The 288,358-nt window shown below is 44.5% G+C and overlaps 4 protein-coding genes across 10 annotated transcripts; 2 read left to right on the forward strand and 2 right to left on the reverse strand.

The window, feature by feature from the left end:
* The first annotated feature begins 15,904 nt into the window (after positions 1 to 15,904).
* Positions 15,905 to 111,735, forward strand: Rec114 (REC114 meiotic recombination protein). The gene is made up of 6 exons (XM_003462199.2): positions 15,905 to 16,585; positions 32,700 to 32,789; positions 101,469 to 101,552; positions 105,878 to 106,081; positions 109,411 to 109,497; positions 111,117 to 111,735. Exons 1-6 carry the CDS (start codon positions 16,427 to 16,429, stop codon positions 111,273 to 111,275), a joined length of 783 nt encoding a protein of 260 aa, XP_003462247.1. The 5' UTR covers positions 15,905 to 16,426; the 3' UTR covers positions 111,276 to 111,735.
* Positions 111,329 to 176,313, reverse strand: Nptn (neuroplastin). 2 transcript variants are annotated; one of them, XR_010045644.1, is made up of 10 exons: positions 175,983 to 176,313; positions 141,930 to 142,277; positions 136,810 to 136,978; positions 132,673 to 132,767; positions 122,560 to 122,693; positions 120,050 to 120,323; positions 117,478 to 117,567; positions 113,683 to 113,704; positions 112,886 to 112,960; positions 111,329 to 112,342 (listed from the first exon to the last, which is right to left on the reverse strand). XR_010045644.1 is itself a non-coding variant. In XM_003462200.5 (9 exons), the coding sequence occupies exons 1-8, from the start codon at positions 176,071 to 176,073 to the stop codon at positions 112,900 to 112,902; spliced, it is 1,194 nt and encodes a 397-aa protein (XP_003462248.2). In that variant the 5' UTR covers positions 176,074 to 176,313; the 3' UTR covers positions 111,329 to 112,342; positions 112,886 to 112,899. The 2 variants fall into 2 exon arrangements, 1 of the variants encoding a protein (XP_003462248.2); XM_003462200.5 differs by lacking the exon at positions 117,478 to 117,567.
* A 27,515-nt stretch (positions 176,314 to 203,828) lies between these two features.
* Cd276 (CD276 molecule) lies at positions 203,829 to 224,524 on the forward strand. 6 transcript variants are annotated; one of them, XM_063243563.1, is made up of 12 exons: positions 203,976 to 204,295; positions 206,568 to 206,625; positions 208,296 to 210,116; positions 214,389 to 214,521; positions 215,629 to 215,967; positions 216,149 to 216,463; positions 217,046 to 217,384; positions 217,566 to 217,862; positions 220,889 to 221,023; positions 221,793 to 221,919; positions 223,063 to 223,098; positions 223,459 to 224,524. In XM_063243563.1, exons 3-12 carry the CDS (start codon positions 210,072 to 210,074, stop codon positions 223,478 to 223,480), a joined length of 1,788 nt encoding a protein of 595 aa, XP_063099633.1. In that variant the 5' UTR covers positions 203,976 to 204,295; positions 206,568 to 206,625; positions 208,296 to 210,071; the 3' UTR covers positions 223,481 to 224,524. The 6 variants fall into 6 exon arrangements, with proteins under 6 accessions (XP_063099632.1, XP_063099633.1, XP_063099635.1 ...); XM_063243565.1 differs by lacking the exon at positions 208,296 to 210,116; XM_063243562.1 differs by lacking the exons at positions 203,976 to 204,295; positions 206,568 to 206,625; positions 208,296 to 210,116 and adding an exon at positions 203,829 to 203,969.
* A 16,497-nt stretch (positions 224,525 to 241,021) lies between these two features.
* Positions 241,022 to 249,819, reverse strand: Insyn1 (inhibitory synaptic factor 1). Its single transcript, XM_003462192.5, has 2 exons — positions 249,632 to 249,819; positions 241,022 to 241,790 (listed from the first exon to the last, which is right to left on the reverse strand). Exons 1-2 carry the CDS (start codon positions 249,785 to 249,787, stop codon positions 241,083 to 241,085), a joined length of 864 nt encoding a protein of 287 aa, XP_003462240.1. The 5' UTR covers positions 249,788 to 249,819; the 3' UTR covers positions 241,022 to 241,082.
* Positions 249,820 to 288,358: the final 38,539 nt, after the last annotated feature.

Consider the following 288,358-nt stretch of genomic DNA (forward strand, 5'->3'; position numbering starts at 1 on the left):
TTCCAACATGGTGCCAACCCCCTCTTCCCATTCATGACTGGCAAAAATAATCACTCCTAGGAACCTTAACTTCCCAGCCCTATGGCTTATTTCACGCATGAATCAAGTGAAAGCCCTCAATGGAAGACCATGGTGTTCAGGGTGAGGTATGTTAGTGAGCTTGGAATGACTGCTGATGGGATATGTGTATGTCATTAATGGTACATACTGTAGTGGGCTGGATTTTAAAAATTCTTCACCTCCACCTCCCACGCAAAGAGAGATATCAAGGAAAATCAGCTGTCTTTCCTTAGGGAAAAAGTTATCTTTGGAGAATCTCTAACCGTGAATCTCTGCCTTGCCATTTGAGTTGTTTCCAGCAATTTCTGTCCAATAAAAACATTATGATATATCCTTATTCATTGTATCATACATGAAACCATATGACTTCGGGCTCTTCCACAAAGTGAAAAGTACAATGAAGGGTAAATGTTCTGAATCAATTCAGGACAACAAAGCAGTCACAACAGTGCAACTCAAGACATGAAAGAAGATTTCCAGAACTGCTTCAGAAAGTGGCAATAATGATAGAATAACTGTGTTTGGAGTGAGAGGACTGTCTTGAGAAGCCACATGTCCTCTGCTGTATCCTTTTGATCACACCATGTGCACAGCAAAATATCTAGGTATAAAGAAGAATGAAATTTTGTTATTTACAGGCAAATGGATGGAACTCAGATCCATCATGCAGAGAAAGATAAGCCAAACTCAGAAAGTAAATGGCTACATTTTCAAGAGAAACCTAAAATAGAAATAAATTTTAAAAATAAAATAAAGGAGATGATAGGAACATAGAAAGGAGACTCTTGGAGATGGAAAAGGGGACCAGAGGAAAAGAGAGGGAAAGGGAGACAGAAGTAAGGGATTGAAAATGAGCCAGATAGGTGATGCATCACCAAGTCCCCAACATAAACATCACTATTTCATGTTCCAAACATGCACTAATTTTAAAAAACAGAAATAAGATGAAAGGAGATAGTATTAGTCATAGGACTTAAAACTTGACTAAGGGACATAAAGGAGCTGCTGAATAAATGGGCAAAGGACCATGTTCATGTCCAGGAAGTGTCTGCTTTGTAAAGGTGTCCACAGTCTCCCCATTGACATAGTCAAGGCACCCCCGATCAGAATCCAGTCAAGATTTTGTGCAAAACAAATTATCTTAATCTCTATCCCTCTGGATAGAGGGATGAGCACAGATCCAGGAATAGCCAAGATGCTCTGAAAAAGAGTAAAAAATGGGAAGATCTGCCAACTTGGCACCAAGGCTGCTTACATATCTTTTTCTTCCTCCTTTGGTGGGAGTACTGAGGATGGAACTCAGAACCTTGTACATCTGAGCACTTCACTGTGCTGCGGACCCTCAGTGCATATTTTAAACAGTCAAACAGTATAGTACTGGCTCTGGAGCAGCATGGGTCAACAGCGGTCAGCTAAAGTCTGAACCCCTGGGAGATAAACCATACCTGAACAATAGCATAGAAGTAATACAAATAAAGATCTAACTCAGGGCTCAGAAGCCAGTAGAGACTCAATCACTGGTAAATAACTCGTAGCACCATCTCAAGAGACTGTTTATAAAACCTCAGACTGTCGAGGAGCTTAGCAACTTCCTCGTAGGATGATTAGCTCTAAAGTAAGGAGGTAGGCACTGGCTCGTCCATAATTGCTCCCCCATTTGGGCGTGAACTATCCATTCATCCACAATGCTCCGGTCTCTATAAATACAATGGGCTGACAGCCATTAGTGCTGGCAACAGCTCTTTCTGAGCTGGAATTTCTGACAGTTTAACTTCCACAAGCTGTCCATGAGTTATTTCAAGGGACATTTTGCTGTCAATCACGAACCCCTGAAGTGGACCGCACAGGCCTGCCTTGTGCCTGGGGTCACAAGAAGGGTGGGAACACCATTTGCTTCTTGGAAATCAGCACACTGGTTCAGGACCCATAAAAGGAAGCCAAGAAAAGACATGTGTGCTAAACAAGGGAAGGAAACTATGCTCACTGAGAACTCCACACGCGTCAGGCACTCAGCACCGCCCCACTGAACCCTCCCAAGAACTCAGCTTCCCATCTTCCAGACAGAGAAACTAAGGCTCAGCAATGTGAGCAAATCTGTCCCAGCTGGTAAGAGGAGGGGCTGTTTCATACCTAGGATTTGCTGACTACAAAGTTTTCCCAATATTTCTTAGCAGTGATGCTCACAGCATTTGGGGGCAGAACAGTTTTTTCATTGGATATTCAGCAGCTTCTGTCCATGAGCATTGGAGATCACTGTAAGAACTTCTGGTTCATGTTTTGAAACCTTGCTTATTGAGGAATGCGATGCGGTACCACAGGCTGAGAACCCCTGAAATGAACAGATCCACAACGAATCTCTGTGTAGTAGACAGGACAGTCTCCTGTTTCAGAACAGGATTCTAACAGAGTAAGAGGAGCGAAGGAGCTGTGCAGAGGTGGCCGTGAGTGGTATCACCAAGCCTGGAAGTGCACGTGCGAATCTGAGGACTTAATGTTCACAGCCAGGACTAACACAGAGGGCTCCTCCACGGACCATGTTCCAGGCCCATGAACACAGGTGCCTTGGTCTTGGTCCACCTCCAATCTCTTTAGTCCTCTCGAATCCCCTCCTAAATATATCTCACATGCACTTCTGCTCTTCTATATCAAACCTCTTCGTCTCTCATCGGAGCCACTGCCCTGTGTCTCAGCAGATGCCACCAATCTGCTGCCAGCACGGTCTTCCTAAAAGGCAAATCAGACCACGTCGTCCTCTAGCTCACAATCCCGCGGTGACTGCCATTGCCTATAGCAGTTTTAGAAACAGAATTGTGCATGTAAATGAGATCTTCAAACACAAACGCAACTTGGAAAGCAGGTTAAGTGTGGAGCCACTTGGCGGACTCCTGTAGACTCCTTTGCAAGGCACACGAGGCCTCCTACACCCACCACTGCACATCTCTTCTGTCTGCAGAGGAAGCCTGGCTTGAGCACTCTCTTTGAGTGCTCTGGAGCTGAGCTGACTGCACTGAAATCCTCTGTCACTTAGAAGCCAAGCAAGCCTGGGCATGTTGCTTTACCCCTCTGTGTTTGAATTTCCTAAAGATGAAATGGGGTTAATAGCACTTCATGGAGGCTCTTTGAAGATTTGATTTTTATGTATTTGTAAAGCACTTAAAATAGCTCCTGGCGCATACCAAGCACTCGGTAGGTGTTCACTCTTAGGATTCTCCTCGTAGCTCACCTTGAGTTGCCCTACAGCTCTCCAAGGCTCTGGAATGTTGGGCTACTCACCCCTTCCCTACTTTTCACACGGTGTACCTGTGGGGACAGGTGTGCAAGGTTTGGATCAACACTGGGAGTTATAAAGCCACTTTAGAGAGAAAGGAACCTTACTGTAAAACACATGTGAACTGGATCCCGCATCAAAAAGCTGCCTGTGGTCCACGGTCCTCCATGTGACCCTGTCCCTTTCTTTCTCGGTGTGCTGGCTTCATCGTCCTACTCTGGTTAAACATCCAGTTTGCATTGTGTAATGTGGATTTTTTTTATTAGTACAAGTTTACAGTTCATAATGATTATATTCATCATAAGGATTGGTACACGTGCACAACACATCTTAACTCTATATACATCCGTATCCCTCCTCTCTCTTCCCACTTCCCTCCATTTCTGGTTCCCTTCCCCTTTGCAAAAGATCCCTCTTCCTATTTCCTATTATTTATCTTTTTTTGATTTTTTTATCTTTATCCATATTTTAGATTTCTTATATAAGAGAAACCTTGCAATATTTAAGCTTCTATGTCTGATTTATGGTCCCAAGTTGCATCCAATTTCCTACAAATTTATCCTTTTTTCTAACAGACTAGTACTCCACCACATTATCTGTTTATCTGTTAATGGACATACATTTTAGCATCTGGATTTCTGTTTATCTTTTCACAAGATTTTCTTGACTGTTGCTAGCATCTGGTACATACTAGGTACCTTGAAAATATATAGCATATTAGATGAATGAAATCTAGGTACCAATATAAAAGAAGATAGATTTCAGCCCATAGTCATTTCTTTGCAGAAAGAATGACTTTTATTTAGAACTAAGACAAGTTCAAATTGGCAGAAGTTGTTTTTGTTTTTGTGTGACATTTTCAAGTCCTCTCCTACCCGTGCACAATTGCTATCTGCTCTACAAAAATAGAACCTCAGATTCTGCTTCTCCAGGAATACTGTGATCACCTCCACCTCCCCAGCCTTCACACTTCATCCCTTCTGCTCTGTGTTACCTTTGAACACAGTGCTGTAGTTGCTTCCATTGTGTTTATCACACAGACTGGAGATTCATTTTCCTACATGTTTGTCTTTTTGCCTAGGAGGAAGTTTGTTGAGTGCAAGGAGGACTTAGTCATCTCCCGAGCTCCTGTACATCCAGGAAGTCCTGGGAATGGAGTGCATTCTCAGTATATGTTTGCCGAATACTGAATGAAGGTAGGGTGAGTAGCTATTTCAAAACAGCAGAGAATCCCTACATGCTTTGGCTGAATATTTGAAATGTAATTTTCTTGCCGCAGACCTCCTTTTCCCATTGTGCTTGTCAAGCTATTTATTTTCCCCTTTCACAGCTTTTGCAATTTTCCTGAGTGTATTTCAACTGACTAATGGAAGTGAGGGAATCCAAAAATACTCACTAATGTGCCACCTGTAGACAATGGGAAGCACTGTAAACTTTTCAAAGTGGTTTCTATATGATTGCTTTACCCAGAGAAGGGCTCAGTACTCACATTTGAAAGCAATGTGAAATTCCTCTACTCTCTCTGGTTTATTTATGATTTCCCTTTTCTACCCTTTTGCTAATTCTAGGTCTGGTAAATGTACAATACACAAAATGCCAAGATGTTGCTGCAAGAAATGTTTTTTAATACAAAGAAAAGCTTCTTAGCACCTTTGCGCTCAAAAACAGCTCTTCCTCACATCTTCCATGAAAATAAATTTCAGATATATCAAAGACCTGAATGTAAAACCAAAATGTAAGACTATGAGAACGGAAGAGAGTAAATATGATAAACTTCCATAAAAAGAAGACTTTTCTTGACAGGGAGACCTAGTCTAGAAAAAAAAAAGACTTTCTTAAATAAAACATTAAAAAAACCCAAATCACAAACAATAAAATGGAAAAATACATTTGATTAAATTAAAATTAAGTACTAAAGGAGAAAATATTTGCAACATGTTTATCAGAGAAAAGATTAGATCTAGAATATATGGAAAACTGCTATAAATTAGTAACAAAGAGAACTAGTAGAAAATGTACAAATGATGTAAATAAGCAATTCACATAACAGGAAAAACACAATGGGCAATGACCATATGAAGAGACACTTGATTTCAGCAGGGACCAGGGAATACACATCAAAACTTCAAATAAGCTTCTATGTTACCGACAAAAAAAAAAAAAAAAAAAAAAAACAGAAAATATGAACATTAAAGAGAATATAGGGAAACAGAAATTCCCAACAATGTGGACGCCGGTGTAAGTTAGTATCACCATATGGGAAGGTGTTTAGCCAGTTTCAAATAAAATTGAAAGTGCATGAGGTGACTCAGCAGTTCTACTTTTAGATTTATATCCCAAGGAATAACTACACGTGGTCCCAAGAAAACATACGCAAAAATGTGATGCAGGAATTTATTTTGGTAGTAGTGAAAATTTTGGGAACTCCTTTTCTTAAGTTAGTTTCCAGGTTTTGCGTGCAAGTACCGTGAGTCGGCAGCATCCACCACAGGCTGCTGCCTACCAGTTCCCAGATACTCAGATACTCGGTGCCCTTATGCACTTTAAATCATCTCTACATTACTTCAGACAAGTAAGTGCTCTGCACATAGTTGCGATACTGTATTGTTTAGGGAATAATCATGAGAAAAAAAGACGCATTTTTAAAATCACATTTTCAATGTATGGTTGGTTGATTCCACAGATGAGGAGCCCAGTGGCAGGGAGAATCACCTGGAGCTTATTTTGGAAACTGGCCTCAGGAAACAAGAAGTGAGGTTGGGAAAAGTCAGAGAGGGAAAAAGAAAACCCAAGCCAAGAACTTGTACATAGCTGGTCACACTGTAGGCAACTCTCATGAGGCTGGATCCCCCTAGAGTTTCCTTTGGGAACTGCATGGGAGCTACAAGGTCTTTTTTCTTTTCTATACCAGAAATCAAACTCAGGACTTTGCATTTGTCAGGTAGGTGCTGTGCTGCTGAGCTATATCCCCAGCCCAAAGTGGAATTGTTTGCCCAAGAATAGAAAACGAACACATTTATCCATGGGATCCTAGCTGACACTGGTCAAAGACCACCTCGTAATTTAACTCCCTCTCCCCTGTACTGTAATCTATCTGTCAATCAAATAAAAAAGGAATTTTGCTTCTTCAAATTTCCGTGTTAGACAGGTCAGAATGGCTATTAGGATATCGTGAAGTGCCCAGATTCATTTTTCTCTTCTTCACATGTTCTGTCTTTTGGGCTTTTTTAATTAGGAGAGTTCTTCAACTTTATTTAAAACTCTTCTTTCTTTGTATAGCACATCTTTAATTGTCTATATGTACTCTCTTTAGTTGCTTTTTTTCATGACAACCTGTTCTTGTTTTATAGATATAATAGTTTCTTGTGTCTCTCTGAAGTCTTAAATTATCTTTTATGTTCCCCACTGTAGGTTGTCCCTGTTCTCTGGAATCATTTAACCTTTCTTCTTGCCTCTTTGTCATGATGAAGATTTTAATCAAATGTCTGAGAACAGTTATTACTGGGTTTTATTTAAAAGTGAAGCACCACCTGCCTGGCAAGCACAGGGTCCTGAGTTCAATTTCTGATACCAACAAAAATTGAATTCTTTAAACATCTGAGTAGTGACATATAAAAGCTTCAGTCTTAAAATCTATGAACATTGCTTTATCAGGAAGTGCATGTCTACTCTTAGGGGCCCTCAAATGTCAGCTAAATGGGAATTAGACCATTTCTGTATGCAGTAATCCTGTGTATGCAGAAATGCACTGTGGCTAGGTATTTTATACTGGAATTTTTTTTTGTCTTTTTCCTTTTTTTGTCGGTACCAAGGATCGAACTCACGACTGCCTGCTTGTAAGACAGACGCTTATGCCACTGAGCTAAACCTCCAGCCCCTATACTGGAATTTTGAGAGTAGTCCACTCATTGAGAGTGGTTTCACACATCTGCTGCCTAGGGACACTGACCTCAGCCTGACATGTTGGCTTCTTGCAGGCTTCAGTTCCCCCCACTGCTTTCCTGTTACTCTTCTTTAGATAATTTTTTTCTCTTCAGAAACTCATTGAGGTCTTTCCTCTACTTGCTTTGTGATTATGGCCTTTTTTCCCCCCCGTAGGTGAATTAATGTCTACACTTCTTCATGTGCCACTGCATTTGAGCTTTTAAATTATTCCTGATACTTTTTTGGTGTTTTACTACTGATGCTTCACTTTATAATCTGTGATTGCTTTTCTGGGTGTGTTTAAGCCCACATTGTTTAAAAATCCATTCTGATAAGTTATGCTTTCTGTTAGTGAATATAATCTATTCACGTTTTTGTGACTATGTGTGTATTTGAATTTTTAGAACCATTTTATGCAAAATTTGTGTTTACTATTTTTCTTTATTCCTTCTTTTTTCAGATAATTTTTAAATCCAGTCTACTTTCTTAGGTCTATTCATTTGAAGCAAATAGGCTATTCTATTTTTTAGTAGTTTCTCTAATTTTTTGAATATATTCACATGTAACTCCTCTCTTTTCTAACCAAATAAATGTTGTTGAGTATTTTATTTCTTCCTTTGACACTAGTAGTTTAACCACTCATTGAAACCTCATTTTTTGGGGTCAGGGATTTAGCTCAGTGGTATGAGATCTTGAATTCAATCCCCAGTACCACAGACAGCCGGGCGTCGTGCCTCACGCCTGTAATCCCAGCACTCGGAAGGCTGAGGTGGAAGGATCTTTGCGAGTTCGAGACCAGCATGGGCTACAAAGTGAGCTCAAGGCCAGCCTGAACTGCATAGCGAGACCCTGTCTCAAAAAAGACAAAAAAAAGAAACCTCATTTTTTAAAACTTTGAGTTTCCATTTTACATTTTTAATACAAAAACATTTTAAACAGTCAACAGTTAAATTTCTTTACATTTAAAACTTCATTTAATATCTAAGCTATCATCAAATACAATGCCTCATGATTATTTTAGTGACAGTTTGGCAGAATGAATCCTTTTAATTATTACACAGGGAATTTATTGTTTAAATTTTTAAATGCACAGTTTTTAAAATTGAAACATCACATACATAGGGAAAATCACATAAAATGTAAACAGTTGATTGACATTTTTTGTGGAAGTTGTATTCTCTAAAATCACCATGAATACCGACTGCATTAGTGAATACTGAACCATTACTCCTGGGAGAAATACAGCATTAGGCTCCTGTGAGCCTCTGGTCACAGCATTTTCATCAAACAATCAATATAATCTTTTGTTACTGTTTAATGACACTTCGTTTAATATGTATTGTTGATTCATTAATTCTGCACTTACTGCCAGCAGCACTGTAACTCACACTGGAAGGGACCTTAACTAACGTGTGTATTTTAGAGACAGACAAGAAGCGCCTGGCTCTCCTCTTTCTCCTGTGACAGCTTTAAGGGTGGTATGCTGTGGCCAACAGCTGTTGTACCCTTCCCCCTTGCTACCTTTTACTCTGCTGGTCCCTGAGGAGGGACTGGAGCAGCCTTCCTTGGCGTCCTCCCACAGCCCTACAATTACCTGTGGCTGATGCTGGGCCAGTGAGACAGGAGGTCCCCTCGGTGGTCAGTTGGTGCTCTAACCTGGCTCTCGCCTCATATTGAAGAAACAGTAGTAAAACTACCTCTAACATGGCAGGGATCAGGGAGGGAGCCAGGCTCATTATTCATATGCCCATCACAAACCCCAGTAAATTGTGATTAAAACAAGTACTCACTCAGAAAATTCCCTGGTTTGGGTCCCACCATCTTTTTTTAAAACAAATGCAACAGCTATCAATAATACAAGTCATGTCTCTGTGTTCCACCTACCAGTTGCCATCACAGCTGCAGCTGTTCTGGACACCCTGCACACTCCCTAGAAGATGTGTACCCTGAGCACAGCTCAGAGTGTTCAATTTTAAACTGAATAGCAGAATTGAATTTGGGCCAATCAATAGACTGGGATCAGAAGGCTTGAATTTAGACCCATTTGGACCAATCAGGAGGCTTGGATTTGGACCAATCACAGGCCTGCTATGGCTGTAGAGGCAGCACTCCTCTCACACTCCTAGGGTTGGCCTAGAAGGTCCCTCTCTAGTGTGGAGACTGCCTGTATTGCAGCACAGGCCTTGTTCTAATAAATCCTCACTAAGCTGGTCCTGTGAATCTGCTGGGCTCTATCTCCTTGGTAGTCTGGATTTCTAAAGTCTTGTAAATCTGCTCTTGCTATAACGTGGACAGAACAGTCACTTTGAAAGAAAGAGCTATAAACACTAGAGGCTGTTATGTCTCAAGAGCTACAGAGACAGGACCTGAGGAAGGTCAGCAGCAGAGAGCAGGACCAGCAGAGTCAACTGACAGCCTTCGCTGTTAACTGGAGTCTACCCCTGGCATCAGGGCTGCTAGCAGAGGCGCACTTTGCCCATTCATGATTTCTATCTGATTGGAGTAAAAACCATTGGTTGACTGATGACATTTTCTCTGTGAGGTGCATCACAGCCTTGTACTTAGATATACTAGATAACACTTCAGCCCTATGCTTGGAGTCCGTTCTAGTGAAATCTTCATCAAGGAACATCAAAAGGCAAACAGGCACACAAACAAAAAACTCGAAAAGTGTAGTCCTAAATAGACTATGAAAAAGAGACGTTTACAACACAAGAGCTGAAACCAGGAAGCATCTTGCCTGAGCTCAGCGAGGGACATGTGTCCCTGGTGACTCAAATGTTCCCTTTGCTGTGTATGTCTGTGAATGACCACAGAGCTCAGGAAATATTGATTTGTGTTTATAAATAAATTTTAGCAAGCAGGGAAATCCACAAATATAGAACGAGTGAATGAGGAATGACTATGCAACATGATGACTTTGTTGAAGGCACCCCTATAACAAGCTCTCCCCTCGGGCTCTGTTCCAAGAGTAACTTCTATCCTGTTTCTAACTCTGTGGATTAGTCTGGGTTTTTTTCCCCACATTACATCAATGGAAATATGAGTTTTGTACTTTTTTGTGTCTGGCTTTTTTGGTTCAATATTATGTTATTCACTATTTGTTGTAGGTGTAAAAGAATCAATCATTTTAAAGCTCATCAGTCTGTGCTAGCCAATTTTGGTGGAAGTGAGTTTGTACTCTTAATTGTTGATTTTGTTGCTCATCTAAGAATTGTATTTCCTCAGGTGATCTTAGGCTTTGGATTCTCAAGGTCATTTTAAGCGGGGAGCTTCCTGCTTCTCATCTTTCCTTGCTTTCCAGTCACAGAGTGGTGTGCTGCTGTCTCCCTCTATCACCCAACTGCTGGCCAGAACTGAGTCTCCCAGAGGTGTTTCAGGGCCCTCCTCTGCTGCCATGTTGGGGGAGCCAGCCATGAGGCTGCTGGAGACTCGGCTTTGGGTCTGTTTGTGCAACCAGGTCTGCCTCATGGAGCCTGTGTTTCTGGAAGCAGTTACAGGAGGCAGCAAGTTGGAAACATTGTAAAACTCCTTCCAAGGCAAAGGGCCCACTCCAGCTCCTGGTTTCCTGCAGGGAACCTGATTCTATTCTGTGGATGGTGCTGAGCCAGTTATTCCATTTGCCTGTTTCTCTGCTACAGCCCAGTATACTCTTGACTTCCTCTTTATTAACAGCTGTGACTCTCAATCATTCTCTGTCTCTGACTCTCTATCTCTCTGTCTCTCTCTGTTTCTGTCTCTGTCTCTGTTTCTCGCTCTTTCCTTCTTGTTGCAGTACTGCAAGACTATAATACTGCAGTGTTCCTGAGTCAGCTTCCCAAAGTGCTGGGGTTACACCCGTGTTTCAGCATTTCCAACCACAGCTGTGACTTGCTGGTTTCAGAGATACTTGCCCAGTCTTCAATCACAGGTATCTCTCTTTGGTTCTTTTTCATATATTTGATCAATTTATCCTTCCTCTGTGTTGGGAGATAGAACTGGTTAAGGAGCGAAGGTAACCGTACTGATGATGCCTGGAATCTGCAGTGCTTTTTTCATCAGAGAATGGCAAAGCCACTTTTATCCTGAAAAAATAAATAAATAAAAGGTTCATAAGTCTCTACCCAAATGGAAACTACCCAAATGTCTCTCAACAGAGGAATTTGTAAATAACATGTAGTATATCTGTATATCAAAATACTAGTCATTCACTTAAAAAAAAAGGTGTATAAGCTGGGCACAGTGGTGCATGCCTATAATCCCAGCACTCTGGGAGGCTGAGGCAGAGGAACATGAGTTCAACCTCAGACTGGGAAAGTAAGTGACATAGTTCAGACACCTTGTCTGAAAATTTAAAAAAGGCCTGTGGGTGTAGGTCAGTGTGAAGGCCCTGGATTCAATCCTCAGTACTGGGGGGGGGGGACTGATTCATACTATAATACAGGTGAAACTTGCAAACCTTAATGCTAAGAAAAATAAGCCAAAGGTCATTCATATAATTCCTTTGACATGAGACATCCAGAGTAGACAAATTCATAGAAACAGAAGCTAACTGGTAGTTTCTGAGGGCTAGAGAGAGACCAGGCCTGACATTATAGAGACAGCTCATCTGCTTCCTTGACGTGAATGAGGCTTTTCTGGAAACCCCGCAGCCACCGACCACGCTCTGCAGTTTCCAGCCACTCTGTGTGCTGTTGCTGAGGGACCTGGCAGACAAAGCAAAGGTGTGGATTTCTCTCTGTCATCCTCTCAACTAGAGAACCCAAGGAAACTGAGGTCATCATTTCTTTTGCTAACTCCGTATTCCTATGAATAAGGGATACCTAGAGTCCCTGGTTGAACTTAAAAGGGGAAAGCTAGGATTCCAAAATAAGTTCTGTACATGTCTCCAAGAATGATGCTCACTACTCAATTGCAAAATAGAGACTCACAGGAAAAGGGAGGATCTTCACTGTAATAAAAAGATTTTTTTCTTTAAACTTCAGAAGTTGGGTTTTTCTACCTGGCAACAGTCTCCTAAGAGGAGGATATGTTAACCCATCATGACCTGTCATTCATTGGGTTGGACCATGAATGCTGTTGTTCTGCTCTCTATCAGCAGGAGAGAGTCTTCTTTGGATGTGACAATGACATCTTCCTCCCCTCAATGCCTCTTATACTATCTGCTTGTATGTATCTTTATTAAAACAAAAGACATGATGGTGGGGACTGTGGGTCTTGCTTCTTGCCATCTTAGTTTGTGTTTTCCCAAAAGCAGACCCTGAAACAAAGTTTCAAGTGCAAGTAATTTATTTGAAGGTTGGTCCTAGGACACAGTGCTAGGGGAGAGGGACAAGGTAAGTTAGCCCAAAAAGAATCATTCTAATTGAAGCTTAATCCCACTGGGGAACTCTGGGAAACAGGATAGGACACAAATCTCAGAGTTATCTCACTTGAGGTCTGAGTGAGCTAGGGTTTTTATACATTAGTTTCTAGTGATCAATAGTTGAGGGATGCACCTGAAAAACAACTGAATATCTCTGTGGGAAAAATAAGCCTCAGTTCCTAACTCATTTCATACAATTTAATGCAAGGGTGATCAAAGCTAGGTAGAAAATTTGGAACCACAGTGTTTCTAGAAGAAAGCAGTAAGAGAATATGTATGCAACTTTAAGGTTTTCTAAAGTAGATACAAAATATGCTTTTTTAAAAAAGCACCTGAACAATTAAGGAAGCCCATCATCAGAATGAAATATGTTTGCTCTTTGCAAAACATTGTTAAGAAAATGGAAAGGCAAATCACAGACTTGGAAAATATTTTCATTATACCTATCTAACAAAGGACTGGTATCTAGAAGATAGGAAGAACTCCTACAAATTAATAATGGCAAAAGCTTTAAAAAGACATTTCAAGGCATAAGATATACAAATGGGGCTCAACTGTATTCATCAGAAAAACGCAAATTAAGATCACGCAAATGAAAAACCATCACGGCCCCATTGGAATAGCTAAAACTAAAGACAGCAATGCAAATGTCAGCAAGGATGACAGCTGGAACTCTCATATTTTGCTGATAGGGATGTAAAATGGTATGAACATTAAGGATTGCAGATTTTTAAAAAAATAAAGTTAAACATATATCTCTCTAGGCTTCAAAAATTCTATTCCTAGGTACTTACTGAAGATAAAGGACAGTATATCTCTACAAAAAAGACTTGTACCAGAATATTCATAAGAGCTTGGGGGAAAAATACTGGGAAACAATTCAAATGTCTATCAACAAGAGAGGAACAAACAAATTGTGGGCTCGGGATGTAGGTCAGCAGTAAAGTGCTTGCCTCGCATGTACAAAGCCCTAGGTTCAAGTCCCAGCATTGAAAAAAAAAAAAAAACCAAGGCAAACCAAGCGAATTTTGAAACAGTCACACAACAGAACACTACTTACGCATAAAAGCAAACTACTGTATTGATATATACAACATATTTGGAACTGAAATATAATACACCGAGCAAAAGAAATAGATTTTAAAAAATTTATATAGATACATTCTGCATGATAGAGTTCTGGGACAGGAAAGCTAAGCTATCCTTACAAAAATGAGGCCAGGAGTTACCCTTGTGGGATTGAAATTAACTGGAAGGAGGCACTTACAAGGGGTTTGGGGAAAATATTTTGTATCTTGTTTTGGATGGCTGTTACATGAATGGATTAGGTATCAAAATTTACCTAATTGAACATTTGACATTTATGCTTTTTATTATATGAAACAACCTTAATAAATATTATAGCTTTGCTTTTTAAAAGAAAACATGTGGCCATTAAAAAACATGAAGTAATTTGCTGGATGCTGTGCTCGCTGTTAGAGTGTGAGCCTTAAGAAGGCAGATCTTGTTTTGTTCTCCGTAAGTAATCCCAGCACCTCATATGCTGTTGGGCCCCACTGAGTATCATTAATATTATAAATACATGAGTCTCATGCATTGAGCTGTGGCTTTCTCATAGCTCCCTCTGCAGACATGACCTGTTCTTGGCAGACACTGGTGGCCCCAGCTCTAATGCAGGTGCCGTTGTCTAGAAAGGAAGCTTGCAGGTGGGAACCCAGCAGGGCCCTGGGTGTCCTTGGGCACTGACAGGGTCCCAACTGTGAGTACCATCTGTTCCTGTGAAGGGTGTTTGACAGCAGCTGCAGCCCTGGACCTGGAAGGTGAGTGCCTCTGAGACCCAAGGTCAGGCTCTTGTTACCATCCTCCCTCTTTGTAACCAGCCCATGGAAAGTCACTTTAACCCTGGAAACAGAAAATACCAATGTGGGTACCACTTTGAAGTTTAATAGGGGTTTTTCTACACATGTTATATTTTTATCATTTTAATGACCCTGGAAAATAGTCATTTCAAAACCCTATATTCAGGTTAAGTGACTTCCTCAAGATCACACAGCTGGCAAGTGACAGACCTGGGATTCAAATCAAACTTTTAACCATTTACTACTGTATTAAGTGCAGTAGTGCTGTGCCATTTAACAACTTCAGAAGTTGTTTCTGAGTTCTGATTCCTTCAGTAAACTTTACTGGACTAATGAAAAGATAATGTAGCAAATCCCTCTTGCCTTTAATCCAGTTTGTCCCAAGTGTCCTGAGAAGCAAACCTTGGTGAGCCACCACTAGGATGGTATCAATACCTGTGCACATTTTCCACATTTCCTTACCACCTCCTAAATAAAATCCATGCTCCTTCGCTGCTGTTCAATGCTCTTTTGCTCCTGCTCACCTTTGTAGCCTTATCTTCTTTAAAAACCAACTTCAGAGGATGGGAATGTAGCTCAGTAGTAGACTGTGTACCTAATATGTACGAGGCACTGGGTTTAATCCCCAGCACCAGCAACAAATAAGAAAACTTCACATTCTTGCTAGTGTTGTCATTTTCCTCATCCTAAATATTCTGCTCCTCAGTTTCCCCTCCACATGCAATGCCAGTTTCCTTTGCCTTCCCTTGGGAAGCTTCCTCACCCTTCAGGTCCTAACTCAAATGCTCTCCCTGTTGGTAGATTTTCACTTTATCTGCAACTTTAGATCTCATGTCATTACCTGTCAGGTATCCTGAGTATATTTGTATCTTGCTTTATATTATTAGATCCTTAATTCCCAGAGTTTAGACATATGCATTACCCATCTCTGTTACCAGATGCTGACTTGCATAATTACTTGCACTTTCTAGATATTTGATGATTTGTAGGATAAGTTATTATCTTTCCAAGCATCATCTATACATATAATATCCTTTGATGTGTAGTTTAAAAAATTGTTTGCATTTTAATACGATTTTATATATTTAGTTAAGGTAGCCTCCACATTCTGTTTACTTTGCTTTTGACTTTACACAAACTTTATGAATACCTAAATACTTTGGAGGTGGGGCTGACACATGGTTGTGGAGCCGTTCACAGTTCTACTCTGGCTCTGTGGTTCACTGGCTGTGTAACCTTAGGCAAGGTTACACATCTACTCTTTGCACCTTATTTTGCCTACAGATATTCCATCAGTGTAATAAAACTTTTTTTCCTCTTAAATTTACCACAAGGTTGTTGGGAAGATAAAAGAAATAACAGATGTGGAAGAGCTTTATCAACTATAAATCACTCATCAACTTCTTTTAGTTACTTGGACCTGCTGCTTGATGCACTTGCTAGCAGCCCCCTACCCATCTGTTTCCCCATGTGGTGAAAAATTGGTGGTGTGGAGAGACTGTGCATGGGGGCAGGATGATGAGAACGAAGCCACGTGGAACTGGTGCCGAACAGTGATATATTTGAGTTGTCATCTGAAAGGCCGCAGCAAGAAGTCCCCAGAACTATTGTAGGCTCTGGGTGTGGAACTTCCGGGGAATTAGTCATTTGGTAAATTTCTCAAGTCAGAGATGCTGAACAACAGACAGCTTGGGCAGCTCAAGGGAAAGTGAGGGTCCCAGTGCTGCAGAGCAGAAAGCTACTGCCATTTATAAACGTGAAACCCCTCTTCAAGGCCTAAGTGGAGATCACGATCATTGGGTGCCCAGGGTCATTAGAGACCAAGCCAGAAGCGCCCCCTGCAGGAACATTCCCGGCCTGCCCATTGGCTTCACTGAAGGAGGAGGGTGGGCCTTGAGTTATTTTGGCTCTTGATTGGCCAGCTTCGAAGATTGATGGCTCCCAGCAGGCTGAGCGAGGGGGCAGACCGACATGGCGGAAGCGGGAAAGGTGGCCACGAGCCTCGGAGTTCTGCGAAGAGAAGCGACTGAATGGCCTTTACAGCGCTATGGCCGTTTCATGCTGTCCGGGACTGGAGAGCTGACTGGATCTGGTGCTGAAGCTGGGGCAGCGCCTTCCCCTACATGGAAGGTGAGGCCTGGGGGCAGGAAAGACCACCAGACTCGCATACCCTAGGGAATGAGGGAAGACCGGCCAGCGTCTCGCTGCCACGAGGACAGGAGGAAACATTAAGTGACCCACTGACAGGCTTGTCGAAGACAAGACAGGCGTGCAGTTAACACAGGAGATGGATGTGTGTGTGTGTGTGTGTGTGTGTGTATAGAAGGCATAATTAGAGCCTATTACATTCTTAAAATAATTGTGCAAGGGAATGGTCAACATTTATATACAGGTATTCAGTAAACATTGAGCATCAAATATGTGATTCAAAGTGCTAGGAATATAACAATGAGCAAGATACGAATAATCCTTACCTTTTAGTAGAGAATATCGTATCTACCCAAATAACAATGTGAATTCTGGAAGGAACGATTAAATCCACCAAATGGTCATGCTCTTTGACAGTCCAGCACTCAGACAGGACTAAATTTGAATTCAAGTTTTTTATTTGTGCAAGTGTTGGGGATTGAATTTGAGCCCCAAAGTGCTAATTTGCTCTGCCACTAAGCGAACTGCATTGCCAGCTCCTGGATTCTAGTTTTGCCTCTGAATTTTGATCTTCACTCGCTTAACCTCTAAGTACCTTATCATAAAGTAGAAATATCTTACTATCATCCCAAATTTAATACAGGTAAAATAGATATTTATAAATAGAGCAAACAATCCTACTTCATAGGATTCTTTTGAGCACTGAATCAGTAATATATATCTATCACATGTAGGACTTGGTAAGTTATATAAGGGGTTGCTGTTATTCTGTTGTTTTGGTGGTGTGTTTTAACATTCAGTCCTTTTGGTCTGATTTGACTATTGGGTGTAGACCCTGTAGTTTTGGGGTTCTACACACACACACATGCACTTTTGTTTGTGTTTTACACAGCAGTAGATAGAAGAGTAAAAGAAAGAATATTCTAGGTAAAAGACAACGTGCAGAAGGGACCCACACCCTGAAATTCCACATGTATAATATAGAGGAGCTTAGAAAACAAAAGAAATGATAGCATGAATTAGATCTGGCTGGAGATAGTTGGTGCCTTATAAACATTATCTAAAAACCAGTGGGATACCATTGAAAAGTTCTAAGCAAGAGCACTTTTCATCTGTAAAAGTATCACTCTGAGGTGTGTAGATGGATTTGGAAGAGTATGAGTGGGTTTGGAAAAGTCACTAAAAACACTTTTGCAATGTTGTAAGCCAGAGATGACATGAAAGGATGATAGTAGAGATGGGGAAACTTGGTATATATTTTGGAGACTCAAAATTACAAAGCTTGGTGATTGATTGGATATGTGTAGTAAGAGTAAATGAGCAATTAGGATCATGATTGTAAAATGGAAAACACTGGAAGAGAAAGTAAGGGAAAGATCTAAGACACGAGTTGAGGGAACATTGAGTTAAAATGTTTGTGAAGCATTCACATAGAGACACTGAATAGACAGTATGGTATATTGTTATATAACTCAAGTTAGATCTAGGGAGAAGATATAAAGGTGTGAGTCAGCAGTATAATAGTGATACAGTCCTGGGGTTTGATGAGATTACAGCACTGTGCCCCAAAGTAATCTAACCTCTGTAGGTCAGAGAGAAGGGCCAGAGTCCCCAAAGGGTTAGAGAGTTAGGAAGACCTGAGGAGAATGAAGGAACATCAATGTTAGCAAGAGTTATTTCAAAAGGGAGAGTTGATAAGTTGTGGAATAAACTGTAAGCTAAGGAAAGATAATGACTAAAGGGTGCTCATTGTTTTTAGCAGCATGAGGGTCCTTGATGGTCTTTACCAAGACAGGCTGCCGTGGAGTAGAGAGGATAGAAGTCAGGAGTGGGCTGAAGAGTGACTGATAAAGGGAGGAGAGGAGCCAAGTGTGTGGACAGTTCTAAGAGGTTTGGCAGTGAATTATTCATCACATTCTGGAAATTAGAGGACACTCTTTAAAGCTTGAAATCAATATATTTAAGGTCAGTTCAAAAAATATTAAATATCTCGTTATGCTTTTGTGGAATTCGGTATCCTAAGAAATTATATGAACTGAAAATACAGAATGGGGTAAAAAAGAGTGAAATTCAAAGATGATGGCTCTGTAATGAGATCTTTATAAAAATAGGGATGTTTGAGGACATACTAAAATTGTGAAGCCTGTCCAATTGGTCTCTTGATAACACTCTTTAAGCCCTTTTACCAGGGGGATCTGTGTTGGCTACACTGGCTCAAGTGTAGCCAGATAACTCTTCATGTTGTATTATAGTGCAGGGACTATGGGTATTTGACCATCTTAAGCAGTTGATTGTTGTTATACTTTCTTTCTTTTTTGCAAAGCTTCTTATAATTGCTTACAGGGAACAGCACTTTTCAACAGTTTTCAAATGTTTGGCAAAAAGCCATGGCCACAGTGACAAGAGATGAGGTTGGCTTTTGCAGAGCTTTTGAAAACTGAGCATTTGTACCTTCCTTTGAATCTGTGCTGAACCATCCTGCCTGCTGTGATCAGTTTTTTTTTTTTTTTTAAAGTGAGAGAAGTAAGATTTGTTCTATTTTATGAGCACTGGAACTATTGTGCAATACTAATAATAATAAAAGATGAGCCATCTAAAGAACTGTACTCTCTAAGTCCCATGTGAATTTCTTATTTTAAAAAAGATGTGGTTCCTGCAGTAAAAATATGTTAGGTTAAGCACAAAAATATATCATGGTGAAGGATAAAGTCATTCTGGTAGTTTTTTTTTTTTCTCTAGGGAACTTTCAAGTTCAACCTTGTATAAATCTATTTTGAATTTTTTCTGAAATTATAGAATCTGTTCTGTACTTATAGTTGCTTAATTAGAAGACTTTTATCATTGTGGCCATATGCTGAGACAAAAATGTCAACCCAAGAGGAAAAAAAATGAGTACAATTACAAGACTTCTAAGACTTGAAATCCTGGTTGGGAAGAAAAGTCAGATCTGAGACATAAAGACTATACGTAATATAATATACATATACTGATTCAGTTCTCTGAATTGAGTTATTCTCATTAAATGCAGTATCTGGAGAGAAATTAATTAGGAAGTAAATAAATGTTTTGTAACAGCAAAGAAGAAATAATAAAAGTGGGGGAAAAGTGACATTTTATAGCTATGCTACTCAGACTTTAATATGCATAGAAATCTGGGGATTTTGTCAGTTGTGTAGATTCTGACTTAGTTGGGTAGATTTGGTGTTGTCTGTGGGATTCTGCATTTCTGATAAGCTCCCAGTCAACATACATGCTGTTTGGGGACCACACACTGAGAAGGTCTTAAATGAAATGGGCAGCAAAATGAAAGGTAGCAAAATTAACACAATAAATTTATGAAGTTATGATGTAAGTTAATCAGACTTATAATGAATATGCAAACATTTTATTAATGGGGTTAATATTTAAACCATCTGTCATGTAAATGGATGAGCAAATGAAATCCAAACTTGAACTTGATTTTAGTTCCTTACATCTGGTGGCACAGCCTTTCTGAAAAGATTACCATAATAACAGATTGGTCCATTTTATGTCTGAATATCATTTAGTCTACTAATTTGAGAATAATTTTGAAAGGTGATGTTAATTGCAGGTTGCTTTTAAATTAAGGTTTTACTGTGTTTTTCAGATTCCAAGTATTTCTCAGACATGTCCTAATTGGTTGAACCTGACAGCTTCTTAGATTATTTTTTCTTTCAAAGGGGAAAAGAAAATCATCCTTTAATTTTTATAGGAGGAACTTAAAATAATTGCCCTACTTAGAAATTAAGAAATAGAATATGAAGTTTGTACTTGAGCGAACTTTTAAATATAGGTTCAACGTAAGATATCCTTTAGAGCCTCTCAATAGTGTTTGTTTTTTCTTTCATATTCCAAGTGCCTATGTACTACCTGGTAAATGAATAGGTATTTAGAAAGTGTTTGAGTATGTGGTCTGATAGCTTTTCTTATGATGATGTGAACTATGAAATGGTAGCTACTATTATTTGGTTTGGTTTGTTTGTAGCAGCCCTGTGAAGCAAATGTTACACTCATTTTAGTAGATAAGCGAATTGAAACTCAGGTTTAGTGACTTTTTTGGAACACAGAGATAAGCTGAGAAGAAAAAAATCGAGGTCTTGATTTTTCTGTGGTTTTTGTGCTTTTTGTTGCCATGCTGCTTGCCTTAGAAGTGCTTAATATTTCACATGGGGAATAGCAGTTCAGTCCTGTGGAGGAGGAATTTTGAAATTAGCACACATGGTGAAAATGACAAAGATGACAGTTTTTTTGTTTTTAGGGAAATTTAAGATTTCAGTAAACCCCAAGACATTTTGTAGAAGTAATAGAATCGGGCTGAAGATGTAGCTAAATGGTCAAGTATTTGCCTGACATGCTTGAAGCCCTACGTTTGTTCTCTAGAACAAACAGACAAGCAAATTTTTTGTTTGTTTTTTGGTACCGGGGATTGAAACCACCTTGCACTTGCCAGGCAGGTGCTTAGGCCACTGAGCTAAATCCCCAGCCTGCTTGAAGAATTTTGATTGGATCTTTATTCTGAATTTTGCCTTGTTAGGAACCGTATATTTTTGGGTTTCTATAAATACTTTTGAGCTTTTTTCTGGTATAAGTGGCCGGAAGAGGTTGAATCCTTTCAAGTCTTGCTTTTAAACTGTGTCAGATCAACCAGAGCTACATTTGGCTTAAAGCTAATTTTTTCTTCCCATACTCCTAAGGCAAAACTCTTCAGAGAGGAGGAGTTCAGTTTTTGGCTTAGTGTTTCTACCAAATGCCGCATAAGTTTGGATGTTTAGAATGGGTGTTATTCCCTACCTTGTGTGAGCTCTGGGGTGCTTCTTAAATCCTTTCAGGTGGTTCTTTCCCCAGGCTCTGGCAGGTTCCTCATACACTTATTCAGCAGAGGGTCAGGCTTTATAAGCACTTGAAGTTTGTTCTTCGTGTATCACTCTGTCCTACAAACTCTAGCTTCTCTGACTACCTTGAATTCACAGCTCTGTCTCCTAAACTTTGAGACTGCCAGCCATGCCCACACTTATCCCCCTTGTTCTTCAGGCCAGGGTAACGGTAGAGTACATCTCTGTTACTTTCTTGTTTTTTCTCAGGAATTGTGTGCTTTATTACCTGATGTCCAATGTCTTGAAAACTGTTGCTTTCTCAGATCTATCCAGCTTTTTAGTTGTTTCAGGCAAGAGAGTAACTTTGGTCCCTGTTACTTCATGCTGGCCTGAAGTAGAAGTACACAGTGGGTCTTGGGCCTGAGTTCCGCTTCAGGTCATGCACTCAGCAAAGTATTATTAACTTGTCTCCTGGGTCTTCCTCTTTAATACTCCAATTAATGGTCTTATTGTGATGCCATAGACAGGAAGTTGAGGCCAAACTAGGTTAAATGCCTTGCCAGTTTAATGTGAGAAGCAGAAGAACTAAAACTCCAATTTTCCTGCAGTCAGTACTCATGCTGTGTGCTGCTATTTCCTATGTTGTTGTCTTCTCGTGGAGAAAAAAGAGCATGATCAGGAGTTACTGTTCTTGCATGGAGCATGCTTTTTTGGGTCTTTTTTTTTTTTTTTTTGAAGACTTATATCTTGTATTAGGATTGGTTGGCTCTGAATGACAGCAAATGCAAAATAGAGGTGGCTTTAAATAAGGTGAATGTTTATTATTCTCCACATAGGTCTAGAGCTGGTGTGACACTCTAGGGCTGGAACTGGAGATGCCTTCTGTTTTGTTCCTCTGCTGCACATGGCTGTGATTCGCAGTCTGGTTAGAATCAGTATCCTGGACAGCTTTGGGAGGATAGATGAGTATTCCTGGGGGCCCAGGCTGGAACTCAGCAGACTTTCTAATGAGAGTCTGATTTGAGTGTGTTTTGTTGGAAGTTTGGTTCCAAATGTGGTGGTGTGCTGCAAGTGTGTAGTAATTAGGCCATGGTGGCACCACCGTCAGAAGGGATTAACATTGGTCTCATGAGAACTAAAGTGAGGCCACCCCACATGCATGATGCTTTCCGCTTTTTTCCTGCTTTACCAGTGTGTTATAACATGTCTATGGGATGGGAGTCTCATCAGAGGCCAAGCCCATAAAGTCACTGATCTTGGATATTCAGCCTCCAAAACTGTGAGCTAAATAAATATCTTTTTAAAGTACCTTGTCTTGGGAATTGTGTTATAGCTACAGAAAATAGAAATAGAAACAATAAAAACTATTGTGTGATTACTGTCTGTTAATATATAGATAGTACTTGACAGATGTCCCCAAAATAGTGAATGAATCAAAGTCAGGCATTTAGTTAAGCAACTAAAGTCACATTTTATTTAATCTTTCTGAGCTGGAGATATAGCTCAGTGGCACAGTGCCTGCTTAACAAGCACAAGATCCTGAGTTCAATTCCCAGTACCAGAAAAAAAAATTGAAATTACTCTTTTAATCTTTCTGATAACCCTATAAGATAGTTGTTACTATTTTTATTTTGCAGATGAGGAAGTTATGTATTTCTAAATGACAACTGAGATTTGAGAATCCTAGGTCTGATTCCAGATAACATCCTCCATAAGGCAGTAGCTGTCAGTGCTATTCATCAAATATAAGACGATTGCATATCCCGGGCCTCTTGAATTGAAGTATGCCATGGGCCTGGTTTTGACCCATGAAATGTGAGCAGGACTGACAGACGTCATGAGCAGAGCCAGGGCATGATTCATCTTATTCTTTGTCCGTGGGGCAGTGCTGCAGACAGGGCTTCTCTGCCGGCCTGGGTCCTACAGAATGATGTAGCAGTGTAAGTTAGACACAGAGAGGAGGGATGAATGTGTACGTGAGAAATAAGCCTTGGTGTGGGGGGCTGTTATCATCTACAGCATATTCTGTCCTATACCTGACTGATAGACATGGAAAGTTTTCATATTTGTAGTTATGTTTAATTGGATCACATACCACATGCATTGTAGATTGCATAAGCTTTTGAGGAAGACTTTGTAATCAACGTCCTAACATTTTTTTTCTATGACAAAGTCATTACTTGTTCCAACACTCCAGTTTATAAATACATATTTCTACCTCAGGGGTCAGACTCTGTTCTCTTCCTTCAAAAACAAAAGCTTCATTTTATTGTGTAACACATAGTTTTCATAGAGGCCATGGCATATTTACATAACATGATTTAAGGACAGATCCGATGATACTTTTCAGCTTTACTGGCTTAGGGAGTCTGAAGAAGATAGTTTAAGAGGAGGCCCATGAATATGAAAAGGTCATTCATTTTTAGTATTTGCCGCCTACTATGTGCTGTACACTACAAGGTTCTGCTTAGATAGAGATGGCTGAGGCACCAGTACTGAGACAGTTGCTCAGCAGCTCGGAGGCCTGGTCCTGTGGAAAATGGGAGGCTTCTTTCTCAGCCAGTGCCAACGCAGTGCCTGAGAAATACATTAGCATATTGCTGTGACTCGGCCCTGCAGTGCAGTGTAGACACTAGAACCTGTTGGGAGCTGCTTTGTGAAGCAACAGAAGAGGGCCCAGAGGCGAGTGTAAGAGACACATTGCTGGGGACACTGTGGTGGGAATGTCCAAGGGGATGACTGCTTCCTGGTCTTGGTGGCAATTTCTGCAGGATTTATTAGCCCGGGAAATATTTAAGGAGATTCAACTTACTGGAAAAGCATTAGAGAAAAAGATATTAACTACAGAGACATGGAATGGTCATTTCAGAGGCATACAAAACTTGCCCCTTGGTTGCCTGACAGTGTTTTGAGTAGATATATTCTAGGTCAGTGATGGTGAACCTTTTAGAACCTTCAGTGACATAAATAGCTCGCCATGGCATGAGTCTCATAGGTTTGTCACCAGTGTTGAGTTAACTCTTAATAGCCAAGTTTAAAAGGACTGAATTCTTTCGTGATCAATAACCTAGGTAGACATATGGCAAGAAAGAAGGGATAGCACATCTTATGCTTTGGTATACATGAAATCATTTTTGTATCTTCTAAACTAAAAATTTAACATTGTATCATTCCTTTTGGGGACAGAGAGGATCCATTCTTGCTCTCATAATTGTTTTTATTATTACTGTTAACACTAAATTACTTGTAAGAAAAACCGAATTTTACTGTGTGGTAACTAGTATGTGGCAGGACCGTGTTCATTAGCATGATATCCCCTACAAGTCTATTGAAATAATTTTTGACATTCTTTAGGACAGAGAGTTGGGAGGCAGTTTTGCACATTTTTCATGTTTTATAACGCATAAATCAGCAGTCTGGGCTAACATATAACTCTGTAACCCTTTGTAAAGGGTCTTAAAATCAAAACACAAAACCCTTAAGGACATAATTTAATTCATAACAATCTGAAAAATAGTGTAATTTAGTTTTTTTGTAGTGTAGTTTAGGATATGTTTTTGAAATAGTTTTCTATAGTGTTTTCGTATAATTCTTCTGACTTTCTACTTCATTTTAGATACATAATGCAGATTTGCATAAATATATTCATATAAATTATGATAAGCTTCTGTTTAATCAACATAAGCTGTGTTCTGGTGTTTTAACTGTAAACTTGAGATAGACTCCAAGTAAATCTGAATGTGTGCTGCTGTGTTGATGGCAAAACACCATGGTGAACTGGTCCAACTGGTGTAAATCTTAAACTATTTTTGTATCAGTGACCACAATAAAGATGTGAGCATGATTGTTGTTCTCTAACAGCTTACAATTACTACTTTTTTCTACTGTGACTTTGGTCATTAGAGAAACATTTTTCTTTGAACTTTCTGTATTCTGTTAATGTAAACATCCCAGTAAAATGCTAAATTATCTTCCATTAAAAATACTTTCCAAGACCAGAAATAAGCAATGTTTTTCCCCCTTGGATACCTGGATTATGTTAGGTATTATGATTTGAAATTTTTGCATAGAATTAGTACATTACATTCAAATCCTAAGTGTAGTCTTTGTAATAAATGGAATGCTTTCCTTAACCTTGATTTTTACTTAGGGATAAGGGCATGAAGCTTCTTATTTTACTCTAAAAAATCTCAAGCATAATCAAAGTAGAGAGAATAATATAATAGAAATTGTGTGTGTGTGTGTGTGTGTGTGTGTGTGTGTGTGTGTATAGCTTAGTGACAGCACTTGCCTAGCATTCAGGTGGCCCTGGGTCCAGTATCCAAGACTATAAAAAAATATTTCCTCATTGTTTTCTTTGAAGTAAATACCAAATCTTTAATTATTTAAGTTCCTATCCCTGAAAGAAAAGGACTTAAAAACATATCCTGATCCCCTAAAATAACAGTTCTTTAACCTTGTGAAATAGTCATTGAGTACTCAAGTTTCAGATGGTCTCTGGAAAGCATCGTGCTTCTCTTCATCAGGACTGTATGTTGTGATTGACTGGTGGAGTTTTTAATCATTAGGTTTCTTGTCCACGTTTCCTTGACCCTGCCTCCTTCCCTTTCTTATACATTGTTATTGTTGTTGTTGTTGTTGAAACCAAGTTATTTTACATTTCTTTTTTTTGGTACTGGGGATCAAACTTGGGACCTTGTGCTTGCCAGGCAGACGCGTATCCCGCTGAGCTAAGAAGTCCCTGCCCTTTACAGAGATTCTTAAAGCTTGGATGTTGGTGATTGAATGCTGATGGCTGCTTAATCTGTGAATTGGTAGTTTAATCTACAAGTCCATCAAATGCAGGTTGATTTCTTTGGGGGAAGATTACTTACTAGGTGGCTTGGTTTTCTTTTGTGAGGAATACATAATGTCTCTTGGGGAAAATGTAGCTATTGATGTACAATATGGGTCTTTATTATCTGCAAATTTCTCTGAAGAAAAACTTCCTCATACCTTGGATACTGTAAGTTATCTGGTATTGAATCGTATAGGACAGGTAGGATAAATACTTGGTTCTTTCCTTTATTAACCACTTTTAAAAAGTGAATTAGTTCCCTAGAATATTCTAACACTGAAGTAGGACATTTTGATTTTTAACTGGATGCTTTTAAGATCTTTCTCTGTGCTTGGAATTCAGGAATTTCACCAGACCATGCCTAGTTGTTGATTTTTCTTCCACCCCATTGATGACTGGAACTTGACCTCTTCCCGTCTTCAATTACTCTCATGCCTCTCTGCAGTTGTGAGATATTTTCTTGTATTATTTGTTGAATCAGTGCCTTTCTCCAGTCTGTTTTCCTTCCTCCCCTTTAACCTCTGCCATTAACCTTTGTTCTTCTGACTCTGGATCTTGGTTCCCTGTATTTTACAGGGTGATGCTCGCATTCTTCGTCTTTGTGGTTTTGTTATGTAGTTCTAAATATTTCTCCTGTTTGATCTTTCAGACCATTAATTTGCTCTCAATAGTGTCCATGCAAATCTTCAATTAGCTATTGAATTTTTATATCTATAATGACATTTTAGCTCCATTTTGATTCAACTGTTGATGGCCTCTAGCACATCTGTTGTTAGGGGATGCCTGTTCTGGGTTTCTTGATTGTCTTTCACTGCCTTTGCCTTTTGGGTATGTAGTTCCTCTTCTTTGTCTAACTTTCTCAAGTCTTTTCACCATGAGCCTCACAGTCTGTCAGGGGATACTTCTCAGGGCCACGTGTTGGGAGACGCACAGCCTTGTCCTTCGGTTTTCCTGTGGAGGATTAGGAAGGTCTTGCTGTCCTTCCTAAATTGTCCAGATGCACTGTGACTTCTTAGAGATTGAGAGACCAGTAGGGGCTTCCAAATACATAGCGTAGTGCTGCCCCTGTCCACCAGTTTCAGTGGGTGAGGCTCTCCCTGGACACTGCCTTAGCCTTGCCCTGGGAGACACTTTACCCCAACTCCTTTGATCTGAGACTTCTGCCCACTATATAGGTCCACTTGGATTGGATTAGGGAAGGGAAGACTGCAGGATGGTATTAAAGCTACCATTTTCTTAAAAGTCCTTAGAAATTCCTAAGTTAGTGATAGAACTGTGGGGGGAGGACCAGCGGCGGGCGGCTGAAAAGATAAGAAGTATGAAATATAAATAACCTTTATTTTGGGAATGCGGGGAGAGACACCTCCGACCCCCTGAGGCATGGCATGTCCACTCCGGGGCCGGTGATCTCTCCGTGGACCACGTGGAGTGAGGCACATAAGTAGCTTCGCTTGGGGTGGAACCTAAGGGGGGCATTAGGGATGCACAGGTAGCCCTTTGGTCTTAGTTTGGCGCCAGAGGTAGATTCCTAAGGGTGGGGGAGATAGGAGCTCTTTGGCTTTACTTGCTGCAGTGTCCAGCCTCGGCCAAAACCCTTTCAGTTAGTCCTTGTTAAATTGTATAAACTCACTATTTAGTTCTCTTAAATGAGGGAATGTAACCCATCTGAAAAACAGTAAGCCTCCAACTCTGTGCCCGCAGGTAACTGGCTAACCCTTATCAGAGCTTCAGGTCTTTGTTTACCTTCGCAGTGATGCCTTTGCCCCCAGCTATTTCTCTTTTATTTTGAGACAAGGTCTCAGTAAATCTCCCAGCCTGACCTCAACTGTGTAATCCTGCCTCAGCACCCTGAATAACTGGGCTTGAAGGTGTGCAGCACTGTATCGAGCTTCAAGATTACTTTTTTTGAAATGAATGGCATTCAGTCTGTAGGTCACTGAGTGGTGTGGTCTTTTTAATAATAAGAATCTTCCAGTGCACAGGGATGGAATATCTTTGCATTTGTTTGTGTCGTCTTCACCTTCTTTCATTATTTTATAGTGTTCAGTGTAGAAGTCTTTCACTTTCTTAGTTAAATTTATTCCTTCCAAAGTAGTTTTTTAAAATAGCTATGGTACTTGTTTTCTTGATTTCTTTTTTTAGATAATTTGCTATTATTAGTATAGATATGTTACTAATTTTTGTATGTTGATTTTTGTATACTGCAACTTCATTAAATTTATTGATCTAATAGTTTTTTTAATGGAGACAGAATTTGCGAAAACTTGTTATGTGGTCCAGAATATAGTTTGTCTTGGTGAATGTTCTGTGTATACTTGAGAAAAATGTGTTTTGTGTTGGTGTGTTGGTGTTGGGTAGAGTGTTGTAAAAATGTCAGTAAGGTCATGTTAGCTGGTAATTTCTCCCCAGCTTCTTTGTACTTGATAATTTCTCTCTTGGTACTGGGTATCGAACTCATTACCTCATGCTTGCTATACTTGATAATTTCTATGTACTTGTTCTATCAGTTATTGAGAAGGGTATAGAAATATGCCTCTAAATGTAGACTTGTTTCTCATTATAGTTCTATCAGGAACTGCTTCATGTATTTTTAAGCTGTTGCTTGAAGTATCAATATTTAGGATGCATATGTTTCTTAACTGACCTGATTGTCACTGTGAAATGACACTCTCTTTATCTTTTGCTATCCTTATCTGACTGATACAACCACTCCAACTTGCTTTTAATTACTATTTGCATGATACATATTCTCCATCTTATGTTTTTATATTTAAAGTATGTTTCATTTCTTTCAATTTTCTTTCTTTCTTTTGGTACCAGGAATCGAACGCAGGACCTCATGCTTGCCAGGCAGGTGCTTGTGCCACTGAGCTACATTCCTGGTCCTAAAATATATTTCTTATAGGTAGCATTCTTATAGGTAGTATTTTTATAGATAGATATCTTTCTTATAGTTGTGTTGTCAATGTATCCAATTTGACCACCTCCACTTTTTTTTTTTTTGTCTTTTTCATTTTTATCGGTACCGGGGATTGAGACTACCTCTACTTTTAATTGAGATGTTTTTGTATTTGTTGTGGTTATTGATATAATAAAGTATAAGTTAATCACTTTGTTTTTGTGTATTTATCTGATCTGTTCATTGTGCTCTATTTGGTCTTCTGCCTTCTTTTGAATTAATTATGTTCTGTTTATAATCTCACTTGTCAGTGATGTTTTAAAGATTTTGTATGTAATCACTATTCCAGTACTCATTCTGTTATAGAGATCTTACTTTTCATCTGATACTATTTTCTTTCTTGCCTAGAGGACTTTAATTTTTTTTAGTGCATATTTTCTAGTGATTCTTTCTGAAAACATCTTTGTTTCCTTTGAAAAGCTTGCTTTTAACCTGATGCTATTCACTTACCCAGTCAAGAAATCCTGCATTACGTGACAGGTACTATCCTATGCATTTGTAGTGACCAAAACAGGAAAAAAGAGAAGTCTGCCTTCATAGAGATCAAATCCTGTTCAGGTTAGACAGATAATAAGTAGGTAAATACAATGGAAAAAGGCAGTAAGAGGTATAAGAGAAGAAAAATGAAACTGAAGGAGGAGTAGCAGAAGTCTGGTCTGGTGATGGGGAGTTCTCAGCATAGTGGTTCGCAAAGGCCTTACCTGCGTAGATGACACTGAAAACCTGAAGGAGATGCAGGGGTGACCCCTGCATCTGGATTTCTGGAGAGGAGAATTTCAGCTATCCAGGCGTTGTAAAGCCCCGGGGTTTACAATCATATATATGTGTGGCGGTATGGACAGCAGAGTGGGGGAGAGCAGGGAGGCAGAGGGGGCTGCATCATGGAGCACCTCCAGGGTTTGGGAATGAGCTTGAAAGCCAACATAGGGCTTTGCTCTGGACACGCTGTAATCTGACTTTCAAGTTTTAAAAGAATCACTCTGGCTACTCTACTGCAAATATGACATACTGTTGGAGAAGAGAAGAACAGAATTGGGGAAGCTAGTCATGCGGTTATTATGATAACCAGCTAGCACTTATGATAATTCAGACTAGACCTATCAGAAGTGGTTACATTTTGAATAGTTTGGTGATAGATGTGAAGGATTTGGTATATGGATTGGATAGGGTATGAGAAAAGAAGTGCTGGCTCATTTCTAAAGAAAGAGGACAGAATTACTTTCAGAGATGGAAGAACTGTGGGAGTCAGTTGCTTAAAGTACGCTAGTGCATGAAAGATGCTTTGTAAGTACAGAATGGATAAATGAATAAGAAGGTTAGGTAAGAGTTTAAGGTTGGGACTGCTAATTTTGAGATGACTGTTAGACCTTCACATGGAGATGTTGACTGTGAATTAGAAGTGATGATTTGGAGCATAGGAAGAGAGAAGTCATTGGTTACCATTTGAAAAAAATTTTTTTTCAAAAAAAACCCCAATGTTTTGGAAAGAATTGGCATCCTTATGAGTGTTCCATCCAGCAAGAGATGTTCATGAGTATGTTTACAGCAGCGTTATTTGTAGTAGATCTACACTGGGAAAAATACCAGTAATAAGAAAAAATGGGGTATGGTTATAGAAAAGCATTGTACAATAACAAAAATCTGTATGTGCAATATTGATGTAGTCAAATGCACATTTTTCCCATGTGATTTCATTTATGTAAACGAAAGTAAAGTGTGTTGTTAGAAGTCAGGATGGAGACTATTTGAAGGGAGGAATAAGCAGGTAGTGATTAAGATAGCACAAAGGGCCTTCTGGAAGTCTGGTAATGTTCTGTTTCTTTACCTATTAGTCACAGTGTGTTTGCCTGGTCATCAATGATTTTGCTACATACCTTTATGTGTTGGATACTTTTTGATATACATGTCATATTTCTTTTTCTTTCTTTCTTTCTTTCTTTCTTTTTTTTTTTCTTTTTCCTTTTTATTGGTACCAGGGATTGAACTCACCACTGCCTGCTTGCAAGGCAGGTGCTTATGCCGCTGAGCTAAATCCCCAGACCCTTACATGTCATATTTCTTTAAAAAAGTGAAACTGTCATGTTAACATGTTGTCTGCCAAAGAAATTTGTTGTCTGGACCCTAGTTTTGAAAGCAGTGCTTGACTCCTAGCTGTTCTGGTTCTGTGTGGTCATGAAACATATAAGATAATCTATATAGGCTGTGGTGGGAAGAATGTTCTATAAGTTCCCAGTACCAGGAAAGAGGCAGAATGACTGCCACCAAAGGGGTTTGTGCAGGGCTTAGCATATTCCCTGTGACACCTAAAATGTTTGCTCTTTAAATTTGGGATTTAAAATGAATTAGAGCTAATAGGAAATTAATGGGTTTAAATATAATATTAAAGCTCCAAACCACATATAAAACTGTAAGATGGAACATTATATCTCAGTGGAATGCAGGATCTTATAAGAATATACCTTAGTTGTTGGCTAAGTGTTAATTACTTTGAACACTGGGCATTAAGGTATAACTTATCACATTATGAATAAAAGATATATACCTTATGCTTATTAGTGATAGTAAAACCACCCACACAGTAGTCACTACATATATTGGTCCTGCCCTCCCTGTTACTTTAATTGTCTCAGTTGCTCACTCCAGCTCAGTAGGTCTTGTTAGACCAAATCTAACAAGATCAAATGTAAAGGGGGTAAGTCCAAGGTCTTACATTTAGGTTTAAAATGAAGAAAGGGAAAATATGATCTACAAATATAGGTGATGATCTATGGATTGCTTTACTGTTCCCCTGAAAAGGTTAGTGTGATAGGTTGCACTCCTGCATGTAATGATGTGACTGTGTGATACCAAGAGGATTAGGTGCACGTTTGTGTCACCGTATCTCAAGTGACTGACAAACTAGAGTTCATCTGTAGAATGTGAAGTATTTGGCTAGAGAAAGAGGGAATCTGAAGTCTCATTCTGTAAGGCATTATCTCTGTAATACAGAAAGAAAATTGAAAGCTCAGAACAAATTCTTTCTTTCTTTTTTTTCTTTGTCTTTTTGAGACAGGGTCTCACTATGCAGTTCAGCCTGGCGTTGAGCTCACCTTGTAGCCCAGGCTGGTCTCAAACTCAAAATGATCCTCCTACCTCAGCTTCCTGAGTGCTGGGATTATAGGCATGCACTGCCACACCCCATGTGATTTCTTAAAATGTAACTAAAAATTGATTCATATAACACCCATATCTCTTGGTTTTTAATCTGGCATTATTTTTGTTTCAAAGCACTGGTATGTATTTTTACTTTTTAAAAGCCTAGCTGATAGTCTTGGGTTTATAATTTAGAACTACAAGGGAATGGTTACAGATTAAATGAGAGGAAAGAGAACACTCAAGATAGATGAGTACGAGTTTGATTATTAGGACGGTAAGTTTATCAGGATTACAGAAATGTTTTTAACACGTTTCTCTCTGTTTTTCAAGGTATTTTATTCTAATGAAGAATCTGGATATCTGGTTCTCACTATAGTTATATCAGGCCACTTCTTCATTTCCCAAGGGCAGACACTACTGGTAAGTTTTATGCTTAGTAGTTTAATATGCAGATATCTTCTATATTTCCTTAGCTTTGTATTCTTGTATCCTCAGGCTTCTTCTGTCTCACTGAAATTCATTCATTAACATTCATCAAACATTATTAAACCTGCTATAACAGTGGAAAATGGGTACACTGAATATATAGGATCAGAGTAGATCAAAGGATTGAGGTTGACTGCTATAAAGAAGTGTTCTTAATTGGAGAGACTGATTGGAAGACAAGGCCAGACTTACAGAGAAGACCAGGGTGGGTTTTCCAGGTAGGGAAGCCAGAAGATGCAGAAGGTAACTAAAAGAAAACAAAGTGCATTGTTTTTGATTAATGGAGCCCTCCATAAATCTCCTAATTTTGTAAAGATACATTTGTTCTTTATTCTGAGTGTATGCATGAATGTATGTATGTATATATATATATATATATATATATGTATGTGTATATATATTTAAAGGAAATTTCACAGTGAAGAAATACGTAAAAGAGAAAAGAAGAACCATTTCACTTGAAAGTTTAGGTTCTATTTAGTATGTAGAGACAAAATGAATGAGGAAACAACATAGTCATTAACATCCTAAGTAGTTATACAAGAAAGGAAAGACCACAGTAAGTTACTGCGTCATTTAGGTGAGAATACTGTCCACACAGACCTAATGCATTCATAACAGCTGTTTGCTGAATGTCTGTATGGGCATAATTCATTTAACAAATATTTATTGACCAATTAGAATATGCTAGGCATTTTGGCAGTTGCTAGGAATATCAGCAGCAAAGGCAGAAATCTCTGCTGTCAGTGAGGATAATCATTCTCCTGAGGAGAAACAGATAAGCAAATTGGCCAAGTACATTTAAAAGACATTCATTTTGGTACTGTCTCCCATGTTCTAGTATCTGGTGGTGGCAACCCACATGCGTGTACTGTGATGGTTCATCCTTCAAGCATCTGAAATCAACCTTCTCAGTGAGTGGGCAGTGACCTGCAAAGCCATCTTGATTCTCCTTGCGACTTGTGGAACTGCAGCCTGAGTGGCACTGAGTTCCTTTATTGGCACTGTCAGTAACTGGATCTTCCCTGTGAGATTAGGTTTCTGAGGCTCTAGGGAGGCACACAGTCCCGACTGAGGGGCACCTAGCGCACGGCTGGTTCTCCCTGGCAGTGTCACGGGTCTGTGCCACGTAGGGGCACAGGGTTTCACCCAGCACTTCTTATGCCTCATCTTTATGCACCCTCAGCCAGTGTCACTGCACACTGGAAGAGGTTGCTTTGTATCATGTGGGATGATGTCTGCACTGCTATTGCAAGACTGAATCTATCAGATGTTGAGATGCCCACTGCTGAAAAAATGTAAGGGCAGTTGTAACCCTACAGTGTAATGCATGTTGTGTGCATAGACACATGTCACTGTTGAGGGTTTTTTTAGTTGATTTTTCTTTATGTTGGGAGGCTACTGGGGATTCAACCCAGGATCTTTGCACTGAGCTATAGCCCCAGCTCTCTTTTATTTATTTTGAGACCGTCTTCACTAAGTTGTAAATGGGATAATACTTTTTAAAATATTCTTTAAAAATCATCTTTATTGAGGTATAATCTATAGGAAAGAAAATTCAGTAATTTTAAGTGGTCAACGAGACAGGTCTTGACACCTGTACACAGTGTGTAGCCAGCGTTGCAGTCATGGTAGAGGTCTTTCCAGGAGACCCAGTGCTCTCCAGGCAGGCTCCTTGCCCACTCTTGGCTCCCAGCAGCCACTGATCTGCTGTCGCTGTCGTTTTTGCCTTTTCCTTTAATAGTATACTTATTTTTTCAATTGAGGGGTAATTGCATGTATTTACTGTGCACAACATAATGTTTTGAAGAATGTGTATATTTTGTAGTCACTGTGTCTAGCTAATTCACATATGCATTTCCTCAATATAGTTCTTTGCCTTTACTTGAATTTTATGTAACAGAGTCATGCAATATAGTCTTTTGTATCTGGCTTCCATTAGCAAAATGCGGTTGAGATTCATCTATTTTATGCACTATCAGTAATTCACTCCTTTCATTACCATTTCTTACTGTACAATATTCCATGGTGTGAATAAACATAATTTATACAATCATTCAGCTTTGGGTGGGCTGATGTTTGGGTTGTTTTTATTGTTTTGACTATTATGAGTAATACTGCGAAACACTTGTATACAAGCTTTTGTATGGAAATGTGTTTCTCTTGGGCATTTGCTGAAGAAAAAGAAAGGAACTGTTGGATCATATGGAATGTCTCTCTTTAACTTTATAAGAAACCATACACCTATTTTTCACCGTTCCATTCTTATACTATAAGCAAAGTATGAGAGTCCGAGGTATCCCACATCCTTTCCAGCACTTGGAATTGTCAGTCATTTTTAATGTCAACTAGTAGATGTGTAATGGTGTCTTACAAAGGTTTTAATTTGCATTTCATGTGCTTGTTTGCCATGTATGCATCTCCTATCGGATGTGTCCGCTTATATTGCTTAACTATTTTCCATTCACTTGTTTACTTTCTTACATTTGAATTATAAAAGTTCTTATTCTGGTTAGACTGTTTCATCAGAAATATGTTTTGCGAATATAGAAATTTTTTTCTTTAGTATCTTTATTTCAGTTGCTATTATTTCAGATATTTCAGGTGTGTGGCTTATATTTTCTTCTGTGTATATGGCTTCTAGGCTTTCTTGGGATGGGCTGGAGGTTTGAGATTGCATTTTGGTCTTTCGTCTTGTCATTTTCCTATATTTCTGTGTTTCAAGTGATGTTCCAAAGCTTCCTTTGGGAGTGTTCGAAATCATTTCTCCTACGCCCTCAGCTCCTGGGACTGAATAGAGGTTGCTGAGCGTGATCCAGTGAGGCCCGCAGGACCTCCCATGCCACCTCCGGTGTTCCAGGGAGCTGGGAGGGCTCCTAACCAGGGTGATGGTCCAAAGCTCTCTCAGGGCTAGCACCATGTTCTATAGAGGACAGTATGAAGACACTGCGATGCTTGGGGGTGTCTGAGGATCCTTTGCCGCCCTCAGTAACAAGTCACAGAAACTAGAGGTGAGCTCAGCTCCAGGTTCTCAGCACTGAACTTAGAATTTCTTTAGTATCTTTTGAAGATAATTTAAAAATTTTGAAGTCTAGGTTTTTCTCTTCTGTTTCATACTTTTCTGTGGTACTTAATAAATTTTCATCTATTCCAAGATTGCAAAGATAATTTTGTTTTCTTCTAGAAACTTTATGTAGTTGTAGCTTTGTATTTAGAACTATAGTTGTAGCTTTGTATTTAGAACTATAGTCTATTAAATTTTTAGTATTAGTATTTTTATTTTGTATAAAATGTTTTCTTTCAAAGCAGTGTTATGGAATGTAATCATGGATCCTAGGGAATTTACTTTTTTTTTTTTGTCTTTTTCGTTTTTATTGGTACCAGGGATCGAACTCACGACCGCACACTTGGAAAGAAGGCACTTATGCCGCTGAGCTAAATCCCCAGCCCCCCGGGAATTTACTTTTAAAAGTCATTTTTAAGTAAGCATTCATTTTTAGTTTGGGAGTTTTTTTGTTTGTTATGGTACCAGGAATTGAACTCACAAACTTGTGCTTGCCCAGCAGGTGCTGTGCCACTAAGCTAATTCCCAGGCCATATGATGAAAGTTAAGTATATTTGTTGCATATAGAGATCAGTTATTCCAGTGCTATTTATTGAAAAGCCCACTTTTCATCATTGAATTGCTGTGGTACCTTTTGAAAGTGCTTGCTAAGTACTGTATATGTTGGTTTATTTCTGGACTCTTTTTTTTGTTCTGTTGATCTGTGTGTCTTCAGACTGCAATCACACACACTGTTGATTTCTTTTACTTTATTGTGGTTTTTGAAACCATGTTGTATGATTTCTCCAACTGGGTTCTTTTTCAGAGTTGTTTTGGCTATTCTAGGCTGTTTGCATTTTCATGTAAATTTTAGAGTATACCTTCCTACAAAAGAGCTTGCAAGGGTTTGATTGGGACTGTTTTGAATCTGTAAATCAATTTGGGGAGAATCGATTTCCTACTAAGTCTCCCAGCCCCTCAATGTATTTTGAATCTTATTTGTTTGTATCGTTTTTAAATCTCTTTTAACAGTGCTTTGCAGTTTTCACAAGATAAGTCTTGTAAATATTTGCTAGGTTTGTTCATAAGTATTTCATATTTTTGTTACTATAAATAGAATTTTTGAAATTTGAATATCTAATGGTTTGTTGCTAGTATGTAGAAGCACAAAGTGAATATTAAAAATCATATGTATCCTGTGATCTCGCTAAACTCAGGTATTACATAGCTTTTATATAGACTCCTTAGGATTTTCTACATAACCCGTTACTGGAACTAATGACAGTTTTACCTTTCCCTTTTCCATCTGTTTACTCTCCCAGGCTTCTCCACCCTCTTCCCCTAAATTACACTGGCCAGGGCAGTGAGAGTTGACGCCCTTGCCCTGTTCCTAGTCTTGGGAGGAAAACATTCATTCTTTCCATCATGCAGTATAATGTTAGCTGTATGTGTTTTCATGGATACACTGTGAGAGTGAGGAAGTTCCCTTATGTGCCTCGTTTGCCTAGTTGCCTTATTCCCCTTTATGATTCTGGTAATTTATAAATAAAAATTGTTTATGTTTTCAAGGTATTTAGTGTGTTGTTTCAATGTACATATACATGTGAAATGAATACTGTAGTCAAGCTATTGACATACCAGTACCTGATATAGTTACTGTGTGTGAACATTTAAGATCCACTTGGAATAGAGAGTAGTCTTAACTTTAATTCCCATGCTGTTCTGAGGTCTGTAGGATTTATTCATCCTGTCTGAGTCAAACTTTGTATCCTTCAACCAACATCTTGTATTTCTTCCATGTTTCTCTTTACCCCTGGTAACTGCCCTTCTATTACTTTGCTTCTATGAAATCAGTTTTTTTAGATTCCATATGTAAGTACAATATTTTTCTTTTTGTTTATTATTTCACTTAGCATAATATACTTCAGGCTTATGTATATTGTCCAAAATGGCAGGATTTCCTTTTTAAAAGCTGAATAATAATACTCCATAGTGCGTATGTGTGCATGTCTTTGTTATCTGTTGATGGATGCTTAGATTGTTTTTATTTCTTAGCTGTCACAGCCAGTACTTCAATAAGCATGAGAGTGCAGCGCCTCCTCCAAATACTGATTTCATTTCCTTTGGTTGTATACCTACCAGGGAGATTAGCTAGATAATATAGTAGTTCTACTTCCAATTTTTTTTGAAGATCCTTCATGCTCTTTCCATAATGGGTGTGTCAGTTTACATCCCCACCAATAATATGGCCCCTTCTTTCCACATCCTCACCAACAGTTTATTTTTTGTGCTTTTGATAGTGACCACCCTAAGAAATCGGAGGTGACACCTTACTGTAGGTTTGATGATTAGTCCTGGTGAGCACCTTTCCCGAAGCCTGCTGACTCTCGGCTAGTCTGTGGAGAATTGTCTACTAGGCCTGCTGTGACTGGGATTTTAAAGGTCCCTCAAGTACCTATGTGTTGAAGACTCTTTCCCAAGAGGAGATAGGGCTTAACGGGAGGCTCAGGGCACTGGGGCGTGGCCCTGAAGGAGAGGGTGGAGCACTTAGTCCTCTTTTTTGCTCCCTGGCCACAAGGTGAGTGGTTTTGTTCTCTTCCATCATGATGGGCCACTACAGACCCCAGCACTGGGGCAGCTGATGACAAATTGGAGGGTCCTGGCCTGGGTCTGAGAACCCTTTCCTCTCTGTGGACTGATTATCTCAGGTTCCTGTCGCAGTGACAGGAAGCTGACTAGTGTAAGGTCCTTTCCCATGTTTAAGTGGATTATTTGTTTTTGCTATTGGTTTGAGTTGCTTGTATATTTTAGTTATTAACCTCGTGTCAGACTCAGGGTTTGCAAAAATTTTCTCCTTTCTGTGTGTTGCCTTTTCATTATCGAGATTGTTTCCTTTGCTGAAGTTTGCTGACTTTTAAATCATGAATTAGGAGTCTAGTTTTTTAAAATGTTTTTCTGCATCTATTGAGATTTTTTAAAATTTAGCACTTTTAATAAGTTTTAAAAGTAATGTTTTTGCTGAGCCAAATTTTATTGTAGAAATATTGGATTTTAAATATTACACTTGTGTGTGTGATAGAAATAATACATATTTAAAAGGTATTTTATTCCCTAAAGAAACAGTTTTTGTCAACTCACACAATTTATTCACAGTGTTTTGGGGGGTCCACAAAAAACGACGCATAGAAGACCAAGTACATTGGGATTATAACTCATGTGAGTTGCAATTTTGAGCTGGTAGTACATGTACCACCCCATTCCCTCAGACTGATCGGAGTTGTGACCTATTAGGATTTTTCTCATGGAAAGCAGGAATGGGATGTCTATGGCAAGTTTTAGTCACTTGTGTACTAGTATGAGAATCCAGTGGTGGATTAAAATGCTCTGTTCTCATGCATTAAAAGGCTCTGTGTTTGTTCTCTCAGTTTTGTGGAAGCCAGCTCTCCCTCACCCAAAAATCATTTCTTCTGGGGAAACTGATGGCTAATGCTCAGTGACAGTTCTGTGTGTATAATATGCTTTTGTAAGAAATCGAACGGGTCAACAAGGCTTTGGGTTTCCTTCCTGGTTCTGAATTACTTTTTGAACTCAGTTTCCCTGGAATTTCATAGGTCTCTGTTCGCTGCCTCCTGTGAGGCCCATGGGCGCAGTGCTGCAGGCTGACCTGTGTGGGGGTGTTTACTGATGCTGTGAGTTTCCTAATGAGACCTTGTTTGGTCGTGCACTTAGCTGCAGATGTCACTGCAGAGGACTCTGTGCAGACCTCCACCACGCATTCTGTTGACATTCATGTCACAGGGTTGGTATAGGGAGAGGGCTGAGAACTTTGGCCAGGTCTCAGTCTACCTTAGACTTGAGCTCCGCTGACTTCTGCGTTCCAGTGTTGGTATCTGAAGAGCTCCTCCCTGGGCTATTTTGGGCCTTTAACTTTTTTTCCTAATTGGTAAACACAGTAAATTTACCACCTTAACCATTTGTTTTCACCTTAACCATTTTTAAGCATGTGTGGCAATGGCACTGAGTACCTTCCATTTCATGCAGCCACCACCACCAACTGTCTCCAGAACTCTTTTATCTTGCAAAACTTCAACTCTGTATGCATCAAGCAACAACTCCTTTCTCCCTTCCCTACTCTGGGTAATCAGTATTCTACTTTCTGGCCCTGAATTTGACTATTCTGGTTATCTCGTATAAGTAGAGTCACATAATATTTACCTTTTGGGACTGGATTATTTCACTTAGCTCAATGATGTTTATTCATGTTGTAACACATGTCAGAGTTTCTTCATTTTTTAAGATTGAGTAATATTCTACAGTAATAATATATATATATTTTGTTTACCAATTGATTGGTCAATGGACACTTGGGTTGCTTCCACTTTTTGCTTAAGAATGCTACTATGAACGTGAAAGTGATATGGGCAGAAAAAGGGTGGACTCCAAAAAATTTTAAAAAGCACTGCCAGGGGCTGCAGGGAGTTATAAAGTAGCAAGCCACAAGGGGAGGGGCCAGGGTCTTAGGATCAGTTTGTCCCGATAAAAGGAACCAGGGAGGTGGAACAAGCAGTTATAGAAATCAGGGAGGCAGGGAGGGGGTTACATGATGGGTATGTTACAAGGTTGCAACTTAACTGGCAATTATACAAGTTTTATGGGAAGAGAACAAGTTATAATAAGTACAGCACATTTTGGGTTTTTGAGCTTATAACAGAAAGGAGAGATATTTGAAACCTTTCCTTTAGTTCTTTGGATATGAATCCTTAAGTAGAACTGGTAAATGATACATTCTATTTTTAATAGAGCAGTGGTTGTACTATTTTACATTTCTACTAATAGTCCACAAGGTCCCAATCTCTCCATATCTTCACCCATACTTGTTATTTGTTCTTCCCTGGGGGTTGGGGTATAACTCAGAGGTAGATCACTTGCCTAGCATGTGCAAAGCCCCAGTTTGGTCCCCTGAACAGCAAAAGATAGTATTGAAGGTTTTCTCTAATAGTCGTGACAGTAAAGCTGGATTGTGAACTTTATTGGCTTGTGTATCTGAGTGTGTCTAGGCGGGCCATGGAGACTGGCCTTCTGCACTGTATCTGACTCCTGGCCTGTTCCTCTCCAGTGTGATTTCCCGGTTCTGCTTCCATGTTATCATGACTAAGCAGCTTTGCTCCACCAAGGGGCTTCTGTCATGATGTTCCCGCCTTGGAGCCTTCCCACCGTGAACTGGATCCTCTGAAACCAGGAGCCACCTTTAAATTGTGAGATTTCAGGTATTGTGCCCCAGTAATGAAAAGCTGGTAGAGACAGAACTGTCCTTTTGTGGACGAGGGTATATCTCACATGGTTTTGATTTGCATTTCGCTAGGATTGCTGAGGATGAGCGTTTGTACGTACTTGTTGGCCTTTATATCTTCTTGTGAGAAGGGTCTGATTGCGGTTTTATTGTTGAATTGTAGGATTGGACTTCCCCCTTTACACTATAAATGCACTCCATCCATATGCGCATGCACAAATACATATTCAGTTGATAAACATAGATTCCTTTCCCCCACTTGGGTCTCAGGTGGTCTTCTCCAACCATCTTGTCTTTTAGCCTGGGCTAGGGGTAGACTGAGCACTGTGAGCTCGTTGGATGGTAGTGACTTGGAAGCAGTGTGTCTCACTGTACCCCTCCTCCAATCACCCTTAAGTGCAGAGCTGCCCCTGCTGCTTCCTGCTTTGCTGCCCACTCTTCATTAGGTGTGTCTCCTCTGGGTGCTGGAGTCCTGATGACTGCACTTTCCTTTGGTGGCTGTCTTTTTTCCATGTGTTCCATACTTGTTGGAGGTAATAGTATTTTATAAGGGTTTCAGTTACAAATCTTCTACCACAATTCTCATTTGTATTTTTCTTTCAAGTTTGCATATGTAAATTTTTATCTTTTATTTTTGGTGCTGAGAATTGAACTTGTGGCTGCATACTTACTAGGCAGGCAGTGTGCCACTTAGCTGTATCCCTGGCCCAAATTTTTTATTTTTATGTGATCAAATTTATGCCTTTTCCTTTATCACATCTGGAATTTAGGGCATAAAAAAGAATTATTGAATTTTTTTCCCCTTGAAAAAAGGTAGGATAATTTTGACCCCTTTTGGGGTGTTTCTCCAAATTTAAAAAGCACATTCCTTCTTGTCTCCCTTCTCAGCCTAGAAGCTGGGAAGCGAAAGTGTTCAAGCCAAGGTTCACGATGGGGGAAATGATTTCCCAAGACCTTAGCCGCTATTCTAGCCACTCCTTTGTATCTTAGTCAGTTCGGATGGGTACGTGTCTTTGCCTAAGTAAAATTATGCCTGGGACACAGAAGTTAAAAACAATTTTAATTCTCTTTGCTTGGGAAACCTGGGTCATCATAAAATTGATAGGGGTCAGGGCTTTTGGTTTGAGTTTCCCTTGTATTTTTCACACCCACACCCACCCAAATATTCTTCTAAGAGAATTTTTCTGTTTACCAGTGAAAATATTACATTCCTATTTCAGTGAATGCTATAACTTGCAAACATGAATTTCCATCCAGTTTTTTAAATGTCCAAATCAGTTTCAACTACAGAATATTTTAAGAGGAAAGGTTTAGCACAAATTTTCAAAATCTAGTTATTCATGTAAACTCCTTAAGTTAAAATCAGTCTTTTCTTTAGCCACCTTTTCCAGAAAGATAAAGGAAAACAAAGCTCTTCATCACTTTATTACCCATTCCCATCATTTAAAACCACTGGCATTGTCTTAGTTACTCTCTTGTTGGAACAAAATACCTGGCAGTCATAAGTTAAAGGAGGAAAGGTTTATTTTAGCTCACAGTTTTCAGAGGTTTCAGCTCATAGTTGGCTGATTCTAAGGCAGAGGCAGGGCAGCATGGCAGAGGAGCATGGCAGAGAAGAAATAGTCCATGACAAGGTAGGTAGGAGAGAGTGTTCCTTCCTTCTTTCCCTTTTTATTCCATCCAGCCTGTATTGGTTGGTGGTGCCACCCACACCCAGGTGAGTCTTCCCTGTTTAGTAAGTCCATTCAGTCACACCCAGAACCATCAGTGAACTAAACCTTTATCACACTCCTTGGGATCCAGTATCACACACCCATGGTCCAACTTTTCTCAAAGCCCCACCTAGGAGTGCCTAAAGCTTTAGGAGAGCATCTAGTATAATCTGTAACAGGAATCAATTTAGTTTCACTTTTTTGGTGTCTCTTTATATCTTGTAGGGATATTATAGACAGCTGAGTAGAAATACATAGGCAGTAATACAGTGCTGAGTCCTCGAGGGTATCAGTGCAGACAATGAGAACACATTATGGCTGAGGCTGGAGGCACATATGTTGAAGCCAGACCTCATGATAAGGATGGAATGACCAGGCCTGCATGCCTCCCCAAGGGGTAAGCAGTAAATAAAGGCTGTGCCGTTATTGGTATCACCTGGTCCAATAAAGTCTAGATAGACATCAGTCACCCAGGTAGGTGACCAGAAACTTCTGGTTCATTCCTTCCAAAAATAGTCTTTGTTCTTACCATGTATGTTTGCTATGTGACCTGGTTTCCCACTGGATCAATATTACCTAAGTGGCTATCTTACCTAAGCAGTAATCTTATTGGTTGATCATAGTTTTGATCTGCATTGTACCCACCTAGTGATTTTGTACCCATCTTGTGATTTTGCTCTATAAAACTTCCTTTGAGAAGTGGACTCACTGGCAACCCACTTTCAGGTCCCCTCCTGCCTCTCAGGGGGGCTCTCCTCCCTCTCAGTAAAGTTTTCCCACTCTTAACCTGTGTTGTTTCTTAGACAAGCTCAGCGTGTTGACATCTAGCATGTTTGAAGTTTATTTCCTTTGTATCAGAGAGTTGTTTTAGTAAGAATCAAAGCATTTTACTGCTCCTCATTTATACTTTTCTATATCTAGGTGAACTTACATTTTATCTATTACAGTGATCCCTAAGTCATCAAACTCAGTTCATTCCAAATTCGTGTTTGAACACTGAGAAATTCAGGAACTGAACATATTTTTCCCGTAACAAATAATGGAAAACCAAATAATTGATTCTGAGGCCCCAACATTACATTTACAGGTTTATATTTCCAGGACTTTAACAAATTTTGCAATTTCTTTAACTCATCATGGTTCTCACAGTTTTCCTCTTAGCTTTACTACTGGTATCACTGACTTTCTTTGGAGCCATGGTTATGGTAAAATCAAGTGCAAAAAAAAAAAAAAAAAAAAAAGGAAAAGAGTAACATGGTTTCACGCACACACACAGACAGACACACACACAAACATACTGTCCAGAAGAGAGTGGAGCTTAGGCTAAAGTCTCTGTGTCCACTGTCAAACGTGGTGACATGTGACTCATACAGGTTTTGCTGAGTCAGATTTTCAGTTGTGCTGTGGAGCAAAGTTACACCAGGTGGACTTTTTTTTTTCTGAACTTTGTTGTTTGAGTAGTGAAAAGTTCCTGTATAAAGCCCTTCCCCACCTGAGGAATAACTAGTGTGTGCCTGAAAAGTTGCCACCACCTCCTCTGAGAGTCTGTGGGGTGCCCTCTACCATCCCTCCCCTGTCTCCCAGCTGTTCAGCTCCCATGGGCGCTCTGAGATCATCCTGCCTGCCTTAGTGGCGATCCAGTGCGTGGTGCCTGATGTGCCCACGCCTTTCGTCTTTAACTTATCCATAGGATGCAGCTTTTCAGGGGGAGGAGGGGGCGCTTGTACCTATGGACGGGGGAGCTTAGAAACAGTAGAAACTTCCTGCTCATGGTTGTAGAGGTTGGGACATCCATGAAGATCCAGGGCTGTCCGCTGGTGCTCTGAACTGGGGTCATGTTGCCGCATCTTCCTGAGGGAAGGGCACCGTGTCCTTCTATACAGAACGAATGGAAAGACAAAAAAGGAATAGATGCTGTGTCCTCTTGTATATCTTTTTCAGGGCTCCAATCCTATTGATAAGAGCTCTGCTCTCATGGCTTAATCAGCTTTTACAGGCTGCCTGCTTTACGAAGTCACATTGGTGGTAACGTTTCAACCGGCATTTGGCGGCACAGTCTGATCATAGCAGGGAGAGCGAACCTGTTAATTCTACTCCTAAAGAAATACTCCAGAAAAAACTGACCTAACAGCTTGATGAAGCTCTCTGCAAGCCTTCCTCAAGCAGCAGTCCTCTTCCTGACCTTCTGGAGCGCAGACGCAGTGGCGGTGTCTGCCCATTGTCACAGTTCACGTGTTGCTAAGAAGGAGTGCATCCAAGTTCAGAGATGTATGAAATTCTGTGTTCAGTTGCCAAAGGAAGTAGAAATAGAAGCGAGGCAGCTGCCCATAACTAGGGTAGGCATAGTGAATCTCGGCCTAGCTTGAACAAACCTTGTTTCCTTATTTCATTGGCTTTTGCCAGGCTCTGGAAATATTCACTCTTTGTTAGACTGTAGCCTTTTTATTCCTGGGACTTATATTCCTATTCCAGAAAGATTTACATGAACAGTCAGCTTCTAATTAATGGACTGTTTACAAGCATTGGATTCACATCTGTGTCTTTTTCAAAGCTTTCAGTGCCCAGGGCCCACAAACATCTCTTTTCTCCAAGCTTTTTAGCTTTCTGGAGCTCTACAGTGCCCTTCCCATCTTCTGCTGGATTACTGGGTATTTTGACATTGTTATACATTTGTCTATAAAATAATGTTAAATCTTTATTTATGGGTTTTTTTTTTTTTTTTTGTCTTTTTTGAGACGGGGTCTCACTATACGTTCAGGCTGGCCTTGAGCTCACTTTGTAGCCCAGGCTGGTCTTGAACTTGCAATGATCCTCCCACTTCCCTTCCGAGTGATGAGATTGCAGGTGTGAGCCACCATGCCCGACTTGTGCAATTTATGTTTGATAAAATATATCATTGAGTTCATTGAAATTTGACAAATGCACACAACGTGACGTGGAGCGGTTCTCTTACCTCAAGATGCTCCACCACTTCCTGCTTCCCTCCCCAGATGGCTGCATTTTCTCTCTGCTCCTCCTGTCACTCTAGGTTAGGTTCACCTTTGCCAGAAACAGATGCAAATGGAGTTCTGTGGGATGCATTCCTTTGTGTTTGGCTTCTTTAATTCAGCATAATGTTGTTGAGATGTGTCTGTGTTCATCTTCATGTTGATTCTTATTTCAGTTATTGGATATATCGCAATGTATTTACATTCTCCAGTTATTTACAGTTTGGAGCAGTTGTGCATGGAACTGCCATGAGTATGTGCAAGTCTGTGTATTACCTTAAGTTTTCTTGAATAATATAGCAAAGTAGAGTTCCTGGGTGGAACATAGTAAATGAATATTTAACTTTATAAGAAACTTCTGTACTGTTTTTTAAAGTGGTTATGTGATTTTCTTTCTCACCAGCTTGATAATTAAAGTCCACTCTTATTTTGTGAATTTATATATATTATAGTTTGTTGATCCATTGTATTATTGGGAGGTGTTTGGCAATTCCAGCTTTTAGCTATCACAAAAAAGTGCTGCTCCGAACATTCTGGTGCATGTCTTCATGAACAGTTGACCATGTGTAGTTTCGTTGGGAACAGGATAAGGACTGGAGTGGATAAGTTTGGCGTGCAGTTGGTGAGTGACAAGATAGTACTTCTCAAGCTTCCGCGTGCACCCGAACACCTGGACTGTTACTAAAATGCTGACTGTGAATCAGCAGGTCTGCACTTTCACCTGAGATTTTGCATTCCTAGCAAATGCCCAGTGCTGCTGACACTACTGATCCAGAGATGCCTACCCAGGTACAGTTTGGGTAGATAATGCTGAAGGACTTGCGAAGGTTAATATGCCCAATTTATATTCCTGCGGGCAAGTATGAGAGTTCTCCACATTCTTGACAGCATTCTTGGCAATATGTTCTTGGTATTTTCTGTCTTCAGTTTTAGAAGGTGTGTGGTAACCTCCTTTATGGTTATAATTTATATTTTGCTGATTAGTAATGAGGCTGTTGTGGATTGAATATGGTTGTTGCCTCTAGAAGCTACACTGAGCGTGTCAGTGCAGCATTGTTAGGGGTGGGACGCAGTGAAGGAGTGTTTGGGTAATGGGCAGAGCCCTCGTGGAAGGATTCATGGGCTCCTGCCTCCTCATGTGGCTGAGTTCTTCTCTGGTGGGGCTGGTTATGTCCTGGAAGAGTGGCTTGCTGTAAAGTAAGTCCTGCTCCCTCAGCTTTCCCTGCTTCTCTTTTGCACACTGATTGCTCATCCACTCTCTTCCATAAATTGAAGCCTTGCAGGGCCCTCACTAGAAGCTAACAGAATGCCACTGCCATGCCTGGTACTTTGCAGCCTCCAGAATCATGTGCTAAAACTCATCTGTGTTGTTTGTGAATCACCAGTCCCAGACACTCTGTTAAAGCAGAGAAAACAGACCAGGATAGGGCAAGCATGTTTTCTTTGGCTGTGATGTGCTTTTTGAAGTCTTCTGCTTGTTTTTCTGTTGAGTTATCTTTGATATACTTTCTTCTTCTGGTATTAAAGTTTTGTACTCTCCTCATTCTTTTTTTTTTTTTTTTTTTTTTTTTGGTATGTTTGAGACAAGAGCTCGCTATGCAGCTCAGGCTGGCCTTGGGCTCACTTTGTATCCCAGGCTGGTCTCGAACTTACAATGATCCTCCTGCCTCAGCCTTTTTATTTCTTCTAGTTCCTTATGTTTTTCCACTTTATTCTGAGCCAAACCTGTTTATTGCCCTGTATTCATTAGTCTCTTGTCAAAGAATCTGCATTTTCTAATTCATTTTTTTATTTTAAAGAGGATAAAACCAAGAAGAATAAAACCAATCAAAATAAACCAGTATAAGTGATATAGGACTTCAAAACTTTAGGAAATCAACAAAAGTTATCAAAATGCCTTTTATTGTCTTCAAAACAGCTGCATATACCTTCAGACATAGAGTAAAAATAGAACAGAATAGAATAGAAACATTAAAAACAAAACAGTGAATTCTATAAAAGACTTCAAAACAAGCCACTAGTAAATCCAAAATGACTACCATAAAATGTCTTGCTATCTTTTAAATAGCTCCTCATGCCATCAGATTTAACATAATCAAACAAACCAAAAAAGAATAAAACCTGACACAATGAAACAATGAAAATGATATGGTTTCCAGGCAGGGATCGCTTCCTGTGAGGCCTTATTCTCTTCCTCCACAGTACAAGAGTGGCACTAACTCAAAGAGACTTGGGTCTGGCTCTCCCTGCTCTGGCAGCAGCCCATGCATAGTGCTGGTTTCCAGGCAGAGATCACCTCCTTGTGAGCCCTGGTTCTCTCCCTCTATAGTCTACAAATCTCTAACTCAATTTTATAAAGTTCAATTTTTATTTTTTGTCTTTTTTTTTTTTTTTTTTTTTTTTTTTTTTTTTTTACCGGTACCAGGGATCGAACTCAAGACCACACACTTGCAAGGCAGGCACTTATGCTGCTGAGCTAAATCCCCAGCCCCATAAAGTTCAGTTTTAACTAAAATTTACTTCTATGCCAGTTTTGTTTTCAAAACTATACATATTATGTTTTCTATTTTGCGAGAGATTTTTTTCTCTCCCTCCTCCTTTTTTTTCCATTTTTATTTTAAAAGAAAATAAAACCTAGGCGCTGGGGATTTAGTTCAGTAGCGTACGTGCCTGCCTAACAAGTACACGATCATGAGTTTGATCCTCAGTACAAAAAAAAAACAAACCAAAAAAAGAACCTAACAAAATAAAACAGAATAAAGCCAAACAAAACAAAACAGTGCAAGTGATACAGGACTTCAAAAGGGGATAATAGGAAATCTACAATGGCTACCATACTATTGTTACCTTCACAATAGTTGTCAATACCATCAGACATAGTAAAATCGAATAAAACAGAACATTTAAAAAAAAACAGTAAATCAGAGCAAAACTAAACAGAACAATTTAAAACAAGACTTCAAAAACAAGACCAAAGGAAATCCCCCATATTTGCTATACTGCATACCATTATCTTCATAGATGCTTAGACTACCAGCCTTAGACCTGCAAAGTCAATCAAACAATACAAGCAGTTAGTTGTTTTTGTACCTCAGTTGCTATCAACTCAGCCTGTCCTCTGAACCAGCTGGTTGCATGGTGGCAGAGTGGGGGGTTTCTTCATTCTCAGCCTGCTCACAGCTCATGAGAAGGGCAGAGTGGCTTCTCTCTTCCTGGGCTGTAACTTACAGGAAGGGAAAATTGGCTTCTCCTTGTACGCCTCCCAGACCCAGCATGCTTCTCTCTCCTCCTTTTCTTGCCCTGCCCCAATTCTGTCTCCCCTTCTTTTTTTGACTCATCCTTAAGCATGGAGACATTGCATCTAGAGAGGCTTGTGAGCAGATTCATTTGCAGTAACCTCACTGTCCTTGAATACTGGTAGATTTTCCTTTGAAATATTACAAGAGACCTGTTTAGTATAAATTTACATTTCTTCCAAGGGAAGTGGATCAAGAGCCCATCTTAGCAGGGGAGGTATCTTTCATGTCTTTTTAAAAACATCATGATTTGCTGACTACATGCTAGTTGTGTACTATAGTTGTTCATCCACTTTCCTGGCATGCCCAGCCATTGTTTCTAAGAGACTTCTTAGATGATTGTTTGGTGTATTGCAGGATATATCCTAAATTTCAAATGCTCTTGATTTGTTGTAGTGGTAAAATTAATTAAAATGGAGAGTTTCTTATTTTTTCTGTGCCCTGGTGTCACCTTCCTCTCCTTTGCACTGGGAAATGAATCCAGAGCCTTGCACATGCTATGCAAAGAATTCTACTACTGAGCCACATCCCCAGCCCCTTTTTTAGAGACTTGTTTTTGGGAAAGTCTCTAAATCCCTCAGATTAGCATTGAATTTGGAATCCTCCTACCTCAGCCTTCCAGCTAACTAGGATTACAAGCATGGACCACCCTGCCCTGCTTGTGATCCCTCTTATTAATGATGTTTTTGCCAGCATCTGCTTAGCTTTCTCCCTGAGTCACCACATACCTTTTGGAGGAAGGCAAGCCACTGGCTGACTCTTGGCATTTTTCTTGTTGTATCTTGTCTAGATTCTTCAACAGTTTTGTGATATGAAGGGCACCATTCCTGGTTTCTTGGATTGATAGAATTCTCTTCTATTTTATTTTTGTTTTAACATTCTAATTTTTGTAGGATACAGATCTGAGTTAAAAACTTGTGTTCAAGGTATTTTCTTATCTGAGGTTCTAAAATTGTATTATTTTTTCTGCTTTTCTCTTATCACCTAAAGTTAAATATTCTCACCTTATTATAGGCAGCTAATTTAGATAGAAATTAATATCCAGAGAGAGACTGTGGTGTCAGTGGAAAAAGACACTAATCAGAATTGTGGCTGGAGGGGCATCTGAAGAAGACCAGGCCATAAGACAAAGATGCAATGGCCAGGTCTGCATGCCTCCCTAAGGGATAAGCAGTAACTTGGAACTGTACCACAATTAGCACCACCTGGTCCAGGCAGTCCAGCTAGGCATCAGTCACCCAGGTGAGTGACCAGAGTATTTGGAACCATCCCACCCCCAAAATGCCTTTGTTCTTTCCATGTACCCTTGCTATAGAACCCACTTTCCTATTGGGCCAATATTAGCTAAGCAGCTATACTTATAATCTGTATGTTGTACCAACACTGTGACTTTATTGTATAAATTATCCCTGACAGAGGGCCTCAGTGGTAATCCACTTCCGCGTCCTCTTGTGTCTCTCAGGAAGGATTCCTGTTCCCCAAAAAACCTTTCCTTCCCTTAACCTTCTTTATCCTTTAGAATACATTCTTCAATTTCAGGGGAAATTAACTCAAAACAGCTGACACCTAGCAGGTTGGGAGTTATATTTTCCCCTGTATCATTCATAGAGTAATAAACAGTTAAAGTTTTGCAGTTTCATGTGAGATTTGGTTGTTCATGGTATCTCAGATGAGGTCATGTGTCTGTAATGGGATGATGTGCTATCAGTGGGCTAGAATATCCAAATATAAATCAAGAACATTTGTGTAGCTGTAAATAATTCACTTACTATAGTGTATCAGACAAATGAAGCACCCTAACTGGGCAGCTAAAATGCTGATCTTTGACCTAAGCCTTGTTATGCTAAGTGTTTTGTGGAAAGTAAGTGTATGTATCCAGCCTCACTGATATGGTAATAGCTCTGATAGGAAATTCAGGGTCTTATCTGGCCTGCTTTGCTTTTAAAACCATAATTATGCATTTGTTCTGTTGCACTTACATTGTGACCTAAGTATTTTTTGTCAATATATTTTTAAAGCTTTTATATTTAGTATGAGAACTTTATGCTTGTGAAGTACCAGTAGTAGTGATCATTTCATTCTTTTCTATCTTTTCTCTTTCCTCTAAAGGAGTCTTAGTCTGGGCATGGTGATGCATGCCTGTAATCCCAGCACTAGGGAGGCTGAGGCAGGAGGATTGCTGTCAGTTCAAGGCCAGTTTGGGCTATAGCATGAGTTCAAGACCAGCCCAAACTGCATAGTGAAACCATGTCTCAAAAAGACACCCCCCCCCCAAAAATGAGTCTTAATTTTGGAATGATGCTTTTATAAGGCTACTACTTATAATTTTGACATTTAAGCTCAAATTCCTTTTTTCATTTCCTGACATATTAAAGTCAGACATTCTTGCCAGATTTTGTAGGCTGTCTGTATTTTTAGAGCTTCTGTTTAGTTTACTAGATTTGTAGTTTGGAAGAAAAAGTGCTTTCGGGGTCAACATTCTGTTTGATTCTGAGTATGTGGAAAATTTGCTTCTTTGTGTGGCTTTCTACTTATCTATGAAGCATTGTAACATTGTGATGCCATAACCCAAAAGCAGAGCAGCACAGATACTAGTTTTAAAAATATCTTGCAGTGCTGATCTTTAAAAAAAACAAAAAGAGTGGACTTTTTGTTTGTTTTTGCTTATCTGTGACTGCAGCAAAATAACTCTTGGATTAATTTACCTTTTACCTTTCTATCAAATTACTAGCATGAAAGGCTTACCTATTTTGTAGTACTCTGCCAGTTTCTAGACTTCTTCTCTCTTGTTAAGAGGTGATAGAATTTAGAATCTACTTAAAATGCATCTTTGGTATAAAATTACCCCTCCTAGAATTCAGTTTTACATTAAATTTAGTTGGATTAGCTTTACTTTATTTCAAAATAGTAGATCCATTTATTATTGGAGAAAAATGGACATTTAAAAAAAATCACTAACCATTTTTTTTAGAAAGGAGAAGTCAGCAGGTTTTACTTTGATTATTCAGCTCTTTTTAAAATCTGAAGTTATTTTATGTTTGGAAAGGTTCGATCCTTCAGTAGAGCTTAAGGAAAAGGTAAAATTTGTATGTTAAAAATAAAGAAAATTAAAAAAAATAAAATGTAGGTCCAAATAATGTGACTTATACTATAAGCACAAGAAATACAATCTTTTTTTAAGAAAATTAAAAATAATTTCAGGCTTACAAAAAGATTACGAAACTCATATAAGGAATCTCTGTGGATCATTTACCTGCCTTTTCCAAATGTTAATGTGCTACAAAGAATGGTGAACAAAACAAGTCACAGTGGCTCACCTATAAACTCTATCCACATCCCTGCAGTTGTCTCATTGCATTTTTGCTGGTCCAGAATTGAAGTAAGATCCCACATTGCTTTAGGTTTTTCTTAAACTTTTTAACTGCTACACAAAAATATAAAAAATATGCATATTCATGAGATAACATGATACGTTATCATTAGGTGAGTACAAGCGTTTAGTGTCTGGTCTCTTTTTTTATGACCTTGACATCTTCTAAGAGCACAGCCAGTTCCTAGCAGTGTGTCTGAAAGATAGCAGAGACAGTTCCCTGTCTCAGGAGGTCCCTGATGTTGATGCTTCTCAATGCTGGTGGTGGCAGTCTCAGGCACTTGGTTAAGGGAAACTCAAGGATGTTCCTCCACTGTGTCGTGGTTCCTTTTCCCTTTGTAATTACCAGGCATCATGTGAGGAGATATTCTAAGGGATGCAGATGTCCTGTTTCTCATTTTCCTCTTGCCTATTAGTTTGAGCATCCATTGTTTTTTTTTCCTGCCATAGTTTTGGCAGTTTTCTACTATTGTTCCTTTTATACTTGTTAGAATTGTACTGTCTTCACTTATTTATTTCACTATATCAATATTGTAATTGTGGATATTTGCTTTATTTAGTAGCCTGTCATCGATTACTGTCATTTTGCCCTAGAACCATGTTATCTGGCTATCAGAGCAGAATTTCCTATGTACCATGAAATTCAACTTGAGGCAAAATTTTACTCAACTGCTGTTACCTCTAGTAATGAAGTGAGAATAATATGTGCTCTGCTGTATATGAAGCAGACTTGTGATACACATGGTCATGTTGTCATCCTTTGGTTGTGAATGCCTGCTGGTAACCAGAGACTCTTTTCATGGGCAGGCTTAAATTCTTTTAGACCAGTGGTGGCAAACCTATGGCATGCATGCCATAGCTGGTTATTTGTTCTCACTGAAAACCCTAAAAGGCTCACCATCCCTGTTTTAGATCATCCACTTACTTTTGTAGGGAAGATGGAGAATACAGGTGGAGAGAACCAGATTTATGATAATCAGCAGAAGGAGGGGTTGGGGATTTAGCTCAGCGGCATAAGTACCTGCCTTGCAAGCAGGCAGTCGTGAGTTCGATCCCCAGTACCGATAAAAATGAAAAAGACAAAAAAAAAAAAAAAAAATCAGCAGAAGGAAGCTGAAAGTGAGCTATAGAAACAGTGACCCGCACTCTCATATTCTGTCATGTGTAATAAAGTCTTTCTGAATTCTCTAGAATATTATGCAGTACCACATATTTTTCTTCGTCTATTACTTTTGAAAACTGCCTTGTTTCGTATAGCAGAATGCATTCCCAAATTAAATATGCCCCATACAACTTCTTCTTTTTTTCCTGCACCTTAAACGGTTGTCTGGTTTAGAAATGTTATCTCTGGTATACTTTGTTAAGGATGTGTGAAGTACACAAAACCATGTGGTGCTGTGAATGTTATTACTCTTGGCTTTGGTGCCCAGTTTTTGTGAGTCTTTTTAGGTACCTGTAACAATACTGCATGTAGAATTCCTAGACATGGCTTTTTCTCATTAAGTTCTTAATCAATGTATTCACTCCCTAGAATCATTTGTTCCTCCGGCTGTTTACTGTAGGCATTTAGAGGATTTGTGGAATGCTGAATTTGTGATTTAAGGTGAGTTTATTTTTCCCTGTCTTTGAGAAGGAAGATGCTATTTCTTCCTGTCATAACAACTAGGCAAAAAATAGTAGACTAAGCTGCTAAGTAGGTCGACCTGCCCGAGCACTGAGAGGTGGGAAATTCTAATGAGATTTCCTGACTTCAGCAGTACCAGTGATGGGAGCAGGGAATAGAAATAGCAGTATTCGAACTTCAGATATCCAGGAGAGAATAAATGTTTCTGCTGTAGTCAACATTTGGAACTAAGGAAGTAGATTTCATACCATAGTGGTTTCTTAAATTTCATTTTAATGAATATGGCCAAATAAAGGCACAAAACTGGGAAGGGGGAGAAACAGATCACAGTCAGTGATCATATTTATGGATTTAGGCTGTTTCGGTTGGCATCTTCTGTGTTGTCTAAGAGATTAGATCCCTTGCCTCACTGTTCATGTGTAAAAGCTAGCAGACGGCACTGCCGCTGCTAAGGGATGCTGTGTGTGCCATTTATTTTGAGGATGGCTGTCCTTAAAAAGTGGATTTGTAAAATCCATGGAGGCATCAGATTGACACAAAACGCTGAGTGACCCCAGCTGTGGACTTTAGCTTAGCTTTTGGTCTCGTTCAGAGCTTTGCTTTGGGGTTGGTCTGTGGTTGTGGACAAGCTGAACTTGTCCCTGTGTCATTGGCTGATGGAGCGCCTAGAACTCGGCAAGGACCTGCAGCACTCGGGAGACACATGCTAAGGTGTGAGCATTTCTGAAGTAATGACCGATTCCTTCGGTTTAATTGAACCTAACCGATTATGAGGGGTGGAGTATTTTGAAAAATAGTTTTATTTGCCGCAAAACTCCATGAATGTTTTAAATAGCAAAATTAAATATATATTCACCGAAACTTAGTTTGACCACTTGGTGTCTCATGGGGCCCTTGTGGTAATCTTTCGGTTTGGTTGACGAAGATCAACAGTGTGGTTTCTAATTAATCATTTTGCAACCACGTATTTTTAACACTGGCGTTCCCTTCATTGTTATTACCACTAACTCAGTTGAGGCCCTCATTTCTTCTCAGGGGTCCTTTAGTAACTGAGCATTTTCTTTAGTCTTTGATTTAGCTGCTGCTGCTAGCTGAGTGATCATTATAAAGCAGAAGTCCGATTAGACCATCTTCATGCTTGCAGTTTCTTGAATGACTCCAAGTTGTTTGAGTTATCCTGCAGCCCAGCTTCCCTAGTGTGAAATGCAAGGCTATAGTAAGTGAATGAGCCAGCTTTGACTCAGCTCCACCAAGCCCCACTGTGGTTCCCCAAATATGGCTTCCTGCTCATCTTTTCTTTTTCTTTCTTTCTTTTTTTTTTTGGTACCAGGGATTGAACTCATGACCTCACATTTACCAGGCAGGTGCTTTATGCTGCTGAGCTAAATCTATGGCCCTCATCTTTTCTTTTAATGGTTTCTAGTCATGCTTCAAGACACATTTATGGCTGAACATACACAAAAATGCAGAGAATATTGCAGTGAAGCTTCATGCATGCATCACCCAGCTGCAGTCTCCATACTGAGCGAGTCTCTGAACTTGGCATTACCCCCAGTTTAGTCTTCATTGGAGTGTCCCAGGACTCTTTATATAAAACAGGCCAGTCTTTCGCTGTGTTCTCCTCAACTGTCCTTTTGGAGTGTCTGTAAATAGATGTTGTTACTCATTGACCTGTAGACTGTAAATTCCTTAAGGGTGGGTACCAAGCTCTTTGCACCTGGTGTTCTGTATGCCTAACATAGCTACAGACACACTGTAGGTATCCAGGAAATATGAATGAGAATGATAAATCAACCTCATGTCTTCTTCATTTCTGTTTGTTCCAATCCCTTTGCTTTCCAGAAATATATAAAGATAAGTGTGTTCCTTCAAAGAAGCCAGATATTTATGTGTGTGTGTGTATGTGTGTGTGTGTGTGTGTGTGTGTGTGTGTGTGTGTGTGTGTTATGCTCTCAAGAAATGGCAGGCTAATCCATGGTCATAGAAGCTGTAGTGACATTGTTAGCAACACGGAGGTGTGTACCCTATTGCCTGGAAGAGGTCCTGAATGAAGGAACCTCCTGGTTCAGTATTGGAGAACATTTTAAAGCTTTCTGTGAAATAGGCATACATGCCATAGGTTCGCCACCACTGTCCTTGGTTTTAGATGTATTCTCCTTCAGTTTGGATGATGAGTGTTGTGTGTTGCAGGTACAGTGGTACAGACCTGTAATCCCAGCACTTTGGGAGGCTGTTGCAGGAGGCTCACAATATCAAGTCCCACCTGAGCAACTTAGTGCAACCCTGTCTCAAAATAAAAAATGGAAAGAGGACAAAGATGTAGCTCAGTGGTAGGGCACCCCTGGGTTCTGTCTCCTGGTACTGCAAATGTGGATGTATATGTGTAAAATGTATCAAGTGATACACTTAAGATTTTTGTGCTTGTAGAATGTAATGCTCAATTTTAATTTGTTGTTGTTTGTTTTTAGTAGAAATTGAACTCAGAATCTTCATACTGAGCTCCAGCCATGGCTGCTTTTTTATTTTTTATTTTGAGGAAGATCCTATTAAGTTGCCCTGGCTGGGCTTGTACTACTAATCCTCCTGCCTTAGACTCCTGAGCCATTGGGATTTTAAGTTGTTGTTTTGTATTTTTTTTTAACACTGTAGTTTTTCTTGCTAGTGCCATCATTTTCTTTTTGATTTTTGGGTTTTTTTTGGGTACCGGGGATGAAACTTATGACCTCATGCTTACCAGGCTGGCGCTTATGCCACTGAGCTAAGTCACTGGCCCAAGTGCCATCATTTTTTAATTGCTCCAATTAGAAAAGTTGGAGGTGCTGCAGACTCCTCCCACTCCTTCTTCCCCACTGATAGAACCCTATCATGAGCGGCATCTGAATCCTTACCCCTTACTCACCCTCAGCACCTCTGCCGCTGGATGCAGCCAGCCTGTGGATGGACTCCCTGAGTGTCACATGTCCCCCTGGGTTAGGGTTGAGGGAGGAGTCACCAAGCCTCCTATCCGCTTAACGGCAGCTGTGAGCAGTAGAGTTGTGATTTGCAAAGGAAGTGATTCATCAGTGAGATTATGTGAGCAGTTCAGTCATGCATGGTGCCTATAGAAATGTATCCATGCGAGCGAGGTGTGATACTAAGAGTAAAAAACCCCAAATGCTCTTTGTGCTAAGTGTGCACCTCATTGTGGTACCTTCATGACAGTGGACTGGAATTGCTGGCACAATTGTGTCTACCTAGGTAGAGGGCATTTTCTTGTGAGATGGCTTCTGTAAGTATTCTTGGGATTGAAGAATTCTGTGGTAACAAGTGTATTCCTATGAGTAATGGTCTCAGTATAGAGAGCCAGCAATTTCAGTTTATAAAGAATGTAGCATTGTAAGCTTTATATACTTCATGTCCTCATTAAATAAATTCTAATGTAAAAATAATGAAAATATCAAAACTGAATATTAAATTTCTATAGTAAGATCACCTTGTCACACTAATTAGCTTTAGATTTCATTAGTACTAAAATTTTTAACAGGGCATAAGTATTCAAAAATTTTATGTTGATGTGAAATTCCAGCCCATTCTTTAGAATACTGTTACCTTCTCCAAACTTGCAGACTGTTTTTTGCATAAAAGATAGTGTCTTCAAGGCATGTATTGGTAGAGAAGTTAAATGATTCTTTTGGCCTTTATAAGGAATTATAAAGAAGACTTAGAGGCAGTTTAAAGATACTGTATTGTGAAGATATTTCAAATCAAAAAGTATAGAGAAAAAATAATCTCCATTGCGTTTACCATTGAGCTTTAACCAGTTGTTAATATTTGTGTGTTTCAATTCTTACTGTGTTGATTACAGAAATGCAGATTAAAACCACATTAAGATACTACTACAACTATCACAATGACCAAGATTAAACAAAAACTACAATTCTGTTTGCCAAGATGTGTATTAATTTAGCTATCATACATTGATTTTGGAAATGCAAAATGTAACCAGATAACACATTTTTTTCCTCACAATTTTTTTTTTTTTTTGGTACTGGAAATTAAATTCATGACCTTGCACTTGCCAGCCAGGCACGTATGCTGCTGAGCTATACCCAGTCCTGGAAATGCAAAATGATACAACCATTTTGGCATAGAGGCTTGGCAATTTCTTATTAAATATGTTCTTCCCTAGGATTTAGCAATAAAGTCTCTTAGATATTTATTCAAGAGAAATTAGAGCTTATTTTCACACAAGAATTGATTTACAAATGCTTGTGGCAGTTTTATTCATGGTCCCCCAAACTGGAGACAATCCAACCCCTTTCACCTGGTGGAGGTACCTAGCCTAGTAGTAGTGCAGCACTCGATGGTGTAAACATAGTCTCGGGATAACAGAAAAGGAAAGTAAAGCTTAAATGATTTGCAAGTGAAACCAGACTCAAAAAGCACATGGCATGTTGTGCCATTCACTTGACATCGTGGGAAGAGGAAAACTGGGGGCAAAAGAAGCCCACAGTCACTGTGCAGGGCTGGGGTGAGGGTGGCAGTCAGGGCTGATCACAGAGGGTGGAGGGCTGTGCTGGGGACCGGAAAGCTTTCCTTATCTTGGTTATGGTGCTGAATACAGTGTGGTTATTTGTCAAACTCAAGTTACACAAAAAGGGGTGAATTTTCCTATGTATAAATTATATCTTGAGGAGTCTGTCAAAAAGTCCCCGCCCCCTTTGGATATAACTAAGACTTTTACAGAGAAGTGCTGTGATGCCCGGAATTTGATTCTGAGATCCTGGCCAGTAGAGGTAGAGATGGAGTGAAACCTGGTGCATCACAGGGTGCGTGCATGCGGTGCTCATCCTGTCATCTTCTTTGTGTGCATGTAATGCTATAGTGATTTGTTAGTGTTGTTAATACGGTAGCTAGAAAATGGAATTCTGTGTTTAAAGTTTTAGTTTCCTATTATAATGAACTTCAGCATCTACTCAGCTGGCAGTTTAGAATTCCTCACTTAGGAAGCGCATTTATTTGTGTGTGTATGGAAAGGTGTATGCCTTGGCCTTGTTTTCCTAGCTACTTCTCTTTTTGCTTATAAACTTTAGATCTTACATATTCTGTATACCAGTCCTTCACCGTTTATATGGGTGGTAAATTTCTTTCCCCAGTTATTGTGAACTTTCTGTTAGTTTATGGGAGCTATTGCAACAGCTATCGCACAATAAACAAGGGCCGGGGATGCAGCCCAGCATCCTCTGGGTTCAGTCACTAGCACTGAACTGGAAGTTCAGGTTCAGGAAACAGGGGGAGGAGGAGGAGGAAGAAGAGGATTACGAAGATGGGAGACGGGGGAAAAGGAAGAGGAAGAGAAGAAGAACAAGGAAAAGAGTCTGCTGATATGCAACTACAGAAAAATTAAAAATGTGCATACATTTTTAATATGGTAGCTAGAGAATGGAATTCTGTGTTTTAAAGTTTTAGTTTCCTATTATAATGAACTTTTCTAATTTTTTGCATTTTTAATTTTTCTGTAGTTGCATATCAGCAGCCTCTCCCGTCTCCCTCGTGTTCGTCGTCTTTTCTGTTGTTGTTCTTGTTCTGGTACGGGGAGTGCTGGGCTGCGTACCTCCATCTCACTACCTCACTTTCCTCTTCCTCCTTCTCCTCTTTCTCCCACTCTTTTTTCTACCTTGACACTTAGTGCAAGTTTACCAACTAAATGCATGTGGTGTTACTATGAGCTCCTACCACCTGTGCTCAATCTGTTGGTCTCCAGTTTGCCAGCTCCACCAAGATTCTTAGGAAAATGATGTTTTGCCCCACTGCTGTCACAAGCTCATCAGGATCCTGTTCTTTTGTTTTGCTAATGTCCTTTGTCTTTCCTCCTCTACCATTGAGCAGCAGGTCTCCCTACCATGGTCAAAGTTCAGCCTTGACTATTGTAGCGCTCTTAGTGTTGAAGGCTCTTTTTTATTCTTTCTGGGACTAAGCACTTCCCAGAGATCTGAGAAATGTGGTTTGTGTGAATCACAGCCTTTCCACATTGACAAAGAGCTTCACCACATTTTTTAACCCTTTTTAAAAAACAAATGTTTTCATATTGATTTAGTCTGTACAAAACTTTCTTTTATTATTATTATTATTATTATTTAAAGAGAAAAAAAGAAAGGAAATAAAATTTTTAAAAAGCAGTAAAAGTGTACAAATAATACAGAATTTCAAGGAAAAAAATACAGTAAGGTATCACTAGTTAATAGGTTACATTGTTAGACCAGCCGCAGGGAAAGAGACCCCAAGGACTCAACTCTTGGTGAGGGAAAAAAGTTTATTTCCATGCGCATGGGGTCCCTCAGGCAAACGTGTGCGGAGGGGCCCCGAGGGGAATCTGTGCAGGGTTTTTAAAGGTACAAGCAGGAGGCAAGCAAGTTTACAGAAGCAAATCGCATTGGTTAATTTTGAACGGCGCAGGACTTGGCTAACGCTGATTTGAGGGTCTGGGGCTGAGTAACCATGGAGACCGAGGGTCTTGGGTTGACCTTAGAGTGCCAGGTGCCCCCTGGTCCTGTTTATGCAGTACATTCTTTTGCTTATCTCTATCTTTACAGAGAACAGAACATCTAGTGGTTAATGACTAGCAGAGACAATCCTTTCTGCCCTGCTCTGATTATCTCCTGGGAAAGGTTTAGGGAGTGAAACATTCCTTATAGCTCTGTTCTATAGCTCGGGGGGGGGGGTTACATTACAAACGGGGAGTCGATTCTCTCATTCCCCCCTTTTTCTTGTGGATGACTTTTAATCTTAAAGGTCCTGTATGGGTAAGGGATCATATTGTTGACGTAGCACCATAACTTTTACTTGAGAAATCTGGGCCCTCACAAACCGGGTTACTCGGTTAATGAGGCAAGGGGCTATAGCCATGACTATAATGAATCCGGCCAGGGGTCCCAATAAAGGGAGGATATAGGGCAGAATTGATTCCCCGAAAGAGAACATTTTGGTTTTACTTGAAGGGGGCTCTCATACAAAGATCTTTAACAATAGGTTTTTTTTGTTTACAGGGGGACCAAAGCCGCCGTGTAAGGTCGGCATCAATGTTATCAAAACAAGCAAGCTAAAACAGTTTATAACCAGCATAATCTATGTTTTAGTCAATTTTTAACTTTAAGGGTTATCAGTCTGTTGTGTAGTCCACTGAGTATGTCCCTCGTTGTTTGCTGTTTCCAGTGGCTTTACATGAGTGTAGTGAATCCGCGCAGTTTTTCTTGTTACCTTGATGGCAGTGAGGGTACTGAGCACCACGGTGAAAGGTCCTTTTCAGCGGGGTTTAAGGGAGTCACGGTGGTGACATCGAACCAAGACTGGAGTCCCTGGGGCCTTGAGAGGCGTCTCTGAAGGCAGGTCCAGGTGTTTTTGTCTAAACAGCTGGTGGATCCAGGCCAGCACAGGTTGGAGTGTCTGTAGGGACTTAAGATCTCGATTAGTAATTTTAGCTAATTTGTCTTCTGACAATCTTGGAACCAATGGCGGGGGCCTCCCAAACATGGCTTTAAAGGGGGAAATTTTGGAAACATATGGGGTATATCTAGCTCTTAACAGTGCAAAGGGAAGAAGGCTCATCCAATTATCGCCAGTTTTTGAAAACAGCTTAGCTAAAATGTCCTTGAGACTTTGGTTTATACGTTTTACTTGCCCTGAGCTTTGTGGCTGATAGGCACAGTGGAGTTTTAATTAATCTTTAATGTCTGGGCTAACTTTTGGGTGACTCGGGCTATGAAAGCCAGGCCATTATCGGACCCCATTGATAGTGGGAGGCCAAATCAAGGTATGATCTCATGTAATAGCCTTTTAACTACCACTAAGGCTGACGCAGACTTAGTAGGGAAAGCCTCTACCCAGCCAGTAAAAATGTTTATTAATACCAAGAGATAGCAGTGTCCCTGTAAATTAAGTTTTACCATGTCCATGAAGTCTATTTCCCAATGTTCTCCTGGAACAATTTCTTGATGTTGGGTGGTCTCCAACGCAGAGCTCTCGGCTGAGTTGACTAACAAGCACTGTGGGCATCTGGAGCTCGAAGAGGTGGTCAGTTTGTAGAGTTTTGGAATAAAATATTGAGTTTTGAACAATTCTGCAAGGTGAAACAGCTCCCGCCCTAGTGTCTTTAGTAACAGTACTTGTTTATCAGGTAACTGGTATCAGCTCCTTGGGGTGGGAGACTTTATTCCAAGTTGAGATGCCAACTGTAGGTCTTTTTTTGTGCAGACTGGTTCTGACAAGGTCAGAGGACTAGTATTAGAGCAGTTACTTTTTTGGTTGACCCCTCTGATGTGGTTGCTATTTTTTATCTCTGGTTGGGTGAGCCTTGTAAGGAATAGCAATCCATTGAGGCAGCCAGACAGCTGCCAGCAAATCTAGAATCTGTGGAGCATTTTTAGATGGCTTCCACGTATATGTACAGTAGCAAAGGGATATCTTCAGTAAAAAATGTTTACCCTCTTTTCCGTGGCTAGTTTTAGCCTCTCAGTCAAAGCAACAAGCTACGCCTTTTGGGCAGAAGTGCCAGGCTCTACCCGCTTAACCCAGAGTACCTCCTTTTTGGTGGTCACTGCTGCCTCGGCCATTTGTTTGCCGTTTTGGATGAGGCTGCTTTCATCGAACAGTTGTCGGCATTTCCCAAAAGCTGGTCAGTAAGATCAGCCTGTAGGTTCTGTTGCAGTTCGAGGATGTCAGCGCACTCGTGGAGAGAGGTGTCCTTTGTTCCTCCGGATCATCATCAGGCATAAGGGTGGCTGGGTTTAAAGCTGAAGAAGTCTTGAATATCATTGACTGTGGGTCTAGAAGCAGGGCTTGACAGTAGAATTCTGGCATTTGAGAGCCTTTTTTTAGGAGGGGTTTTGATAAGAGTCTCTAAACTGTGAGAGGTTACCACAGAAATCACTTGCCCAAAGCATGTTTTTTCGCTTTCTTAAGTAACATTGTCACAGTAGCTAGTATTTTAAGGCAGGGAGGCCATACTCCTGTTACTGAATCAAGTCTTTTGGAGAGGTAGGCTATAGGCCTCTTTTAAGGGCCAATGTCCTGAGTTAGGACTCCTTTGGCAATGTCTCTGAGTTTATCTATGAACAAGGTGAAAGGCTTGGTAACGTCAGGGAGTCCCAGGGCTGTGGCCTCTGTCAAGGCCTGCTTGAGCTGTTGGAAGGCCTGTTTACATTTATCAGTCCAGTTCAGCGAATTTTGAGTTTCTCCCTTATGGGAGTCATATAGAGGCAAGCTTTTCAGTAAAATTTAGCCTACAGTATCCAACTGTCTCCAGAAAGTCTCGTCTGTTTTTTTTTTAAAAGTCTTCTCTCGTAGAGCAATTTTAACATCTTGGCTATCTTTTTGTAAATTTTTTAGTTCTCAAAGACCTTTTTGTGCTATCTCTATTAACTGGCTGAGGGGCATTTTCTTAAACCTCTTAAACCTTTGCAATTTTTGTCTAACATGTGGGGCCCACTGAGTTACAAAGAGAACAACTGGCAATATTGGGAAACCTTCTTACCTCTGGATGTCCAGTCAGGGTGGCACAAAAGGAGAACATGGTTTTGGCATTCCGGATCAGAGAGCCGGCTTCATCTGGATGGCACACTGCTTCTTGTTCAAGGGTGTCACGTGACAGGCCATCATTTTACTAAAATTATATTCTTAACAAAAAGGGCTTTTTTACAGGTAACAAAATTGTGCTGCATAATCTCCCAGATGTTCACAGCACATGTAAGAACTTGTATCTTATTTTTAGTATCACCTATAATCTCATTTTAATGAAAACATTTTGCAGCAAAGTACAATCTTATGTATACTTCTACCAAAACTGATCTAATACTGTCAAATTCTGAACACATTTACTTCTTGTCAAACCTGTTATTTGTAGTACTATAAACCAAGACAAATAAAATTTACATCCTCTTGAGCCTTCTACAACTTACAATAATACCTCTCAAACTAAGCTTTAATCTTTTTCCACATTCTGGCATAGCCAGACACCTTTACTTGAAGACCACTCTCTTTGTCCCTCTTTTTACTATTACCAGTCAATTACCTTTTCTCTCACTTTTCAGACAACATCAAAACTCTCAACAAAACCCTTGAAGTCACCTTTTAGTAGTCCAAAACATACTTATTTACCACATAAAAATGTTGTATTTTAAAAACAAAACTATAGCCTTTTAACTGGCTCAAATAGAGTACCGCCTGGTTTTTACTTGGCAAAGTTGACATGACTCTTAACAACCATAGATATACATATATATGTGCACATGTTTACATTTTTACCAGAGAGAAAAAATACTCCTTTTAAAAGGCATGCCGAGGTTGAAAGCAATCAATTGAAGTCTTACATATTAAACAAGGTGCCACAACATTAAAGACACAAACAAAGGGAGCTTCTTGCACAGTTTGGTGAGCTAAAGGAAGTAATTGAATCTAATAAGCCATATGGATCCTGCAACAGAAATGGGCAACAAGCCCCTAAGTTAGTAACAAGTTTAAACAGGCAACCAAGGAGAGGGCGGAGGAAGGAAGGGTTTTACCCACGGTGGGGGCTCCTCCCTGAGGTCCTGCCATGTCAAGATGTAGGTGACCCAGTCGGGGTGGCTCTCTCGTCCAGGGCGGAAGATGATGTTCTTAACTGCTAAGATGAGGGGAAGGTGGAAAGTCCCCTCCGGTGGCCAACCCACAGAGAATGTGGGCCACTCAGATGAGCAGAAAGTCCGCCATTTACTTTTTTAACCTGTAAGGAGAGATTGTGAGCCCTCTCTCGACCCTCCGACCAATGGTTGAGGGTGAGGGACAATGGGGACGATGTTGTTTGTCCCATGATGTTCTGAAGACAAAGAGTAGTTAGCGTACTCGCGACACAACAAATAACCGTTCACAACAGTCACAACACACAGGACAAACAGGCCGGCCACCTCACTCTCACACATTAGTTTCATACCAAACGAGTCACCTTAGGGGGTGCCTCCAGATTGGCCCGGACGGACCACAGATTGGGAATGAAATTCCCCAGATTGGCCCAGACGGACCACAGATTGGGAATGAAATTCCCCAGATTGGCCCAGACGGACCACAGATTGGGAATGAAATTCCCCGAACGAGTCACCTCAGAGGGTGTCTCCGAATTGGCCCTGACGGACCACAGATTGGGCCCCAAACCGATAGGAAAATCCTATCGCAGACGGTGAGCCACGGAAAACCGTGTGGGGCGTCCCCCGGTCACCAGAGAACAGAGAACAGATAACAAAAACAGGTAACAAAAATTGCCCCTAGACCGGAGCCGTTTGGCTCGGGGCGTAAAATACCGGTAGATTGATCCTCAGAGTAAAAATAAGAAGCGACCGGTCGTACTCACCCACTGCAGAGCCGTTGAGGTCACCTTCCGTGAGACGTGCTATCTCGCTGGGGCCTCCAAGATGTTAGACCAGCCGCAGGGAAAGAGACCCCAAGGACTCAACTCTTGGTGAGGGAAAAAAGTTTATTTCCATGCGCATGGGGTCCCTCAGGCAAACGTGTGCGGAGGGGCCCCGAGGGGAATCTGTGCAGGGTTTTTAAAGGTACAAGCAGGAGGCAAGCAAGTTTACAGAAGCAAATCGCATTGGTTAATTTTGAACGGCGCAGGACTTGGCTAACGCTGATTTGAGGGTCTGGGGCTGAGTAACCATGGAGACCGAGGGTCTTGGGTTGACCTTAGAGTGCCAGGTGCCCCCTGGTCCTGTTTATGCAGTACATTCTTTTGCTTATCTCTATCTTTACAGAGAACAGAACATCTAGTGGTTAATGACTAGCAGAGACAATCCTTTCTGCCCTGCTCTGATTATCTCCTGGGAAAGGTTTAGGGAGTGAAACATTCCTTATAGCTCTGTTCTATAGCTCGGGGGGGGGGGTTACATTACAAACGGGGAGTCGATTCTCTCAACATATTGTCATCTTTGAAATAGTTGTCCAAATTATAAAATTAAAGCTTGTAAAGTGAACATTCTATACAATGAGATTGCACACAATGCCGATCAATGATCCAACAAAAGTTCAGTAATATGGATTTCCATTTTACACACTCAAACATACATGCAGTTATATCCCTTAGACCATCTTCCTTTCCTCTCTTTTTAATAACAATTACACTTTTTGGGTTTTTTTACTCCCACAATTCCTATTATTTTTTGGAGAGAATAAAACCTAACGTGGCTAAACAAAACAGAGTCGGTTAGAACAAAACGATGGGCATAATACATGATGTAAAAATAGAATATCAGGTGATCTAAAATGGTTACCATTGTGCCTCTTGCTATTTTTTAAAAAAGTTGTCTATATCATCAGGTATAATAGAATTAATCAAAACAGTACAGAACAAGACCAATAAAACCTACACTGGAGACCTTACAGGACTTCAAAAAAAGATAATAGTCAAACCATAATGGGCGTCATAGTATATCTTATTGCCTTCGAAGTGGTTGCTTATACCCTCAAACAAAACAGAATATAGAATAATCAGACAAAACAAGATGGGGAGAGCAATACTGGGGTTCATATCAGGTTAATAGGAAAACAAAAAAGTTACTATAATATGTCCCGCTATTTTTTAATTTAGTTTTCCCTTAATTGAAAAAAAAGTAAGAAAAAAATAGATTAATTTTTAAAAAAAGATGGGATTGAGGTAAAAGAGGACATTGTATTAGAACAACACAGGTCAGAACCGAACTATTTAAGCATCATTGTGTTTCATCCCCAGATAATCTAACATAATAGTAGTCACCATAGTGCCTCCTTCCTTGAATTATTTGAATATAACTTTATATACTATAGCATCAAGCATATCAAGTCAGTCTGAAGCTATTCAGGAGAATGAAGAAATTACAGGGTATTTAGACCCAGTTAATAGAAAACGAACAATGGTTTCTATATTATCTCTTTGCCTATAAAAATTTTTGTTTATACTGTCACATATAGTAAGATACCACATGTTAAAACCAGTGGAAACAGATGTACAACAGCTTGATGAGACTTCAAAACAAGATGATATTAGATCAGCACTAGCTTTTATGATGTGTTGTTTTCTTCAGAATAGCTATTCGTACCATTACCGATACTAAAATCAAACAACCCAGGTTAAAACCATTGCAATTAATGAGTGATAACATTATATGGATTCAAACCAATATGATTGGGAATCATGTTTACCATATAATTTTATGTATTCTTATCATTTCTTACACTAGGGAAACTATTCGGTATTTATACATGTGAGTTTGATTTATTTCACTTATGAGTATGGTCTGAAGCTGCGTCCATTTATTTATAAATATCTCAATGTGATCATTCTCTATAGCTGAGTAGTATTCCATTGTATAAAAATACCACAACTTTTTTATCCATTCCTCAGTTGATGGACACTTAGGTTGTTTCCAAGATCTGGCTATTACAAATTGTGCTGCTATAAATATGGGTGCACATATATCACTGTGGTATGATGCTTTCATTTCTTCTGGGAATATACCTAAAAGTGGAATAGCTGGGCCAAATGGGACTGCCAGTCCCAGCTTTTTGAGAAATCTCCAGACTGACCTCCACAATGGTTGTAGTAGTCTACACTCCCACCAACAGTGTAGGAGAGTTCCTTTTTCCCCACAGTCTCTCCAGCATTTGTTGTTGGTGGTTTTCTTGATCTTGGCCATTCTTTCAGGAGTGAGATGAAATCTCAGTGTGGTTTTAATTTGCATTTCTCTAATGACCAATGATGATGAGCATTTTTTCATGTATTTATTTGCCATTTGAATTTCTTCATCTGAAAATTGTTTATTCATCTCAGATGCCCATTTTTGGATTGGGTCTTTGAATTTTGGGGGTCTGATTTTTTTTTAATTCTTTATATGTTTTAGACAGAAGTCCTTTGTCTGAGGGCAGTTCACTAAGATTTTTTCCCAGTTTGTGGGTTTTCTTTTCACTATGTTGGAGATTTCTTTTGACGTGCAGAAACTTTTTAATAAGAGGTGATCCCAGTTATTGACTCTGGGAAGTATTTCCCGTGCAGTTTGAGTCTTGTTCAGGAATTCTTTACCTACTCCTATGTCTTCAAGGTTTTTACCCAATTTGTCTTCCAATAGATTTAGTGTTTCTGTTTTAATATTAAGATCTTTGATCCATTTAGATTTTATTTTAGTACATGGTGATAGGCATGAATCTAGTTTTAGTTTTCGGCCTATGGAGAGCCAGTTTTTCCAACACCATTTATTAAAAAGACTGTCGTTTTTTCCAGTGAACCTGCCTGGCTCCTTTATCAAAGATAAGGTGGTTGAGTGTGTTTGTAGTTGTGGTTGTATCTTCTAATCTATTCCACTGATCTTCGGCTCTGTTTTGGTTCCAGTACCATGTTGATTTTACTATAGTTGCCTTGTAGTATAACTTCAAGTCAGGGATTGTGATACCTCCTGTCTTGCCTTTGCTGCTTAGAACTGTGCTAGGTCTCTTCTCGCTCCAGATGAATTTTAGGAGTGATTTCTCGAGTTCTGTGAGGTATGTTGATGGTATTTATATCGGGATTGCATTGAATCTGTATAAACGTTTTGGGAGAATGGCCATTTTCACGATACTTATTCTTCCTATCCATGAGCAAGGGATGTGTTTCCATTTTCTGAGATCATCTTCAATTTCATTTTTCAGTGTATTATAATTTTCCCTGTAAAGGTCTTTCACTTCTTTTGTGAGAGTAATTCCTAAATATTTCATTTTTTTTTGGTTGCTAGTGTGAAGGGTGTTGCCTCTCTTATTTCTCTCTCTGTGACTTTGTTGTTAGTGTATAGGAATGCTATTGATTTTTGAGTATTGATTCTGTATCCAGCTACATTACTGAATTTATTTATTATATCTAGGAGTCTTTCAATGGAATTTTGGGGATCTTCTATATAGAGTATCAGGTCATCTGCAAATAATGATACTTTAACTTCTTCTTTTCCTATCTTTACGCCTTTTATTTCTCTCTCTTGTCTAATTGCTCTCGCCAGTATTTCCAGTACTGTATTAAATAGGAGTGGTGATAAGGGACATTCTTGTCTTGTGCCTGATTTTAAAGTAAAGGCCTTCAATTTTTGGCCATTTAGTATGATATTGGCTATTGGTTTGTCATAGATGGCCTTAATTATATTGAGGTAAAGGCCATCTATTCCAATTTTCTGTAAGGTTCTTATCATGAATGAATGTTGGACCTTATCAAAGGCTTTTTCTGCATCTATAGAAATGATCATGTGATTTTTACTTTTGGCTTTATTGAATGGTGGATTACATTTATTTATTTATTTATTTTTGTCTTTTTCGTTTTTATCGGTACCAGGGATCGAACTCACGACTGCCTGCTTGCAAGGCAGGCGCTTATGCCACTGAGCTAAATCCTCAGCCCCTGGATTACATTTATTGATTTATGTATGTTGAACCATCCCTGCATGCCTGGGATGAATCCCACTTGGTCGGGGTGTATGATCTTCTTGATGACTTGCTGCATCCTATTTGCCAATATTTTATTGAGGATTTTTGCATCTGTGTTCATTAGGGAGATTGGTCTGTAATTCTCTTTTGCAGTTGGATCCTTCTCAGGTTTTGGTACTAGAGTAATATTTGCTTCTAGGAATGATTTAGGAAGGATTGCTTCCCTTTCAATTTCATTGAAGAGTTTGAGGAGTGTTGGCATTAGGTCATCTTTGTATTTCTTGTAGAATTCTGCAGTGAATCCGTCTGGGCTCTTCTTTGTAGGTAAAGATTTAATTACGTTTTCAATTTCATTAATACAAATTGGGTTATTCAGTAGTTTTACATCTTCATGACCTAGCTTTGGTACTTCGTATGCTTCTAGGAATCTATTTCCTCTGTGTTATCAAACCTTTGAGAGTAGAGGTTTTCAAAATAGGTGTTGATGATCTTCTGTATTTCTATAGGGTCTGTAGTAATTTCACCTCTTTCCCTCCTTACTGTATGAATTTGAGCTTTTTCTTCTCTTTTTTAAATAAGGTTGGCTAGGGGTTTGTCAATTTTATTTATTCTTTCAAAGAACCAGCTCTTTGACTCGTTGATTTTTTTTTTTTTTTTTGGATTGTTCTTTTGGTCTCTATTGCATTCATTTCTGCTCTGATTTTTATAATTTCCTCTCTTTTTTTGGCTTTGGGCTTGACTTCCTCTTCTTTTTCTAGATGTTTGAGGTGTAACATCAGGTTATTTATTTGTATTCGTTCTGTTTTCCTAATGTGGGAACTCAGTGCAATAAATTTTCCTCTGAGGACAGCTTTCATTGCATCCCACAGATTCTGGTAAGTTGTATTTGTTTGTTTGTAGGTATTGTTTAATTTCTTCTTTAATTTCCTCTGTGACCCACTGATTATTCAAGAGTGTGTTATTCAGTGTCCATGTGTTTGTGGGATTTTTGCAGTATCTTTTATCATTAATTTCTAATTTCACAGCGCTATGGTCCGATAGCATGCAAGGGATAATTTTGACTCTTTTGCATTTATTTAAATATGTTCTGTGAATTAGCATATGATCTATTTTAGAGAAGGACCTATGTACTGCTGGGAAGAATGTGTATTCTGTTGTTGTTGGGTGATATACTCTGTATATGTCTATTAAGTCCATTTGTTCACAGGTGCGATTCAGTTCTTTTATTTCTTTGTTGATTTTCTGTCTAGTTGATCTGTCCATTGGCGTCAATGTTAAGGTCTCTTTTTAGAATTGTGTTACTGCTAATTTGGTTTTTCATTTCTGTTAGTACTTATAACAGGGTGCTCTGGAGTTTGGTGCATATATATTTAAGATAGTTATCTCTTCCTCCTGAAGTTTTCCCCTAACCAGTATGTAGTGTCCTTCTTTATCCCTTCTGATCATTATTGGTTTGAAATTCAGGTTATCTGCAAACAGAATAGCTACCCCCGCTTTTTTTTTTTTTTTATTCCTGTTGCATGAAGTATTGTTTTCCATCCTTTGACTTTTAGTCTGTGAGTATCCTTTTGGGTTAGATGGGTTTTTTGTAGACAGTATATGGTTGGATTCTGTTTCTTGATCCATTCTGCCAGTCTGTTTCTTTTAATTGGTGCATTGAGACCATTTACATTAATGGTTATAACTGTCATATATTGGTTTGTTGTTGACATGTTATCTTTTTGCTGTTGCATCTTTATCTTTCTGCTCTGTTTAATTGTCTGCTTTGTTTAGTGGTTTTTTCCTAAATGTATCTAGGCTGTCTTTCAGTATTCTTTGCAGTGTTGGCTTGGTGATCATGAAGTTTTTCAGCTGTTCTTTGTCATGGAAGTATCTTATTTCTCCATTGATTTTGAAGGACAGTTTTGCAGGGTACATCAGCCTAGGTTGGAAATCATTTTGCTTTAGGATCTGGAATACTTCACTCCATGCTCTTCTTGACTATTGTTTGTGCTGAGAAGTCTGCTGTGATTCTGATAGGTTTTCCTTTATAGGTGATCTATCTTTTCTCTCTGACAGCTTTTAATATTCTATTCTTTTGTTCAATTTCTGGGATGTTCATTATTATATGTCTGGTGTAGATTTATTTTGATTATGGCTATTTGGAGTTCTGTATGCTTCATTGATCTTGATATCAGTTTCTAACCTCGTGTTTGGGAAATTTTCAGCTATTACTTCTCTAAATATCCTCTTGACATCCTTTATGTTGTCCCCTTCTTTTTCATTTATCCCTATCAACCTTATGTTGTTCTGTTTTGCATCGTCTTGTAGGTGTTAAATTGTTATTTCCTGATTTCTTGTTATTTTTAAAAATCTTTCCTTTCCTGTTCGCTAGCTGCAATCTTGTCTTCCAGGTCTGAGATTCTATCTTCACATTCATTGAAGCGGTTTTTACAACTTTCAATGGAGTTTTTTATTTCCTGTATATCTCTGTGCATCTGCTTTATGTATTCTGTTTGTTTCTTATATTGTTCATCCAGAGATTCTATCTTTTTGTTTAGGTCCTCCAATTTTTTAACTGTGTCTTCTTTAGATATGTTCAGCATCTCCTTCATTTCTTTTTTTTTTTTTTGAACCCCACCTGAGTCCTGGTCTCTGCACTTCTGTACCTCCACTTTCTGTATCCGGTTTCTAGGGTTCTGCCCTGCCCACGTCCTCCCCTAAAAGGTCACCGAACCTTGTCCCAGCTCCCACAACTGTTCTCTGACCCTAACCCACCATTCCCCCAAGTCCCATCTGTCACCACAACTAACCCGTCCTCCTTCAACCCCAGTCTCTCCCGTATCTCCCTCCTACCAGGTCCCGGGTTCTTCCACTAGCTGACCATGTACCCAATCCCCACCCCACACTTTCCCTCATACACCCGGATCTGCTTACCCCGGATGTCCGCCAGGTCCTGGCCCATGCCATCATAGTAGATCTTGCCGCCCCTCTCGGTGGGGAAGAAGTAGGTCATGAGCGAGCTGGGCGGGGAGCAGTAGGAGTAGGAGCCGAGGGGCAGGTCTTTGAGCACCTCGTGGGGCTTCCAGCAGAACTCCCGGAAACCCGGGTGGTCCATGATCTTGCGCTCAATCTCGTGGATCGTGACCAGTCTCTCACTGGTGAAAATATTGCGCTCCGCGTCACCGCGAGCAAGGAAGATAAGCTCGATGCGCCAGTGCTCATGGGTCTGGGTGTTGGCGCTCACATAGGCCCTTGAGTAGTCCCCCATTTCTTCTTTTACCTGAGAGATTATTTCTAGTTTGAATTCCTTTAAGGTTTCCCAGAATTGCTTCTTTATTTCAGTTACTATTATTTCAGGTATTTTCAGGTATGTGGAATGTGTTTTCTTCTATGCATGTGGTTCCTAGGCTTTCTTGGGATGGACTGGATGTTTGATGTTGCATTTTGGTCTTTCGATTTGTCATTTTCCTATTTTTCCAGGCTTCAAGTGTTGTTCCAAGTGAGGGAGAGAGTTCCCCCAGACCGTGCCTAGGCCTGACAGGCTGGGCCCGGCAGGAAACCGCACGCTGGTCCCCAGGCTACAAAGCGAGTTCCCCTAGACTGGGGCGGGATTCTGTGCCAACTCGACTCCCTGGTTCCAACAGGAAACCGCAGGCAGATCCCCAGGCAAGGAACAGTTCCCCCAGACCAGGGTGGGATTCCTGGGGCAGGATTCCTTGCCTAGGCCCCACTCGCTGGTCCCGACGGGAAACCACGGCTGGACCCCAGGCCACAAAAAGAGTTCCCCTAGACTGGGGCGGGATTCCGTGCCTATCCGACTGGCTGGTCCCAGCAGGAAACTGCAGGCAGATCCCCAGGCAAGGAACAGTTCCCCCAGACCAGGGTGGGATTCCTGGGGCAGGATTCCTTGCCTAGGCCCCACTCGCTGGTCCCGACGGGAAACCACGGCTGGACCCCAGGCCACAAAAAGAGTTCCCCTAGACTGGGGCGGGACCCCAGGCCACAAAAAGAGTTCCCCTAGACTGGGGCGGGATTCCGTGCCTATCCGACTGGCTGGTCCCAGCAGGAAACTGCAGGCAGATCCCCAGGCAATGAAGAGAGTTCCCCCAGACTGGGGTGGGATTCCTGGGGCAGGATTCCTTGCCTAGGCCCCACTCGCTGGTCCCCCTGTGCAAAACTTTCATAAAATTATTTATACTATATATGGAGTAAACTCCATAATTGAAAAGTCAGGAACCCTTCATTATTCCTTAAGCTAAAGCTTTACTTTTTTGGTTTTTTTTTTTTTTTTTAATCACATCTGTTTTCTAGTAAGGGAAGACAGCGGGCACTGGTACTGCACACAGAGCTCCGAGTTGTGACCCTTCATTTTTTTAAAAAGCTCTACCACATTGTCTTGACTGTGCTTCTAGTGCCACTTAGTAACTGTATTGAAATAGCAAGAGGTGGCATTGTACCTAACTCAGCTGGCTCATCGTGCTGTTATAATTACTACTGCTTGTGAGGTCTAAAAATTATAAGTTTAAAAGATGCCTGGGATGCTGATAGGACATGGTGAGGTGCCACCAGCACTGAGTGCTATGTTTGATGTTTTAGAGATTAGATTAGACATAGTTCTTAACTGAACAGTGTCCTTGGTTTGATAAAGACTATAATTTAATTCAGCCACATGTATGTTCTTACCCAAATTAAACCTAGACACTTATAAAACATTATTAGAATTACAAATTTTGAGGGAGATAAGGGTTAATTAGTGAGTGGGATTTAAAAACCCTGTCTTACATCCCTGAAAGGCCAGCAATCAGTCACTCTGAGTGGCCCCTCAGGACAGGAGGGCAGCACAGGCCTAAGGGAGTGTGCTCTCATAGCCCTAGAGTACTGGCCTCACTTTTCTGACCCTAGGATTAATAAAACACTGTGGAAAAGAGTAGCAGATAATGACTGTATAACCATGGGAAACCGGTATGTTAAATGAAATCTTTAGTGAAACTAAAAAAAGTGTAAATCCTGGAGTAAGCCTTTTGGAATTTGATAGAAAAGCCTAAAATCTGTAAAAGACTGAAGTTTACTGCATAAAAAAATGAAAAATTTCTGCATGAAGAAAAGTCCCATAAAGTTTAAAAAGAAAACTTAATCAATAGTATTTTGTTGCAGCAAAGAACTTACACACATTAACAAAAACAATAAGATTGTTATTGTTAAATAAGTGTACATGAGCAGGCTGTCCACACGTGTGTGTGCGCACACACACATACACACACAGAACAGTATCTCCGTCCTTGTTAATTTTTCTGTAGTTGCATAAGGAGGATATAGAAATGTGTTCTGTGTTTGTAGTCTGCAGAATGAAGCTTCCACATGATCTCCTTGGGAAGCTGTCCTTAGCACTAAGGTCAAGTCGTGTACCATTTCTGCTTTCCCTAGGGCACTGTATTTGCCCTTGTGGCCCTGTCTTTCCCAGCCTCTGCTGGTCTGTTTATTTTTGCTCTGTCTGTGCCTTGAAAGCTACCAGCAACCTGAGTCAGATTTCGTCTTGTCACCTGGCCAGTCTGCCTTGGTGTCTGGCATGTAGAGGGCTCTTTGTTGAATGAAGAATGGATAAATAGGAATCAAACACAGAAATTAAAATCAAATATTTTCATTTATTTTATAATGGGAAACTAAAATTTCATATACAGTATGTTGATAAAGTGTGTGAAAATTACTATGCTCATTTATTGTTGTATCATAACTAACGTTGTTTGTTAAGAATGTTTTCCTTATTGGCCAGGATTTTTCAAGATTCCTCTAGTGATACACACTTTTCAACCTTTGACTTAATTCTCCTTCTTAGAATCTGTCCTAAGATGATAATCTAAAATACAAATAATTTATACTTGCACATCTAAAAGTGTCTATCACAGTGATGGTGATAATAGAGATAGAATGGCAATACCCACAGCAGGCAACACACAAGTGATTTTTTTTTAATTTTTGAAGCTATCTAATGGCATAGTATTTCATACGTGTTATCCAGAAGCACTCTGGGAGGCTAAGGCAGAAAGATGGCAAGTACAAGCCAATCCTGGGCAATTTAGTGACTTAGAGCCAATCTCAAAAAATAAAAAAGGCCCTGGATGTAGCTCACTGCAAAGGTCCTGAGTTAAATCTCCAGTACTACAAAAAAAAAAAAAGTAGTCCTTCTAAAAATGTGGCATCATGAAAAAATGTTTGTGAAATAGTGATGTTAAATGTAGAAAACAAAAGCGCACACACACGTGTGGACAGCCTGCTCATGTACACTTGCTTGTTTAACAATAACAATCTTTTTGTTTTTGTTAATGTGTGTAAGTTCTTTGCTCTTTTGCCAGAATAATGTTAAGTACAGTGGCTAAAATTCCCTTTCTTCAGGAAAGCACTTAGATGGGTTCTCTAATCAGTGTTCTTTCTTCAGCTATATTAACACATTCAGATAACTTACTGTATTATCTTACATGTTTGGTAGGAGTCTGGGAGATTTCTGAGAAGTTTCTGAGAAATTAAATATTTTGAATTTAAAAATACTTTTAGCAAATTAATTAGATCTGTATTCTTATGGGTTGCTGTAGTCCTCATCTCGATGATCTTAGAAATTCCCGAGGTGTTTTGAAAAATGCAGCTTGCTCTTGTGGGCCGTCAGGAGATGGACTGTGTCTCCCCAGAGGGTCCTGTGTTGATGAAGCTGATGGAGTCTGCAGGCCGGGGAGAGGAGGCCTGCACACCACAGGAAGGCCTCGGGGGCGCAGTGGGAAGTGCTTGTCCACGAGCCAGGAAGGAGCTCCTTGCCAGAGCCCAAATCTGCCAGCATGAAGAACTGTCAGAAAGCAATGTCTAGTGTTTTGGCTGCCCAATTTGTAGCATTTTGTCACAGACACTTGAGTTCGGGGCTGCTTTTCATGACTATAGGATGCTGGTGAGACACTGTAGCTACTTTTGTATTTTGCCTGCAATCCAAAACTGAGCAGAATGAATAGTTTCTATTGCTTCACAGTACCCATAAAATTGAGGTTTAGATCATGTGTTCTAGGTATCTCGGGGTTCTAAGAAAGACACCTACCGATACCGTGAAAGTAACTCAGTACAAATTTTCATGCTTTTCAAAGTCTGGAACAAAAGTAGATTTCCATGGGAGAATTAAACAGTAAAACCCAAAGCAGAAATATAGTTTCCCCAAGGAGGTCCAGCTGCTCATACGCCTGGTCCTAGTGAGTGAAGGCAGAGCAGTGGGCCCCCTAGAGACTCCTGATGAGTGAGGCTCCCACATCCTAAGAGGGAGATGGCATCCTGGGCAGATCCCAGTCAGAGAGAGGGGCAGAGAGGGATGTTTGTAGGTCCCTTGTCAGTGCTGTCCTCCCATATCTTGCTGAGAGGTGGCTGCGTGGGGACCTCTGTGTCAGAGGCCTCTAGTCCTAAGCTGTCCTTGGTAGTTTTATAACCTTGAAAAGTCTTCTGTTTATCGGCAAGGTATACGGTATTACATGCTTCACTCTTCCTGTGTATTCCCTTGCAGAGCTTATAAAAAGATTTGGTTTCTGTCCTGAGAGAAGTTAGCTATTGACAAATTCCAAGCTAGGGATCGACAGAGCCGGTTATGTTTTTAGGTAAAAATGCTATCTCGGCTGTGGTGTGGTCAGGCCGGGGTAGCCAGGGGGGAAAGCCCATGGCAGAGGCTATTTTAGTAATCAGGGAAGAAAATGGTAGCTTGAGTGAGGGCAGAATGGATTGGTGAAAGAGCTATTTAAGAACAAAAATCAATTGGACTGGTGGCAGAGAGGAGTGGGGAGAGACATGTAAAGGATTCTGGCTGCTATTGCATTTGAAGGTGGCCTCCCTCATTCACTGAGATTAGGAGCTTCAGAGAGAGCTGGGCCTAGCAGCAGGCACGTGCCATGACCACATCTTTGGGGTGTCCTTGAGCACTCAGGTGAGGACATCAATTCTGTTCGTCCCCTTTCTGTTAACTGCTAGCCCTCCTGACTCTCTGAAGGTTGCAGAGAGGTCTGTGCAGGAGGGAGGATGTGGAAATGGTAGATATTTAAATCCTAGCAGAGACCAGCTGGAGGAGGGCAGAAGACTGACTGTGGAGAAGTGGCAAGGCAGGAGGGCAACCAGGAGAGGGCATCACAGAAGCCAGGACAGGGTGTAAAAGAAGTAATTGAGGTAGCTGTATAGTGCTGAAACACTGAATAAGGTATTTAATGCTGTATTGCTACATGAGGAGGTGTGGGGCTTTGAAAACAGTATGGCAGTCACACAAGGAAATCTGGGTCTGTAGCTGGGCAGTGAGGGGCATGGATTGTGTTTGATGTCTCCAGCTCTTTGGTTGCAAATAACAGAAACTCAAGTTAGGTTCCTTTAAGGAAAATAAACAAGTCACTGCCTCATGGCATAGAAATGTTCAGCGATAGGAATGGCATTCAGCATGGTTGCCTCGGAGGCTCAGGCACTGTATATCTCTCAGCTCTAGGGAAAACTCTGTCCTGGTGGTCCTTGGCAACTTCAGACTTACCTTGTCCTCAAAGTGAGCAGTTGTCACAGAGAGCACGTCTTCCTGGCTGTAGCAGAAGTCCCAGATTTACTGGGGCTTTACTAATGTATCTTACTATACTTATTCATAAACCCATCATTTGAACAACACATCTGGATGTGCAGAGAGGCCAGGCGGGAGTCACCTGCTCACTCCTGGAGTGAGCACAGGTGACAAGGTAGTTTTATCTGGATTGTGAACGGAGTGGGTGATTTTTAGGAAGGAAAATAAGATGTTCCCAGAAAGAAGAATGCGTGCTAGGTGGGAAAAAATGGTGAATGTCTCTTTCAGCTGTTGAAAGAAAACGCCCTGTCACTCAATATATTTGAATAGCTGCTTCTGTGAACACTTTGTAAATAGTCCTTTGGCGTAAAGATAAAGAATCATTTGCTGCTGAAATGTGTAGAACAAGCCACCGGGTCTGACTTCATGACTGAGAAAGGTTGTACTTATCTTGCTGCATGTTCTGCTGCTGGCTTGTGGAGCTGAATAATAACTAAAGACTTAATAACTAAATAATAACTAAATAATAACTAAATAACTAAATAACTTAATAATAACTAAAGAAACCAACGGGTGCATGAAAAGTTGTTCTCCATCAGTAATCACTGGGGAAATGCAAATCAAAACTGCAGTGAGCTGTCACCTTAAACCTGTTAGCATGGCTGCTGTTAAAAAAATAAACAACCAGATGCCAAGTGTTGGCGTTATGGTTGGGATGCATATATAAAATTCATACACTGAAACCTACTCTAGGGGGTGACAGAGTTAATTACAGGCAGCATTTGTTGCCTTGGAGAAGTGGTTAAGTGAAGAGTACTTTGCATAGTGCCTTGAATCAGTGCCTCACATGACAGACCCCAGCGGGCTCGCTCACCCGTTCTGCCACATAAGGACACAGCAGGAAGGTGCCTCTGTCAGATGCCCCATCTGCTAGGCCTCTGTTTCAGACTCCTAGCCCCTTCAGTGGTGGCTTATACACCACCAGCGTGTTGTCTTCTTGTGAGAGCAGTCCCAGTGGACTGAGACTATTGGGGAGGGTGTGGAGAAGTTGATCCTTTGGGGATTGTAGACTGGTGCAGCCTCTCTGGCAGCTCCTTGGACAGTGAAAACTAGAACTCCCATGTGATCCAGCAGTTCCACTTTGGGATCTCTGTCCACATTAATGAAAGCAGAATCAGAGGGAGATTTGCACTCTCATGTCGTAGAAGCTTATTTACAGTAGCAGAAGGGACAAGGGGTTGAAGAGTCTACCAGTGGATGAGTTGGTAAGCTGAAAATGGTACACACAGGCAGTAGAATATTATTCAGCCTTAACAAGGAAGGAGAAACTGTTCTGTGGTGCCCCGTGAATGGGCTTTAAGGGCATTATGCTAAGTGAAATGGGCCAGCATGAAAAGAGCTGTATTATGGTTACCATTCTATGAGATATCTAAAGTAGTCAAACTCATACACACAAAGTGGAACAGTGGGCCTGGGGTAGGAGAAATCGGGAGTTAATAGGTGTAGGGTTTTAGTTTTGCAGGATCAAAAAGTTTTGGAGATTTGCTGCACATTAGGAATATATTCAGTAGGGTAAACAGAACACTTACACATGGCTGAGGTTGATCTCATGCTTATTTCATCACAGTTTAAGAAGACATGCCGGCTGACTGACTGAACTGTATGCATAGTTGCTCCTTAGGGATCAGTGCATGAAACCCAAAATAGTGGGTCCAGGGGCTGAGCCTGTCAGAAGCCGAAAATCCAGCTGGAGCAGTAGCTGAATGCAAGAGCACTTGCTTTGCGTGGCCACAGCCTCGAATTTGGTCCCTCGTACCTCACAAACAAAGACAATGAGAAGCTGCACCACCGCCACTGCCTGTGTGTGAGAAGCCAGCTCGCACTTGTGTGTGCTAAGGGATAGGGTAGCTACACTTCCCTTTCCACATTCGTGCATTCAGTGTACCTGCCTTAGGCTCATAGATCTGGAAGCTATGACAAGGCCTTTGCTCTCAGATCCCACAGCCAAGGCCAGGACAGAGGACAGAGTGGTGAGTGCTGGATGACAGTGCCCACAAGGAATTTTTGGAACCTGGAAGATGGATGTCTTCCCCAGGATCAGCTAGCTCATAAGGAAAATCTTCTCTGCTGAGGTAATGACTGAGCCAAATTTTTTTAACATGTAAAAAATACAGAGAAACAGATAAATTCATAATCTTAGTGGGAGGTTTTAACACCCCTCTCTCAGTAACAACTAGAAGAGCAAGTAAAAATCAGTAGGTGAAACAAAATAATTACTGATCTTAACCTAAGTGACATACACAACTGTCCCCAAGAATGACAGAATTCATACTCTTTTCAAGTACACACAGTATAAGTACCAACAGTGAATATTTGTTGACTTAACCTGTGCTTAGGAGGAGACTGTAGCTATAGAAGCACATTAGAGAAGATGAAAGACTAAAAAGTTTCTGTCTCAAAGAAGATGGGAAAAGGATAGCAAATCAAACCCAAGAAAAGCAGGCAAGGGAATCAGCAAATGTGCCATGGCGAAGATTAGTACAGGGTGAAATTGCACTCTGAACAGGTAAGTAAAGTTAAACCTTCACAAGGACAAGATTTTCAAAACAAATTCTAGTACCAGGCATGAAAAGAAGGAGGGATATCACTGTAGAACCTGCAGACATTAAAGAGATGGAAGAGGTTATTTTACCATCTTTGTGTCGTATCATTTGATTTTTTTAGATGAAATGCACTCACGTTTTTGAAAAATAAAATTTACTGCACCTGAGACAGGTACTAGAAAATCTAAACAGTCTTTTAAAGGAAACATATTCCTTTACTGAAAACTTTCAACATAAAAAACCTCAATCCCATAGAATTTTTCAGTTATTTTTCTGACATTTAAACAAAAAACCCACGAATATTGCTCAAATTCTCTAGGTGATGGAAAAAGGAGATTGTTTTTGACTCTGATTATAAGAAATAAATTACAAGAAAAATTTACCAGAAAGGAAAATTAGTTTAATCTTTTACTGATTTTTTTCTTAGACACAGAACTCTTTGATGTAAAATTAGCAAATTGAATTTAAAAAAATAATACTGTGTTATAATGATGTGGCTTTATTTCAAGAATAGAAGGGTACTAGAAAATCAAAACATTTCACCATATTTTCAGGAGGTAAAAAAATTTTATGACCATTTTGCTAAATACGTAATCTCTCTGTAGCTCCTCCCTTTCCTGTGTCACAGACACACCTGTTCTTTGAAAGCCTCCTCAGGATCTGTTGAAAATCCCCTTCTATGTTTGCAGCTACTGAGACTCTGGCACCACTCTACCGCAGGCCATTGGGCCTGCAGAACCAATGGCCTTCCTCTGCTTGTTCAGAACTCCGCGGTTCCAGACAAGCTGGGCCTCAGGGACACTGTGCGCCCACCTGCCCCTTGGTAGATCCACAGCTCTTGAATCGCAGCTGGGTTAGGGTATTCACCACAGGCCACAGTGCCTCAGGAGCCTGTGATCCCTCCCTGCTTGCAGAGATATCCACAGTCCTCCAGACAAAGGAAGGGCCTTCTGCAGGCACTCCGGCTCCGCCCAGCTCCTCCTCTGCACACCGATGGCTAGGCGCGGCTGGGCACAGGCCGAGGTGCCTCAGGAACCTGGGATCCCTCCCTGCTTGCAGAAATATTCACTCCTCCAGACCGACACACCTGTTCTTTACCTACCCTTAGGACAGTTCCCATGTCCTTGTCTCTGCCTTCATACGTATTACATCACCTTTTCTTTACCCAGTAACTTCCTTTGTCCTTCAAAAGTGAGTACAGATAAGCTACAGATTGTTTACTCAAGTACATGTACACAGACATTTGGGCTGTTTTAGCAGCAGCCTATAAGGAATACAAGAATGTAGGCATACAATTTCTGTGTAAATGTGTATCTTTGTACTCCGCCTCGATAAATAGACAAGTGTGAAATCGCTGAGTAGTGTTGTCGGTAGACTTTCATCTTTATGAGAAGCTACCAGACTTTCCCAGGTGGTTGTACGGTTCTGTGCATCCGTCAGCAGCGCACAAGCTTTCTAGTTCTGGTATTGGCAGTCTTTCAAATTTTAGCCTTTCTAATGAGTAGGTAGTGTTATCTTGAGATTGTAGTTTTTCTCTGATGATAATGATGATGAATATCTTTTAATGTGTGTTTTGACCACTAGTAAATCCTGCATTGTGAAGTGTCTGCTCAAATATTTGTTCTGTTGGGTCATGAGAAGTTTTAAATCAATATATATGGTGATTTAGGTCCTTCATAGGAATGTATTTTATGAATGTTTTCTCTTATTCTGTGGCTTTTGTTTTCTTAGCCTTGTCTTTGGTGGGAGCTAAAAACTACATTTTGTGAAGTCTAGTTTATGAAATGGTTCTTTAATGCTTCATACTATGTGATATAAATCTTTGGCTACCTTAGGGTTACAAAGACTCTCTCCTGTGTCTCATTCCAGCAGTTTAAAGATTTAGTAAGCATGTTTAGACCCATGGTTTATTTCAAGGTATTTCTGTGTAAGATGTGAGGTGAGGATCGAGGTTCCTGCTCTCTCCCACGTATTATTCAGTTATCCCAGTATTACTGAAGAGCCTATGTATGTGTATTTCCTTCATGCAACCACGGTAGCACTTTCATTAATGTGGGCTATTTCTAGACTCTGCTCTGTTCTGCATATCTCTATGTCTGCTCTCATGCCAGAACCACAGGGTCTTGATTACTCTTAAGTTTACAATACTATTGAAACTGGTGGTGGAAGCCCTCCAGCTTTGTCCTTTTTCAAGCTTAGTTTGGCTGTGCTAGGACCTTTGTATTTCTACATGAATTCTAGAATCAGCTTTATAATTTATGCGAATGTAGGCAAGATTTTAATTGATCTTTTATTTGATTTGGGGAGAACTGATAGCAAAGCATCAAAATCCAGTTTATGAAAAGCCAGGCATGGTGGCTCACTCCTGTAATCCTATCACTTGGGAGGCTGAGGCAGGAGAATTATTTGTAAGTTTGAGACCAGCCTGGGCTACAAAGTGAGCTCAAGGCCAGCCTGAACTACATAGCGAGACCCTGTTTCAAAAAGACAAAAAAAAAAAAGTCCAGTCTGTGAACATGGATAGCTTCATTTAGGCTGCCATAAACTACCACAGGCTGGGCAGCTTACGTAACAGAAGCAGATTTCTCATCCTTCTCAAGGCAGGAAGTCCAACACCAAGGTGCAAGCCAGTTTGTTATCCTGGAGAGGGCTCTCGAGTGAGGGGGTGGGGAGAAGAGGGTATCACTGATTTCCCCTCTTCTGGGTGCTTATCCTCATTACATTATCTAGAGTCAAACCCTCCTTCTCCAGACACCATCACATTGATGGTCAGGGCTTTGACATATGAAACTTGGTGGCGGGCAGTTTAGTCCACAGCATTGGTAGATCCCTGCATTTGTTAGGTGTGACTTCATTTTTCTCAACAGGGTTTTACGGTTGTCTGTATTCAAACTTTGTATATTTTTTTGTTTGTTTTTTGAGATAGAATCTCACTGTGTCACTTAGGCTGGCTTTGAACTTGTTCATTATGCAGCCAAGGGTGACCTCAGACTTGTAGTGATCCTTCTGCTCCAGCCTCACAAGTGCCGGGATAACATTTTCTTCAGTGTTGAAGTTTTGTGTGTGTGTTTTTAATACTATTAAAACTGTTGCTTTAAAAAGTTTTTTAAAATTTAACTGTACTGGTACAGTTTAGGTATAGAGAATGACCACATTCATTGTAGGGTTTGTATCTGTACAAAATATACCCTGTTTCTTTTTTTTTTTTTTTTTTTTTCCTATTCCTTTCCCCTTCCTGTTCACAAAGCTCGGTTTTTATTTTATTTACCCTTCTTTTCTCATTTTTCTTTCCATTCCTTTCTTTCTCCTCCCCACTCCCTATTTCCCTTTCCTTTTGAACAATTTCTTCCTATTTCACAATATCTATTGTACATTTATGATCTAGTTGACATTTTCAGTTTCTCATACCAAAGAGATAATATGATACTTACATATGTGTCTGATTTATTTCATTGATGATTATGGTGTCAGGGATCATCCATTTAGCTATAAATGTCTTAATTCTGTCATTCTTTATAGCTAATAGTACTCCATTATATAGAAAATAAACCACATCTTTTTTATCCATTCACTGGTTGATGGACATTTGGGTTACTTTCAAGATTTAGCTATTATGTACTGTGTTGCTGTAAACATGGGTGCACATGTATCACTGTGGTATGATAGTTTTAATTCTGGGAAGAGATCCAGAAGCAGAATAGCCCAGTTGGACTGTTAAGCCTAGTTTTAGGAGGAATCTTCACACTGATTTTCTTTTTTTTTCTTTTCCTTTTTATCGGTACCGGGGATCGAACTCACGACTGCCTGCTTGCAAGGCAGGCGCTTATGCCGCTGAGCTAAATCCCCAGCCCCTTCACACTGATTTTCACAGTGGTTGCACCAGCTTACACCATGACCCGCAGTGGAGAAGGGTTCTTATTTCCCCAAAGTCCCACCAGTATTTGTTATTTTCTTGATAATAGCCATTTTTTCTGGAGTGAGATGGAATCTCAGCCTAGTTTTAATTTGCCTTTCTTAAATGACCAGTGATGTTGAACATTTTTTCATACATTTATTTGCTGTTTGTACTCCTACTTCTGAGAGTCTTCATTTCAGATGGCCATTTTTGGGTTAAGGTTTTGAATGTGGAGGGTCTGATTTTTTTCGTTTCTTTATATGTTCTAGATATTAGTCCTTTGAAAAACAACTGGCATAAGTTCTTCCCACTCTGTGGGCTGTCTTTTCACTTTGTCATTTCTTTTGCTTTTAATAAGATGACATCCCAGTTGTTGATTCAGTTTCTGTCAGATGAAATTAAAGAAGAAATTAAATAGTATCTACAACTAAACGATAATGCTGATACAACATATTGGAACTTAGGCACTGAAAGCATTCTTAAGAGAGAAATTTGTACTAGTGACTATCCACATGAGGAAGACAGAAGTAGCTCAAATAAACAAACTAATGTTGAAACTCAAACTTGGGGGCTGGGGATTTAGCTTAGCAGCATAAGCACCTGCCTTTCAAGCAGGCGGTTGTGAGTTCAATCCCTGGTACCAATAAAAAGGAAAAAGACAAAAAAAAAAAAAGAAACTCAAACTTGTAGGAGAACAAGCTCAAAGGTCATATGAGGGAAGAAATTATGAAGATCCGAGCAGAAATTAATGCAAATGAGGTTAAATAAACAAACAGTCATTGAATCAGTGAGTTGGTTCTTTGAAAGAATGATTAAAATTGACAGACCCTTAGCCAACCTTATCAAAAAAGGGAAGACTCAACTTTAAGAAATTAGGAGGAAATAACATAAAATCACAACAGATCCTGCAGAAACCCAGAAGATCATCCATACCTACTTCAAGAAACTTTATTCTAATAAAATAGAAAACATAGATGAAATGGATAGATTCTTAAATACATATGATCTATCAAAGCTGACTCAAGAAGTCATAAAATTTTTAAATAACCCAATATCAGCCAATGAAATTGCTAATGTCATTAAAAACCTACCAATAAAGAAAAGCTCAGGTCCTGATGTATACATAGCTGATTTCTATAAGAAATCTAGAGGGGATCTAATGCCATTACTCCTCAGAATCTTCAGTGAAATAGAAAGGGAAGCAATACTCCCTAACCCATTCCTGGAAGCAAGTATCATCCTGATCCCCAAACCAGAGAAGGATCCAACCAAAAAGAACTACAGACCAATCTCTACAATGAACATAGGTGCAAAAATTCTCAAGATACTGACAAAAAGAATGCAGCAAATCATCAAGACCATAACCTAGCAGATTTCATTCCAGGTATGGTTCAGCATACACAAATCAATAGGTGTAGTATATTGTATCAACAAAGCAAAGGACAACAGTCACATGATCATATGTGTAGACGCAGAAAAAGCATCTGAAGAAAGTCCATTCATTTTTGATAAAAACTCTACAGAAAATTGGAATAGTCTTTATCTCAATCTGATAAAAGCCATCTATGACAAACCAACAACCAACATCATACTAAATGGACAAAAACTGAAAGCATTCAAAAATTAGAAAAAACATAAGGATGTACATTATCACCAGTCTTATTTGATACAGTTCTGGAAACATTGGCCAGTGCAATTAGATAAAAGAGAGAAAAGGAGTAAGTTAAATTGTCATTATTTGAAGATGACATGATACTCTGCAGAAAAGATCTCCAAAACTCCACCTAAAGACTTCCAGATTTAATAACCAGATCCAGTAGCATAGCTGGATACAAAGTCAACACTCAAAAATCAGTAGCCTTCCTGAACACAAATAACTAAATCACTGAGAAATTAGGGAAACCACGCTTTTCACAGTAGCACTGCAAAAAATTAAATACTTAGGAATCAATCTAATAAAGGAAGTTAAAAGGGTAGGAAGAACCAACATAGTGAAAACAGCCATAGTCCCAAAATTGATATACAGATTTAATGCAGTCCCAGGGCTGGGGATTTAGTTCGGCGGCATAAGCACCTGCCTTGCGAGTGTGTGGTTGTGAGTTCGATCCCCAGTACCAATAAAAAAAGAAAAAGACAAAACAAAACAGAACATTTAATGCAGTCCCAATCAAAACACTATTAAGTACCTCACAGAACTAGAAAAAGCATTCCTAAGATTCATTTGAAACCAAAAGAGACCTAGAGTAGCAAAAGCAATTCTGGGAAACAGAGGCAAGGCAGGGCGGGGGCATCATAATCTCTGACTTGAAATTATACTACAGAGTGACTGTGATTAAAAATAGCATGGTACTTGGGGAAAAACAGACCTGCAGATCAGTGAAATACACTGGAAGATGCAGAAACAACTTGAGACACATTAGCCACCTGATCTTCGACAAAAGGGCCAAACACTTTCCCTGGAAGGATAGGCTTTTTATTAAATGGTGCTGGAAAAACTGGCTTTCTACATGTTGAAGACTAAAACTAGACCCATGTCTATTACATGCACTAAACTAAAATAAAAATGGATCAAGAATCTAAATATTAAAACAAACACTAAATCTGCTGGAAGATAGAATAGATAAAATTCTCAAAGACAGGTGTAGGCAATGACTTTATGAATAAAACGCCAGTCAAAAGGAACTGTAAGAAAGTTTGATCTCCACTCATCACTGATAGTATATACAAATGCAGTTGACTTCTCTATATCGGCCTTGTATCCTGTGACTTTGCTAAATTTTAATTTTCTTAAATCTTCCCTCGAAAAGAGACAAGTCAAATTGCTATAAAGGAATGAAACTCCCAACTTAGTATGTCCGGTACAAGCTTGTGTTCTCTAAAATCAAAGAATGAATTTTAGGAACAACGGAGTTAAAAGCAGAATATATTTATTGAGAGAAAGAAAGCTACTGTCTGAAGAGAGACAGAAGGGGTCCTGAGCGGGTTTCCAGGGATTCCATCTTTTCCAGGGACTTTAATAGAGTAAAACTATGGGTTTAAGATGGGACATAACTATAGTTAGCCAGTAAGACCAATAGTTCAGGTAAAATTGATTACATTAGGGACAAATGGGGAAGCAAGTCCAGTCACGTAGAAAATGGCCATTTTTACGGAGTAGTCACTCTTTCCTAGGGGGCTGGGCACTATTTAGGATATCAATCCTCAGGATATGGGTGCATTTGTGTAGTCTTTTGTCTTGAGGCCTGGCTCAGCTTCCAGCAGCTTCCCGGCAGCTGCCAGGTGTCTGCACTGTCTCCATCTAGGACCTAGCCCTATCTCACTGCCGATAATGTTTTTAACTAAGTCAGCTGCCTGCAACAAAATGAGACCCCAAAATCAAAGACCCCTTAATGGTCTTTGCAGCAAAATGAGATGAAGAGACATTCTTGTGGTGGCCCAGATATGTGTGGGTGCTGCTGAATTCTGACAGCCAGAAAACAGAAGGTTCTGAGTGTGAGATGCCTGCAGCTGCTAGGGCTGTGTCAGAGGACGCGGGAGCCGACTGGGAAAGGGAAAGGACCTCGTTAACCAAGGGGAGACGTTGGGCAACTGCATTGCTTTGAAACATCAGATGTATTTAAATTTGTGAGTTCCAAATTATACTTTAAAAACAAACTTGTCCTCTTTGAAGGAAATGGAGGCCCGATGTCATTTTTAATTCTAGCAAACACAAGAAATGAAGTGAGCATTTATCTTGTCGTTGCTGTTTTAACTTAGAATAACAAAATAGTTGGTAAATTCCCTCTATAGATATTCAACTCATAAATGAAGAGCTAATGAAAAAATTAAAATATCATTTTGCAGGCCTTGGTGATTAATGAACCCAGGCAGGGATCATCAATAGCTGCTGACTTCACTTCCCAATCAAAGAGGCACAGGCATTAAGTACCTGCTAGGGAGCCAAGCACCTGCCTGCCTGTGCCCCAGCTTCTGCATCTCACTGCCAGCCTGTGGGGACTGTGAGAGAGGGTAGCACATTAAAGACAACCGAGGCACAGTGCAGGACTGGGGAGGGCAAATCGAGGAGCCCACAGAGCGCATCTGTCTCAGGGCCTGTTTGCGAACACTCGAGCTTTGTTTTTATATTTTTAAATGGTTGAAAAACACAGAATAATACGTGTGAAGTGTGAAATTCCAATTTCATTGCCCATCAAGTTTTATCGGCACATAGCCTTGCGTGCAGTATGTGTTGCCTGTGGCTGCTTCCATCTGTGTGCCAAGGGCAGAGCTGAGTAGGTGCTACAGAAAGTCTTAGGACCCACAGTGCCCAAAGTACCTACTCAACTGGCCCTTTCTAGAAAGAGATTTGTAGAGGCTCAATTTCTGCAACCGAAAATTGCAAGGAAAGAATAGAGGTAAAAGGTAGAAACATCATTTAAGAGATGTATCAGCCAAGAGTCACAGCATATGAATTTATTTATTCCTAGTCAAAAAATGAAACAGTCTAGAAAAAAGATAATCAGAGAAATGTCAGCAGCTACAGAAGTACTTGAGAATACCAAGGAATAGTTCATTTTTAAAGCTGGGATAATTGTTTTGTGGTTATTTTTTAAGAAGTTCTTAGGAGGGCATGGTGGTGCACATGTGTAATTTCAGCAATCAGGAGGCTGAGGCAAGAGGATCGCCATGAGTTTGAGGCCAGCCTGGTCTGCACAGTGAGTTCAAAACCAACCAACCAAGAGCAAGACCATATCTCAAAAAACAAACAAAAAAAGTTCTTAGTTTTTAAGGGATGTATTCTGAAATCTCACAAATGTGCCTGTCTGCTTTGGAGTGACTGGAGAGAGGAGTATTGGGTGTAGGGTGCACGGGTCAGATAGCTGCATTTGGACAGATGGAAGGTGGTGTGTGGTAGGTCATCTCTGCTTATATAAACTTGGAAAATCATATCATGGAGCTAAACGTAAATAAGTTTGAAAAAAGCTTTTTTAAAAAATCAGTTTGAAGGGGGCTGGGGATTTAGTTCAGCGGCATAAGCACCTGCCTTGCCAGTAGGCAGTCGTGAGTTCAATCCCCGTACCAATAAAAAGGAAAAAGACAAAAAAAAAAAAGACTACTTTTTGGGGCTGGGGATTTAGCTCAGCGGCATAAGCACCTGCCTTGCAAGCAGGTGGTCATGAGTTTAATCCCCGGTACCGATAAAAATGAAAAAGACAAAAAAAAAAATCAGTTTGGAGGCAATTCCCTCTGGGCCTTATAATCTATTGTCTATTTTCTGTAGCAATGTGGAACTTACACATCAACCATTCTTAGGTGGCTTCTGCATGATTCCCAATTAAGAGCTCTTGGAGGCAGGGACTCTGACTTTGGCTGCTCATGTTGTTCACATAATCTGATTCATAACCGATCCTTAGTAAACATTTTTGGAACAAGTTGCACCTTTGAGTGGCATATCTTGATGTCTGGATGTTAAACACTGTAAAATATACTTGTTAAATAAAAGTTTAGAGACAGATCTCCAAGCAGAAGGTTTCATTTGGGAATAAACAAGGTCTGATGCTTTAGTCAGGATGTACAAACAGACCAGAGTGGCCTCTGATGCATGTGAAAACAGGAATAAGTTGGGGTTTTATTGGGAAGGAAAAAACAAGTTGATTGGTTTTAAAGCATCATTTATTAAAGAGGCTGCCTTTTTTCCAGTGAATGTGTTTGCCTCTTTGTTAAAGATCAAGTGGCTAACCCTGTTTGGGGTTGTTTCTGGATCTTGTAATCTGTTCCATTGATCCCAAGGTCTGGATTTTTTTTTTTTTTTTTTTTTGCCAGTACCATGCTGTTTTTATCACAATAGCTCTGCAGTATAATTTCAAGTCAGGGATTGTGATGCCCCCTGCCTCGCCTTTGTTCCCCAGAATTGTTTTTGCTTTTGGTTTCTTTCTTTCTTTCTTTCTCTCTCTCTCTTTTTTTTTTTTTTTTTTTTTGTACAGGGGATCAAACTCACGACCTTGTGCTTGCCAGCCAGGAGCTTATACCAGTGAGCTAAATCCCCCAGTCCCTTGCTTTTTGGTTTCAAATGACTTTTAGGAATGTGTCCTCTAGTTCTGTGAGATATGCTAAGGGTATCTTAATTGGGATTGCATTCAATTGATTGCATTCAATTCAATATCAATTTTGGAAATACGGCCAAAATCTTCACTGTGTGTTCTTCCTACTAGCCAAGAGCAAAGGGTCTTTCCATTTTTTGATATCCTCTTTGATCTCCTTTTTCAGAGTACTATAGTTTTCAGTGTGGGAGATTTTTTACTCCTTTGTTAGAACGATTTTTTTCAGTGCTATTGTGAATGGTAAGGTTGGTATGGTTTCCCTATTTTTTTTTTTTTTTTGGTACGGTGATTGAACTCATGACTTCACACTCGCCAGGCAGGCGCTTACACTGTTGATCTAAATCCCCAGCATGGTTTCCCTAATTTCTATCTCAGTGACAGTTACTTGTGTACAGGAAGGCTATTGATTTTTGAGTGTTGACTGTGTGTCCAGCTATGCTACTGGATCTGGTTATTAAATCTGGAAGTTTTTTGGAGGAGTTCGGGGGATCTTCTCCACAGAGTAGCATGTCATCTTCAAATAATGATAATTTAAATTCTTCCTTTCTTATCTTTACTCCTTTTCTTTTTTTCTTTTACTTAATTGCTCTGCCTAATGTTTCAGAATTGTATCAAATAGGAGTGGTGATAGAGGACATCCTTGTGTTGTTCCTGATTTGAGAAACGTTTCTGTTTTTCAACACTTATTATAATGTTAACTGTTGGTTTGTCATAGATGACTTTTATCAGATTGAGATAAAAACCATCTATTCCCATGTCTAAATGGTGCTTGAAAAACTGGCTTTCCACATACCAAAGACTAACATTACATCCGTGTCTTTCGGATGCACTAAACTAAAATCAAAATGAATCAAAGACCTAAATATTAAAAACAGAAATAATCTGATGGAATAGAGACCAGGTAAAACTCTTAAAGACATAAATGCAGGCAAACACTTCATGAACAAAACCCTGATTGCAGAGGAAATCCTATAAAGACTCAACAACTGGGATCTCATTAAAAAGCTTTTGCATGGCAAAAGAAATCATCAACAGTGAAAAGACAACCTGTAGAATGGAAAAAATTTTAGCCAATTGTAAAATCAGACCCCCCAAATTTAAAGACTCAATCCAAAAGTGGGCATTGTGATGGATTCTCAGATAAAGGAAGTAGAAACAATAAATGTATGAAAAATGTTCATTGCTGGTCATTCAAGAGATGCAAATTAAAACAACACTGAGACTCGATCTCCAGAAAAAATGGCTATTACCAAGAACCAGCTAGTAACAAATGCTGAAGCGGCTGTGGGGAAAAAGGAACCCTTCTCCACTGCTGGTGGGAGTATAGACTGGTGCAACCACTATGGAAATTAGTGTAGAAATTCCTCAAAATAATAAGCCTAGAGCTCCCATGTGACCCATCTATTCTTCTTCATATCTTCCTAAAAGAATTAAAAGGTTCATACCATAATGATGTATGTGCACCTATATTTACAGCAACATGGTTTATAATAGCTTAATCTTAGATATGTCCCAACTGTCCATCAACTGATGAATAGATAAAAATATGTGGTTATTTTATACAGTGGAGTACTATTCAGCTAAAAAGAAGGATAAACTTGAGACATTTATAGCTAAGTGGAAAAATAACTTCTAAGTGGAAAAATAAATTAGACACACATGTATAAATATTGCATTGACTCTCTGATGTGAGGAACTCAAAGTGTAAATAACCAAAATGTGTAATAGATATTGTGAAATAAGAAATTGTTCAAAGGAAAGGTGAACTAGGGAGGGGGATGGGGAAAGGAAGAGAAAAAAAAAAAACAAAAAAAAGATCAAATGAAAACAAAGCTTTATAAATAGGGAGAGAGGAATGTGGGAAAGGGGAATCAAGATATATTATAGCTGGGCATGGTGGATGTACAGATAACAAATTCTGTAGGATGAAAGTGATCATTATGCATATGTAAATTGTACGAAAAACTTAATTCAAAAAAAGTACACATGCATGCATAAGAACTGTGCATCCAGTTGGCGGGGGCTGTCGCAGTGCAATGAATCTGAGTGTCACAGCAGGGAGGCTCACAGGGTTGGCTTGCGAGGCAGTTCCCGGGGCAGGTATTTGTGACCTGGTCTCTCTACTCTTGAATGTGTGACAGGAAGGAGTCCGAGTCATGTAATCAGCTTTCGCATCGCAGTCCTTATTTTGATGATGTTATCTATTTTTATTATCTCCTCCCTAAGCCTGTGTGGTTCAGCATGAAACAAGCAAGTTTACACCCCTGGTACACAGGAAAAGTGTAACTCCAAAATGAATGACCGCTTGGCCTCTTGGTTGAGTTGTGTGGTTTGGAGACGTGTTACTTATCTTCCTGCCAAGTGAAGAAGGGGTCATTTGCAGTGAAACCATTCTTTCTGCAACCTCAACACTGCATATTTTTGAAAGCAACAGAAATATCCACATCCAAATGAGACCAAATCTAATTATCAAACCAACTGTAAATTATCTACCTTAATTCCCTTTTATTAACGCTCAATGAATAGCAATTGGTTATGAGTATTTAAAACTTAATTTTAAAATCTAGATCCTTTTTACTTTCTTCCCTCTTCACATTGTCATCTTCCTATTCTGCAGCAACTCCTTTATTGTGGATCTCCCCACCCCTCCCATTTTCAGTGTGCTGTGAACCTCACAAATCCTGGGCTCCAGAAAGTGAGTCAGAAACCAGCCCTGAAGCTTAAGCCAGGGTCTGTTTTAAATAAATCACTTGGCACAGAACCACCGTCTCACCTTCATTAGGAAGCCCTTTGGGTCTCTGGGCTTGGGGACCAGGGCTTGTCAAGCGGTTAGTCATCGAGTTATTTTTATAACCCTAGTCTCCAATGTCACTTTCCTCTGAATCTGGGTATTTGTAGCAGGTGTGAACACTTCCTTAACTGTCATTTCCGTAAAAGTAAAATGTTGTTTCTTCAAGGCATTTATGAATTCCTCCCCAGGATGGTTTTAATGCTAATAAGCATTGCTGAGTACCAGTGACCTCCCCACTGGCACGCTGCTGGACAGACTGAGAAGCACCTGTACCTCTGGAGGGACGGCTGGGCAACAGGTCCTCAGCAGAGGAACAGCCCGGAGGCTGAGGGCAGGGGGCGGGGGAAGCTTCTCCCTGTGCTTGGATTCCAGTTCTGTGCATCTGATCTCTGCACCCCTTTGACCTCTGTCCTTTTCTTTCTTGACAGTTTCTTTCTTATTCCTGGCAACTAATTAATGTGTAATGACAGCGGCTCAGGAGAACAGGGACGGGAACCTAGAAGTGAATGTCACAGTGTGTAATGACGAAAGCCAAAGCTTGACTGTGTGAATGCAGTGCCCCACCTTGAAATCACGTGGCATCCTGGCTGCTGCTGTGTGGGGACATTGCCAGAGCTGGGCAGCAGGAAGGAGCCCTACATTGAAGATGGGTGCTCCTCGGACTACAGACAGGCAGGGTGCAGGTGAGGAAAGAGTGCGAGGCAGGTGCTGAATCCTGTGCCCGCTTCTCCTCCACCTGCACTGCCTTCTCTGCACACTGTGTCCTGATGTTGGCTCTTGTTCTTTGGTCTGGTGGCAAAGATGGCATTTCCTAGTGTGCTGCTCTCTGCCTTCTTACCCCATATTCTCAGTTCGCAGTGAGTTTCCTGCCTCAGTAGTTCCCAGGGCTATGACAGATTCCCACCCCTGAATGGTGGTTTGTATGACAGTGATTCTGACTCGGTAGGAGCCATATCACAAATCAGCTCCCTGGGTAACTCAGGCACATTGCTACCCCAGGGCAGATTCATTGTCACTGTCCTATGTACACTGTGGCCGATCAGGAGCAGCGGTTGGAGTGAGCTGTAGCGTCAGTGTGAGCCACATCAGGTCACCTGGCTGAGACAGGTGGGTCAGGCTGCACCCAGGAGTGCTCCATGAGCCAGCCTGGGCGCCTGATGGATGAGTCCGAAGAGACTTGGAGAGGGGGATTCCCACAGACAGGAAGCTTTGTCATTTAGAGGGTCCCTCATTTGAACCTGGCAATTCCCGAGTGGCGAGGTAGCCCTGCAGTGCAGGGCTGAGGGTTCTTTGTGAATCTTGAATAAGGTTAGTGGGAACCGATACCAGATGCTATGTGTCATTGGACAGGTAGACAGCGCAGCTCCTGAGAGTGACGCTGGCTTGACACTGCTGACTCATCCCTTGCACAGTGAAGCTTGCTGCTCATTGTCAGTGATGTGGTATGTTCAGCAGTAGGCCCTTGCTCTCATGAGGCCTGCAGTCTAGTGCAAAAAAGTAGACATTCAACAGATACTGTAACACAAAGACACAGGCAGCCAGGTGGGAGGAGAACACAATGGAGGGTTAAGAGGAAGTGTAATGGGAGCCAGTGAGACTGGGGTGAAATGAAACATATAAACAAGTGAGTCAGGCAAGACAGGGAGAAGAGCAGGAGAGAAACAGGAAGCTCTAGGGGAGGCTGCTCTGGTGGAGGAAAGAAGAGCCACTAAGCAGCTCATTCCTAGCATGCCCAAGGTCAAGGTCAGAGCAGTGACTGAATGTGTTGACAGCTACTGGAGAAGTGAGGGAGGACCGTGCATCTTGCAAGGCAGCTTGCCCTTGTTTCCTCAGGAGAGAGGAAGGAAAGTAACTGGTCACAACGGGGTCATGCATGTAAGGTAGCACAGCCTGGTGGAGCCGAGGTAACAATGGGCGCTGGCAAAGGCAGGTGGTTGCAGAAACAAGCTGCAGGCCGGAAGCGAGGTGTGAGGAGCACAGCACCATAGCTCAGTCTCCCGGTCTAATGGAGGGTTTGTACCACAGCTGAAGGAAATCTGCAGAAGATGGTGCCAGGTGTGGAGATTTCTGTGCACATAGGACCTGAGCTTTCTCCTGCAAGGAAATCACTCCTACAGGACCCTGTCTTTGGTGACTGCTCTGGCAATGTGGATAAACTGTATGAGGAGTTTGGCCTGGAGGAAGGGGACCAGGAAGGGCACGGATGGTGAACCTTTTGGAGCATTCAGTGACAACAGACAGCCCCCATGGCATGCATGCCATAGGTTCACCACTGATACAGCATTTTGCAGTGGTACTGGGGAGAAATAAAGGCAGCTTGCTGCAGGCAGTCAAAGTGAGAATGGGGAGAATGGAGAATTCTGGTGTTACGGGAAGAGAGGAGGCATCAAGCATGGTGCCAAGATGACAGTGTTGTGACTGTTGGTGTGCACTGCCACTTGTGAAGGCCACGGTGCCTGTGGCATTCCAGGAGGTGGAACAGCAAGAGATGTCCCATTGACCCAGCCTGGACAGGATATTGCAGCTAATGTGGCCTGGTCAAGCACTGAGTGTTGTTCTTTTTTTACAAACTACATTAGTTAATAGTCTGAGATTACCTCGGTGAAGGACGTGCAGGTTTCCATAAACTCATAGTTTGGGTCTTGCTCCACCTTGTCCTTAGGGTCATGCCACATTTGCATAAGTGACCTTCTGCATGTATACAGGACACTTACAGGGTGTGAAAATCAGAGCAACACAAAGGCCATGGTGGGACTCAACTCCCAGCCCTGCGCATCTCCACTCCTCATGGGCCTGTTTGGATTGGTCCCTGTCCCTTCCAGTTTCTTCCTGCATATGTAAGCAAGGGGGACTATGTCTATGTGCCTCCTTTCCTCCAGTTGCAATCACTGCTTTGAAGCTTCCTTTTTTGCTTCACTGTATGCCCTGAAGATCAGTTTATGTAGCTGTATTGCCCACAGCCCCTGTGAGCCATACATAGATGGCTACTGACAGCTTGCAATGTGGCCGATGCAACTAAGAAATGGCATTTTAACGGGGGATCTAGCTCAGCAGCACAAGCACCTGCCTGGTAAGCACAGGGTCATGAGGTTGATCCCCGGTACCAAAAAAAAAAAAAAAAAAAAAAAAAAAAGGCACTTTAAAACTAAATTTTAACTTAGATTTTAAAATGGAAGAAGTATAAAATGTAGGTGTCTATATAATGTCTATGTAAAGTGCACACTAGATTTCAAAGACCGGTTTTTGCAGCTGTGTAATATTGCACCGTAATATTCATTAGCCCTCTCTCATATTTGACTTGATCCCAGTCCTTTAAAAACACACAGATGCGGGGCTGGGGATTTAGCTCAGCAGCATAAGCGCCTGCCTTGCAAGCAGGCAGTCGTGAGTTTGATCCCTGGTACCAATAAAAACGAAAAAGACAAAAAAAAAAAAAAAAAACCCACACACAGATGCATGCTGGGGATTTAGCTCAGTGGCACAAGCCATCTGCCTGGCAAGTATGAGTTTGATCCCCAGTACAAAAAAAACCAAAAACAACCCATAAGGGCTTAACTTTGTCCCTGCATCACTTTGCAGGCTGATCCATAAGCTGAATCCCCAGCACTTAGGTTACAAGGTCAGTGAGTTTGTAATTGTGATATGACCCAGGTACTCTCCATAGCAGTGTGTCTTTTGTACTCTACTAGCAGTGTGTGTGAGGACCCTTTCTCTGAACACCACAATTCTGTTTGAGGACTTAACACATTCCATGTTAAGAGTTTTAAGACATAACAAATGCTTTGCCTAACTTATTTTTTAATGAAAAAAAGAAAAACTTACTATTGGTAATACAGTTCTTAGGATTCGCATCTTCGGATTGATTCTCAAAATGAAATGTTGAAGCATGGACCCACATTGTGTTCCCAGGAAGGAGAAACTGGTGAAGTCATAGCTGTTCACATTCAGATGCAGCAGGAGGGATTTGGGGAAGGCATTTCTCAGTGCCCCAGTCCCCTTAGGACAGAAAGGTTAGCACTGCCTTAGTGGGGCCTCTGGCTTAGTTTTACTGGATGTAGACCTAGTCCAGCTTTGGCTGCTTCAAGAGGACATGCACAGACGTGGCTGAGTCTAAGAGCTGCTGTACACATCGGGTGGTCTCTTTGGTGTAGGTTATTAATGTCCACAGTTCCACACTGAGGCCAGCTGCTGTTCTTCTTGAGACTTGTGTGCCCTCTACTGCCCTCTCTGCCTGGTTTGTTTTTTCACATGGAAATAAAGAACCGAACATTTAGTATCCAGAAACAAATGGTTTCAAATTTCCCATTCATAAGAATCTTAAAATAAGATTCACTGTATAGGGATGCACTCACAAAAAGCTTAAGAGAGTTTGATAGGACATCCAGGAGAACATGGCGTATAAATAACAGCAGCCATGGAGGCTCTCTGAGATTACCAGTTTAGAGTCCAGGAGCGGTGCCGTGTGAGGAGTCCTGCGTGAGGGGAGATGTACCCTGCTGACCCAGGAACAAACTAAGCTGAGAGAAACCAACTGGAAAATGCAATCCTGATGCTATAACAGGAACAGATAAAATCTCAGCACTAAAGCTGGATCCCGCACCATTGGAAGCCACGATTTGAATTTCCTGCTGCCGATACTGCATCCCAATCCACACGGCAGGGAGAGAGACACGCGAAAGCTCTGAGAGCTGGAATTGGCAAACCAAACGGTGTTGAGAGCAGGACTGGCAGGGAGCCCTGCATCGACCTGCGGTGAGTGAGAGAAATGGGGACCCTTTCATAGACTAGGAGGCTCCAACAGAGGACATTCTGGGAACGAGCAGACTAGCCAGAATAGGGCTCTGCAGTGACTTTAGTCGCATATTCCCCTCTCAAGCGGGTGGGGAGTGCCTGGCCTGGTGACACCGCGGACTAAGATCCAGTAGGCTAGCCCAAATCAGGTCCCTGTGCCTGGTGGTGCACCCTAGCATTGAAGCATTCAGTAGGTTGACCTGGAGGGGCGGGCCCAGCAGAGGCTGCCCAGGTTGTGTCTCCCTAGTACACTGTAGTGGGTGGGAACACCTAGCCAGCAGATTCAAACAAACTGTAACAGACAAAGAAAAAAAAAAAAAAAAACTGGGCCTCTTACATACGCTTGTATGGAAGGAACAAAAAGTATGGGAAAAGGGAGCAACAAGAAAGGGTCCTCAGTCCCCAATCCTGAGAACATTGATCCAGGAAAAGTAAATGCAAGAGAATGAAGACAGAAAACATGCAGTATCAGACACGGTACCTATAGACATAAAGTGGTATCTCCGGAGCCTCATAGACGAGTTCAAAAAATGAAGTATTTAATGAAATAAAGCAAGAAATAAGTAGAAGTTAGAGAAATGCTAAGCACCACCCAAGAAAAAACAGATGGTGGAATGGAAGAACAGAAAAAAAAAAAAGGAGAATTGTTTGATGGAGAAAATAGAGAAAACATAGAATACGTGAAGCAGGTTCACAGAGATTACCAGGAAACTAAAAACTCTATTGAAAGCTGGCATAACAGCTTGAAAGAAACTAAGGATAGATTATCAGAACTGGAGGACATATTTGTAAGGTGGGAGCATGAAATGAAAAACTTCTTAAAAATATCAAGAAAACAGCAATAATACAAAGAATAGAAGATGATAAGAGGATCTATAACTTAAGAATTAAGAACATAAAAGAAGAAGTAGGGACTCAAACAAATTAACTATTGAACTAAATGAACAAATGAACTATAGCTCAAACAAAAGCTATTCACAGAAATAATCCAGGAGAATTTCCTTAATTTAGAAAAAGGTAAAGATACTCAGAGGTATGAGGCATACAGGACCCCAGCCACCTACAACCCTAACAGAGCTACACCCAGGCATATAATAATCAAAATTCCAGAAATACAATATAAGAACAGAATATTAAAAGCCGTCAGAGATAAGAAACAGATCACTCACAAGGGAATACCCATCAGAATTACAGCAGACTTCTTGGCACAAACCATCGAATCACGAAGAGCATGGGGGGAAATAATTGAAGCTTTGAAAGATAATAACCTCCAGCCAAGATTGATATATCCTGCACAACTATCCCTGGAAATTGATGGAAAAACAAGGTGCTTCCAGGATAAAGAGGAACTAGGGGAATTTGCAACCAACAGTTCAACGCTACAGAGATTATTGCAGGATATTCTAAAAATGAAAAATACCAAGACTCCAGAAACAGTGGCAGAGAGACCACAATGAATGGAGCTGAAAGTGAAATGAGGAGGACAAACTGACAATTAATGACAGAAAAAGAGCTCAACAGAAATGAGGCAGAGAAGGTTGGATGGTAGGATCAGTCATTTTGGAGAAAACAAGACATAATAGGTAGTGCTGATTTAATGTCCTCTTGTTTTGAAGTCCCATCAAGCTTTTGTTCTTCTGTCTCCATCGGTTTTAACGTGTTGTATCTTACTGGATTTTATTATATGTGATAATATAAACAAAAACTTTTATAGACAAGATTATATAAAAACCATTGTTCATTTTCTGTTAGTTGATTCTAAATACCCAGTAATACTGTCATTTGCTTGAATGGTTTTACATTGTCTTGATACGTTTGATGCTACAGTATATGAAGTTATACCCAAAGATTTTAAGGGAAGAGACACTATGGTAACTACTATTATGTTGAGATTATCTTGTGGTGAAACACTATTTTGCTTAAATGGCTATGTTTTGACCTGCACTGTTTTGTTGTTATGCCCTCTTTTTTTTTTTTATCTCAATCTCCTTTTTATTATCTACTTTTTCATTTTTATCCTTTTAATTAAGGGAAAAACAAATAAAAAATAGCAGGATATATTATAGTAACCCACTTTGATTTCCTATTAACTTGATTTGAAACTCTGTATTGCTCTTACCATCTTGTTTTGACTGATTTTCCTCTATTCTGTTATGCTAGATAGTACCAAGTTTGAAAGTATAGGCAACAACTATGAAGACAATAAGATTCATTGTGACGCCCATTCTGGTTGACTATTATTTTCTTTTGAAGTCCTCTAATGTCTCCAATGTTTTGGTTTTATTGGTCTTATTCTTTACTGTTTGGTTCAATTTTATTATGACTGATGATATAGGCAATTCTTTTTAAGATAACAAGAGGAATTATGGTAACCATTGTTGATCACCTATATTTTGTTTTTACATTATGTATTATGTCCATCCTTTTGATTTGACTGACTGTGTCCTGGTATGTCACATTTGGTTTTACTTTCTTCAAAAAAAAAAAAAAGTAATAAAAATGTGGGAGTAATAAAACCCAAAATGTGTAATTGTCATTGTACAAAAGAAAGGAAAAGAAAGTTCTCTAAAAGATATAACTGCATATATATTTAAGTGTATAAGATAGATAACCATATTACTGAGTTTTGTTGGATCATTGAACAAAACTGTTTGCAGTCTCACTGTTTGAAAGTCCCCTCTATATGCTTTAATTTTGTAACTTCAACTATTTCTAAGATGACAATATGTAATTAACTAGTGATTTCCTACTGTTTATTTTTTCTGAAGTTCTGTATAACTTGTACCCTTTTTGTTTTTTTTTCTTTTTTCTCCTTAAAATTAAAAAAAAAAAAGGACAGTTTGATAGTCTTGCTTCTTGGCAATAGAAAGTTGTATTCTAGTGGATTCTGGAGGCATAGTAATGCATTTTCAGCGGATATGATTATAGACATTGACTGTCTGGGGTATCTCCTTTGTTACAATGTGAAAGATTAAGTGAAGGAAAGCCTTGGTGTTCCTTATGCAGAAGCACCCTGGCTACAGGACATGAGTGTGAAGGTGACCACCCACAGTAGGTCCTCTCCTCTGTGGGGAAGTTAGAGTGAACAGGTACCCAGCCTGCCATAGGAAGCAGCTGTACCATAGGTATTCTTGGCCTTTTTGGCTTCTGTTGCTAATTTTGCCTAATTGTTTTATTTCAGGAAGGGTTTTCACTCATCGGTAGCAAGAACTGGTTGAAGATTGTAAGACGCGTGGACTGTCTGTTGTTTGGAACAACAATAAAGGCAAGACCAGATTGACCATGCAGCCAACCATTTTTACATTAGCATCACACTTCTCATCTCGTGTGTGTATGTGTGTGTGTGTGGCGGGGGGGACAAGAGCTTCTCAGGACACCAGACACCGTGAAGGAAGGTCCACATCATGACAAGGTAGAAGACAAGGGCTGGAGAGGGGCGGCCTGCTAGCCAGCACAGCTGCTGACTGCTTCTTGGTCTCTGATACGGGTAGGAAGCAGGTGGAGCACAGCACGGTCCATTTGAGCTAATATAGAGGTGTTATTTTGAATGCTTTTCCAAACATGTCTTTTCACTTCCCTGTTTAATGTTTAAAAACTTTTTATTTGCTTTCTAGCTGTATTAACCATAAAGAATGATCTTCATCAACATGCAGACTAATCACCTGAATTACTTTCTTCCAGAAATAATCATAAAAATCAATCCGTTAGCATTTACTGAGTAAGTAATATTGAAGTGTAGGTGAAAGGCACTGATGTCTAATGGGCTCACAGATCTTAAGAACTGAAAGAAGTCTTGAAGAGAATCTGGTGCAGGTAAGCACCTGAGGTGCACCCAGAGTTTAGGGAGGTCTCTGAACCCATAATGCCTTGGGTTTGTGGGGCCTCTGATAACACCCTGGCCCTTCTCTGCATGGTGCCATGGGCTGCAGAGCTGTGGCTCAGGTGCCCCACAGGTGAATACAGTTCACACTGGTGTGAGCACTGTGGCTTCTCCTCCCAGGAAGTAAAGCCTTGCTTTTCCTGTGCGTGCGTGCGTGCGTGCGTGCGTGCGTGTGTGTGTGTGTGTGTGTGCGTGTGTGTAGGGAGTGGAAAGACAAGCACTTGTTTCCTTAAGGAGTCCGTGTACCATGGAATTTTCTAAAATTTGTTATAACTTGCGATAAGGTATTGGGAGGTAAGGTAAGTGCAACTTAACATGAACCACTACCTAAGATACAGTGATTCTGAGCACACCTCCTTAGGTGGTAGAACTATCCTCTGGGATAGTTCCTGGCTCTTGGTATACTTGAAAATTGAACATTTCATAGCAGGAAGCTCTTTCTGACTTTGTCATAAAAACAAATCAAGATTTTCAGTGTACCATGGAGATTTTCAAACCCAGCGGCAGGTTTTCCATGGTGTGTGTTGAGGTGAGGCTCGGGAGGAAGTGCAAACTGTCTCCAGTTTTCCTGATGTACATGCACTTAAGTAGTAGATCTGGCTTCAGATAAGCTCAAATTCTGAGAGCTGGATAGAAGCAAACATGGACCAATGCCATCAGACTTCCCTGTCATTTTTTAACTATGCCCCAGACAAACTTGAGTTACCCAGATGGATTGTGGATTGTTCCATGCACTCACAGACACCTCTAGGCTTGTACATGACTAGTCTTGGATCTTAGCTTTGCTCATTACACCTACTCGGGGTCTAAGTGCCGCTGTTCAGATAATGACAAGGAGCTATTTTTGATGTGCTGTTACATAAAAGGCTGCTTAGTTAATTACAGAATCCAAACAGAAGTAGCTAATACAAAGCTACTTCCTGTAGGTGTCTTCATACAGCATCTACAGTAGGGGGAGTTGGAAACAGCTGCCAACAAGCAGGCAGCGTAGCAGCTCAGTCCTAGAGAGGATCCCTAATATCACTGTATGCTGAGTTACAGTTCTCTCCTTGGTCCCTCCCTTCCTCAGCGAAGGCTAGCGTTTCATGAGTTGGACACACTGGAATTGTCCATTGTGGAGAGAAATGGGTAAGGGAATGACTCAAGAAAACCATCAGCATAGGAAATATTCACCCTCACTTGTGATCCAAGAAATAAAAAAATTTAAAAATCTGCTGAAAAGACTGAGAACCATGCTGGAGATTTAACTCAGCGGCATAAATAACCTACCTGACATTCTTGAGATCATCAGTTGGATCCCCAGTACCACAGGGGGTGGGAAGTGTGAGAACCTACTGGGTCAAGGTGTGGGGAAGGGTACCTCCCTGTGAGAATAATCCAGCCCCTGCTGCAGCAAGCCCTCTTTTGGATACTGATCCCCAGCAGTGTGCGCAGGGGCGCCAGCCTGTGAGGCAGCGTGTAATGGGAGGAGACTAGAATGGCCTCCATGTCAGCAGAGCCCGGGTCAGTAAAGAATACTCTTCTGCTGTCAGAGTGATGAGGTCTACTTCTACTTTATATACTTACTGTTAAACAAGCATTAGGCTGCAAAACATTAGTGTAAAGATACACCTACATATTATGTGCATGACCTGGAAAAATGAGTGGATGTTTTCTGCTAGTGTACATAATAAATATGCATACATATGTGTACATAGTAGAATACTACTCTACATATTTTGTCAGTATTGGATAGGAGCACCTGCTTTTCTGAATGTGATACCAGGCACTTCTGAGCCTGTCGTTCATTTTCTAGAACCCAAACATGTAACTCTGCTTGATGCATTTATTTAAACAGCTTAAATCATGAGCAGGAAAATCATGGACTATTTGATTATAGGAACCTCTAGGATTTTCATTGTGGTTATAAGTATTTTCATGCTAGCAGTGTGCTTAATACATTTAATAAGTGAAAGACTCACTGTGCTAATTTAAGTACCTGCATTTATAGAAGAAACTGAAGAAGCAGACAGGAAGGGAGGGGAATAAAAAGAATTAAGACATGTTAAGTGCATGCACCTGCTCCCTAAAGTGAGTGTATTATGTACTACAAACCTGAACCAATAATGAGAGAAAAAAATTGGCTGATGGTATTTCTGCAAATGAAATCGTAGAAGAATCTTCAGTCTAAAAACAAAACAAAAAACTGAACAAATATACCATGTACTTCAGGCTGGCTTTTATGTATGTTGACTTGCCTGAACTAAGTAGAATATTAAACTAGAAGAGGAGAAAACTACGAAGGTAACAGTCTGGGTCTGTTTTCAAACTTACTAACAACTTTGATGCAGTTGACAAATTTTAAAGAAATTTTTACTGCATCCTTCCCACTTCTGCCGTACTGAAGTGATTCACACAGCACACTGTGGGCCACTGTCCTGTGATGGTGTGTGGTGATCCTAACATGCGATACACTGCTTTCAGCAGCTGCCTGTTCATCCTGACGTTATTTAAGCTCCTGCCTCGAGCAATGTGATATCTACCGTGTGTTTTTTTATTTAGGTTAGAAAAATTTCATTGAGCCAGGACTATGTTGTATTATCTTCAGATTTTCCATTTAAGCAAAGCTTTAAAATCTATGTTGCTAAGCAAGACACAACCTGGATCTTCCCCGGCAGTATCATGACTTTCCTCTTCTTCATGATAGTAGAGTTCTGTTGCTGCTAATTTCTTGACGGAAATTGTGGTAGATTAAAAACTGAATTGAATTAGTAGTGTAGATGGCCCACCTGAGGGAAGTTGCCAACAAAAGGAGACACGTGAAGAAGCAGTATTTAGCATTGTGGGTTCTCCTGAGTGTGGTTGTTTGGAGCTGTTGGCTCTTCTGGAGCAGCTTGTCATGCTGGCTTCTCTGATATGAATGTAGCTATTACCATTGGAGCATCTCAGGACCTTGTTGCTGAGAATGATTGCTGTTCAGTTTGGGGGTGCGCTGATCCATCCTTTGAGCATCAATTACTGGCTCCAGGGAGAAAGATGTGTGCTGTCCAATCTCCAAGAGAAGCTTGTCACACTGGCTTCCTGGTACAAACTCATCTGTTCTCATCATTGGACAAGCTTGGGACCTTGCTTTCACTGAAGATGGCTGTGCTATCTCGGGGGAGCCCTGTCCTTATTTTGAACATTTCTTCTTAGTTCCACTGCAGGGCCCTCAACCTGCTGGCACAGATCCTTCACCGCACTGGCATAGACTTTCTAGCTTCCACCTGTGATCTTGGGACCTTCCCTGCGCAGATCCATGAAATAGACTTGCATGAGTCACTGCCATGGGCTCTAGGTTTTCAGCTGAACTCATGCAAATTATTGCCATGGGGTCCAGGCCTTCGGTTGGATTTTCTATGTGTTTAGTGTGTGGACAGACTTCATGCATTTTCTTTGTATTTGTTTGATTTCTAGGGTGACCATTATAAATAACACTATAAATTATGTGTCCTGTATTGTCTTGCAACCTCTGACTACAACTGAAATGAATTTCAGCATAAAGAGTAGTTTCCAAAATGAGAAAACAATGATTAACTTTTCTATAGCTATGACAAGAAGCATGGGTGACCACTGTTAATCACACCTCTGCCCCTCCAAGCAAAGAGGGCCACTCACCAGAAGCCCCCACAATAAAGAAAAATCAGTGGGTACAATGAGGGTCTCTCAGATGACTTTTCATTTGTCAACAGAACAAGAGTCGCATGTTCCGTGTACAGTTCGCCGGGGAGTCCAAGGAGCAGGCCCTGGAGAACTGCTGCAGCTGCGCGCAGAGCCTGGCCCACTATGTAACCGTCGAGGTGCCAGACAGTATCACCCGGCCAAGTCCTGGCCTGCTGTGGGCAGCTGACTGCCAAGGGAAGGAAAATGCACAGAGTGTCGCGTTGCAGCCTGGGGTGAGTAGGCAAGCACGCTGGCTCTGCAGAGCCCAGTGAGATGTGCTGTAGTCATAAGGGGATCGTCAGGTTCACTGGCTTTGTAGCTCTAGAAAACTGACATTCTGTAGCTTGTTCAATTTGAAGGTTGGTGCCCACCATAGCTGTTTATAATCCTACAAAGTAGACAGGAAGACCCAGCTGCAGGGGTTCACTTGGAACTGTTCTCAAAGTGTGACCCAGCTCTCGCTGAACCCCATTCTGGGACCCATAAGGCCAAGATTGCATTTGTAATCCCAGGAGTTTATTTTCTGTTTTCACCACCAGTTGTCATTTCTCACTAGTCATGTGCAGTAGAAACAGATCCCCAGAGCAGAGGCCCCAGTGTCCTGCAAGACACTGGCTCTCAGTGACAGCGCCTACATAGTGCTTACAGAGCTGAAATGGTCCCTCCTCCCTGGGCGCCACAGTTGACACACCATCAGGGTCATTCAGATGGGTGTCTGAACAAATTCTGTGAAGTGAAAGACGTTGAGTTCTCACTTCTGGATAACAAGGCAGAAAGCTTTTCAAGTGCAGTTTGAACCATACGAGTCTTGTACCTTCCTTACCCTGAACACTTCTGAGGCTGCTTGATGGACTTGACTCACTTTTTATAAAAAAAAAAATGAATGACGTGATGCAATGTGTCAACATTCAGAACACAGATATAGTTCAATGAGCCCATATTTCCCAGATGCCTGATAAATGCTGCTACAAAACTGTGAATAAAGCTTTTTCAAGTGCAAGATAGGCCAATGGATTGAGTTTTTTTGGTACCAGGCGTCAAACTCATGACCTCATGTTTTCCAAACAGGCACTTATGCTGCGGAGCTAAACCCCCGCCCAGGACAATGGATTTTAATATAACACAATATTTCAGATTCCTTGCTATGGTTTCATATTCTATGTTGCAACTAACCTTGGAACAGCTACACTTACTGGGTTTTGGTGTCATGTCAGGAACACTTGCAATTATCTTAAAAGCCTGCTTTAAAATATTCCTCCCTTTCCATCTTTGTATGTATGTAAAGGCAGGTTTTCTTCATGGACTTATAAGAGCAGGCTGAATGTAGAAGCAGGTTTAAGAATCCCACAACTCTGAGTGAGCCAGATATTCAGGAGTTACAGAAAGCGTGACATTTTGTTTTAGAAAAGTGATTTTTTTTTTGTAAAATGTTAGCAACATGATTTTTGAGGTGTAAAAAAATATTGTTTTAATTTCTCATATCAACACCAAATACACATGAAGGTGATTGAGGTTTTTGAGGGCCACTGTAATTATAAGGTTATAAAGGGGTCTTGAGATGACAAATTTGAGACTTGCTGTAGTGTTTCTTCTGAAAATACACATTTTAGCATTTTTTTCAGCTGGTCCCAGGGGTCTAGGCAGAAACGCCCTGTAAGTGGTTAGAAAACTTTCATGGCTTTTCTTGGTTCTCCATTTCGGGCTTTTGTGGTGGTTAAGAGACAGCATAATGCTGGGCACAGACAACAGGCTTGGGAACCCAAGCAGATCTGGTTGAATCCTAGCTCAATTTCTTGCTGTGTGATTTTGAGAGTCACTGAGGTGCTCAGTGAAATCTGTGTAGAAAGCACAGAGCACAATGCTAAGCTGATGTGACCTCAGTCACATCATCCATTATTGTTAATGCCAGCACTCACATTTTCAGATGTGCCTTCACTTCCACGTATGTCAGCATCCAGTTCAAAGAAGTAAGTGGCAAGAATCAGAACCTCCAGGGCCCAGGGGGACACAAGATCGAGGGTTTGAAGCTGCCGAGTATACTCCACTAGGTGCAGCACATAGAAGCAGGCCTCGAACAGCTGAGTTTTCCTGAAGACTTGGTGCCATGCTGCCTTCCTGTCTTTTGAAGGGCAAGCGGGAAGCCAACTTGAGGCCATCTTGCTGTGCCCATGGATTCAAATACTTTTTCCAGTACCAGACTATTTTTAGTCTAAAATAGTTCCCTTCTTTTGCAAATAGGGATAATGCCATGTCTACTTCAAGTCTTGAGTCATTTCCTGGCTCATGTTTTAGCTTTACGCCTCTTCAGCCTTGTAATTTTGTTAATTGTGGCCCATCCAGGTGTATCTCAACCTGAGGGTTCTTGAGATAACCGAGTTCCACTCCCCAAATCGGGGGTGGCAAACAGGCCGGAGGCCAGCAGTTAGGTGAACTTCCCCGTGTAAGCAGAGAAAGTCCCGAAGAGAGCAGTCCAGCTGCTATGCACAGAGCCTGCCTGCCTTCTGCCCTTGGTGGGTGACCTAATTCAGCCTACCCCACCAGCCTCCAGGGCCGAGTCACACAGCCATGTATTTAGTGGCAGAGCCACAGGATTTTGGTTAACATCATTCTCGGTTGTTTTAAGAACACCATGAGAGCTGAACTGCTGTGTCCCAGGAAAACATGTTACCAGCATAGAAAAATCACTGCACTGGAGTCCAGCTTCTTCACAAATGAAGAAACTAAACTGAACGAACAGCTTGTCGGAGGGCCCCTCTGACTGTAGGGTCCATTGGCCTTTTTGCCCATTTTGATTTTAATATTCTTAATTTTTCTTTGTTCTCCCCCCCCCCCACTATCTCTTTATTGATGCCTCTTGGTCTAGTTTTCTGCTACCTGGGGATTAGCTGCAGTCAGCATCCATACAGGACACAAGACACATGTGTGCTGAGGGAGAGGCACCTGCAGGAAGACCCTGCTTTCTCCATCTCACCACCAGTCCACACCTGGCACGGGGATTGCTGCACCTGCAGATGTGGTCAGGGAGGAAGGGTCCACAGGGCCCTTGTGCCTCCTCGCTCTCCCTGGGAAGCACCGTGTTCTATTGGAGACAGTGCCTCACTGCAGGCATCTGTGCTCCCGAGCAGCAGGACAAATACCCTGGACCTGTGTGGTCCCGCGGGGCAGTGCACCTCCATCCTGTGGTACTCAGTGTTTGCCCTAAGAGTGGAGAATGGATACAAATACAAGGATTTTCCCCTCATTTTGCACTTCAGCAGTTTTGCCTGTCAGAAGCAGGGAGTGCACATAGCTGTAGCGACATTCTGCTTCCTACATGCTGATGTCCCCACGTCCACCTAGGGCTCTACACAGAACCTCACAGAGGCATGTGGCAGGTCACCAGGTGCAGTCCCTTAAAATGGCAGACAGAAACAGGGCAGATCTCCACTGAGCAGAATTAAGGGTCACTTTTACAAGTATCTCTTTTCTTTCAACGGGAAGGCCTGTGGCTCCATTCTTCTGCAGCTATGGAGTTCACTATCCTGTTTCGCTGATCTCCTGACCACATGTTATCTTACTCCAGCTCTCCCAGGACCCAGACCAGGGGACACGTATGGCGGCTGGTGGTGGAAATCCAGAGGAAAGGACCTCTGTAGTGCAGTTAGCACAGGTAGAGTCTGTTCTGTGTGTGTCTGAAAACAGTGGTCTATAAGCACTCAGGTTCCTCTCCTCCCTCCTTGTCTGAGACCAGAAATCTAACATGCATGTTCACATTGTCCTTTCCTGTCCAGTCAGTGGAAGAAGAGAGGAAGGCTAGCTGAATATGAGATAACAGAATTTATTCACCACTTTCCCAGAAAGATGGTTTTAGAATAAAATTTGTGAACTAGTTGAAAATACTAAAGTGAATCTGGAGTTTCTGTAGGATACTATTCAGTGTGACACCCAGCTTTAGACCATGGAGGCTGCCAGCACCAGATCCAGCAGAACCTTTTAAGAGGTTCACTGTCCTGGTTGCATGGTGGCCCATGTCTGCTGGGAACTTTGTGGGAACCATCCCACCTTACTGGTGGTGCCATTGGGTGGCAGGTGCTCCTGCTTCAGCTTGTGCTTTCTGCATGCATTTGTTAATTACTCAAGGATGACTTTGTTTTAATGCACCTACTAAGCTGTGCTAACAGTGGTATCAAAGAGAAAATCGGTACATTTTCTTCATCTGACAGAATAAAGAACTCAAGAGATAAGGAGATGTAGGTTACGAATGGGGGTCGGTGCCAGGGCCATTAGCACGTGTCATGCTCTGGGTGCAATCCCCAAGTAAAGCAAGTAACCTTGGGCTATGCCAAAACAAAAAACACAAAAACACTTCTGTGTCTAGAAGTAGGGTAGACTTGATAATGTTCCCATTTGCACTGGGGTCAAATGTGCACTTGAGACACTGACTCAGAGGGTACCAGGCTGCAGAGACTGAGGAAACGTCATATGCTATGAGTGGTGCCTTAATGCAGTTTACGTGAAGTACGGAACTACATACAAATGAGAACAGGCCCAAGACCCAGAGCTCTGATGTTTCCTGTAACCCTCTGGAAAGCAGTATAGCAGTATATATCGTATTACTGTAATTCATTTCAGCTAGATGCAGAAAATATCAGGAGGGTCATTCAATAGGACACTGAGGGGCTGAAGTGCAGCATCAGCGTAAGTGTGATAGGTTGTAATCAAAAGTGATGTCCAGGGCTGCCACTGACGGGAACATACAATGGCTATAAAGGTGGCTACAAAATAGCACCATGATTACCTTTCTGTAACATTGAGTTTGGAAGTGCAGTGTTAGTGGCTCTCCCTGCCAAGCAGGCTCTGCATTACTTTCATTTCCTTCTTTAGACCAAACCTGAAAGGCAATCTGAATTTAGGAAAGGAAATTTCTATTACAGTTCCTAGAGAAAGGTCAGTTGAATACTTATGCACTAAACTATGTGATCCACAGAAAAGGAATCAAAGTGCAGGCCATAGAGCCCAAGGTGGATCCTAGGAGAGCTGCAGCCCACTGTCACAGTGGAGTTCAAGAGTCCAGGTTGTCACCTCTCACGAATGTCAAGCAAAGCCAGACTTTTAAGTTCTCTAAAGGTCAACTGGTCTTAAAACTCTGCAGGACACCAAAGCAAACATACCGATGGCAAATAAACCTATGAAGAGTTGCCTCACACTGCTGGTGATTAGTGCAAACTGAAACTGCTAATGAACCATATTGCTTTCTGCTTGTAACAAATTCTTCTGTTGTCCTTCCAGTCTCTTCTGGCATCAGAGGAGCTGCCCTTTGCCTATGAACAATCTGCATGGAGTGTGGAAGAATTAGGCCCCTTCCTACGTCTGTGCCTCATGGACCAAAACTTCCCTGCATTTGTGGAAAAGGTAGAAAATGAACTTAAAAAGCTGACACAGGGATGAGAAATTAAGGCTTGGACATATAAAAAGAAAGGAACTTTCAAGTGTTGAAAGAGTGTTATTCCAAACAACTTTTATCAATGTTTTATTGTTAAAAACAGGTGAATCCACTTTTTATACAACATTGCACTTCAACAATTACACAAAACGCAAAGACATGCATCTATAGTTACATACTGCATGAGAACCCGGTCAGGTTATAAAATCTACCACCAACCATTAAATCAATGTGAAAAAAAGTACAGTGCCAAACCAAAAGTATAACTACTTGCATAGAATCCCACCATGCTATAACATGTCAAGGTCATTGAAAACAAAAGGTAAATTATAAAAGTTTGCCTTGACTGAATGTACAAGAGTAAGGTTCAACACATCAGTGCAAAAGGATTTAAGAATTTACAGATTAAACCAAAGAAAAAATAGTTATTAAAAAGCAATCATACATATATACTGCAATTCATTACATCCATTCACTGGACTTTTTCCAGCTTCTTAAAGTAATAGGTTAAGCCCTTAATTTACAGACTTTATATTACTTATCTTTATGTACCAGGAACTGCAGTTTCCTCATCCAATAACATACAATAAGGAATGAGTATCAGCAGCTTAAAAATGAAACAAGCATTTATTTTGGATTTCCCATCCCCAAAAATATAAATATAGATATATATATTTATATACTGTATATATCTGTAGGTTTGCTGTACTTTACAAAAATGTACCACTGGATGGCAGCAGTGCACTTTAGAGCTTTGCCAATTTAACAGCTGCATTAAGTAAAAAATGGCGCATGCAGGATCTGATCCTCCAAGGACCTTTTCACTTCTATTTAAATATTTTAACAAAGGAAAAAAAGCAACATTCACAGCACATCAAGCCCAAAATAGTTTACACCTTCTACAATGAAGCATTGTTTAGAATGTATCTGGCTAGGTCATCCTTAGAGGAGAGGCTAAATAAGGCATGCTTTAGACGGTCATTGTGTTGCTCACTTGAAGGGGAGAGATCAAAGAGGTCCAAGCAGAAAATTGAGCAGGTCATGATGCCCCCAGTTTCAGGAACCTAAAGATCTATAAAGAAAGGAAATTAAAAGGGAACAAACGTGCACTGTCACTTAGGACTAGACTAAGTGCCCCATAAAATAAAGCTTTGTTTCCAACAGCATGCACAGGGATGTGGTGTGAAATTCTGATCTCCATGTGCCTCTGAGGACAGCATTGTGGCCCCTGCTTCCTGGCCACTGTCCTTGTCTTGCCCTCTGAAGCAAAGCAATGATCACAGGCCTCTGACAATCCATCTGAGAAGGTGAAATTTTATTTCCTTACCTCTTTTTAAAAGATATAGGTACACGGCAGTGCGAAGTATTTATTTTGAAACACACAGTTTTGAAATGGCATTTATGTAAATGTGTGAATCAATGCAGCTGAAAAATGCCGCTTTCCAGCACTAAACTCGGCAAGCAGAATTTGTTCTGTCAATATCAGCTGCTCTGAAATAAGGTTCAAAGGTCTAGCCACATTAACACCAACTACTGAAAGAACTTATGACAAGGTCAACAGAAGTACAATTCATTTGAATATAGTTTTTAAATCTCTAAAGAAGGCCATACTTACATTGTAAGCAGTATTTAATTTGTGTTTCTCTGGCGCAAGTTTTTATCTTTGTGATTGTTGGTAGAGTTGGTTTTCCTTTGGAGGAAAAATTGTATTACGTGAGTTTAATTAGTTATAAGACTTGAAAGTAACACATGGAAATACAGGGGCTCTTTCACTTACTGCCATCCCTGGGGTAGTAAGAAATTTTACTGCACAATTCTTAATGTACTTTGTTCCCTTAAGAAAGCCTTTGACTCCCAAGGCAGACAGTGCAGAGGTGACTTGCCCTCTGATTTTGCAACTGTATTTAATTGCTATTAACTTTTACTCCACTGAATACCATTACTACTTCTCAAGTGACAGAAGACAGTCATCAACTGGCTGTGCTGTGCCCTCCCGCCCCCCTTCACTAACATGGACACTGCCTCGTGCTGCTTTGTCCTCAGCACTAGGAGGCTGCCACTATGATTCCACACTTGCATAACACCAGCAGATGTTAATGAGGCTGCATAGTTTATGATTGAAATTAGCTTGACCAAAACATGTGGCATCATTAATACACGTCATCTCCCCTACAGTATCAATTTAAGCACACAGAGCACACAAAATCCTAACCATTTTTGCATGGTATCCTACCTGTACAGCTAAAACAAGACTGCAGCCTGCCTTGGAAATCAAATGGTCGAGTCAGATCTGTCAGTAAGACATCTTCACTGCAACATTATACTCACTGTCTTCCCCTACAGTCTTAGCCTCGTCATTTAACTCAACTACAAATACAATATAATTCAATCAAAGTCCACTAAAATACTTACATTGGCCCAGCTGGTTCATCATCTATGTGGGTCATCAGTTAATAAGCCATGAGAGATAAGAAAAGAAAGGAGAAAACTGTTAAGACTCTGCATAAGGATTAGCAGACAACAAATTGCAAGTGGCAAACATGGCTATTCATAGCGTTTAAAGGCCATTCCATCTGGAGGTGCAAAACACTCATGGAGTTATTTCTAGTTCAAGTTTAATGGCAGGTATGTTGTTTCAATGGTTTTAGTTAACACTTTGAATGCTTGTCATGAAAAACTGCAACTGTAGCGGACAGATAGGCTGCAATATCATTATACTCATCTTGTCCCCACGTTCCAGTGGTTCACTCTTGGATGAGAAGACAAACCAACATTTCAGTTGTAAAATCCTGCTGTTTGTTTTCTTGTGGTGAACACATGTACTTTTGGCTCCGTCCTACACTGAACATGGATGTGTACATTCTGTCCTTTTAGCCACACATCCTCACGCCCCCAAAAGGCATCCTGCTTTTCTTGGTGTTTTGTGATCTTTAAGAGTCTTAGTCTGGAGAATGAGGCTGAAGACAAAGTGGTAATAGTTTAACTGACTGTGGGGTCAACCACACCAGCAACAAGCACACATGTACCAGAGGATGTTCTGTACCACACCGTAGAGAGCTCTACAATGACAGCCCTCTAGGAAAGACTTCAGGTACAAAAAGTCAGGCTTGTGCTTATGCACTGGCCACAACCAGAACAGCCATGAGGTTGTTGTGGGTTTTTTTTTTTTTTTAAATAAAAAAGCTTATCTGAGCTTACAGGCCTTCTTAAATTGGTATTTATGATTCTGATTTGTAAGGTTTTCCTGTTTCAACTAAGGGCAACTTGATCCCTTTTCAGAGATAAAAGTATAGGAAACAAGGAAGTGCTCTTAAGTTTGCTTTTACTATATAAATTGTGGTGGACGAAAGGATTCACAAGTTTGCACAAAAGCTGTCTAGAAAACCTCTCAGCAGGATTCCACAAGAGGGCTTGGTGCACATGAAGCAGTTATGAGGTTACAGTCTCAGTGGAGGCGTCTGCAGGAGCACACGTCGGGAGTAATGTCTGTCACAGGGAGACATTGCTCCACCTGTTCCTTCCAGGCAACGGAGAGGCAAAGCCACCGCCAGCACACACAGTGACTGGAGCAAAAGAGGATTTCAAAAAGAAAAAGAAAAAAAAAAAAAAAAAAAAAAAAAAAAAACAAGAACCACAAACCAACAATTCATCAGCCAAAACAATAGGCTAGCAACACACCAGTGTCCACAGGAGTCCATTACTAACAACAGCACACTACCAAACAGACAAAGAACAAACTAGGACTTGAGGACACTTGGGATATGTGTACTGTGTGTGCAATAAAGAGCTACAAAGACACCAACTGGTGAGACACATACGCCCAGCCTAAAACCTCCCTGCATAGCAGTCTGCTGCTCAGTGCCCCACCACGCCAGCTCTGCAACATGCCAGAAGCTAAGCATCTTAGGGAGTTAAAGGAGAAGACACAGGAGCCAACTTACAGTATTTTTAGTGCTCTCGCTGTGCACCCAAAAAAACAACATTCTAATGCAAAATAGAGGAATAAGGATACCACCAGTCTATTCCCAATTTTTAAAAAGTGGGAGAGGGAGAATCACAATAGCAGGCTAGCCTTTTCCAAGTAGGACCCTATAGGCACCAATCCAAGCATCTGACCTTTTGCAGAGGGAGTCTTCCCTGTGGCTGCTTAGAAATGTCACTCTCAACCTGACAAGCCACTAACATGCAAGGGGCTGCATGTCAGATAGCAGCCATAGTGCCTGTGGCATAGCTGCCATGCCTGCAGGTGGGAGCAGCTGTGCTTCATCACGCTGTACTCTGAATCCCAAGGGCCCCTCTCCCACTGAGGAGAATAAAGACAAGAGCCTTGTCTCCCTCCACTTCTGCACTGAATCACTACCTGAAGCATCACTCTCCCTTACAGGTCAGACAAAAACAAAAAACAAAAAGGTGACTTGACCCCTAGAGTAGGGAAGTCAGCAGAGAAAGAAAGAAAAGAACTACAGAAAAAAGGTATGAAAATCAAAGTAAATGAGGGATTAAACAGCAAACTGAAATCCAAATTAGTTGTGAAAGTGAATGAAGTAAACTTGAAAGTAAGTGTTAACATCATGAACTGTGCATTGTATAGACTGAAGCGGAGATTAAACAAACTCCAAAAGCATGCATATCGCTCACTTACCACCATGTTTTAAGGGTTTGATGCAATTGAGGGGGGAAAAAAAAGAAGTCATAGTAACCGATAAATATCAACATACCCCAAACCCTCAGGCCAAACATAGGCACCTTAAACAATGACAGGTTCTGGGGACTCTGTAGACCTGTGGCTAGAAAGGAAGAGGATGGGGAGATGGAGACAGATGCCCGAAGCAGAATTCCTGATGGAACCAGTACATGGTCTCTGCAGGTTCTCTTCTCCCTCAGCCCACCTCTGGAACCCACCCTGCAGCCTAGAAGATGCTCTGCAACGCCTAATAAAGAACATTGCCTGGCACAATGTCACCTCTAAAAAGATGGCTTAGAGTCAACACAACTGAGAGCTGACTGTGATCAAAGCTCCTCTGTCACTGGATGCACTTCCAAGAGGGTGGGGTTCATGGGTCTTAAGCCACTCCCATTTTGCTTGATCTAACATTAAACCAGAGGGAGATGGTTATTTTTGGTCTTCTCGCCTTTGGTCCTGCTGCACTTTCTCTGTAGAGTCACTTATTACTGGCCCAGGTGGTCCATAGTGAAGAGATGAGTGTGTTCTGAACATCACTTTACAGCCATGCCCTTGCCTATTATAAAGCTTCACATGCTACCAAACACTCTGACCAACTAATAGATTTTGAACATTGTAACCAGTTAAATCTAACACGTTGAAAGGAGTCTGGCGTCAGCAGTCATCAAATCCAAAAATCCAAAATCAGAAATCTCAAATCCTCAGGTATCTTCACCAGTAACTTAAGGATCCCTGGAGCTCACTTAGGAGAACGATATGAGCAAGAAAGATAAGAAACTCTGATGCCAAGCACTTTTTCTTAAATCTGCTCCTCCAGCTGTTTTAATTTAATGTCTGTGAGGTCTCTAAAATTTCCAGCACAACCCCAGTGGCTGGGCAGCATCACAACATGTCTCAGGGATACAGAGGGAGTTTCGAGCACACGCACAACTGGTCTTTGTGTTTGGTCAGCTCAGAGCAGGTGTGCTCCCAGCAGGTGTCTGGCTGTAATGTGGACGGAAGGCTAAATCGGTTCAGGGAATAATCAGAGTGAAAAATTAAGGCTCTTATCTGGCTCCATGATTCACTACTCCTAAAATCTCTTGAGCTAATGCAGAGAACCCCTGGAGATGCATTACTGAGCACTGACCAAAGACTGTGGCAGAATCTAAAGGGCAACTGTGAGACTCCTGCACCACGGCCAGTGACACCAGGAGATGAGCAGCTGACCCCCATCCTGTGCAATCTCAGGATGAAAAGCCATCAAAGCTTTTCCAGTGAAGCCCATTTAAGCTCTAAGTTAAATGTGTATATTTTTATATTTTTGTACTATCCGCTGAATGCTTATCTTACTGGTGATGAGTTCCCAACAACTGAGACTGTCAAAAATATATTATGAATTCATATCAATTCAGTAAGTCTGAAATGAGCAATAGGTATTTACAATCAAGCACTGAGGTAGTAGTGAAAAGGCACGTCAGGCCTGCCCCAAAAAAAAAAAAAAATCCCATTTCCACAGTGGCATAAATAAGCCTGCACTTTACCTCTTCTAACTCCCCAAGTTTGTTTCAGAATGTGTCTGTCTCTTCATTCATTCCAAAAGAAGGTAGGTATGTATATGCATCTGTCTGTAACTTCAGGGGGAACAAACGAGAACACAGTCACTGAATGTCTTTCCTATGAATTTCATCAGAGTTAAAGGGAAACTGGCTAAAGCGGGAGAGGGAAACACAGCATAAGGGAAGCTCACCAAAGAACCAACTTTTATTTTGTGGTACCAGGGATTAAACTCACAACCTAACACTTCCAGGCAGGCACTATGTCGCTGAGCTAAATTTCTGGCTCCCTAGAACCAACTTCAAAAAAAAAAAAAAAAAAAAAAAAAAAAAAAAAAAAAGAAAGGAACAAAGATCACCCCAGGAAGGGGTGTGGAGCAGGGAAAGTTTACGGGAAGTACAGAGACGAAGGAATTGGGATGGGAATGCTGGGGCAAGGGCAGGGATGTAGAGGAGGAGTCTGGATCACACTAGCTGATAGAAGGCACAAAGACAAGGCGGGTGCCGCAGTCATTCCAGCATCACTGATTTTTACCCAAGTCCAACCACGGTAAGGAAGTAGAACCTGTTTGCCTTAAGTATTCTCCAAAGAGATGAGCAAGGTTTCACTGGGCACTTCTGCCATCATGTAGCGTTCCTTCACTCTCTATTCTATTTTAGCTTAAGAGCTTATTTTCCCTCCAGGAAGTAGTTCAGAAGACTGGCTGGCCAGAGATGTCCCCTATAACAAACTGCTGGCCCCACTGAATTCAGTATCCAATGAATACCTTAAAAAAAGACAGTTGCGTCCCCAGGCAGGTGTGACTGCACTTGTCAGAACCCATCTGAACTGTTTCATAGGTCTCACCTAAGCATATACTGCACCTGCTAGGACAGCATCCTCATCAATAAAGTAGCTGTGTGAAGAAACCCATACTAATGTGTCATTCTCATAACAGCAGCAACCAGCCATGTCTCAAACCTTTAAAAGATTAGGTTTTGAAACCCATCTTTGCCATTGGTCATCTAACCTTTATAAAGGGCAGAATGAGGAAGGCAGTATTTAGCAAAGATGAAGCTTTCTGGAGGGTAAAGGCCCTTTTCAAGAATGAGGCATGAACGGTCCAAAGAGCAGAGCAGCAAACATGAAAGAGTCAGGCCACTCTCCCCTGCTTTATTCTTAGAGCACTTTGTCTTGGGAGTACTAATATGTAGCAGGAAAAAAAAAATTGGAGGAGAAAAAAGCATTTGAGTTACATGAAAATCCCAAGAATGGAGTTTCACATCATAGAAGAGGAAGTAAAACTGGGGACAGCCTTGTCACAGAGAACTAGATCACTGTCCAAGGCTCTGCTTCCAGCTGGTAACTACCCCAGCCTCCATCCAGCTCACTGCCCAAGCACATTGGGAGGGTTACCTGCCAGGCCTCCCTCAGGTGTAAAAGTATCAACAAAATATCTCTTCCCAACCTCAGCACTGATCAAGCACGGGAAGGGAAATTAGTTGTTGAGAAGGAAAAAAGACAGTGGTCACTGCTCTTAAATGTGTCCTTTCAGAGTCTCCCAGCAGTGGCATGCTTCTGAGGGAAGCTCTTTCCAAGGGAGCAGGAGCTCTCATTGCTCTCTATTGCTCTATGTGGGGCTGGGGGTGGCTCACAGACACACTACGACAAGTATACCAGCATAAGTCCCAGGACAGCCAGACCCTGCCATCATGGAGTGCAGGGACACGCTTTGGTGGTGGTCCACACATACTTCCCAACTGCTGACATTAGAGGGCAGGAAGGTGGGGATGAGGAAGTAGTCAGGAACCTGAAGCACAACTGATAATCCCTAATTACAGGGTTAGAAATGAATATCTATGACGAACAAATAAAAAATCCCTAAGGCTTTCCTGATTCTAAGCATGCCTTATAATGTAAGGCAGCTCTTGCTCTTTCTAATGCTAAGCAATTTGCTGCTATCTACTCTCTCCTTTCTGTCGTAATGAGATCCCAGCAGGAGCACTTTGCAACCACTGACTTTGTTCAGAAAGATGAACTTCTCAGACATTTCCCACCACGCTTGTCTGAGACACAGACAGAAAAACCAGGTGACAGCTTAGGCACCTACCAGAGAGACAGACAAGCCAAGGCTGGCTTGTCCCAGTGGCTTTCCTCAGATGAAGCGTGGTGATCCACAATGGCTACAACAGGCAACCAAGTAACACCCAATTCCAAACCTTAACTCCACCTGTGATCTTGGGGTGGCTTCTAGGCTTGGCTTGGATTCTCCTCAAGCTCAATCTGTCTGCTAAGCTGTACTGAAGGAGTACAGAACTGAGCAAAGAGACTGACAGCTGCCCTTTTCCCACATGGACTTAAGGGCAAGGCAAGGGCTTTGGAGAACACCTATCAAAGATAGCTAATTATAGTTTTTAGTGGCAAATACAAAATATCTTAGGGGTAGAAGGTTAGGAACCAGTATAAACATCTTCCTTCTTTCACTGGAAGAACCTAATATTCTTATAGTTCTCTCTGGGTACTTGGCAACCACCCCAAGTAAGCAACCCCAGCATTATTGCTTTGGATGGATTTTCTTACCGTCGGGAACCTCATCTGGCCTCTTCCTCTTCTCATACACAACAATGATCACCACAAGGATGATAATTTCAGCCAAAATTCCCAAAAAAGGCCAGAGTGGGGCCAGGTGGCTCCGTACCCTGAGGATTGTGACAACAGAGGCAGTGCCGACAGAGTTGGTCGCATTACATTCATACTCGCCAGGGTCTTCTGTGATCTGGAGATTTGTAATACTCAGCTCAGTGTAATTCTCCTTGTTGGTAATGAAGAAGCGGCCAGAGGAATTGACAATGTCCTGCACAAGTGGGGACACACAAAGGTCAAGTAGGTGAGTCACTGGCTGGGGAGGGGGTACCGTCCTCCACTATTTCTAAGACACTGGCTGCAGTGAGACAACAATGTCTGGGATCCCATCTTTGTTCAAAGCATTCTGAACAGTTCATTGATGAATGCCCTTCAGTGGCAATCTCTAAACCAATAAATCAACAAACTTCACACATGCTTTTCCCCCTCCTTCACCACTAGTCCTTCCAGAACTCTCCAGCTGCTGGAGTGCAAGGAGGACCACAGTCTAGTGACCCCAAAAATGTAATGAATGTGACTTCCAGCGTCAGGTGAGAAAGCAAAGTGGGAAGCAGGGCAGGATCCCTCTGCCATTGCACATCTGAAGATCTCAGGTCTGATATCAGCAGCATTGTTTGACTTCATGCTTGGTGAATCTAAACTCCTTTAACAATGCTGAGACTTGCTCTTAAGCATGGAAGAAATCCCTAACTTCTCTTTCCTTTCAGACCTATAGTGTTAATTACAAATACCTATGAGGTTACACTATGCACTTCATATTCCACTGAAGGGAAGGTCATAGACCTGGGAGAGATGACATAAAAGATCTTGACCTCAAGGCGGAAAAAGTCCAGCAAAAGGTATGTATGGAGTGCTACAGGGCACAGAGGCAGCAGCCACTACAAGGGCAGACGTGTGCACTAAGAGCCTCTAGGAAAGCCTGTGGACCAGGTCTAGGGCATTCCCCCAGATGAAGGCTGCACATGTGCAAGGAGGAATCACAATGCCCAAACGGGTTTGGGTACAGCACCAATCTTAGGGCACACTAGCAGGTTAACATAGGCCTGTGTGTTTCCACCCTATAACAACTAAGACAGAAACGGGAGAGTATGAAAGAAAACGTTACCCCCAGTCACTGTGTTTGAGTGTTGTAAGGCTGCAATTCAAGAAATCACAGCCTTCAAAAGCAGCTAACGTGAAGTTCTAAATTCCATCCTTCAGAAGATGAAAATGTTCACTGAATCATTTCAACCTGCTTAGGCGAAAGCTAAGGCTTGCCTTCCCAGGGCCTAGCAGAAAGAGATGGACATTTTCTGGCTAGCACCTGAGTAAATTCAATGTATTACTGATCTTTTAAGGGCCTGTCTTGAAAAAGACTCAAATCACACCTTCCCTTTCCCACTCTGTCCTGATTTCCTTTCCAACAGGGCTCTGAAATCCAACCATCATTGCTCATGTGCAATTGCTGTTAACACTTCATGATTACTATCAAGAGGTCATGGAATAGGAATAAATGATGGGACTTGGGGGGGAAAAACGCAATAGCACTTCTGGTTACTATATAATCTTCCCAAAAGAGCTGGACTGGATGATCTTACTGATTCTGAAGACAAAAAAGAGGATGTGTGAAAAAGAGGGTGACAATCAAAAAAGAGGATTATGTTAAGCACAGAGGCCTGGGAATAGAAGGAATGTACCACATCCTTCTGACAAGAAAATTGGTTAGAAAGCCACAAAACCAACGTATGAGAATCACACTGACTGTACAGACGCTATCAGAATCATCCCACAAATTGGAAAAGAGGTTTTCCTTACCCTTTTCTGGGGCAAATATAATCAAATTACCAGTGCTTAAAACTACCTTCGGGTATCCTGTTGCCTCAATTCCTTACGGGTATTTTTTTTAGTTCTTAGAATATATGCACAGTTGTTCTCAGTCCTTTGTCCCAAAAAATAAGACAGGTACTCTACTGGACTAGAGTAAGAGCACATTCCCATTGGCTTGAACCACTGATGGTACATGGTTAGTAACTGTCCCACTGGGCAGCTTGTGCCACTGGTGGTATAAATGGATTTAATCACGTTTATCAGTCTTTTTACTAATAAAAATAAAAGGCTGCCCGATGAGACAGTAATTCATATACCACTGGGTGGCTCAAGTCACCCAGCAATGGGACATATACATTATAGCCTCTTTGGGAAGGTGTTAAAGGTTAGGCTCATCTCTTTCTGTGTCGTATCCTGAAGGCAAGCAACTTAGTCTCTTCCCAGACAGTCCATGCTGGACACATACTGTCCTCCAGAAGCATGGTATAATTCATTCCCCACTCTAGAAAGACTGGCCCAGGTCATGCGCACATTGAAGGTACAGCCGTTGCAGCAACTGGTCAGATGCTTGGGCCTCCCTAGGTGAAATTCCAGCAACCAGAGAGACCTAGGGATAGAAACCCAGGGCTCCTCCTACTCACCACGAGCATACCATTCTCCTTCTTGCGCCATATCCACTCTGGGTAGGGGTAGCCAACTGATTTGCAATACATCATGGCATCCTGCCCCTCATTCTTATTCTCACTCCGTTTGTGGCCAGTGATATCAGGAGCAGCTGTGAAAGAGTTCACCACAATTACCATGGTAACCTACTTTGAACAAGATACAAAGGCCTTATCTACTGGCCTTTGGCACACCCTCAGGTTTGATAAAGAACATTTCAGGTCAGAACACGGTAATAAGGCCAACCCCATTCCTTATCTCCACCCCCCCCCAAAGCAGTCAAGTAGGTATCAGGATTAATCATGTATGAGATTCTATTAACATAGGTGGTTCTTCAACCTCCCAGAAAAGACACATCCCAACTGTCCTAAATTATACTCTTAATCACTTAATAGTTTACCTTAAGCATCATCTGGACAGTGTGTTTGTGTACTATCCTAAGCACTGCTCAAGCAGGTGCCATTTAAACTAGTTGATTCTTGTATTAGATACATTTGATAAACTTGCTTCTATATTTACAGTATCTTACAAGAAATAATAAAAAATGTACAGTTTTTAGTCATCTTGTATTTGAATAACTGGATTGGAAGTGGTTAAAACCCAAAACAAAAATTATCGTCTCTTTTCCTCATCCAGTTTTCCCCTTAAAGTAACTATAGATGTCCTATGTCATATTCCCTTAAGGAAATGAGACCACTTTGATAAAATATGTAAAACCAAGTCCTAAGCATGCAAACACAGAGAAGGCTTAGAAAAGCTACTTGATGAGTATCAGTGACCCTCCAAGAAATGAGGGATCCAGCCAGTTAGCTGGGCTTTATAAAGGGACACGCATGAACAGGAAATTCAAACAGTGTCTCAGAAGCTTTAGTTATTAGCAGGTTAAGAATGTGACTTGGAACACCTAATTCACAGCAATCTCAATGAATCCTATCTTGGGTGAGTTTCCACACATGCCAGCACCTGTTGGGTGTGCTCTACTTTTATGGATCACTAAGGAAGTAAATAGCAGCTATAATCTAAAAATTAGGTGAGTTTCAAAAATCCAAGAAGCATGAGATGGGGCTAATTCTTTGAATTTAACCTTTTATTTCAACTGTGTTTTAATTACCTGAAAGCAATGAAACTCAAAGTAGGGCAGAAATCACTGTGTTGGCCAAGAAGTGAAAAACAATCAATAGGCTTTGATCCAAATTCCAGTTTTGCTGGCTCCTTAATTATACTATACTCTGGGTTCTATATTCATTATCAAGTGGACATAATGCAAGACCCTGCCTACCTCCCAGTGTTCTTGAAGATACATAAATAAGTTGTCAAAACATTCACATTGTAACTGCAAACTCCCATAGAATTGTACTAAATCATGTTTAAGCCCACATATTACTTTTGACTAGCTTGGCTTTTCTTGGCTTAGAAACAACCTAAGGTTCTATCTCTCACAGACCATGCTACTGAGGCACAGCTGGTGCTGTACCCAACTTCAATAGATACCTGGACAGGAATGCAGCAGCAAGGCCTCCAGCTGCCCCTCTCACTAGTCATTGCCAAAATGAGGCCCACTTAGCACCACTCAGTGTGGACTGTTTTCTAGACCAGATGTTATAAAAAACACCATTTTGTTTTTCCTGTCAAAATTCTTTGAGTAGTTACGCTGGCTTTATCTTTTCCAAGTCAAACTTCTCACAGCCACTGTCACTTTTTAGGCTTATTGGTCACCTTTCTTCAGAGCCTTCTATGGTCAAAACATTCTAAGTAGTAAGCTCCATAGTTATACCATAACCAAAACACCATAATGGCGAGGCACCAAGAGATGTTATATGCAGAACTGCAGGAAAGTTACTCCATGCTGATACATTTGCTGAGCACCATTTACAGGCCAGGTATATTACAGAGGGGTCAGGAAAGGCCTTTCTGATAAGATGTGTTTTAGCACAGTTGTGAAGAAAATAAGGCAGGAGGTTACATGTATGGAGGAAGAACACTCCAGAGAAACAAAGCTCTGAAGCATTTGTATTGTGTTACACGTAAGAAAGAGAAAGGGGAGTTTGGCTGGAACACAGTAACCAAGAAGACAGAGGAAAAATTAAGAGACTAGAGACCCCTATCAGCCTAGACTTTGCAGGTCACTGTAACGACTTTTGACATTTATAAACTGAGTCTGCCAGAGCCACTGGTGGCTTCTGAGTCTGTGCTGTGACTACCATACAGAGACAGTGAGGAGGTGGTGACTTGTACCATGCAGGCAGGAAAGAGGGCTTTCACAGGGGCAACAGCAGTGGAAACAGATAGAGGTGCTGAGATCCTGGACATATTCCAGTGGCTGTTAACACAGCTGTTAATGAAGTGGATGTGCGACATGAGAGAAAAAGGAGTCATGGATAACTTCGAGGTTTTGGCCTGAGCAACTGCCAAGAATAGAACTGCCAAAAGGAATAGACCTGCCAGTTACGAAGATAAGGGGAGACTGCAGAAAACCCTGAGTAGTTTGTTTTGGTTTTTTGGTACTGGGGATCAACCTCATAACCTCACACTTACAGGCAAGCTCTTGAACTGCTGAGGTAAATTCCCAAATCCAACCCTGAGCAGTTTTCATTTGCTTGTTTTGACTGTGCTTGGGAGGACAATAATGATAATGTCAAGATCAAGAGCTTGAGGTTAGGATGCATAGCTAATGCCCAAGTGAGGCTGACAAGTAGGCAGCTCAGTATGAAGTCTGATATTCAGAGATGTTACCATGGATAGAGACAGAATTTTCAGAAATCAGCTTGCGTGTGGTACATTTTTCCATTTCCATTTTCCTTTGCACCCAAAGAACACCCAGTCTGGCCCAGTTATTTGAGGAATTCTATAAAGCACTGTGACTTCAGTACTATCAGCTTTTGCTCCATCCTCAAACCAGTCACTGAAAGTTCAGTTGGCATACATGGTTCCATGGCCTCTAACTGGTCACTATTCTGCAAGCACCTGAGCTGAAAAGGTCTGAAGCAGGTTTTGGGGGCTGGTCTTTGCTCCTTCCTTGGTGTTTATTAGGAGACACACCACTTTTCCTTGAGCTTATCTGTTGCACTGTTCTGAAGATGCTTCTGTGTGGATGTTCTCTGCCAGCTTGAAGCTCTGGTGGTACCTGCATAAGTGTCCCATCAGGTGGCTTGTACCACTGGTGGTACAAATGGGTCTAATCACTTTTATCAGTCTTTTTACTAATAAACAATAAAAATCTGCCCAATAGGACAGTCATGCATGTACTACCAGTTGTTCAAGCTATCCAGCAGCAAGACATATGAATTACAGTCCTGCCATGAATGTGTTAAAAGTCTACTCAGAACTTAGCTAAACCATACCAAGCTTCAAGCAGAGCAGCCTGTAAGAATGAGTTCCCAAGAGATTGATTGCTATATTCCTATCTTACTAAAGAACACTAAATGGAATGTAAGAACCCCATCTTCCTAACATACTCTGGAGAACAAAGCTCTGAGTATTCATCCTTCAGATGATAAAAGCATCACCAGAGCTGAATGGAAGCCACATCACTCTATCCATAAAGGGAATGGTTACAAAACTGACATTTTAGCCTCTGAATCACTTCAAAGATCTGTCACTTCTCTTTTATAGCAGCTGCTCAATCAGAATACCTGTTTTTGCCTCACCAGCTGGTGAGACAGTGCACCCACAGTAAGGAAGGAAGCGCTCAGAGGACACATCTGTCAGTAGTCAGAAAGAGGCCCCTTAAGAGCTCAGGTCTACATAAGAATCTTTCAGTTCTTTGATATGTCACTCTTGAAGGGGTGAAGCCTAATTGCCCTTCTGAGTTGAAGTTCTAATGAACAAAATAAAGCATGAATAAAGGTATCCAATTCTGAAAACGAGTTCATAAAAGGCACTGTGACTTTTTCTTTGCTCTCAAACCATACACCCTGGGGGAAAATTAGAAGCCATGGCAGAGGGACAGAGAACTGGTGGGAGACTCCTGGAGTGACACACTAAGGACTCCACTGTAAGAGTGGGACTTACAGCCCTGCTGAGCTTCAGGGGACTACAGCTGCAACAACAGCACACTGAACTCTGAGGACACGTACCACACTGCTCTCTTAATTCTGAACCTACAGAAACTGTGATGTGTTATCTTAGACCACCAAGTTTTGGGGTAATCGATGATGCAGGAATCAATAAATATATCAACTGATGACGATTGGAAAACTGAAATTTGGAAAAGTGATCTGGCGTCTAAAATTACACTCTTAGTAATACTACAGTCCAATTCAAGGCTAATTCCAGAGATTACACATTTTGTGCCTTCCTAAGAAGAAAGTAAATCAAACAAGAACAGGGTCCATGAAAAATTTTAAGAATACAATACACAATCCTGTAACTGCACAGCAAATTGCCCACATGACATCTTTACTGACAGATACAGGAGGACTCCTTGGGCCTGAGGAGGCTGGTTTACCTGGCAGAATAGGTACCACATGGAATAATGTAACGAACACAACTTTGCACTTAAAGCCAAAGAAATCTGGGCCATCTCAAGGAAGAAAATGGCGCAGGCTTCTGGCTCAACAAGCTTCTCCACACAGAGGTGGCATGCCCTTGATTGTGGAGCTGACAGCAGTTTAGGACCACTACTACTTTCAGTAGATGAAACCACTGAGGAAAAGGAACACACATTCTCTTTCAAACAGTGAGTGGTTCTCAATGGTGGCTGCACATGATGATCAACTAAGGTGCTTTCTCACCAATGTGTGTATCCAGGCCACACAATGGACAAATTTAATCAAAGCTCCAGCATCTCTTCTGCCCCAGCAATGGAAGATACAAGCAGGGACTATCCCCACAAGACAGGAAAATGAGTGGGCAGAGATATGGAGTACTTCTAATAATAAATACTATCATTATTTAGAATCAAGAATTATAAACCCTGCCAAGTTAGCATCTGTGTATGAGGGTAACTGAAGACATTTTTAGATGCCAAGGGGTTAAAAAAGTTATTGACCAAGAATCTTCTCTGAAAATTTTGTTGAATGACTTACTGCACCAACAGAAAAGTTAAAGAGTAGAGAATTATATGAAAGATTTGATGGTTAAAACTAGGTAAGCAGCATAAAGTCTAAAATTGTTACATACAGAGTAATATACCTAAATGCAAAATAGATTTGTAAGTTGTATGTAAAAAAATTTTTTTATAGTTTGAAACTGTGAAAGTGTATGTCAAGTATTCAGCGTATTGGGCAAACAGAGACTATTTTATTTTTTGCCATGTAATGTTATAAATAAAAATGCATGCTGTTATGCCACATGCATTTTAGATAAAAGTGCTTTGTCACTGTGGGCAAAACAAGTACAACGAAGACATTCTAAACGTTAACTTGGCAGAATTGGAAAATGGCACAATTCTGTTTCCTGTAAAAGAAAAAAGCTAAGAAGTTCGTAATGTTAATACTGATAATATAAGGAGAAAACTTCTAAAGGACTGGTTGGAGGTGGTATCTTTGAAATGCTGAATTGGAAAAACCCGTAATTACTGCTTCAAGTGGTCATTCATATAAATGAATTTGTCATTGAGTCAAGCACAAAAATAGATTATATATATTCCAAGTTTCTGGAATTGGAAGTCAGTGAAAATCCAAGGAAAATTAGCAAAACAAAAATACTAAGAAAGGGTTAAAATGTACATAAAAGATACACAGATAGGGGCTGGGGATTTAGCTCAGCAGCATAAGCACCTACCTTGCAAGCAGGCGGTTGTGAGTTCGATCCCCGGTACCAATAAAAATGAAAAAGACAAAAAAAAAAAAAAAAAGAAGATACACAGATAAAAGTGCATTATACCCATGAACTGGTTAAATTCCCAATTTTATTTTTAAATCTGTACTAGTGGAGCCCTATCTCAAAAAGACCCCCCCAAAAAAGTGATTTTGTGAACTTAAAAATTCACTGAGTAACTCTTCAATTAGAAAGAATACATATGGCGCAGGAGGGGGCGGGGGGTCTGGGATGTAGGTTGGTGAAGGTCCCGGGTGAATCTGAAGTACTCCAAGACAGTAACAGCATTTACCCCATTCAGCTGTGAAGACTGAAGGAGAAGAAAGAACCTAACAGTGCCTCCAGTAGTAAGTGCAGTCATGTTAGCTATTCTTGTTATTAAGCAAGGTCAGGGTGGTCATTCGAGAGAAGGAAATAACAAGCAATGTCCATAAACGTGCTGTTGTCCAGATGCCAATGGTGCCGCACAAATGTGACATACGCATTACTCCTCTCAATTATGCTCATCATCCCCATGCCCCATCTCAGCTGTCTGGACTCTGAGACTGGCCATCTGTGAAGCATGGACAATAGCAGGTGGAAACAAGGAAAACCCTCTTCCAGAAATCCTAACGTTTAGTGCTAAAAAAATATTAAAATGATAAGAAATCTAAGAAGCAGGGAGGGGAAAAACAAGACCAATGTGACTTTTATAGCCACAGATTGATTAGAGATGCCTGGTGAGGAGAGAGGTGGCTCTAATAAGTTAGTAGGCACACCTCTCTGAGAATGGGGTGCACCTCACACAAGAGGTTGTGTGTTTGCTGCAGAGGTTGTGATGACCACCAAAATCATAAATCAGATTCCTGGTTTCATGCATTAATCAAAGTGGACAAAGATGAGGATAGGGTTTGGGAGTCATGAGAGAAAATTTTGGTTTTTTATGTGTAAATTAAATAGAAAACTTGTTTGCTTTATGAGTGTATATTTTAATTTCAGAAAAGGAAGAAACAGGAAGAGAGGGGAAAAGAGGTAGAGGGATAAAGAATACAGGGTTACAAACTTTCAACATCTCCTAATTCACAAATCCTCTATAAGGTGCAGAGTCTGGAAGCCACCATCTCTGAAGTGTCATGAGGTCAGGTAGGAAGATCGCAGAAAAGCCAGGCTTCAGGCTAAGTCACAGCTGTTTCCTCTCTCCTAGCCAACCAGCCTCTACTTTTACCTCCACTCTAGGTCACCTGCCAAATACCTGAGAAACACAACCCTTACAGGTAATTCCAATGTCCCAGTTATACTGTGCCTCATTCCTATACTTTAAAATCAGAGGGCGAAAAAAAACCTAACTCAAATGCAAGGCTTTGTCACTACGTATAAATACATAATGTTCAGTTCTTGCCTTGGCCGAGCCCTATATATGTAACTCCCTATATATGTTCTGAGAGCCAGGAAAAGTCCCACAGGAAGAAAGGTGCTGTTATAGTTTGTACCTAGATGTCCCCTCAAAGCCTCATGCAGTCATGGGTGCAGGCTTTTTGAATTTGTGATTAATTCATTGTCCAATGCTGGGATTATGGGTATGAGTGCCATGCACACCCTAGGGTGAGTGGTCTACATTCAGTATAAGGGAGGCAAAGAGTCTTTGCATGCTCCTCTTTTTGGCCTTGCTACTTTTGCTGTCTTCCGGCCGCCATGAACTGTTGCCTCTGTGCCATGCCTTGGAGCCAGCTGACAATGGGCTAAAACCTCCACAAACTGTGAGCTAAATAAACCTTTCCTTCTTTAATTTTGGGTGTTGGGTACTTTGTGTTGGCAACAAAAGAAAAGTAACCAACACATGTGCAGAAGAAATATCTATCTTTGCTTTGAAGTGATGGCAGAGCAAAAGCCATAAAGGAAGAAGGCTCTCAGGACCTCTTTTCAGTAAAGAAGTCATTTATGTTTCTTGAATTCCCTGTGTTTTTCCTCTCAGGTACAATCACCTCTTATCTATTACTCAGTAGTTTCTAAACTCACTGTGATAAAAAGGTGACTGTCGGGGCTGGGGATTTAGTTCAGTGGCATAAGCACCTGCCTTGCAAGCAGGCAGTCATGAGTTCTATCCCCGGTACCGATAAAAAGGAAAAAAAAAAAAAAATGGTGACTGTCTTTAACTCCACCCTGGAGGCACTGAGGGAATAAAAGTATGTATGACAACGGTTTCAGTTAACACACACCTCACTCTTACATATATGTTTTCTACCCAATCACAATTAGAAGCTAGTTTAGAATATGATCCTGCAACTTACACAGAAAAAGCTAGAAGTTCATAGCCTTTACTAGACTCAATGATCCAGAACTTGAAAGACCAGAACATTGAACTTTCTATCCAGGTGTTAGGAGAAAGGAGACAATTCCATATGAATTTCCCTGAGGGGCTAACATATATTTCAGATATATATAATTATATAACATATATAATGTAATCACAAAATATAAATTAGGATTTCATAAAACAAAATTTTCTCAAGGTCTGCTTCTTTAAACCAGGACACCATCACTTACTTCACCTTCCCCCAGGGCTGTGGCACAATACAAGTAGAACACTAGAAGTGCAACGGAGCAGGCAGCACCTTGAGCACGGCATTATGAAGGAACCAGGCAAGCTGTAACTTGCATCTGAAAGTTACAGGCACTGCCCCTGCTTGCAGCTGCCTCTACTCTGCCCCTTCCCACTACTGTCCCGTATCTGCTGAAGATAAAAACTGATGGGTCTGAGGCCACTAAATCCCACCTACTATAGCAGCCAAACCAATGAAAAAAATCTTCTGCTTCCACTCTTAGAAATCATTATCTCTCAACCTGTAAGGACCACAGTCAGTCAGGACTTGCAGCAGTGTGTAAAATTATTCATTCCTTGGGCATGAGAAGGAGCACAAACTGGACACACCACTTTCCTTTCTTTACCATCCTGTCTGCTCCTTGGACTCTGTGCCATGGGCTCACCCCAGATGCTGCAGAGACTCCAGTTTCCTACATGGAAGTTTTCACACAGCTCAGGTTAGTTGGCTACAACAGGCCTTCACCATCTTACAGAAAATGTGTTCCTATCCATCACCCTCACATTGCACAGATGTGGCATTCTTCAAAACCAAAGAAGCACCTAGCTCTCTCCAAGAAAAGCCACTGAGGAAGTCAAACACCAGGCTCTAGCCTGTATGACCTGTAACCGCTGTGACTCCACTCCCTCACACATTCAGAATTAGATCTGGCAGCCAAGGAGCCACTAGCTGCCTCTTCCACCACTCACAAGTTAGGGTTAGGGTCACAAAGACACACTATTTCATTTTTTACTGTATGACAGAAACTAAGCCTTTCTTCAAGTTTTGTTTTATTTTGCTAGGCAAGAGCTCTGCCACTGAGCTATGTCACCCAGCCCAAATCTGAATCTTCCACTATTTTAAGACCTGAATACCTGTTAAATAGGTTCTTTCTTTTTCCTAAATCTATCCTTGAGATGACACTATAGATTTAAACAAGAAATTTGTGTCCTTTCTAAGCAATGAAAATTGTAAAAATCTCATCTCGTAGGCTGATTTCAGACGGAAGCCCTGCCTCCCCTTGGTCTTCTTATGACAGTGGGAACAACATTAGACTGGGAGTCAAGACCTGAGCTCTATAGTACCTCTGCTACCAGCTCACATAGAACACAGAGCTGGCGGTTTCCCTTTTCTACGTATTGGCTGCTTCTTGTGAATACCATGGGAAAACTGACATGAATAGTATTAGATAACTAACTTTTATAATTTGCCCTTCTTAAAATCTTCCACTATGGTCTCACTTATAAGATGCCATATACTCATAGGTTTCCTATTAAATTTATGAATTACCCACAAACAGCTTATATTCATCTTTCACACTATACTTTACACAATCCTACCAACCCACTGAAGACCCATGTTATAACATGTAAAGCACTGACCTAAGAGTTTTTATATGAGGCTGGGCCATATGACTTGCCAACACTGAATCATGTCTGTAATTGTAAGAACAGCACTTTATATAGTTCAACCTACACTGGCTTACATAAGCCTGCCAATCTTGTGAGGTAAGTATTACTGATATCCTCATATTACAAACAACAACATAAAAGCATAAAGAAGCTAGTGACTTGCCTACGTTGCACAGCTAGTACACGATGGGGTTTAGATTTAAACCCAGGCAGCCAGGCTCCTTTATCTGTGGTCCTAACCATAACATTACACTGCGTCTCAAAATGGAAACAAGAAGAGCTTGACAATTTAATAGTCCAGACCAAGGTGACATCTTAGAAGGAGCAAGAGGCTAATACCACAGCTTCTGCCAGTTTGTACCTTTCACTTCGATGGTGGCATTTGCTTTAGGAGCGTTGACAAAATGATATACACAGTGGTATTCGCCTGAATCCTCAGCTCGTGGCTTATTGATCCTGTAGAGATGAGAAGAAAAATGAAGTGAGGTAACTGGGTATGATGAAAATATACAGCAACATTGTGGAAACTCAAACGGGGCATCAGGGACTTACTCTACAAATCCCACTCCTTAATGCGACGCACTTGTTCTTCACTAAAAGTACAATCTTCGCTCTCTGATTCCCAAAGCATTAATGATTCCTTACTAAATGCCAGGAACACAGAGAAGGAAAACCTCATGGCCCCCAGTCTTAAAGTGCTCCAGTCTAGTCAGGAATGGTGGCGCACTCCTGTAATCTCAACATTTGAAAGGCTGAGGTAAGAGATGGTTGCAAGTTTGAGACCAGCCTGGGCTAAAAAGTGAGTCCAAAGCCAGGCTGAACTGCAGAGTGACTAAAAAAACAAAAACAAAAACAATCAAAGATGCTCCAGTCTATTAGGAGGAAAAAAAAATTGCAAAAGTAATCAAACTAGAGGGCCCCAGGGAAAGAGAGATTGAGTGGAAGGTGGAGAAATGAAAAAAAAAAGTACCAATAAAATGATTTTTAAAAAACACAAAGGCCCATACCAAGTATCACAATTTGTACTCAGATATAGTGGACAGAACCGGCACTAAAAACTACTTGCCTCATAGTTCTAGTCAGAGATACAAGAACAAAGTGAGGGGAGCCTTTTTGGAGCCTTCCTAAAGACCTCAATATTTAATAGCACGCCCTCTGGTAATTTACTAACAGGGACCACATATAACTGTTTTTTGAGTTACTTTTTTTAAGCAAGCAACCAAATCTGACAAGAACATTAGCCACAGAGATGCAGCTTAAGGGAAAAAAAGGCCTTTTCATAAACTCCAAGGCTCTGCAGGATCCGGCCGCCTTCCCTCCTTAGCCTTACCCTGTGCACTGTCCAGCCCTGCAAGGCTCTTTGTAATACATACGCTTATCCCTGCATCACATCCTCACACCAGATGTTCCTTAACATAGAACATTCTTCCCATCACTCTTAGCTCACCTAGCTCCTTTTGTCATTAGGTCTGGGCTTCCCTGTCACTACCCTCTACCCCTAATTTTCCATCCTCTGTATGTTTCTCTCTCATACTCTGATTGTTCACAGCGCTCATCACAATGTGCTGCTCTGTATGTATGAGACTGCTTGCACACACTTGCACACTCCCTAGCAAACCAAGTTCTATGTGGGTACACACTATTCACCTTACCTGTGTGACTGCAGTATAGTAGGGAAATGAATACAAGATTAAATGAATACAAATTAAAAATAAAGAACTGTACACAGACCCAGACCAACTTAAGCAGAGTAAGAGGAAGGACATGTAATACACGTGTAACCAGAATACCTCCTCTCGATCTCACAAGTGATCACAAACAAACTTTCTTGCCTCTGAGAGGCAACTTCATATCACCTCAGTATTGTCTGGTGCACATACACACCAAATGTGCAGAAAGGCTGATGAATAATTACAGAAAATAGAGAATCGGGCCAGGGATTTAGCTCAGCTTCACCCTAAGCACCTGCCTGGCAAGCACAAGGTCGTGAGTTTGATCCCCGGTACCACAAAAAAAAAAGTATCAATAGCTTTCAAGATCAGGGGATATTTAGATAGAGCTAGACTCCTACTCTTTTGCTTAGCGGTTAAAATATGATACATGTTATGACCCAATTTCTGCTGTTCTAATTAGTATGTAATTAAAAAAACTAATCTAATCCATTGACTAGCCATGTACCTATCTTACTGTTCATTCCAAAAAAGAAACAGAATGAGTGAGACCCTTTGGCACAGAGGAAGTGAAGTGGGAGTGTAAAGAGACTGAAACTGACCAAGAAAAAAATTTTTTGAACCTGGCTGGGGATTTAGCTCGCCAGCATATTTGCCTGCCTGGTAAGTGCAAGGCCATGAGTTTGATCCCCAATACTAAAAAATAAAAAATTGAACTATTATGTATCGCAAACGAGGGGTGGGGGCTCAGAGGATCTTGGAGGAGGGGAGAGAAAGGGACAACAATTGAGAATATGAATGATTCACTCTGGATGAGGACAAGCAAAGCCAACCCCCCAGGCCTATCTCAGCATGCCCACATCAGTGTAATATTCTAATAGAAGCAGTCAAGATGTCTTCTCAATTTGACAAACATGTCATCTTAAAAATCAATATACTCTCAACAAGAACAGACAGAGGCCAGCTGCTCTCATAACAAGTATTCCAGAGTGTGCAGGAGTAGTAGCAGTCATTCCTCTGTAGGGCTCAGACCAACTCTAAGTTCCCCTAGATACCAGGGAAGAAGTCTCCTTAGATTGAGGCCATGCATATGGGCTTAGACTCCCCACACATCATTCCTTTCATCTACACACTGGCAAGGAGATGAAGTCCACGGAATCACTACAGGCTAAGCAGAAGCAGGTTTCTGAACCTGGCTCTATGGATGACTTACTGAGTAGCCCAAGGGACTCCTAAATTGTTATTCCACGAATGTATACTCTCTGAAAAACTCTAGAGATGCAGAATATCTTGGAATGTTAGGATAAATGAACCAAGAAAAACATGCAGAAAAAAAGGTAAAGCCAGGGTGAATGTTCATGAAGTTAGAGTTCAAAACTTTGTGGGCAATATGGCAAGAACTTCCCCCAGTATTATTAGATGTCTGCTATCTTGAAACAGGTATTATGGCAGAGTGCGGTTAGATTGTTGGGCCAGACTACGGGATACCTTTGCTCCACCCAACATCTCTAATTTTTTAATCCAAACTACTAGAAGAAACTACTATGGAAATAGTTAACTTGCTACTAAGTGGTACTGGTACAACACAAAAAAAATTCTGTAACAAGTCTGGAAAGTTCAAAGACCTGGAACCTCTGAAACTTAGCAGATATGCTATGTGACTTTCAAAGAAGTCAGGAGTTACTCTTTGGGGGCTTAGTTTTTTCACCTGAAGAAAGGGAAAGGATCTACAAACTCCTGCAGCTCTCCTGAGTGGTGTTAAAGTTCTCAATGCCATAAACACTGCACAAATGCCCTCGCTATCGCTGGACACAATGGCTCTCCTGGCCTTGGTCCAGTGCTTTCTCTGCACTCCTTCAACTTGCCAAGCAGGATTAGCTGATCCCTTTCCAGACTGGTTTTCAACCAGAAACAAACTACTCTGAAAAATGAGGTGCCATGTGTTTAAGATGTTCCAAAAAGTGCCAGCTCTTTGGGTGTCTACTAAGACCTGCAAATATTCTTCTCCAGAGGTTTCTTCCAGGTCACTATCTTCACTCTAAATCCTGCACTTGCTGGTGCTGAGCAGATCATGGTGACTAAGGCAACCACTGAGGTGAAAGGTAACTTAAGAGATGTCTCAATGCCCACTTCACTCTGATCCCTCCAAGTACTAGAGCAAATCAGAGGCCTGGATTCTACTAGTGATCCTACCTGTGACTTGCACAGCCGCCCACAGTGTGTTACCACAGGGAAGAGATCAACCTAGCTGTTTGCTAGAATAATCTAGGAGTCTTTTGTAAAATCCTAGACCTCACCTCACAGATACTGAATTAACTATCTAGGTGAGGATGAAATACATCTTATGTCCAAATTCATAATCTGATACATATTTTAGTTCATAGAAATAAGAGTTCACACTGCATTTTTAAAGAAATTTTCTCAGATTCATCTTTTCAACATGCACATGACAACTCCTAATAAGTTCTGAAATGCACTGGTAAGCCCTTAAAACAATAAGAACATGCGGTTACAAAGGTTACAGTTTTGTTAACAGTTCAGCTCACTGCAATAACAGTTCATAATGTGAGGGACTTTTTTTTTATGAGATGAGGTATTACTATGGTAGTTCATGCTGGCCTTGAACTTGCAGCAGTCTTCCTGCCTCAGTCTCCTGAAACCTAGGATTACAGGCATTCACCACCATGCATGATGCACAGTATCTTTTAAGTAATATTTTCAAATTCATTTCAACACATTTTATAAACTCCTGATTACGGATTATGAACATTACAGTCATCTCAGCTCTGCTTCTTCCCACAGTCCTAGGAGTTGCCAGCCCCTCTCACCTGTATTCCATGTTGCTGGCATTCTTACGAGTGGCAGTCAGTTCTACCCCATTCTTTGTCCAGTAGCTGAATGCAAGGGTGTGAGAGTTGGAGGTGAGGTTACACTGGAGGGTGACAGGACCGGGGCTTTCTCTTATAATGACCTCTTCACTGGTGAGAATCCTTGGCTCTGTAATAAGAGTGCATAATGACAGAGGGCCACACCTTTCCAGCATCTGCAGCCCTGCCTGAGAGTTGGGTGGGATAGGAAGGGAAGAATAGAAGAGGGAGGGCAGACAGGACTACATGAGGACTTTCACTTTACCACTTTGGAGGAGTCAAAAGGAAAAACAATGATTATAAGCAAATGACCACTAGCGCAGACAACAGCCTGAAGACCAGTTGGCCTAGACGTGAAAGAATGGGAGTATTATAGGTGCTTGTACTGGCAGCAACAACCCCCTTATAATTTTGAATACCACCTTTTTATGATAAAAGAACCACCAACCAATTCAACTTCAATTATAAACCAGGCTCCACCTTACAGTTTTAAAGACAAAGGCATTATCATTTATATAACTAATAAACTCCCTATGGAGTCACTGGGCCTTCGAACAGTAATAGGTATAATGAGATACATGTGTGATATTTCCTACATTTAAATCTGTCAAATCTACGGCAAATGATCCATAGCTGTTTATGCAGAAAGTCCAGATCCTAAAAGCAAACTTCCCACTGGAACTCTTCATTTTCTGAATACTGAGGAGAAAAAAATTCCATTAGTTATTCTCTGGCCCATACTTATTTCTCTTTTTTTTTTCAGAATTGCACTACATATTCCATTTTAAGATAATATGATATTAGAGTGCAATATGTCTTGGTAATTATGGGATCCTAGAATTTGAGAACTGGAAGGCCCTTAGAGCTTCCTAAGTCGCCTCCCACCCCATGTTTAAGAGCTTAAGAAGTAAAATGACTTGTGCAGGCCGTAATTATTATTAGTGGCAACAGTGGGCCTGGAAACCCAATCTGACGAATTCTCTACCCCTACCCCCGTTCCCAAAACACCCCCACCCCAACCTTCCACCCCAAGGTACTACTTTACTATTCTGGTTCTATCCTGGGCTTAGATAACACAGGATCACCAGTTTACCTTCAAAAGTATCCTATGAGTCAAATATAGCACAATGAGCAGAAAAATTTTAAGTCACACTGTATTATTCATGGACACTTTATTTTTAAAGCATTCTGAAATCTTCATTATTATATTAAAGTCAGGGTATGTCTATGTTTGTTCCTTGTTTTTTTGTTATCTGTCTTTCATCTTTTCCCATGCTTAGTTCTTTTTCTATTTTTGGTCAAACATTTTCAGGTGAAGTCTGAACTAACCACCTTTTCCCCACCTTGTTCTTTTTCCTTCCAATTCTTTCTGTGAAAAAAGTAACTGACTTCCCATTTCTCCTTACCTGGCTCCTACATCTCTGCAGCAACTCTCTCTTACTTATGCAGGGTATCTCTGATTCTGAGCTGTTTGAAGACCGGACTGTCTCCCTCCACTGGAACTCTTGTTGTTCAGGAGGGTAAAAGGATGGAGAAATCATATTTGGAAAATGTAGTTACTTAAGGACCTCATAGCCAATGTAGGATTTCTGACCACAGAGTTAACATCTTTAAAGAAACTTGTGATAAAGCAAACTCTAAGTTTTCTAAAGTAATAAATTGGATCTAACTGATTTCAGATTCTGGCAAAAGGATAGAGGTTATCTTCCATTTGGCACTGGTCCTTATCAGTCACATTAAACAGAGTTTCTATGTACAGATAATGGAGGCATAGCAGCCACTATGACAAAAGCAGATGCATGTAAACATGTTAGCGCAGTGGTGTCCCATGGTTTCCAAGACACACTGGACAGAAGCCAAATCCCTGGGCCTTAAAAAGTCGAGCAGAAACGGCTGCAAACCCTGCAATGGAAGGCGCACACACACCATCAGCAAAAAGCATCACAATTCCAAGAAAAATCAAAACCAAGCAAAAACAAAAGATAAAAAGAGAACCAGTACTCCACAGAAGAGAAATTAAAAAATATCAAGGCAACATGAAAACCCAAACACACCTTTAGGTTTTTACTAAATTTTTATTATCCAATTTCACAGTCCCACTTGGGACTCTCCTTCTGGTTCTTCCTTTCAGACTGCACCAAGAAAAGGTGAATTCTGAGAATGAGGCCAAGAGTTTCCAGATGTTTAAACACAAGGAGGCCATAGTAAATGCTACTCTTACCTGTGGTGATGCATATGCGCACCGCAGCTCTGGGAGATTAAGAAGTTGATGAAAGCAACCTGGTAGACTTTCTGTCAAGAACTCTTGGAAGGCAAGGACAGCACTTTCCCCCTTAAGCGTTAAAAGATCCAGGAGAGTCAGCTGGGAGCAAGTGGCTAATTTAATAGGTTTAAACATGATTCTGTAACAATAGAAGGTTGTGGGGTGCCCTTCCTCCGGTGACTGCTGTATATGGAAGCCAGTGCTAGACCATGCTCCTTTGGCCATGGTGCCATATCTACATTCTGCACCAAGATAAAGGTGGGGCTTTTATTTCTATGGTTGAATGCTGCCCAGTTAAAGAGTGATGTACATTTAGGAGAGGCTCAAACATTGTTACCTGCCACTGACTCCTATTTAGAAGCACTGGGTAGGAGACTCTTACCCTAGCCATCACGTATATGTGAAGAACATGCCATGGCCAGCAAGATGCCCTCACTGGGGCACATCTTTTCCTTGCCTTACATTACACAGAGTTCTGGGACAAGTATTGCTAGGAAGTCAATCTTAGAAGTCAATCTTTAACCTCTCTTTGGAGACAGTATCTCTGGGAATGGCAGAGAACATAAAACAATTCAGTTAAAAGTTAAGATATTAAAAAAAAAAAAAAGCAGCAACAGCAACAGTCTGGCTCTCCAAAACCACTAAGTTGGATTAAAGTGGATGGACAAGTCTGGAGAAACTGACTAGCCAAGACTTGGTTCAACCACATGCAAACACCCTCAAGTTAGAAAGTGTGTTTCTAAGTAAACCGGGAGATAATGTGTACTCTTAGGGTAGGCAGGTACTCCCAAAACCTTGTCCTTTTTCTAGCTTTCATGGCCTTTCTAAGCTGTGAGTCAGGCCTTTGAAATAAATTAGCAAATGCCCAGCCCAGGCCATACCTATAAACTCATGCAGACTTTTGTGGCCATTTGGGTAATTCTGCTTTTTTTAAGGAAAGGAGCAAGGGGGCAGGAGAAAGAGACGTGCAAGGGGAAAAAAATTGTTAAAAAAAGAAAAGAAAAGAAAAATTGCTGGGTTAATGTTCCCCGTTTTCACATAGACAGATTTTCTTTTCCTCTTTACAGAAGCAGGTTCTCTGAGTCAACAGTGCCTACTGCAGCAGCCTTTCCTGTCTCTCCTCTCAAGCCTCTCCTCCCACCCGTTCCAATTTGTTACAAAGATCAGGCACTAATTTCACTATTTTTTATGTAAGTCTATGGATTCAGGGCCACTAATTCACTATTTTTCATATAAATCTATGGATTACCTCCTGTATTATTACCAAATTCCTCATAAAAATAGTATTTTTACTACTTTTATTCACTCTGTCTAAATTGTTCAGCTCTTTAAGGCAGAAATGGCTACAGGTCTCACCAAGCCCTTGAAGATAACATGAAAAATCCAAAGGAGCCTCCTATTAGATAGGAATACCTCCTCACCTATAACCAGGTCTAATGGAGGGCTGGAATTCTTCCTAGGTAGGAGCATTGGTGTTCTGTGGTGACTTCTCCCTCCTTCCTACCATACAGTGACCAAGTGACTTTCTAGAAACAGAAGTAGCCACCAAAGTTGCTGTGTCAGATGTCTCCTGTTCCCACTACAAAAGATGAAGGGGGTTTCAACCCAGCTGTTCCCTCAGAGAAACAAAGAACATGGTTTGGATTTAGTTTCCTCTTTTTCCAAGGAACAAAGAGAAGGTTATGGGATCCAACTACTTCTGTAGTTACCATCTTCTGGGATGAGGGTCCCTATACCAAGTCACTCATCAAAGTCAAACTATCTAACAGGAATCAGATGCAACTCTTGAAAGACTGAGACAATGTGATGGGGCTTTAAAAAATATATTTTGCCTACCATTCTGAGTGGCTGAAGCAGGAGGATTTCAAGTTTGAGCCAACTGCAGGCAGCTTTCCAAGACTGTCTCAAAATAAAACATGGGATATAGCTCAGGGAAAGGTCCATGGGTTCAATCTCCAGCACTGGGGAGTAAATGTGGGTGAATATATAATATGCATACTGCAGCTCCGTGTCATCTACCTCTGAATGCTAAGATATGGAGAGGCAAATCTTAGGAGACTGAATGGGCAGGCCCAGGGAGGAGGTATGTCCCTGCAGTGGAGGGCTGCTGTCAGAGAAACATGCCACTGCTTTAGAAAAGAAAAAGAGCTGAACTATGGATATCCAAGCTTACATGCCACCCAACAATCAAAACACATCACCACATTGCACCCAAGGCAATATTCCCATCACAAAACAGTGGTACACCAAGTTACGGTGAGGGAAGAGGCTGGGCAGACACAAACTTAAAACCATACAAGTGAAGGTAGCTATTCAGAGAGCTTCAAACAGATAAACACACGATATAAAAGTAGTTAGATTGGGTAGAGAAACAAAAATAGAAAGGCACCAGGAAAGAAATCAGCAAAAGGATAGCAGGAAACCTACTACAAAACTAAAGGGGAGGGAAAGAAACAATTTCAATACTACCCTCATTTTGACTGCCTGGTTTTGTTTTCAAAAAAATTTTGTAACCTTCCCATTCCCCCACCACCACCTCTTCCCAGCGCAGATGATTTTGGACAATCACGGATTTCCTCAAGTTCTTTGTTCCTGAGGAGAAAGACACAGAGGGGGACAAAGGAGGCAAAGAGGACAGCAAAGAAAAGTCGCCACAGATGTTTTCATACACTACAACCAGAAGGGTGATGGGTTTGAAAAACGAAGACAAGGGGTGGGGTGAGCGATCATACTGGGGAAGAGGGAAAGGAAGCAGAGGGAAGGGTCATCGGGCCACCTCTATGACTACAGTACTACTACTGTAGGGTGCTGGACTCACTCTGAAGGACGCTTATGGTGGCCTGGGCTCGAATCCATGTTATGGAAGGGTTTTGCCTCAAGTCATTCCTCTTGGGGTCGTTGCTGGCCCTGCACTCGTAAGTCCCAGAGTCCTCCAAGGTGAGCCGGGTTATTCTCAGCACACTCACGCCGTTTGACCCGTAGGCGGTGTTTACGGTGACACGGCGCTTCCGAGCACCGTCCCACAGCTGTCTGAAAGACTCTGCCCGGTTGACTTCTGCGTACCACCACTGGATCTCTGGCGTGGGGCTCCCGACCACGTCACAGTACAGCTCAAAGGCGTCCCCCGTGAGCTTAGTTTCTGACATGGGCGACTTGACAAACCCAGCTAGAGGGAGGGGGAGCAGGAATGCAGTGACAGGCCAACCAGAAAAAAAAAGAATCAACAGGTGTTAATAGTAATTTAAAGAAAAGGAAAGGAAAAAAAAGCAAATGAGTTGCAAAGAACAAAAAAGGATTCATTTTTAAACTATAAAGAGACAGTAATAGCAATTCATACAAGCCTTTAGAAGAACCACCACCCTGGGAAGCTTATGAAGCAAAGGCAGGCCAATTGCAAGCTGGGGCAGCCTAGGAGCTGGCCAGGCAAAGCAAGCCCACTGGAAAGCATTTTAGCAATGGGCCCAGCTGGTAGGAACGAGAAAGCCTCATGTCTTGGGGAAGAGCCTCTTTCCTTACAGCACATTACCTTTTCAAATTCAGGAGAATGATGAAGGATAATCAAAAGTAGCCACAGATTTATGTGACAAGTTAGGATCTCTCTTTTGGATGAGTTAGCACTTTGCTAAGATGCATTGTGTTTTGTAAGCCTCAACAAGTATTAATCGACCTACAGGTACTTTCTTTTGAGATTCAGACCAAATTTCAGCCGAAAGATGCCAAATTTCTCTTGGAGGTTTCTGAGTTCAGATTAGACTTTTCCTATCTCTCACTCTTTTTTGGGTCTATGGCAAACAAACACAGCCCAGTAGTCTAACGTTGGACAATCTCTCCCTAAACACACACTCTCAGGCACAGGAGACAGGACAGTCTTTGCTTTATTCCAGGGTGAGAATAATTACTACTAGAGTCAGCTCAGAAACGGAACCGGAAGGAATAGCAGCTCAGTTCATCATATAATCCCATAAATTCATATCACTAAAAAAATCTTAAAAGCCAATCCTTCAAATAAACATGGTTGTTAGGCTCACTTTATCTAATTTAGCTAGCCATCTTCTAGAGGTCAGCTCCAAAAAGAACGAGGACTTTTACACTGATGAACTCTCAAGCCATGCCTCAACCAACATTTTGAGGCACTCTCAGGAAACTACAGTTGATGCCTACTTTCATTTACATAGAATGTGCTTGGGATTATACTGCGGTAACAGAAAGTGACAATGGCAGAAAGTAAAATAATTAGCATAATCCGGGCTTATTTGAAAAACTGGGGAGTTGGTCCCTAGGAAAGGAAACTACAGTGCAAGCATTCTCTATCTTACTTGTTTACTCCACAAAGGATCCACTCAGCACTTCTCAATTGAGGAGACAGTATTTTAGAATATTGGGCAAGAAGCTAAGAGAGCATTCTGAGTAACTTCCTGACCTCTCGTTAGAGGCGTAGTTTATGAGTTAGACCAGGCCCACTGCAGTGAGCAGACAGTAGTAGAGTCAGGACCTGCCAATGTTAGATTAACAATGTTCCAGACAAGAGGAAAAATGAAACAGAACTGTTTCCCTACAATCCAGAAGCCAAGGGTAATGAGGATAAATAAAAATGGAGGCTGCTAAGTGGAAAACTTTCTGTTTATATCCATAGCGATACTTGCCTTTGGAGATAAACCCCACAGATCTAAGTATGCTAAAGAAGGTACAATATATTAGTAGAGGTCAAATTCATACCAGTGTTTCAACTCTTGAAATTTTCAGAATCTGGACATTAGAAAAATATAATTAACAAGTTTAGGCTAAATATTCTGCCTAATATATAATATGCTATTCTAAACCACCTCTCAGATTCTGCATTTACTCCTTGTAAGGAACTACAGGTTCCAAGCAGCCAAGTTGATGTCATTCCCCAACAGGGGAGACACTTTAGGATCACAGAAAGGAGCCTCTAGGCCCTCTGATGAGCTAAGCCTGTTACAGTGGTGTCCAAGAGCCTTGTTTCATTCAGATTCAAACTGCCACCCACTCGCAAGTCAAAGTCAGTGCTAACAAATACAATAGGTGAGGTTTATACTACCAACCAGTTTGATCATCAGAGAAAACTAGACATCAGTAAATCCTCAGATTACAGGAAAGAGTACTACTCTGAATCATATTACTGACTATTAAGTGAAACCACAAATGGCCTTATTCACATATTCTCTATAAACTTCAGGAGTTTATTACAGCCTCTCAAACTCTGTAATAAGGCCCTGGAAATCACCTATTTTATACTTTCTTCCTTCTTTGGAACTTCTTCAGAGCAGGCTTAAATTTAAGTCAAAAACCCACCCAATTCTAGAGTAACTCCAAATCCCAGTCATCATGCAAACTGGATTCAAAGTCTGAATGCGATTTGCACCAAACTAAGCAAGTCACTAGGCCTGACTAGGCAAGATTTCCCACTAAAGAAGAATTGTTCATCTTATTCAGTTCAACTTTCTACCTGTATAAAAACAGGTTCAAGTCAAAATTGTTCTTCGAATTGCTGAATTATGATTTATATGTACATAAATTTTTATTTTAAAACTCCTTAAACTCTGACAATGGAGATCTTTCTGTGCATTTCCAAAGACCATTATTATTTGATATATTAACAGGTCACCTTTTCTAAATATGTTTTCTATGTTAGGCAATGTGCAAAGCAGTTTATATTCATTATTCTCACAACTGCTTGATAAAGTAGATTTCATCATAAAATTCCATTCCATTATAAAAACAGATTCCATTTATAAAATTCCACTGCTAAGTATAGTGGCTCATGCCTGAAATCCAGCACTCAGGAAGCTGAGACAGAAGAATTGCCACAAGTTGGAAGACAGTCTGGGCTACATAGTGAGACCCTGTCCCCAAAAAACAAAAAGATATGGAAACTAAAGTCCAACACAGTTAAGCATTTGTCCACAGTCACAGCTAATAATGAGAGTCTAGGCTGTAATCCACGTATATCCAAAGTCAATGTTATATAAACATCTCCCATCCTACAGTCAACATGTCTCAGAAGGCTAGGAAAGTCTTATATAATCATTTAAAAGTTAAAGACATGCATTGTCACATTTAGTTTAATAAATTAACATTATGATCACAAACTCCTTAAAACTGTAATCTTACTACATCCTATTAAAGGATGGAGAGAGAGCAGCACTGAATGAAAGAGTTCCTAAAGTCACTGGGGCAGGGATGGGTAAACAGTGAGAAAACAAAAGAATGTTTAGCGTCAGGTTCCCCATAAATATAGTTTAGATATGTTACAGTCATGTATGTACCAATTTACAAATGCCATCATATTATTATATGCAGCTAAGTTAGATAGAAATTAATATATAGCCAGAGAGGGACTGGGCTGTTAAGGAAGTCAGTAGAAAAAAGACAGACAGACAGAAAGATATCAGAATTGTGGTTGGAGGGGCATCTGAAGAAGACCAGGTCATAAGAGAAAGATGCAATGGCTAGGTCTGCATGCCTCCCTAAGAGATAAGTAGTAACTTGGAACTGTACCATAATTAGCACCACCTGGACCAGGCAGTCCAGCTAGGCATCAGTCACCCAGGTGAGTGACCAGAGTATCTGGACTCATTCCACCCCAAAAATGCCTTTGTTCTTTCCATGTACCCTTGCTATGGGACCCACTTCTCTGCTGGACCAATATCAGCTAAGCAGTTATACTTATAATCCCACAGGTTGATTATGGTTTGACCCATGTTGTACCAACATTGTGACTTTGTTGTATAAATTATCCCTGACAGAGGGCCTCAGTGGCCCTCATGTCTTTCAGGAAGGATTCTTGCTCCCCAATAAACCTTACCTACCCCTAATCTCCTTTATTCTTTGGAATTCATTCTTTAGTTTCAGGGGAAACAAACTTGGCACAGATGACACTTAGCAGACTGGAAGCTATATCTTCTCTATCTCAATTACGTACTATAAACATGGACTAATAAAAATTCTGAAAAAAGAAAAAGTTCTAGAGCAAGACTGGTCTAGTTCTGAAGATTCCAATTCCTGACTCTTGAGAGGGCTGGCTTCGGGGAAGGAAGGAATTTATTTTAAAAACGTTAGATAAATTTTTCTGGCATTGCAGTCAAAGGCTCAGCTGACAAAAGGCAGTACTTGGAATTTTTAGAAAATTTAAAAGCTTGCAAACTGTTTCCACTGAAATCTCATTCCATTCACACCATTCTGCAAAGCTCACAGGGCACATACAGAGACACGTTTGTCATATACCCAAGATAACTCACTGTAAGCTGGAACTGAAACATTAAGTATTCAGATCTCAGGGTTCTTTCCTCTAAACAGTACTGACTCTACACAAACCAACTAGAGTACTCCTTCATAGCTGAACAGTCATCAACCATCATGAAAACAGATTTACTTCCCTTCCACACAGTAGGGAGATGGGGGCTATTCTCCTTTTCTGCACAGTACTGTCAGATCACAAATTAGTAAGAGAAAGTTACTAGCAAGCATCCACCTCATTAGCCATCCAAAATTAGCTCTGATTCAGGAGAACGAGCTCTCAGAATCAGCAGGCTGTAGGCAGCATAGTACCTGACTCACTGCCCTGCCTTTCATTACCAAGGGCTTTCAAAAAATATGTGCCCTCAATACGACAGCACACAACTGCCTCAAATTGGAAGGACAATGGAAGCATCTGTTTGATCTCCGAGTCAGGATTCACACAATATTTTAGAAAAAGTCTAAATTTTAGAATAGTAACTCCTACCCCAAATGCTCCCAGTCATCATCCCCACCATCTTATGTGACAGGGCTCAGGCCTCAAATATATTTAAGAAAATATTAATATTAATGTGCTCCATTGAACAGCAATAGAGGAGAGTTGAATGGTGGCTCCTGGTTTTGGGGGGCAGAGGAACCAGAAGGTATGACATGCAGATAGCAGTTACAGCATTAAAAATGGAGGCAGCAAAACCAGGAATACCATAATACAAAATTGAATGACTGGGGGACGAAATGCAGAGAAGACTTCCAGAGAAAAGGAGGGGCTCTCTGGCAGGAAAAGAGATTGTAGACATGGATGTTGGGGGGGGGGGGACCAAACACAGAAGAGCAAGTCGAGACCAACTGCAAGGAAACTGCTTTTACATCCATCCTAGGAAGAAGAGGTAGCCTTGTTCCATGCAAGAAGGACCAGCAGTGGTTTTATAGATGGGCTTCAACACAACCAGAGGATAGGCAACAAGACCATCCTCTCTTCTTCTTCTTTTGCTACTTCCAAGGCAAAGCCTTTAAACCTTGCCTACTTTTGTTGCTATTTTTCTTTAAACAGCTGTTCCCCTCCAGTCGCCCTCTACTACTAATACTTTGTGTGCGTGGTTCATGCTGTTTTCTCCTATATGCCTCACAATAAAGAGGAAATGACAGCTAAGGACATAAAAGCATTTTTCTGTCTCATGCACAAATTCAAATCACCTACTCATCTTAAAAAGACAACAAGACACTCTGACATCTAAATGTGGTTACAGGGACTGAGCATTTCAAATCTGTATGAATGACCAGTAACTGCCACAAGGCTCTCTTGTAGAGTTTAAGTCTACACAGGCTACTAGACAGCCCACCTATCCTCATTGTTAACTGGGCAGATCAGTCATCAGCACTCCATTAACACCAAAGGCAGGTCAAAAGTCCATGCGTATCTATTCCATGGGGACTGTACCCCTGGAGGCGGGTGGAAATGGGGTAACGTCATTCTCTGTGGCAGGCATAAAGTACACAAGCCCATTCTCATGCCTTAGCCTGATCTTTAGGTGAAAATGGCAGCCACTACAGAGCATCTTCCAAGTTCATTCCTTTTACAGCTACCTGCATCAGGCAGATATGATTAAAGTTCAGAAATTAAGATCATCCCCAATACTAATTTCTAAACCACGGCCCACTCTTATTCTAAAAATATACCATCCAAAATGGGAAAAGGATTTTGATTAACTTATATTGAACCTTTTCAATCTTTCAATCGTAACAAACAGCTGGCTATACCACAAGTGCCATATGTTTGCCACCACTGACCTATATTACTCAGCCTTCTGCTTTGGAGAAACAGAGAAAAGGATCAAGGAAAGCTATACAGTTTTGTGATTAAAAGTAGCAAACCCTCAAATCAGATTGCCTGGGTTCATATCAGGCTCTCTTACTAGCTGTATGACCTCAGGCAAGTGACCTAACCTCTCTGCTCTTCATCTTCCTAATCTGTAGAACAGGACTAATAATAGTACCTACCTGCCAGGGTTACTGTGCGGATTACATAAGATAACACCTTAAAACAGTGCCTGACACACAATAAGCATTCAGTTTTGTTACCAATAATTCTATGTCTTTACAGAAATAAATGCTATATAGGCCACAAGCAGTAGCCTTCAGCAGTGCTCCACCTCATCTGGGAAACACAACTCCACATCCAAAATGAATTTAACTTAGAATCCAACTTCTTCAAGAAACAACAAAACATTAACCTTGTCCTGTAAAAATGAGAACCAAAACACAAAGGTTAACTGCAGAAGGCAATGAAAAAGTAGAGGATTCTCCATTCCTTGCTATCCTTAGAATAAACTAGAATGAGGAGAAGGGTAGCAGCAGATACACATGTGGACTTAAGAGACTTAGCAAGCACTATTGAGTTATAGGCTATTACCTAAGATGATATTTAACACACACACAGTGTCTGGCCAAGATGAGATAAAAAGGAAGTACGGATTTCCCTTAGGGGAAAAAAGGGAAGAATAAATGTATGAATTACAAATCAACAAGATATGTAGGAAAATAGTGAATATTAGGCTAAACTGTGAATTCACAAAATTTAAGATGGTTGGTATAGGGTTTTGGGTAATGTCAAATTAGTTTAATTTCAGCCTAAAAAAAGGTGATTTTTTTGAGTCAGAATCTCCACAATTTATATTCTCAACTTCAAACAATTTCTTCAAATCTGAATGATACCACCTACTTTATGAAGTGGTTTTGAAAACTAAGTGACATTTGTCTGTGTAAAAATTCTGCAAATTGCAAAATTCTATGCAAATGTTAAATGACCCGCGAGACAGAGGTAAGCATATGATGGGACTGGTCTCCAACAAGGATTCTCATTCAGTTTTGCTGCCAATTCCCACTAATGGCTAAGCAAATAATCTCCTTTTTTTTTTTTTTTTTTTTTTTGTCTTTTTCGTTTTTATCGGTACCAGGGATCGAACTCATGACTGCCTGCTTGCAAGGCAGGTGCTTATGCCACTGAGCTAAATCCCCAGCCCCGCAAATAATCTCCTTAAAACTCATGGATCTAAAAAAGCCAATGACCGTGGCTGGGGATTTAGCTCAGTGGCATAAGTGCCTGCCTTGGAAGCAGGCAGTCATGAGTTCGATCCCTGGTACCGATAAAAACGAAAAAGACAAAAAAAAAATAAATAAATAAAAAGCCAATGACCAAAAAGAGGAGGAAAATAGTATGATTAACAAGTCACTGGCCTCTTTCACATCAGAAAAATATAAACAGAATTTCTGGTATGTTCAGATCCCATTTAATACTCTGAATCTAGATTTTACTATTGTTCAGTGAGTGGATAGATAGATACGGGTCTCCTTAATAAACTGAGAGCTCAACTTATAGGGAAAGTGGGCCATTCTTCAATCTCCTATACCTCAGTTTCCTTGTTGAAAAATGGGGACAGTAATTCCTACCTTAAGATCATGGTAAAATTCTCCTGAACGATGTATGTAATGCTACCTATAACCTGTGAAACTACAAATGCAGTAATATAAAATGGCAATTTTTAGGCAAGAATTTTACTCTACAACTTAAACATTGTGATCTAAGCCATAATCCTAGCTGTCTGGGAAGCTGAGAGAGGAGGATCACGAGTTTGAGCCCTACCTGACCAACTTTGCAAGACCTTGCCTCAAAAAACCCAAACTGAATGGTCTAAACCAGTCCTGGGTGTTCTACTAAGGTACTTCAGACAGCTAAAAGGAGCAGCCGCTAATGCACACAGACTCTCCAGTGGTGAAGGAAGAGTATCTACTACACTCACTGTTTCTGAATTTTTCAATTTTTCTAAACTAAAAAGCATTAAATACCACCAAATTAAAGTGGTTCAAATAGAAAGCAATATTACATAAGGAAAAAGCAATGAATAAAATGACATAAAATTAATTTTAAAAACTTGTAAGAGGTTTATAAATATAGAACTTGACACCAGGTATAAGAAATAGGAGGAGTCAGAGGTTTAGCTCAGCAGCACAAGCGCCTGGTAAGTGTGAGGTCATGAGTTCGAACCCCAGCACCAAAAAAAAGAAATAGAAGGAATTTCAAGTTTTTAATAGCAAAGAAATCAGCTCAGGGTCTGGAGATTTAGCTCAGCGATGTAAGCACCTGCCTTCCAAGTACACAGTCATGAGTTGATCCCTGGTACCAATAAAAAAAAAAAAATCAGCTCACAATGGGACCTTATATGTATAACATGTTTCGCGGGCCAAGTAACAATCCTTTCAGGAGCTCAAGACAGTGAATTTCTTCTTATGTTATTTATCAGCAAGTCTACCCAATTATTTCAGGTCTTTACCAGCCCTCAGGTATGGTTTCACTCTCAAACAGAATTCCTTGAAGACTAACATTTCTTCTCCATCCATGGAGGAGGGTATTTCAATTTAATCTTGAGCAAAGAAAAGCCAGATTCAAGAAAATGAGGCTCAACACAATAGATCAGGTATCATTTTAAATGTGACATCAAAATGATCACAAACGTTTAAACACCCAAGGGTTTGGAAAAACATAGTAGTTACAAATTTTTATCAAGCTAGTCTTTTTAGGAAACTAGTTAATTTGCTAATTCCACAAATAGTAGTCAAGCTGTTGACACAAAAGAAAAAAGGCTAGCTGCAATCTGTTTATATCTCAAAGAGTGGTTTTTTAAAAAATTAACTTCCTGGGGCTGGGGATTTAGCTCAGCAGCATAAGCACCTGCCTTGCAAGCAGGCGGTCGTGAGTTCGATCCCTGGTACTGATAAAAATGAAAAAGACAAAAAAAAAATTAACTTCCTTTATTAACAAATAATACATACAGATCAAGGACAAAAGTTCCCAACAACTCACTTAAAAACACAAAGAATTGGAGGATTATGGTGGGGAAAAGGGTAGATACAAAAATCTTATAAGCATGAGATGAATGTTACAGCCACATAACCTCACCGTAAATGAAAAGAAATGCAATTCAAAATAACGTTTTTGAGGAACATGGTGGCACACACCTGTAATCCCAGGAAATCTGAGGGAGGATGATTGTTGCTGTGAGCTCGAGGTCAGCCTGAACTGCATAGTGAAACACTCATGACCCCGCTTCCTGATGCACAGCTCCAGAATCTCAAAGAGTATTCTTAATGAAAGGTTTGATTCAAACAGTGAAATCTGCACACACACAACTATACCCAAAATAATATTTTGAGGCCAGAGACAATTGCTTTAAACCTGGAAAAACAAAGGCTAAATAGCACTCCAGTTTGACAAGGATTCTCTGTCTGACTAAGATTTAGTGAGGTTCCCGAACCTTCTCCTAGGCCTATATGTATAGATCCTGCTAACTCCATTTACCAAGAATTTGCCCATCTTCAACATCTGATCAGGTGCCTTATCCTCAACCACACTTTAGGAGAGGTCCGATTATGCTGGTCTATGTTCAGTAAAACTCCTGCTGTTAGGGTTAGCCAGAATCCCCCTTATTCCTGATGTTTCTTCTTAGTCCTTCTTTACCCACTGACTTTCACCCAGCTCCTTGGCTAGGATTTCCTACCTGCCCATCCTATTTAGTCCCATCTCTGCTCTACTGCGAAATCCCAACACAGTGTAGTCCCTATACTTATTTTAATGGTCTGAACAGTCTTCTGTACCATGTTTAACAAATATCACTAAATAATTTTCTTTAGAAAGTTAAAGAAACCATTCTCAAAAGCCACATGTATTTACTAATCAAAGTTAATCTCCTTTACTTTTTCTGTGAAACACATGTCTATAACAAAGCTCAATTTCTGTATCTAAAAATATACCAACAGTCAGAATTTAAATGTTGAAAATTGTACAATTCATCTTTGTCTTCCATCATCACATACCCCCAGAATAAGAGTGAACACAAATAATCCAAGCTGATCATCAGAATATAATCTAGAAGATACTTCAATTTAAAAAGGTAGAAAACTTCTCCCCAACCTTTTAAAAAAGTTATTCCTGGCCAGGGATATAGCTCAGCAGCGTAAGTGTCTGCCTAGCAAGTGCAAGGTCCTAAGTTCAACTCTTAGTACCCCCCCCCCAAAAAAAAAAGTTATTCCCCACAGAGTCAAATACACAAGTGTACAGAGGAAAATTTAATTTCTAAACCACATCTCAAGATGTTAGGTAAAATCAGTCCCAGTCTTCCCAGCTACACATGAGAAACAACTCATAGTGGAAGAACCAATGGAAACTTTACTATTACACAGCAATACTTCCTTCAATGGCAAATCCTAGAGCTATGATTCCTAAACTTGCCTATGCATCAAAATTATGTAGAGGGCTTATCAAAACACAGACTGCTGGCCCCCTCGAGTGTTCCTGATGCAGCAGGTCTGAAGTAAGGCCGAGAATCTACACTGATACAGTACATGTTCTCAGGTAACACTGATGTTGCTCACTGAAGACTACACTTCAACTATATTTAGGAAACTCTGAAACCACAAACATTCCAATGAAAGAAAAATACAGACATTTCTTTAACATATACAGATTCTCCCAGACCTCAAATCTGTGATCCTTGCCCAAAAGCAGCAGCAAAAATGGTTGCTTAAAGAACTGTCAACCCAAGTGTCAGTGGTGTCACATGCCAGTAATTCCAGCACTTGGCAGACTGAGGCAAGAAGATCATCATGCGTTGGAGGCTAGCCTGCACTACATAGTGAGTTCAAGGCCATCATGTAGTACAAAGTGAGACCCTGTCTCAAAACACAAAAAATAAAAATAAGAAAAAACTATCAATATCCTCAACCATGAGGAAAAAGCAAATCTAAACTAAACTGAGATTCCCTCTCATCCCAGTCAGAATGGCTATCATTAAGAACACAACAAGAAATAAAGGATGGCAAGGATGAGGGGTGAGGATGCTCTTCTGCACCGCTAGACGGAATGTAACTGTAACCATTACGGAAACAAGTATGGAGAGAATCCTTCCCACCTCCCAAGAGAAAAAGGAGCTACCATTTTGATCCAGTTCTGCCACTCCTCAGTTTATTTTCCCAAAAATTAAAAGTCAACATACTAGAGACACTTATTGCAGTGCAATTCATAAAATACTCTACTGCCCATCAACTGAGTATAAATAAAGAAAATGTGGTATATATACACAATGGATTATTCAACCATAAAGAATAACAAAATCTTGTGATTTGCAAGAAAATGGATGCAACTAAAGATCATCACGTGAAGAGAAATAAGCAAGACTCAGTCAAATATTACATTTACTCTCATATGAAGAATTTAGGAAGGGAAATTTAAAAACAAAACAATAACAAACAAAAAACAAGAGCAAAGGGGAGGGGGACTGAAAGTTGAAAGGAGGGAGACTGTAAGTGAAGAAGGAGGTGATGGGAGAAAGGGGAATATGTCAAAATGAAACCCACAAGTCTATAATACACATTTTAAAATGCCATTAACTATGACTCCAAAACCATGGCTTTCACTTTATATTTTTGTATTACCAATCTATATTGAGAACATGCCTTCAATTTGTCATTTACTGAGGGTTTCTGCTTGTGTACAGGGATAACTAAAATAACTTTGTTCCTAAATAGTTCTCAACCTTGCAAGACAACAATAATCAAAATATTGTACAAGACTATGCATTCTGATCACTTGGCTAATGAAATCCAAGCCTATTCTTGTCAGTGGGGATGGGCAAAGCAAGGGCGGTTGAAGTTCTAGACTGGAAGAAACAGCATGAGATAGCAACTGTTGAGGAGCAGTAGGAGTGAGCAATTCTAGGTGGAAAAATTCAACACTGTTCAAGTGGTATCATACCCCAATGTTGTAATCAGGGTTTGCAAGAACAATTACCTACAGGCCTCAGAATTTATAACGTTGTTTTATGATAGTCACCCAAGGAATTAAATACAAAGAAAGTGCAAGAAACCTACCCACAACACTAAAGACCTAGAAAATCCAAACGAGGTCCTGAATCCCATGGCAATAACCTGCATGAGTTCAGCTGAAAACCTAGAGCCCACAACAATGATTCACGCAAGTCTACTGCACGGATCTGCATGCTGGGAAGGTCCCAAGGTCAGAGATGAAAGCCAGTACGTCTATGGCTGTGGAATGAAGGCTCTGTGCCAGCAGGTTGAGGGCCTTATACTGGAACCAAGAAGAAACGCTCAAAATAGGGACTCCCTGAAAACAACCACAGCCATCCTCAGCTACAATGAGGTCTTGAACTCCTCCAACGTAAGTACACGGCACGAAGCCAGAGTGACAAACTTCTCCTGGACATTAAACAACACACATCCTCCCTTCCAGAGCCAGGAAATGATGCTCAGCGTAAGGACCAGGGCACCCCTAAAGTGAACAGCAGCCATTCTCAGCAACCAAGTCCCAAGCACCTCCGATGATAATGCCAAATTCACATTGGGGAAGCTAGCCATGACAAGCTTCTCCAGGAGAACCAATGGCTCCAAACAACACTTAGCCCACGACGCCACACTCTTCCTCTCCGTGTCTCCTTTTTATGCTGGCAACTTTCCTCAGGTGGGTCATCTACACTCAGCACCATGCTGATTCAGTTCAGCTGGTGATAAACTGACTACCCGTTTTTAATCCACAACACCCAACCACCTGCTAAATGTTTGTGTTACTCAGGAAAATAGGTCACATCATATACCTTAGACCTCACAATTTGAGAAGGACAGGCATCCTGCTGACAATGAAAAGTGTGACTCCATGGCACCTTGGGCTTCATTTGCAGAGCAAGAGGTACGCACAGAGCAGTGGCAGCCAACAGTAAGGAAGGCTGTCAACAGTAAGGAAGGAGGATAGGAGGAAGTCGGAAGCTCCCTGAACAATCCACACATTTAAAAAATGAGTCTGAACTAATTCAGAGTGGCTGCTGAAATGATGAAAAGAGGACGGATGCAAAAAATGTTTACAAGACAAAATCAAGCAGACCTATCCACCATGACCCATATACAGACTACACAAAGGCAGGCTAACAGTTTGACTTTGGGACCATATAGGTTATCTTATTAAGAAGTCCAAATGTATGTGAAAAATAAGGATTTAAAATTCAGGAATGAGTGAAGGCTGGAAATCTGACTGGGAATCATCAGCATAGGTGAAAGCTGAAACTAAGGGAAGAGATGAGATCATTCAGGGAGAGTGAAAAAGGAACTAAAGCTGGAACTTTCTACATAATTATACAGTACTTCTTTCCAATTATACAGTACTTCTTTCACTCAATGAAATGCACTTTTACTAAGATAAAACATCCCAAATTAAATATTAATTCCCTTCCTCCATCTGGGCAACTATACTAATGTCGAGTAAATAATTGCTCTGCTTGCCACAAACTTGATGTCAATGACTCAATATAATAAGCATAACATCAGAAGCAGCATCAGACTTCATCTGAATAGAATGCCTGATATTATTTCCCTTTACAAAGAATCCTCAACCTTCCAGAAAAAATGATCGCTTGGTTCCAAAGATTATCTTGGGAAATGTTTCTGGTTGGAAAAAAACTAACACATAATCCCGAGCAAACTCTCACAACTTTTAAAAGGGAAAATGTATGGAGTTTCAGTCTAAAGTTCACGGCTAAACCAACTCGACCCTCTCCTCTGCAGTACGAAGTACTGAAGAGAGACAACTCGCCACAGGCAGGCACATCTAAGGAAACATAGAAAGAGTGACTCCTATTTTAAAATGTCAGAAAAGTTCATTAAAGTAGGCTCTTTTTCTTACCTTCTGATCCTCTTGAACATTTCTATAAAGATATACCCAAAATGATTTTAGAAAATACCAATGTATCTGACAAGATACATAACCAAGAGATTTTCCACTCTGACAACAGCATTTCCTTCTCTCCTTTAGGTGCCAATGGTCTCTCAATTTTAAAAACCGAGGCTATTCAATAGAACTTTACTAAGTCTTTTTTTTTTTTTTTGTCTTTTTCTTTTTTATTGGTACTAGGAATCGAACTCACGACTACACACTCGCAAGCAGGCACTTATGCCGCTGAGCTAAATCCCCAGCCCCATAAGTCTTAATTCCAACTTTTAAAAGTTATGAAATGAGACAAGTCTGACTTCTTTATGTATGGCCCATAATCACAATGTGTTGAAACTGAAAATTTTTCAGTATTTAAATCATGATAATGACAAAAAATTTATGTTGTAAGATTAAGCAACAATCCAAGGACTAGTTAGTATTCTTCCCAATTTTTCAACAATTTTTATAATTATAAATTATTTATAATGTAGAGCAAGTCACTTCTAAAAGGGGTAATTTTATTCCTGAAGTGGGAATTTATCATATATTCAATCCTTTATTAAAAGAGTTAAAGACATAGAATTTAGAATGCAAACCTAAACAGATTATAAATCACACTTTAGGGGCAGAACTGGGGATCAAACTCCGGGACTCTGCCACTGAGCTACATCCCCAGTTCATTTTATTTTTTATTTTGAGACAGGGTCTCATCAATTTGCCCTGGTGAGACATAACTTGTGACTCTCCTGTCTCAGCCTCCCTCATTGCTGGGATTACAGGAGCATGCCATCATGCCACGCTTATTAACATCTCAAAATTAAACATACTTCCAGACAATGAAATATTATTCAGCATTAGAAAGAAATAAGCTATTAAGTCATGAAAAGACATGGAGGGACAGACCTTAAATGCCTATTAGGAAGGGTTTAGAAACTACTCTGAAAAGGCTATTATATAGTACAATTCCAACTATATGACATTCTGGGGAAGATAAAACTATAGAAACAGTGAAAGATCAGTGGTTGTCAGGAGTTAAGTGGAAAGAAGGGATATGTTGCCCAACATAGAAGGAAATTTCATAAACTTTCATTGTGTCAAATATCCTGTGACAGACATTTGCTGATGTGGCAACCAAATAGTTTGTCAACCAAAGTTGGATAATTCATGAGAGGGAAAGGTACGTTATTAATAGTTTTGACGGGGGAACAGGCACAAACTGAGAATATGGGTGTATGACCTTAAGTGAACCTAGAGGGCATACTGTATGACCAAGCAATTAAGAGTAAACCTACATCAGAATAAAACCTCGGGTCAATTAACTTCCAACTCTAAATACAGTATACCCATGACTCATAAACTTTTCCTAAGAACTCTAAACAGTGATTTTCCAAAAACCCTTTTGATTGTCAAAGATTGCATTGTACATCCTCCAAAGCATCTCCAAATTCCTGATGTTTTTCCTCTATCAAAATTAATAAATCTTCCACCTGATTCTCCTACACTCAATAGTATTTGGCAGCTACCATCTTTGGCTCAAATAATTCACCATTTACCAGACGCTCTTGCCTTATTATGAAGTATGTAATTTAAGACCCTACTGCCTATACAGAAGAAAACTCTAACTTTAAACGACAGTACACAAAGATCAATGAGCCCCAATATTTGCAAAAAGTAGTTTTCCTCTTAGTGGTATCCAAGTTATTACATATCTAGTAGTAAACAGTAAATCCTGGTAGAATATAGGTCAAGATCATGTAGTCTAGCGCTGACTATCCCCTACATATTATGACGCACTGACAGCTGTTTCAGAACTGAATACCAAACTGCATGGCAATGAAATGCTGGGCACAGCAATTTAAACTGTGACTTTTAAAATACATATTAACATACAGAAATAATTCCACTTAAAATATGTACAGGTTTTAAAGTCAGAATCCTTTATTTCCTTGTGTATATAGTAAAATTAAATAGATGGTTCCTAAGGTTCTTTCAGCTCTAATATCTTGCAAATTTACATACTAAAAATATCAATCATTTGAAATGCCATATTCTACAAATCTATGAAGATGCAAGAGGCCAAACAAATATATTTGAAGAATTGTTAAAAGAATTATACGACAGTTCTTATTAACTGAAGATTAAGGATAAAATCCTTTCATAGATTTCAATCTATTAACCTATTACCAACTTAAAAATGTGCTACAAAATCATGAATTACTATGCTAATAGTAAAATACATGAAACTTTCTTTGACAAAGGAACCTTTCTTAGAAAAGTGGAACTGAAGCCACCTTTCTGAATAGCAACAAAATCACATTTTAGAAACCATATTAATGGTGTACCTGAATTTAGTATAAATACTCTGGAAGTTATCTTTCATTTAAAAGAAACAACAAAAAAATTTCTCCTATGTTAGAGAAAAAAAACTCAGTATAAAGTACATGTTTTCTTTACCTAAGATTTTCCTTTACAGTTAGAATAAAACTCAACTACTCTTTTTCAAGTTATGTTGTGATGGTACTTATCAATCCTAGAAGAGTTTGGAAGTTCAGTTTTTCTGTATACCTAGGATTCAACAACCTAGAAATCTCTTCTTCTCACTTCTTGAAAAAGATAACCCTAACAGAAACCACTGTAGAGGTGGGGGGCCAGAAGGAGACACTTTCTAGGCATTCTTAATAAAAAACAGAATATTGGGGCTAGGGATTTAGCTCAACGGCATAAGCACCTGCCTTGCAAGCAGGCGGTCGTGAGTTCGATCCCCAGTACCGATAAAAATGAAAAAGACAAACAAAACAAAACAGAATATTTCCAAAATTACTTAATGTACCACCAGTATCACAAAAAGCAAATTCATTACAACAATGATCAGTTAAGCTTTATTGATCCTTTGTCTGAGACATATTGCAAAGCACATCACCTACTGTAATTTACTACACAGTAACGTATCTCTTTAAGTTCTGTATTCCCATTCTACAGATGGCAACTACAGGATGCCCACGCTGGCAGTACAATTTCAGTATGCAATACTTGCAATACTGCCACACTAACAGCAACACTGTATTTACCAGAAACAATCAGAGCTTGTGACCAATCTTTTAAAGCTAGCACTCTTAACCAGCAAGCTGGAAGATCTTCATTTCTTTCTGGTGAAGATTCTAAAACCACAGCCTCAAGGTTTTCTTCCCATTGAGAAGGGCTTAGAACATCCTTTCTTACTTTTCCAAGCAGAAACTGAAAAACACACCTCTGTACTTTGCTGTCACCTTCATACTCCTAGATTTCAAAAATTCGGGTAAATGTTAAGTAGCTTCTCCCCTAGAAAGCCAAGAAAGCTTTTAATAAATAGTATCTGATTGCATAGGATGATTGCTGGTTTTTGTTTTTGTGCCAGAAATTGAACTCAGGACCTTGCACTTGCCAGGCACTTGCCCAGCTCTATTTGGTTTTTTGAGACAGGGTTTCACTATGTAGCTTTTCATTTACAAATGAAAAGCTTACCAGGCTGGCCTCCAACTCCTAGCAATTGTTCTGCCTCAGCCTCCCCAGTGCAAGAATTACAGATGTGTGCCACTGCATACAGCCGGATGGTTATTCTTGTGCTTCCTTAAAGAAACCACCTTGTTAACTGGGCATGGTAGCACATGCTGGTAACTCCAGTACTCAAAAAGCTAAGCCAGGAGGATCACTGTGATTCTATGCCAGCTTAGGCTACAAAAGTGACTTCCAGGCCAGTATGGAACACATAGCGAGACCCTGTCTCAAAAGAAAAACCAGAAAAGCATCTTGTTCTTTTGGCTTTATTTTAACCATAGACTAAATGTAGGTATTGTAATCACTGTCTTTATTGTACACATAGGACTCCTTCCATGCAAGCATCATACTAACCAAGGAGATCACAAAGTAAAAAGGTACCTATCTGCAAAGACTTTTAAAGTTTTTTGTTTGTTTTTGGTGCTTTGGATTTGTTGTTTGTTGCTTCTTGGTACAGGGAATTGAATTCAGGATCTTGTGCTTACCAAGCAGGGACTGTGCCACCTAAGCTACATCCCTGGGCCTAGAAAACCTTTAGAAGTGTGTCTACAAAGGAGACATGCATTTCCCCAATAATACAGTATCAAGAATGTAGTCATCATCAACATGATTCCTTTTGGTGACAACCAGTAGTAATAGATGTAGTAAAGAGCTCTGTACGTTTATGTAAGTGAAAATACATCTCTAATTACTATATTCATTAAGGAGAATATAAATACTGAGATAGATTATAATTTAATACTAAGTGCAAAGCATCATAGTATATAAATGATGTATCTGCACAGAACAAGATTTGAAAGGACACACAACTTGGTGCTTAATCCTGAAGAGTGGTAAAGAATGGGTTAAAGATAATTCAGTATTTTGCTTTGAATACCTAAGTATTAATTATCTGGAGCTAATATATATGAGTTAAGTCTTTGACGTTTTCCTAGATTTACAAATGACAAAATTTTTTCCCTCCTTTCAAAAATGAAATATTTCCACATCAAATTGTCAGCCCAATGCAGTTACATCATTCCTGACTGCTGTAGTCATCTACTCTTTGAGATACTCTTTGAGACTTCAGTCTGATGAAACCTTCATGAAATTTTAGGTAGAGAATTTAATGACAGGCTTTCGTATCTGGTTACTACATGCTCACCTAGTACTACTGGCCATGTCAAGTTTTTCCAATAGCATATACTCTGATAGTTTAAGCGTTGGTACAATTCTTGAGCTATTTCAGTGACAAACAGATAGTGTTACAGAATGGTAAAGTGACACTCTACTAAGGTACCACTAGCAGCACAATTCACTCAAATTCTTTCCCATCCTAACTTTAAAAGAGCTCCTGAAATACACATATCAGAAGCTCTTATCTTAGATAATTTCTGAGCAATTTTCACTCTAGCCTAATAGTCCTACAACAAGAACTATTACTCTATGTACTCTAGTAGGGTTTCTTCCCCTTTAATGCATATCATATTTTGCCCTTTTAACCTCTAGCTTTAAAATCTAGTTACCCATCCCACCTTGCCACTGGATAGCAAGTTGTATGTTTTATGGACAGATAGTTCATAATGGTTCATGTGCATTCCACAGTTAAGAGGTACACTTACAGGAAGCACTAAAATTTGTCAGTCCACACTAAGTACTCCACACACAGCTCATTACTAGCAACTATTCATTACTAGCGGCCAGCCTAGAACAACTTCTGCCCTGGGGTCCTGGGTTCCATTGGGGATTAATTTCCTTTGTGACTAAGGCCTTGAATACTAACTGAACTATTTCTGAGTAACACAGGTATTATGACCCATAGGGGTTAAAGATTAATAAATCATGTCAGAAAAATCTCTATCACATAAGAAAATCATACAACAACTGCTAAGAGATCCAAATGTGATGGCATACATCTGCAATCTCACCACTCAGGAGGCTAAAACAGGATTGTCATGATTTTGAAGCTAGCCTGAACTACACAGCGAAATCTTGTCTCAAAAAACAAAAACAAAGTGCTACTAGGAAATTAAAAAATATCCAGAAATCACAATATACAAACACTCCTGTTCAAATGACATCAGTCATCTAAACTAAACTTATATATTACAAATATATGCCACCTCTTTGTGTAAAATGGATTCAAATAAAGATTTTAAAAGTGCCAATGTTTACTTAGAAACAGAACAAACTGAGATAGAACCAAGTAGGTATGAGGAATAAAATAAAAATAGGGAAAACAAGAAGAAAAGAGAGACTACAAAAATATATATAACTAAGGCACAGAGCTCATTAAAGAGAATCATACTGTGGAAGAAAACAAAAATGGACAACAGAATTATGGGAATGGGAAAAAAAAGCAAATTTCTTTAACTGTTTTAGTCATTTATATCAGTATCTTCATCACTAAAGAAAGAAAAGATTTTTTTAAAAATTTCCTGCTGCTAAAGTTTGAAAACAAGATGTACAGCAAGATATATATGCCTCCATAACATTTTACAAGAACCAAAAAAATGCAGTTTCAAAACATTCACTGGATAATTGGAAGAAAAATCACACACTAGACTTTTCTCAGAAAAATCAAGTTGCTAAATTTCTAACTCAACTAACTATAAAAACATGTCACTTCTATGGCACAATCTAATTTTGAAGGTGCAATAAATTACTGTAGTACTAGCCAATTTACCTGCTCCAAGATGACTTCAAAAACAAAGATCATTGCTACCTGAGATACACAAATGATGAGACCTGAAAGAATAAGGGTGACCTTCAGAAAGTCAGGAATCAGTACATTTAGTGAAATAATCATCTAACTGAACAGCTTTACATGATAGTCTCCAAATACCCTAAATAGTAGTAGGTAGGCTGCATGTTATCAAAAAGGTTTTTTCAGGGCTGGGGATTTAGCTCAGTGGCATAAGCACCTGCCTTGCAAGCAGGCGGTCATGAGTTCGATCCCTGGTACCGATAAAAAGGTAAAAAAAAAAAAAAAAAAAAAAAAGGTTTTTTCGGTTTTTGGTTTTGGCAGTAATGGGGACTGAACCCAAGGTCCTAGGCATGCTAACCAAGCATTCTACCATTAAGGTATAACCTTAACAAGTTTGTTTTAGTTACTTTCTTACTACTGTTAAAAATCAGAGGGGAAACCTAGCACGGTAGGGTGGTGCACAACTGTAATCCCAGCTACTCTGAAGGCTGAAGCAGGAGGATGTCCAGTTCAAGGAAAGCTGAGATCCTCCCCTTACTAAGATCCTGCCTCAAAATGAAATTTAAAAAGGCTGGGAGCCCATCATGGCAGTGTAAACCTGTAATCCCAGCACTCTGGGAGGATGAGGCAGGATCCACATGTTCAAACCTAGCCTGGGCAACTTAGCAAGACCCTATCTCAAAATAAAAAATAAAAATGGGGCTAGGGATATAGCACAGTTTAAAAGCCCTCACTGGGTTCAATCCCCAGTACTGGGGAAAGGGGGAAGGAGGCCTGAGGCTGAAGTACAATGGTTGCCTAGCGTGTGTGAGATCCTGGCTCAGTGATGGTGAACCTTTTAGAAGTTTCAATAATACAAACAGCCCCCTGCAGCACACATGCCATAGGTGTGCCACCACTGCCAAGTTCAATATCTAATACCACCAAAAATAAAAAAAAGAGTAAAAAGAGGGGTGCAATATCCCCTACTGTAAGATTTGAAGTTTTATAACCATCTCATTTTAAAGAGCACATAGCTAGCTTTCAAATTTTTTTAAAAAAAATTTAAAAAATAACTGAGTACAGTATCAATGCGAGAGGGGATTTTAGCAACCATCAAGAACCATGCTAGATACTTTATGCAATCTCACTCTAACCACCATCCTGTGAGGTTTGCACTATACCTAATAAGCATATGAGGAAACAGTAGCTAAAACAGGTTAACAAATTCACTAAAAATCAGGATTTCAATTCAATCTCAGCCTCCAAAATTTGTATTATATAATACTTCAGTAATGAGGGGCACTGATAATTTTATTTGTCTCGCACAGCATTTTTACAAGACCAACTTTCAGCATTTTCAAAGTATGTGTTCCCCAGCTTAGCAAAAGGTAATCTTGCCCAGCTCTTATGATAAATGAGTTCTCCATCTCACCTTCAATGCTCATTGATAAAATAAAGGCCAGTGAAGAGCTGCTCTCCTTGTTTTTCCATTTCTAAAAACAGCTCTATCGGTAATCCAGCACTGCAATCCCATCAAGGGTACAGTACTTAGGTACAGGGGCCAACGGGAGACATTTTCAATAGAAGCTTCTTTGCCTTTCATAAGGCCCGCTGGAAATTTTGTGGGTGCATTTTTGGTTGGCACAGTAAAGGTGGTACTATTGGCCTTTAGGGGACAGGCCCAAAGAGTCCTCAGTGCTCCACAAAGTCGAACCTTGCACAACAAAGAATAGTCCTTCTTGCTACACAATTTTCAAATGACAAGATTAAAAACTTGTTCTGAGGAGCCAGGGATTTAGCTCAGCAGCATAAGCATTCACCTGGCAAGCACAAGGTCAAGAGTTTGATCCCTGGTATCAAAAAAACAAGAAACAACAACAAAAAACCTGGTTCTGAGTCTAGAACATAGTTGTCTTAAATATAACACAAAGTAATTCTTGCATAGTTTTAACTATCACTCCATTTTCCAAGAAAACAACTACTGTGTATGGTAAGGATAGACTATTCTTTGTTACATTTGGAACTTCACCAAATGACATTCACCTTTTCAGAAAATCACCTCCACAGCAACACCACCTGCAGTATAGGAGCCCTTAACACAACTCTACGTGTCAACAAATATAGTTGTCACTTTATTTCTCTACATAAAACTGCATTATTTCATTATGTTTCTGTGTAGCACTTGTAGATTGCACAAGCACTTGTAGATTGCACAAAGTAAGTTACCATGCCTTATTTTCTCCTTTATGTTACACTATACTCTTTGAAGGTGTTTCTTTCATGATTAGGCAGATTAAAAACACCTACAAACTCCATCGCAGGTAGTAAAAAAGTTAAGAAACACAGCCAATAAAAGGATACTCACTTATTTTAACTTCACTTTGTTTTCACCCACTTGGAGAGTGAGGAGAACTGGAGTGAAAAGGAGGAGGTGTCTCGCACAAGATAACTCTTATAGCAGTCCTTATTAGCATGCTACAATGTTGACAGAGTACATGAACTTATCTATTCTGTAACACTGTCTCCAAGTGAGTTTAGGCATCAAATTCATAAGCTACATAAATTTTCTAGTTTCATTAAAAATCATGTTATTTTTAATCGAGTACTTTCTTGAAACTGCTTTAAATATTATTTCAGATAAACATGTAAATACAGTTATCATTATCCTTCATATCACATATTCCATTCTCGTTGAAAGCTAGTACATTAGTCAATTCTTACTACTCTTGTAGTAACCAACCCAGCCCTGACCCACAACTAAAGAACTAGGTAGATCTCTTACACCGAACTACTGATATGCCATGATAATTACTGCTCAAAAGAACTTACTATGAAACCTTTTAACTATAATGAAATTATATCCCTAGTTGCAGAGCTAACATCTACCTTCTCTGACTCCTGAAATCAAGTGGTTATAATTCAGCAAGTGAATTATTCTGAACTCACAAGAGAATACAGTGTGGTCATCCATGTTTATCCACACTTTTTTCTTCAAACGTAAGAATATAAATACATTTCAAGCCTTTAGGCAAAATTTCAAAAAAAAAAAAAAAAAAGGACAACCCTTTACAGCCTCACACATATCCTTATCATCTACAATACCCCAAACTGTAAAATACTGTATTTTAAATAAGCAAAGAGAAGAACTGATGAAAAGTATAAGGCTCTCTGCTCATCTCCTTCCTAAACTCAGCTTTAATTTTCAGAGAACAAAAGAAATTTGTCAAATGTTAAGATACTTGAGCTGAAGAACAGAGACATGTATAAACCTATGATGTGACAAAACATCACCATCCTAAATTTCTTTCTCAGACAAAATGTGCAATATAGCTGGGGATTTAGCTCAGCGGCATGAGCGCCTGCCTTGCAAGCAGGCAGTCATGAATTCGATCCCTGGTACCGATAAAAACGAAAAAGACCAAAAAAAAAAAAGTGCAATATAAGATAATTTTGCATTAACAAAACATCACCATCCTAAATTTCTTTCTCAGACAAAATGTGCAATGTAAGATAATTTTGCCCATGTTAAATTTATTTTAGGAGCACTTCTTTTAATATATTATACAAAAACTTACTAGTAAGTTATAAGCCTCTGTGTCCCTCAAACGCTAGGCAAAGAGCCAAAAGCAAGGAGGAGTTGTTGGATTTAGTGAATAAAACTAATTATCTGAGATTCATCCCACATTTTATCTGGCCATCCTTCACTCTTCAGACTAGCTAGAGTGAGTTCCCACCATTACTAAGGCTTTACTACCACCTCATATTCCCAAAAGGCAGACTGGCTGAATCTTCTGCCAGTGGACTTTTTTACTAACAAAGTCTTAAGAGTTAAAGTAAATGTGCTCCTTTCCAAACAGTGAAGCTTTCTTAATTACTTACATTTACCATGCAATAGAAAAAGCCTAATTTCTTTTTTTTTTTTTAAACCTAATTTAATAGCCAAAGGATAAACTTTACCAGGTCCCAACCAAAGTCTAGTGAACCAGTATGCTTGGTATGCTCCTATGACTCAAACAGATTGGAACAATTTCATTGTAACAAAAAGAAGTTTAAAAAGCCATAGTAAATTGAATCCTATTTTAAGTACTACTGTTTCTGTCTGCTTCTTTTCTTTCTTGATGGTACCTAGGATCATTTGCACATACTAGGCAAGTGTTCTACCAATGAGCTACACCCTCAGCCTTTTCTTTGAGACAGTCTCTTGCTAAACATCCCAAATGGCCTCACATTTGTAACTTTCCTGCCTCAATCTTCTAAGTAGCTGGGATTACAAACATGTAGCAGCTCTGAAAAGTTACTTTTATAAACCAAGCATGGTGGCCCATGCCTCTAATCCCAGTATGTGGAAGACTAGCCTTAACTACATAGCAAGAACCTGTCTCAAAAAACTGAAACTACTTTCTTGAGTTCATAATCATATAACTTTAGGGCTAGAAAAAAACTAATTTCTGATTGATCAACTTCTGAACAGCCCATTTCACTTCACATTCAGTTTCACAGGTTCTTTTCCTCCTAGCTCCTAAACAAGTATTACATGTCAGAGACTTTCCTTTGTGTTCACCAGTTCTTTGCCCTACTTATGATTCTGGCAATGTAGAGTGCAAATAACTTTTTCTGTTAGTTTCATTAAAATCACCTTCTTAATATTAAACCTATGCTTTTTCCCTGGGTTCTGGGCCTCTGCTCTCTGATATAGCCCATTCATCTTTGGAGACTGCTGAATTCCCTGACTTCATTTACACTGCTACCTTGAAAGTATTTATAGATGATCACATCCTTCTTGATGCTCCCTTTTCCTAAGTTAAGCTCCTTCAGGCTTTTCTCTTAAATCTGAAATAACCATTAACATATCTACATTTTCTCCTGAATTTTAGAAAGTGCTCATAATTATGTAGAGTTCAATCGTAATAAGCAAACAGTAACAGTGTTAGTACTATCATAATTTTGTATATAACCACAAGGTTATTTAATGACAGTTTACTGTAAGGTATGCAAAGTCTCTTTACACTTGTTCTTTTCCAGATAGTTTCTTAGTTTGCATTAAGGGCATTTATTTCATCTCCCTTGGTGAAAAGACTACAGTTTCAATATTAATAAATATGATTCCAATGCTGGAACTACTGTGCTTTTTCCCTAGTTGTTCCATAATGGTTCCCAAGCCTGCTAAACTTGATAACCAAAAACTTCCCAAATTAAATTTAACATGTTCTTTCAATCTGTTGATTGAAAAGTACTTCAGATAGCTGCCAACAAAGAAGAGGGACATCTTGTTGCCTTTTTCCCCCCTCAGGGGCAACATCTAAATTAAAAATAATAATCATCTTGCTACTCTAGGATCTTAAACTTGAAAGGCAGATGATTCTTAAGTGGTGATTTCATTTTCCCTTTCTGTCCCTTCCCTTGGCTAGCATTCAAGCCGATCTGTACTACCAGACTGTGCCTCAAACAGCATCCGAGTAAGCATTAAGTTCAGAATAAACAGTAGTGCTCTCAGCCCTGTATGTACTCAACCAGTACAGAGAAGGCCGGGACTAAGGAATAAAGAACACAAACTCTAAAAGAAAAGACAACCAAGCATACTGGAAGAAAAGTTATATTTGATTATGATAGTCAAACTACTCTGGCTACCCCTATCTCCCCAGGTTCAAGCAGGAAAAAAAAAAATCATTATATAGTGACTAATGGATGATTTTTGAAATGCCATATTTTCTTTACTACTGACTAGTTAACAACAGTATGTGGCTGATACTATTGATAAACACCTTTTGAAAATCCTTATTCTGGTATAAAAAAAATCACTAGATTATTCTACAGTTAGATGGCATATAAAAAATAAAGCCAACTCAAAACTATTTCACTCCTGAAAATGCTGTTTTTCAAAATGAATTTTAAAGCCCATTAATCATTGTGAATTAAGGTGATTTGTCAGTCATATCACATGGCTTTCTTAAATTCAGCCACAGGAAATAAGGATAGGTACTGCTTCACAAACTTACTTATAACTGTATATGTAACATTATATATAATGTTAATCACAAAGTCTACTTTTATATCTGAGCCACACACCAAAAGAAAAATTGAAAGCCTTTTCTAAAAAGCTACCATATCTCTAAAGTTATTTCAATGTCAATACATGTAAGCCAAATATTCTTTTTCACTAAGCCCTACACCTAACTGCATTTTTAGGTCCTGAAAACTTCTAGCTCAGAATGTAAATTTTTTACCTTACAGAAATCTTTAAAGATACTGTTCCCAAGGAATACCTTAGACTTAATCAGGTAACATTAAGATTGTCTTCTTCACCTACAATGGACAGGTTCAGAGGTCTTAAATATTTAAGGGACAGGTGAAGATAAGTTATATATGAAAAACAAACTTTCTCAAAGGACAACATAAAATATAAATAGTTAAGTGTTGTTTCAGTCTTTCTATTTAGCCATCTACTTTTCAGCCAACAGAAACAAATGCAAAATATCTACCTATCTGGCAGGATTTTTCACTTGTTTCAATTCACACAGGCAATTTTCCCAGCAAGTTTAATACAACGCTCTGCCTTCCTTGAAACTGCAAGTATCGTCTGAAATAAACTTATAGGCAGTGAGGTTGCAAACCAGTGTCTCTAAAAGTCAATTTATATTATCTCCCAAAGTAAGTTTAAAAAAAAAAAAAAAAAAAACTTTTAAAAACGGTATGATTTCTCTGGGTCATTTGCCCACTGGAGACAGTTTCTCAGTTATAAGGTCAGCAGAAGGGGCTGGGGATTTAGCTCAGCGGCATAAGCACCTGCCTTGCAAGCAGGCGGTCGTGAGTTCGATCCCCGGTACCGGTAAAAAGATTAAAAAAAAAAAAAAGAAAAGAAAAGAAAAGAAAATAAGGTCAACAGAACCATAATTTTTAGAACTGGAAGAAAATTCTGACATCATCTACTTTTCAAGCACTACCATCAAGAAGAAAAGAAGAATCTATAGCATAACTTACATATGCAAACACATTCTTACCTATTTGTTTTTAGGTATCTACTGCATGTATAACACTGGGTCTTCTTAGTAATTCTTCAGAAAGGATTTCCCTTTTTGACATGCATATTTCATCACTTTTAAAATTATCAATCTGGATAACATTAAAACTACTGGTACAATTTGGGTCTTGATGTTTTGTAATAAAACCTTACACAAAATATAGAATCCCCAACACTTTCACAGTAACTTCACATCATCACATTTATACTTCACTGTGAAGCAATACTTGGGTGTATCAATTATAAAACAAAGTGAACTAAAACATCCCCAAACTGATATGCTTCTGAAAAACACCATATACTTCTAGTAAATAATGTTATTACATTATGTGTATTTGGAAAGGCTAATCTTAAAGCATTCCGTAATTACTTCCAGAAATGCAAAAGAATGTCATTTAGTACTTTTTCTAAGAGCTGCTGACAAGGAGGTGTAGGAGATTGAGTCCAGGGCCTTTACAATGTGCTACACCCTCAGCCCTTTTTTATTCTAACATAGGCTCTTTATAAATTGCTAAACTGTCCATGCTAGGTTTGAAACTATGATTCTTCAGCCTCCCAGAGTGAATTACAGGCACACACCACCTTGAAAGAAACCTAACACAAGATGTTTCTATCAAGCTAACTATGTTGTTTTAAACAGATAAGACTACTTTGGGTTTTTTTAATTTAAAAAACTGTAAAAACGAAACAAAAACCAGCAAGTATCTGAAAAATATTAAATGTGTCTCCCTTTGTGCAAATAAATGGAATATTTAAATTCTTTAAATACTAAGTAAACTTCATTTCCATATAGATAGACCAACTAGGAGTTTTGAGCGATCAAGTCAAACTAATGTCAAATTAATTAGGTTTGACTGATAAACACAAGAACAAGTAAAGTTAAACCTACTTTCAATTTTACTAACACACTAAACTGAAGTTAGGTACAAATTTTGACTGCCCCTCCTAAATGGAATGAACTCTTCAAAGGCACATGCAGGGGGCTGGGGGTTTAGCTCAGCGGCATAAGCACCTGCCTTGCAAGCAGGCGGTTGTGAGTTCGATCCCTGGTATCGATAAAAATGAAAAAGACAAAAAAAAAAAAAAGTATTGTAAAGGCACATGCACTGCACTGTGTTCATTCACCCTTTCAAATTTAGGCATCAATATCCACAGAGATGTTTTCACATTATCTTTTGAATTCTGTGACTTTATAGTTTCTTGTCTTCCCAAAGCTAATTCTTACCAATTAAAATTTCAATCTCTGAAGAAAAATCCACAAACAAGTTTAAAAACACAATTTATAATTAAACCCCATATTACTCGTGGCATCTAATGTAAAACGTTTCGTTTAAAGAGGCATACTGAAGACCAAGCTAATTGTTTACAGGTGATTTTAAAAAACTGTTGAGATCTTGCTAGGTAGTCTGGGCTGGTCTTGAACTTGTGATCCTCCTGCCTCAGCCTCCAAGTGATGCTGGGATTACAGAACACCCAAATCTTGCACCAGTTTTAATTCTGATGTGCCCATTTCCCGTAAAGATCCCTGGTCTACTTATCTATTCTTTTGCCAGTTTTTTTCCGGATGCTCCTCAATGAAGACTCATTCCTTGTTCCTGCTCCCTGCCTTTCTCCTTGTGGTACTGCAGTCTGTCTTCTTTTCCCTTTTTCACAACTTCATCTCTACGTCTGCCTGCCCAGACTGTACCCACTGTAAATATAGTATTGCAAATTGCATCAGAAAAATTTTTATAACGTTCTCTTTTTCCAAAATTTCTTTGCACAACTTTATTCAGACTTACACTGAACATTTGTAAAGTAGTCAATATTTGCTGTTTTTCTATATACTTTAATAGATACAAGCACCTTCTCTCCTTCCCACATTGTTTGATGGAAAAAAACCTTACACAAATCCAGCAGTTTCAAAGTTTACATGTAAAACATCTTCCTCAAAACAATGTCCATCCAAAACTGACAGAGTACTTTTCTAGTCACACCTGGTCTTTTTTTTTTTTATACTGGGAATCAACTTCAGGCCCTCAAGCTTGCCAGGCAGACGGTGTGCCACCAAGCTAAATCCTCTGGCCACATCTGGCCATCTTTGAAATCCTATTAGTTAAATACTTATTTTTATTAAAAAACAAGAAAAAGACTACAAAATAGTTGCCTTTTATTAATGTCTACGGGCATGATTCACATGAAAAAATGTTTCATGTCAAAACTGTATTTAGGAGAAAAAAGTGATCCATTCCAAGTCTAATTTCTTATGGGGCTGTTTATAATTTATACAAGATCAGACCTATAATGAACATCTATCTTAACTTATAGCAAATGAACTGTGGAACACATTCATGTTTATTTTCCTTTGTTTTAAAGCCTCAGTACATTCATAAGTTAAACTTTCTACCAACACAAAAGAAAAAAGAAAACTCCAAAACTGTTCTGTAATTCCAGTCTGGACCCAGTAATCTTGTAAAACAAACCTACGAACAAGTCTGGATATAGAAACGTAGCCTTTCTTCTCAGACCCTGTCTAACACTTTCATATCTGTACACTCCACTGTATTGCTGGTGACACTTCAGTCAGAAAGCCCAGACAGCCCACGACCTCTTTAAAAAAGGCTGGATGCCAAAGCAAACTACTTCTGGACAAATCTTATCTGGCTGAATTATGATAAAATCTGTTACCTGACATTTGGCATATCTGTGCCCAAGATGAGATTTCAGTCCACACAAAGAACAGATGCAGTCAATAGCAAATTCTTAAACTTGACAGAAAAGAAAAAGATTGATAATCTAATGCAGACCCTGGTATAAAGCACAATATTCACAACTATCTAGTATCACCCAAGCAAAATGGTTGCTTCAAATTTAGTTCAACAGTCAAATTTGCTCAATTCCTCATCTTCCAATTCTGTTAATTATCCAATTTGATACAAATAGTTTTTTCCTTTTTTTACACAAGGTTTCACTATGCAGTGCAGGCTGGCCTCAAATTCACACCTGTGATCGTCCTGTCTCAACCTCCCATTGCTGGGGTTACAGGCATGCCCCACCACACCAGTTTCAACTTGACATTTTTAAAATGAACATTTTACAGTTCACATTCATTCATCTAAAACAGTCTCACTATGTGCCAAGTACTACATTCTTTTTTTATTACAACGGTATTCTGTAAAAAGGTGACAGCCGGCCTACATGCAAAGATATTTGGTTGGGGGCAGGGTGATGTATGAAATCTCTCAACCAGATGGAAATAAGAACTCCTTCACCAGGATTTACAGCTGTTAAGTAGTGTAGCTGTCACTTTTCTTCAAGTTATACTAACAGCAAAAGCACAACCCCTGTGTGGGGTCTTCAACTGACCTATTTACTTTCATGGAAAATGACAAAAGCATTAAAAAGTGCTCAATACACACAAGGAAAAATAATAATGCTTTTTTTCTTTTCAAAACACGGTTTTGCCATGCAGTTCAGGTTAGCCTTTAACTCACAGTGATTCTCCTGCCTCAATCTCCCCAGTGCTGGATTACAGGCATGCATTAGCATTCCTGGCTAATGCTGCTTTTTAAATGACAAGAACAGTAACGACTAACACGTACTAAACACTATGCCAGGTTAATTCTAAGCAGCCAGCCATTAGTTCATTTAATCTTCACACAACCCCTGAGAGACTGACATCACTATAACCCCATTTTACAGATGGAACTGTGCTTACCTTACTTAAGAAAACTCAGGTATAGAGCTGGAATTCAAACCCATTTCTACCAGTGTCCAAAGCCTATACTCTTTTTCTTCCTTTATTAGTGTATGTTACTCTTGATCACACTACATTATGTAGTTGGCACTCACTGGATTTTAGCATGAAGTTTTTCAATGGCTTATAATTTCCTTAAAATGATTTTTTTTTCAGATTTAAACCTAAGGCCTTGGACATGTTAAGCAAGCACTTTACCACTGAACTACATTTCCAGACTTTTTTTTACTGTTGTTTTGAAGACAAGGTCTTACTAAATTGCCTAGGTGGCCTAGAACTTGTGATCTTCCTGACAGCCTTCCTAAGTAGCTGGAACTATAGGCATACCAAAACACCAAGCTAAAATGAACAAGTTTCTCACCCCAGTACTGAGGACTGAACTGAGGATCTTCACAATGAGTTATGTATCCACTCTTATTTTTTGAGACAGTGTTTCACTAAATTGCCCAGACTTGTTATCCTCCTACCTAGGCTTCCAGAGTACTGGGATTAAAGGTGTATGCAGCCATACCTGGACAAAAATAAATATTTTTGATAATACATACAAAAACCAACAAACAATGATTGTACTTGAAACTGTGGTGTTACCAGTATAAATATTTGGATGGGAAACAAAATCTATCTGAACAAAAGCCCTGAATCCCTGCGGCAATGAGATTACCATTAGACTCATTATAGAGTACAAGAGGACAAGGCAGTGGCTCGGTTCAAATTCATTTTAAGAATGACAATAGAGGTCTTCTGAAAAATAAACATCTAAATAACACTCTCAAATCCAAAAATACTTTTCTTTTAAAGCATCATTTTATTAGGCCATCTAACCTAACATTTTGATATCAGAGAGTATGGTATCACTTTCTAAGCACTGAAAAACTTTACATTGTAACATGGAGTCAGACACTGCAGAGCTCTTACCAATTGAAAGCGTGAATATTTTCATAGGACATACTATTAAAAGCAATAAAATGGCACCCTTAACTATATAAACTCAAACTCAAAAAATAGCCACTTCTTCCTTGAATTCAATTTACATTCATTTGGGTCAACAACAGGCTGAGCTTCACTTTCCTGGTTATGTCACGTGACTGAATTCAAGGGAAAGGCTGTTCTCTGCTGTATTTAGAACACATATCATAGGGAGCAGCCAGATGAGACTTCGTAGGCCTATCCAAAAACCTTGCTTTAGTTGCTAAGAAACTACAATTTCACCATATTATAAATCATTGGAAAGAAACTATGCCAGCTGAGATTTAACATGTAAAATCAAGGATCTTCCATCTATTGTGCAAAATGAAACCAAGCTATTTCCATACATCAAGTAGCTGAAATCAGAATTAGGCTTAACTCATATTAAAACAGATTTTAAAAAACAGGTAAGACAAATTAGACTAATTCTATTCTGCCTTCCAGATTTCACACTTGAGGAAAAAATTTTAAAAAAGCACCAGTACAGTTCCATACTCAGTGTAAGAGACAAAAATGTTTCTTCCTGACCCTTGCTTGCAGTGATGACCCAAGGACATAAAGTATACATAAGATTTGAACAGTACAATGTGTTACAACAAACACATATTTAACAGTTTTTTCAACCGTGATAAATTTTTACTGTAATCTTCTGCAATTTAAGCTAGTTCTCCATACAAGACTCCATTCTAGTGACCGATTTTTTCAATTGAAATCACATATAGTTCACTCCTTTTTAAAAAGACTAACATTGTTTAAGCATAGTAATAAACAGATTATAAAATAATTTGTGATTCACTCTCTCGTACTGACTCTCCATAGTTTTGCACATAAAAATATTTTTAAACCTCAATAGCTGTTTCCACAAGAGTAGAAGAAACACGTTCACAATCAGCAACTGAACTGTAACACCTGTCTTCTAATAAGTATGTTTCATTTAATTCCCCCTCGACGGACTTCCCAGCATTTCTCTGGTTCAAAATTCAATTCCCTCATTTCCACTGTACCTTGTACATATCCTAAAGACTACTTTCATCTTTCTCAAAAATAACACCTCTTCTTCGGGCTTGAAACTTTCACATCTCAAAATCCACTTTCTCTGTCTCCCTCCCGCTACTAATTGCCCTCAATCCCACTACAGCAGTTTCCCAAACTCACCCTTCACACTGCAAACCAACGTGACATCCCCAGCTTCTTGCATTTTACTCTCTTCCCTTATTTTTCGTCTCCTCCACCCCCCCCCTTATAGCCAAGCACCCTTACTTCTCCAGTATTTCCCCCACCTCATTTTCAATCCTTTCTCTCCATCCTCTGCTCATTTTCCTCTCCTTATTTAGAAACTCCTTTCCGCTACCCTCGGACGCCCAGCACTCCACCCTGTTCGGCAAACCCAGCCTCTTCCCCCAGCTCGAGTAGAGACACTGCTGCTTGTTTCCAGATCCCCTACTGCAGTCAACCCACTCCCTCACCTTCCTGCCCACCTTCCCTCCACCTCCAGACCCAAGGATCCCGATCTTCTACCCCTCCCCGGGCTCCCGTACTCAGCTCACCATCAGGGACTCCCTTCCCCTCTTTTCTCCCTGATTTTTAAGGGTCCTTGTAGGATCCCAGTCGACGCCAGCTCCTGGGAGCCTCGACTTCGGGAAGACTGGACGACACCCCTCCGACGCCTAGCACACAGACTCTGGTCCCCCGCCACCTCCCCCAAGAGCTGCGTCCCCTCCTCGCCCGCCCCCGCTACTCCACTCCTCTCGCTTTCTCCGGCGCCAGAGCCGCTCCAGTCCCCGCCATTGCGGGTCGCACCGAGCGCCCCCACGTCGGCGGTCGGCGGCCCGCGCCCCTCCAGGCCCCGGGTGGCGTCTGCCCCTCAGACCTGGCCCTCAGCCGCCGGCGCCGCTGGCCCCCGCCCGCCCCCGGCGCCTCACTTACCGTTCTGAGCAACGCCCGGCCCTGGGAGGAGGGAGAGAGAGACCAGCACCAGCGAGAGGGCCAAGGCGCTAGGGAGCGAGGAGCCCGACATCCTCCCTAGCACAAGACAGAACAGCGAATGGGTCGGGGCGGGGGAAGGGAGGGGAGGGAGGGAGGGGGTGGGCGTGCGCGCGAGGGAGTCAGCGAGGGAGGCAGCCGTGGCTCGGCTCCGTCCTTCCCCGTCCTCCTCCAACCGCCGCAGCGCCCAAGCCTCGCGAGACCTTCGCTCCCGGCCGTGGGCGGCACAGGGGCGACAGCAGCAAACATCGCGAGAACACGCGGCCTGGCCATATTCTCCCGCCCCTGGGGCCAGGCGTCACCGCCCCTGCAGACGGTGATTGGCCCAACTCAGGATAGATCAGGTGCCACAGGCACTTCTGGCCACGTGACGGGCGCGGTGAGACTCCGCCCACTCGCGCGGGAGGGTGCGCTGGGGAATCAGCGGCAGCTTTGCTCTTTAGAGGAGCGTAAGCGCCTGCAACAGAGAGGAGATACTCGCAACTCGGTATAGGCCTTGCACCTCTCCTCCCGGTCGTGGGTCGAGGCCTTGGCTGCAGAGCTGATCCACCACGCCCGCTTTTACACTTTCCTGTCATTGTTCCCCATCAAAAACCTGCCTTTTCTGCTTTCTGGACTTTGGCCATAAGCCTCTAGCCGTCCTCTCTTGTGTCGCCTGCTGTGGCCTCTGTTACCTTGTGCCTTCTCGGCTCAACGTTTGCATCCCTGCCAGCTTGTTCTCCTTTCCTGTCCTTGCCTGCTCCCCTGCCCCACCCCCATTTTGGCCTTATTTTAGCTTCACAGGCTCTCAGGACCTGAAGTTCAACTGGCCTAATTGCATCTCCATAGATACAATTCTACAGGAAATCATCTTGTGTCCGCTAATGTGAAGTCTCAAAGCCTTTGAATGCAGGAGCGCCTATTGAATAGTTGGAACACGGTGCGGAAAATACAGTTCTAACTCTGGATAAATTTGTAGCCCGATCCAGTAGGGGGACTGAGGAAGGGTCAAAAGACCTGTGCACAGGAAAGGAGCCAGCAAAGCCCCCTAGATGTTGATTTTCCCGTGGTCACTGCTGGTTGCATGAAAGTTGGGGAAATGCTCTTTTTGAAGAGTTTTGTACTACCTGCAGTGCGCTTGATCAAGAGTGACAAGAGAGTTTTCTGTTGCTTAGCACATCCTTGAACCATGACGGACATCCTGGAGAGGCTCTGTGGTGTGAAACTCAGAACCTGACTTGATTCAAAAACAGCTGGGAAACCTGTAGGAAGGCACCTCTTACAGTCTCCCAAGCTAACATGAACATCCAGTGGGTTCCAGACAGGTTTCTAGGAAGGGTTAGGACAACAATTATGCTATAGGTCAAAGTGAAAATCGTACTGTTCAAAGCCTCGGGTGTGTGGTTGACCTGTGTCTCCCTCTGAACAAAGGCCATTCCTCAGACAGCTCTGTACAAAGAGCCTGACAAGGGCTGACCATCATAGGGCCAAGACACTCAGCTGATGGTAGTTTCGGTTTTTGCATCCATCCTGCCTCATAATAACCATAACAAACATCCCTATTTGACCTCTGTGACTAGGGTTCCTCCTGAAATGATCATGGTTTTTATTGTGGATAGGGAAACTGAGATTGAAAGGACATAACCTGCCCAAATCTCTGAGCATTTGTGTTATTCGTTAATGCCAGTTAGTCTGGTTTACCTGCTTCTAGGTTCATGATTGAGATTCAGGATGGCCTGCAATTTATTGCAGCCTATAAAATGAGAATTGACATATTTATGAGAAATGATGTCGTTTTCAAGAAAAAAGCCTTTCATTTTGGCATAGACAGGGTTGTGTATTCTTTCATCTTAATGATCAGTAATTGTGATGGTGAGTATGTGTCAACATGAAGCTATGGTCCTCCAGTTACCATAATAAACTGAGCCTTCTCATTTACCCACACAGTAAACTACGGAGACTGAGCAGTTGCCAGGCCTACCCTAGTTAGCAAAGGATGCAACTCCAGTTCTTCCAAAACACCCCTGCCACCACCTCTAGTGTCTAGTTATGTGGCCTGGTTCTTATTTACCTGTCAAATGGGGTTAATGATAGTTCCAACCTCACAAGACCAAAAAAAAAAAAAAAAAAAAAAGAACAAAATGTATGTGCAATGTTTAAAACAGTGTCTGGTACATACTAAACACGCTGATGTTGGTAATAATGTTACTACAGCTAGCATCATCATCCGACTAACTCCAACCCTGAATTCTTTCCAGGGTATCATGCTTACCAAAAGTGATGGATTAAAAAAATTTCATGATGTTACCAATTAAGAAAAATACGATTGTGAGAAACTCTTTTACTCTTTGGTGATATTTTTATCACTAAATCCCACCAGATCATAGCTGTAGCTGTAGTTTAGAAAACACACGAATAAGTAAAACCTTACAATAATTCAATAACTTCTTTTAGAAATATAGATTGTTTTGTTAAGATTTACATATGTTTTAAAAATTCTCACAAGTCTTCCTTTGCCAGAGGATGTCTGAGCTCCTGGCAATACCTCAGAAGAGCCCTAGAGGTCCTCAGAGCTCAGGCTGAGACTCCTGTCTTGCAGGTTGATGTTCCAAAGTTGGTAGCGCCCCCTGGTGGAGATATCTGTAATAAAGCCGTCGCCATTGAAAGGCTGACAAGGTTTGGTGTGGTTCACTTGGCCATTGGAAGAGCATCAGTCTAGAAGATGTACTAGTGGTGTTCCTAGAGTTGACCTTGAACTTACTAATGGTTTTCCTCTTCCTCTTGCAAAGATCTCTGCAACTTGAAAGCTCTTGCCATTCAGTTATACCATACCATCTATCCTTCTGACTTCCCAGTCAATGTGATCTTTCCCCTGCCCCTTCCAACTCCCAGCATCATCCTTGAACTTCAAGGATACATGTTAATGACCTGTTCATACTCTGATCTTTCAGTTCTTTTACTTTCTCATTTCCAACAACTTTCTCTTCAATTGAACCATTCCTTCCAAGGTCAAACACCTGAACACTTTAGTCACCCTCTAGAAGAGCTCTAATTTTGTTCAACTCTACCTAGCCTTTCTGTTCCTTCTGTTAGCACCTCATTTGCTATGTCTTCAAACTTACTGAGACTTCTAATCTACAAATCCACCAGCTTCTTGTTTTCCCTTCTTCATTTCCCTCCTGGTTTAGAGCACATGAAGCATCATTATATCCATTCCCTTGCTGCCAGTATTTTCCTGGGAAAACCACAATCTGGCTGAGTACTACCATCAGGAAGGAGGTTTGAGGCCTGCACTGGATAGCTGATTGTTACCAGAGAAAAACAACATAAATAAGAAGAATGACTTCACTTTAAATTCACAATTTCAGGCCTTAGAAGAGTGCTCAGTCTCACCCAGGAATCTCTTTCTAATGTGGTAAGTATAAGTTTGCAACTGTATATGAAAGGTCTCATTTCTACCTTATATGTCAAATTTTCTGAATACTTTTTGCTGAGATGACATAAATTCAATTGGGTCATTGTGAATCTTTCTCATTATTTTCTCAAGATTGTATGAAATTCCTGGGGTTTTTTTGCAGCCCAGGACATTTACTTTTATTGCTGTTACTAACTTTTCACCACTGGTTACCCCTACAATCCCTTGAAAGTGTTTCCAGTTGCTCCACATCCCACCATGTGGTTCAGAGCTGTTACTACCCCTGCTGCAACCTCGCTCCACATCACATTCCCTTTCAATTATTGTGATTGCTTTGCTGCTTCTTACATTGGCGGGGGCCTCTGTGGATTGTGTTGTATTTTTCCAGAATGCCCAAGATTCCATCCTCTTCACTTAGCGAAGATGTCATCTTCCAATAATTCCTATTATGAAAATTATCACCCAAATGAAGTACCACTTCTTATGTATGAATTTAATAATTTTTAAAACCTGACAATACCACATGGTGGGATGTGGTACATCTGGAACTGTCATACACAGTTAGCATGCATTGAAAAGTGACGGCTCTACCTTGGGAAAGGGTTTGGCAGTTTAGCATAAATATGTATCTTATCTATGACCAGCAGTTCTACACGTGTTATCGGCAGGACCCAAAAGAAATGAAAACACATGTCCACAAAATGATTTATACAACACTATTCATAACCGTTGTACTCATAAGTGCCAAAACAAGAAACAATCTGAATATGGTATTCATCAAAGGTGAGTAGATAAACAAACTGGAATATTTATATGAAGGAATAGAACAAAACAATTAACTACTGGAACTTACAGCAACAGACAAATCTCAGGAAAATAATGCATCATGAAAAGTGTATATAGTGTGTAATTCTATTTATACAAAGTTCTGGAGGAGACAAAACTAATCTCTGTGGCAGAGAGAGCCATCTCAGTGGTTTCCTGGGGGGGTGGGAAGGAGATTGGAAGAAACCTAAGAGAATGGTTTAGAGTGATCAATCTAATTTGTGACAAGGGTGATGGTTATGCTAGTGTTCACATTTGTCAAAACTCACTGAAACCATACTTCAATTTAAAAATGAAGCCGGGTGTGGTGGCCCACACCTATAATCCCAGCACTTGGGAGGCTGAGGCGAGAGGATCACTGCAAATTTGAGGCCAGCCTGGGCTACAAAATGAGTTCAAGGCCAGTTTGAACTGCATAGTGAAACCCTGTCTCAAGTAACAAAACAAGCAAACAAAAAAACCCAGGTCATCTCCTGGCCAGAGAATGGCCAGAGAAACCATTTCTGTCTCTGTAACTCAGTCTTCACTACTGCATAGACACATCACTCTGTGTAACCCTTCTTCATAGCTCTTACCACACCTGGAATTTCACATTCCTTTGTGTGGTTATGTGACTTGCATCTGGTTCCTTTAGACCTCCATGAAGAGGGAATGATGACTCAGTGTCTAACACGAATCCTGCCAGCCATAGTGCTACACGCCTGTAACCCAGTACTCAGGGGGCTGAGGCAGGAGAATTGCCTTGAGTCTGAGGCCAGCTGGGGTATATAAGTGAGTTCAAGGCCAGCCTGCATTACATGAGACCCCATCTCAAAAAAAAAAAGGAGAATCCTGACTCTCAGTTTAGGCTTTTCCTACTCTAGCAGTCTGATGATGGGATTGTGTCAATGCCTCATGGCCCAGCTCCCGACCTGTTCTGAGAAGCTATCTCTATTCACTGTTTATTCCTTCTACAGATGTCCAGTGTCCACTCTGGCCAAGGTCTGGGAATACAATGATGAACACCTTGTAGTGCACAGACATTGAACAAAAATGATGCATCTCCTCACTTAATTGTAACTTTGGTCTATGAGAAAAGGGGACAGAGCAGCTATCAGAGAATATGTTACAGGGATACCTCAATGAGTCCAACGTGGAAGGAGTGGTCAAGAAAGGCTCTGCATCTAGTCTTCAGAGGAATCCAGGGTCAGGGAGCAAGGACGAGGTTAAGAACTTAAGATTTCAGTCGCCTAAGAGGAAACGTGTAGTTTCTTATAATGACATCTAGTCCAGAACCATCCATTATCAATGGAGGGAAATATCAAAGCTGAACAAATAGTTAAGCTGCCTGTCAGCCTAACCATGTCATTTTTCAGCCCCATATTTTTTTTCTATTAATGACATTTTGTTTAGTTCCTTCCTCCAGAATTAGGTGTGCAACAAGGAATGAAGAGATGGATCTCTTGGGTTAGAACATAAGTGAGCAGAAACTCTCCCCTGAAGCTTTCGGTGCTGGTGCTGTATCATGTGGAAACTGAAGGAAACAAAAAGAACAGGTATCACTGTGGTGGTGAAGGAGAACTGATTCTCATTCCACTTAAGGGGACGCCACTGATTGCCAGGTAACTAGTGTTCAATGTTTCCTCCTCTCTGCACCACTGAAAACTGTTGCAGCTAGGTTTGGTGACACAAACCTATAATCCCAACACATGGGAGGCTGAGGCAGGAGGACTGCCACAAGTTTGAGGTCAGCCTGCTCTACATAGGATATTCAAGACCAGCCTGGGCTACACAGCAAGACCTTGTCTCAGAAAAAAGAAAAGGAAAAAGAAAACTACTACCACCCCTTAAATGATGGTTAATTTTACATGTCTCCATATCCAACCTCACTCCTCCTCTAAAATAAGAGCTTCTTGCAATGACCTCTTGCATGCTGCAGCTTTTCAGGGTTTGGGAGGCATTTCCCCACTCACTATGCCATTATTTCACTTAGTTACCACAACAACCCCGTTTTATAAACAAGATACCCAGGATCAAAAAGGAGAATGACTTGTCCCCAGCCCCAAGATGACAGGGAATAAAGGCAGAATTTGAAACTATATCCTTGGGACCCTAAAAGGAAGTTGCTGAGGATGGCCAAGTTATCACCCAAGGGGGACAGTCTCTTGCAGTAACCCTCTTCAGGGAGCATGAATCTTGAGGAAAAAGCAGTCTCCTGATCCAGCCCGTGGATCAATCCGTGGATCTTGCCTGGAGAGAGAACGAGGATGGGGGCAGCGCAAGAGGAAAGAGAGATGGAGACAAGATGAAAAGTTCCAATCAAGTCTCGTTTATTCAGGAAGTGTACATGGCTTATATAAAGTCCAAGGGAATGTGGCTTTATAGGATAGGTCAGTTTAGATATCCTCATATGACGTGGACTTATCAGATTAGCAGGAAACCATGCGTAGGCAACTAGCGAAAGCGGAAGTACGTAAGCAGGAGATGATTATGGGTAATGTAGGCAGACATGAAGATCATGGGAAATGTAGGTGGACATGGCAGAGGCCCACAGGAGGGCGAGATAAGGTAGCAACAGTGAGATATGCCGCTCCCTACAGTCTCCTTGAATAAAATCTCAATCCTGGGGCTGCTAAGGTAAGCATAAGGCTGGCTCACCTCCTGGTTGGAAATTTGGGGTGCTTATTTTTTAGGAAGGACCTAAGCTCTCATCTCTCCTCTGATGACAAATGCAGAGGCGGGGCTGAGCAACACAAAGGCAGAGACAGGCTCTCTCCTGGATAGAGTTAGATATAAAGGTTTAATATTTAACATGCTGGTAAGCCTTGGTTAAGGGTAGGCGCATGGAGATCCAGATATCTCTCTTACAAAGGTGGTGTTGGAGAACAAGGATTACTCTTGTGATAACAAGTGTGCTAACACTTGGCCCCTAAATTTGGCAGACCTGTCTAGTCTGAGCCACTGGTAGTACATGAAAAACACAAGTCTCCCCCCACCCGTGGAAAATTTAGGGCATCACAGAGAAGCCAAGCCAAACAGCTGCTCTCTGTAGACAGCAGGGCTCAAGCCTGCTCAAGTCTCTCTGCCACAATTGTTTACCAGAAAACACTCCCAAGCCCAAGGGGAAAAGCAAGCAAAAGGAGGCTCTGACTATTCCAGTAATGAAGTGATGCCCTGTGGCTATGCATTAGAATCTTCAGGGGGCTGGGGAAAAAATACCAGCTAGATATACACTAATGTCTGGGTCCCAGGCAAAGGGGATCAATTTGATCATCTAGAGTGGGGCCCAGCCTGATTATGAGAGTAAACCTCTCTAATGTGCTCTAAGTGTCCTGAACAGTCGTGCTCTGATACACAATAGAACACCTGGGGAACTTTTAGAACTCCCAATCCCTAAGCCTCAACAATTAAATCAGAGTCTCTGGAGGGAGAAGGGAGAATCAAGTATCGGTGTAGTGTTAAGATTCCCCAGATGACTCCAATATCAAGCCAATATGGAGCGCAGGCATCAGTGCAAACGGAGTAGCACTGATGTTTGAAATTTGTGCAGAGAATCGCAAGGAAGGTTTATTAAAAGACAGGCCCCACCTCCATAGTTTCTGATTCAGTAGCTAATAGGTGACCTGAGAATCTGCATTTCACGATTCTCAGGGTGCCAAACAGGCTGCTTTGGAGACCACACTTTGAAACCTGACCTAAATGTTTATCTCACCAGGAACAGGTACAGTGAAGCACCTTTCATCCCTGAAGGTGCATAGAGAAATAATTATACCAGAATCAGCCAAATTGATCGATATGGTAGATTTTGCTTTTGAGTATCTATTTTTTGCAGTATTTGAAGCCAAGGGGAGAAGCTTGAGCTACATCTCAGCCCTTAATTTTTAGTTTGAGAGACAGTCTTGCCAAACTGCTAAGTCGCCCAGGTTTGGCTGCAACTTGTGGTCTTCCTGCCTCAGCCTCCCAAACTGCTGGGATTACAGGTATATGCCACATGGTATTTTAAGGAGGTTTTGGTTCTGGGTGCTGGTTTTAGTGGAGAGAATTTGTCACTGTCTATTGTCCAAATGCCCTAGATGCTATCAAGTTCGCTGATCTTCCTATGGCTGGGAAACTCATTCCAGATACTTCACAGGTTAGTGGCTGATTACTGCTCCTACGAATTCACCTTTTCTCCAAAGAAAAACTCTATCTACAGTGTGGCTCTAAACCACTCCATTCGTTCAAGGCCCTGTCTCATTTTCATTTCGGGTGGTCATCAGACTCAAGCCAGATTACCCAAGAATCCTGGGAAAATGTTGGGTTAAGTACTAGAACAGAGAATCAGTCTCTCTCCCTGGTGGTATAAAGCTATGTATGAGACGTGAGACTCAAGACCCTCTCTTTGGTGACCTCCTCAGGGACACATTTACTATTGAATTTCTCAATCTCTAACATAGTGATCAGCATACAATATCAGTAAATATTACAAACAGGGGGCCAGGGATTTAGCTCAGTGGCATAAGCACCTGCCTGGCAAGTGCAAGGTCATGAGTTCAATCCCCGGTACCAAAAAGAAAAAATAAAGGTTCACCAAAATGTATTTGACATATTTAAAGTATACAGTTAGGTTAGTATTGACATGTTTATACAGTCCAGTTAATAAGCAGAGATTACCAAATTGAAATTTTTTTGTCTTTTTCCTTTTTATCAGTACCGGGGATTGAACTCACGACTGCCTGCTTGCCAGGCAGGCGCTTATGCCTCCTGAGCTAAATCCCCAGCCCCACCAAATTGAATTTTTAATAGAGACTGAACAGCCAGGCATGGTGGTACACATCTATAACCTCAGCACTCGGGAGGCTGAGCAGGAGGACTGCTGCATACTCACAGCCAGCCTGGTCCACATAGTGAGTTCAATACCAGCTGGAACTATGTAGCATGACCCTGTGTCACAAGCCAAAAAAAGGTACTGGAGTGGTGAATAGCAGAGAAACAGACTCTCGGAGATTTGGTAACAGAAGAACTGAAGTTGTTGCTCCTCAAACTCTTAAACTGAAAGGGAAGCAATACTCCCAAATTCATTCCTGGAAGCAAGCAGTACCTTGATACTGAAACCAGAGAAGGATCCAACCAAAAAAGAGAACTGCCTGCCAATCTCCCTGATGAACATAGATGCAAAAATCCTCAATAAGATACTGGCAAACAATGCAGCAAATTGTCAAGAAGACTATACATCATAAAGTAGGATTCAGCCGTAGGATATAGGGATGGCTAATACACCATACCAACAGAGTCAAGGACAAAAACCATATGACCATCTCAACAGATGCAGAAAGAGCCTTTAAGTCCAGTACTCATTTATGATAAAACCTGTGTTAGTTACTTTTATCATTGCTGGGACAAAATACCGAACACCAAAAGTTAAAGGAGGAAAGGTTTACTTAGCTCACAGTATGTAGAGGTTTCAGTCCATAACTGGTTGGCTCCAAGGCAGGGTGGTGTCAGAGAAGTGTTGCAGAAGACAGACAGTTCATGGCAAGCAGGAGATAGCAAATCAAGCAAAGGGATGACCACAGCCCTTTCATATTTTATCCAGGCTACTTAGGGAAAGTACACTCACACTCTTAATCCTAGTGCCCTTGAGCCTAGCACTGCACCATAAACCAATCCCAGCATCACACATTCTAGATCCTGCCACCTCTAATGAAGCCCCACCTATGACTACATAAGGTTTTGTGGTAACATATAGACACAAGCCATAACAAAACCCCACAGAAAATTGGAATAAGTAGTCTTTATCTCAATCTGATAAAAATCCATCTATGACAATCCAAAAATCAACATCATACTAAGTGAACAAAAACTGAAAGCTTTTACTCTAAAATCAGAAACAAGACAAAGATGGCTACTATCACTGCTCTTAATCAATAGAGTTCTGGAAACATTATCCAGAGCAATTAGACAAGAAAAGGAATAAGCATGGAAGGGAAAAACTTCAGTTATCATTATTTGTAGGTGACATCATACTCTACTAAGACCCCAAAAACTCTACCAAAAGACTTCCAGATTTAATAAACAAATTCAAAGTTGGATACAAAGTCAACACTTAAAAATTGATAGCAGTCCTGTACACAACAACAAACTCGGAGAGAGAAATGTAGGGAACAACACTTTTCACAATAGCATCCCCCAAAAATTAAATACTAGGAATCAACTTGATGAAGGACATAAAAGACCTTTACATTGAGAACTACAGTACTCTGAAAAGGAGATTGAAGAGGCTGTTAGAATGTAGAAAGATATACCTTGTTCTTGGGTAGGAAGAACCAATATAATGAAAATGGCCATACTTCTGAACTGTTATACAGACAATGCAACTCCCAGCAGAAATACAAATAGCATATCTCACAGAATTGGAGAAAACAACAATAAAATTCATTTGGACACACAAGAGACCTAAAATAGCAAAAGCAATTCAACAAAGGCAAAATAGGGGCATCACAATCCTTGACTTGAAATTATATTACAAAGCTACTGTGATTAAAAAAAATAGCATGGTATTGGCAGAGAAACAGATTGAGGATCAGTGGAACAGATTAGAAGATACAGAAAAAACTCCAAACTTACAGGGCCACCTTATCTTTGACAAAGAAGCCAATATCTTCACTGGAAGAAAGATAGCCTCTTTAATAAATGGTGCTGGAAAAACTGGCTCTCCACCTGCTGAAGATTAAAACTAGAGCCATGTCTTTCACCATGCACTAAAGTAAAACTGAAATGGACAGAAGATCTACATATTAAAACAGAAATCCTAAATCTGCTGGAAGATAGAATAGGCAGAACTCTTGAAGACACTGGTGCAGGCAAAGACTATAAACAAAACTCTGATTGCTCAGGAACTATCACAAAGAATCAACAACAGAGGTCGCATTTTATTAAAAAGCTTTTGCATTTTTGTAAAGAGGAGAAGAGTTGAATAGAGAGGAGTGAATGGAAAAAAGAAGCAAGATATGTCATGTACAAATTCTCTACGATGTAGATTATCACTATGTGTACCTAAAATGTACCAATAAAATAAAGAAAAAATAGAAAACTTTTGCATAGCCAAAAAAACCCCAAACAAACAAACAAACAAAAAAACAAAACTAAACAAAAACACACCAACAGAGTGAAGAGACAACCCACAGTATGGGAAAATTTTTTTGTTCCTTAGACAAAGGACTAATATCTAGACTATATAAAGAACAAAAAGAAAAAGAAAATTAGGTCTCAGATTTACAGATCCAATCCAAAAATGGCCATCTGAAATAAGTAGACACTTTTCAGATGAAAAAGTGTTTATTTTTTGTTTTGTTTTGTTTTTTATTTGGTACTAGGGATCAAGCTTATGACCTTGCACTTGTCCAGATGAAGAAGTATTAATGGCAAATAAATATATGAAAAAATGTTCAACATCACTTGTCATTGGAGAGATGCAAATTAAAACAATGCTGAGATTGTATTTTATTCCAGAGACAATGGCTATTATCAGGAAATCAACCAATAACAAACTCTGGCAGGGCTGTGGGGAAAAGGGAACCTCTCTCCACTGTTAGGAGTGTAGACTGGTGCAACCACTGTGAAAATCAGAGTGGAGATTCCTCAAAAAGCCAAAACAAGAGGTTCCATTGACCCAGCTATTCCTCTGCTTGATATCTTCCTGAAAGTATTAAAAGCACCATACTCCAGCAATATATGCACACTTATGTATGCAGCAGCACAGCTTATAATAGTTAAATCTTGGAAACAGCTCAATTACCTATCAACTGATAAGTGGGTAAAGAAGTGTTTTTTTAAAAAATTCAACAGAGCACTACTCTGACACAAAGAAAGATCAGCTTGAGACAATTTTAGCTAACGGGATGCACCCTGAGTTCCTATTCTTGAGTAAAATAAATCAGACATACATATTTAAGTACTGAGTTGTTTTTTTGAAATGAGAAACTTAAAGTATAAACAAGGACCAGGGCTTGGGATTTAGCTCAGCGGCATAAGCGCCTGCCTTGCAAGCAGGCAGTCGTGAGTTCAATCCCTGGTACCGATAAACAAGAAAAAGACTAAATAAATATGACCAAGATGTATAATAAATATTGGGTTGGGAGGGGGTTGGTTTTGTTTTGTTTTTTTGGTACCGGGGATTGAACTCATGACCTCACACTTACCAGGCAAGTTCTTAAACTGCCTTGGCCCCTAAATATTGGGAAATGGGGGAAAAAAATGTTCAAATGAGAAATGGAGCAAGGAAGGGGGAGTTTAAAGAGAGGAGGGACAAGAAGGAAAAAAAAAAGAATAGAAAGATAAGTTGGAAACTAAGGTTTTGTAAATAAAGAGGGAGGAGGGGTTGGAGGGAGAGGAAAGAATTAGAAAAAAGGAATGAAGATAAATCACACTGGTCTAAATTCCCTATGATGAATTTATCACTATGTATATATAAAAAAGTACCAATAAAAAGAAGGAGGAGGAGGAAGAAAAAGGAGGAGGAGAAAGAGGAAGAAGAAAAAAGAGGAAGAGGAAGAAAAAGAAGAAGAAAAATAAGACTCAACATTTGACTCACCAGGAGTGCATAGCAATCCACAAAGTATGCACTGTGCATGAGAACAGGCAGTCATCATACACAAAGAAAACATCGAAAGGCAAAAATAGACAAGTCTGAAAATTTAGGTAGATATTTTAACACTTCTCTTTCCGTGTCTGACAGAAGTAGACAGAAAATCTGTAAGGTGAGTGATGTGTTCAGTACTGTCAATGGGCCATGATGCATTCTCTACCCACTAATAGAAAATGCATGCTTTCCAAGTGTGTATAGCAACCACTAAGATAGTCTATGACACAGGCTATAAACCAAGTTTCAACAAACTGAAAAGGAGTGAAATCATGCAGTGTCTGCCCTGACTGCAAAGCTGTTTTCAAGAAGTCATTGAGAGGAAGTGTCTCTCATCAAGACAAATCCCTTCTCTCAGGGATTGTGCTTCTCTATTGCTTCATATATTTTGTCTTGTTTTCTAGTTGTTTATAACATGCTCACAATTGTTAAAGCACTTAATCTTTCCTAGAAAGCAATAGAAGCACTGACTGTTTTTAACTCTCTCCTTTTGTTCCAACACTTACTTCAAAACTGGGTGTGGTGGCACATGCCTGTAATCCCAGCATCCAGGAGGCTGAGGCAGGAGGATCACTGCAGATTCAAGGCCAGCCTGGGCTACAAAGTGAATTCAAGGCCAGCCTTTCCTCTTCCCAATTTGAATAATGTGGGTTTTTTATTCACATTACTTTTTCCCCCAGTACAGGGGACTGAACCCAGTGCCTTCCTGAGAAGCTACATCCCCTGACCACCTCTACCCCGACCCCTCTGTTTTAAGACAGGATCTTACTAACTCACTGAATTACTTAAGACTGGGTTCAAATTTGAAAACCTCCTGTGTCCGCCTCTCAAGGTCTTTTTATTTGTTGGCCGTTTAAATTGAAAACTATTGTCTCTTTACTCAGAATGAGTGGTACTCTTCCATATTTTCTTTTTTATCTTTCCAAATGACCTTCTGATTGGCTCTCTGTCTGTTATTTTCTCTCACAATTCTCATCTCTTTTGCTTTTTGCTCTGTATTCTAAGAGATTTCCCTTATCTGACCATTCCTTTATTGGAATTCTAACTATAGCGATCACTGTTAAAATTCTAAGAAAAAATTCTTATTTCATGACTGTTCTCTCATCCTAGCGGTCTGTACTTGTTTGGGATTATGTTATCATTTAAAAGCATCTCTGGAAATAGCAGTCAGTAAAGGTTTTCTATTCTCTGCATTCTTCATTCTTCTGGGGCCAGTATTTTTAAAATTACATTTGTATCATAGTCTTTTTCTTATGTTTGCATAGACAGTAGCCAAATTTTGGAGGCTAGTTCATTGAGTCTGGGAAGCCAGAAAATTTATATACATTTTCAAAAATGCACCCAGGGCCGTGAGGGTAGAGCTCAGTGGTAGAGGTCGGAGCATGTACCTAACATGTGCAAAACCCTAGAATCAATCCTCAAAACACCCCTAAAAAATACTCAGGTAATTCCAATGTGCTGTCAAGTTTGGAGATCATTTTTATAAATATTGTGGGAATTATATTTTTCTTGAAAATGTGAAACACTGGCTTATAAAACCCGATGGGCCTGAGGATTGCCATGGAAGGGAAAGGAAAGTACAGGGGAAGTAGTGTGTGTCTGTGTGTGTGTGTGTGTGTGTGTGTGTGCTGAGGGGGTAACTTTTTAAAACCTATTATATATTTTTTCTTATAAGGGATCAAACTATGCCACTTTGGCATATAATTGTTTTGACCTGACAGCATTATGATTCAACAGACACAGAAAGCAGCCTTCCCAAAACTTTCTTCATCTGCTGAAAAGCAGGAATTTGTAGAAATGAGACAGCCATAAATTCCCTCTCCCAGGAAGCTTTATGGCTGTAAAGAAGGCAGAGTCAACAATAATAACCCTTACTCCATTCATTTCCCCAAGACTCATATTTCCCCTCCCATGCTTTACTGCCTTTACAGACCTAAAACAATTTCTTTTGTCTTGTTATTTCTCTACAAACTCATTGCTAAGATACAGTGTTAGCCTTCTTGCTAGCCACCTGTTATCATTTGGATCTGAAATGTGCCCCCAAAACCCTTGTATCTAGAGGTGGGGTTTTCAGAAGGCAATTGAACCATGAGTGTTCTAAATTCATCAGTATATTAATCTAACTATGGATTCAAAATCTGATGGCATTATTGGGATATGTTATGATTTAAATAGGAATTGTCCTCCAAAGGGTGATATATTGTGGGCTTGCTGAGAGTTGAGACTTTTTAGGGTGACTAGATCATGGGGGCTAATGTCAATCCATTGATAATTTCCTATCTGAATGGGCTCTTTGGAGGTGGGGCCTGAGTTATAAGGGCCATATCCTTGAAGGAGATTTTTTTCTCTCTGGCTCTTCCAGCCCTCCTTTCTTGGTTCACCTCATGACGAGGTGCACAGCTTTCCTCCACCATACCCTCCCATCACATCGCTTCTGCTGTGGAGCCATGTAACCATTGACTGGACCCTCTGAAACTCTGAGCCAAACAAATCCTTTCCTCTTTAAATTGTATGTGTCAGACATTTTGTCCCAACAACAGAAAGGTGACCAGACCAGGGAGTGACAGAAACATAGGAGTTGGGGCCCAGTGGAAGGCAGTGGTTGATAGGGTGTGGCCTTGGGCACTACATTTCATCCTTGGTCCATCTTTCCTCTCTGTCTTTTTGTCTCTGTCTTTGTGTGTCTCTCTCTCTCCTCCTCCTTCCTGGACTCCATGAAGTGAGCCTCATCTGCTGTAAGCCGCTGTCACCGAGGTATTCTGCTCACCAGAGGCCTATAAGCAATGAAGCCAGCTGCCAGTAGCCTGAAACCTCTGAGCCAAAATAAATCTTTTTAAATTGACTTTCTCAAGTCCTTTGTTATAGCAACAGAAGCCTAATAAGGAGTGGCTCAGCGATAGAGCACTTGCTTAGCATATGTAAGGCCCTGGGTTGATCCTCAATACCAAAAAAGAAAACAAAGTTCTTATTTCCTGAATTAGCTCTATGTCCTCCAGGGTTGAATATTTTATTTGCTCATCTTGCTTCTTCACTTCCATGCTGCTGGTCTCTCTAAAATCACTGCTGGTTCCTAATTGTCCATTTATATTTCATAAATGCAAGACCAGGATGATAGATAGCTACATTCATTCTGAACAGTGAAAGCTAAAGTTTCACAACCAACCATTTTCCTTGATTGCAAGATTGATGAAAGGCTATCATTGTAGGAAGGTCAGAAACGGTCAAATAAGTTCTCACAGTTGCTGAAAACAAGGAGTGAGGGAGGCCTCTAGGGACAAGTATTTCAGTCACGGATAGGGCTGCCTTTCTTTCCCCCTTTCTTCCTTTCTTCCACTGATACTTTATATTTGCAGGATTATCTTGGGCCTAATCATTCAGTGGTCTCAAGATCTAGTGAGGACTCCTCAGGCAGATTCTCAGTCCGGTTAGGCAGTGTTTCACTGTGTGGTGCAACACTGTGCTGTGTGCCCTATGGAGACAGGATAGAGAGGGCATTTGGTTCAGTTGCTCTCTAGGGAAACACCTTTAATTAGTGCACTTATGCTTTTTTTTTTTTTTTGAGACAGAGTCTCACTGTGCAGTTCAGCCCGGCCTTGAACTTGTGATGATCCTTCTGCCTCAGCCTCCTGAGTGCTGGAACTACAGGTGTACACCATCATGCCCAGCCATTTCCCCATGTTCTATTTTTGCTTCTCTTTGAAGCTCTTTGGAGAAAGAAACAAAGAAAACAGAAAACAAAAGTAAAACTTTTCTAACTTACTTTTCAAATCTCTGCTTGTCTATTAGAATGAGAAACGTTTTAGGATTAGGGGGTTAGGGTTAAGATTAGGGTTACAGAGTGAGGGTTAGAGTTAGGTTTAGGAAAAAAAAAGAATATGCAATTTCTCTGTTGTACTTTCTCCAAAAGTTGAATGCCATCTTCATTAACTGAGCTTTGCTTTTGTGGACGTATTATTGTTATTGGCTAGCCTAGGTCCTGCTTCTATGAGAACAAAAATCAGAACTGAGACACATTGTGCACTAGAGGCTGAAGCTTTCTTTGCAAAGTTCATTGCAGAATAGAAACAAAGTTGGCTTTCCCGGAGGCAGAGAAGTTGGCAGAGATCCTGCTCTTACAGACACAGAAGTCCCTTAAAAGCCTATTTTACTTCTGTAGGTCCCCAGAGTAAGAGCACTGATTATTATGGGATTTTTTTCCAAAGGGTCAGGGGTCTCCAAACAGGGTAGAGTAACTCAAGTTACTGAGCAAGTGTGAGTTTGCACATGGTCCAGAATGTCCTTCTAAATGTGACATCCCCACTTTGGGAGATTTTATTAGGAACATGCATTATAATCAAAGGGTAATAAAGTTTATGGTTGGTTTTAGGTCAGCTCTGTAGCCATATTTGTTCATGGTGATCTCATCCAGGTCACCCCCATATGTCACCTTTCTACCTCAAGAGCTCCAGGGGGCTTGATCATCTATCTATTCACTCTGAGTAGCTGGCTCAGCTTGACTTCACTCACTCTCTTTACAGAATCCAGTTTAAGCAAGAGTCCTGCAAGGTCAGTTCAGTGAAAATCTCCCACTCTTCATATCTGACTCTGCTGGGCTGCCTTCAGTAAGAATTTTGGGGGCTGGGGATTTAGCTCAGCGGCATAAGCACCTGCCTTGCAAGTAGGTGGTCCTGGGTTCGATCCCCGGTACCCATAAAATAGAAAAAGACAAAAAAAAAACCTTAATAGCCTTATTTATTTGATTCTAGTATCAGCGCTCTCCATTGAGACCACCTATGATTTTTTTTCTAGTGCACTTCTCAAATTTGCTGTATTTCTTGCCTTCTTGCCCCAACCCCACAATTTCCTCTTCACCGAGTTGTATGAAAATACTGCACTTATCCGGCTTTGGTGGGAGAGCTTCACATTTCGCCTCCTTCCCCAAACCATTTTGTCAGGTTAAAAGGAATTACTGAATATCACACCTGAGTTGGATGTCTGCTCTGAGCTGCCCCCATCCTTTCAGAGGCCTTTATCGGTGGATGAAAGAGCCATAAACTGACCTTGAACTTTGCAGAAAGGCTGAAGTATTAATTGGTCTTTGTCCATCAAAGTCCTTCTCACTTTTCCTCTTGTTTTACAAGATTGAGAAGCAGGTCTCATTTCTAGCTGTGAAAGACCCCTGCCGGAAAGTGTGCCAATTGCTTTCTGCGCTTATCTCAAATGAGGTCACGGGCTGGGGATTTAGCTCAGCGGCATAAGTGCCTGCCTTGCAAGCAGGCAGTCGTGAGTTCGATCCCTGGTACCGATAAAAAGGAAAAAGACAAAAAAAAAAAAAAAAATGAGGTCAGCACACGCTAAAGCTTGCTGCTGTATTCTTCTCCCATAGAGTTAAAAGTGAGGTCCATCTTCCAAATCATTGCAGGTAGCAATTCTTTTTCTTGTTAGATAGCCAGGCTTTCCTTGAACTTGCAACCCAAAATACGCAAAGAATTCTCAAACCTCAGCAATAAGAAAACAAATAAACCAATTTAAAAATGGGCCAAAAACCTTGAAACCTACCTAAGGAAAACATAGGGCAAATAAGCTTATGAAAATTTGTTCTGCAAATGAAAACAAGATAACAGGATGCACCTGTTAGAATGCCCCAAATCCAGACCACTGAAACATCAAATGCTGACAAGGATGTAGGATAGCAGTCATTTATTGCTGTGAGGAGAGCAAAATGGTACAGCCACTTTGGAAAACAGTTTGTCAGTTTCTTACACAATTAAACATAGTCTTACCATATGATTTGGAAATTGCACTCCTTGATATTTAGCCAAGGGAACTAAAAACTTCTGTCTATGTAAAAACCTGCCTGTGGATATTTATAGCAGCTTTATTTTCAAATTCCAAAACTTGCAAGGAGTCAAGATGTCCTTCAGTAGACGAATGGATAAATATGCTGTGGTGAACATCCAGATTGTGGGATATTATTCAGCACTGAAGAAGCATGAGTCATCAAGCCATGAAAAAACATGGAGAAATCTTGAATGTAATTATTAAGTGAAATAAGTTAGTCTGAAAAAGACTCCATAGTGTTTGATTCCAACTGTATCGCATTCTGAAAAGGGTAGAACACGGAGACGACGAAAAGATCAGTGGTTGCGAGGAGTGAATGAGAAGGGGCTGATAAACAGGATTTTTTGGAAAGTTAAACCATTCCACACCACAATGGTGGGCACATGCCAATTTAGAATTATCAAAACCCACAGAATGCACAACATAAAAATATAAGCCCTGATGTCAACTATGAAAATGATGTGTCCCTGTGAGTTTGGGGATTGTCACAAACACACCCTGCTCTAACGTTGTTAACAGTGACTGCAAGCTGCACCTGAATAGGGACAGGAAGAATATGGGGGATTCTCTGTACCTTCTGCTCAGTCTTGCTGTGAACCTAACACTGTTCTGAAGATATCTACTGAAAAATAATGTCACAGTATCTTTCTGTCATCTGTGTGCTCCTCAGCCACTGGTCCTCCCACTCATCCATTCCCCTACCCACTCATTCAAAAACTATTTGAATAAAGCAGCGAATGAAACAAAATTGTGACTCTAATGGAAATTAAATGCTTTGGAGAGAGACGATGCAAACATGTAAACAAGTTCTATGGAATACTGTCAGAAGATAAATAATGGAAGAGGAGAATAAGCAAGGGTTTCAGGTATAGCTCAGTGGTAGGGCATGTGCTTAGCATGTGTGAGGCCCTGGGTCAACCTTCAGCACATGCACACAAAAAAAGCAAAACAAACCAAGAAACAAATGAGAAATAGAACTACGGGCTTGGCATGCCTGGGCTTGGATAGGTCTGTGTCACTTTAAAGTGGTCCATTGTTGGGAGCCGCGTCTGTGATAGCTCGCCTTGCGCGGCGGACGTGCGGCCTGTGGTAAAGAGCAAAGCCTGAGGTAGATTACCCCTCCCATCGAATATGTTAGTTTCCTGCTTACCGCGTAAACAACCCGCTCAACAATATAGTCTGCCTGGCAACTGATGATGTTAGCCAATCAGCTTGCCTTGCTTACTTTAACATGATTGGACACTGTACCCGTATATATACCGGTGCCACCCCTGGGCGGAAGTAGAAGCCAGGTAGAAGCCCAGAAGTAAAAGCCCAAAAGGAGCCGCGGAGAGCGGACCGGTAGAGGCTTTGGGGCAGACTGAAGCACAAAAGGAGCCGCGGGGAGCGGACCAGAGGAGGCTTCAGCTGGGAGAACCCAGGGCAGGCTGTACGGAGAAGGAAAATAAAAAGAAAAGGTTGTCCACTACCAGACTTTGTCGTGTGTCCTTCCTGCCGGCCGGGAGCGGACATCGACAGTCCATATCACTTTAAATAAACTGCTCAGGGAAGTCTTACCTGGAGTGGTCCTATTTGAGCGAAGATCTGGAGAAAGTAAGGAATGAGACACTGTATAGACCATCTGGGAAGAATTTCCCAATCAGAGGAATAGCAAGTACAAAGGCCCTGAGGCAAGCATGTCTGGCATATTTAAGAAATAAGGAGGGAACATTGAGCAGAGGAGGCTAGAGTAGAGTGGCGAGAGATGAGATTGAGGCAACGACAGGGTCAGGCCATGCAAAGCCTTAATTCTGTGTGAGGACTCAGCTTTTACCCTGGAGAATTCTGAGCAGAGGAGGGGCTGGGTTTGCCTGTGTTTAAAATGATCATGGTAGCTATTGTGCAGAAAGTAGAGTAGAATGAGAAAGCCGTGCGTAAGGAGGCCACAGTATAGCCTGGGATGTCCTGCGCTGGTCTGGTTGCACAGGAAGCTGTGAATCATTGCTCTGGTTTTGGATTAATATGAAGATAGAACCGATACAATGGTTGGTGTCAGTTTTGGAGGAAAGAGAAAAATCAAGGATGGTTGCAGAATTTGGGGCCAGATGAATGGAGTTGCTATCATTCAAAATGGGGAAGGCTGTGGGACAAATGGCTTGTGTTTTTGTTTATTTTCAGACAGGGTCTTAATATATAGTTCAGTCTGGCCTCAAACTCACAGTGATCCTCCCGTCTCAGCCTCCAGAGTGCGGGGATCACAGGTGTGTTCCACCACACACTACATGGCTTGTTTGGTTTTGTTGGAAGGGGTGGAGATAGAAGTGTTGTTTTTCCTGGTGCTGAGGATTAAACCCAGATTCTTCTTTTCACTGAACTACACCTCCAGTCCTTTTTGATTTATTTAATTTGTTTTTCTTATTTTGAAACAAAATCTTGCTAAGTCACCCGTGGCCAAGCTTGAATTTGCAATTCTCCTGCCTCAGCTTCCCAGAGGGCACCATACCTAGATGGGATGGAAGTTTGGAGTTAAATGGAGATGTTGATCAAGGGGTTGGGTGCACCAAATTCAAGGACACAATCCAAGACAGAGGTTTGACTGCAGAGGTGTTGGCACATAAAAAGTATCTAAACTCGTCAGACTGAATAAAATGACCAACGCTGTGGGAAGAGACGCACTGAGTTTTAAGTCCTGCAGTTCCCCCACAGTGAGGCGTTGGGAGAAGAGAAGGACCCAGCACAGGAAACTAGCAGGGGCAGACGCTGTGGTGAGAGGAAAACCAAGCGTGCTCCAGAGGGAATGTTTCAAGGAAGAGGAAAAGAGGGAACCCGCGGAGACCACGGTAGGTGGAAAAGGAGGCCCCCTTCAGTTGCATCTCCAGCCATTGCCAGGAGGGGGCGCAGGGAAGCAACTGCCTATGCCGGCCTAGATGGGAAGAACTTGGCCTTGGAGGGGTTTGGGAAGGCTGTGGGGCAACCTGGAGGCCAGAGGACACTACTTTTGCGGAGAAAAAGGAGACGGGCCCGACACAGTTAACCGCTTCCCTCAGCTCCTGGGCTGGTCCTAGGCCGCCCTCGTGTGCGGCGGGGGTGGGTGGATGTGGAGGCTGGTGGAGAGGGACCACAATGTGACAGCAGTGCTCCCCCAAGACCATGGTGTAGGACCAACAGGGGTATTTCTAGGGTGAGGGGAGGAGGAAGCCCGAGGCCCACTGCTCGTCCATGGAGTGCCAGGTCTCCACTGAGACACTGGTTGTGAGGACTGCGGCAGGCTGTTTGCCATCACTGAAAGCTCTGAAAGGTTCACCATCACTGCTTGAGAAGTTTTTGTGATGAGCTCATCTTGGGAAATAGAACAGGAGCGGGGCCAAACACGTGATTGTGCTGAAAGTCCGGCTGAAAACAAATGCAGGAGTGTATTCATTAGCAACTGCGAGCCAAACCACAAAAACAGAAGGGAACAATGGATCCAATACATGCTCGGAGGACGAAACCCATTTCCAGTGGTGGAGGAGAACTATACTAGGGCTGGCAGATTGACATTGTCCCATAATCACAGCTACCCTGGAGGCTGAAGCAGGAGGATTGTAAGTTGGAGCCCAGACTGGGCGATTTGGTGATATTTTGTCTTGAAATAAAAAATAAAAAGGGGCAGGAGGTAGCTCAGAGGTAGGAAATCCTTGAGTTCAGTTCCCAGTACTAGGAACAAAAGAAAACAAACAAGATTGACCTATACAGAGGACTGGAGACATCTGTCTTACATTTGGGGCAACTGAGTCTCCGTTTGAAAGCCCAGACCGGCTGATGCTCTAAAGACATCTGGCTTGCAGTTACTGCTTAGACGATAACGTGGCCTAGTTGTCCAGACTGGGCTTGAACTCACAGTCCTCCTACCTCAGCCTCCCAGAGTGCTGGACTGGACGTGGGGTGTTGTCTTGTTTTATAACTCTGTCCCAGAACTACTATTTGCGATACAGGGGAAAGAAACTCCCGCCCTACTCCTACTAGATGTCTGGTATGAGTTCGTGTTCTCCAAAACTGAAGAATGAATTTGAGGAGCAATGGAGGATCAGAACAGAATATATTTGAGAGAAAGAAAGCTTCGGTCTGAGAGAGAGACAGAAGGGGTCCTGCGTGGGTTGCCAAAAATGTCTTTTCTAGGGACTTCCATAGAGTAAGACCACAAAGCGAGGCAGGTCTAAGATGGGCATAAAGTGGGACACAGCTATGATCTACCAATAAGATTAATTGCTCAGGTAAAATTGGTTAAATTGGGGACAAATAGGGAAGAGAGTCACATAGCACGGGCATACATAAAGAGCAGTGACTTCCTGTAGGAGGTTGGGTTAGTGACTCCTGTTTCCCTCAAAGTGATCCGTACCTATTTAGAATATCAGCCTCTGAAGTTTATCCTTAGGAAGTATGTGGGTGCATTTGTTCTACCTATTGTCTGGAGGTCTGGCCCACAGCAAAGATGTCTGTCTCCCCCACAGTTGCAAAGTATCTGGTCTTCCACACTAGCTTTTTCGAGGGCCTATAATATTTTTATGTAATTCAGTTGCCTATAAATTTGGAGGGCCCCCAACCCTCCTTCAGCAGGAGACTAAGTGAAATAGATGCCTGGTATTGGGATTGTTGTCAGCCTGGGCAACAGAGAAGGAATAAGAAAGAGAGGAGGCTGCATGGTTCTACCAGGGATGGAGAGGAGAAAGAAAAAAAATGGAAGAGTGTGGACAGGGAAAGAGAGGGGATAGTGGCTGGGGGTGAGGGGTGGGGGAATGGCATGTTTGCAAGCTGTTGTGTTATTTGGTAGCGTATGTGACAGGGTTGGGTTGGGACCTTCCCAGACACCTGTCTTGGGAGATTAGTCCTTCTCTTCTTTGGGCTGCCCTTGCTAGTGTGTTTAGTGTGCTGCCAGATGCTTCCAGCTGGAAGTATTTGGATCTAGATACCTGAAGCCTGTTCCAAAACCCTACCCCCAGGAGCAGAAAGCTAGAAAGCAGGAGCCTGAGGCGGCCCCTGTGTAATGGTTTGGTCATCTGGGGAAATTCGGTTCCTTGGGTTAGGGAGTGTCTCAGGGTGGTGCCCTGTGAGCCCTGAGTGAGTAGGCAGGGCGGGGGCAATGGAGTGTCACTTTTGCCAAGGCTTCAAGGACTTGAGGCCTGAAAGTACAAATACGCCAGAAATAATGTGCACCAACCAGTCCTGGCAAAGAGAGGCCAATGCCAGGATATTGGTTAAGTGCCATGACAATCCTCGAAAAATGCTCAAATGGCACTGTAAGCCCAGTCACAGCCAAGAATTGGTTTTTCTTTCTTTTATAAACAGATAAAATGAGTAGGTTTTGAGTATCATTCTCAGGTGAGGCATTCTAGTATCTTTAAACTGCTTTCTGAAAGATGGACTGGCTGAAAGTGGGCACAGTGGTGCACACCTGTAAACCCAGCTCTTGGGAGGTTAAGGCAGGAGGATCACCATGAGTTTAATGCCAGTTTGAGACACAGTGAGTTCGAGACCAGCCTGGACTACACAGCAAGGGCCTGTCTCAGAACAAAAAAAAAAAAAAAAAGAAAAGATGGACTACATAGTTGCTCTAGAGAGTAAGGAACATCTTCCTAGCCCCATTTAAAGTGAGGTTAAGGGATGTGGTATGTTTAAGTATATTTGAATAGATGAAGATTTTTGCCTTCATATGTCAAAAGAAGCAAGCTAAAATCAAATCTAGATTTCACCAAGAACTTACTATAATTTCTGCCCTGGCTTGTTAGTCACTCTTCTGTTACTGTAGCACAAACCTGAGATGATTAACCTATAAAGAGAGAAGTTTTATTTTGGTTCATTGTTTTTGGAGGTTTCTGTCCATGGATGGCCAACCCTTTGGCTTTGGGCTGTTGGGCAGACAGTACATCATGGTAGGGGGCATACAGCGAGCTAAGCCATTGATACCATGGCTGGGAAACCTCTGCTCTTCGGATTTCTATCACCTCCCAATGGCATCAGGGTGGGGACTAAGCCTTTGGGGGACAACCCACATCCAACTAAAGCACACAGGGAAGTAATAAGGTGTTCTATAGTCTGTTTGCTCAGCATTTGCTTATCTAGTTAGGCATTAGTAGATATTTGGATTGCTTCTCCTTTAAGCGATTATGAATAATGCTGCAGTGAATATTAGTGTTCAAGGATTTTTTTCAAGACTCTGCTTGCAGTTCTTCAGGGGATATACTCAGAGGTAGACTTGCTGAATCATTTGGTAATCCTATTTTTAATTTGTTCAGGAACTACCTTGCTGTTTTCCATAGTGGAAGACTACTTCTTTAACACGTTTTCCCAAGGTCCCAATATATGAGTTTTAATTTCATCTCATTGGCCACACTGTGTCATGTGACCACCTCTAGCTGCAAGAGAGTCTGAGAAAGGACATATTTTCAATTTATTGTAGCTGTTTTAGAATAAAAAGTGTGCTCTGTTGGTAAGCAAAAGAAGAATACATCTTAGCAGCCCCAAGGCAAAGAGAACAGTGGAAGGGCTTCAAGTGGCAGAAGGACATTGTAGGAGGATTTATATTTTAGGAAAATCTCTCTGGCACCTGTGGACTGAAGAGTTATAGTCAGGCAAGTGAATTAAGATGCATTATGGTTTGTGTTTATATGTCCCTCCAGTGCCTCGGGTAGTAATACAGTTTTTTTTGAGCTGAATCTAAAGTGTATGATTAATTGGTGGTGCAATGCTGGGTCCAAGGGTACTAGGATTAAGGGTGGGTGATTGCTGGATAATTCCACTGATCGGATTGGCATCACCATAATCCCAGAAGCTTGGATAGAGTATAAATGGAGCAGAAAGATGCTGTTAAGGTTTGGTTGTTGATTTTGCTGCCCCTCTGCCATGTGCCACCCTGCCTTGGAGCTAGCCAATTATAGATTGAAACCTCTACAAACTGTGAGCTCAATAAATCTTTCCTCTTTGAGTGTCATGTATTTTGTGTCAACAATAAGAAAAAGTAAGTAAGACAAGAGGCCAGCACAGCAATCTGCTGAGGAGTAGTGGGGGTGGCAAGATGGGGGTGAATTTCAAATATATCCCAGGGCATCTCTTCATGTCTGTCTGGACTGTCAGCAAGGGAGCTGGAGAGGCATAGGCTTGAGTCCTGGGTTGGGATTTGGATCCTTCTTGGATATCTAGGAAGTGAAATGGGTTTGGAGAACAAGGTGATGGTTTGATTTTTTGCTATTAGGAGGTGGGGCCTGGTTGGAAGAGGCGGGTCTTGGGGCGTGGTTTTGACGGATTCATCTCTCAACTGAGAAGCCTAAAGGATGAGTAGGTAGGGAAAAAGAGTAGAGGATGGTTTGTCCCAGTCTAGGCTGTTTGAGTTGGTTTGTGACCTCCTTGGGGAACTTGAGACAAACCTGCAGATAAAATCCTCAGAATCATCTGCTTCTGTGCTGGTCTAGGAAGCAGGTGGGGGACTCTTGTCTAGGAAAAATGCATGGAGACCATCCTCCATCTCTGCTTCAGATAGGAATCAGTGTGACCCACACTCCCACTCCCAAGTTCCCAGGGGCACCAGACAAACATTCTCTGAACTAAGGAGACTCCAGTGTGCGTGATGATCATTGTGGTCTGTGCTCAGGACCAAGTGTCTGAGTCTCAGCTGAACTGGTCATACAGAACATCTGCCCCAGCTGCTTACTTTCCCTGGGGTCAGAGCCCCCTCAATCCTCTGCTTCTAGGAACCACAGCCAAGGCTATTTTCTTCTCTCCTGACCTGTGCTCTTGGGCCATTGTGTAAGTTGTCCTCGCTGTTCCTTCAGTCACACCACCACAGGACACAAAGTACAGACTTGATTCTTCAAATGCCACCCTATGGTCCTGCTGCAGTGACTGTGGCCTCTTGGCCAGGGATCTCTCTTCCTTGGATACTCTGCCCCTGGTTGCTGGAACTACTGGGAGTCACTCATGTGGAGACCTCTAAGGCCAGTCCCAGGCTGGACAGGGCCTGAGGGGCAGTGCGGAGCAGTGTGGAGGTGTTTAGAGTTCCTGGAGGCTAAGGATCACTACCAAACATTCAGTCGTTTGTGCGCGCGGACTTGAACAGAGAGCTGCTTACCTAGGTTCACATCTGAACCCCAGTGCTCCTGTACCTCCATCAAAGACACACACATTAAAGGGGGCGAATCCTGGCTTCTCTCTTAACAGCCGTGTGTCCTAAAACTCAGTCACTCATTGCTGGGACAAAATATCGGACGTCTACAGTTTAAGGAGGAGAGGCTTATTTTGTCTCACATTTTGAAGAGGGTTCAGGCAATGGTCAGCAGGGTCCAAAGCAGGGCACCAAGGCAGACAGAGGGCAGCTGCTCATAGAACACAGACTAAAGCCCAGAGACAAGGGAGGAGCTGAGAGATGAACCCGTCAAAACCACGCCCCAAGACCCGCCTCTTCCAACCAGGCCCCACCTCCTAATAGCAAGCTACAGCCCCCAGAATCCAAGCACCTTCCCGAAGCTCTGTAATATTCTTGAGGAATAGCTAGATACGAACTGTAAGGTTTTGCATTTGAATCTCCTTATCTGTAAAAGTGAGCATAACAATGGTGTTACCCTCACTGAGTTATAGTGAAGATTAAGTCAGATAAAACAGTGAAAAGCTTAAACAGTGCCTGACACAGACAGAGAGACACACGTATTTTCCAAGCCCTCTCCCACAGGGCTGCTTTCACTTTGTGGTAAACTTGGCAGCATCACAAGGTTAAAGTCCCTTCATAATTCCAAGCTACGGTTTTCTCATCTGCAAAATGGGAATGTTAGTGCTGCAAACCCAACCTCCAGCCCACAGCGGCCTCTGCACCCTTGGGACCCTCCCTCTCTGGTTGATGAACAGGCCAGGATGAGACGCTTAGAAGCAAAAATCAGGCCTTCATTTCTTCCCAGGCTGGAGCGAGACCATGTAAGAACAGAGGCCAAGTGTAGGGGGTGTCAGGTCTACTCCCCCTTTTGGAGCCTGGCTGGCCAGCAGCCGGGCAGGGGTTGGGGGGCAGGGCTGGCCAGGTGGTCATGGCTGGAAGGAAAAGAGGAAACCATCTGGGTGGAAATTGCCTTGCGGTTGGCTGGGGCGCCCACGACATTGTATTTATAGAGAGAGCTCCCAGCAGCTCCTAATTCCTTGCCTAGGGGTTAACCCTTTCCAAGCCGCGGTCCTAGCATAGCGCCCAGGAACCACACTGGACTGGATTGCGACAGCCGGATTCCAGCAGCCTGGAGGGTGGGAGGAGTTAATGACAGTCACCCGTCCGGCTCACAGAAAAGCAACTCAGCCCTTGGAGGTGTGGGACCCGGGTGGGGGGTGGGCGGCCGGCAGACCCCCGCCCCCTTCCCTGGGCGCGCCCCGGGGTTCCCAGGCGAGGTTGGGCCTGGGGTCGGGGGTGGAGTCCAGGGCCCCGGCCCTGCCCAGCGGGCGGGCTTAGGCCTTGGAGCCACGCTGCCGCGGCGGGGCCAATCGGGGATCTGGGGCGCTCCTGGGCCGTCTTTCCCGGCCCACGGCTTCCTCCAGCAGCCGCCCAAGCCCTCGGGCTCCCGGCCACCCCCGGCCCCTAATCGGGCCGGGCCTCCAGGCGGCGGCGACGGCAGCAGTCCCGCGAGTGGCGGCGCGGTGAGTGCCGCGTGGCCAGGCGCGTGGGGCGGGGCGGGGTGGCCTTTGTCTGCTCGCGGCCGGCCGGCCGCGGAATTGCTGGGCGCCCGGTACCCCACCCCGGCGCACGTGAAATCACGGGACCCGCTCCTCCTCGGCTCCGGAACGCAGATTCACCACACCCCTAAGCCTGCCTCTTCCCGGGGCGTTGAGGCAGCTGGGGCACAATCGGATCCCCCGGCGACTGTGGGTTCTCAGACCCTGGGCATGGAGCGAGGTGTAGAGGCGGATCTGTCCTAGCGGATAGGACTGGAAGCTCACGAAAGTGGGGCGCCAGGGCTGGGAGAGAAGCTGAGGTCCTCTGGTTCCCCCGGGGACTCGAGGGACTGGAGGGCTCCTGTGCTTGCAGGTGTGGGGGCCCCCACAGGCTGCAGTGGGCACCGGGCAGGGTGCAGAGTCTGGGAAGAACAGGTGGGGACAGCCCCCGGAGGCCCTCGAAGACTAGGGGGTGAAGAGATAGGAGAGCGGGCGCTGGGGACGTGGCATGAGGCAGGGTGCAGAGGAGCTGGGGAGAATGGAGAGAAGGTGGAGGCCAAGGGTGGGGTCACTGGGGAGCTGGAGTGCTATCTCCTCGCCTAGGAGCCTCTGTCGTTACTGTGTTGCTAGGCGATTGGTGGATTTGAGGGTTTCAAACAGTGAACTGGCAGAGAAGGTACTTTATTTCTAAGCCAAACCTGTCCTAATGGGAAATGTGTGATTGGGTGACTCAGCCTTGGAATCTGTTATTGATGGGAAAGCAAATGGTGAGCAAAGAACTGTGTGCGTGCATGGGGAAGGGAAGTTGATTTAACTGAGGAAAACTATTTTACCGTCACATTGGTTGGGGATAGCCTGCAACTGAGTCTGATTTCTTCATTACATGAAGGCCCCAGGTCCTTTTCCTATAAGGGCGTGAGTGGTACTTTCCATATTAGAATGGAGTGACGCTGTTTCACCTGTGAGAGAGTTCTTTAGTTGTGCCTCCTTTCTAATTTCCTTGGGCTTCCGAGAAAGCCTAAGAAATCCGATAGTTGGGAGCAGTCCCCCTTATAGTTTGGGTGCTTACCCTTGTGTATGGGGAGGGGGAAGTACTGGGGGACTTCTGAAGGCCAAGGAAATTGAGGTCTATGCTGGAAGTCTAAACTTGCCCAATGTGTTGGGCCTGATCAATGGCAGGCTGCCATGGAGGGTTGAGCAGATGAGCATACGGAGTGGGGGTTCAGATTTGCAGCTTGCTTGGGAATGGGAATATGGAATATTGTGTGTGTTCATTTCCCTGATCGCTGGGGTTTGAACTTCAGCAGTAAGCTCTGGTTGACTGTTGGCCATGGTAATCTTCCTGTTCCGTGTGACAGATGTCTTGGTCAGCTTACAGAGTGTCTACAGGGCAATGAAAGATTTTTCTGTGACTTTGGGTCAGTCCTGTGAACGTCAGTTTTTGCGTGAAGGTGTCACAGGTCATGGGGACTCTTCATGGAGACAGTTTTTTTATATGTGCATTATATGACCTCATTAATGTTTTGTGGGTTCTCTGACTGATCCCTTAAGCTCTCTGTGCCATCGCATCAGTGGTGGCTTCTGCTTGCCTGCAGGGGGCCTCCCAGTGCCCTCCAGACTTCTGTACAGTGAGTGATGAGACCACCTAGCTGGTGAGGGGAGCCTGGACTAATGCCAGCCTTAACATGGATGGAAAGGTGGGGTTCTGACCCAGATTTCCTTCCCTGTTTGGCACTGGACAGAGCATTGCTATCCGAGATGCTCAGTGCCTGGTGGTAGGCTGCATGCTGTCCCTTACAGGGACAACAGTTACAGAAGCGTGATCCTCTGGGGAGTCTGAGTCCTTATTCTGGTGAGCCTGCACTTTTTAGAAAACCTTCCTTTGGTCCTGGCAATAGGAGATCTTTACCCTTTGGAGTGGGATTTCCAATTAGCACTGAAGTGGGCAATCCAGTTTGGGATCAGAGAGCCAGTGTGATCCTAGAGTCATTTACTGGGATTCCACTCACCTGAAGAGACTTTTGTAGAATGCAACAAGTGTCTTGCCTGTTGCCAGACAGTTCTTGGTTACAGAGTTTGGCTTGTGTGCAGAAAAATGACCCACAGTCAAGTAGCTTGTGAGATTCTGACCACACGGGGATGCTGAGTCACAGGGGCAGGGGAGAAGGAAGAAGGGCAGGGTGATGTCACTGCCCATGAGCTTATCCTCTGAGTGGGTGGTGACTTCTCATTGCTGTCCTTTTCCCACACCCTCTAGGCAAGAGTGCCAGGAAAGGCTACCAGCAAGAGGAAGAGGTCGCAACCAGGGTCCCAGGGTATGGAAAAGGAGCTCAGGATGGATCACTCAGTGGGGAGAAGGCTACATTGTACCCCAGCTCTCACCTGCCATCACAGTTGAGCAACTCTCTTGTATTCGAGATGAGGACCTGAGGTTCAGGTTTGGGGCTGGGGTTGTGCTGGATAATTAACAGAGATCATCTTGTATAGTCATGGTTACAATCGTGTGAGGTGGGATATGCTAGGGACCATCGTACCAATGGGAAAACCAAGGCTCAGGAAGGACAAATCACCTCCACAGACACACAGCTGGCCTAGCAAATGTGCTCAGGGACCCCGAGGTCAGATGAGACCCCTTTGGGGAGGCAGGAAGAGGGCAGGGCCAACCTGGTCACCCAGAGCCTGGTGGTCCCCACAGCATGGCCGCGGCCATTGCTGAGTGGTCCTTGTCACATCATTGCCTCCAGGGGTCCCTCCTGTGTCTGACAGTTCTAATTACCCATTCTCCCTCTTGTTCTCTTTGTGATTCAAAGCATAGATGCCCTGCCTGTACCTCTCATGCCTTTGGCTTTGTTGGGGTGGGGGCACTGTTCTGGGGACATAGTAGTTGGATCCCATAATGCTTGAAGCATTGACCAGGACCCCTGGATTAAGCCAGACCCAGAGATGGAGAGGAGTTGGGTGTTTGCCACTTTGGAGGTGGGGTGGGGGTGGAGCTCTAGATGGAAAGGGGAGACTCAGAAAGGTTAATGTCCCAGGATCTAGAATTATAACAGGGCCAGAGGAGAGGAAGCTCATGCAGAAAAAGCCCAGCAGGCCTTTCCCCCTCGTCTGTAGATTAATAGCAGCAACAGGAATAATTGTTACTACTGATTCCATGTTCGACATGGGTATATACATTTTTCTTTACATTCTTATTTATTCTCCTAGCAATCCTTCAGGGGAGAGGTTGTTATTCCTGTTTTAGAGCTGCAGAATTGAGTGTCAGGTAGTTGAAGTCATGGACAGCTGGGTGTGTGTCTAGCAGGGTTCCTGAATTGGAATTTGAACCCAGAACCACCTACTCCTGAGCCCATGCTGTGCCCTGGGCAGCAGCAAGGCAGACTGATGGTTCTACCTAACAAAAAAGTCTGGGCCTAGGGGAACTCATGAGCTGGCTTTTAGTCACCTCTGCTGGTGACCAAAGATGGAGTCTAGGCCCTTGGACAGCCAGACACAATCTCTAGGCTCAGATTACCATCTATATAATAGGACCATGTGAGCTCCAAGAGGCCGTCCAGCTCTGAGGACCAGTGGAGCCTGCTGTGCTGAGTCTGAGCCCTTTGAGGAGGAGAGAGGGACTCACTTTTTCCAGAGCTCTGTGCCTCTAGTGCTGTGTGTATCTACCTGCGTGTGCACTGCTTGCTTACTCAGGCAGTTTCTCAGCATCTGCATACAAGGTGGCATCCTGCAGCCTTGTTGAGTGGCTTTTGGGCCCTGGCAGATGCAAACAGATTTGGGGGGCAGCTCCTGGCCAGAAGGGTGTGCAAAAGGTAGGTCAGCTGCTGTAGCATGGTCTCCCCATGTGCTCAGGCCTGCCGAGGCCTAGGGTTTACCTGCCACTGGTGCTGAGCTTGACCTCAGATGTGGCAAGGACAGGGTGGCTGGGGAGGTGACTCAGAGTTCTGTGCTCTTTCCTGTTCATCTCTTCTCCCCGTGCTTACTGCAGGCCCAAGGGAAGCAGGCAGAAGACGCCAGGAAGACCTTGGGCTGCTCTGCCTCGTGGCCTCCAGTGATACACACAGAAATCACACAGAGAGGAAGATGGGTCCCATCTGACCTCACCCATCTTGCTCTCTTGGTGGGGGGTATCACGGGGCTGGGGCGCGGTGCCCAGTGGACAGCCTTGGACACAAAAGGCTCCAACTGACTCAGATTATCAGGAAAAGGAGAGGCCAACAGGAGGTGCTTCTCAGGGACTCTGGAGACTCCTTTTCCTCTTCCCAGGCCTCTGCCCATCCACGGAACAGCTTGTGTTCATTAGTTAGACTTCTTTTCCTCAGTTGAGTTCTCTGCCCACCCTATGAGGACAGTGTTTGTGATCCCATTTTACAAAGGAGCAAACTGAAGATCAGCATAATTTCCTAAATTCTGCCTAAATTCCCACCCTACTTGGGAGGTGGCAGAGCATGGGGTGGAACCTGGCTGTCCAACTCTCCAACCGCAAGATTGTCTTCGGAATCACCCGGGCTCATTTCTTTCATAACCCTCCTGTGTGACTCCCGCCTAGCATGTGAATCTGAGCTCATCGTGGGATGGCAGCCTGGGCCTCATACTTGTCATGGCTTAGGAGATGATGAGGATGCAAGAGGCCAGGGTTTGCAGCCCTGTCTAAAACCCATGTGACTCTTTGAGGTTGCTGTTTTTCTGTTTTCCTTTGTCTTGAAATAATTACATGTTCATTGTCAAAAATGGGAGGTATCAAGTGAAAAACAAGCATAGGCCTTAATCCTCACCTCACATTCCCAGGTTGAACTCACCATTGGGCTTCCAGCTGCTTTTTTACACATGCAAACCTCTGTGCCTCCAGCCAGCTGTCCATCCAAACATTCTTTCATTCGCTGAGCTCTACCCTGAGCTCCGTTATGTGCTAGGCCTAGGGTGGAATCTGCATTGTTAAAGAAAGTGATGCTATTCTTGCTCAGGGAAGTTCTATTGTGAAGTAAAGAAAACAGATCTGGTGCAATGAATAACAGGAACCTCCTTCAGGTGGCAGACTTGTGCTGTAGTTTTCCTTCAAGGGCAACCAGGAAAAAGAGGTGTTACCTGTACTATCCAGGAAGATGGAACTGTGCTTGCAAAAATCTTGTGAGGTAGCCAGGCGTGGTGATGCACACCTGCAATCTCAGCACTCTGGAGGCTGAGGTAAGAGCATTGGAAACTCAAGCCCAGCCTGGACAACATGGTGAGATCGTCTCAAAATAGAGGATAAAAAGGCTGGAGATATAGCTCAGCATGAAGGCCCTGGGTTCAATCCCCACCATCACCCTTACCCCATAACATGGAGGGCGTGGGCAAAAGGGAAAGGGGAGAGATCAGTGGGGAGGCTGTGCGTCATTCAGCAGGAGCTGATGATGGGTAGAAGCAAAAGGTGGAGAGAAATAGAGCAAGATGTATCAGGTGTAGCCTACTCTGAGACCACAGCCTGAAGACCAAAATGAGCGGCTGAAGACCAAAATGAAAAACTGACCCACATAGTTGGGAAATCTAGTTGTACAGTGTGCAGGTATCATCAGGGTTTACGTTGTGGTTTTAGGCTCTGGCTGTCATCTCTGCCTCTCCTAATTTGTTGGGTTCAATTCTTTAGATTGCCAGTGACTGGCTGCTGGCCAGACAGCCCCAGAGCTACCCTTCCTGGCAACCTTGGCGAGAAAGAGGCTTTCTTGCCTGCTCCAGGCGCGGGAGGTCCCTGATTGGGTGCAGCTTGGATGCCAGCCCACTCCTGATGAGCCGCTCACTGGTCAGGGCGAGGCAGGCAGTGGGTTCTCTGGTGAGTCAGAGGTGGTCATGTGGTCGGGCCTGAGGCTGGCACTGGGCCCTGAGCACCAGATGGACTGGGTTCCCTGCGGGAAGGGCAGGCTCTGTTATCAAAAGGAGCCAGTCTGGAGCAGGAGCAGGGCACTGTGGGATAAAGAACAGCTAAGACTGTCCAGCCTGGCTACTGAAGGAAAGAGGAGCAGATGTGCAGAAGGAATTACGATGCAGGCCGGATGGGGAGGAGATAGTGTGTTTAACCTGTATCCAAGCAGCAGCCTGACGTGGTGGGCCATGGGAGGCTGAGGCAGGAAGATCACTAGGGCCCGTGAGCCTGTGTTTGCCCATTTTCCACTCTGGGCTTCAGACTGTCCTTAACTCTTATTTCCCTTCACAAAGCCCTGCAGAGTTTCTGCCCTGCTCTTTCCCTGAAGCTGGGCCCAGCTAGCTCTAAGTGATCTTGCAGAGGTGGCATAAGCTGAGATTTAGAGATGCTTCTTTTAGATATGGTTTCCTTTGCTAGCTCTGAGCAGGGACAGTGTTCCAAGAGTGGGGGGCAGGGTGTTGAGAAGAGGGATGGCTGCTTAAATTAGTTCAGACGCAGGGAGAGAAACCCAAAATAACAGTGACTTATGCTTATTTCTCTTCCATGTGACCGTCTGGGTCTATCCTACCCAGGGCTAGTACCCCGGCCCTGCAGGATGCTTGACCTGGCACCCTGTGGTGCCCAGGGCACCAGCATTGGCAGCACGGTCCCTGAAGGCTCCTTGCATGCGTGCACCAGCCAGCAGGAGGGGAGGAGGGAGCAGTAGGGACGTCCTCCTCTTTAAGGGCATGACCTAGAAGTTGAACCTAGCAGTTCCTCTCAAATCCTGTGAGGCAGAAAATGTCACATGGCCACACCCAGCTGCAAGGGAGGCTGGGATCTGTAGTCTACAGCTGTGTGGCCCTGTGCCCAGCTAAACCTCATATAGAAGGGGAGGATGGGTGTCAGTAAGGGTTTCTGCCACTGTGACTTTGCATGTTTCATTGTGATTTTACATGGTAGCCGTGCCCAAACCTTAAGCAATAGTGCACATCGCCTTGAAATACCGGTGACATTCCATCAGCTTCCAGTGAACTGCTAGGAGTGGGATTGTTGAGCTCAGAGAGGGGAAGTTACCTCACTGGGATTGAACAGCAGAGTGTCAGTTGTGGGACTAGAACCTTGAGCTTTGGGCTCGATTTCTGCCATGTCAAGGAGAGCTGGTTACCAGTGGACCTGGCTACTCAGGACTCGTGAGGCCTGGAAGGGGCTGCCTTCTGCAGCCTCACCTGGGGAGATGGTCACGGCTCTTTAGGACCCATCCTTGGCCTGTCATGGCCCTGAGATGTCCTCAGGTGGCCCTGGCTGCAGTGCATTCTGTAAACTGTTCTGATTGACTTGCATGCTGACTGTCCCTATGCTACTGGAAGCTGTCCCTTGGGGACAGGTGAGTCATTTCTGTGTCCCTTTTGCCTCCCTCCTGGGCACTCAGTAAATAAATGAATTACTGAATATGTGTCTGAATCTATCATATTCAAGGGTTCCTTCACATGCAGATAATAGAAATTTAGCTCAAACTGACTTAAAAAGAAGAGATCAGTTCAGATCTCTGGGCATAGCAATGACCAGGGGTCTGGCTGAAGCTTCAGAGCTCTGGGTTTTGGAGTTTCTCATCCTCTTGGTGGGAAGTGTTGTCCACGGAGCCCCACAGGGATCGGGAGGTGATGCTGGTGGCTGGGGTGGGGACAGGGCATCCCTAGTGGGCCCCTCAAGTCTGGGGCATCTTAGGCTGGAGCCCGGTCTCAGTCCAGTTTCTTGCTTTCGCCTCGTGGAGGAGCATCTTGGACCATGTACTGGGGCCGCCCCTGTGGTCTGTTGTGCTGGGGTTGGAGGCATCCACAGTGCCTGCTGGGTGAGGGTGGACTGGTCTCCCTTTCACTTCTCTCTGGAAGGCCATCACCCTCTGTGGTCTTCCTGGTAATCCAGGTTGGTCTCATGGCTGGTTGGGGTTGGGACCCAGGGAGAGGAAGGTAGGAGGAGGAGGAGGGAGGGCCAGTGGGGGATTCTCTGAGAAGTCCCACCTGGGGAGGAGGATTCCCCTCTTTAAGAAAGGTGGCCGGGGTCCCTGCATTCCACATGAAGTCTGTTCTGGGAGCCCAGTACCATATGGTTCAGTGTACTGGTGTTGTCTGTCTGTCCAGATGGGCAGTAACTGGTGTCCTGTCCACAGGCCACCCTTCTGATCCCCAAATGCTACCTTGCCCCTGAGATGTGTTTCTCTATCCTGTTTTCAGTTGTCCTGGGGCCCAGCTGCTGGGTAGGAGTTCTTGATGCTGTGAATTTCTCAAAACTCCCCAGGATGGGCTTCCTGGTCCTAAGTTTAGGAAGAAAATCAGGAAGGAAACCCAGGGCTCACCCCTGGAAGCCCCTTGATATTGCCTCTGGAGGAAAGGATAGCTTTTGGGGATCCCCAACAGATCTGATCAGAAGAGTTGTTCCCTGCTCCCCATAAATGCACATGGGCAGCAGATGTGCCCAAGTGACCCTGTATGGGCAGAAGGAATCCATTTTCTGTGTGGAGCAGTAAGAACAGTCTTGAGAAGACGGGGTTACTTCTAGAGTTAGTGGGAAGCCATGGGAGGTTCTTGAGCGGGGTTAGGAGGTGAGCAGACTGCTGTCTTAAAAGAAGGCCCAGAGAGAGAGTGAGGTTGGTGGGAAAGGTGGAGACAGCACGCTGAGTAAGGAGACTGGAAAACCAGTGGAAGGGAGCAGCTGGGGAGGGGGGACTGGCCGGGCCCAGATTCTGTCCAGGTGGGAGAGAAGAAAGGAACCACAGAGCTTTGTCCGGAGCCTTGGGCTTCCTGCAGCGTGTCAGTGATGCTCGATGCAGGCAGCTGCCTGCTCCGGTTTCCTGTGGGCTGGGGTGACCCTCCCCACAGGGCAGGATGTGGTTCCCGCCAAGGGTTCCCTTATGAATGGTGCGAAGGCTGCTGAGTCAGCAGGCGGTGAGACTTTCAGGCTGCCAGATTTGGGACCGGAAGTGTCTGGAAAGGAAGTGGAGGCTCGAGGCTTCCCCACTGGTCTGGGGGAGGGGATGGGGGTGACCAGGATGCACCCAGGGTGGCTGAGGATGCAGGGACTGGCACGGAGGCTGTGGTTCTGGGTGAGGTGCCCTCCATGGAGAGGTGGCCAGGGATAGCGGGGCTGGACCATCAGCTGTGCCAGCTGGCATACAATAGGACATACCAAAGTCACTTCCCTGGACTTGTTTGTCTTGCAAAAACAGCCAAGCGGTGCAGCTTGTCTCCCAAGGGGTGGGAAGAAGTGAGGTATTCATATTCTCACTGATCAGTGGTGGCTGCTAGAGGTGGCCGCTGGTCCTGTGGCTTGAGCAGGATGTGGCAGGAGCAATCGAGCGGCGGCTGTGGGGTGCACAGGGAGGTGATAGGTGCCGCCTGCTTGAGTTGGGCACTTCAGCAGAGGCCAGACTGGAAGTAGGTTGTAGCCAGGGAAGTTAGGGGCTCTTGGCCCGGCCTAACCTGTGGTCACAGCTCTACCTCTCACATGATCCTGACTCCAGACTTCAGGGTCAGCCATACTCCTGGCCTTTTCCATTTTTGATCAGTCTCGGTTACTTGGCACACGTGTTATCCCAACACATGTGTCTCTTGAGTCCCCCCTCACTCACGTGGCTGCCCCCTCGAACTCTGCCCTGGGAACTTCTGCAACGAATCTTGCTAGTCCCATGCCTCACATGGAGCCCTCCGAGTTCCCTGTCCGTCCTTTGTTCAGCTGAGGGTCCCCTTCCTTAGATGCTGCTGCATTTACGCACCTATTCCCATTTATCCAGCAGACACCGCAGATTAATCTGTAGAAAGCTCGGCCCCAGCCACACCAATTCTCTGTTCAGGAATGCTCTGTGGCTCCTAACTGCTTCCAGCCAGAATGCACAGCTCTGGCTCTTCTCTGTGTCTGGCTGCAGCCTGGTTCCCCCTCTCCCTGCTCCTGCCTAAAGCCACAGTCGCTCGGGCATCACCTTGCTGGGAGGCGGTCACTTCGCTTTATTTGCCACCTGGTCTCCTCCTCTGTGGACTGGTACAGTCACATCTTCAGGGTTAGGGCTAATCCACCTCCCCACTGCTGTGAGCCCTGGGGGATGGGCAGCAGGACCTCCCCAGGGGCAGCTGGTTCTGGGCAGCTGTGGTGAGAGAGACCCTGGGGAGGACCTTTGGCGACGAAGACCTCACTTCCTCTTCCCTGCAGGCCGGGCCAGCCTTCCACCGTGGAGAGCCCAGCTGTCAGCTGCCTCACAGGAAGATGCTGCGTGGACCCGGCAGCCCCGGCAGGGATGTGCGTGTGGGTGCAGCCCTGGGCCTGCTGTGCCTCTGCCTCACAGGTGACAGCAGGGAAGCAGACTGTGGCAGTGGCGGCCAGCGTGCCCACCTTCACCTCGCCTGAGCCGCTGCCAAACTGCCGCTCTTGTTTTTACCCTTGGGACTCAAAGAGCAACCTCCTTTTCCATTCCTAGCCTCCACGCCCTATGTATAAAATAGGAATGTGAGCACTGAGTACTAAACGTGACCCTTTCTGTAAGGGTTTCCTGGCTCCCTTATATAAAACAGCGCAGGACCCTTCACCCCTTCTCCCCAACCTTAATTGCACTCTGTATCAGGTAGACTCAGTGCTCCTTGGCATAAACAGGTCTCTGGTGCCATCTAGTGGTCATGTAGAGGCGGCGCACATCTCTACCATGCCAGTTTTGATTTCTGTAGCAAGGGCTTTGTAAGGTAATCGCGGATCTGTGCCCCAGATGTCCGCCACAGTGGGCACCCTGATCCAGATGGCCCGAGGAAGAGATCCAGGGCCACTTTAAGGCTTTTAGAGATCTCCATGGACCGCAAAAATCTGATGTTAATCCATAGTGAAAATTCCATAAATAAATGCTATCTTTCTAAACTTTCCACGGATTCTTTCCTGAGCATCAGGCTGGGTTTCCCCACCTACTGTTCCCTCTCCTTTGGTCTCTTCTACACCGGCTTTGTATCTCGGCTTTCTGTCACTTCTTTATGGAGCTCATACCTCACCACCATATTTAAAACATGGATATTCTTTCCTGTTTAAAAACAACAACAACAAAAAACTCAACAACAAACTAATACTTAGGAAAAGAAGAAAAGAAAAAACATTGTGAGCCTCTCTGATCCAGACAAAATAGCTATTAATATGTGTATGTTTGTTAGGCTGCCCTTCTCAATTTGTAAAAATTGTTAACTACTAAACCCGGCATGGTGGTTCACTCCTGTAATCCCAGCGCTTGGGAGGCTGAGGCAAGAGGATCGCTACAAGTTCGAGGCAAGCCTGGGCTGCATAGTGAGTTCAACACTAGCGAGACTCTGTCTTAAAAAAAAAGCCAGTAGCCAGTACTGATGGGAGAATGAAGAAGAGGGGGACGAGGGAAGCCAGGAGGCCCCTCCTGATCGCCCCCCCTACTGCCCCACTCCAGGAGCCGTGGACGTCCAGGTGCCTGAGGACCCCGTGGTGGCGCTGGTGGGCACCGACGCCACCCTGCGCTGCTCCTTCTCCCCGGAACCCGACTTCAGCCTCACGCAGCTCAACCTCATCTGGCAGCTGACCGACACCAAGCAGCTGGTGCACAGCTTCGCCGAGGGCCGCGACCAGGGCAGCGCCTACGCCAACCGCACGATGCTGTTCCCAGAGCTGCTGGCACGTGGCAACGCGTCGCTGAGGCTACAGCGCGTGCGCGTGGCCGACGAGGGCAGCTTCACCTGCTTCGTGAGCATCAGAGACTCTGGCAGCGCCGCCGTCAGCCTGCAGGTGGCGGGTGAGCCGGCATGGGACGCCCTCATTCCAGCTTTGCTCCTGGTCCTGCAGTCCCAGCCAGGAACCTCAGCTCCAAGCCCCTGTGCTGACCTAGGAGCTTGCAGCCCTGTGTGTCCCCTTCCCCCCTGGCACTCCCGCTGTTCTCCTACTGTCCCTGACTCCTATCCTGTGACCGTTTCCAGCTCCCTACTCGAAGCCCAGCATGACCTTGGAGCCCAACAAGGACCTGCAGCCAGGGGACCTAGTGACCATCACGTGCTCCAGCTACCGGGGCTACCCCAAGGCCGAGGTGTTGTGGTGGGACGGGCAGGGCACGCTCTTGACCGGCAACGTGACCACGTCGCAGATGGCCAACGAGCAGGGCCTGTTCGACGTGCACAGCGTGCTGCGGGTGATGCTGGGAGTGAATGGCACCTACAGCTGCCTGGTGCGCAACTCAGTGCTGCAGCAGGACGCCCACAGCTCGGTCACTATCACACCCCACAGGGGCCCCGCAGGTAAGTGACTTACTTGCGCCTCTAGTGGAAGGAGGCTTCCCTTTCTGCAGCAGGGCCTGAAGAATCCGAATCTCTCTACCTGAGTCCCCCAGAACAGTGAGAGAAGAGTCATGATAAGGTTCGGGGTGGGAGACCCCAGGTTGCAGGGTCTATGAGTGACTAGAGACCTTGATTCCAGGGTTTATGGAAAGCATGGATGTGCGCGTGGGTCACCACAGAGCCTGGGAGAGGAGGGGGAAAGGGTGTCTGCATGGGGAGTAGGAGAGAGGGTGGGGATGGGGGGGGTGTGCTCGTGGCCAAGCCTCTGAGATTCTGGCTGCCCAGGCCTGGATCCTCAGATGGGTCCTGCAGCCAGGACCAAGCTGCGAGGCGTCTCCAAGTATGAGAGTCTTGATGCTTAACCTGCTTTCCTAATCCAAATGAAAAATGGGACGATGCGACAGAGCCTGGGGATGTAAGGCTGAGGAGAGAAGGGGTCCTGGGTATGGAAGAGGCCCCACCTCGTGATGGTCACAATGTCCCCGCCAACCTTCCTAATCGCCCCGCCCCCTCATTGCCCCCGACCCCACCGCCCCACTCCAGGAGCTGTGGACGTCCAGGTGCCTGAGGACCCCGTGGTGGCGCTGGTGGGCACCGACGCCACCCTGCGCTGCTCCTTCTCCCCGGAACCCGACTTCAGCCTCACGCAGCTCAACCTCATCTGGCAGCTGACCGACACCAAGCAGCTGGTGCACAGCTTCGCCGAGGGCCGCGACCAGGGCAGCGCCTACGCCAACCGCACGATGCTGTTCCCAGAGCTGCTGGCACGTGGCAACGCGTCGCTGAGGCTACAGCGCGTGCGCGTGGCCGACGAGGGCAGCTTCACCTGCTTCGTGAGCATCAGAGACTTTGGCAGCGCCGCCGTCAGCCTGCAGGTGGCGGGTGAGCCGGCATGGGACGCCCTCATTCCAGCTTTGCTCCTGGTCCTGCAGTCCCAGCCAGGAACCTCAGCTCCAAGCCCCTGTGCTGACCTAGGAGCTTGCAGCCCTGTGTGTCCCCTTCCCCCCTGGCACTCCCGCTGTTCTCCTACTGTCCCTGACTCCTATCCTGTGACCGTTTCCAGCTCCCTACTCGAAGCCCAGCATGACCTTGGAGCCCAACAAGGACCTGCGGCCAGGGGACCTGGTGACCATCACGTGCTCCAGCTACCGGGGCTACCCGGAGGCTGAGGTGTTGTGGCGGGACGGGCAGGGCACGCTCTTGACCGGCAACGTGACCACGTCGCAGATGGCCAACGAGCAGGGCCTGTTCGACGTGCACAGCGTGCTGCGGGTGATGCTGGGAGTGAATGGCACCTACAGCTGCCTGGTGCGCAACCCAGTGCTGCAGCAGGACGCGCACGGCTCGGTCACCATCACGGGTGAGGGGCTGGTGATCAGCTGGGCAAGGATGGAGGGAGCAGCCACCTTCTTCTCAACTCCACATTGGAGTTTCAACAGCTTTGGGTGGGGTAGGCGAATTTTTAAGTCACTTGCGTGGCATTCCAGCCATCTGAAAGTCTCCCCTAGAAGAAGTCCTAAGGGGTTTGCTTTAATGAACGGAAAAGAATCTGTTATAATGAAATTCTCAGGGTGGTGTGAAGCGATTGCAGAGGCCAGGGCACCATCGGACTGCTCTGAAAGCCGGGCCTCTCCAGGTGGTCAGTGGCTTTCCTAGGCCAACATCTCTCCCTGCAGCTCCACCAGGCGGCAAATGGGTTGGCCAGGGCTGTCTCTGCTGCCCCTGTGTGGCCAGACATTATATCGCAGCCGCCCATGTGGTGATTCCCTTGTCTCCAGTTTCTGGATCTTTGCAAGCCGTCAGAGGTCTCCATCCATCCCTTTCTTAGCGGGGGTTTGCACCGTCTGGCTCCTCAGTCCCTTCTCGGGGCCACTGAAGCTTCCCAGGGTCCTCCCACCTCCCTCAGCTCAGGACAAGGGTATCTGTCTGTCTGCTCCTTTTATCTCTTTTTGTGACTTCTGCCCAATCCCAGCTTCTGACTCGTGTCATGCAAACCTCGGGGCTCTGTGACTTCTTTCCATCCTTCCTGTCCTTAGGCTCATGGATGCTCTGAGGGGTCTCCTGGTGTGTATGTGTGTGTGTGGGGGCGCGTGTCTCCCCTTTAGAGTGCAGTGTACAATCTGGAAGGGGGAGCAGAGTGTTCGCAGGAAGAGGCAGGAAATGTGGGATGGAGCGAGACTGGCGGGGTCCTGACACCCTCGCCGGAAGGGCAGGACTGGCGATCCTTCACACACTGGGCAGAATTAGGTGTTTGCAGAAAGGCTGAGGAGTGTAAATGTGACCCCAGCAAGGACACTCACCTTGCCTAATCCTTCACTGAATGCTTTAGGGGCTGCCCTGTAAAGGGGTCTCGTACAGGCCAATGTGGCCAAGCGGGTTTCACAGACAAGGAACAGCGGGGTGCAGAGACCGGCACAATGGTTTGGAACCTTTGTGTGTGGGGAGGGGTCACCTCTTTGAAGACTACACATGACAGATGCGCTGCTGTCCATGTTCCTTGAGGGCTTCTGGCTTCTCTAAACCCGCTGTCAAGGGTCTGCAAACCTCAGCGGCTGTGTCCTGCAGAGACAGATGGACCGGGACCGGGATCTGGCTGTTGCCTCCCAGCCTAATTGGCCTTCCCTGCCCGCCAGCCTCCTGATTCTGATACAGTGGGTCTGGCCTACTTTGGAGCCCTTGGCCTGTATTTCGCTCCAAGTAGCTTTGCACCTGGTAAAACATCCCGAGATTGAGGCTTTGAGTGCTCCAGCTGGCCTGTCCACTGAGAAGAGCCTGAGCCCTAGCTGGCTCTGCCCTTTACCGGATAAAGGAGAGCGAGTTCAATCCACGTTCCAGGCACCCCGAGCTGCCGCGCAGTGAACACAGAAAGAGACCGTGCCCCGGGGTCTGTCTGCAGCTTTGCTGCCTCCTTGGCTGCCAGAGTCCTGTCCTGGAATTTCCAGTGGATTTTCCTTCCCCCTTCTCCTCCCCCTCCTTCCTGCTTCTCTGCCCCCTCCTGCCCCTTCTCCTCACATAGTCTCACTATGTAGTTCAGGTTGGCTTCAAATCACTATGTAGCCCAAGCTGACTTTGAACTTGCAGTGATCCTCCTGCCTCAGCCTCCTGAGTATTACTGGGATCACCGGCATTTGCCATCATGCCAGACTGCCAGGGGATTCTTATGTGTGCTTCTTGGACTGGTCATAGTAGCCTAAGGCAAGCTCCTGCTCACCTAGGTGACAGTTCCTGTGGCTTCCACTGTCCAGAGCCCATTGAAGGAAGGTCTGCTGCAGGGGACCTGTCAGAGTGCTGAGTGCCAGAGCCTCTGATGCTGCAGCGTTAGGGGGCTTCTGCAGAGGCTGTCACCAACCCCATGCTGCAGGTGCCCTGGTCACTCATGGTGCCCAGACAGTAAAGGGAAGCAGCAGTCTCTTAGTTCAGTTTTTTCTCCTTGAGCCTCTACCGGGGTCCCAGCTGGTGGGATGGAGCCATGGAGCTTTGTGCTGGAATCTCTGACCCAGCCAGGTCCTCAGTGCCTCTCCTGACACAGGAGACCCTCAGGGTCCCCTGCTGATTCCCCAGCAGGCAGGGCCTCCTGGGTCTGCTGGAATCTCTGACCCAGCCAGGTCCTCAGTGCCTCTCCTGACACAGGAGACCCTCAGGGTTCCCTGCTGATTCCCCAGCAGGCAGGGCCTCCTGGGTCTGCTGGAATCCTTGGGGGCTTCAGGACCTGCATGCTGGGGCTTTCACAGAGCTCAGCACAACTTCCTGGGAGGCCCAGGTCGATGTGGGCAGCGCGGCATCTCTGCTTTGGCTGTTTTATCCTTCTGTGCCTCTTGCTCCTCCTTTCTCCCTCTTTGCCTCTCTCCTTTTGATTTTCTTTCTTTTCCTTTTCCTTTTTTGAGACAGGTTCTCACTTTGTAGTGCAGGCTGGTCTTGAACTCACTGTGTAGTCCAGGCCACCACCTACATTTGGCTGCTTGCCACAGTTTCCTGGTTCCTGAGCTGCAGGTGGGGCTGGCACTGGCCTAGTCAGAGAGGACCTTCTGGTGGCAGTGGCGGGTGGTGCTGTACGGAGGTTGCAGTGAGCCTGGGGTTTCCAGAGCAGGACTCCAGTGCCAGTTTGGCTGGAGTTCAGATTCCCATGGTGAAATTAGAGGGAAAGGCTGGGAGTGGGAGGGGAAGCAGCCGGGTCACAGAACTCCTCCCAAACCCTGAGAAGGCTGAGGCATCTCGAATCCAGGAGGGGCTCGTGGGGAGCTAGGGAGCATTGTTCACCTCCAGACTCCTCAGGCCCCACCAACCAAAGCAGTTAGCGGGGCAGGGGTGGCAGGGGCTTAGTGGTTCCTCTTGTGGTGTGTCTCCACCCTGGAGATGGAGAGTGTGTGACATCTCATTCCCTCCCAGGGCAGCCCATGACGTTTCCTCCAGAGGCCTTGTGGGTGACGGTGGGGCTCTCCATCTGTCTCATCGTACTGCTGGTGGCCCTGGCCTTCGTGTGCTGGAGGAAGATCAAACAGAGCTGTGAGGAGGAGAACTCAGGTGAGTATGTGAGTGTGTGTGTGTGTGTGTGTGTGTGTGTGTATGTGTGTGTGTTATACTTTGGAGTGTGTTGCTGTCATGGACTGATGCTGGAAAAAGTAAAGAACAGAAATGTCCCAGAGGCTGGGAAGTGTAATATCAAGGTGCTGGCTTCTGATGTGACCTTGCTGTGGTGGGAGGTGACACAGTGAGAGGATGGCACCAATCCCATTGCTGAGAGTGGAACCTTTGTGGCCTAACTGCCTCTTCAGAGTGGCACCCCATGGGGTTGGGGTGTAGCTCAGTGGTAGGGCACTGCCTGGCATGCCCGAAGCACCCGGCTTGATCTCCAGTACCACCAACAGTGTAATCACAGCTACAACCAATGCATTGTACCTTTTACTACTGTTCTGTGGCAGTTGCCTTTCAGCCTGAGTTTTGGAGGAAACAGACACTCAAACCACGGCTGCTGTGACTGTGGCATCTGCATGGGTGTCTAGTGACAGGATGAGTGTGGCTGGAAGTGAGTGACGGGTTAAGGCCGAGTGTTCCAAGGGTTGGGTGTGTCTGTGCAGATCAGTGTGGCCCTGTGTGTGTGTCACTGGGAGGACTGTGCTAGGGGAGCGTGGGTAATAGCCATGGCTAGGGGAGTGGTGAGCTGCCAGCCAGGAGTCCTGTCCTGTCCTGGGCTCTGCAGTGCTCTGGGCCCACAGGACACCCAGGTGAGGGGCACGGGGGTGACGGTGGGGCTGGGAGAGCTTTGTATCCATTCTGCACTTTCATTTTCCAGGGGCTGAGGATCAGGATGGGGACAGAGAAGGCTCCAAGACAGGTGAGTCTGGGCTCAGAGGTGGCTCTCTCGACATGGTTGGAGGTCATGGGAAAGGAGAGAAGACTTCAGGAACTGGAAGGGCCAGGTGTGCTTTGGGGTTTCAGGACTTGGGGCACAGAGGAAGGCCTGGGCGGCCTCCCCATCCCACTCCCAAGTGGTTTTCTTTCCCCTGCCTCCCTGCACCCAGCCACCAGGACTGTGGCCACCTAGCGATCCTGTGTAGTCTGGGAGCTTTCTTGGGTGGCAGCAGGGCCCGAGGGGACAGGGCAGCCCGTAGGTCAATGTGCCTCTCTGGCTGGTTTCCCCATATGTGGAGTGGGGATAACAACAGGCCTGCAGGTTGCCTGGGCCAAGTTAAATGAGATAATGTGTGTGAAAGACCTAGTATCATGCCTGGTGCCAAATCAGGGCTTGATCCATCGGTGCCCCATGACTGGTAAGCACACAGCCCATGCTCATCCTGATCTTGTTAAGGGCTTTGGTTCTCTGGGCCTCAGTTTCCACCTGTGAAATGTCATCTTGCCCCTAACCCTGATGCCATCCAGTGCTATCTTAAAGCTCCAGTGACTGAAGAGACAAGATGTGGCACGGTAGATCTGGTGCCCGCAGCACCTGGCCTCACTTCCGGTCACCCCCGGGCTGGGAGCATCAGCTTCCTGCTGAGCCAGTTGGGCTGGTTCCAGTTGATACAAGTTTCTTTCCTGCCCCTGCAGAAGGGAGGCAGGAGATTGGCACCTGGGGACTGCAATCAATTATGCCAATTAATTCTCTGCCTGCTGGTGCCCAGCACAGGCAGACATGCAGACAGCCCTGGGATCAGACCTTGTTTTCCATGCCGGAGGCCGGTGGAGTTGGCAGCAGGGAGGGACGCGTGAAAAGGAGAAGTTCCGGAGTTGGCCAGCCTGGGTCCCTGGGCCATCTGCTCACATGCCAGCATCCTTTTGGGCCTCCCTGAACCCTTGTGTGGGGAGTGAGCTTAGCACATCCCACATCTCTGGGATGCAGGGTGGCTGTGCTGTCTGTGGATGCAGGAAACTGAGGCAGGGGAAGGGAGGGACAAGCTGACGAGCCTCTCAGTGCTGCTGGGACTTGTGGGACAGTGCCCTCAGCCCCTTCCCGTCCATCTCTCCCTCCTGCCTCTTCCGCTGCCCCGAGCACCTGCGAGGCCCCCCATGGCCCCTGCTTTGGAGACTCCTCTCCTCATCGTTCACTGCTTTCTCTTTTGCAGCCCTGCGGCCTCTGAAACACTCAGAAAGCAAAGAAGGTAAAGACTTGTGTGGCCCGAGATGGAGGGGGACATGGGAAGGGGTGTCAGCGGGTTGCAAACAAAGAAGTTGGCAGGAAGGAGGGAGCAGTGTGAGGGACCTGAGGATGGAGGGCACGGTGACTGGAGAGTGGTGTCCCTCGGGGGCTTGCTGGCTACTTCATGCCTATCTCTGTGTTCTTGTCTGGGCCTCCAGAGCAGCACTTGGTACAGGGTGGCTTGTCAGACGTCTCTGGCTGTTGTCACCACGCTCATCTGCAGCCTGACTACCTGAGCAGATGCCGAGGCTCCCGCAAGGGAGGAACAAACAGCACTTATTCATTGTTGTTGCTGTTATTTCCTTTTTCCCCTTCCCATCAGGAGATGCAGACGATGGACATGAAATTGCCTGACCAGGAGCCGTGGCCCCTGTTTGGGGGGCTTTACCCTCCGGCTGCACTGGGGCCTCAGAGTGAGCCCTGCCCCCACCCACGGGACGAGCTCTACCCATCTCCAGGGCACGCGGTACACAGACCACCCTGAGGCCTTGCTTCTCTAAGAGACACGGTGCCCAAGTCCTCCTGCTGCCTTATTTGTAGCAGACACAGTACACAGAGCACACCACCGCCTCCAAGCCACACGGAACGCCTGACTGCCTTTTTTCTACAAAAGACACAGCCTTTAGGTGCACCCCTGCCTTATTTCTCCAAGACACACTACATGGTCACCTCCTGCCTTGTCTTCTGGTGGCCCTGTGCACCAGTTCCCTTTTCTCAGCCCTTTCCCAACCTGCGTGGGATCCGACGCCTCAGCAGCCTCAAGTTGAGCCTGCCTCGTCTGTTCCTCCTGCTCCTGGCCTGCACTTGGCTTTACTGCTATGCCCAGGGGCTCCAGGCACCCTCCCTGCCCACTGTGCATGCTGGGCCATGCACACCCCCCATCTGCATGCCACCTACCCCCTCGGGAAGCAGGTGCTGGTCATGCTGGTTCTCTGGGAATCTGCAGAGGACGTCCTCGGGGGCAGCTTTCCACCCCCTCACCATCCCTACACTGTACCCAGAGCATGAGGTGGGCCAGAAGCCCAGGAAGAGCCCTGGCCTCACTGGAGAATGAGAAGACTTCTAAGGGTCTTTCCAGGGTGAACTGGTAGGCAGGTAGCCACGACCCTCCACATCAGTCCTTGCTGCTGGTAGGAGCCCAGGGCAAGCAGGATGTTGGGGACACACAGGGGACTGTCTCCCACCATGGTGCTATCGGGGCCTGGCTATTGAAGACACCTCCTGGCTTGTCCGTGGCCAGCCCCCAGCTGTGGGAGAGTGGGGCCTCTGAGTCCTGTGTCCTGTGGGCCTCTCTGGCACCCCCAGGAGGAGGACGTGAAGATGTCTAATTTAAATGTGGGACTCTGTATTGGGGGTGGATCTGGGGAAAATAAATGCTTTTGTCAAAAGCTTCTTCTGTGTGAAGTGGTGAGAAGCAGTGGGGTAGAGGGGGATAGGATGCCTGGGTCTCCATGCCCCATTAGTTTTCTGGCCTCAGTTTCTCTCTTGGAAAATATTAGGCCACAAGGCCAAGCTCTCCGGGCACTGTGAGGGTGGGGGTTGTCTGTTTTGCAGGAATGTCACTTGAGTTCTTTGACCCAGAAGACTCAAACCCTAGGCTTGTTCAGAACCTCTGCTAATGTCCCTGTTTGACCAAAGGGACACCACAGCCCAGGATGATGACACCGACCTTGGGAAAGGAGTTCTGCACACTGTTCCTGGGTGACCCATGGCCTGAATACCAGGCCGGGAGTCAGGTCCTGTCCAAGACCTAGCTCTGCTCTGTGACTCTGAGTAGGACACTGACCTTCTTGGGCCTCAGTTTTCCTGTATGAAACTTGGATCTGAGGTCTTCATGCTGCCCGCTTAGAAAGTCATAGAAGAGGGGTGCAGGCGTGCAGGAACCAGAGACGAGGACTGGGGCTATGAGGGTTTGTGGTGCACTCCAGTCCTCTCCCCTTCGTCTTTGTGCTCTGCCGCTAACTTGTGTCCGCATCCCTGGTACTCTCAACCTTCATTTCTTTATCAAACAGGTGATGCTTTCTCTTAGAAAGTGTGTGTTACTATTTTAAAGTTTTTTTTATTCAAGATACAGGTTTGCCAGGCCACTAAAATTGTCCAGACTGGGCTTGAACTTGTGACCCTCCTGCCTCAGCCTCCTAGAATGCTTGGATTGCAGGTGTGCACCACCGTACCTGGTTGCACGTGGAAGATTGGTTCTGAAGTTGGTGGCTCTGGGAACCACCTTGCTCGCAGCCCCATCTGTAGTGCTACAGTGGGCTTCCCTCTGCTGGGCTTCAGCCCCATGGGGACATTCTGTGTTCCTCTCTGCAGTTGGAACCTCACTAAGTGGTTTTTGATTGGATGTAGGGGCCTTGAACTCACTGTGGGAACCTACCTGGCCCACGGTGACCAATGCTTTGTCTCTGTTGGACTGGGGTTGGGTGACGAGCTTCAGGAGGGACCCTGCAGGTGTGGTACTTGCCTGGGAGCTGTGGCCATCAGGGCCCCAGGTGACAAATGCCCTCAAGAGCAGTATTTTTAGCTGCTCTTTCTGGGCAAAGCTCCAACTCTTGCATCTTAATGGAGAAATAATTCTCACAGTGCGACAAGCTGGAGGCTGCAGGTGTCACATTCCTATTAAAGTGGGGACAGAAGGGTTCATTTTCCTGGCCCACGGTGTGACCGGATTTTGCCTCCAAGACCATTTGTAACCAGGCCTGTGAGGACCAGGGAGCAGAGCTGACCACCCAGCACTTGCGGGGAGGAGCTGGGGTGTGGACAGTGGTGGCAGCAGCCCGGAGTCACCCTGCCTCTTCTGTTGGCTTGGCACAGGGAATTCTGCCTGCGTGCCCAGCCGTGGATGACCCCTTCTGTGAGATCTGTCTGGGGAGTGGCACTTGGCTTCTTTGTCCCTGCAGGCCACTGCCGAGCAGGATGTTGGTACACATGGGCTGCCAGCCAGAGACCCCAGTGTGTTCCCAGCCAGGTGATGTCTAAATATCATTTGCAAAGACTGAGTGTCAAACTGAGGGCTGAAGCCAAAGTTTACCCAAGTTAAAATCTGTCATCTTTAAATGCAAGGGCCCCCCAAGAAGCAAGAGTGGAAAGTGTCACTGAGGACTTGGTATCCTTCCAGATTTTTCTTCAGGCTAATACAGTTATAGAAGTGATATTGTATATATACAATTTATATACAATACATATATGGGGGGGGGGTTGACGTTTCTTTAGTATTTTCCCAAGTCAGTTCTAGACTCTCTTTTTAAACTGATGTGTAACAATCTAATTTTTTAAAATGTTAATCCTTATTGTATGGCTCCATGAATTTTTAAACAAGCATTTATGTAACCACTACCCAAATCAAGATATAGGACAACTTTGTAGCTAGGGGGTGCTGTCATACACCTACAATACCAGCTATGACTTGGGAGGCTGAGGCAGGAAGACCACAAGTCCCAGGCCAGCCTGGGTGACTTAGTGAGATCCCACCTCAAAGTTAAAAGGGCTGGGGATATAATTCAGTGGCAGAGGACTTGTCTAGCATGCATGAAGCACTAGCATACTCTCCAGTATCACATATAATCAATATAGATAGATAGATGATAGATAGACAGATACACAGACGATGACAGACATGGTAGGAAACAATTCTGGAATTCCAGAAAGTTCCCTAGTTCTCAGTCAACAGCCAAACTTTCCAGAAAGTTCTCAGTCAGTAGCTCCACCCAAAAGTACTATCTGGTTGCTTTCCCCATGGGTTAGTTTCACTTGCTTTTGAATTTGATATAAATGGAATCCTGTAGCACCTGCTAGTTTGTGTCCAGTTTGTTGCAAAGACCTCCTTCCCTCTTTTTAAATTGCTACATAATATCTTGTAGTGTTGCTCTTCTAGAATACATTTTACCATAGTTGTATCCATAGTTGGATACAAATCCTGAAGTGTATTTTAGTTTTTGCAATACTAATGCCTAGAAATAGGATCTCTGGGTGGACCTGAAGGCTCAGTGGAATTGCTGTGGCTTAGGCTGCCTGTTTAGCCAGTCACATGTAAGAACATGCTAGAGAACAGCCCTGGGCCACTAACAAAACTGATTTTAGACAGGGTGAGTTCACGCTCTCGCTGTGCTCCCTGGGGCAGGCAGGGCCCTTGACATCCCTTCTTCTCACCCTGGGGCTGGGTGTCAGAGTCCTGCGGGTGGTGTGGGTATGTGGGTGTGCACCAGGAGCACGCAGCCAGAGCTGGTTCGGAGGTTCCTTAGCATCTTGTTGGGTGTGGGGCCTCAGGTCACTGAAATCTGCACTGTGTCCCAGCATGCCCGTTTAGCAACACCAGCTCCAGATAATTGTGGCAGCCCTGTTTCCTTACTAATGAGGCCATGCTTTGTCAGAGCAAAGAAAAGCCCAGGTCTCAAGGGGCAGACATCCCCACCTCAGACTTAAGGCTGGTGACCTTTAGCCCAGCCATACCCTAGCATCTGAGCAGCAAAATATCCCCTTTCCCTGTGCTAATGAGGCCTCTTCATTTCCATCAGTCTCCTGCACACAGGTTTCCTCCTTTTGCCTTTCAGATTGAAGCTCTGCCTTGCATAGTGTTTCAGCTCATGATAGATCAGCCTTTCACCTCCTCGATTCTGCACATTGTGCTCCTCGTAATACAGACCCAGAGTCCATTAGTCTGGCTGTTTTCAACTGTGGCTGCCCATTAAAATCACTTAGGGAATATTTAATAACTGGTGCCTGAGCTCCCTCCCAAAGTTCTGATGTAATGGTTTGTGATCATTGCTAAATATTTGATGTGCATACTCCAGGGGTTCTAGGTTGGCTTGAAAGTGAATGCAAAGAAGATTTCACAGGGAAGACACTGAGCTGACGCATCTGAGAGGGCAAGCTGTTCTCTGTGATCACTGGCATCAGCATCAGAAGATTTGTTTTCTCATTAAGGGATGTACAGAATATACAGAAGCCAAAAGGTCGAGGGAAGTGACTAGATTTAGTGTCCACCCCAGTCCCAGGGTATGGAGTGCAGGGGAGAGCAGGAACCCCAAACTCTCAGCAGCAGTCGGGCAATGGGGAGAGAGGAAGGATGGGGGTGGCACCCATGGTGATGGTTAGGCTATTTTTGGCTGCTGCAGAGGAAAAGGCTCCTGCAGGGCTCCCCCGTCTTTCCTTCCCTTCCCCTCCCTTCCCTTCCCTTCCCTTCCCTTCCCTTCCCTTCCCTTCCCTTCCCTTCCCTTCCCTTCCCTTGCCTCCTCTTCTTCCTCTGTGTCTCTCTCTGTCGCCCCCAGGTCTCCAGATGTGCACAGTCATGTGGCAGCTCCTGGCTGCCTCCTCCCTCCAGCACTGCAGGAAGGACCATCTGTCCGCTCCGTTGCTGCCGTCTGTCTGCGCCTGTGCCATCCTCAGCGGAAGCAGCCCCCTGTCGCCCGCTGCCCCTGCCTGTCCCAGGTGTGGCTCCTCCCGGGTTCCCCTGGGGTCTGGCTACACCGCAGATGCGCGATATCCAGGGAGATGCAAGCAGCACCCTTCCCTTCATGCCCTCTTCTAACTTCCTGCCCTGCCTGACCTCAGTTCTGTCCAGTCTCAGGACACATCTGCCTGACTCCGACTCCTGGACCCCAGGAGGCACAGGACATTGTTGTCCCTTGGTCCCTTGTGTTTCAGTCCTGCCTGCTGAAAAAATTCCAGCACAATGTAAGCTCCCCTTCATTGAGGTGAAGAAGAGGGGCCCTCGCAGCTCCCCATCAGCCTGCCAGCCACCACACTGACACTTGGCTGTATTTGTGGAGATAACTGAGTATAATTTGCTGCTAATGAATGGACGCCCTTCTTGTTCCCATTGCTTTTGTGACTACACTGAGGCCCATGAGGCCGATGGCAGCCTCAGCCAACATTGTGGGCCCGGAGCCTGTCAGGGTACAGAAGTGGCTCAGCCTTGTTTGATGACCAGGCTGAGGCCCTTGGTGACCTGAGAGGTGTGGCTAGGATACTGGTGTCCATGGGCTTTGTGTTGCTCTTCAATTGATGAGGAGGACCTGTGTCAGCCCAGCAGGAAGATAGGCTGGGGCCAGGGTTCTGACCCTGCGACATTGGTGGGTGAGGAGATGGCTGATTAGGGAGTGGGGGTGGGGCGGGTATTAGGAAGGAACAGCCAGGGCATGATGGGGTGGCAGGAGCTCCCCTGTTCAGCCTTGGCTCCAAGTATTTGCTCAAGATCTTCCTCCACAGCCACCCCAGTCTCTGCAAAGCCCACTCCCTCCCTCCTCTTTTCCGGAGCTCTGCACCTTGCCAGGTCTCTGTCCATCCATTGCTCCCGGGGAGGGAGATTGTCTCCTCTCCCAGCCCAGCCGGTTCACACTGCCTTCCCAGCTTACACCTGCAGAGGTGCAGAGAACCTGGTCTGTGGGGAGGAAAGGACAGAGGCCCCATGGCTTCTGGTCTCTGAATGGAACTGACTGGCTGGGGTTTATTTCTGCGCTCACCATGAAATAAGAAAAAAAGGATTTCCCAGCAAATGAATAATGTAAATGAGGCTGCCAAAGGTGCTTAACCTATTTAAAGGAATAATCTATTTTAAAAATCTTTTAGAAGCCCCTGTTTACCCAGAAACAATTGATATGGTAATTGCAGCTTTTTTTTTTTTTTAAATTTACCAGGGAAGGCTCTAGGCTCTGCTGGCCCAGTCCCACGCTCTATGCAGTGGTAACAACCAGAGAGGTGTGTCCTCAAGGACTGCAGCTAGAAAATGGGGTCAAGATTACCAGACTTCTGGGCAAGGGATGTAGCTTAGTGGCAGAACACTTGGTCTGGCATGCAGACCAAGTTGTCTGAATTTGATTCCCAGCGCTGAAAACAGGGTACCCCATTTCTTTAGTCGACTGAAATGGAAAGAGATTCCCCAGAGGACAGGGCCTTCAGAGGCCACCTCCTCTGTTCTTCCAGTGTGAATGGGTGGCTCAGTGCATGTAGTGAGAGATTTGATCTGAGGTCAGTAACGAGGGGATGGGTTGTCAGGTTGGGGGTACGGTTGTGGGGGGGAGGAAGAGACAGGCAGGACTTGCCCGTTGTTTAGTTCAAGATTACTCTCAAAGCAATCCAAAGCACCAGGCAGAAGCAGCCACATCCCCTGAGTACCAGCACAGCACCTCAGTGTATTTCCCTGGCCTAGGATCCATACTATTTTCTCAGTTTAATGGGCACGTTGGCTTGGAGAAGAAGCAACTCTTTCTTGGGGACAGGAGCTGCACTGGGCATGGCTATGTTGCCTCCACCCTTGCCACACTTCCTCCAGAAGGACAGTGGGTCAAGCACACAAGGCATCCTACTTATCCTTCCCCAGACCCCAGCCAAGGCACTCCCTGCCTGGCCAAATGCATGGACTGTGGGACTCCCAGGATGGAGGCTCCAGGTACATGCTCCACCTTGGATGCTATTGGTTTGATGAGGGAAGCCCTGAGTGATTGCATGGGGGGTCATGGGCACTGGGTGAGAAGGAGGGACAAGAGATGTACTATAAATCTGAACACATCTACAAATCTGAGCTCAGAGAACAAGAGGAATTGCCCAGAAAGTGGGGCCAAAGCTTAGAGTTGGGCCCAAGAGCACCTGGCCCCAGCTCAGTGCCATGTCTTTGGGACTCTCTTTTATGTCCATTGGGGACCAAGCACATGAGTATTCAAGCTGCCACTTCCTGCAAGGGCTGGCTCAGTCCAGCAGACTGGGCTTTTCCTTATTGCACTCCCAGAAGGTCGGCCTCTCCCAGGAGTAAATATTTCATGGATGATGGCAGTGACAACTGAAACCACAGGGACAACTCTCTTCCCAGACTCGCCACCCTCCTCTCCGCTCCTGTGGTTTTCCTAATAAACACCTCTAAAATATTTATGAAGGCAACTTCGATGAAGTAGCACACCATTGCCTTAAAATGATTTTCTTCTAATAGGTTGTCGGGGCACAGGCACTGGTTCCTCAGCTTCTGAAGGCAGACCTGTCTGGAGGGGCACTCAGGGCTCCCCATGAATGAGCTTATAGTGGGAACCCTGCCCTCTCTCAGGTGAAGTGAGGCTAGATCTGGTGGCAGGTAAGGAAGTACACTTCTGTGACAGGCTTGGGAGCTGCAGGAAGTGTGGGGGAGACGAACCCAGAGTCTGGAAGAATGGACAGGACAGGAGGTTGAAGACTGGACATATTAAGAACCATGGACAGCACCTCCAAGCTGGGCTGCCCCCAGGAACTGAAAAGCCTAGGAGTTTGGACCCAAAAATCCTGGGTCTGTGCTCAGTTTAGTTGGTGGGAATCGTAGGGGCACTGTAGTCTAGATGATGCTGATGGATATCATGGATGGATGGGGATGGCCTTGACCACTGAACTGTTGGTGGCTATTGGTGGCAGCTCTGGCCAAAAAGCTCATGATAGCAATACCCGTGCGCACATGCTGTAGGGTGATTTCGAATCTGCGTGTGGCCCCAGATTTATCTTTCTAGTCTGTGCAAATGCAAGTGTCTCCTTTCGTCTTTCTTCTCATACAAACTTCTGAGGTGCAGGTAGAAACTTCCCCATTCTCCCTTCCTCAGCCAGAAGGAAAACAAGTGCATGTCTTTTTGGCATGCAAAACAGAGGGAAGTCCCTGCTGCAGAAATGTGGGGAGGAAGTTTCCATCCCTGCCCCACTTGCTCCCAGCAAAGTCTCTTTCTAACAAGAGCTGTTTTCACGCCCATCACCTAAAGCCCAGTGCTGCTCTAATTACGGGTCAGGCTGAAATCTGACAGGAAGCATTTGAATTATTAATTTGAAGTGTGCTGAGCATCGGGGGTGGGGGAGAGCCAATTTCCTGTGCTCGCCCCCAGCCCTGTCTGCTGGGAGCTCATTAGCAGTACCTCGGACCTCTTGGCCTTCCCCAGCAGCCAAAGTGACTCCTGCCCCAGCCCGAGGTCTCACCACCCACTTCTCTGACCTTCCTCAACTCTTGCTCTGCACTGCTCTTCGGACAGAGCTTCCCATTCCATTAGAGGATGCAGACTGAGGTCAGCAGGGCAGGACCTTTGGGTTTCCTGACTTGGGCTTCTCTTCTTAGCTCTTTGCCTGCTGGCAGAGGTGCCTTGCAGGCTGTCTCTCACCTACTGTGGACCTTCTTCATGCCCACATCAGCAAGAGCGACACAGCTCCCCATATTTGCTGCATGTAGCTGACACTCTGAAGGAGCAAATTTCCTCATTCCATTTACACCCAGCATGCAAGTGGCCTTCTCACCTGGGGCCACACTGATGAAGGACTAACAAAATCCTTTTTCCTGTTTCTCTCCTGTCTCTAATCATGGAAGATTTGTCTTGTGCTCACTGGCTTCCCCTTCTCCCCTGACAGTCCTATAATGACAGAAGAGGTGACTCTCCCAAGTGCTGGAGCTGGGCATGACCCCTGTGGGTCCCACCTCCCCTACCTTCTCTTCCAATTCTAGGAGTCATTTGGGTCATGCCTCCCACCCCCACAGAGATGTCCTGCTTTACTTCCTGTCCCTAACATCTCTGGGGACAAAAATGGCTTCTATTCACAATCATGTGTGGCTACCCATGGGGCAGAGGAGACAAACCTCTTCTAAAGGACAGCTTATTCAAGTCCCCATAACACTGCTGGTCCCAGACAACCCTTACCCGCAATGCCCAGGGTACCCTTGATCTGCCTTCCTGCCCTGCCCTGTGTAACTGTCCCACTTCAACCCTCCCAAACTGCCCCTGGGAATAGCCACAGAACATCCTGCCAGGACCTTGCTCCTGCCTCAGAATGTTTCCCAGGGCCAGGGGACAGGCAGGCAGAGTCCATTAGTGGGGAAGAAGCACTCATTGCCAGTTGCATTCAGCCTGGGGCTTTGCACAATGTTGTCATGGAGCCATTGCAGCAGGGCTGTGGTGAGTTTCATATCCTTAGGAAAGCAAAGCCCTGAGAGGTTCAGGCACTGGTGCCAGGCCACACAGCCAGCAAGAAACAGGGCCCAATTCTGACTCGGGTTCCTCTGGACACAAAACCTGGGGCTTTGCAATGTGTCACCTGCAGGTTCCTTTCTTGCTATTTGGTCCAGGTGCAGGCAGCTTCTGGATCTGACTGTGGGGATCCACTTATGAGCCCCAAGACCCTGGAGTGGAAATCATCAGGTCAGGGTTGCCAGGGAACCTGTCCTCTGCATCTGAAATTTTTGGATGGGGACTCTAGTAGGGATGAGGTCTCTACTAGGGGTCGGGGGATAGTGTGTGGGAATTAGGGTCATCCTGGGACCATACTGCAGGTAGCCCAACCCTTCAGAAGGCATCTACTGTGTTCCCTGCAGGACTCCTGGACTATAGCAGGGGACTAGGGCACCATGGGCAGCTGGAGACCCAAAGAGGAGGCAACAACAGGCTCTGAACCCAGAACCAGAAGGCACTAAGAGTCTCACCTTGGGTCAGGGCCATGTGTCCTTGTGGCCCTGTGCAGGAGTTAAGGTCACCAAGCTGTCCAAATCTTGGAACATCACTCCCGTGGTGTCTTCTGGGGGCTGTGCATTCCTGAGGGGTATAATGTGAACGGGCTGGGCAGAGGCAGAGGGGCAAAGAGCACAGACTTATCAGGGGGCATCTTGGAGCAAGGCTCCTGGGACAGCCTCCCCAAACCCCTGCGCTGGGGCTAGGGAAGGTGGCACTAATGTATTGAACCAGATCCTGCCTATGTTGGACTCTACTGGCCTTTGGAATGCACACAGCTTGTGGGGCAAGCTCACTTATCTAAGCAAAAATTCACTTGATTGACATCTCCCAATGTCCCATCCAATCCTTGACTGATGGCATTTACTCAGCAAACAAACGATCCCAGTGGGCTGATGAAATAGCAACAAGGGCTATTTGATTTGAGGATTCCTTTATTAAAAAGTATGCGATCATCCCTCAGCCTTAAAACGATGCTCTGATCTGAACTGAAAGAAATAAAAAGAGTAAAACTAACACCAAACAAGCCACACAAAAACTAAAGCTGCATATTACTGAAATCCCAGCAAAGCCTGGCTACCTCCAAGACCTGACGGGCCAGGAAAGGAGGTCACACAGACCTCCACTCTCCCAGGACCCAGAATGACAGTCTCCTTCTTTTGGGGACATCTTTGGGATTTGTTACCCCCATGCTCCACATAGAGAGGGGCCTAAGCCCCAAGGGCAGAGAAGGGCAACAGAGGGCTGGTGTGGCAGCCAGAAGGGTGCTTCCTCAAGGCACATGCACCAAACACCTGCCATGTGCCAGGTCGCCTGGCTTCTGGAAGCATATCAACTATTCCTGCACTCAAGGGCTTCAGTTTCTTAGGGGAGATAGCTCTGTGTGTGTGTGTGTGTGTGTGTGTGTGTGTGTGTAAACCTCAGTGCAGCAGGGAGGGTAGATTAAGAGTATGCCTAAGATACTGCAGGGGCAGAATGAAAAGGTTATCATGATGAAAGATGAGTTTGAGGCAGTATACCAGTCACTTTCCCACTGCTGGTACAAAATACTCAACACTGGCAACTGAAAGGAGAGGTTAACTTTGGCTCACAATTTTAGTGGGTCCCGTCCATAGTTGAGTGGCTTCCCGGCAGAAAAGCGTTGGAAGGTGTGGTTGGAAGGGCATGGGTAAGGAAAGCTGCTCAAACCATGGCAGGCAGGAGGCAGACAGAGACAGAGACAGAGAGACAGAGAAAGAAAGAGACAGAGGGAGAGAGAGAGAGAGAGAGAGAGAGAGAGAGAGAGAGAGAGAGAGAGAGAGAGAACAAGAGTTCACCCTTCCAGGTCACGTTCCCAGGGATTTTCACCTTCCAATCAGGCCTCACCTCTAATCAGCATATTCTGCTGCTGAACTCAACAGTCCAATCCATTGATGAATATAGAGCCCCGTGAGCCAATCATATGTTTTTGGGCAGCTATTTTAACTCTAGACCATACATGTAAGGTCGGTCCACTGTTCCTGTGACTGAAGCTGCTAAAGTCAGAGGATGAATCATTGGGCAGGTTCTTTTGGGCATATGTCCAATGTCATTACACTGATGAAATATTTTCTGAGAAATCTAAAGTCTGAATTTTTATTTAAATATCTTTTTTTTTTTTGTACAACATGAGAAGCAAAACAGATGTACAGGCCACCAATTCTCAACCACTGGATGAAAGGAAGAGAAATTTCCAGGGAACTGGGGCATGAATAGGGTCAACTGGACCCAAAAGGTCTCTGGTTTGGAGGAGGGTAAAGACCCCACCCTAACTGGATCAGGAGGACCTTGGCAAGATTGCTGCACCTCCAGAAATATGTGAAATCCACAGTCCTCACAATAAAGACCCCCTCCAAAATCCAGCTGAGGGCCTGGATCACATGGCAATGTCCTGCATGAGCCCAGCTGGAGGCCTAAAGCCCATGACAATGACTCATGCAAGGCTGTTTCATGGATTTGCACTGGGAAGGCCCAGAGGTCAGTGCTAGAAGCTAGAAAGTCTGTGCCAGCAGGCTGAGGGTTCTGCACTGGAGCCAGGAAGCAATGCTCAAAGTGAGGACCAGGGCTCCCCTGAAAAGAACCATAGCCATCCTCAGTGACAATGAGGTCCTGAGCTCCTGATAATGAGAACAGCTGAGTTCACATCAGGAAGCCAGCATGATCAGCTTCTCCAGGAGACTCAACAGTGCACGCTCTTCCCCTCTGGAGCCAGGAAGTGACATCCAAAGAAAGGGCCAGGGCTTCCCCAAAGTGAACCACAGCCATTTTCAGTGACAACAAGGTCCTGAGCTCCTCTGATGATGAGAACAGGCAAGTTCATATCAGGAAAGAAACTCAACAAGCTCCACCAGGAGAACCCACAGCAACAGGGAAACCAGCAACAACCAGGAGAACCAGCAACATCGTATAACAACACCTGGAGAACCACTAACAGTACATTTTCCTCTCCAGTTCTCCTTTTCGTACTGGCAGCAATCCTCAGGCAGGCCACCCACATCCAGCACCACACTGATTCAGTTCAGCTGGTTGTTACAAGCTGACCCCTAGTTGTTAATCCATCACAGTCCCAAAGCCAAACAATTTTCTACTTCAGCTAACTGCCACAACTGGACTCCATGCCCAAGGCCACCCTAAAAATGTCCGTTGTTTACTTACACCACCCCTGAAGTGAGGCTCTTCTTGACCTCCTGCTACCCTTGAGCATCCCTGGGAACATCCTACAGCCACCTGGGGGTTGCTAAGCTGGGCTGATCTCCACCCAGGCACCTCCTGTGCATCTGTGGTTGTCTCTGGGATCTCAGGCCACTGTCCTCAGCTTAGGCACATTGGGCTCATTACTCCTGGAACCCAGACACCTTCACTGGGTGATCACTGGGGCATTTAACCCTCTACCCCAAATCTTGCAGGCAAATGTGTCTCTTCCCAGCACTGACCCCACAGGAATGGTCAGTGTTGGGGAGCAGGGAAAGAGATGGCTCCTAGATTGCTAGCTGAGTGGGTGTCAGGTTCTGAAATGCTCCCTGGAACCCTGGAAACTGGTGAGTGAGCCTCCCCCACCACATCACCACACACACACACACACACACACACAGTGGGCTGGGATATGGCCACATCCTTTGGGCTGCCTCTCACGATCACTCTACCATGGGGCACAGGCAAAATCCCAGGATGAGTGAGTCCAGGACACCTCACAAGGATCAGGGTCCCCAGGCCTCTTTCCACAGTTCCTGCAAACCTGTGCCTGGTAGTGAGTGTCTCCCTGACCAGCCTGGCTTGCTCCAGGGTAGAGGATGGTGGGGGGGGGGTGAGCCCCAGAGGCTGGGCTTCTGTGCTACCTCTCAGATGGTGGTGGGGAGGACATCAGTATGGGGAAGCTTCTTAACTCTGCATGTCACAGCAAGAATAGGGTGGGGAGCAGAGCTGCAGGCAGGTGTGTGAGCTTGAATGCTCCTGGCAGAGAGTCACATCTGATCAGCATGGAGCCTGGGCCCTGGGCAGTGCCAGCCTGAGGTCACCTGCTGTGGCTCCAGAGTCTCCTTGGCTGGGGATAGGTGAAGGAGGAGAAGTAGGTAGAGGTGATGACAACTGCGCAGGGCAGGCAGGTGGGCAGAATCAGGTCACATCAGAATCCCAGCTGGCTCACATGCACCGGGGTGACACAGCCCCAGCATCCCAGCCCACTGGCCCACGGGGGAAGGAGGTTGGGAATGCTTTATAGGGCAAATGCTTAACCTACTTGTAGGATCAAATTATTTTCAAGGGCTTCAGCAGATCCATATTCTTACTAAGGTACTAATTACCTGCTATTCTTACTGATTCATCCGGTGGGCCCCTTCCAGGAAATCTCTTAAACCTTCTCTATTGGCTCACTTTAAATCTGTGCTCTGGCTTCAGACTGGACAGGACACCAGCCTGCAGGGCTGAGGGACCCTGACGTCACTTACTGAAGCAGTCCTCGGCTTTCCCATGCTGCAACATGAGCTCTGTGTTTTTACAAGGCCCTTATCCCCCATCCTCCAGTGGCACTCCCAGCCAGATAGTTTTTATTCTCACCAGCCCCAGTGCCCACCATTCTCTTGCCCCGTCCAAAGGAAGGTCCACTTCAAACACTGCCTCATCCTCTTCCTGGAAGTTGTTCATGGATGCCCAAGCAGACTTCCTACATCCTGGGAGCCAGGTACTCCAGATCAGAAAGGCCTGAACATTTACTAGATGGAGTACAGGCTTTGCTAGAGATAGGAAGAAGGGAAAGGACACTGGACCTGGAATTGCATTTTGGGCAGTCACCTAGTCCATGTTCCAGGCCTCCAGGGAACCAAGAAAAGTCCTAGAAGGGTCCCACCAGCCAAAGGGAGAAAGACAGGGCCTGGACCTGGTAAAACTTATGTGACGTTCCCAGCAATCAGAAGGCAAGTATTCTGCAAACAGGAGTTCTCAGGCGCGGTGTAAATAATACCAAGGTCAAGTCCCTAACTCTGGCAGTTGCTGCCTGTGTAACTTTGAGCAGTCTTTACCTGTTCATTAGTCGCCTCCTCTGACCTGTAAAATGACAACCATGGTTAATCCATTTACTCAATAAATAATTATCCAGCAACCTATTCTGGGCTGGGCCCAGCTGAATCTGGCATTGAGTGCTGGTTAAAAGATGAGGGACAAAGAGCTGCCATACACCAAGCTGTCAGTGAACTTGGGCTTAGGGCCCAGTGGGGAGTGGGCAGAGGCGGGGCCAGGCCTGGACCCTCTAGAATCCCCAGTCTCCCTGCTCTCTCCCCTCCTGTCCACATGGTCTGGCTGTGTCTCTAAGAATCGGGATGGTGCTGGGTCTCTGGGCATGGCGACCCCCTACCCACCCCTCGGTGCTATCAGAATACTCCTGTGCATTGCATCACCTGTCCCTTTCTGTTAGGTTTCCTTATCACAGGCCCTGGGGACATTGCACTGTGCCCATCCTATCAACCTGTCCTGAAGTGGCCGCCTTGGCCATCTGGTCCTCCGCCTCGCGCCCCTGGCCCCTCCCATCCTGGCTCCTTTCCCAGGCCTCATGGGCTGGACCCAGTGCTGCCTCTGGCTTCTCCATGCTGAAACCCCACACCCTTCGGTTTTGACTTTGCTCAAACCCCAGCCATACCAGACTAGCCCCTCACAGGGGATGGGAGTGAGGGGATGTGTGTGGGCAAGCAACTTGAGACCTGGCACATCGGAGGTCCTCAATAAAGGCAGAAGCATGAATGCACATAGATGTTCCTGGGCGAATGGGGATTCATACATTCATTCAACACACTTTCACTGAATTCATGACCTATTTGGTGCCAGGCTTGCATCAGGGTTGTGATATTCAGGCTGATGGCAGCCGAGTTGTCTAAGGACTAAGCTATGTGTTCAGACTTCCTCCTCCCAAAGTGCTCTCCATACCCACCTGGTTTTCTGGCTACCCCAACTCTACCCCCAGATACTGGAGCACTGGTTCCATCATGCATTTTAACAGTAGCTGTTTTCAGGCTAAGCCTTCAAGTTTGAGGCCAAATCCTGGCTCTGTAACTCATCCTGTGTGGCCTTCAGCAGGTCCTCAGTGTCTCAGAACCTCAATTTCCTCCTCTGGAAAATTCACTTACCTCATGCTCGCATCATCCCTCAAATCTCAGGATGCCATGGGCTATCACAGTCAAGGACTCTCTCACCCTTCCCCAAAGTGAACCTGTAACCATTTCCCAACATGCTTCCTCCTGTACAGGGTGTGCTCAAAACACCACCCCTCTAGGCACAAGTTGCCCATGACCACATCCAGTAGCACAGAGCCAGAGTGAGGTGTGGGATCTCTGGGGAGAGGGCAAGTTCCCACCTCGGGCTCTCTCAGACACTCCTCTCTCAAGCCCTGTTTTTGTCCTTTATGAAATGGGAATGTAGGTCTGTGTTTTTTGTTTCATTCTTTCTTTTTATTTTTAAAACAGGGTCTTACTATATAGCCTACACTTGTTTTAATTTGCAATTCTCCTGCCTCAACCTCCCAAGAGCTGGGATTATAGGTGGGCACCACTGTGCCCATCTGAATGTAGGCTTTTTTTCCCTGATGGTCATGAAGATGAGGAAAGTCTTCTTGCCATTGGAGAGGAAAACCAAGACACAGAGAGCACTGGATACCTATCTTCAGAGCAAAGTGGGCCCTATTCCTGGGTGGGGACCCTGCTGGCCCATGCCCCTGGAAGCCCCTGGCCCTCATCCCTCACTCTGTGATGCAAGGCTCTATCGTTGAGCAGCACCAAGGACAGAGGCTTTCCTGGAGTGGACAGGGGCTCCGTCTGCCCTGGCTCGTGTCTGAGGCTGCACCCTGGTCAGCTCTGTAAGGCTGTGACTCAGCTCTGGCTGGGGACGGATCCCACCCTGCAAAACCTCCAGCTCTGTCGGTCCCCCAATGGATCCCTGCATCTGCAGGGGCTGGGCATCACCTCCTGGGCAGTGGTTTTTCTCCCCAGAAGCTTCTGGACGCATGGGCTGGGGCCATGGGGACTACAGCATGTGTCCAGGGCTTTCATGCGTATTGCCTGTTGGAGTCTTGTGGCTGCCAGTGAAGCAGCCAAGGACTCTCTTTAAGCCCATAATAGGTCCAGAGAGGCAGATGGACTGGCCCAGGGTTACACAACCACTACATGGCAGAGCCAGGTTCAGCCTAGAAACCACTTTCTCAAGGGGACAGAGAATAGGCTCGGCGACCTTGGACTGGTTATTTAACCTGTCTGAAGCTCAGTCTTCTCCTTGGGAAAAGAGAGGAGAATCATGTTCCCAATTTGTTGGGTGATCATGAAGATTAAATGAAGTCATGCTGTAAAATGCCACTATGATTGGTAATCTCACACTCTAGGAGGCTGAGGCAGGAGGATCACAGTTCAAGCCCAATTGGGGCAACTTAGTAAGACTGCCTCAAAATAAAAGTTCAGTCTGAAGGGCCTGGGTTCAATCCCCAGTACTTCAAATGAATATGTAAACAAACAAACAATCATGAGTGATGATTGTGACCGTCACTGTGCAGATCATGCCTGGATGGAGCCCTGGGGTTCCAGGCACAGTGGATGCCCGGAGGCCTGGCACAGAGGCTGCCCAGGCATCAGCATGCCTTGCTTCTGTATCCCAGGCAACACAGCAATGCACAGGGCAAAGACAGGCAAGGTCTGCCCTGGAGGAGGGCCTGGTGCCCTCCCTGGACCTTGCTCTCTTAGGGCAATGAGTCATCTCTAGGGCCTGGGCTGGGTCAGCAGCCAGGTCCTCCTGCCCATCTGCCTTACATACTTTCAGGCACCCCTCTGGGGGGGGGGTTCTGCCCTTTGGGGCGCTCTGCCCTGAGATGGGGTCAGCTCTGGCCATGCCTCCAGCGATCAAGTTAGTGAGTGGGGTGTCTCTGTGTCTAAGGTAAGCTCTGTCAAAGCTCTGTAAAATGCCAGATGCTTGGCATTTTAACATTTTATTATGATTGTGTCTGTTCTCCCCCCAGCCCAGTCCCCAGCCCCTAGTTCTTCCCCTTGGCTTTCTGTCTGGCACCTGTGTAGGGCAGCACCGTCTGCGTGCTCTTGTCTGACACCGTCTGGGTGCTGCTGTTCTTTGTGACCCTTCGGGTCTGTTCAGGGCCCGGTGTGGGACTGGAGCGGCGAGCAGTCAGTGGGGAGCGCCGTGTCTTGTGGGGGACTGCAGAGGGCTTGAGGGGTCCTTCATGGGGCTGCTCGGGGGATGGGCCCCCCGCCTCCTCTTCTGCCTCCTCACTGTGCGCCTCCTCATCATCACAGCACAGAGCGTGGTAGAGCACTTTGTCACTGAACCGAACCCTCTCCCGCGTCCCTGGGGTCCGCTGGGGCAGCTGGACTTTCACGGGGCCAGCGCTGAAGGCCTCCTCGCTGGAGGAGTCGGGGGTCTCCACTCGGGGCCCATTGGGGATGGGGGTGCTACCATTCATGAGCCGGTAGTCAGGGCCAGCTCCTGGCCGTGATGACTCCGGGCCATCCACAGAGTCCGATGGAGTGGACACATCCAGGAAGGAGCAGAATTCCCAGCTGTCTGACAGGATGTCAGCTGTCATGAAGTCCAGGTGGCCCAGGTCAAAGGGGCCACCCACGCCTGCCTTGTCACTGCTAGAGGTGCTGCTCACAGTGGCCGTGGTCCAATCGTCTGGCTCCAGCTCGAAGTCAAAGTCTGAGGTTAGTTTGTCGATCTGGCTCACCACCTGGCCGGGAGGGGACAGGAGATGAGGGGACCAGTGAGTGCGCCTGGCCTGCCTGCCCAGACCTTTGGCTGGCAACCTTACTGGTTGGTGACTGCATTTGAGGTCAAGGGCTTGTTTACATCCTGGAGGGACCAAATGGGATGGGGGTGAACAGAGCTAAATCCAGCCATCCCCTTAGTCTCCCTTAGATGTTGGCTTCCAGCTCTGGTCCCCCATTCACATACCCGCTCTCTGAAACACAGCTGCTGTTCTGGGGGTGGCCTTGGTGACCAGGGTTTGGTCTTTCTCTGATGCCCCACTAAGGAGGGGCCGAGGGACTCCAGCGAGTCTACTCAGCTTAGGTGTCCTCAAAGAGGAAGCGACAGAGGGCTGTGAGGAGGAGGATCCTGTGCACACTTCCTACAGCATCCTGGACTGGTCCCTGCAGCTGGTCAGCAGCTCCCCTGGGGGGCTTCACCAGTCCTTGGGGACCAGAACATGGTGCTCGGTGCTGTTCTGGCTGGGTCACTCCTTTCTGCTACACTGCCCAAGCCCCCAGACTGTCTCTCTCTTGCTATCCCTGCCCCCTGAGTCACAGAGAGCACCCTCACTTGTTGGGAGAAGGAATAAAGCAAGTGTTATTTGGTAAGCAATAAAGAAGTCATCCATGGCGGTCCAGTTACTCATGAACTGCACCCGGGGGCAGCAGGGCTGCACAGGTCCCTGCGCCCTGCTATGACCCTTCACAGAGGCTCAGGCCGCCCTAGCCTAGGACAATCCCTAGCCTGGCCTATGAGCGTATAAATCAGGGTGCAGGAGAGTGAGGGAAAGAGGGGAGCCAGACAGAAACCAGGGAGAGGACCTGGCACAGAAAGTAGAGGAGGAATCAGGTAAAAATGCAGCCGCAGAAGCAGCGCCAGAGGTCCAGGTGTCAGAGCGACAGAGACCAGTGACAGGGACACTCAGAGAGTCACAGACCAGCTTCCAGCTCCCAGCCTATCCCTCCCTTGTACCGGGGTCAGTCAATTCATTCATGCACTAATTAAGCCCTTAACAAAGGCTTCTGAGGCTGACTGCCCTCCCAGGGATGCACCAGCTGCCCAGCAGGGGTGGGAGAGCACCCCAAGGTGAGGGTGGGAACAGGCTAGGTGCTTCAGGAGGAGCAGCAGCATGGCTTCATGTGAAGCCTGCTCGGAAGACCTGGCTGGCCCTGGCTCCTCTCTAGGCCTCAGTTTCTCAATCTATAAACAGGGAGTGTGGGTGAATTAGTTTACCTCCAAAATTCCTTCTATTTCTAAGTAAGATTTAGGAGTCCTCATTTCTAGGGGTGGCTGGAGAAGTCACAGCCAGTGATAATACCAGGTGCCATGAGTCCAAGGGCGTCTTGAATACCACTGGTCTGGTGTGGGGGATCAAAGCATGGGGAAGACACAGCACCAAGGCACAGGACAGGCCCTGCCTCTGGTCTGGCGGGCGCTGTGGCAGAGGACTGTGCAGCTCTAGGGTGGTCACCTTGTCTCCCTGGCACTTCCTGGGGATCTGGAGGGAGTCCTGGATTCAAATCCCAATTGGCTGCAAGTAATAATCCCACTCTAATTTGTGCTCTGCTGTCCTGCTGAAGGAGATGACACCCTCCTCTGTGGCCAGGGTGACAGACTGAACAGATAGGACTGCTTTAAACAGCAGAGTCAGACAGTCAAATCCTTATGGCTCTGAGCTCTGGAGATAGACCCGAGCTCCAGCCTTGACTCATTATTTTGCAACTGTGTGACCCTGGCCAACTCACTCAATTTCCCTGCACTTCTATTTCTTTGTCAAAGGAGAATTCTAGTAGTGCCTACAGCTGTGAGGACCTAAAGACCCCATGCTCTTGGGAAAGCTCATAGGACAAGATCGACAACCACCAGCCACGGTGCACCATGCACGTGTCCAGAGAGCAGATGTGACTTCACACAAGGAATGATACTCTGGCAGGGGTTCCTCGTGCACACAGGCAGGACCATTTGTCTCACGAGTCTCACTCCAGATCCAAAAGAACAAAATGGTTCCAAAAGGCAAATGACTGAGGTCACAGGCAAGTGTGGCCCTGTCTACCGTGGGGAGCCCCTTGAGTGACAGAAGTCAGATGAGAAGGGGAAGCCCTGTGGCCTAGGGGACCCGGTCCCTCTGTGCTACTTGCCTCTCTGCTTCGGATGTCTTGGAATCTGTGATTTCGGAAATTTAATAATCATTTGCCTACATGTAATTTGGGATTGTCTTGGAGTGCAGGGAAATAATTATATACACAGAAGGAATGAGGTGGGGAGAGAGCATGGAGAGAGAAATGGAACCATAAAATCAGAGTCACAGAACCCCAAATCTAGAAGGGCCTGAAGAATCTTGTGGAGTCTGTCTCCTTGGGCTTGTTGGTAGGAAACAGGCCCAGCACTCAGCAGAAACTCGGATGAGACGAGAGCTGAACGCTGATGCCTAGTCTTGGTACCTTAAAACCGAGAGGGAGCCAAGAGCAAGCATGAGAGAGGAAGGCAGGATGGAGGGCTCTGACTGACCCCAGGGGATGCCCAACTTCTGTCCTGGTTTAGCTCCCTCCTCCCGAACCACACCTACCCAATCTTCCCACCTTCATCAACCTTCTGTCCAGCCTTCCCAGCTTCTCAAACCCTCGAGTCTCCCAAACACAGACCTTCCATCTTCCTCTCCACCTGCGGCCCCTCTGCCTGCTTGCTTCTGCCTGGGGCTTACCTGGCTGCCCCACACTGCCTGGCCCGAGTCCTCGACAGCTCTGGCTGAGTCCTCTCTGCAAGGACTGCACCTATGTGTCCTCTAAGACCAGCCAGCCAGGTCTGAGGTCCCAGGGTCCCCAGCCCCAGCACCCATCCCTTACCTCTCCCAACAAGCTGCTACCTCCTTCCTTCTCTCCCAGCTTCCTGGACAGTTGGTTATATAACTTTGGATTCTGCATTATTTATGACCACTGATTATTTTTTAACTCTGTGATTACATTGTTTATTATCTTCCTGGGGGGCTGTGGTGTGGAGGAGACAGGGAGCGAGCTGCCCGTTATTCATAGCTCTCATCCTGCAATTTGGCCTAACTGACCAGGGAGCTTCATTGAATCTGTCCGGGGGTAGAGCAGGCAGAGGGAAAAGGGAGGAAAGGAAGGCATGACCGAAAAATAATAAGAAAGAAAGCCGCGCAGTGTGCACTGAGCTGCGGGTGACGGAGCTGACCCACTTTGACTCAGGCCTGTGGTCCCCAGCTTCTCTGGCTCCGGCTGCTTCTTGGCTGGGCCACCTTCATTTATTGCACACTCACAAGGCCTGTGGTTTTCCCTGATACCTTCAGACACAGTACCTTGCAATGGGACCTCACAACTGGGCAGCTAGAAACAGCCTTCTGCAATGCCCACCTCCTGTGGCAGTCAGGGGCAGGGGACCCTCCACTGCCACCTGCAACTGCGGAAAGGCTTTGCCTACCCTGCATCCTCTTCGGGTGCTCAGGTCAAGGTGAGCAACTGTGACTTTAAGTTTCACCCTACCTAGGAATCGTGGATGATGTGGGGAGACAGGTGATAGGGTCAAGGGCTACCTTTGAGCCCCAAAGAGAAGGAGCTTGCCATCAGGCAGCCAAGGATGAGGATTTGGGAGCTCTGAGCTGGTGGGGACCTGGGGTGGGGGAGGGTAGGGAGGCAGATTCCCCCAGGAAGGAATGCAGACAGAAGATCCCGGGGAGTGAGGACATGGGACGCTCACTGAGAACACATCCAAATTCCAGGTCTTGAGCTCAAGGCAACTCTCCTGCCTTAGCCTCCCCAGTGCTGAGATTACAGGCATGTGCCATCATCCCTGGCTTGGTACAGGCTCTGCAAGGCACAGTGGCACCCCCCCGTGCCCCCTGTGCCCCTCCCTCTGCCCTTCTTCTCTAGTTGCACTTAGACAGACTACCCTTGAGCATGCTTCCTCCCCAAGACCTGGGATGCTGAGCCCCCAGGGGGGCAGGTGACCTTATTTCTCATTTCCCTCAGGTCTCTGTTCAAAAGCCACCTTCTAGGAACCCCCTTTTCCCCCCTCCCCACGGTCTTGGTAGGGGTGGGACTGCTTACTGCAGGGACACCAACGGTCCCCAGTCAGGAGCCCTAACCTCCCTGATCATGCCTGAAGAGCTATGTGACCAAAAAAAGCAAGGCTGCCCGTGTTGCTAAAGAGCAGGCCAGTGTGGTTCAGCTACCAAACACTACGAGAGCTGGGCACGGGGTGCCTGTCAGTCCTTGGGAGGCTGAGGCGGGAGGATCGCTGTAAGTTTAAGGGCAGCCTGGACTACACAGCAGAGACCCTGTTGCAAAAAACCAAAAACCAAAAACCAACCAAATGAACAAAAAAGTGCGCTGGGGAGGTGGCTTAGTGGTAGAAGGCTTGACTGGCATCCACAAGGCCCTGGCTTAGACCCCCAGCACGTTAAAGACAAAACAAAACAAGATACCCCAAACATAACACATATGGTGCTTTGACACCATTATGAGGCTAAGTACATTATACATAATCTCTTTTAATTTTCCCAACAATCCTGGGCACAGGGGCCAAGGAAAAGGTAAAATTTGATATCTTCATTTGACAGATGGCAAAACAGAAGCACAGAGAGGTAAAGTAACATTCCCATGGTCACACAGGACTGGCACTCAGATCCGATCCAAAGCTATCTGGTGGAACAGCCCACACTGCTAGCCTCTGGGCTATGCTGCGCCTCTGAATTAAGATCCATGGAATTCTGAGGTGCTTAGGAGCCTGATAGGATTGTCTGGAACTGGGAAGTATTGAGGAACCTGGGAGGGATGAGAGCTAATTAACATCTGCTGGTCACATTTCTCTGCAACACAGTGTTGGCTCTCAAAGCACTCTTGTGCTCCTTATCTCACTTGGTCCTTTAACAGCGGTCCCCACCGGGGGACAGGACCTGCTCCTATCACCCAGGGAGCTTGGGGCAGAGCTAGGTGGGGCTTTGAAGAGAGGGTCATGTGAGAGAGGGAACTTCAAATCCCCTGCGAGCAGAGCAGTGTGGCACCCTCCCACACACTTGTCCTTGTCCCCCACAAGTCCTTGCAGGGTCACTGTGAGGTGCAGGTCATCAGGGTCCCCATTTCAGGGATGACAAAGGGAGGCTCAGGGACTTGGGGAGAGAGCTGAATGGTGGGGACAGGGCAGGTGCCGCCCCGGGAATAGGCTGTGATGTGGGGAGTGTCTCCTATCCTCCGGACTTTAAACCCTTCCCAGGTTCCTTGTGGAGAAATGCCAGCTGACTGGTCTGACAGTTCCTTTGAAGGACCATAAGCCAAGATCCCCAGTTCCAGGGACCAATCAGGGCCTTGTACCCCACTTGGTAACCTTGTCCCTGACCGACTGCAGGCCACAGGACGGTGGCCATGTATCCTCCACCAGGGCCTCCCTGCCCTCCCCTCTAGCCACTGCCCCATGTCCAGCGCTGCCTGGGGAATGAAGAGGCTTTAGCTTGTCTCCCCCCAACCCCCAGCTGGGTGCCATTGGCAGCGGGCAGGCAGTGGCATACGGGGTAGACTCTGGTTGCCATAACAACCCACCAAAGTCTTGGGTGGAGGCACATGGCCTACAGGGTGTGTGGGGGGAGGGCACTCATCTTTCTCTGACCAGGCTCAGGCTTTGGGGCTGCACAGCTTGTGACGTGGAGCTTTGCTGTGGGGTACATGGGAGCCAGTGAGTGTGGCAGGGAAGGAGGGGTATCTAAATGCTCTGCAAATAAACTCTAGTGCTACAGCAGCAAAGGATATTATTTCCTGGACGTCCCTGTCAAAATGCAAAGAGATGCCGGCACAGTAGGACAGGCCTGTAATTCCAACACTCTGGGAGGCTGAGACAGAAGGATCACAAACTCAAGTTCAGACTGGGCAAATTGGTGACTTAACTAGACTCTGCAAAAACGAAAAATGAAAACGGGCTGGGGATGTAGCTCAGGGGGAAGGCCAAGGGTTCAATCTGGCAGTACTGCAAAAAAATCCAGTGGTGGTGCACACTTGTTATCCTAGCACTTGGGAGGCTGAGGAAGGAGGATCACTGCAACTTCAAGGCCAGCCTGGACTACAAAATGAACCTGAACTACAGCAAAACCCTCTCTCAAAAAGACCACTAACAGTAACAATAACAATAATAATAAAAATAGTACTCAGGAGCCTACCTGCTAAAGCCTCAGAAATAGATATCAGACACCTGAGTTCTAAGCTCAGTTCTGCCCCTGGCATGCTTTATGACCTTGGACAATTCCCTATTCCTCTCTGGGCTGTGCTTTCTTCAGGAGCCAGGGCTGGCTTGGATTATCTGTAAGGCCCTTTTAAGTTCTGCATGGCTGTGCTGAGGAAGAGGGTATGCAAGAGTCTGGAAGACGTCTGGTTGGAAGTACGATCGGCGTTAAATCAGGGCAGGGTTAACTCCGGTTCCTTCTACTTAAATCTGCAGGGGCCTGGGTCCCAGGCTCCTGGCCGAGACTGAGACTCTGAACAGTTCCACGGCCCAGTAGAACTATGGAGAATCGGAAATCGGATGGGGGTGGCAAAGGGGACTGTCACCCTTTGGATCCATGAGGCCGGAAGAGGCGGGTTGCTCAGGAGTTTCTAGCCTTTGATTTCCAAATTGTACAGGCCACTGATGTTCGGCCCAGACCATGGCCGGCCCAGCCTGGGCAGAAGCACCTCCACGTCTGTCTACCTGAAGCCACCATCATCCCACCTCCCAACACAGGATTTCTTAGCAGATCCAGGGCAGTTTCTGTCCAAAACTTTTGCGACACCCCCACTCCAACTCCTACTACAGCTCCGTCCAAACAGCCCCTGCTCCTTGGCTCTCAGTCCAGGCCAGAATGCCTGGAGTCGGTATCTGTATCACCTACCTCCCCAGCCCCAGTGCAACTGGCCGGGCAGAGCTGGGCCCATAACTCCCGCACAATCACTCTCCCTGCCATCTCTGCAGGGGCCCTGGTTACAAGGAGTTGAAATTTGCCTAAAGCCCACCTGGCTGGTACAATGGCACCCAGCGGGCAAATTCAAGGCAGCCGCTCAGAATGCTGGTCATGCCTTTTGGGCTTGAACACAGCCCAGGGGGCAGGGCCGAGGACATGTGTACCTCATTACCCCAGCAATGTGGGAAGCAGTAATTAAACCAGGCTCCATTTACACAGAGAGGAACACACACATCTCGACATTTCTCAGTGACTTTAGGGTGAAAACATTCAGTAACATCGTGTGTGTGTGTGTGTGTGTGTGTGTGTGTGTGTGTGTGTGCATGCTCCCATAGTATATCCTCTTACAGGCAGTCCCTGTACCTGCTCATGTGCACAAAGAACACTGACACCCATTAGTAGCTCTCTAGGCCCTTTCTGACCCCAGCACAGATTCTCTGTGGGTCAAGGGTTCTAAGTATCTCTGGGGGTAGCTGGAGAGAGGCCTCTTGTTGTGGGGACTGCCTTGGGAAAGCCAGGTCAGAGTCACAAGGAAGGCAGAAGGCGCTTCAAGGGTCAGTTTAGGTCCCAGAAGAGCATCTCCCACTAAGAAGCCATGCTGAGACTTGGTCCTTACTGGCCACCTTGGCAACCCTGAGTGGTTATCACAGAGTAGGGTCACAGGCACACTTCCTAAGCTACTCTGTGACCAGGATGCCACCAACCCTGGGGTCTGCTGAGATCTTTAGCCAAGTAGACTGGGGTAAAGGAGAACGAGATAGGCAGTCTCCAGCAGACCAAAACACATGCCCGCAGTTTTGCACACTCACACACGTGTCCGTGTTTGTGTCAGGCCTGATCAGGCTGGTTTAGGCCTGAGTGGTCATAGGGTACCCCTCACTCACCTCCCGAAGCTCCTTGGCCACCTCCTTGAGCTCCCGCAGGATGTCTTCAAGCTGCCCGATGACCATCTTCATGCGCTGTCGGATTCGCTCCCGCTCACCACCACTGTTGGGGTCGTCACTGGGCTGCCCGAGGTCCGGGGCCCCCCGAATGTTCATCCTTCACCACCTGGCCACGGGCCTGCCCATACTCCCCCCAGCAGGGCACACGCTGTGTCTGCCTCCACGGAGACACCCTTGGTGGGGCAGAGCTCCACATCTTAACGGCCCCCCAGCCCACCCTGGCCCTGGGCAGCCCACACCCAGCCCCTGTCCACCGGTGCTCTGCCTGCTCTGCCTCTGGGTGGGGAACAGGGCACCCAGAGGGAGACAGAGTCTGCCACAGGGGTCAAGGTGAGGACACGGGAGGGCAGGGTGAGGGGCCTTGGGTCTCAGGAGTGGCCTCCAGGACTTGAAGTGAGGAGCCGGGACCAGGGGGATGACTCTGCAGGGAGTCAGGGTAGGAGATGCCCTTGGGATGGGGAGGCAGCAGCAATCAATCTCTTTGCAACTCGGAGGCAGCCGCCAAGGCAGAGGTCTCTGGATGCAACTGACTCCAATAGAGAGACGGTGGTCAGGGTCTCCCAGATGTGGAGGGGGTTCCAGCTGTGGAGAGCTCTGGAGAGCGAGCTGGGTTGGAGAAGGGCAGCCGCCTGCGGAGAGAGCCGATCCTGGCGTCAGCCCTCCCAGGCTGCAGCACCGCCAGGCAGTGCTGCTTTCTCCCTGCACCCTGCCTCGCTGAGGTTTATTTATTTTTTCTTTGTGGGGAGAAGTGGTGGAGGCAGATGGTGTTCAGCGCACCCCTCCTCTTGGAGGAGATTGGGGGAGCCCCTGCTTCAAAGGCGTAAGTCCCCAGCCTCCTCTGGAGCGCCCTGGTCGTCTGTTCCCCACCCCCATTCCTAGCCAAGCCGGCCTCGCTAGTCCACCCAGGGCCGTTGGGGTCCCCCGCCCCCCTTCGAATGTCCCTTGGGTGCCCCACTCCCAGGTACCCTCTGCCCAGCCCCGCCTTCCCAGGACTCACCGAAGGTGGGGACCTCAGCCTTTCCTGCACGCAGAGTCGGGGGCTGAGCCCCCAGGCGAGGTTAGGGGGCCCCCAGGCTCCCTAGGGCGGGCTTCTCTCTCTGCACCCTTCGGCCCCTGGCCTCAGGGGGGTCCTGCGCGCCTCGATCGGGGACATCGGGGCGGCGGGAGGGGGCGGGGCCTCGGCGCTACAAAAATCCCCAGCGACCCCCTCCAGGATCCCAGTCCGGAGGGTTTGTGGCCCCGAGGCCACAGGTGACCCGGGCGCGGGGCGGCCGAAGCGATGCCAAGCGGGTCCTGGGGCGGGAAATGGAGTCACGGCGCTGGGAGGGCGCGGGATCTCCAGGCTCTGTGCGGGGCTCGCTCGGTCCGGTCCGGTTCGGTCCGGTCAGGTCCGATCTTGGTCGGCGGATCTCGGGCTCTGCCCTGCGCGATTGGCACTCAGTGCTCCTAGGAGCCCGAGATCTGCGCCTGGTACCCGGGGGCGCAGCGAGATGGGGAAGGTACAGGGTCCGCAGGTCCCGCGGGAGGGCGGTGTGGGCCGCGGGGACCCCGATCCGCAGGCTCGGCCCGGCTATGCTAGGCTCCCGAGCACGGAGGAAGAGACGAGGTGAGGCGAGGAGAGGACGGGAGGCGATGCGAGGCGGCGCGGGCCGGGCCGGGCCGGGCCGGGCCGGGCTCCCTACTCGCAGCCCCGGGTCTGTCCGGGCCTCCCTGGGCCGCGCCCCGCCCCGCCCCGCCCTGCCCAGCCCCGCACCGGGCTCAGCGCACCTGGCCTCGCCCTGCGCCCGCGCCCCCTGCGCCCCTGCACCGGCGCCCGCGCCGCGCTGCTCCCTGCGAGGCCCGGGCTCGCGGCTCGGCTCGCGCGGCGCTGCCGGGGAAGGGGCCGGCCCCGCGCCGGGAGGGAGCTTTTAAAGCGACACGCACGCCGCCCGGCGCAGGGCGAAGAGCGCGCCAGGAGCCTGGGGTCTCGCGGCCCCAGAACCGGGACGTGGCCCTGCGGGCAGACCCGGCCAGTGGAACCGGGAGCGGGGACTGAATTCCTTCTCCACTTTCCAGGCATCCCTATCTCCCCTTCCCCCACTACAATGCACCCCAAGCTGCCTTTGCCCTAAGTGTCTCAGACTCAGGCCCTCTGCCTGACCCCATCATACCTCAGCGCACCCTAGACACTGCCTTCAGTCAGATTAATTCAGAAACTACAACACAGCGGGCTTTGCTGAGCACCCACTGTGCCCGGCTCTGGGTTGGAAACCACCCAGGTGACAGATGTGCTCCGGATACATCACCTCCTTCAGCCTTGAGCTCTTTCCTCCACATTTTTTCAGACTTTCTGTATACACAGCCCGATACTAAATACTGGGTCCCAGGGAAGAAAGATCTTCACAGAGACACAGGACCAAAGGGAGGGGGTGGTCCTTGAGGGACAAAGCAAGCTCCCTGGCGGACGACAGTGGCAGTGGGGGTGGCCACTGAGGTGAAGTGGAGGGAGGGCTGGGGGTCACAGGTCTGGGCCTGGTGAGTTGTCTGGAAAGGCAACCCTTGAGCTGCATCTCAGAGTGATAGGAGTTACCCAGGTGGCCCTCAGCGTGGGCAAGGTGAGGGTGCAGGGCAGGAGTGGAGGGGGAAGGGGGGATTTAAGTGAAGGGGGCCTTTTGGGCATCATTTTGACTGTCCCTGGGAAGTGCAGTAGGACAGGCTCAGACCAGGACAGAGTCTGGGGATGGCCACGTGGGTTTCACCCTGGTGCAGCCAGGAGCTGTGATATGGGGCAACAGCCTGGTCCTGCCTGCCTTCTCCAAGACCCTTTTGGGTGCCAGGGATGGTGAATCACTGGAGGCAGGGGGCATAGGCAGTTAGGAGGTGGCTCAGAGGTGGGAACTGAGGGAGGATGGCCGGTGGTGGCCGCAGGAACAGAGAAGGGCTGCTGGGAGAAATCACTTAGACACTCCCTGAGCTTTGGGAGACAGCGGCAGCCCAGAACGCCTTTGGTTTCCATCTTGGGAGGTTGGGTAGTTGCTGTGCCACTAGCTGAGTCAGAAAATAAGGGTATCCGCAGGACTGGATGGAGGAAGAGTTTAGGACAGGTAGAAAGACCCGAAGACTGCTGGGTCTATGGAAGAACTGGGGTTGAGCGGAGTGTTTTTGTTTTCGAGTGCTTCTTCCAGTGAATGAGTTTAAGTAGGCAGACTGGAGAGAGGGAACATCAGCCACAGGTCCCAGCAGACACCTTAGGAGAGTCCAGGAGTGAGACTGAGAAGGAACAGTCAGGAGGCCAGTCCAGGACAAGAGAGTAGACCAGCTGTGCAAGGCTGTGGTCAGCAGCCATGAGGGAAGGCATGGAAAGTGTGCCTTGGCCTCGAGCACTGGGGATGCCCGGGGTGATTTGGTGTGTGTGGACTGGTGGCCGACTGCTTGGACACTGAAGATGGGGTGGCTCATTCGGGTGCTGGAGACTATGTTGTTACTCAGAGACCTCTAATCACTTCATTGCGAATTCTGGCAAGATACCCATAGCCTAACATTTACTACGCATGCCTCAGTGGCATTCAGAGTGTTAAGGAATCATATGTTCCCACCACCTTTGCAGAAGTTGTGATGCTAAGAGAGAGCAAACGCCAACAAACAGCTCAGCCTGAAACAACACCAATTTCTAGCCCTGGGTCTGGGGCTGTCTTCTTCTGTCCAGAAGGGGGCCATGTGTTTGGCCTGGGAGTGGTAGGAGGCAGAGAGCCTGTTTGGAGGGTAATATCTGATTGATCTCAGATCTCATTAAATGGAAGTACACTGCTCAGAAAAAGCAAGGTGAGATCTCCTCTGTTATCTGTGTAGCTTAAACTGTGCCTGGGCTCTCAGCTCCCATGTTCATATGTGGGCGGACAACTAGTATGGCGAGACGGGGGTTGGGGTCTATCCTAGGCAGAATTTTTGAGCTGGTTAAGACAGCCTCAGAAGAAGGGGTCTCTACACTCCAAAAGGCTGTCATAGGTGAGATGGAATATACAGGGTGTGGGGTGCCCGGGCTGGCCCTTCTGAGTATTGAGGATTGACCTCTCTTCTTTCTCCTAACTTCCTTGGACACCTGCCCAGATATTCTTTCCTTAGGTTGCCCCCCCCAGGCAGACATCACTAATCCTTTGGTCCACAGAGAAGAATGGAAGTACTCTTTTGGCTTACAACCAAACACTTCCCAGGATGTCTATTTAATGTGCTAGCTGTGTGACCTTGAGCCAGTCACTTAACCTCTCTGAGCTGGGACAGGGAGCCCATAAACAATTTTATGGTTTTCTTGGCTATCTTGCCAAAGAAAAGAGAGGTTGCTTTCTACTCTCTTGGGATAATAGAAGTACCTACTTCCTCGGGTCATCTTGGGAGGAGATAATGCACATGAAATGTCCTGGCCCAGTTCCTGGCACCTGATGTTCCATGGATGATGGTGGCTATCAGCCTTCAATAACGGCTTCACATCTGTGGACCTTATTGCTTTGTGAGGCTGCGAATACCCCGGCCATGTCTGTGTGAGTCTAACCCTGTCTCGCACGTGGAGGACTGTGACAGCTAGTGAATCTTACCCCTCTGGCCTATGTACATCATCTCACTTTTGACATCCTTTTCCTTGGCGGAAATTCCTTCCTGTTGTTGCATAATCCTGGTGGGTTGTCAGAATAATAGGTATTTCTGCCCACCCCTACCCTATTACCACAGGTGGGCACATGATCCAGGCAGCACCGATCCTGGAACCCCGTCCTCCAGTATATTAGTCATCCATATATTACTGGAAAAAAATACCTGGCATACAACTTTAGGAGAGGTTCATGGTTTCAGAGGCTTCAGTCCAAGGCAAGGCAGAAATGTGGTGCAAGAGTACGGTGGAGGAAAGCTGCTCATGGTAGCCAGGAAGCATAAAATAGGAGAGACCAGAGAGTGAGGAAGGGCCAGGGGATAAGAATATTCCCTTTTAAGGTTTTTCCTCAGTGACCTACTTCATCCACTAAGAGCACATTCAGCTGTGAGCGCAAGAATGGATTAACCCATTAATAAGACGAGTGTCTCTTGATCCAAACATTCTCCAAAACCCCTACCTCTGTGAACACATGAAATTTTGGGGATATTCTGATTCAAACCATAACATTCAGCAGCAGTGACTGGTCCCGGCGGTGGGCACAAAACTCAAGCAGGACCATCTGACTCTTTTCTTAGGGGTGAGTGTGCATGCCAGGAGGAGGAAGCCTCCTGCAGTGCAAAGCTGGGGGCTATGTGTCTGAAGCAGCTGAGGAGCTCACCGTCTCCATTCGTGAAGGCAGCCAAGCAAGGGACAGGGAGAAGAGGAATTTGGAGAGCATGCTATTGACACTGAATTCCGATTTTGGTTCTCATGGCCCTGGTTCCTGCAGTTTTTCTTTCAGCTCTATGTGCTGTACAAACATCTTCCCCATCTGTAAGAGCTAATAAAATCCTCACTTAGCTTCAGCTTGTTTGGTTGATTTTCTATCTCTTGGAACCTCTTGGATCTTAGCAAATGCGTTCAGGAAACACCAAATGAGATGAATACATGATTAACTAAATGGGTTCCCAGAGGGAGACGGATGTTTAGAGATCCTGAGGCTAGAGGGTTGAGAGCTGCTGCTCTCTGGCCATGGCATGGAGGGATGAGTAGAGATTTGGGAGGTTATTATAACAGGCCAACTTGGGTTTGAACCCCAGCTCTACTGTCTGCTAGCTGTGTGATCTCGGGCAAGTTTCTGCTCTGAACTTGAGCTCTTTATAAGATGCATATTGGAAGAGTGACTTCATAGAGCTGCTTTGAGGCTTGGAAGGAGATACAGGGAGCAGGCAGCCCCAGGCACAGCTCTGGAGATGGAGGCAGAGAAGGCAGGAGCTGGAAGAATGGTAAGCAGGGTAGCTGTTTCCATTAGCCCACAATCCATTGTGGCTGAGTGGCAGGACTGAGATTGGCTTGCAGGACAGGAGGGAATGAGGACCAATGAGAAAGCTGAGTTTTCAGAAGCAGAGAGCCCTGGCACCTTGGGCTTGAGAGAGATGGTAGACAGCACATAGTCTAGCACCTAGGCAATAGTAGTGGATGCATAGGGTCCAAAGATTGAGTCATTCCATTGACCACATGGCCCAGTTTAATCTTCCCCAGCCTCAGTTTCCCTCTGTGTACATACCTTCCTGATAACTTCCTCGAGGACTAAGTGAAATAGTTCATGTAATGTGTTCAGCATAGGGCTGGGTAGGCATTCAATAATGTTAGCTATTGTCACTGATTTTGAGGCTTTGGAACACAGAGATTAGGGTGAGTAGGCAGTGACATAGGCAGACTTTCCCTAAGAGTCCCCAGATAGAGGGGTGACAGAGAGTCATATCCAAGTCTGCCATTTCAAAATGGCTGGGCCCCATTTACCCTTCAGCAGTGGATAGTGGGCAGCTTGTACCCGGAAGTCGTGTCTGAGGCCGTGTCGGGCAGCTTTCTGCCCACCCTGGTTACCCCCTCAAGAGTCTGATTTCTTGAATTTTCCACACTGCTTCTTCTAACACCTCATTTTCTGCTTATTCTGAAGCCTTCCAGTCCATTCTGCTGTCACTGTGTCACTGGGTCTGCCTTACCCAGAGGGACTTCACTCTTGCTAAGACCAGGGAGCACTTTTCTTCCTCTGCCTGACATGAGGGTTCTATGGTTCCTTCCCCAGGGAGCTCACTGTCCCATGCTTCTAGAATGTCCACAACTTCCAATTTGCTGTGTCCAGATGAGATTTTCCTGAAACTTCGGGTCAGTTGCCCTCTGCCACCTAGACCTTCCCATGAGCCTGGCTTTCAGGCCAACCCAGTGTGCCCAGATCAGAAGCCATTATTCCCCACAAGTGTGTCCCACACAGTCTTTCTCATCTCAGAGAATGGCTTCGCCCTCCACCCACACTATGAACTTAGGCTCACTTAGACCATCCCACATCTAACTAGGCACTGAATCCTGCTGTGTCCACCTCCTCTACATCATGTAGACGACTTTCATCTTTACCATGCAGATGCCGAGGCACTCATCACCCTCTGCACTTGGTGATGGGTTGCAGGAGAGGCCCCATGGTGAGATCAGCTTTCTGAAGCATATGTTTATAATCATTGCCTTGCTCCTGTTCCTCCAAGTCCAGTGCCATCTCTTTGGTTGGGCACCTATGTCTTTTCAGGAGCTTGTTCGTATTCGTACCCCAACCTCTCTCTCTTTATTGCCTCTCACTCTGTGCTCCTGCCCAGCTGAGCTATGGCAGCTTCTCCTTTGCTGGACCACTCCCCTCTCCCCCACTCCAGACCCTCTGCCAGACTCTCCTGAAAGATTTTCCCATGATGAGGTCCCTTCAGTGCACCATGGTGGAGCCCTCGTCTGATAGCACTGCCGCACAGCGCTTACCGTGCCACTTTGTCCCAGTGAATCCTACTCTCTCCCACCAGACCTGGAGCTGTTGCAGGCAGGCTCTGGATCACATTCTTCTGTGCCCTTAACAACCAGCAGAGTTGGCAGATCAATTGAATAATCTGTCCCTATGGGTCAAAGCCTTTAGGAGATTCTTCGATTAAACACTTTTTCTGCACAGGTCAAAGTCTTCAATTGAATAATTTGTCTCTGTGGGTCAAATCTTCTTTCCAAAATCCAACATTTCTCTGAAAATGTGGTTTCATTTTCTATTTCAATGGTTCATGAGTCACAGAGAAAGTGGTTCCTGCTACTACTGGAATTTTCCCCACACTATGTTGGATACCTGCAGCTTCTTTCACAAATATGCAAACTACCTTGGTGGCCAAGCTCCTTGCTTGCAAGTCAATGAATTCTGTTTTAGCCACCAAACCAGATATTACTGCAACTTTGTTCCAGAGAAGAAATGTAGGTTTTAGGCATCACAGAACTGCCCATCAACAAGCTATTGGTGATTGGGACATTTTTGGTGTCTATTCTGCCCAAACTTGACTGGTTATTTTGCAATGTATAGTTCAGCCTGGCTCTAAAATCCTCTATGATTCATGGGCTGTGTATAATAATATTCAGCTTCTCCTTGGTTTCCAACATGCTCAGGTTAACTGTAGTGACCCCAGCTTCTGTTGCATGTCACCTCTTCGTGTGTGTACCTAAAACATCCTATTGGAACAAATATAAAGCAAAATAAGAGGAGTTGGTTGCAATATATTGGATTCATATTTGGCCAAATTATAAAGTAAGTATGAAGGATTTGAAAAGAATGTTTTTGATTCTCCTTTACTCCATACATCTGGACAATTTCCTGGAAACTAATATGAAGTTTTGACTTTTGGTCTTGATACGTTTTAGTAATAATACCCAGAGACAGTTTCTTCAATGTAATATTCAATTGATCCTGGTTGGCTACAGGCAGCTTCAAGGTATGTTTTGTGAATATGGAGTGAATCTCTAAAATATTTCTTTTACATCTGTATGAAACTATGTATTTTTGATTACATGGGGAAAGCTAGAGGGAGAGAGTAAGGTACCTAGCTCGGAGTCCTTACAATCCAAACCTTGGTCTGTAACATCAGACCTTGCTGTCTCTAGGGAAGACCAGCATGCGGAGCCCACTGTGAGACTTAGACAACAACAAACCATCTCTGTGCCTTGTGGGATGTTGGGATTTTACAGGAAGATCAAGCTCGCCGAGGACACTCATACAAAGAAGGACCAATTAGTCTGTCGATGACTGAGAAGGGCTGTCATCTCCTCCTCCCTCTTTTACGCGGGCTGTCCACTCTCCTGTCACTTAAATCTCCATCTCTGCCTGTCTGTTTGGCCCAGTTCTTTTCTGTCAGCACTTCAACCTGCTCTGCAAACTCTCCCATCTACACATGAGATCGTGCTGCCTGGTCCAAGGACTGACTGTCTTTCCTTTGTGCACAGCCAAACCTACCCTGGGACTGTCCCCAGCAAGTGCCAGCTTTTGCTCCCACTCACTCCTCTCCCTTTTCCAGTCCCGCATCCAATGCCACCATTTCCCTGAAAGCTCTTTCAAAGCTGAGGTCACCACGACCTCCAAGATCAATGGGTCCAATTCGTTTTCCCGGTGTGTTCAGAGCCAGCCACCCCTGTGCCTCCATTCCCTCCACTCGGGACTCCCAGCCGCGCTGGGCTCTGCACTGACTCGCTTTGTACTCCTCCCACCTTCCAATGCCAGGCTTGCTCCAGAGGCAGCTCTAGGTCCTTTTCTTCCTCACCTTCTCCCATTCCCCTCCAGCACTGCAGTTCCTGTACGGCCCCTCCTGGCCCCACTTGGCTAAATCTGGACCTCCTGTGGTGACAGCTTGTGATTTCCTAAGCTCTTTGCTATGGACTGACTGTTGGTTACCCCCCACCCCTCTCAGGCTGGAACCCACCAATATGGTAGCATTAAGAGGCAGTGCCTTGGGCATCCACTGGGTCTTAAAGACATTCAGTGCTTTTTATCATAGAAGCCCGAACAAGCTCCCTTGTCCCTTGTTACTCAGGACAGGTGAAAAGGCAGCATTCAACAACCTGGAAACCACATGCTGAATCCACCAGTGCTCTTGGACTTCCAGCCTCCAAATGCAGAAATAAGCATCTGCTGTCTGAAATGGTCCAGCCTACGGGGTCCCTTCAGCAGCCTGGGGGAACCAAGACACTCCTCCTCCCTGCATTCCCCTTCCTTCGAATCTTCCTCTCGCTGCCCTCACCTGGAATCCAGGGCCCCTGTGCAGGCTTCTTCCACCCTGGAAGATGCTTTCATCCTCCACCCTCCACCCTCCATCCTCCACCCTCCACCCTCCATTCTCCATCCTCCAGTGCTGCCCCTTGTTCCAGGCACCACCGTCCTCCTCACCTGGAAGAGCACATCCTCCTTCCCTGTGTACTCCCTTCCCATACACTCCCCCATAGCAGAGTCACCAGGAGCACTACCGTTTCCCCTGATCCAAACTGCTCCTCTGTGCCTCATGCCCTGAGGTCCCCGGTGCACATGGTCCGGCCCCTGAAGCTCTCCCCAGCTGCCTCTAGGCTGAGTACATTGCTGCTTGCACGCCTTGCCCCTTATTCACACTGCCAGCTTTTGCTCATCTTTGCAGTCTTGGCTTAGCTTTTAGGTCTCCAGAGAGCCTTCCTAGACTCTTTTTCCAGACTAGATTGTACCCCTGTCTATGCCTGATGACCCACAGTGCATACAATCAACACTGACAGCTGACAAACTTCAGGGTTGTTAAACAACTTGCTCAAAGTCACACAGTTCATCTGTAGCTAAGATCTCTCTATCTCTGTCTCTGTCTCTGTCTGTCTGTCTGTCTGTCTGTCTCTCTTTTAAGAGACAGGGTCTTGCTATGTAGTTCAGTGGCTCAGGTTGGCCTTGAACTCACTATGTAGCCAAGGATGGCATGGAACTTGCAGCAATCCTCCTGCCTCAGCCTCCCTAATGTGGAAATTACAGAAGTAGGTTTCATCTTCAACTCTTTTAGATTAGTTTTGCTCCTTCTCCCAGGAGATTCACTACACAGAGTCCCATGATTGAAACAGTAACCACAGTGATGCATCTTTTCTGCTAAGCCATAAGACTTTTTAGTAGAAGCCATGTGGTCTTAGGCATTGTTTTGTTCCCACCTTTTAACTGGGCATCTGCCATATGATGGCAGTGAGGAACTGTTGTGAACTGACTCTCTGTTAATGGACCCCCAAATTCTTTGCTAACTCTGATATCTTTAAAAAAAAAATTTTTTTTTTTTATCGGTACCAGGGATCGAACTCACGACCGCCTGCTTGCAAGGCAGGTGCTTATACCGCTGAGCTAAATAAATCCCCAGCTCCCTAACTCTGATATCTTACCAAGCACCAAATTTATTCTTTAGCCCAGCCTTGGATCGTGCCCCCTTCTGATCTTTCTTCTATGTCAACTTTTTGAAAGAAACTTTTGCTAAGGAAGAATAAACCAGTGAATAATCAATAGGAGCACAAGTAAAAATAAGACTCAATATAGAAAATGTTAGAGGTGAGAAATGGTTAAAGCAAAGATGTTCCACTTCACACAACTTGTGGGGGTGGAACTGCCTGCGAGTCACTGCCCCTACCCAATTCTGTACTCGTGTCCCTGAGTCAGACTCCTCTGGATGTCATCCCCCCATGACTGGGCTCAGTCCCGAGTGGACACTTCCTGTCCATTTTCACCAAGGGAATGGGATCCTGTCACTGCGGAAATTTTTTTCTTTTTCTTTTTCTTTCTTTTCTTTTATTGGATCAGGCCTCAGGACAGCTGGAAGAGACAATGACATACTCTGTCTGTCCCCTGCCCGCATGTCCCCCTTGACAGCTGTGCAAGTCTGGCTGTCTGATTTGTCCCCTCTGGACCACTGGGGAGCCAGGGGATGGCAACCGAACCTCTGGGCAAGGAAGGTGGCAAGACTGAGGTGGAGCTCAGGAGGAAGGCGGGACATGGATCCTGGCTGGGGCTGGATGAACAGCAGGTTCTTGTCAAACACACAATTTAATTCTAAGGTTGTATTCCTTGTGCCAGGGAGATTTTCAACTTGCAATAGTGTCATTTACAGATGGATTTGCAGTGGTGAATTACAAGTTTGTAAGCAACAGCTTCTCTGACGCCTTAAAGGAAAAAAAAATCCTCATCTCTCTGCAAATTACAAATTCCTAACTAACAGTGTTATCCAACTGAATGCAAAACAAATTCATTACCAAGTACATTATTCCGCTGAATACCAAGTGAATGAGTTGCATGGGGATCTGTGTGACTCCCGGATGTGACGGGATGGCAACAAAGCAGCCTTCCACACTTGTTTCCTCTTCATGTTCTCTCAGCTCATCTGAGGCTAGGATGGAGGCAGGAGTGGGACAGGTGTGTGATGCTTGGATTGAAAGACTGGAGGTTTTGGGGTGATGGTGTGATGGAGACATCAAATCAGATGACAGCTTGCGCTTGGAGGTGCACCTCTTTCTTTTCAGTGCTTCAGAACCACTGTAGAGTTCTCCTTGGAAAGCTCACATGCAAGAAATACTCTGAAAAGGAGTCAGGTGTGGTGGTGACTGCCTGTCTTCCCGACACTCTGGGAGTCTGGGCAGGAGGATCGCAAGTTCAAGCTCAGCCTTGGCAACTTAGCCTTTTAGTAAGACTTCATATCAAAATCAAGAAACAAAACAGGGCTTGGGATGTAGCTCAGTGTGAGGCCCTCAGTTCAATCCCTCATACTGAAAGTAAAGAAAAAAAAAAAATGTTCCTGAAAGGGAAATTGTTTTATTGCTAACCATGCCCAGATCAGAGTCAGATGGGTCTAAGTTTAAGCGCTGGAGTGTAAGGTTCAGGAACATTCGTCTCTGCATCAGGCCTCAGAGTGCAGACATCCAGATACCAGCTTCTGGGTGGCAAGGGCCAAGATAGCGCCCACAGAAGGCAGCGGCCCTCACACCGTCTGTCTGCGCTGGGAACATGTGGGCAGACTCTGACCTGGGCAATCTTACTCTCTAGTGTATGTCCAAGTTGTCATCTCTAAAAGTTACTTCTTTTCTTTTATGTTTACTTTAAGAAACCAGAAAATACAAATGAATAAAACTAAAAATAAAAAAACATCACCCATGTTTTTCTTTCCTAGAAATAGCTAATTTTGAATTAAACCTGAAACTCGGCTGCTTCTCTGATTTCCACAGAAAAACCATCCATTCAGACACTTGGTATTCAGTAGGTGGGACTGAAGATCTGGTGTGGAGGAGAAGAAATGATCCATTCAACAGCTACACAAGCAACTTTGGAGAAAAAACTGGGGACCTAACAATGAAGTCTTCCCCACATTCCTCAGCCCACCAGGGGTTTTCCTGGCATCTGCCCTCACCCTCTCCTCTCCTTGTTGACTTGGCTTCACTTCTCCCTTCCCTTTAGATCATCTCAGATTTCTCCACCTTCTTCCTTGGGAGCAAAAAGAATTTCTATCCTGCTCTTGCAATTATCACATGTCTAAACATTTGACCAATAATCCTCGCCCCAACTTTCCTAAGAAAGATTGCAATGCCAGCTGTCAAGATAAAACATTTTAACCTTGCTACATGACTGTTTCTCTTTTTAGAAATAGGGGATTATTCTGCAAATGCTGTTTTTTATTCATTAACAATATACAGTCAGCACATTTCCATGTCAATAGATAAGTCTATATTTTGTGTTTTAATGGCTGCATATTAATCCATATGGTTTCCTTAAACAATCTATTTCTTTTTTTGGTATGCCTTTAGCCTGTTTCCAATTATTGCTATTATAACACCCACACATCATCTTTGCAGATTTATCTAATTATTTCCTCAGGATAAGTTCTTAGAAGTAAAATGTCTGAGAATGCACTTTCCAAAGGTTTTTGTGGTGGTGTTAAAACTACCCTCCAGAAAGCTCATGCCTCCTCGGGATCTTATATCACTCACTGGTCCACTTACTGTAAATGCACTAGCTTTGTCTTAGCTGTTCCTTGAGGTTTTAAAGAAAGAGCTCCTGGGGCCAGGGTGGAGGGGCAGTGGTAGTTACTGGAATAATTTCGGAAGGGTACAGGATCCCAGGGGACAAGAATAGGAGCCATGAAACTCGGCTGTTTCACCCTGTGTGGGCTCTTTTGTGACACCTTGGAAATACCTGAAATTCACAGGGTGACATCCATCTTTTCCCTTGGAATGGAGATGGCGGGGATGACTGCTTGGTAGGGATGGCAGTGATGTGGGACCTGGATGGTGTGATACACCTGCAGAGGAAGGTGGTGGTGTAATGGAGGGGAACTGATGACAGAGGTGGGGATATCAGTACTTACCGTGTCCTTTGCAGAGGTGGTGGTGGCGGTATGGACAGGAGTCAGGGTTAGGATGGTGGTAGTGGTGGCCACGTTGGTGGTGATGATTTATGGTGATGGTGACAGTGATTCCCACATGGAGGTAGAAATAGTGGTCTGAAGGACAGAGGATGGGAGCATGAAGAGCTGGGCTGTTGGCCTCTCTGCTGGTCTCAGTGGCAGAGCAGGTGGGCTGGGCCCTCTCAAGTAGAAACAGATATCCTGGGACTGCTCGAAGTGAGGAAGACAAGGGTGCGCACAGCCTGTGGTGGCTGAGCCAATGTCAGTATGTGCTGGCCACCTCTACTCCTGCAGGATCCCTGCCTAGCAGCCCTGGGTCCCTCTCACCTATGGGTCCAGGGCAGTGGTCCAGGTTCTGGTCCCTGTCTCTTCCCCAATTCCTGCCTTTAGAAGCTCTCTGGATCTCAGACATGAGCATTTCCTCAGTGGTGTTGCCTGGAAGAGCCCTCTCTCCACTTGGCCAGATGCAGCACAGACTCTCTCTTCCCAGCAGAAAGGATGCCTTAGAAAACTCTGAAAAGCAGAAGCATGTGTTGGGATGTCCTCAGGATAAGACTGTCTCTCCCCCAGAATGCCCCTGTCCTCCCTACCCTTATGTACAAGCCACTCAAGCTGAATGGGCTCACTTTGTGGGGAGGGAAGGCATATTTTTCTCCCATTTTAATGGTGCTGGTGACCTCAGAAGGTTTCCATGGTGACAAGTCCAAGAAGCCAGAGGGACTTGGTGAAATCACCAAATAAACCCACTCCTCAGCAGTGCTCTCCCAGACAGTGTGGTGGCAGGAGGACTCTAGATAACTGAAGGAGGAGGAAAGACAGGGCTGAAGGCGGGCTAGGATGGGGCACAAAGAAACCTATGTCCTTCCTTCTTTCCTGTGTCCATCCTACCTGCCTGAAAACCCACTGCAATGGGGGCGTGGCGCTGCGTGTGGTCCTTTCCAGGGATAGCCCAGTGCTTGTAGAGCATCCGTAGGAGACACATTCTGACCTCAAGGGGTGGGAATATGAGTGGTGTTGTTCTAGGCACCAAGAGAAATGAGAAGAGGAAGGTGCTGGTGTGGAAGAAGGTGATGAGCAGCTGGTTAAGGATCAGTGTTTGCCCTCTAAAGCTTGGCAGCCAGGGGCCAGCACTGGAGAACACAGTGTCCAGGAGACAAGGATCTGACTTCAGGGATTGATGATGCCTTCGCATTGAGGTTTGCTTCCCTCCTCTCCATTGCATCCTCCTCCCCACCATTCAGTGAAGAGTTTTGAGGCTCCGTGTTAATTTCTGTTAATTTCCAGCTCCCAGGCACTGAGTAATTTGATTCTCACATAATCCAATGACTAAAATATCCCCACACATTGTACCAGTGTGAAACTCTTAACACAGAGCTCACATGCTTTGCATCCAACCTCTCTCTAAATGGCCATATGTGCCCCGGTAAGGAATTGTCCTAGGTCTGGGCAGGGTGGTCATGCTGGGCTGGAGGTGAGCTGTTTTCAGTGCAGATAGAGCCTATGAGTGAGGGCAAAAGAAAAATGGGACACCAGGGGACAGGAGAGTTTACTACCCTGCAATATTGGTCAGCAGCCATCTCCTCAGGCTGGGAGTTTCTCTGAGGTTGAGGGATGGCAAACCCAGAGACTGCTCATATTCTAGAGAAGTCGTGCACACATGTCATGCCTTTGCCATGGATGGAGGAAAAATCCACAAGCTTTCTTTTCCAAATGTGGGCCCTGGAGCACCACAGCTGTGCATCTGCAGCCCTGATGGCAGAAGAACTGTGCCACCCAAGCAGGACAGGGCCCAGGTGCCAGAAGCCTGGAGGCAGGGAGCTAGGGAGGGAGCCCCTGCCACCCGAGTAGAATCCAGAGGGTGCTGGATGCCTCTCTGCTGTGAGCAGCTCTTTTGGGAAATCTGCTCAGTGAACACAGGAGCCAGCAGCATCAGACTTTGACTGCTCAGAGATGCTTGTCTAGCTGGATCACACTTGCTGCAACTCTGAGGCTTGCAGAGGATAACAATTCTCCATCAGGGTCTGCAGTTTGGTACTCTGTGTCTCTATAGCCTGGGTTTCCTGGCAGGCAGGCATTGTCCCTTGGTGAGTTCAGGCTCAGCGGGCCATTGGGAACTACCTGCTCAGGTATTGTGGCCCTGAGCTGATATCTGCCAGGGCTGTGGGAACCAAGCCTAAAGGGCTCACGGGGCAGCTCCCAGACCAAGTGTCGGAAGGTGTTCTAGGAGACCCTTCTGTTTTAACGTGTGCTCCTCTCTTCTGCCTCCCTACTAAGCTAGGCCTATGCTGTAGAACTTGGAGGTGGGTTTTCTTTGTTTTTTCTTTCTGTGGTACTGGGGCTTGAACCTGGGGCCTTCACACTGAACTACATCTCCAGCCCTTTTTTATTTTGTATTTCAAGACGGGATCTCACCCTAGACTCCTGGCAGGTAATTTCCCAGGTTGGCTATTGAAACTTGCAATCCTCCTGGCTCAGCCTCCCAGAATGCTGGGATTTTAGGTGTTCCACACCCGAGCTAGACTTTGTTTTCATAACACTTCCCAGCCAGGTTTCACTGTGTATTTATTTTGATACTGGCCATCTTCCTGACCTCTCTCCTACTCTCTTATTAATGTTGCAGTTGATTATTTTGAATTTTCGGGATAAACTATCATATCATGTACAAATGACGATAGCAATTTCTCCTCTTCCCAAACATTATGGTTTCATCTTTTAATATAGTAATGCACTGGTGAAAACTTCCAGAACAATGTAAAATAACTGCGGTAATAGCAGGCTTCCTTGTCCCCCTCTGCTATGTCCCTTGCTAGTATTTTATTACTAAGAATGATGCTGATATTGGTTGCAGATACAGATTATTTTTTATTATGTCAAGAAAATTTCATTTCTTTTTATCTTACTAAGAGTTTTCATCAAAGTGGATGTTTGTTCTATAGAATGTGTCTTTTGGGTCTATGAAGATCTTTGGGGTCGTACAACTTTTCCCTCTCTGATAATTGACATGATTGATTACACAGACTGGTTTTGAGATATATCATTGTCCTCATTTCTAACATGGTCATCCCTGATGAGTCCCCTGATCCAGGAGGAATCTCACTGAGTAAGGAATTAGTGTTGTACCCATGTCCCCAGGCTGGGGGTGCAGATGCCTTGGCCCCTGCAGCCCTCTTTCTGCAATGGACTCTCAGGAGAGTGCCCTGTGATGCCCCTGAGGTTCAGCTGGGGCTTAGGAGGACTGCACAGGGGTCAGCTGGTCAGACCCACTGTCTCCCTGCAGTGGATCCTTATTGCTGTTGGCAGAAAACTGAGGCTTCTAGGCATATTGCTCACATCTTTTACAATGGCCCCTGTCAACATTCCCCACCTCCCCAACTTCTGCCCTCTAACCACCCGAGACTCCTGCCAGGTGACCCCAAGACCCTCTCCTGTGCTGCTTCCCTCCCAGATTGATTTCCCCACCTTGCATCCCAGCATACCTCATCTTTACTCCAGGGAGGGGCTTCCTGTTCAAGAGACTCTGCAGCCCCTGGGCTGGGCTCTGTGTGTTTCCCAGGGGAAGTGGGTTCTGGGTATCAGCCTCTCTGGGAGCTCCAGGGGGCTGAGGACTAGCCTAATCTGCTCTGGGCCCATCTTCTGGCCTGCCTGTGCCATGGCAGATGGTGCTTGGTGAGCCCCATCCAGAAGCTTTGGCTCCCCACGATGGGCACCTCTGCCAGTGGGCCTCCTTTTCCCACTTCCACTGAGGAGGGAACTGAAAGGCAGCTGCAGCTCCCCCGAGGCTCTTTAGAGAATGCAGCCGGCCTTGTTTCCTGCTCATAAACACTGGCTTAGCTGGCACAGTGTTGAGGCCCTGGGGAGATGGTTCTCCCAAAGCTGCCACCATCGGAGGGAGAAGCCAAGTGGGCCCAGGAGGGACGATGGACTCGGAAGCCAAGGGAGAGAGGCAGAAGCAGGGCTGTGGTGGGCCGTGGCCCCGGGTTTCCTGCAAGTCCAGAGGTTGGAACTGGATCCAGCTGCTTCTGCCCAGACTCATCCCTGCTTGTCACCCGCATTCTTTAGAGGATTCCTTTTCAGCTCTGCCATCTCCCTGCACTGGGCAGACGTTTAAGACTCTGCCCTCTCAGAGTGAGCCAGCATCAAATGGACCACTGCTTGCACACTAAGCCTGGGTTTTCTTCTCCTTACCCTCGAGCAATTCCGAGTTATACAACAGGATCCTGATATGAATCTAATGAGAGGTCAGGAGCCATAGCCTCAAGGGCATCAGCTCCATTGGTTATGGAGCTGGACAAACCTTTGTTCACGATCCAGCTGCACTGTCTGTTAGCCGTGCAATGCGAGCAGGTTTCTGTATGTCTCTGAAACCTTTCTCCATCTATGGAATGGGGGCCCCACCTGTGGCGCTGTCGTGATGATGCTGTAGCCGGTCTGACTGTGTAGCACTTAGCACCGTGCCTGACACACGGTAGGAGCTCAGTGGCTGTCGCAGGTCAGAGATGGCTGGGCCATGGCTGTTACCTGACACATCTTCGTCCTCCATCAGTGCCTAGATAAACTAAGGCCTAGAGAAGGACAGGACATGAGGTACTGTGTCCTCTCCACCAGCCTGGGCTGATGTGAGAAGAGGTGTGGCCCTAAGGGCCATGACACATGGAGTCTGGAGTCCTGGGATTTGCCTGTACAAACCCCTGTCTCTTTTTGAGACAGGGTCTCACTATGCAGTTCGGGCTGGTCTTGAGCTCACTTTATAGCCCAGGCTGGCCTTAAACTGGCAGCAATCCTCCCAGCCACCACACCTGGCATTATCATGCATATAAACTTGAACCCATGTAAGAAACCCACAAACTAGACACTATTGTGATCCCCATCTTACAGAAGAGGGAACAGAGCAATTCCTCAGCCTGCCCAAGGTCACACAGTCAGCAAGTGCAAGCACCATCATCCACTCCTAGGGACTCCATGGAATGAGGCTCCCATCCATGGGTGGACACAGACCAGGCTCCCAGGTGGGATCCTAGAGGCTTTCCCTATGCTGGGATGCAGGATGCACACTTGGGCGCTCTCATCAGTCAGTGTGAGGTGGTGTGCGAACACCTGCGTTGTCCTATACACGCCAATCACCGGAGGCCACATCTCAGGACACAGCAGGTATTTCCCTGGAGAGAGTGTTGTGGAAACTTGGAACAGAAGAGCTCTTTATTATTCAGGATAACTGCACTATTTAATTTACTATTAATATAGCTCTTGAGTCACCCTTCTCCGGAGACTGAAAACTGAAGGATGTCCCTCGCTTCCCACCCTACTTCCTCCAGACCTGCTTCCCTTTCCCTGCAGATTCAGCCACCAGCCACTGAACTGCCTGGGGGATGGTGTGGGACAGAGGCCCTGCTCATGCAGCGAGCCTGCTCTACCCTTTCTTCCACAGAGCAGGGCTCAGCTGTTCCTCCGTGGGTCCGGGAGCCCCCTCCCCCCACGTCAGATCCCTGGGAGACAGAGGACAGCTTCCACTCTCACAGAATGAGCAGCAGGGTGGAGGTCAGGACTGCTCCAGTCAAAGTCAAGGGCAGGCTGGGTTCAACACTGTGGGGATCAAGGAGGCTGGGGACCCAACCTGTGCCATTGGTGTCCAGTGGGGGCAGTGAGAGGACACATCCAGAGAGGAACAGCCCTCCCCCTTCCACTCAAGCAATGCCTGCCTTTATGAGACTCGGGGGAACAGAGAGCTAGACATACCGGTTCCCTCCCATTGCCTCCCCTAAGTGCCTTTTCTTCTTGATGCTGGGAATGTGTGGTACCCAAGGGGGCAGTGGGACATGACCAATGTCACTTAATGCAGTGCATCACAAGTAGGATCACCCTGTCTCCATAGAATTTATGGGAGGTGAAGACTCCATTGGCCCAAGGCAAGCTCAATGGGTCTCTCGGCTCTATGGTTGGATTGGGCTCTTGGGTGATTCTTCAAGGTGGCACCCAGACCCTGGGGACCAATTATTCCAATTGTCCCCTTCCATATTAGAGTTTCTGTGTAATCTTGGCTGGGTCCATACTCCTTTTTCTCTCCTCTTATTTGCCTGATTGTGCAAACAGCGAGGGATGGCAGCTGTCCCTGGGAGCTGTGGGGTGAAGGCCACTCAGGCTACAGCACAGAATCCTGTCCTGGTGACCAAGGAGACAGCAGCCAGCCCCTCTTTGCCTTGCGCATCTGCAGAGTGGGCTGAATCCCAGATATCCTGGGGTAGGGGTGGGGTTGAAGAGTCTCTGGTTTTCATGAAGAGGCAGAGCTGGGTGCCACATACTTGTACACATGCCACACACTGCCGCTGAGCATGCAGCCAGCTCTCACTGTGAGGCCCCCACTTTTATTCAAGGAGCCGTCTCTGGTGTCTGAATGGGTGCTTGAAGACTCCGTCGATGCAATTAACAGGCCGCTGCAGTATTATTAGCCTCTGATGGGCAGGTCTGCCTTTGCCAGAGACTATAAATATGTAGGGCCAATGACTCAGCAAATCTGTTGCTATTTTTCTTGCAGGTCCATGCGGATCTGTGTCTGTGTACACCATGGCCCTATCTCCCAGCAGCGCCTGTGGCTTGTATCCATGGCAACACAGTCCTCCCCAATAAGGCACTCTGCTGACAAACACTGGGAGTTTCCTCAGCCCCCTCCCCACCCCAGAGAGGGCACCAAAGAGGCTGGAGTGGCCCCGAGGAGCAGCCACTTTCTCAGAGGCTTCAAGGCCCAGGCAAGGCCCGGCCTCCAAGCCTGTCTTCTGTGCATCTGTGGCCAAGGCCCTGTCACCTGTATAAGGAAAGGGCCTGCTGAGGGGGCTTTATAGAGAACTGGGTACTCATGAAGGATGGCCGGGGAGACAGGGAGAGGACACTGCCTTGGCCAGAGGGAGGCTGGGAATGGGGAAGGGCCCCAGTCAAGAGTGGGAAGGGGGTCAGTGTGAGGTGAACACTGGGGCACCTAGTCTCTGAGCTAGTCTCCTGACCCAAAGGAGCTGTGTATGGGGGAAAGAGTGTGGGTGGAGTCCTCCCTCCTACAGCTTGTTTCTCTTCGAACATTCGCATTTGCTACTTCTTTGTCAGGCCAGGAGTGAGGGCCCAGGGCTGACTCAGTCAGGTCTTTCTTCCTCTACACTCTCAGTCTCAGGGCAAAGACAGCCCCTGGCCTTCTGCATGATGCTCTGGCATCCTAGAGGTCATGACAGACTGGAACAGTGGGCACAGGAGAGTGGCCAGTGAGGTGACCTGGGGGCCAGGGGCTTGGATAGATTGGGGTTGTGCTGGTGGGAGGCACAGATGGGGAGGGAGCACGTGGGTGACAGATTCACATCCTAGAGTTCTAGCTCTGGTTCCCACTCGTGACAGTCCCTTGAGGAAGCTACCTGAGTATTTTGGCCTGTGAAGGGGAGATGATATCTACCGAAGGTATGAATAAATACATCTGGCCCTGCAGGTAGTGAGTGTGCACGGTGCCAACCAGATGCCAGGATGGTCCTCAAGTTGCCCACTTTCTATCAAGGTCAGGTGAAGGGCTGGACTGGGTGACACGTAGAGGCTTTGACTTTCCCTGGCCTCAGTTTCCCCATGCTCAGAAGAAGGAGAAGCAGACTTTGGTAATGAAGCAATGGAGGCTGGACTCGTTCTGCAAACAAGAGTTAACTGGTAGGTTAGGCAGGGGAGACCAGAGAGGGTTAGAGAAACCCGGGCTATTCCACTGAGGAAGAGGCTACAAGGTCCCAGAGCTCAGTCACTAGAGAAGTCCACCGGTCACTCAGCAGTCAGCCTCATTTCCAGGGTGTTTCCTGCTTGGGGGGGCCTGGCCATCTGCTGTACTGGAAGCTCAGGGTCTCAATGTTTCCTGCAAATACCGTGGCAGGAGGAAAGTGATCTCTTTCTGCCAGACTCAGCATTTCTAATTGGAGAGGCTGGTAAAACAATTAGGGATACATGGACTGTAAGCAAAAGAAAACCAATAAACAGTGTCCTGCACGGGAGGGGACTATTTGTTCCCTAGCAGAACTCTGGAGCTGGCCAATCTGGGGCCACCAGACTGTTGGGGCTCCTTCCATTGTCCCCTCCTTTCACCACTCATTGTTTGGAAGCTTTTGTTTTCATGCTTGTTATCTCAAATAAATATCTCAAACAATCTAGACCTATGTCTGGGTCCCAGGTAGGAAGAGAATGGAAAGGCCAAAGGGAAAGCCAGTGCTTTTAAAAGAAGCACTTTGAGGGCCGCAGATGCAGTACAGTGATAAAGCAGCTGCCTCACCTAGGCAAGGCTCTGGGTTCCATCGCCAGCATAGCAGGAAAAGAAAAAGGAAAAAGAGTATCCTAAAAGCCCACTATATCTACTGGCATCCCATCACTGTAATGAAAACTTCAGATAATTAATTTATAAGGGAAAGGTTGGTTTTGGCTCACAGTTTCAGACTCCATAGCTCAGTTTGGCAGAGCCATTGTTTTGGGCTGCTTGGTGGTCACAGTGGAACACGCAAGGCAGAGCCAACTGCATCACCAGCAGGAAGCATCTGAGAAAGAGTAGAGGCAGGATCCATCATCCCCTTGGAGGACACACCCCCAGTGACTTAAGGACCCTGCACTAGGCCCTGCCTCTTAAAGGCTCCATACCATCCCAATAGCGAGCACTCACCCAGGAACTTTACTTCCATCTCTTTGTCCAGAAGTGGGACACATGATCATCTTTAGGTCAATTGCTGGAAGGTGGCTGGGCACAAAGGGTTCTGGGGAGGCTTGGGCAGTTGGTCAGGATTATTGTCTATACCCCTCAGCCTCAGAGGCAGCAGGGAAGCAGGCACACCAAAAGAGTTGTCTATGAACTGGCATCCAACAAATGCTATTGGTCCAACAATCTGGGCTCTGGAATCCAGTAGAGCAAGGAGCTTCCAGTACAAGCCCAGCAGAAAGGAGAGCAGGTCACCAGAGCATAGCCCCTCCCCAGGTGGGATCACCCATGGGGCTGAGTTTGCAAAGACCTTTTCTTGCCTTTGCAGGAAGGGATTTTAAATAGAGCCAGGCTCAAATCTAAGGTGAGAGGACCTGTCCTCTTCCTCTGTCTGGTTTCTGAAGTGTCTTTCTTTGGGGGTTGTAGGAAGCACAGTGGCCTCGTAACCACTAGGGAAGGATAGATTGGCGTGGGGGGTACCACTGCTCCCCAGCCATGCCCTCTATGTCACCCCATGTAGCATCAGAGAGCCGCAGCTGTCACTTTACCCCCTGAGCGCTCCTCTCCTCAGCTCCCTGATGTTACCCCACAGGACACACCCTTCTCCATGGAGATCTGAGCCCCAGGCCATTCCTTCACAATCTTGTCACCAAGCAAGGCCAAGTAGGGTTTCTCGGACTTGCTGGTAATTCCCCCATCCAATTTCAGATGCGGAGCGCAAAGCCAATCTACTCCAGCACTAGTGAGAATAAGGACCTAGTATCCAAAGGCCTGTGTGACCTTGGGCGAGTCAGCCAACGTCTTTGGTGACACCTTGTGGCTGCCTCTGCTTGAAATCAAAGTGCATGGCTACAAACAAAACAGTCTCTCTCTCTCTCCCTCTCTCTCTCTCTGTCTCTCTCTCTCTCCTCCTGCTGTGCCCAGGCTATTTGCCCTCCATGGAGGGAGGGACTGCCAGTTCCTCTCTTGGCCACTTCCTCTGCAGGGCTAGGGCAGCCATAGCAAGGACAGCCATGGGGTTATAGTCACACCGTTGTCCTCTTGTCTCAGGGCTCAGTCTTTTCACTACCTGTGGGAAAAAGATAAGTTGGCAGATGTGATCACATGATGTTAGAAAATCTGTAAAGAGACCAAGAGTTCATTGCCCAGGGAGGTCTCCCCTGGGCTACTAGCCTCAGCCTCCAGTTCTCTCCTGCTTTTCTGATGGGTGTGCAATTGTGCCCAGCCCAGAAGTCACCCAGAAGCAGTCCCTGCAGGATGATATCCATGTGTTGTCATACAGAATGTCCTCTTTGGGCTTCTCCACTGGGATGGTTTCAATGCAAGCACAGGCGCCTTGGGTGTGAACCCCCAGCCTGGTAGGTTATCAGTGCCCAGTGTTCTTGGCTGCCTTCACCCTCTGACTTGAAATCCCATCATGTAAACTGTTCTTAGCCAGAGAGCTGCTGGGTGAGAGGGATCAGATGAAACCCCTCCAGGAGGCAGCTGCTCTTGGCTAATAAGGGCTCCCAGAGTGGAGCAGCAGGTGGAGAAGAGGCTTCCAGGCCTACAGCCAAATGCTAATGGTGGAATTTCAAACCAGGTCTCTCTTGCCCAAAACATTTTCCTATCCTGAGCTGCCCTACTCCACCCATCATCTGGAGGCCACAGTCAGGGAGGTGGGAGAATAATCCATGGACAGAGATCCAGGGTTTTGGTCTCCATCCCTCGATGGCTGGCTCTGTTCCACCTCATCAAGAAGATTAAGGGTAATTGAGTGGCCACTCTCTCAAGGCTACTCGAGAGAGCTGGAGGTTGGCCTGAAACCCTCTTGTTAAACGTGCTCATCCTGGGATTTGAGAGATGCTTTCAAAAGGCATAGGGAGACCATGCAGGTCTTTCTCTGCCCAGAGAAACCATTGGCAACCATGGCAGTGCCATTATATCACAAATATGCCACTGAGTCCTCTCTGGCCCATGAGGCAGGCACCACCCTTCCCCCACCATCATCATCTTCGGTTACAGAGGAGGAAACAGGCTCACAGAGATGTTGCTGATACTACTGTGACCATATGAAGTGCCTGGGGTGTGCTGGTGTTTCAGTCACTTTCTGGTCCCTGAGACAAAATATACTCAACACCCACACTGAAAGGAGGAGGAGCTTATTTGGGCTCCTGTTTCTGGTGCCCCAACACCAGACAGGCATCATGAAAGGGCCTGGGTGGAGGAAAATTGCTCATCCCAGGGCAGCCAGGAAGCAGAGAGAAGAGGGAGGAGCTGGGGACAAGAACACTGCCTTCCAGGTTACACCTCCAAGTCTGACCTCACTTCTGAACAGCACCTTCAGCCAGGCACTCATCTGCAGAGAAACCCACGGCTGAGTATGGCGCCCCTGGGGTCCAATCATGTCCATGTGCACCAGATTTCCAGGGCCACCTTAGATCTAAGCCGTGACAGATGGCACAGCCTCATGTAACTCTGGACCGGAGTCCTCTCTGCTGAGCTCTGGGAACTACCTCCCTTTCTAGGTCAGAACCAGCAAGGAGGGCTTTGGAGGCCCAGGCTGGGATACCTACCAGCTCTGAGTCTTCCAGCACCATTCCTGAGATCTGTTCCTGTGGCGTCCCATCCCCCGCCTCCGACAGTCCGCTGTCTCCTTTCTCTACAGCCCTCCTGCCTCTGCCCTTCTGTCCTTGCACCCTGGCCTTCCTGCATCCTCAAAGCCCCTTCTCCGGGAAGACTTCTGTACCCACTCTCATAACTGAAAATGGGAAATAAATTTCAAGTCGCACCTCTGGGAAGCTACAAGGGAAGGCCTAGAGTCTGCCTCAAAAGTGTAGTGTTGAAAATGTCACCAAATGAAATAGTATACATCCTGTGCTCCGAGTGATATGTTGTAGATAGTGAGGGTCCCCATAAAGGGAACTGGGTCCACTTCAGCAACATCCTTCTCGTGGAAACAGAAGAGATTAAGAAGAAGGAATTCACTGGGTGCAGTGGAATATGCATCTAATCCCAGCTATTGGGGAGGCTGAGCCAGAAGGATCACAAGTAGCAGCTCAGCCTAAGCAATTTACAGACCCTGTCTTAAAAAATCAAAAAGGGCTGGAGATGTAGACTGAAGGTTGTGGGTTCAATCCTCAGTACCCCACCCCCACACAGAGAACAGTCATTTAATCCTAAAATTTATTGTGGGCAACTGTTGTCTAAGCTGTATCTTAAGACTCTTGAAGCTCAGCATGCAGAATAACAGGGCTCACTCCTAACCTTCAGCACGCCCTGGCGTTCTCTTCTGGCCCCTGGAAACACTGCATGCCATGGGGTGGGACGAGCCCTGGGCTGGCTCCGACCCCTTCCTAGGCCTGGTGCGAGCGCTCATTATCTCCCTTCCAAGCCTGCCAGGCCTTGGGCTGATGCCAGCCCCAGCCTTTGATGGAAGGAAGACTTAATTACCTTCTCAGGCAGAGGGAGAGGATAATGAGGAGCAGATGAAAAGCCTGGCAGCTCCTCCCCACGGCCCCAGCACCCAGCCCGCTCACCCCTGCCCTGCGTGTGGGCCTCAGGTTCAGCATGACTCTGGACGTGGGTCTGTGGCTGGTGTGGTCCTGTGTCCTGTGTCATGCATAGACCCCAGGGATGGCCCTGGGTTCTCACACGAAGCCCCCTTCCCTGCTACACCCGGCTGGCATTCTGGACTGCTGGAGGAGGAAACGGCAAAGCCAGAGCTTGGGGGTTCTGGTTTGCATGAGCCCTGGAATCCTGATGGGATGGGAAGCACAGGGCTGACTTCGCAGAGGGGAGAAGGTCACAGCTGGGAGGAGGAAGAGGCAAGAGCTGAGCACAGGAGGAAGCGGGTGGCTGGCGGTGCAGGAGGGGAGTTGGGCAGACGGATGGTCACCCTTACCAGGCAGCCCTAGCGTCCTGGGCTGCCCCTTGAGGGTCTCTCTGCCTTGCTTGGGGATGTCACTGTGCTCAGTCCCACAGCTGCACACAAGGCCTGCAGTAGTCCCTGGGATGCAGGGTGCAGGGTACTCCTGGAGCAGGAAGGTGGAGAGGAAGGAGTCTGAGGGCATAGCTTCTACCTGGACCTGAACCCTGCCCCATCACCACGCCCAGACTGCCTGTCTGGGCTGCTCCTGTCCAGAGCCATGGGTACTTTCAGGTACCCACGTCCATGTTGCTATTTACAGGTTTTTGATCCTGGACAAGTTACATTACTCTTTCAAGCCCCGGTTACCTCATCTGTAAAATGGGGATTGTAATAGTATTTGAGGATTAGAGTGAGGATTAAAAAAAGATAATGTGACATGCTTAGTATAATACCTAATGTGGGGCAAGGCTCCCAAGTGCAGGCTATTGTTATGGTTGTTATTAACCCTGTGGGACAGTAAACTCAGCCTTTTCAAATTCCAGGTTCTCTGTGAGAAAGCACACAAATCTCAGACTCCTCCCTTGCAGAAAATAGGATTTAAAATGTCAAAGAAATAAAAGGTTGAAGCAAAGAACAAATCCAAGCACTTAGGGCATGGAATATGCTTTTCAGGTACAGAACCTCAGCCCCACCCCAGCACTCCACAAAAAGAACCCTCAGGGCACAGAGCGACCCCCTCTGGCAGGCTCCCTGCTCCCCTCGGTGGCCGAGGATCCCAGCTCCACCTCTCGGCGCTAGCAAGGATGAGTTTGAGGGAGCAGAGGGAGCTCTTTGGAATACAAATACCTCCGGACCCACTGATCCCAGCAGCCGCCCTATTCTCATGCTAATGAGAGAGATTCAGGGGCTGCTGGAAGGTGAAATTGACAAATGTAGGAAGCCCAGCCCGAGCCTGGACCCTGCGGCTCAGCTGGGTTCCTGAGGCTGCTGGTCTTGGAGAGAGATCCCGTGAATCTCCAGGTGAATGTACGAAATAAGGGTTGGGGTCTGCAGAGGCAACATCCAGCTTTGGGGAGATGCAGGCATAGACAGGATGCAAACGTTAGAAAGGAACCCTCATGGGTGGCTCCCAGCAGGCAGGATCCCTCGGACCAAGCTAGGGTAAGGATGGGGAGAAGACAGAGGTAGGAAGCTCTCGAATAGGTAGTCTACTGATTGCTTAGTGACAGGCCCTAGACTGGACAGCCCTTCTCTACTTTTGAACGCAGTGAACTTCTACTCATCCTTCAAGGCCCAATTCCAATACCAGCTCCCCGGTAAAGTATTCTTCCACATCTCTGAGCTAACTCCCTCCTGTCTCCCATTTCTCTAACCTCTGTATCCCCCTCACATGTGCCTGTGCTTCCTCCTCTAGCCTGGAAAGTCTTTGAGAGATCTCTGGCTGACTCCAGTACTCAGGGCCTTGCAATCTGCATGTCTCAAGAAATGCTTGCAGAGTGAATGAGTGGCTGCAGCAGATGGTTCCAGCAGAGAAGGCCTGTGCTCTCCTCTCTTGCCTGGCCTTTGGCACAAGGAAGGCCACCGATACCCAAGCAGCAGGGAGCCCTTAGTGCAACCAATCTCCCTGTGCCCAGCAGCCGGTCCTCTCTGCTAATTTCTGCTTTTGGCTGCAGCTATGGTACGGATAAGTTGGCGCCCACTCTGCCTTGCTGGGAGTGTTTCTAAACACATCCCTGACATGGCTCACATTCTTCCCTGGGTCTTGTGCAGTGTCAGGGGAGCCTGCTTGCCCAAAAATAAATGCAGGCTGGAGGCTCAGGAGAATTAACATTCTGATCTCGCTCCCAGTCAGTGTGGCTCCCAGCCTCAGTTTTTGTTGTTGTCGATTTATTTTGTTTTTTGAGTCAGGGATTCTTTGCCATGCAGTTCAGGATGCTCTTGAACTCACTTTTTAGCCCAAGCTGGTCTTGAATTTACAGCAATCCTCCTGCTTCAGCCTCCCAAGTGCTGGGATTACAGACATGTGCCACCATGCCTGGCCCCGCACTCACTGACCCAGGAGCTTGGGCCTCCCTTCTATTGCAGCAACTTTGATGACACCGGGTAGAAGACATAAAGGAAGAAAGGAGACCAAGAAATCAAAACTCAGGGCTGGGGATTTAGCTCAGTGGCATAAGTGCCTGTCTTGTAAGCAGGCAGTTGTGAGTTCGATCCCCGGTACTGATAAAAAAGAAAAAGACCAAAAAAGAAAAAAGAAACCAAAACTCAAAACACCATACTTTTAAGGAGACTGCAACTTCTACTCTGCAGTCAAAGTCACTAGGCGGCCACACCAGTATTTCCTGGGTTAAATTTAGGCTTCTTTCCTTCCAGATCCTCAATTCCTCAGGAACACTGACAATTCACAAATGTGCTCTGTTGAGAAAGTAAAGGGCAGGAACCTGATCCTAAGATAAAGGAACAAGTTGAGAAAATTTAAAGAATGCTTACATTAGCCATTTAAAATAAAAGGAAAAAAAAAAGCCCTGGGCCCATACCTGTCACGCGAGCCTGCAGCACTGGGGGACGGGCACTTTTCCCAGTCTCCACCCCCTCAAGAGAAGCCCCAATGCTCCGAGTTCCAGGAGGCAGTACCCCTTTCTTTCTTGAGGCCCCGCGCTCCGTTTCTTTGAGTCTGTACTTTGGCATTTCTGTCTAATAAACTTCCTCCTGAGCTTCTTACTGGTCCTGAACATTCTTTCTCAGTGTGTGTGCAATCTGACTCTTTGGAAGGGTGGGTTAGACTCCAGCTCCAGCAGCCTCCAAGGACCCCGTTGGGTGACAAGACTCCCTCCTGTTGGCTGTTGTCGGTGGAGACAGTGAGCCTTATGGTGAAACTTTCCCCACTGTAGAATACTCCTTTCTCACCAGGGTCTGAGACCGAGACTCATTTCTGAGCTTCTTGTCTGACAAAACCCCATTTTGGCTCCCAAGGGTTCTCTGGGGTATGTGAGAAGCTCCAGTGAGGACAGTTATTTGGGGACTTGTGTCCTGAAATTGAACATGGTGTCCCAGAGGGAAGAAGGAAACGGGCACCTGGGGTTGGGGGGGAGGAGAGGGAAGTGGCTGGGGTTGGGTAGGAAACCATTTGCCTTAATTGTATTATGCACATTAAGCCAATACTGGCAGAGTGAGAGGGGTGGGGTGAACGGAGGAGGTGGAGATAGAGCTGATGGGGCTGGGATGAGTTTGCAGGGGGTAGGGAGAGGAAGTGGCTGTGGATTCATCTGGAATACGGGATTGGGGCTCAGGGATCCCTTGGCCAGGCAAGGGCAGCCCAATCCAACTCTCACCAACTGGAGCATAGAGAAGGGGATAGGCAGAGGGTGGGAGCCCAGCTCTGCTGAATCGGCTGTGTGCTAAATGCCACAGATGCTACCAAATGCTTTGTGGGACCTCGGGTACAAGGTGTTTTCCCATGGTCCACCAAACGGCACCATAGCTGTCCTAATTTCCCAAGAGAGAACTGCAACAAGGACAGAAGGGACTTGCCCAAGGTCATACAGTGGATTGACAACCCTGTGCATCCCAGCTGGGATAATTAGGAAAAGGTGAGGAAGAACAATCAAAACCAGGTCAGGAGAGCGATGGAGATGCATTTGGGGGGCCCTGGAGTGTTGACACAGATTATCCACGAAGGCACTCAGCCACCTGCGAATCATTGTGCTGCTTCACTCATTGCTCCAACACTGGAGCCAACATCCGCCTCCTGACTATAGCCTTGGAGGAGAGGAGGAGCCCCGGGCCCTCACTGCCGGGTGGGAGGAGCTCAGAGAACAATAAGATGGAGGAATCTGGAAGGCTTCCTATCAGAGTGCTGAGGACTCAGAAGGCCTTCTTTCCTTGAATGGCCCAGGATGCCTCCTGTGAAAGCCAGGGACCACCATCTCTGCCCCACTTGCACCTAGGGGCTGCTGGGAGGATCCAGGGATGCAGGAGGTGAGCATCCCAGTGTGGTGCAATTAAGATTCTCTGGAAAGCTGGGGATAGAGCTCAGTAGGATAAGCACACCTTGGCAAGCACAAGGTCCTGAGTTCGATTCCCAAGACAAACTAAACAAACAAAAAAGATTCTCTGGAAAGGCTCATGCTAGCACGAAGCCTGGGAAATGGCCTTGGCCTTGCCTAGAGAGGAACAGGGCCCCTTGTTGGCTAGACCAGGCCAGTTAGCAGGGCTGGGGAATTGGTTCTCTTTGCCCACATCTGTGCTGTGATCACCACCACCTTCCCAAAGCCTTGACTTCCAGGCAGCTCTGCTTTGACCTGGCCACCCTGCCTGCCTGGTGGTGACCTGCTCAGCCTCAAAGGGCCCTTCTGTTCAGATCCAGAGTCTCTGACTTTGAGCCTGCAACTCACCTCTGAATGTTCCCTGGTCAGCACCCCATGGGGTAAACTTCCCAGAACCTCACCGAGGAAGTCATGATTTGAGTCCATATCTCAGGAGTCCAGCAGCAATGACTTGCTCCACAAATGGTCTCATGGCCTTTGTACTGAATGTCACTTTGCCAGAGCTTGCTGTATGACCACGATCAGAGCTCAGTGTGTGTGACCAGAATCTGAGCTCAGTGTGTGTGACCAGGATTAGGGTTCAGTGTGTGATAGTGTTCACAGTTCAGCTTGCAGCTGCATCTGAAGCTAAGGTTTCTAGGGAACTGACTTGCCCTTAGAGCCAGGTTCCAGGGACTTGATGACTCCTGCTGGAGTGGGGTAAGGGAATCCTCAGGAGAACGTGCTGTGGAATAATGCAGACTGGGTTGGATCCTGACTCACCTCGGTTAAAGTCCTGAGCCTTAGACCCTTAAGCTGCTCTGCTGTACCTGTGTCCAAATCTGTCTCTGTGTGTTTTGTGTGGATATAGCAGAACACCTGAGGCTGGGTAATTTATAGTAAACAGAAACATGTTGGACTGGGATTCCAAAATTGAGTGGCCAGCATGGATGTGGGTTGGCAGACATCCTGACAGCAGGTGGGAGAAGAGCAATGAGCTCTTGGGCCAGGGATTTAGCTCACTGGCATAAGTGCCTGTCTTGCAAGTGCACAGTCATGAGTTCAATCCCCGGTACCAAAAAAAAAAAAAAAAAAAAAAAAAAAAGAGCAAAGGGCCCTTCCCATCCTTTTAGAAGGATCCCGGAAGGATCCCAGTCCCCCTGCCCTTGGGACAAAGGTCTTAGTCTGTTCTGAAGCCAGAGCCCTCATGGTTTAATTATCTCCCAATGCTGTGGTTGTGGAGATTAAGTCTCCAGTACATGTTTTTGGGGCCACACTTGAGCCACATCCCACAGGTGAAGAGTACCTGGCTTCAAGGGTGGTGTCTGGTTAGAAAGGGGCATAGGAGATGGATGAACACCAGGTCCTAGAGAGTTTAGCTAGAGGTAAGAAGGCCAAAGGAAGGAAGCGCCTTTCTAAACATTTTTTGGTGGGTTTTTTTGGAGAGGGACAGGATCTCACTATGTAGTCCAGGCTGGCTTCAAACTCACAGCGATCCTCCTGCCTCAGCTTCTTGAGTGCTGGGATGATAGCTGTGCACCACCACACCTCACTGTAGGGAAGCGTCTTGGGGCCTGTGTCTCACCCTTTGAGGACAGCTGTGGCCCCTTTGGCTTCCAGATTCGGGGTGAAGACCTCAGACTTCTAGATGGCAGCCTGCAGTGTCCAATGTGCTGTCTGCCGCCTACTGCCCAGCACCTCCTGGCCTTTTTATGTTTCCAACCCTTGTTTTGCTTCCATATCCCTCCTCTCTCCCTTGTTTGAATGTTTTCTCAGAGTCCAGAATTCCCACCATCGACCAGCCTCCCTGTCCTGTCCAGCCAACTCATCACCCACTCCTCATCTTCCCTGAAGAGCTGGGAATGGAAAAGTGGGGTTGGCTGGTATGGCTGTGGGTCTTTATCACTCCTCCTCCATAGGGCCGCTGTCTTCCTTTACTTCCTGTCTGAAGACCCCAGTCTCACCAGAGAAGCATCCTGGACTCCAAGTTGGATGGCTTGGTGCGCATCCTCCAGGCTGAGAAGCTTAGGAAAATTCCTGAGCCTCTATGTGTTCATCTGTAAAATGGGTTGTGTGGGGGCACAAACAAGCACTGAGCACAGGCCCTGTTCCACATAAGCATTAGTTATCATGATCTTCAAGAGGGGACCCCAAACAGCATGTTAATCACCCACAGTCAGCAGTGCTAACTGGGTGATGAAGTCACTTGCAGTGATCCACTTGGAACTGAAGCCTTGTTTAACACGTCCTGTGGCAGCTGCTCCCAAGGTGGCCAGAGAGGTAGCAGTGGGACGTGTACTGGGGGCTAGGGAGTCTCCCTTGCTGTCCAGTCTCCTCTCACAGCATAAAGGTCTCAAGGATGGCTCCTTTCTCCTTCATCTTTCCCTTGTCCTTGCCCCAGGGCTCTGAAACAGCCACCTCCCCCAGACTGAACCAGAGTACAGTGATAGTCACACTCAGCCAACCAGCCAGTGGGATCCTGCTCTGGGACTTTTGCTGGAACCATCTGGAAAGAGGTTTGTTCATCACCATGCTCAGCTGGGAGGGTGTAAGCTGGGCGTGCCAGGGTCCATCTGGCATTCCAAGGGGCAATGGCACAGAAAAACTGTGGGTTCCTGATGACTTCCATTGCATACTTGATCCAACTGTACCTGAAACCTATCTTTCATATGAAATGTATTCCTTTTTTCTTTATTTCATTCTTAGGCCATTTTGAGTTGCTTTCCATTTCCTTATTTGTGTGGAGACAGGGGTTTCTATGTAGCCCAGGCTGGCTTGACTTCACAGCGATCCTCCTGCCCCAGCCTCCCCAGTGCTGGGATCACAGGCATTGACTGCATCTCCACATTGGGTAATTGTTTTTCTGTGATCAAATGCACCTGACTGTCCCGACCAAAACATTCTGGTGCTCCTGTGATGAGTGTCATATCCTTCCAGCTGAGCTCTCTGCTTCCTTCTTGTCCCTCAGCCTGCTTTCCACACTGTGGCAGGAGCCTAGCCTGTGAGCCCCTGTGATTTGCCTCTCCCACCTCCCGGAACTCCTTCTTGTTCTCCTCTGTGTCCCTCATCCTGTTCCATGCACAGTGTCTCCTTGCCCTGGCCTTCCTCTGCCTGATACCTCCAAGCCCGCAGCTCCTCAAAGCGACCCAGAATGGCTCAGGCATCTCAACTGCGGCTTTGTCTTCCCATCAGTTATAATTTATGTTCAATTTCAATTGTACTTTCTTTTCTTCCTTCTCCACCTGCTGTATGGGAGGGCAGGGCTTGAGTCTAGGGTCTAGGACTGAACCTCCACGGGGTAAGTCTTCAGGATGTGTCAGATAGGTGAGGTCCTGTCACAGCCTGGCTTCATCTCTAGGAGGGAGGCGAATTATTTCTCTTCCTCCCTCTCTTCCTCCCCTTCCTCCCATTCCTCCTCTTTTTCCTCATTTTCTTCCTCCTCTGCCTCTACCTCCATCTCCCCTGCTGGCCAACTCCTCCATCCTTGCTATCGCTATTCCCCTGACACCGTCCGTTCCTGACTACTTCTTGGGAGGGCTGTGTCTTCCCCTCACACGGCCATACCTGTCACAGCCTGGGTACTCAGAGTGAGTCTGTCCAGTGAGGGTCCCCATCTGGGGCCACCTCATTCCAGGTCAGTGGTCCAGGTCAGGTGTCCAGGTCAGTGGAGAGCAAACAGATGTTTCATGTGCTCCCTAACTAGCAGCTGTACTACGGACAGCCTCGGAGGACACACCTTTCCTAGTAGAAACAACGAGGTGGACCGCAGGCCCCTGTGCCTCTCCTGGCAGAAGCCAGAGGCAGGCAGAGGTGTTGCATTAAGAGAGAGTTGGAGAGGCAGCAGTTAAGTGCCCACTGCCAGCTGAAAGCACTACACATCTAGGGTTTGAAACAGCAAATGCAAGGATGAAACCACCCTGTCTCTGCTCAGCACTCAGCTCAGCCTGGGCCTCTCCTCCTCCCCCAACTCTCTCCTTCCCAGAAGCAGCCTGCTCAGGTGACCATTAGCCTCCTGGGGGCCCAGGGTGGCCATGATGCATGCAGCCCCTCTCCCCCGGGAAGCACTGGCATCTTATCCCAGGCAGTCACATGCAAGGTCTTGGGGCTCACGCAGCTTGCTGGGGTTGCTGGTGTGGCCGAGCCCCTTTCCTGTATTTTCTATAGCCATGAATTCCCTTTTGTTTTAGTGATAGAACCTCGGATTTCTTCCATTGCAAAAACCCCAGCTAAAAATTTGCATTTCAAAAAAAGGAGTGGGGGAATTCATTATGTTTCAAGACCAAAAAAACGACTACATTTCCCAGGCTCCTTTGGAGCTGGAAGTCTCACCATTGATGTTGTAGGGTAGCTTTTTTTTTTTGTCTTTTTCCTTTTTATCAGCACCGGGATCGAACTCACGACTGCCTGCTTGCAAGGCAGACGCTTACGCTGCTGAGCTAAACCTCCAGCCCTGTAGGGTAGCTTTGTAAGTAGATATTGTAGGGAGGATTTGGGGGAAATATCTCTTTACTACTCTCCTTCTTTCTGTCTCTTGCCTAGAATGTGGGTATAATGGTTGGAATTTAAGCAGCCACATTGGGCCCTTGAAGATGAAAGCTATCTGATATCATACAAATGGTGAGTTTGGACAGACAGATATGGAAGGGCTCTCAGAGGGCAATAAGAAGGCAGCACCTAGAGACACAGAGGGTCCAGGTTGCCTGGAGGCAGAGGCTCAGGATAGAGCTTTCCAGCATCTCTTTCCCCAGAACCCCAGCTTAGGTTTCCCTGTGGGGTCTGGCTGTCAAGCCTTGGGTCCAGAGACCACAGAGGCCACTCTGAGGTCAGGATATCAGGGCCCCCAGACTCCTCACCCTCCCCTCCCCTGGGGGTATGTCTGTGGGGTTCCAGAGAGGGTGACTTCCCTGGTCCCCGTTGCTTACCCACACTGCTGCCTGTGCTGTCACTCGGGGAAGGGGAACAACTGCAGTCTTAGATGTGACCTTCACCTTTACCTCGTGTCCCTCTGCCACAGCTCCTTACCCTTGGGTCTTCTACTGTTTCTCTGTTCCCACCCATGGTTCCACAGGTCCTGGGCCTCTCAAGGAATTCAGACATCTAAGGCCAGCTCATTGGTGCCATTTCTCTGCCCTCCACAAGGAGGAGTTGGCTCTGATGTGTCCCCAGCCAGCTCTGCTTCCTCTGCCGTGCTAATTGCCTTAGAAGTCCCTCTCAACCTGTCCCTTTTCCCTCCCCCTCGCCCACAGTGACAGAGGTCAGGGGGACATAAACAACCCACGGTTTCCAATTAATTTTTAATTGCAACTTGAAATGCTTAATTGCAGCTGAAATGCTGTCTCTGGTGGTGGCATGGGGGAGGGGTACAGGTGACCCAGTTAGAGATGCAGGCCAGCAGCGGAGGGGCCTGGCACTGAAGCAGCGGAGGGGATGCCAAAGGGCAGCCTGCTGATTACACAGGGTGCAGGGCACAGAGGTTAGCCTCTAGGCCGAGGCCTGGACCTGCCCCCTCAGGGGCCAAGGGCCTGTGCCCTGGGGGAGACACCTGGGAAACCATTTGTCAGCATCTTGTTATGGCAGGAGAGAGTCCTGGCAAGACAATGCCACGCTTCACTTGGCCAGTTAGAGCACTGAAGTGGCCCAATGGGAGTTTCTGGGCTGGGATGTCCATGGGGACCTTCATAGGAGACCAGATATGTTTCCAGAGAGGCTTAGGCCTTACAGAGGTGGCACAGTGAACTGGGGAAGCCTTAGGATTAGCACCCAGGCCATGCTTAGCTATAAGTGGACACAGGGCACAAATTAAAGTAGGTGACCAGTTTTCCTGGGACTAAGAGCTTTCCTGCAACATGAGAGTTTTGGAGGTGGTTACCCTAGTTAGTCACAATCAGGTCCCTTGGCATCACCATTGCTAGTGCAGAGGGACTGGACTGAGGCTACCTTGATGGGCTGTCTCTCCTCTTCTTCTGCCCTGGGGACCCTCAGCCCTATGTCCCCAGCTGTGCAGACTCACAGGAGCCTCTGCTCCACTGATGCCTAGTTATCCCGCAGGGAGTAAGGCTCGAGTCTGGTCTGGACTGCAGTTTCCCTACCTTCCTTTCCCCTAGCCCAGGAGTGGCCTTAGCGCTTGTCCTATGAAGCTCCCAGAGGATGCACAGACCACACAGCTGCAGCTGTCTTCGATCCCTTTGCCTGCCCACCCCTGCCCACCCAAGATGCATTTGCAAACTTTCTGGTCAAGGCAGCTGGTTCTCCATGGGTGCTGTTACCTGAGAACTGACAGCCATGACAACAAAAGCCTGGCAGCCTTGTTGAGAGCTGGCTGGGTCTGCAGGGCAAGTGGAATAGACTGGAGGGGAGGAAAGGAGAGGTTTGGGGTGCAGTAGTAGGGGCTCTGGGGAGGATGCGATTTCCTGGGAACCTGGGACACCCCACAAGCAAGTTCTGCTTAGTAACTCACCTCCATCTTCTGTTTATTCATTCATCCATTTATCTATCCATTCATTCATTCACCAATTCATTCATTCAACAGAGATTTATGGTGCAGCCACCAGGTGCAGGCCCCATTCTGGGCCCAAGGGCTTTCAAGAAGCGGACAGATTGAAGCCAGAACATGCATTCCTCGGAAACCCCTTCTTCTGGGTGTGTGAATCCTGGCTTGGGCCTTGGCTGAGCTTCTCCCTACAGATGCCCTCACTGCTCCATCCCAAGCCAAGTCTAGGGAGAGGTAGCAGGAATAGGATTCTGGGGGCCACCCTGCTGGGGAAACTCAAGAAACACTGCTGCCCAAGGGGCAGAGGGGTTCCTTTTGTGTCCTTCCTGGGCTAACTGGAACCTGTGTCCCTTAGGAGTTCCGTCACCAAGCCCAAAGCCAGGTGAGCACCACAGAGAGGGACCACGTGTTGTCATTTTGTGATTCTTTCCCTGGGCCACAAGACCAGGTTACCTTCCTTCTCTTGGTGTGATTTTCTTCTCCTCTCCCGCTCCTCCCGCCTCCTCGTATCTAAGGACTGCATGAATCACTTCACTTTGAGCTGCCAGATGTCGGAGGCAGTCGCCTTGGAGCGGAAGCCAAATTTTTCCCCTTTACTCAAGCAGAGCTCAGGGCTGATGAGAGCCCCCACCACGGCCATCCTGGGTGTTCAGGAGGTCAGGGCTAGCTGCTTCCTTGAATGCATTTCTGCCTGCCTGCCTTCTGTCCCTAGATGGGAAGGCCATGGGGCCTGGCTGGCTCCACCTGGCCCAGGGGAAGTGAGACAGGCCCCTCATCCAGCCCCTCAGAGCGTGGAGCACAGGACCAAGACCCAACCCTACTGCCTCCTGGGAGTTCTCAGTGGGTGCTTCCTGTGTACCCCACTATGCTTGTGCTGTGGGGGGAGACAGGAACAAATAAAGAAGGTGCTGGCCTATGAGGACTTGACAGTCTGTTTAGGAGAAAAAATTTCTTCAAATAGTGGTTCATATTTTCCTCTGGGAGCATGCAACTCTTCCAGACATTGTCAAGATCATGTGGCTCCTTATCATGGGTGCTGTCTGACAATGAAAAGACAGCTCAGAGGGTTAAAGTCACCTCAGTGGTGGTGGAGCCGAGCCCTGCCCCAAGGTTCCAAAGCCCCACTGTGTCAGAGTTCAAGTTGGAGAGGAGGCAGGACAGCTCCTAGGGGAGGAGAGGAGAGGGCCTACTATTCTTTCTGTCGCCCCAAATGCATCTGCTTTGAACAGTTTTAGAGGTTCCAGGCAGGTCAGAGACGTTGCATGTGGTAGCGTACGGACATAGCAAGGGATCCAGAGTGTGGTCCCTTTGCTAGCAAAGCACAAGGCCAGGACAGGAATGAGTGGAGTGTTGGGAAGAGCATTTCAAGAAGCTGGTGGAGGCAGCTTGGGACTGAGCCAAGAAAGGAGGAAACAGGACCCACAGGGGCATTAACAGAGAAGCCCAGCAGGCAGGCCAGCTCCACTCTCTGGATCTCCTACGACTGTTTGCCTTATAGAAAGAGGGAATATTTATCCCCTGGCTCCTGTCTTGTGAGGTTGGGCCCCCCGGGGGGTGGGTGGTCCTTCCCTGCCCTCCTAGTTGACACCATCTACCAGCTGTGTAGACCACAGTGCCTGTGGCATCGGCAGAGGCTGAGTTGGCGTAGCACAGTCCAGGCTGCTCCTGGCTGGGCTGGAAGTCACTTTTGCTGCAGGGATTAACCACACGGTCCGGTCCTGAGCAGTCCAATGCTAGACTCTGCTGTTGGCCTGGGAGGCCCTGCCTCAGTGACCCAGTTCACAAGCTTTAT

The sequence above is a fragment of the Cavia porcellus genome, unplaced genomic scaffold (assembly GCF_034190915.1).
Source record: "Cavia porcellus strain 051 isolate PalLab524CR breed Dunkin Hartley unplaced genomic scaffold, mCavPor4.1 scaffold_38, whole genome shotgun sequence".
NCBI lineage: Eukaryota > Metazoa > Chordata > Mammalia > Rodentia > Caviidae > Cavia > Cavia porcellus.

Coding starts and splice junctions, on each gene's coding strand:
- Rec114 (XM_003462199.2), top strand. CDS start 16,427: ATGGCGGAAGCGGGAAAGGTGGCCACGAGCCTCGGAGTTCTGCGAAGA. Junction 16,586..32,699: donor CGCCTTCCCCTACATGGAAG/GTGAGGCCTGGG, acceptor CTGTTTTTCAAG/GTATTTTATTCTAATGAAGA. Junction 32,790..101,468: donor CCCAAGGGCAGACACTACTG/GTAAGTTTTATG, acceptor GTTTTATTTCAG/GAAGGGTTTTCACTCATCGG.
- Nptn (XM_003462200.5), bottom strand. CDS start 176,073: ATGTCGGGCTCCTCGCTCCCTAGCGCCTTGGCCCTCTCGCTGGTGCTG. Junction 122,694..132,672: donor TGCCACCATCGAAGTGAAAG/GTACAAACTGGC, acceptor ACTCTTTCACAG/CTGCTCCTGATATCACTGGC. Junction 112,961..113,682: donor GATGAACCAGCTGGGCCAAT/GTAAGTATTTTA, acceptor TTTCCTCCAAAG/GAAAACCAACTCTACCAACA.
- Cd276 (XM_063243562.1), top strand. CDS start 203,922: ATGACAGTCACCCGTCCGGCTCACAGAAAAGCAACTCAGCCCTTGGAG. Junction 203,970..214,388: donor AAGCAACTCAGCCCTTGGAG/GTGTGGGACCCG, acceptor TCTTCCCTGCAG/GCCGGGCCAGCCTTCCACCG. Junction 217,385..217,565: donor CGTCAGCCTGCAGGTGGCGG/GTGAGCCGGCAT, acceptor GACCGTTTCCAG/CTCCCTACTCGAAGCCCAGC.
- Insyn1 (XM_003462192.5), bottom strand. CDS start 249,787: ATGAACATTCGGGGGGCCCCGGACCTCGGGCAGCCCAGTGACGACCCC. Junction 241,791..249,631: donor TGGCCAAGGAGCTTCGGGAG/GTGAGTGAGGGG, acceptor CCTCCCGGCCAG/GTGGTGAGCCAGATCGACAA.